At 43.3% G+C, this 252,455-nt stretch overlaps 8 protein-coding genes across 12 annotated transcripts in view; 1 reads left to right on the top strand and 7 right to left on the bottom strand.

Moving 5' to 3' along the window:
- LOC106586636 (B-cell CLL/lymphoma 9 protein) overlaps nt 1-2,817 on the bottom strand; it is a 61,848-nt gene extending 59,031 nt beyond the window's left edge. Inside the window, exons 1-2 of the mRNA XM_082969114.1 lie at nt 2,431-2,817; nt 315-2,046 (exon numbers count right to left, since the gene is read on the bottom strand). The gene's annotated coding sequence lies outside the window, so the exon portion shown is untranslated. The remainder of the gene's footprint in view (nt 1-314; nt 2,047-2,430) is intronic.
- A 4,712-nt stretch (nt 2,818-7,529) lies between these two features.
- LOC106586635 (uncharacterized) lies at nt 7,530-20,268 on the bottom strand. Its single transcript, XM_014174131.3, has 7 exons — nt 18,424-20,268; nt 17,697-17,770; nt 16,447-16,681; nt 14,056-16,019; nt 13,073-13,288; nt 10,677-10,797; nt 7,530-10,349 (listed from the first exon to the last, which is right to left on the bottom strand). The coding sequence occupies exons 1-6, from the start codon at nt 18,758-18,760 to the stop codon at nt 10,696-10,698; spliced, it is 2,928 nt and encodes a 975-aa protein (XP_014029606.1). The 5' UTR covers nt 18,761-20,268; the 3' UTR covers nt 7,530-10,349; nt 10,677-10,695.
- A 21,666-nt stretch (nt 20,269-41,934) lies between these two features.
- On the bottom strand, nt 41,935-52,406 carry LOC106586634 (chromatin assembly factor 1 subunit B). Of its 2 annotated transcripts, none has more exons than XM_082969110.1 (14): nt 52,287-52,406; nt 51,752-51,884; nt 51,260-51,392; nt 49,699-49,819; nt 49,475-49,578; nt 48,240-48,336; nt 48,007-48,091; nt 47,516-47,609; nt 46,574-46,643; nt 45,653-45,744; nt 45,366-45,525; nt 44,003-44,629; nt 42,849-42,928; nt 41,935-42,608 (listed from the first exon to the last, which is right to left on the bottom strand). In XM_082969110.1, the coding sequence occupies exons 2-14, from the start codon at nt 51,875-51,877 to the stop codon at nt 42,487-42,489; spliced, it is 1,911 nt and encodes a 636-aa protein (XP_082825236.1). In that variant the 5' UTR covers nt 51,878-51,884; nt 52,287-52,406; the 3' UTR covers nt 41,935-42,486. The 2 variants fall into 2 exon arrangements, with proteins under 2 accessions (XP_082825236.1, XP_082825237.1); XM_082969111.1 differs by having other exon boundaries at nt 51,752-51,881; nt 52,287-52,395.
- A 1,359-nt stretch (nt 52,407-53,765) lies between these two features.
- LOC106586633 (uncharacterized) lies at nt 53,766-84,476 on the bottom strand. The gene is made up of 19 exons (XM_014174126.3): nt 84,371-84,476; nt 83,063-83,135; nt 73,256-73,388; nt 72,620-72,852; nt 72,279-72,435; nt 71,813-71,954; nt 71,314-71,442; nt 70,816-70,935; nt 70,593-70,690; nt 70,272-70,379; nt 70,054-70,182; nt 69,771-69,845; nt 60,846-60,888; nt 60,602-60,715; nt 60,322-60,478; nt 60,148-60,232; nt 58,676-59,975; nt 58,165-58,418; nt 53,766-56,783 (listed from the first exon to the last, which is right to left on the bottom strand). Exons 1-19 carry the CDS (start codon nt 84,407-84,409, stop codon nt 56,636-56,638), a joined length of 3,537 nt encoding a protein of 1,178 aa, XP_014029601.3. The 5' UTR covers nt 84,410-84,476; the 3' UTR covers nt 53,766-56,635.
- Nucleotides 84,477-93,655: 9,179 nt separating this feature from the next.
- On the bottom strand, nt 93,656-136,556 carry LOC106586632 (protein DOP1B). Of its 3 annotated transcripts, XM_014174124.3 has the most exons (37): nt 136,321-136,550; nt 134,424-134,538; nt 124,123-124,297; nt 122,231-122,412; nt 121,760-121,930; nt 120,987-121,176; nt 120,705-120,803; nt 116,564-116,687; nt 116,163-116,272; nt 115,844-115,955; nt 114,609-114,729; nt 114,375-114,494; nt 114,129-114,240; nt 113,728-113,976; nt 111,411-111,748; nt 110,859-111,283; nt 110,202-110,473; nt 109,737-109,889; nt 109,420-109,520; nt 107,398-107,588; nt 105,608-107,295; nt 105,280-105,471; nt 104,988-105,110; nt 104,685-104,819; nt 104,440-104,495; nt 104,094-104,198; nt 99,304-99,370; nt 98,908-99,064; nt 97,642-97,724; nt 97,293-97,552; nt 97,107-97,168; nt 96,902-97,030; nt 96,402-96,538; nt 95,529-95,584; nt 95,226-95,366; nt 94,987-95,119; nt 93,656-94,859 (listed from the first exon to the last, which is right to left on the bottom strand). In XM_014174124.3, exons 3-37 carry the CDS (start codon nt 124,282-124,284, stop codon nt 94,617-94,619), a joined length of 6,999 nt encoding a protein of 2,332 aa, XP_014029599.2. In that variant the 5' UTR covers nt 124,285-124,297; nt 134,424-134,538; nt 136,321-136,550; the 3' UTR covers nt 93,656-94,616. The 3 variants fall into 3 exon arrangements, with proteins under 3 accessions (XP_014029599.2, XP_014029598.2, XP_014029600.2); XM_014174123.3 differs by lacking the exon at nt 134,424-134,538 and having other exon boundaries at nt 136,321-136,556; XM_014174125.3 differs by lacking the exon at nt 134,424-134,538 and having other exon boundaries at nt 113,740-113,976; nt 136,321-136,556.
- A 327-nt stretch (nt 136,557-136,883) lies between these two features.
- LOC106586631 (carbonyl reductase [NADPH] 1) lies at nt 136,884-144,087 on the bottom strand. 2 transcript variants are annotated; one of them, XM_082969109.1, is made up of 5 exons: nt 143,993-144,087; nt 143,641-143,721; nt 142,794-143,082; nt 142,438-142,545; nt 136,884-140,747 (listed from the first exon to the last, which is right to left on the bottom strand). In XM_082969109.1, the coding sequence occupies exons 3-5, from the start codon at nt 143,077-143,079 to the stop codon at nt 140,272-140,274; spliced, it is 870 nt and encodes a 289-aa protein (XP_082825235.1). In that variant the 5' UTR covers nt 143,080-143,082; nt 143,641-143,721; nt 143,993-144,087; the 3' UTR covers nt 136,884-140,271. The 2 variants fall into 2 exon arrangements, with proteins under 2 accessions (XP_082825235.1, XP_014029596.2); XM_014174121.3 differs by lacking the exon at nt 143,993-144,087 and having other exon boundaries at nt 143,641-143,836.
- Nucleotides 144,088-149,676: 5,589 nt separating this feature from the next.
- LOC106586630 (ATP synthase peripheral stalk subunit OSCP, mitochondrial) lies at nt 149,677-155,294 on the bottom strand. The gene is made up of 7 exons (XM_014174120.2): nt 155,181-155,294; nt 154,677-154,721; nt 154,388-154,498; nt 153,766-153,895; nt 153,143-153,255; nt 150,097-150,183; nt 149,677-149,900 (listed from the first exon to the last, which is right to left on the bottom strand). The coding sequence occupies exons 1-7, from the start codon at nt 155,205-155,207 to the stop codon at nt 149,790-149,792; spliced, it is 624 nt and encodes a 207-aa protein (XP_014029595.1). The 5' UTR covers nt 155,208-155,294; the 3' UTR covers nt 149,677-149,789.
- A 2,350-nt stretch (nt 155,295-157,644) lies between these two features.
- LOC106586629 (sodium/myo-inositol cotransporter) lies at nt 157,645-172,604 on the top strand. Its single transcript, XM_014174119.3, has 2 exons — nt 157,645-157,907; nt 167,128-172,604. Exon 2 carries the CDS (start codon nt 167,392-167,394, stop codon nt 169,543-169,545), a length of 2,154 nt encoding a protein of 717 aa, XP_014029594.2. The 5' UTR covers nt 157,645-157,907; nt 167,128-167,391; the 3' UTR covers nt 169,546-172,604.
- The last annotated feature ends 79,851 nt before the right edge of the window (nt 172,605-252,455 follow it).

Genomic DNA, 252,455 nt, shown 5'->3' with positions numbered 1-252,455 from the left:
GTAAGGGAATGGAATAAGAATATATACATATAAATATATGGATGAGCAATGACAGAGCGGCATAGGCAAGATGAAGTAGATGGTATAAAACATAGTATATACATGAGATGAGTAATGCAAGTTAAGTAAACATTATTAAAGTGGCATTATTAAAGTGACTAGTGATCCATTTATTAAAGTGGACAATGATTTCAAGTCTGTATGTAGGCAGCAGCCTCTATGTGTTAGTGATGGCTGTTTAACAGTCTGATGGCCTTGAGATAGAAGCTGTTTTTTCAGTCTCTAGGTCCCAGCTTTGATGCACCTGTACTGACCTTGCCTTCTGGATGGTAACGGAGTGAAAAGGCAGTGATTCGGGTGGTTGTTGTCCTTTATGATATTTTTTGGTCTTTCTGTGACATCGTGTGCTGTAGGTGTACTGGAGGGCAGGAAGTTTGACCCTGGTGATGCGTTGTGCAGACCGCACCACCCTCTGGAGAGCCTTGCGGTTGTGGGCGGTGCATTTGCCGTACCAGACGGCGATACAGCCCGACAAGATGCTCTCAACTGTGCATCTGTAAAAGTTTGTGAGGGTTTTAGGTGACAATCATATTTTTTTCATCCTCCTGAGGTTGAAGAGGCACTGTTGCGCCTTCTTCAGAACACTGTCTGTGTGGGTGGACCATTTCAGTTTGTCCGTGATGTGTATGCCAAGGAACTTAACTTTCCACCTTCTCCACTGCTGTCCCATTGATGTGTATACGGGGGTGCTCCCTCTGCTGTTTCCTGAAGTCCACGATCATCTCCTTTGTTTTGTTGACGTTGAGTGAGAGGTTGTTTTCCTGACACCACACTCCGAGTGCCCTCACCTCTTCCCCACAGGCTGTATCGTCGTAACCTTCAGCCCCTCGGACAGCTTTTATGGTGGGCGGGGCTTCCAGCTCAAAGAGGATGTCCAGGATAAGCACGCAGCCAATGAGTTTAACCTGTCTGTTGGAATCCACCTGGGCAAGCCCCTCCCACCCAACAGCCAGATCAAAGCTGTTGTGTGAAGGATACTGGAGGACTGTCTCCTCTACACATGCTGCTTATGCGCTAAATTAAAAATAAAGATTGGTGCCCTTAAACTGATTAACAAGTGTGGTATTAAATGCTTTAACCTAGGTTGCTTAATTGGTCAACTGATTAATTCAAACTCATCTGCAGTCTTTCAGTTTCTGACAAATTCCGGTATTTGGTGTAGTTCCCTAGTCTTTTATGGTAACTACTGGGTTGAGGCTCATTATTCAGTTCTATACTCTCCCCACCCAGATGTGCTGTGACCTGTATGCAGTCTCACTGAAGGGTATGGGGTGGCTTGAAGCCTTGGACCCCTCTCCCAGAGGCGGCTTTGGTTTGGGTAAACCGGAGGGGCCCGTACCCTGCCACTCAAAGCCCTCCGCCTCCATACAGCGGGAGGAAATGGACCTGTGTAGGAGAAGACTTACCATAGGCAAGGTCGCACAGTGCTTCAGCACTAAATTATTCCAGTTTAGGATTTTAGCAACTGTTCAGTGATATCAAAATGTACCTCAGTGACCTGTGGCTGCTTGGTAAGAAGCATCGGTTCTAACTCCCATGTGGTGGTTGGAATTGGGAGAACCCTTGTTTTGGCGGAAAGCACTTAATTCCACGGCAGAGGCGCACTAGGGACATGGTCAGAACGCTTGGAGTTCATCTGCGATGGCAGTTCCAGAGCACAGCTAAGGGAGAGCTTACGCTTTTTGCAGTGTTCAAGTGTTTGGTTTAACATCTGCCAAGGGTAGGTATATTTGAGCATGTATAGGCTCTGAAGTAGCTGTGTTTTTTGTTGAAGGGTTTGGGTCCTGTACCCATCCTGCTCTGCTATTGTCCTCCATGTTTCTCTTCTCCCACACAGACTGGTAGGAAGGCTGTTCACCCCACGGTCAAAGAGGAAATGGGTACTCTCTGGCCAGGCTCGGCTATCCGGAAGAACAGATCTGGATCTCATGGAGCTAAAACCCGCACCTCCGTTCAGAAAATCCTATTTGGCACAGCGTTTGAAGCCTAAACAGGTGTTAATCACACAAATCAACAGTTTTTAAAGGCACTGGTTAAAAATATGCAATAGAATGCAATACATTCAAAGTTGCTGAAGGGGAAAAGTAAGCATGCAAACTTAACGGACATTACATTAGACCCCTTACAATGAGCCTAACCTTCATGGCTACAGACCAATAAGAAAATAGATGATTATTCAAGGTTGCATTTCAATCCCGCATTGTTACGAAACCAATCACTAGCCTACTGATTGTTTTGCGCTCCTTATGCCTAAGGGTCTTAGGCCTAGTTAACTGGTCTGCAAGCTGATTTAAGATGTGCAAGTATCTGAGAAATCAGCATGTGAAGACCGTGTTGTATGTCAAGTACATGAACTCAGGAGACAGCCACCTTAACATAGATCCAGCACAGTCATGAATCCCATGGTCGTCCAAGCAGATTAGTATTCATTCAAAATGGTGACCCAAAATAAATATATACCAAAAAGAAAACTACAAAGAGGCATGCCCAAACTAAAGACTCAAAACCAAACAAAAGGGCTTATGGCCCTCACACAAACTACAGTAGCAGCCTTGTGGCTCTGCCAGCGGGGAGCCAGACTGACGATCAACCTAGTTGGCTGCACCTGATTTAGTTATCAAGGCTTCCTGGCAGATTATCGCTCTTGACCTGGTTGGTGCTGCCACTGTTGTGGAAAATATTGACTCAAATACTTCTCAAATACCGGAGCTTGTGAATTCAAATAGACTTTATTACAGAGAGTAACAAAGCCGAGCAATTCCATGGAAGAACTGAATCTTCATTCTTAGTGCTTGGTTTTTATACAGTCTTACACTTACATAAAGGTATCACTCCACTTTACAAATATTGTCTTACTTAGTTTCCATTCTCTTATTGGCTCAGAAATTGGGGCATAGATTCTATTGGTGGCGTGACATGCATACTCCTACTTGTGCCTATCACTGATTAGCTGATGTTCCTGTCCAAAGGTCTTCACTAGTTCAGACTGATGTTGTCTATGTATGATTAACCCATGTGCTTGTCCAGTTGCTCTCACAAGATCAGACATGGCCCAGAGCAGACACGTCTTGTTGGTTTACCTTGCCTAATCCACACAGATTCTGCTTACATTCTGTTTTTTACATGTCAAATGGTCAATTCAATGTTGATCCAGCTTTGTACACTCACATAGGCTCAGCCTTCATTCTGTTTACACATGTCTAATGTTTAAACTTATATCGATTATTCTTTCTACTTCAAAGAGAACAGTTTAGTTACTGAGAATCACCAGATGACTGGAAAATCCTCCCACACCACCTGGGGATGAAGTGTGGAAGTGTATCATGCTAATGTGTTTGTCTATGTCCTAACACAAACATTCCCCCCCATTTCATAAGATTATGCATATTCATATGGATCTCTGTTAACACAATACTACAAGATGTTATGTACCGGTAGCCATTTGTTATGACACAGTCAACACATATAATAGGAGCTTTACACGGTACATCACTGCCATAGAGTCATCACAGCTGTGGAAAGTTACCAGAGAAGCTAAAAATAAAAGGATCTTTCAATCTGTTAAATATACCATGCAATGGTGTTGTCGTCAAGGCCAGACTCCACCTTGGGGAATGGGGCTATCGTCTCAACATACGCCTTTCCTTCCCCCGTTCCCATTCATGATCTTTTCACACTCTGGTCCCCCGAGATCTGAACGACCTCCTTCACCTCTGGGAGTCCATTTTTTTCGGGACCACCGTCACCCTCACCGTCTTCCCAAAGTTTTATACTAGTTTTAACACAAGTCACTGCTTATTTTAACCCAGGGGCATGGCTATTGAGTGACTTGAATTTCTGGTGAAATCGGTGATCGCTAGTTCTAAGGAGATGGAACACATATGACTATGTTCAAAATGGTACCCTATTCCCTATACACTGAATATATCATACATTAGGAACACCTTCCTAATGTTTAGTTTCACTCCCCTTCTGTCCTCAGAACAGACTCAATTCATCAGGGCATTGACTCTATAAGGTGTCGAAAGCGTTCCACAGCACAGGAGGCTGCTGAGGGGAGGACAGCTCATAATAATGGCTGGAACGGAGCAAATGGAATGGCATAAAACACCTGGAAACCATGTGTTTGATGTATTTGTTACCATTCCAATGATTCCGCTCCAGTCATTTGAACGAGTCCGTTCACCCCAATTAAGGTGCCACCAACCTCCTGTGTTCCACAAGAATGCTGGCCCATGTTGACTCCAATGTGTCCATGTGTCTATGTATGCGGATGACTCCACACTATACACGTCAGCTACTACAGCGAGTGAAATCACTGCTACACTTAACAAAGAGCTGCCCAGTCGTGTATTACAACTGGCCCAGAATAAGGAAGCACGGCTGGCCCTTAAATGTACACGTAGAGCTAACATTAATAATATGCATGTCAATCTCTCCTGGCTCAAAGTAGAGGAGAGACTGACTTCATCACTACTTGTTTTTGTAAGAAGTATTGACATGTTGAATGCACTGAACTGTCTGTTTAAACTATTAGCACACAGCTCAGACACCCATGCATATCCCACAAGACATGCCACCAGAGGTCTATTCACAGTTCCCAAGTTCAGAACAGACTATGGGAGGTGTACAGTACAACATAGAGTCATGCAGTGGTGTAAAAAGTACCCAATTGTCATACTTGAGTAAAAGGAAAGATACCTTAATAAAAAATGACTCAAGTAAAAGTCACCCAGTAAAATCCTACTTGAGTAAAAGTCTAAAAGTATTTGGTTTTAAATATACTTAAGTATCAAAAGTAAAGTATGAATAATTTCAAATTCCTTATATTAAGAAAACCAGACGGCATCATTTTTATTTTATTTACGGATGGCCAGGTGCACACTCCAACACTCAGACATCATTTACAAACGAAGCATGTGTTTAGTGAGTCCGCCAGATCAGTGGCAGTAGGGATGACCAGAGATGTTCTCTTGATAAGTGTGTGAATTTGACAATTTTCCTGTCCTGCTAAGCATTCAAAATGTAACAATTACTTTTGGGTGTCAGGGTAAATGTATGAAGTAAAAAGTACATTATTTTTTTTTAGGAATATAGTGAAGTAAAAGTAAAACAAATATATAAATAGTAAAGTACAGATACCCTAAAAAACGACTTAAGTTGTACTTTCAAGTAGTTTTAAGTACTTTACACAACTGGAGCCATAGCTACATGGAACTCTATTCCACATCAAGTAAGTCATACAAGCAGTAAAAACAGATTTTAAAAAACAGATAAAAATACATATTATGGAACAGCGAGGACTGTGAAGAGTCACACACACAGGTACAAACACACACAGGTACAAACACACACATACAAACACATAACATACACACTAAACACACACGTACACCTGCATAATGTGTAGTAGTAGAGTGGTGGATGGAGGAAACACACAATGTGTTGTGAAATCTGTTGTAAAAGGTATTTTAATGTTCATTGTTTTTATTATAATGTATGTTACTGCCTTCATTTTTGTTGGACCCAGGAAGAGCTAATGGGGCTAAAGGGGTTCTATAATAAATGCAAATACAAATGCTTTCCACAGTTTTGTCAAGTTGGCTGGATGTCCTTTGGGTGGTAGACAATTCTTGATACACACGGGAAACTGTTGAGCATGAAAAACTCAGCAGCGTTGCAGTTCTTGACACAAACCAGTGTGCCTGTCACCTACCATACCCCGTTCAAAGGCACTTAAATATTTTGTCTTGCCCATTCACCCTCTGAATGGCACACATACACAATCCATGTCTCAATTGTCTCAAGGCTTAAAAATCCTTCTTTAATCTGTCTCCTCCCCTTTATCCACACTGATAGAAGTGGATTTAACAGGTGACATCAATAAGGGATCATAGCTTTCACCTGGATTCACCTGGTCAGTCTATGTCATGGAAAGAGCATGTTTTGTATACTTAGAGTATAGTGCACTACTTTAGACAAGGGCCCATAGTGCCATAATCAAGAGGAAATGAACTAACAATTTCATAAACAGTTTTGCACACTATGCTGTCCCTTCCCTGGTATGGTTGCAACATGATGATGGTGGTGAATATGTTCATAAACATGCAATGCTGTTTACATAACACACATAAACTACTCACTCATCCAATTAGTGATGGCTGACTATGTTACTGATACTGTCTGATACCCAGTCTGAAGTAACCCCTTAGCTGTAGACACTTGTTGATGGCCCTTCGACAAGGGGCCCTTTTAGATCTTGAAGAACTGGGTTGGTGTAAGTATGTTGTCTATTAGTTACGACCATTTAATTGACACAAACACCTATCCAAACCATTCAGACCTACAGGGGTAATTTAGAAGATTGTAGAAGATGCAGTCGGGGTCGGGTGAACTGCAGTGGGGTCGCGGAAAGTTTTTGAGAAAGATAATTTTGAAAAAGGAAATTTTATTGAGAAACTTTATTTATTGGTTTCTTTTAATTTTGATAAGAGATGAAAATGCAATGAATTGAAGGTTATTTGTTGATGTAGAAATATACATTTACTGATTTTAAGGTTGTGTCTTTAGATTTGTGGTGTGGTGGGGTAGGGTCGGGAGAAATTCTCGGGGGGAAAAAAATGGGATCCCCGCTGAAGTTCAGCATTACAGCGTGATTGAAATGTAAAGACAATCCCCGATTGGGCCAACATATGCAGAGTTTACCATGAATGCAGTCTAGCGAGCGTTTACCGTGAATGTAGTCTCCTCTAACATGGGTTAGCGAGCGTTTACCGTGAATGCAGTCTCCGCTAACATGGGTTAGCGAGCGTTTACCGTGAATGCAGTCTCCGCTAACATGGGTTAGCGAGCGTTTACCGTGAATGCAGTCTCCGCTAACATGGGTTAGCAAAGACTGCGTTCACGGTAAACGCGGCACATGTCAGCTCAATCGGAAATTACCTTTACATTTCTATTGAGCAAACCTGTAATGCTTCAACGATACAGACTGAATTGAGCCCTTAGTCATTTTGCAGAGGTACCCACATCACCACCGGCCAATTCTCACTACCTAGTATTGGCTGCCATCTTGTGGTATATTAAGTACTGTTTGCTAATGTCCTTGGTGTTACATGAGTCATGGTTACATACAGTATCTATCTGAATACGCCTGTGACATTGTGTTTTAATGAGAAGCGGATGCTGTCTATATGCTGTGTGGGCACTGTAAATGGATTAGCGACCGTCACTGGTAGATTCCAGCCTTTCTTCGCTCCTCCTAACTCTGGATTAGCAGAGGAAATACTGTATGGTTAGTAAGACCATGATGATGTGCCTAAAATAAGTAGAACACTCATATTACTATGTTTATCGTAGTGAATGCCTTAGGTTTTGAATATATATGTCCAAGCTGATGCATTTATCAAACATGCATTGCTCAAGAATGAGACTGTATAGTTCCAAGATAATACAAAGAAGAGAGAATCAAATATGTGGAAAAACTATTATAATTTTAAACAAAAAAGGCAAACATTTTAAAAGGCAACAATTTATTTCATATTCTTTTTATAGATAACCAAAGGGAGAGCGTCTGAATTATCTGACTTTTAAAATGAAATTCTGAACATATTCAATATCTCCATAGTATGTGCAGCATTGCATTGAGTATGAAGGAGGTTCTTATTATAATATATTATATAATAAGGCCAAACAGCCTAGTTTTTTTAAAATCAGTATTGAGACAGTAATGTTGATTACACATTTTAGAGATTCACATTTAGACCTGACAGTTTTTCCCTTTCATAGATAGATAGGCAGCATTCGAAAAGACAACGGGAGGAAACAGACCCTTACCCCAACTAGCCAACTCATGGGCCCAATCCCAAATAGATCCCTAGACCCTATGCACTTGTGGAGAACTGAGTGGACTTGACAGGTGTAAGCAATATGGTAATACATCTACCTTGTCCTTTTATCTGCTACAGTGAAGTTTCTCCATATTGCTTCAATCAAATCCTCTCCAATCTCAACAAGTGAATAGGGTGTAGGGGTCCTTTAGTGATTGGGCCTATTCCCCCCTCCCAACCACCTTTCCCAAACTGAAGGTGAGACTAGAGAACCGATACATAGACAAACACTAGTCAACTCATCTCTAAACACCAAAGACAGTAGAAGAAACCCAATATACCTCCTCGTCTTTAACAGACACTCCATCTCCACCCCTGTGAACTTTCAAGTATTCAAACCTGGGCCTCGTCTACTCTCCAGCTTCCCCGCCGTTACATCAATGTACTGAATCTTAGGTTTACAACAAAGCTATGGTACACTACATGACCAAAAGTATGTGGACACTGCTCATTGAACATCTCATTCCAAAATCGTGGGCATTAATATGGAGTTGGTCCCCCTTTGCTGCAATAACAGCCTTTGCTTTTCTGGGAAGGCTTTCCACTAGATTTTGGAACATTGCTGCAGGGACTTGCTTCCATTCAGCCACAAGTGCATTAGTGAGATTGGGCACTGATGTTGGGCGATTAGGCCTGGCTCGCAGTCAGTGTTCTAATTCATCCCAAGGGTGTTCGATGGGGTTGAGGTCAGGTCTCTGTGCACGCCAGTTTTTCCACACCGATCTCAACAAACCATTTCTGTAAGGACTTCGCTTTGTGCATGGGGGCATTGGCATGCTGAAACAGGAAAGGGCCTTCCCCAAACTGTTGCCACAAAGTTGGAAGCAGAGAATAGTCTAGAATGTCATTGTATGCTGTAGCGTTAACATTTCCCTTCACTGGAAGTAAGGGGACTAGCCTGAACCGTGAAAAATAGCCCCAGACCATTATTCCTCCACCACCAAACTTTACAGTTGGCACTATGCATTCGGGCAGGAAGCGTTCTCCTGGCATCCCCCAAACCCAGATTGGCAGTCCGATGGACCAGATGGTGAAGCGTGATTCACCATCCAGGGCAGCAGGTAGCCTAGTGGTTAGAGCGTTGGGCCAGTAAACTAAAGATTGCTAGATCGAATCCCCGAGCTGACAAGGTAAAGATCTGTCGTTCTGCCCCTGAACAAGGCAGATAACCCACTGTTCCTAGGCCGTCATTGTAAATAAGAATATGTTCTTAACTGACTTGCCTAGTTAAAAAAAAAAAAAAAAAAGACTCTAGAGAACGTGTTTCCAGAGTCCAATGTCGGCAAACTTTACACCACTCCAGACAACACTTGGCATTGCACATGGTGATCTTAGGCTTGTGTGTGTGCGGCTGCTCGGCCATGGAGACCCATTTCATGAAGCTCCCGACGAACAGTTCTTGTGTTGACGTTGCTTCCAGAGGCAGTTTGGAACTTGGTACTCAGTGTTGCAACTGAGGACAGACAATTTTTACGTGCTTCAGCAGTCACATTCTGTGAGTTTGTGTGGCCTACTACTTCACGGCTGAGCCGTTGTTGCTCCTAGACGTTTCCACTTCACAATAACTGCACTTACAGTTGACTGGGGCAGCTCTAGTAGGGCAGAAACTGACATGTTGGAAAGATGGCATCCTATGACGGTTCCACGTTTAGCACGATGGCGCCGACAGAGGGGGTCACCTCGCTTCTAGTCCTTAGGAAACTATGCAGTATTTCGTTTTTTTATTGTTAGATTACTTGTTGATATTGCTGCATTGTCGGCTCTAGAAGCACAAGCATTTTGCTACACCTGCAATAACATCTGCTAACCATGTGTATGTGACCAATAAAATTTGATTTGAAAGTCACTGAGCTCTTCAGTAAGGCCATTCTACTGCCAATATTTGTCTATGGAGATTGCATGGCTGTGTGCTCGATTTTATACACCTGTCAGCAACGGGTGTGGCTGAAATAGCCGAATCCACTAATTTGAAGGGGTGTCCACATACTTTTGGTGATGTCGTGTATAAGTGCACTCAAAGATTCAGTCTATACATAGTAAAATAATGATAGAAATAACAATAGTGGTAATAATTATCATTGTCATAATACATTTCTGTCATTTCAATTCTACACATTTCTCATTTACATAAACTGTGACGTCGTCAACCATTTAAATACAGTGACGTCACAGTTGCCCCACCCCCTGAGTGTAAAGTTCAAGTTGAAACCCATGTAGCTACTGAAAATGCAAACGAGAATTTAAGTTTGGTTATTTAAATAACAAGAATCAACGTCATAGTAATTACATCTTTCCTGGGAGCCTTGTGCTTGGATGTGATGGACGCATAGCATGTACCAGCTTGCAATTCAACAATGTGCTCTACTCTCTTCATCACGTCACTCAATGTTGACAGCTTCAACCCTTAAAACACAAACAGGACAGTTAGGGAACTGGAGAGTTAGTCCAACAACGCACAACAGACAGGAATTCAATCATAAAAGGCAAACTTCACTGATAGGAGCAGTATGTACAGTATGTCAATACTGTACACTTAAAGGACAAAACAACCCCAGTAGAACAGTTAAAGGCAGCGGGTGGCCGTCATGTCACCTCTGACTTCAGAACATCAGCTGCCATTTTGTGTTCATTTCCCGACTATTCTACATGTTGAGTCGACACCAATAGGTGATCTACTGAGCACGGCCGATGTCGGTTATGGTTTGTCTTGCCCTTAAGAGGGACACTCACCTCCCTACCTAGTCAGCTCTCAGGATGCAGCCATACAGCTGCGACACTTATACAGCCTTTGGTCGTGGGTCCGGATGTGGTTCTTCACATTCCTCATCCTGAAGAACGTCTTACTGCACAGCTACAACACACAGAGAGGGGGGTGTTCAATACCATATCAGTTCATAGTTACAGGCCAGGCAGAGAGGGAGGGAGGGGGGGGGGGGGTTCAATACCATACTAGTTCATAGTTACAGGCCAGGCAGAGAGGGAGGGGGGGGGGGGTTCAATACCATACCAGTTCATAGTTACAGGCCAGGCAGAGAGGGAGGGGGGGTGTTCAATACCATACCAGTTCATAGTTACAGGCCAGGCAGAGAGGGAGGGGGGGTGTTCAATACCATACCAGTTCATAGTTACAGGCCAGGCAGAGAGGGAGGGGGGGGGGAGTTCAATACCATACCAGTTCATAGTTACAGGCCAGGCAGAGAGGGAGGGGGGGGTGTTCAATACCATACCAGTTCATAGTTACAGGCCAGGCAGAGAGGGAGGGGGGGGGGGGGGGTTCAATACCATACCAGTTCATAGTTACAGGCCAGGCAGAGATGGAAGGGGGGTGTTCAATACCATACCAGTTCATAGTTACAGGCCAGGCAGAGAGGGAGGGGGGGGGGGGGGTTCAATACCATACCAGTTCATAGTTACAGGCCAGGCAGAGAGGGAGGGGGGGGTGTTCAATACCATACCAGTTCATAGTTACAGGCCAGGCAGAGAGGGAGGGGGGGTGTTCAATACCATACCAGTTCATAGTTACAGGCCAGGCAGAGAGGGAGGGAGGGGGGGGGGGGTTCAATACCATACTAGTTCATAGTTACAGGCCAGGCAGAGAGGGAGGGGGGGGGGGTTCAATACCATACCAGTTCATAGTTACAGGCCAGGCAGAGAGGGAGGGGGGGTGTTCAATACCATACCAGTTCATAGTTACAGGCCAGGCAGAGAGGGAGGGGGGGTGTTCAATACCATACCAGTTCATAGTTACAGGCCAGGCAGAGAGGGAGGGGGGGGAGTTCAATACCATACCAGTTCATAGTTACAGGCCAGGCAGAGAGGGAGGGGGGGGGGGGGGGTGTTCAATACCATACCAGTTCATAGTTACAGGCCAGGCAGAGAGGGAGGGGGGGGGGGGGGGGTTCAATACCATACCAGTTCATAGTTACAGGCCAGGCAGAGATGGAAGGGGGGTGTTCAATACCATACCAGTTCATAGTTACAGGCCAGGCAGAGAGGGAGGGGGGGGGGGGGGTTCAATACCATACCAGTTCATAGTTACAGGCCAGGCAGAGAGGGAGGGGGGGGTGTTCAATACCATACCAGTTCATAGTTACAGGCCAGGCAGAGAGGGAGGGGGGGTGTTCAATACCATACCAGTTCATAGTTACAGGCCAGGCAGAGAGGGAGGGGGGGGGGGTGTTCAATACCATATCAGTTCATAGTTACAGGCCAGGCAGAGAGGGAGGGGGGGGGGGGGGGTTCAATACCATATCAGTTCATAGTTACAGGCCAGGCAGAGAGGGAGGGGGGGGGGGGGGGGTGTTCAATACCATACCAGTTCATAGTTACAGGCCAGGCAGAGATGGAAGGGGGGTGTTCAATACCATACCAGTTCATAGTTACAGGCCAGGCAGAGAGGGAGGGGGGGTGTTCAATACCATACCAGTTCATAGTTACAGGCCAGGCAGAGAGGGAGGGGGGGGTTCAATACCATACCAGTTCATAGTTACAGGCCAGGCAGAGAGGGAGGGGGGGTGTTCAATACCATACCAGTTCATAGTTACAGGCCAGGCAGAGAGGGAGGGGGGGGTGTTCAATACCATACCAGTTCATAGTTACAGGCCAGGCAGAGATGGAGGGGGGGGGGGTGTTCAATACCATACCAGTTCATAGTTACAGGCCAGGCAGAGAGGGAGGGGGGGGGTGTTCAATACCATACCAGTTCATAGTTACAGGCCAGGCAGAGAGGGAGGGGGGGTGTTCAATACCATACCAGTTCATAGTTACAGGCCAGGCAGAGAGGGAGGGGGGGGGGGGTGTTCAATACCATACCAGTTCATAGTTACAGGCCAGGCAGAGAGGGAGGGAGGGGGGGTGTTCAATACCATACCAGTTCATAGTTACAGGCCAGGCAGAGAGGGAGGGGGGGTGTTCAATACCATACCAGTTCATAGTTACAGGCCAGGCAGAGAGGGAGGGGGGGTTTCAATACCAGCAGATAGTAAAGAGGTGAGGAATGAGGGGGCTAGGGGCAGGAGTTTAGAGAAGGGGTGGGGGTAGAAGCATGGGTGGGGGTTAGGAAAGGGGTGAGGGGGGTAGGGGTAGGAGAAGACAGTAGTAGTTTGGTTTCCAGTTGCAGTACATACAGGGCAAGGCCAGTGCTTGCCCTCGATGTGCCTGATGCGGTGCATGAGGAGGCCGTTACAGTCCTTGTAGGAGGCCCGGCACTGCAGGCAGACGTGGGATGACTTGGCCTTGGGGGCCTGACTGCGAGGACTCCGCAGTTGCTTGAGCCGCGCCCGGCAGATCGAGTCCAACAGGGCGGGGCCTCGGCTAGGCAGGTGGAGGGGCTTAGCTTGCTTCTGTGGAGAGAGAGGGAGAAGAGTCCATTCTGTTAGATAACATTCAGGAACACACATGGATTTCTTTAGATGCCTTTGTGATCTTTTTTGCTGTACACCCAGTTACATGGTCATTACATATTGTAACTTGATGATATATGTAGGCGAAGCAATCAATATGGAATGTTATCTAACTCAATTTAGTCTCCAAAAGTAAGAAGCATGTATCCTTAGCCCAGATCCAACATTTCCCAACGTAATCTAAGAGAGCATTAAAGTAGTGTCAACATTTTTAACAGTGTGAAAGCAATGCTCCCGTTAGTTACCAAAGAAAACCAACAGTGTGACTGATGATTAGACCCCCTTTCCCCTCAGACCAGGATTGGTTCAGCCATTTAACCCCTGACTGAATCCTCAGTCTGATAAATGGTGTTATGGAAAGATAACGGTTAACTCCACCCACCCCTGACCTCCCCTCTACCACTCCTCTCCTAAAATCCTCAGGAGAACTGTGGAGGAAAGCATGGCTGCATATCAATAGTTTCAAACTGGCTTCCTTTCCTTGCCTCCTTCCCTTGATCTGAACTGATTTCAGAGAATTAGCCAGGTGAATGTCCTTCAGTAGACCTATGATATTTCTTTCATCTACAGTACCTTGTGTTTTCTTGTTAGTGAAGTTGACAGAAATAAGATGAGGACAGAGAACAGCAGCAGCCCACTTGAAACTTGTCCCAAATAATAGGAGAGAATGTGCAAGAACAGCTATACTATGCATCCCTGGTGTGTACCTTTGGTATGTCCCGTGCCGTGCGTGCACCCTTTGACCCTGTGGCTCTAACCAGGTGGGGGGCCTTGTGTTGGTGAAAGTTGACAGCCCTTGGTGGCCCCTGCCTCTTGGTTTGACTTTGGTTCACACTCCTCTCCTCCCGCTCCTTCTTCACCATGGGCAAAGTGGGGGGGCCTCCTCTGGCCCTCAGGACCCTGTCCGGGCCTCCCCCGGGACCTAACCTCTCCCCCCTCGAGACAGATCGTGTTAGGCAGATATCCACACTCTCCTCCTCCCTCTTCACCCCCACCATGGGCCCTCCAGACGGCCGGCAGAAGCTGAAGAGGAAGCCTGGATCTAGAAGCTTGACAGGGGGCTTGATCTGCCTCTTGCCCAGCTCTGGGGAGGGCGGCTCGGGGAAAGGTCCCACCACAGGTAGAGGGTCTGCTGGTTCCTCCTTAATGACCCTGTACAGAGGATGGCTATGGAGGGGAGGAGGGACAGGGTCAGGGCTGAGGATGCTGCTGTTTTTCCTTCTGCTCAGAGCTCCAGGCCCTCTCTCCTTGACCCCCCTTGCTCCCTGGTTGCACCCTGTCCTCCTGCTCTTCTCTTTGGGCTTATGCTGGGCTCTCCCAGCCTCTTTCATGCCACTCTGCTCCGGCTTGGCTTTGGCCAACAGACGCCCGCTGTTGTAGCGGAGCACCCTGACAGTCTCCATGGTAACCTTGTTCCTGGGGTGGGCCCTGGGAGGGGGGATGTGTGTGTTTGGGCGTTGGCCATGTGAGGGGAGGGGCGGGGCTGAGATGGCGTAGTCGGCATGTTCCGGTTTGATCCTGAGAGCAGAGATGTTCCTCTTGGGCTTTGGAACTCTGACGTTCCCAGAGCGGGGCGGGAGGTGCGGAGGGGGATGGCTGACCTCTTCAACCCTGACAGAACGCCTGAGATCCCTGCCGCCGTAGGCTGGCCTGGACACGGGCTGCAGCAGGTCCGGTAATGCCACTTTACTGCGCATGCTCCTGTCGCTGGGCGGAAAACGACGGGGCTGCCTGGATCTCTTCAGTCTCCTGTCCTCCATGCTGATTGGGTACACAGGCTCCTTCTTTATGATCCTGTTCAATAAGTGGGCGTTGGCAGGGGTGCAGAGAGGGAGGGACAGGGGCAGCCCCCCGAACCCCTGTGGTCGGGGTTTCCTCCGCTTAGTCAGCGAATAGTTATTGACTTTCAGCTTCCGGAGCCGTTTCTTCTGCCTCCAGCCAATCAGATCCTCCGGTCTGGGGAGGAGGGACGTCCTCTGTAACCCGAGCACGCTCATCAGCCGGTACTTCTCCAGCGCTCTGAAATTATCTTTCTCATCTTCCTCCTCCACCCTCACTATGTTGGCCTCAGAGCAAGCCCTCTGTCTGGAGGAGGTGGAGGCAGGACGGGGGACTGGGGGTGGCTTTTGGCCCTGAGGAGGGCTCTCTGTCCTGGGCAGCATACTCTGGACCTCCTTGGCGGCACCGGGAGTGGAGCGGAGGAGACGGGTACATGTGTGGGGCAAGGAGGAAGTGGGGACGTTTCGGGAGCGGGGGGTGGAGGGGACATTTTTTCGGGGGGAAGAGGTTATTTTACAGGAGGGGGATTTGAAGTCCATGAGCTTCATCCTGTGCATGGGGCTGAGGGGGAGGCCGTTCCGCCCTGGAGGGTGGGGGCTGGGTCTGAGGGGGCGACGGGGCGACCGTCTGGTGGGGCTCTCCTCCCCCGACTCATCGGACTGATCCAGAATCAGTCTGAAGCCATCACCCAAACCCCTCACCCCTCTTCCCCCAGCCAACCTCTCCCTGTGGTCCGCCTGCTCCCTCTGGAGGGCCGTGCAGGCCTCCACGGCAGGCCACATGCCCAGATGACGGGCCATAGTGCTGACCTCTGACAGGTCCTCCTCAGACACACACAGAGTAGAGGAGTAGGAGAAGTCCAGCAGAGACACCAGGCTAGACTCACTGAAACCTACAGGGCAGGGAGAGGGAGGTGATTAGACAGGAAGTGAAAGGTAAAAAGTTGTGAGATTGAATTTTTTATCTGAGAGAGAGAGTGAGAAAGAGAGAGGGAGAGAAAGAGAGCGAGAGCGAGAAAGATAGATTAAATTAAGAGAGAATCAATATAGGCACAAACATCAGCCCTAGCCCCAAAAACAGATGCTGAGAAGATCAAGGGAAGCAGTGGAAGGAGACCAAACATGATGGAGTGGAAAAGTGGAAAAGAAAGTGAGGTAGAAAGTGGTGTTGAGTTCATTTCAAAGGAGTAGTCGTCATGTCCATGCCAAAACAACATGGGCATTCTCAAAATGGGAGAGCAGAGTAGATGGAAGAAAAAAGAAACACATGGATAAAGAAACAACCCCGTTCAGAGAGGCGTGTGTGTGACCGTTTCATACCTGTGAGGTCAATGTCAGACCTGGCGCTAGGGGCGGAGTCCATCTCAGTGAATACTTCCTGAAAGTACTCGCTCACTGCCACCAGCACTGCCTTGTGGGCGGAGTAAGAGCGTCCGTCTGTCCTCAGAGTGATGTCACAGAACAGTCCAGCCTCCCGCTGGCTCCTCAGCTTATTCAGCACGTCACGGCTGTGTGACATCATTGTCTGAGAGAGACGGCTCTCGCCCACACGCTTCTGTTGGAGAGAGTTAGCATGAGAGGAGGAAAAGAGACACCAATAATTGTGAGAACACGATTGAAGAAAAGAGAACGTGAGAGACAGAAGTATGAAAAGATTGAACATGTGAGTGAGAGAAGATCACAATTCAGTATCAGTGCTGTCCAGAGAATGTGAGTGGTGTTGAGCAGTGGGAAATTCCGCTTATCGCTCCAGCACTCCACATCCTTTCCAAACGCTTGGCGCTCATACGAAAAATAACTGCTGCTCCGAATTCGCTTCATTCATGAAAATCACAATTTAAACAACACCCTTCTATTTTTGTGACTACCTGGAGCTACCATTTGGTATTGAAACCAAACCATATGATTTCAATGAAGATGATTTTAATAAACATGAAAAGGTGAATGTAAGAAGCGCTCATCATTTCAAATAGTCTACATGTTGTATTAAACATCATATAAACACTCTAAATAGGTAATGAATTATTTAGGATATATTATTTCAATGCTATAGCCTACAATGAAATACCTTGTGAAGCATTTATGAGTGAGACACTAGGCTGGTAGCTACATAAAGTGCTCAGCATTTAAACAACATTTTGTTGTATTAAATCATTATAGTCTGTAAATTGCTCATAAGGCTGTGACTTACTTAGAATTAAATAGAAAAACTGCTCTTGGTTCTCATCTTTGTTACCTTGATTTGGCACCTGTGCGTTTTATCAGTTTCTTTATGAAAATATTTAGCCAACTCCATGACAGTAGCTAAAGCAGCACACAAGTAGATTACAAATGCATGCTGGGCCAGGCATGCCCTGAGCTCATGAAGTGAGCGCTACTGGAGCGGAATTGTAACGGCGACGCTCCAGCCTTTGGGAATCTCGCTCCACGCTCCAGTCAAATGGAGCAGGCTCCGCTCCAGCCTTTGGGAATCTCGCTCCACGCTCCTGTCAAATGGAGCAGGCTCCGCTCCAGCTCCACTCACATACTCTGATGATGATCACCTGATGTTCTAGTGTACCATCTCTTACCGTGGGTCTCTTGTTCCTCTGCTCAAGGCACTCTGGACATTCCAGCACAAAGTCTCGGATCTGAAAGTACATCCCTGAGGATGAATCAATAATGTATGTTATTTCAATGATCATCATATCCAATATTTTATTCACAAAACAAACCATATTACACAAGCAGTGTTTGACCACCAAAAGGGTCCTAATGTTTCTGAACAGCAAAACAAGACCAGTCATTCTTCAATGTAGTTCAACATTATCTTTCTGACTAAAAGTAGCCTGGGGGTTAAGAGTGTTGGGCCAGTAACCAAAAGGTCACTGGTTCGAATCTCCAAGCAGAATAGTTGGGGGGAAATCTGTTGACATGGCCTTGAGCAAGAAGCTTAGTCCTAATTGCGCCTGCAAATCGCCCTGGATAAGAGCATCTGCTAAATGACTCAAATGTAAATGACAAATGGCGCATTATATTAACACCTCTGTCTAACGCCTGCACTTGTGATGAGAATAGAGAAATACATTGTTTACACTAGATTATAGAGAAGCAACATAGGGGAAGTCAGTCGCAATAGAGAGAGCGTTAGATGTGTTTAAATTACAGCCTATACCAAGCCTCACAATAACATTATACTGACATATTTTGGTCTATAGGCCAGTTTGAGGAACATCCCAAGTGGTTTTTATCATTGTCCTGTGTAACAATGCCACGGAAGATCGATAATAACGAACCATCCCACGAGTCCACACTCACCCTCCCACCAGTAGTTCTCGGCCACTGATCTGTACGTGTCCTCCAGGGAGTGGTGGCGCGTGCCTGGCCGTCGCCGGTGGAAAGTGGCGATCGCCCCGAAACGTCGGTCCTCGTCAAGCACCTCCCGGTAATGGATGAAGCCTCTCTCCAACTTCTTACGGTACAGCAGTCCGTCAATCAATTCGAAGTTTGGCGAGCAACCCAAGGATTTACGCCCCGTCTGAGCACGGGCGGCGTCGGGCTCCCCCGTGAGCATCCGCACTCGGTCGGGTAATTTGGATGGAGAAAATGTGTCATCATTCGCGTATTGTGTTTTATAGTTGCAGTCCCCGGCCATTTTAGCCGGACTTCTTTTTTGTATCTGCTGTAAGCTACTTTTTCCTTATTGAGTCTATCCCTCTTCCTCTCCGCCGTCCGAAAGCAAAAACAAAAGCTATGTCCCTTGCACCGTTCTGGGGATTACAGCAGAGGGAGCCGTCTGTGCGTTACGGTTGCACGTTTCCTCGACCCAAAAGTTGTCAAGTGTCAGGTGTTGTCAACTCCACGTGGATGCGGTGACAGTAGTGGCCAGTGACAAAATATTAAAGACGGGCCAGGAAAACATAGGATGAAATAGACCTATGAAACTTTCAAATTAACATATTGGCAACCTATTTGGAGATGCTATTTATGTTGCATTCCATCGTGGTTAAAACCATTCACTGAGACATTGTGGCACGCTTAGCCACTATAATCAAAAAGTATCCAATAACAGTCTGCAGCACAAGAACTATGTAGCTGATTTGTTTGAATAGGAGAAATGTCACCAGCATATTTCCATGAAGTCAGCATCTCTTTGGCGATCATCCATACATTCCTGGGTCATGATCATAACCCGAACAGAGCAGTCTCATCCAGAGTCAAAGTAGATATCCTACACAAACCGGGGTAATCCAACAGAGACTAAGCGTGCACTTCCTTGACAATTCCAATAGATTATTTGATGATGACGTTGCCAAAAAAAAAAGTAAATACTATATTCCAGATTTTTATAATGTAGGTCTGGATAGACTATATTTCAGTGGCAAAGTTGGTTTGAAAGAAAATGCATTTTGATTCTTCATTATCCCAAATGCCCATAATGAAGATGTTGGCAAATTATAATCGCGCCCACCCAATAACAAATGAGAAATATCGCATAAACAAGTGATACAATGTAACCAGCTATTTATCTTCTTATTTCACATCACTGGGCGCGACAATGTATCACCGAAGTGCCAACAAGACAAATCAACAGATGTATCTATCCTTTTCTGTTTACAATTGCAATTGTCGGGTAGTCTTTGTAGCTAAATGACGACGACTCACTATTCCCCTGGTTTAACTTGTGATTTGTTTCGCTAACTCGGAAGCAACATGATGATGCAGCGATCTGTCCAGCATCGCGAGTTGAACGACCTATTCGTGAATCGAGGTGTTTCGCCGATCACCACAAATATTAAAAATGTCAAAATAATGTCTATAAAAACAACACAAGACTCCCGTATGTGCTATCCGACTCATTCCATATCTCTTCCCTTTACGCAAAATAAGTCAGATGATCAAATAATCCTTTTTTTTTTACTCATAACCTTCTGTTGGTTACGACATGACAACCTAACATCATTCTAACACTCACAGGATCTTCCCCCTCCTTCAGTCAATGCCTATTAGTAGACACTTTAAAGAGCCCCGACCATAGACAATGCGATTGGCCATTAGAACTGCCAGTCAGGGGGTGTTTTTCGTGCATCAAGATAGGTTGTTGACGTCAGTATTGCCTCACTTAGTGCCCACCGTCAAATTGATTACTGAGAAATAGAATTGATATAAGAATCAATACCGCTACTTCTCTTATATCAACCAATGCCTCTCTAGGGAATTCATATAGGCATATTCTTAGATTAATCTTCTTTTGCATTCAGACCGAGAAATGCGATCAGAGGACAACACGTCCAGGCATTCTTCTGCTACATGCTATAAATATAAACATGTTTAGAAATGCACCCACAATGTTGTCATCTAAGTTTATTCATGTGAATGCATAACATGTTGTAGGCTAGATATGTGCCCCGGAACTGGAATGGCAGGAGTGGCAGTAATTGATTTCATTTTATATTATTGAATGTAGAGCAGTCCCTTTCTTATAAGGATGATGGGATTTACAATCAAATGAGTAACATGCTTCCAGTTATATGTAGTTTAGGTAAGGCATTATCCATACTGACTGTTTGATGTAAGACCAGAGTGAACCACCCAAGCTCTCAACCCTGCACCTGACTGTATAAACATAATCATCATCATCTTCTTCTTCTTCATCCAAGGCATGACATGCAGCATACAAAAAAAGTGATGGAGACAAAATATACATCACTGCTCTAATGTCAGATTATGCCCTAAATGTACTTGTGTACATTCAACTGTGGTTGGAAAGACAATGGGATCTGTTCTAGTGGTTATTAAGGCTCTTACATTCCCACAGGATACTGGTCTAGGGTTATGATGCTGCAAGTGGCAGTGCCTTAGCACCTTTCTGCCTTATTATTGCTATTCAGATTTGTAAGTTGTCCCCTCACATATACAGTTGAAGTCGGAAGTTTACATACACCTTAGCCTAATACATTTAAACTCAGTTTTTCACAATTCCTGACATTTAATCCTAGTAAAAATTCCCTGTTTTAGGTCAGTTTGGATCACCACTTTATTTTAAGAATGTAAAATGTCAGAATAATAGTAGAGAGAATGATTTATTTCAGCTTTTGTTTCTTTCATCACATTCCCAGTGGGTCCGAAGTTTACATACACTCAAATAGTATTCGGTAGCATTGCCTTTAAATTGTTTAACTTGGGTCAAACGTTTCGGGCAGCCTTCCACAAGCTTCCCACAATACATTGGGTGAATTTTGTCCTATTCCTCCTGACAGAGCTGGTGTAACTGAGTCAGTTTTGTAGCCCTCCTTGCTCGCACACACTTTTTCAGGTCTGCCCACACATTTTCAATGGGATTGAGGTCAGGGCTTTGTGATGGCCACTCCGAAAGCTTGACTTTGTTGTCCTTAAGCCATTTTGTTGTCCTTAAGCTAACTTTGGAAGTATGCTTGGGGTTATTGTCCATTTGGAAGACCCATTTGCGACCAAGCTTTAACTTCCTGACTGATGTCTTGAGATGTTGCTTCAATATATCCACATAATTTGACTTCCTCATGATGCCATCTATTTTGTGAAGTGCACCAGTCCCTCCTGCAGCAAAGCACTCCCAGAACATGATGCTGCTACCCCCATGCCTCACGGTTGGGATGGTGTTCTTCGGCTTGCAAGCCTCCCCCTTTTTCCTCCAAACATAACGATGGTCATTATGGCCAAACAGTTCTATTTTTGTTTCATCAGACCAGAGGACATTTATCCAAAAAGTACGATCTTTGTCCCCATGTGCAGTTACAAACCGTAGTCTGGCTTTTTTTATGGCGGTTTTGGAGCAGTGGCTTCTTCCTTGCTGAGCAGCCTTTCAGGTTATGTCGATATAGGACTTGTTTTACTGTGGATATAGATACTTTTGTACCTGTTTCCTCCTGCATCTTCACAAGGTCCTTTGCTGTTGTTCTGGGATTGATTCGCACTTTTCACACAAAAGTAAGTTAATCTCTAGGAGACAGAACGCGTCTCCTTCCTGAGTGGTATGACTGCTGCGTGGTCCCATGGTGTTTATACTTGCGTACTATTGTTTGTACAGATGGACGTGGTATCTTCAGGCGTTTGGAAATTGCTCACAAGGATGAATCAGACTTGTGGAGGTCTACCATTTTTTCCCATGATGTCAAGCAAAGAGGCACCTCCAATTGACTGAAATTATGTCAATTAGCCTATCAGAAGCTTCTAAAACATTACATAATTTTTTGAATTTTCCAAGCTGTTTAAAGGCACAGTCAACTTAGTGTATGTAAACTTCTGACCCACTGGAATTGTGATACTGTCACGTCCTGACCAGTAAAAGGGGTTATTTGTCATTGTAGTATGGTCAGGGCGTGGCAGGGGGTGTTTGTTTTGGGTGTTTTGATGTTTTTGGGGTTTTGTTCTATGTTTTATATTTCTATGTTTATTCGAGTTCTATGTTGGTTTTTGGCAATGACCTCCAATTAGAGGCAGCTGGTTGTTGTTTGTCTCTAATTGGAGGCCATATTTAGTTGTGTTCGTTTCACTTGTGTTTTGTGGATGGTTGCTTTCTGTATAGTTGGGTTACCTTATAGAACTGTTGGTTGTCGTTTATTGTTTTCATTTAAGTGTTCACTTTATTTAGTAAGTAATAAAATAAGATGATCACTATACCCGCTGCGTTTTGGTCACCTCAATACGACTGTTATGACAGATACAGTGAATTATAGGTTAAATAATCCGTCTGTAAACAATTGTTGGAAAAATGACTTGTGTCATGCACAAAATAGATGTCCTAAACGACTTGCCAGAACTATAGAAATTTGTGGAGTGGTTGAAAAACAAGTTTTAATGAATCAAACCTAAGAGTATGTAAACTTCTGACTTCAACTGTCTCTAAGGTCAGTTTTGAGGACAGTAAGCTGGTGGTTGTTTGAGGATATACTGACCCTGTTTGGCTTTCTCGGTGGAGGAAGGTGTGGTGAAGGGCTTTGACAGGGGTCAGAGATAGACACCCTAAAACAAGAGATAGAGGTTTTAAGCTGATCCTGGGTCTGTGTCAAAGGGCAACTTCTACCTTGAGTCAGATGTCAGAAACACCCCATGAAAGATGTTTAATTTATTCTGTGAACTCTCTATGTGTGAAATGAAACCAGTGTCTACAGAACATGTCTGCCTCTCACATAATCCTTCCTGTGACCAGTGCTTGACTTGGGCTGAAATAGGTTCCGGTACTCAATTTGGGTTCCAAAGGAGCAGGAGCTTCACAATAATTTTGAGCTAATATTCAAGAAGAGGAACAGGACCTCAAGCAGTAGAACATCTGAGGGGCCGGTACTCAGCACCAGTGAGGTCCTGCCCAAGTCAAGCAACACCTGTGACCTTTCAACTCCTTGTAGTCAGGCAGGTGAAAGGATGTACTTGTTCATGAAGGTTTGTGAATAGTTAGACTGAGCCAATAGCTAAGGCAGTGAGTGACCCTCATGAACAAGCAGTGCGACTTTCACAAGGACTCATCAACCCCTCCTCATCCCCCTCTCTCAGGCATTGGCCGTGTTCGAGAGCATAAAAACCGTGATGTATCATGGGTAAATTGTGACTGACTGATCTACAAATAATGAGTTGTTATTTATGATGCAAGGTGATTTGTAGATCAGTCAGTCGGCAGTCGTCTGCAATGTCAAACAAGCCCGTACTAATCTCATCTCAATGTCAGACAGGGCGAGTCTCAAAAGTATATAGTGGCTTCCTCTCCTTGTTTTCCTTCCCTCATACAATGTTCTGGATAAGCCAATAGGATACTTGTTTTCACCTGTCCGATTTAACATCAATGTCTGCCAGGTGTCAGGTATCCTTAGCACTTCGGTAGATAGATTTAGTTGAAAACCGGATGTAACTACCATTTTTGACTTACTTGAGACGCATAGGCCATTGATGAATTTCCTCCATCTCACTAGGTTCAGGAGCAGGTTTTTCTAGATGGCAGGTTTTTCATCTGCCTGAAGGTATCACCTCCAAGTGTTTCTGGGTCAACCTCTCTTTCTTTTCCCCCTGTGGGTTCCATTTCAAGGACCGCCAATTTATATTGGTGGCCGGTTGTCGTAGGGTGTGTCCAATCCAACTCCACTTTCTTTTTTATATTTGTAGTTCAACATGTATAAATTACAGTAAGTGAATTATAGTGTCATGCTAGAGCCATTCCATTCAATCTGTATATCTGGACAGTCTCATCTCCAAAGGATGGTTACTTTGTCTCAAAGCAGTTGAGACCTGCCTTCTCTATGTAAAGACTCATGTTCATGCCTTGCTTGTGTGCTTGAATATAAAAATAGCATCCAATGAAAATTCATAGGTGTTTAACACTGGGAGTAGTGTGATGGGTCCCTAACACCTGGGAGTAGAACTATGATGGGTCCCAAACCCCTGGGAGTAGTAGTATGATGGGTCCCTAAACCCGGGGGTTGTAGTATGATGGGTCCATAAACCCTGGGAGTAGTAGTATGATGGGTCCCTAAACCCGGGGGTTGTAGTATGATGGGTCCCTAACACCTGGGAGTAGTAGTATGATGGGTCCCTAAACCCTGGGAGTAGTAGTATGATGGTTCCCTAAACCCGGGGGTTGTAGTATGATGGGTCCCTAAACCCGGGGGTTGTAGTATGATGGTTCCCTAAACCCTGGGAGTAGTAGTATGATTTGTCCCTACCCCCTGGGAGTAGGAGTATGATGGGTCCCTAACCCCTGGGAGTATTAGTATGATGGGCCCCTAAACCCTGGGAGTATGTCACGCCCTGACCATAGAGAGCCATTGTTTCTCTATGGTGAAGTAGGTCAGGGTGTGACTGGGGGGTATTCTAGTTTATTATTTCTATGTGGGTTTCTAGGCTATTTTTTCTATGTTGGTGATTTGTATGATTCCCAATTAGAGGCAGCTGGTAATCGTTGTCTCTAATTGGGGATCATATTTTCCCACCTGTGTTTGTGGGTTCTTGTTTTTGTGTAGGTGCCTATTTGCACTTCACTGTCTTCACGTTTCGTTTGTTCATTTATTGTTTTTGTATTTTGCTAAGTTTCACATTATACTAAAGATGTGGAACGCTACTCACGCTGCGCCTTGGTCCAATTATTACAACGATCGTGACAGAAGATCCCACCACAACAGGACCAAGCAGCCTGCCCAGGAGGAGATGGCCTCCTGGACTTACGAGGAGATCGAAGAGAGAATATCCTGGACGTGGGAGGAAATCTTGTCAAGATACGAAAGCCTGCTGTTGAAGCAGACGCAAGGAGAGAAGGGAGGACAGCAACGACGCCGGGGTTCGCGGCCACAAAGACAGCCCAAAAGACAGCCCCCCAAAAATATCTTTTTTGGGGGGGCACACGGGGTGGTCGGCGGAGCCAGGGAGTGAGCCAGTGACAACCTGGGAGGAGATAGAGAGGTGGTCGGTCGACCCAAGGAGAGTACCAGAGCCCGCCTGGGAGTCAATGGAACAGTGCGAGGAGGGATACCGGAGAATGGAGTTGGCTAAGAGTATGCGGCAACGCAGGCGTTTGGAGGAGCGTGTCATCAGTCCGGTGCAACTTGTGCCAGTCCCACGCATCAGGCCTCCAGTGCGCCTCCCCAGTCCGGTACGTCCTGTGTCCCCTCCTCGCACTCGCCCTGAAATGCGTGTCCCCAGTGCGGTGCGTCCTGTGCCAGCTCCTCGCACTCACCATGCGTGGTGTGTAATCGAACCGGTACCATTGATGCCGGTTCTACGCACCAGGTCTCCAGTGTGCCTCCACAGCCCAGTGCGTCCTGTGCCAGCTCCCCGCACTTGCCGTGCGAGGTGTGTCATCGAACCGGTACCATTGATGCCGGTTCTACGCACCAGGTCTCCAGTGCGCCTCCACAGCTCAGTGCGTCCTGTGCCAGCTCCACGCACCAGGCCTCCAGTGCGCCTTCACAGTCCAGAGCTTTCGGCGACAGTTCCCGGTCCAGAGCTTCCGGCGACAGTTCCCGGTCCAGAGCTTCCAGACGACGGTTCCCAGTCCAGAGCTTCCGGCGATGGTTCCCAGTCCAGAGCTTCCGGCGTTAGTGTGATAATGGGTCCCTAACCCCAAGGAGTAGTAGTTTGATGGTTCCCTAACCCCTGGGAGTAGTAGTATGATGGGTCCCTAAACCCTGGGAGTAGAATGATAATGGGTCCCTAACCCCTGGGAGTAGTAGTATGATGGGTCCCTAACCCCTGGGAGTAGTTTGATGGGTCCCTAACCCCTGGGAGTAGTTTGATGGGTCCCTAACCCCTGGGAGTAGTAGTATGGGTCCCTAACCCCTGGGAGTAGTAGTATGGGTCCCTAACCCCTGGGAGTAGAATGATAATGGGTCCCTAACCCCTGGGAGTAGTAGTATGGGTCCCTAACCCCTGGGAGTAGAATGATAATGAGTCCCTAACCCCTGGGAGTAGTAGTATGATGGGTCCCTAAACCCTGGGAGTAGTAGTATGATAATGGGTCCCTAACCCCTGGGAGTAGAAGTATAATAGTGGGTCCCTAACCCCTGGGAGTAGTAGTATGGGTCCCTAACCCCTGGGAGTAGAATGATAATAGGTCCCTAACCCCTGGGAGTAGTAGTATGATGGGTCCCTAAACCCTGGGAGTAGAATGATAATGGGTCCCTAACCCCTGGGAGTAGAAGTATAATAGTGGGTCCCTAACCCCTGGGAGTACTACTACACCCAGGGGTTAGGGACCCATCATACTACTACTCCCAGGGGTCAGGGACCCATCATACTACTACTCCCAGGTGTTAGGGACCCATCATACTACTACTCCCAGGGGTTAGGGACCCATCATACTACTATTCCCGGGGTTAGGGAACCAATATCATACTACTCCCAGGGGTTAGGGACCCATCATACTACAACCCCCGGGGTTAGGGACCCATCATACTACTACTCCCAGGGGTTAGGGACCCATCATACTACAATCCCCGGGTTTAGGGACCCATCATACTACTACTCCCAGGGTTTAGGGAACCATCATACTACAACCCCCGGGTTTAGGGACCCATCATACTACTACTCCCAGGGTTTAGGGACCCATCATACTACTACTCCCAGGTGTTAGGGACCCATCATACTACTCCCAGGGTTTAGGGACCCATCATACTACTACTCCCAGGTGTTAGGGACCCATCATACTACTACTCCCAGGGTTTAGGGACCCATCATACTACTACTCCCAGGGTTTAGGGACCCATCATACTACTACTCCCAGGGTTTAGGGGCCCATCATACTAATACTCCCAGGGGTTAGGGACCCATCATACTACTACTCCCAGGGTTTAGGGACCCATCATACTACTACTCCCAGGGGTTAGGGACCCATCATACTACTATTCCCGGGGTTAGGGACCCAATATCATACTACTCCCAGGGGTTAGGGACCCATCATACTACAACTCCCGGGGTTAGGGACCCATCATACTACTACTACCAGGGGTTAGGGACCCATCATACTACTCCCCAGGGGTTAGGGACCCATCATACTACTACTCCCAGGGGTTAGGGACCCATCATACGACTCCCAGCATTAAACATCTATGAAGTCAGGGCCTTCACTGTCAATAATCAACTGACTGGCTTTCTTGATGTCTATAGTATTCTCTCTGGGATGCAATCTGGTTTCCGCTCAGGTTATGTCACTGCAGCCTTAAAGGTCCTAAATTATGTCGCCATTGCCCTTGATTCTAAGCAATGTTGTGCTGCTATTTTTATTGATTTGGCCAAAGCTATTGACACAGTAGACCATTCCATTCTTGTGGGCCGGCAAATGACAATTGGTGTTTCTGAGGGGGTCTTTGGCCTGGTTTGCTAACTACCTCTCTCAGAGTGCAGTGTATAAAGTCAGAACATCTGCTGTCTCAGCCACTGCCTGTCACCAAGGGAGTACCCTAGGCCCCACGCTCTTGTCAATTTACATCAACAACATAGCTCAGGCAGTAGGAAGCTCCCTCATACATGTATATGCAGATGATACAGTCTTATACTCAGATGGCCCCTCCACAGATCTTGTGTTAAATGCTCTACAACAAAGCTTTCTTAGTGTCCAACAAGCTTTCTCTGCCCTTAACCTTGTTCTGAACACCTCCAAAACAAAGGTCATGTGGATTGGTAAGAAGAATGCCCCTCTCCCCACTGGTGTGATTACTACCTCTGAGGGTTAAGAGCTTGAGGTATTCACCTCAACCAAGTACTTGGGAGTATGGCTAGACGGTACACTGTCCTTCTCTCAGCACATATCAACGCTGCAGGCAAAGGTTAAATCTAGACTTGGTTTCCTCTATCGTAATCGCTCCTCTTTCACCCCAGCTGCCAAACTAACCCTGATTCAGATGATCCTACCCATGCTAGATTACGGAGACATAATTTATAGAATGGCAGGTAAGGGTGCTCTCGAGTGGCTAGATGTTCTTTACTATTCGGGCCATCAGATTTGCCACCAATGCTCCTTATAGGACACCTCACCGCACTCTATACTTCTTTGTAAACTGGTCATCTCTGTATACCCATCGCAAGACTCACTGGTTGATCCTTATTTACAAAACCCTCTTAGGCCTCACTCCCCCATATCTGAGGTACCTACTGCAGCCCTCATCTTCCACAAACAACACCCGTTCTGCCAGTCCCATTCTGTTAAAGGTCCCCAAAACACACACATCCCTGGGTCACTCCTCTTTTCAGTTCTGCAGCTGGCGACAGGAACGAGCTGCAAGAAAAAAACACTCTAACGTGACAGTTTTATCTCCATCTCTTCATTCAAAGACTCAATCATGGACACCAGTACTGAGAGTTGTGGCTGCTTCGAGTGATGTATTGTTGTTTCTACCTTCGTGCCTTTGTGCTTTTGTCTGTGTCCAATAATGTTTGTACCATGTTTTGTTCTGCTACCATGTAGGCCTGATCACCAACAACGATTAGAAAGCCTATAGGGAGGAGGAAATAGACCTGGCTGTGTGGTGCCAGGATAATAACCTCTCTCTCAATGTGATCAAGACAAAAGGAGATGATTGTGGACTACAGGAAAAGGTGGACCGAGCCCGCCCCCATTCTTATCGATGGGGCTGTAGTGGAGCAGGTTGAGAGCTTCAAGTTCCTTGGTGTCGACATCACCAACAAACTAACATGATCCAAACACACCAAGACAGTCGTGAAGAGGGCACGACAAAGCCTATTCCCCCTCAGGAGACTGAAAAGATTTGGCATGGGCCTCAAATCCTCAAAAAGTTCTACAGCTGCACCATCAAGAGCATCCTGACTGGTTGTATCACTGCCTGGTATGGCAACTGCTCGGCATCCAACCGCAAGGCACAACAGAGGGTAGTGTGTATGGCCCAGTACATCACTGGGGTCAAGCTTCCTGCCATCCAGGACGTCTATCCCAGGCGATGTCAGAGGAAGGCCCTAAAAATTGTCAGACTCCAGCCACCCTAGTCATAGACTGTTCTCTCTGCTACTGCAGGCAAGCGGTACCGGAGCACCAAGTCTAGGCCCAAAGGCTTCTTAACAGCTTCTACCCCCAAGCCATAAGACTCCTGAACAGCTTATCAAATGGCTACCCAGACTATTTGCATTGTCGTCCCCCCCCCCCACGCTGCTGTTACTCTCCGTTTATTATCTATGCATAGTCACTTTAACTATACCTACATGTACATATTACCTCAATTACCTTGACTAACCTGTGACCCCGCACATTGACTCTACCGGTTCCCACTGTATATAGCCTTGCTACTGTTCTTTTACTGCTGCTCTTTATTTATTTGTTATTTTAATTTTTTACTTAACACGTATTTTTCTTAAATCTGCATCGTTGGTTAAGAGCTTGAAAGTTAGCATTTCACTGTAAGATCTACACCTGTTGTATTCGGTGCATGTGACAAATAAAATGTGAATTTGATGTTGTGCTGCTGCCATGTTGTGTTGCCACCATGTTGTTGTCATGTGGTGTTGCTGCCATGCTGTGTTGTCATGTGTTGCTGCCATGCTAAGTTGTTGTATTAGGTGTAGTGTTGTGTGTTTTGTCCTATATTTTTATTTTTAATCCCAGCCCCCGTCCCCACAGATCTTTTGCCTTTTGGTAGGCCGTCATTGTAAATAAGAATTTGTTCTTATCTGACTTGCCTAGTTAAATAAAGGTTAAATAAAAATACAATTCAAACTTCTTGCACTTCGCCAAGCAGCGCAGAGCTGTTGTGAAGGAAGTTGTCAAGGAAGTGAGTTCGTGTTTATACAGGACCTCTGGCCCTCACCTATCGTCAACCAATCACGCAAATGCGGAGCTATACCGAACCCCCCCCCCCCCCGCAATGTTAGACCGTTTGAGAGGCGAAGTGCAATGCAGTACAGAGCTCAATTTCACCTCTGCCTGCCTCCAGAGACTTTGCAATTGTGTCACATCATACATACGGTGCTTCCAATAACATTTTTGGATCAAGAATAAATTGTCTCAGACTTGAGACTGAGAAAATAAAATTATTTGGCCAGGTTTTGTAACGTTTTGTCACCTATTTTGTGGCACTTGGTCTCTGTGGATTAAAGGCGCTGCATGGTCATTCTGACGTCTGCATTGTCCGTGCAGCATTTATGGTGAGTAGTAGTATGGTTCCCTAACCATAGTAGTAGTAGTATGGGTCCCTAAACCTGGTAGTAGTAGTAGTTGTACTAGTATGGGTCCCTAACCCTGGTAGTAGTAGTAGTAGTTGTACTAGTATGGGTCGCTAACCCTGGTAGTCGTAGTAGCAGTAGTAATATGGGTCCCTTACCCTGGTAGTAGTAGTAGCAGTAGTAGCATGGGTCCCTTACCCTGGTAGTGGTAGAAGCATGGGTACCTTACACTGGTAGTGGTAGTAGCATGGGTACCTTACACTGGTAGTAGTAGTAGTAGTAGCATGGGTCCCCTTACCCTGGTAGTGGTAGTAGTAGTAGTAGTATGGGTCCATTACCCTGGTTGTGGTGGTAGTAGTAGTAGTTGTAGTAGTAATAATATGGGTCCCTTACCCTGGTAGTAGTAGTAGTAGTAGTAGTAGTATGGGATCCCTTACCCTGGTGGTGGTAGTTGTAGTAGTAATAATAGGGGTCCCTTGCCCTGGTAGTAGTAGTAGTAGTAGTAGTATGGGATCCCTTACCCTGGTAGTAGTAGTAGCAGCAGTAGAAGTACTAATATGGGTCCCTTACCCTGGTAGTAGTAGTAGTAGTAGTATGGGATCCCTTACCCTGGTAGTAGTAGTAGTAGTAGTAGTAGCAGTAGTAGAAGTACTAATATGGGTCCCTAACCCTGGAGGCAATAGTAATAATAGTAGTAGTAGTAGTAGTAGTAGTAGTAGTAGTAGTAGTAGTAGTAATATGGGTCCCTAACCCTGGAGGCAATAGTAATAGTAGTAGTAGTAGTAGTAGTAATAGCAGTAGTAAAATGGGTCCCTAACCCTGGTAGCAGTAGTAGTAATATTGGTCCCTTACCCTGGTAGTTGTAATTTGGGTCCCTTACCCTTGTAGTAGTAGTAGTAGTAGTAATATGGGTCCCTTACCCTGGTAGTAGTAGTAGCAGTAGTAGAAGTACTAATATGGGTCCCTTACCCTGGTAGTAGTAGTAGCAGTAGTAATATGGGTCCCTTACCCTGGTAGTAGTAGTAGCAGTAGTAATATGGGTCCCTTACCCTGGTAGTGGTAGTAGCAGTAGTAATATGGATCCCTAACCCTGGTAGTAGTAGCAGTAATAATATGGGTCCCTAACCCTGGTAGCAGTAGTAGTATGATGGGTCTCTTACCCTGGTAGTAGTAGTATGGTTCCCTTACTCTGGTAGTAGTAGTATGGGTTCCTTACTCTGGTAGTAGTAGTATGGTTCCCTTACTCTGGTAGTAGTAGTATGGGTCCCTTACTCTGGTAGTAGTAGTATGGTTCCCTTACTCTGGTAGTAGTAGTATGGGTTCCTTACTCTGGTAGTAGTAGTATGGTTCCCTTACTCTGGTAGTAGTAGTATGAGTCCCTTACTCTGGTAGTAGTAGTTTGGGTCCCTTACTCTGGTAGTAGTAGTATGGTTCCCTTACTCTGGTAGTAGTAGTATGGTTCCCTTACTCTGGTAATAGTAGTTTGGGTCCCTTACTCTGGTAGTAGTAGTATGGGTCCCTTACTCTGGTAGTAGTAGTATGGGTCCCTTACTCTGGTAGTAGTAGTATGGGTCCCTTACTCTTGTAGTAGTAGTATGGGTCCCTTACTCTTGTAATAGTAGTATGGGTCCCTTACTCTGGTAGTAGTAGTATGGGTCCCTTACCCTGGTAGTGGTAGTAGCATGGGTACCTTACACTGGTAGTAGTAGTATGGGTCCCTTACCCTGGTAGTGGTAGTAGCATGGGTACCTTACACTGGTAGTAGTAGTAGTAGCATGGGTACCTTACACTGGTAGTAGTAGTAGTAGCATGGGTTCCTTACCCTGGTAGTGGTAGTAGCATGGGTCCCTTACCCTGGTAGTGGTAGTAGCATGGGTACCTTACCCTGGTAGTAGTAGTATGGGTCCCTTACCCTGGTAGTGGTAGTAGCATGGGTACCTTACACTGGTAGTAGTAGCAGTAGCATGGGTCCCTTACACTGGTAGTAGTAGCAGTAGCATGGGTCCCTTACCCTGGTAGCAGTAGTAGTAGTAGCATGGGTACCTTACACTGGTAGTAGTAGTAGTAGTAGCATGGGTCCCTTACCCTGGTAGTAGTAGTAGGCATGGGTCCCTTACCCTGGTAGTGGTAGTAGCATGGGTACCTTACACTGGTAGTAGTAGTAGTAGCATGGGTCCCTTACACTGGTAGTAGTAGCAGTAGCATGGGTCCCTTACCCTGGTAGTAGAGTAGCATGGGTCCCTTACCCTGGTAGCGGTAGTAGCATGGGTCCCTTACCCTGGTAGCAGTAGTAGTAGTAGCATGGGTCCCTTACACTGGTAGTAGTAGCAGTAGCATGGGTCCCTTACCCTGGTAGCAGTAGTAGCAGTAGCATGGGTCCCTTACCCTGGTAGCAGTAGTAGTAGTAGCATGGGTACCTTACCCTGGTAGTAGTAGTAGTATGGTTCCCTTACCCTGGTAGTGGTAGTAGCATGGGTACCTTACACTGGTAGTAGTAGTAGTAGTAGTATGGGTCCATTACCCTGGTTGTGGTGGTAGTAGTAGTAGTTGTAGTAGTAATAACATGGGTCCCTTACCCTGGTAGTAGTAGTAGTATGGGATCCCTTACCCTGGTGGTGGTAGTTGTAGTAGTAATAATAGGGGTCCCTTACCCTGGTAGTAGTAGTAGTAGTAGTAGCAGTAGTAGAAGTACTAATATGGGTCCCTAACCCTGGAGGCAATAGTAATAGTAGTAGTAGTAGTAATAGTAGTAATATGGGTCCCTAACCCTGGTAGCAGTAGTAGTAATATTGGTCCCTTACGCTGGTAGTAGTAATTTGGGTCCCTTACCCTTGTAGTAGTAGTAGTAGTAATATGGGTCCCTTACCCTGGTAGTAGTAGTAGCAGTAGTAGTAGTAGAAGTACTAATATGGGTCCCTTACCCTTGTAGTAGTAGTAGTAGTAATATGGGTCCCTTACCCTGGTAGTAGTAGTAGCAGTAGTAGTAGTAGAAGTACTAATATGGGTCCCTTACCCTGGTAGTAGTAGTAGCAGTAGTAATATGGGTCCCTTACCCTGGTAGTAGTAGTAGCAGTAGTAATATGGGTCCCTTACCCTGGTAGTAGTAGTAGCAGTAGTAATATGGATCCCTTACCCTGGTAGTAGTAGCAGTAGTAATATGGGTCCCTAACCCTGGTAGTAGTAGTAGCAGTAGTAATATGGATCCCTTACCCTGGTAGTAGTAGCAGTAGTAATATGGGTCCCTAACCCTGGTAGTAGTAGTAGCAGTAGTAATATGGATCCCTAACCCTGGTAGTAGTAGTAGCAGTAGTAATATGGGTCCCTAACCCTGGTAGTAGTAGTAGCAGTAGTAATATGGGTCCCTAACCCTGGTAGTAGTAGTAGCAGTAGTAATATGGATCCCTTACCCTGGTAGTAGTAGTAGCAGTAGTAATATGGATCCCTAACCCTGGTCGTAGTAGCAGTAATAATATGGGTCCCTAACCCTGGTAGCAGTAGTAGTATGATGGGTCTCTTACCCTGGTAGTAGTAGTATGATGGGTCTCTTACTCTGGTAGTAGTAGTATGGTTCCCTTACTCTGGTAGTAGTAGTATGGTTCCCTTACTCTGGTAGTAGTAGTATGGGTCCCTTACCCTGGTAGTAGTAGTAGCAGTAGTAGAAGTACTAATATGGGTCCCTAACCCTGGAGGCAATAGTAATAGTAGTAGTAGTAGTAATAGTAGTAATATGGGTCCCTAACCCTGGTAGCAGTAGTAGTAATATTGGTCCCTTACGCTGGTAGTAGTAATTTGGGTCCCTTACCCTTGTAGTAGTAGTAGTAGTAATATGGGTCCTTTACCCTGGTAGTAGTAGTAGCAGTAGTAGTAGTAGAAGTACTAATATGGGTCCCTTACCCTGGTAGTAGTAGTAGCAGTAGTAATATGGGTCCCTTACCCTGGTAGTAGTAGTAGCAGTAGTAATATGGGTCCCTAACCCTGGTAGTAGTAGTAGCAGTAGTAATATGGATCCCAAACCCTGGTAGTAGTAGTAGCAGTAGTAATATGGGTCCCTTACCCTGGTAGTAGTAGTAGCAGTAGTAATATGGGTCCCTAACCCTGGTAGTAGTAGTAGCAGTAATAATATGGGTCCCTAACCCTGGTAGTAGTAGTAGCAGTAGTAATATGGGTCCCTTACCCTGGTAGTAGTAGTAGCAGTAGTAATATGGGTCCCTTACCCTGGTAGTAGTAGTAGCAGTAGTAATATGGATCCCTAACCCTGGTAGTAGTAGTAGCAGTAGTAATATGGATCCCTAACCCTGGTAGTAGTAGCAGTAGTAATATGGGTCCCTTATCCTGGTAGTAGTAGTAGCAGTAGTAATATGGATCCCTAACCCTGGTAGTAGTAGCAGTAGTAATATGGGTCCCTAACCCTGGTAGTAGTAGTAGCAGTAGTAATATGGATCCCTAACCCTGGTAGTAGTAGCAGTAGTAATATGGATCCCTTACCCTGGTAGTAGTAGCAGTAGTAATATGGATCCCTTACCCTGGTAGTAGTAGCAGTAGTAATATGGGTCCCTAACCCTGGTAGTAGTAGTAGCAGTAGTAATATGGATCCCTAACCCTGGTAGTAGTAGTAGCAGTAGTAATATGGGTCCCTAACCCTGGTAGTAGTAGTAGCAGTAGTAATATGGGTCCCTAACCCTGGTAGTAGTAGTAGCAGTAGTAATATGGATCCCTTACCCTGGTAGTAGTAGTAGCAGTAGTAATATGGATCCCTAACCCTGGTCGTAGTAGCAGTAATAATATGGGTCCCTAACCCTGGTAGAGTAGTAGTATGATGGGTCTCTTACCCTGGTAGTAGTAGTATGGATCCCTTACTCTGGTATAGTAGTATGGGTCCCTTACTCTGGTAGTAGTAGTATGGGTCCCTTACTCTGGTAGTAGTAGTATGGGTCCCTTACTCTGGTAGTAGTAGTATGGGTCCCTTACTCTGGTAGTAGTAGTATGGGTCCCTTACTCTGGTAGTAGTAGTATGGGTCCCTTACTCTGGTAGTAGTAGTATGGGTCCCTTACTCTGGTAGTAGTAGTATGGGTCCCTTACTCTGGTAGTAGTAGTATGGTTCCCTTACTCTGGTAGTAGTAGTATGGGTCCCTTACTCTGGTAGTAGTAGTATGGGTCCCTTACTCTGGTAGTAGTAGTATGGGTTCCCTTACTCTGGTAGTAGTAGTATGGGTCCCTTACTCTGGTAGTAGTAGTATGGGTCCCTTACTCTGGTAGTAGTAGTATGGGTCCCTTACTCTGGTAGTAGTAGTATGGGTCCCTTACTCTGGTAGTAGTAGTATGGGTCCCTTACTCTGGTAGTAGTAGTATGGGTCCCTTACTCTGGTAGTAGTAGTATGGTTCCCTTACTCTGGTAGTAGTAGTATGGGTCCCTTACTCTGGTAGTAGTAGTATGGGTCCCTTACTCTGGTAGAGTAGTAGTATGGGTCCCTTACTCTGGTAGTAGTAGTATGGGTCCCTTACCCTGGTAGTAGTAGTATGGTTCCCTTACTCTGGTAGTAGTAGTATGGGTCCCTTACCCTGGTAGTAGTAGTATGGTTCCCTTACTCTGGTAGTAGTAGTATGATGGGTCTCTTACCCTGGTAGTAGTAGTATGGTTCCCTTACTCTGGTAGTAGTAGTTTGGGTCCCTTACTCTGGTAGTAGTAGTAGTAGTAGTAGTATGGGTCCCTTACCCTGGTAGTAGTAGTATGGGTCCCTTACTCTGGTAGTAGTAGTTTGGGTCCCTTACTCTGGTAGTAGTAGTATGGGTCCCTTACTCTGGTAGTAGTAGTTTGGGTCCCTTACTCTGGTAGTAGTAGTATGGGTCCCTTACTCTGGTAGTAGTAGTTTGGGTCCCTTACTCTGGTAGTAGTAGTATGGGTCCCTTACTCTGGTAGTAGTAGTTTGGGTCCCTTACTCTGGTAGTAGTAGTATGGGTCCCTTACTCTGGTAGTAGTAGTATGGGTCCCTTACTCTGGTAGTAGTAGTATGGGTCCCTTACTCTGGTAGTAGTAGTATGGGTCCCTTACTCTGGTAGTAGTAGTATGGGTCCCTTACCGTGGTAGCAGTAGGGTAGGTAGTAGTGTTGGGTCCCTTACTCTGGTAGTAGTAGTATGGGTCCCTTACCGTGGTAGCAGTAGTAGTAGTTTGGGTCCCTTACTCTGGTAGTAGTAGTATGGGTTCCTTACTCTGGTAGTAGTAGTTTGGGTTCCTTACTCTGGTAGTAGTAGTATGGGTTCCTTACTCTGGTAGTAGTAGTATGAGTCCCTTACTCTGGTAGTAGTAGTTTGGGTCCCTTACTCTGGTAGTAGTAGTATGGGTCCCTTACTCTGGTAGTAGTAGTATGGGTCCCTTACTCTGGTAGTAGTAGTATGATGGGTCTCTTACTCTGGTAGTAGTAGTATGGGTCCCTTACTCTGGTAGTAGTAGTATGGGTCCCTTACTCTGGTAATAGTAGTATGGGTCCCTTACTCTGGTAGTAGTAGTATGGGTCCCTTACTCTGGTAGTAGTAGTATGGGTCCCTTACTCTGGTAGTAGTAGTATGGGTCCCTTACTCTGGTAATAGTAGTATGGGTCCCTTACTCTGGTAGTAGTAGTATGGGTCCCTTACTCTGGTAGTAGTAGTATGGTTCCCTTACTCTGGTAGTAGTAGTATGGGTCCCTTACTCTGGTAGTAGTAGTATGGGTCCCTTACTCTGGTAGTAGTAGTATGGGTCCCTTACTCTGGTAGTAGTAGTATGGGTCCCTTACCGTGGTAGCAGTAGTAGTAGTAGTTTGGGTCCCTTACTCTGGTAGTAGTAGTATGGGTCCCTTACCGTGGTAGCAGTAGTAGTAGTAGTTTGGGTCCCTTACTCTGGTAGTAGTAGTATGGGTCCCTTACTCTGGTAGTAGTAGTATGGTTCCCTTACTCTGGTAGTAGTAGTTTGGGTTCCTTACTCTGGTAGTAGTAGTTTGGGTCCCTTACTCTGGTAGTAGTAGTATGGGTCCCTTACTCTGGTAGTAGTAGTATGGGTCCCTTACTCTGGTAGTAGTAGTATGGTTCCCTTACTCTGGTAGTAGTAGTATGGGTCCCTTACTCTGGTAGTAGTAGTATGGGTCCCTTACTCTGGTAGTAGTAGTATGGGTCCCTTACTCTGGTAGTAGTAGTATGGGTCCCTTACTCTGGTAGTAGTAGTATGGGTCCCTTACTCTGGTAGTAGTAGTATGGGTCCCTTACTCTGGTAGTAGTAGTATGGGTCCCTTACCGTGGTAGCAGTAGTATGGGTCCCTTACTCTGGTAATAGTAGTATGGGTCCCTTACTCTGGTAGTAGTAGTATGGGTCCCTTACTCTGGTAGTAGTAGTATGGGTCCCTTACTCTGGTAGTAGTAGTATGGGTCCCTTACTCTGGTAATAGTAGTTTGGGTCCCTTACTCTGGTAGTAGTAGTTTGGGTCCCTTACTCTGGTAGTAGTAGTATGGGTCCCTTACTCTGGTAGTAGTAGTATGGGTTCCTTACTCTGGTAGTAGTAGTTTGGGTCCCTTACTCTGGTAGTAGTAGTATGGGTCCCTTACTCTGGTAGTAGTAGTATGGGTTCCTTACTCTGGTAATAGTAGTTTGGGTCCCTTACTCTGGTAGTAGTAGTATGGGTCCCTTACTCTGGTAGTAGTAGTATGGGTCCCTTACTCTGGTAGTAGTAGTATGGGTCCCTTACTCTGGTAGTAGTAGTATGGGTCCCTTACTCTGGTAGTAGTAGTATGGGTTCCTTACTCTGGTAGTAGTAGTATGGGTCCCTTACTCTGGTAGTAGTAGTATGGGTTCCTTACTCTGGTAGTAGTAGTATGGGTCCCTTACTCTGGTAGTAGTAGTAGTAGTAGTATGATGGGTCCCTAACCGCAGGTGGTGGTAGTAGTAGTAGTAGACTGCTTTTCATGGGAATGTTTTTAGAAAGACGCAGCCAATACATCTTTTTTTTGTAGACAAACATTGTATTGAAATGTTACCAAAATCCACAGCATTATACAGACATTCATATATAAAAACATACACTACATGATCAAAGGTATTTGGACACCTGTTCGTCAAATATCTCATTCCAAATTCATGGGCATTAACATGGAGTTGGTCCCCACTTTGCTGCTATAACAGCCTTCTCTCTTCTGGGAAGGCTTTCCACTAAGATGTTGGAACATTGTTGCAGACTTGCTTCCATTCAGCCACAAGAGCACTGATGTTGGGCGATTACACCTGGCTCGCATTCGGCGTTCCAATTCATCCAAAATTGTTTGATGGGGTTGAGGTCAGGGCTCTGTGCAGGCACAATGAGACGGCGCACAATTGGCCAAGCGTTGTCCAGATTAGGGGAGGGTTTGGCTGGCTGGGATGTCCTTGTCCCATCGCGCTCTAGCGACTCCTGTGGCGGGCCGGGCGCATGCACGCTGACACCGTAGCCAGTTGGACGGTGTTTCCTCCAACACATTGGAGCTGCTGGCTTCCGGGTTGAGCGAGCAGTGTGTCAAGAAGCATTGCGGCTTGGCAGGGTCGTGTTTCGGAGGACGCATGGCTCTCGACCTTCACCTCTCCTGAGTCCGTACGGGAGTTGCGGCAATGGGACAAGACTACAACTACCAATTGGATATCATAAAACTAGGGAGAAAAAGGTGGTAAAAAGTACCCCCCCCCCCAAAAAAATACAAGACGTTATTCCACACCAATCTCAACAAACCATTTCTGTATGTTCCTTGATGTGTGCATGGGGCATTGTCATGCTGAGACAGGAAAGGGCCTTCCCCAAACTGTTGCAACAGAATCGTCTAGAATGTCATTGTATGCTGTAGCGTCAACATTTCCCTTCACTGGAACTAAGGGGCCTAGTCCGAACCATGAAAAACAGTCCCAGACCATCGTTCCTCCACCACCTAACTTTACAGATGGCACTATGCATTCGGGCAGGTAGCGTTCTACTGGCATCTACCAAACCCAGGTTTGTCTGTCAGACTGCCAGATGGTGAAGCGTGATTCATCACTCCAGAGAACGCGTTTCCACTGCTCCAGAGTCCAATGGCAGCAAGCTTTACACCACTCCAGCCGACGCTTGGCATTGCGCATGGTGATCTTAGGCTTGGGTGCTGCTGGTTGGCCATGGAAACCCATTTCATGAAGCTCCCAACGAAAAGTTATTGTGCTGACATTGCTTCCAGAGGCAGTTTGGAACTCGATAGTGAGTGTTGCAACCGAGGACAGGCGATTTTTAAGCTCTTCAGCACTCCCATTCTGTTAGCTTTTGTAGCCTACCACTTCGTGGCTGAGCAGTTGTTGCTCCTAGACGTTTCCACTTCACAATAACAGCACTTACAGTTGAACGGGGTAGCTCTAGCAGGGCAGAAATTTGACAAACTGACGTATTGGAAGGTGGCATTCTATGACGATGCCACATTGAAAGTCACTTAGCTCTTCAGTAAGGCCATTCTACTGCTAAAGTTTGTCTGTGGAGTTTGCATGGCTGTGTGCTCGATTTTATACACCTGTCAGCAAATGGGTGTGGCTGAAATAGCAGAAGGCGTTTTTACATACATTTGTACAGTGCCTTTGGAAAGTATTCAGACCCCTTGACTTACACATTGTTACGTTACAGCCTTATTCTAAAATTGATTAAATAGTTTTTTCCCCCCTCAATCTACACACAATAGCCCCATAATGACAAAGCAAAAACTGTTTCAGAAATGTTTGCTAATTTATAAAATACAAAACTGAAATATTACATTTACATAAGTATTCAGACCCTTTACTCAGTACTTTGTTGATGCACCTTTGGCAGTGATTACAGCCTCAAGTCGTCGTGTGTGACGCTACAAGTTGGCACACCTGTATTTGGAGAGTTTCTCCCATTCTTCTCTGCAGAACCTCTCAAGCTCTGTCAGGTTGGATGGGGAGTGTTGCTGCACAGCTATTTTCAGGTCTCTCCAGAGATGTTCGATCGGGTTCAAGTCCAGGCTCTGTCTGGGCCACTCAAGGACATTGAGACTTGTCCAGAAGCCTCTCCTACATTGTCTTGGCTGTGTGCTTAGGGTTGTTGGAAGGTGAACCTTCACCCCAGTCTGAGGTCCTGAGTGCTCTGGAGCAGGTTTTCATCAAGGATCTCTCTGTACTTTGCTCCATTCATCTTTGCCTCAATCCTGACAAGTCTCCCAGTCCCTGCTGTTGAAAAACAGCCCACAGCGTGATGCTACCACCACCATGCTTCACCATAGGGATGGTGCCAGGTTTCCTCCAGACGTGACTCTTAGCATTCAGGCCAGAGTTCTTGGTTTCATCAGACCAGAGAATCCTGTTTCTCATGGTCTGAGAGTTCTTTAGATGCCTTTTGGCAAACTCCAAGCGGGCTGTCATGTGCCTTTTACTGAGTGGCTTCCGTCTGGCCACTACCATAAAGGCCTAATTGGTGGTGCTGTAGAGATGGTAGTCCTGGAAGGTTCTCCCATCTCCAGAGGAACTCTGGAGCTCAGAGTGACCATTGAGTTCTTGGTCACCTCCCTGACCAAGGCCCTTCTCCCTCAATTGCTCAGTTTGGCCGGGCGGCCAGCTCTAGGAAGAGTCTTGGTGGTTCCAAACTTATTCTATTTAAGAATGAGGGACCTTCAATGCTGCAGAAATGTTTTGGTACCCTTCCCCAGATTTGTGCCTCGACACAATCCATTCTCGTCGCTCTACGGACAATTCCTTCGACCTCATGGCTTGGTTTTTTCTCTGACATGCACTGTCAACTGTGGGACCTTATAGACAGGCCAAATCATGTACAATCAATTGAATTGACCAGAGATGGACTCCAATTGAGTTGTAGTAACAGCTCAAGGAAAACAGGATGCCCCCGAGCGTATTTTTGAGTCACATAGCAAAGGGTCTGAATACTTATGTAAATAAGGTTTGTTTTTAATAACTTTGCAAAAACGTCTAAAAACATGTTTTCGCTTTGTCATTATGGGAAATTGTGTGTAGATTGCTGAGGAAAATGTTTTATTTAATACATTTTAGAATAAAGCTGTCATAAGAAAATGTGTAACAAGTCAAGTGGTCTGAATACTTTCCAAAAGGCACTATATATATAGTGTACTAATATAATACTTATACAGACAATAATTCTGACTAAACGTCAATGACCATTGAGTTTCATAAGTGAGCTAGGCTTCTTTTGGACTGAGGAGGTTTATCTTATTTGAAACTTTTTGTTTCATATCCTTTATTTCAATTTCACAATAACCTGGTTATCCACCAAAAAGAGCTACAGATTCAGAATGTCAAGTTACAAAAACATACAGAATGTTAGGAGGAAAATGCCAGTTTTCGCTCTGTGAACTTGTGTGTGTTAGCTACCAACTGAGCTACTTCCCTGTAGCTCAGTTGGTAGAGCATGGTGTTTGCAACACCAGGGTTGTGGGTTCGATTCCCACGGGGGGCCAGCAAAAAAAATTATGAAATGTATGCATTCACTACTGTAAGTCGCTCTGGATAAGAGCGTCTGCTAAATGACTAAAATGTAAAATGTTAGCTAACAACACCAGTCTATGCAGTTCTGTAGGCTAAACTCCAAAAGTGTGTGTGTGTGTGTGTGTGTGTGTGTGTGTGTGTGTGTGTGTGTGTGTGTGTGTGTGTGTGACAGTGTAGGTGTGTATGAGGATAATATGTGAGTTGCATGTTGACACCACTCTCTGTGCTGCTCTGTACTCGTGCTTCAGTGTTCTTAGTAGCGTGGGGTCCTTAGGGTTTGGGTGTTGACCCTGAGGCTGGAGCCACCCCTGTCTTGCCTGCCAGGGTGCTGGTTTTGGGCCGCTTGGACTCTGGGGGCTGGCACACAGGGTCAGTGGGGGGAGAGGGCCGTTCTGGGGGAATAAGTTGAACCAAAAGACATGCATCAATCATAGGCAGAACACTGGACTGGATAAAACAAACAGTTCTTAGGAATAAGATTTCACATAATTTAGTATACTCAAATGTTGTTGATGTTTCATTAGTTGGGCTCTCAGAGGCAGACCAGTAATGATGATACTGTCCATAGCCAATCGCTGGTCTTGTAAAGTGCTTGGCCAATCCCGCCGTTAGTTGTTGCAGGATATACTGACCATGTTTGGCTTTCTCTGTGGAGGAGGGTGTGGTGAAGGCAGCTGGAGATCTGGAGACGACAGGAGTCAGAGATATCCGTCTGAAAACAGAAGGTAGAGAGAGAGAGACAACAGTGACTTAGAAGGGGATTCTACCCGACTCTTGAGTAGGTGGCTGAGGAATTAGTCCTAAGACAACAGCAGAACTCAACATACAGCTACTATTCTATCAGTGTAGGCCTACATACGAAACACTCCCACCTAATTTAGGATTCATAGAGAAAAAGTAGACCTGCAAATAATAACTTCACTTTGAACCATTCGGCCTGTGTTCATATAGACTGATAATGTCACACACACACAGCCCATCTATTATCTGCCGGCAGCTACTCAGGATAATCAGTACTTGATTAACAGTGGGGGGGGGGGGGGTCCAACAAACCCTGAATACCAGACAGGGTTTTGTTCTGACAGACAGTAGCTAATGACCAAACATGCCACAAGCGCGCTCATTATTTTGTCACACACAACAAATGACAAATCATCTGCAACATCTGAAAATCTAAGTTTACAAAATAATTCACAACCATTTGCAATAAATGGAAACATTAGTGGGGAAATGGTTCAATGTCCTTCCCTACACTAGGCAAGCTGCCTGGCTGGTCCACTCCCCGTCTAACCGCTCCTTTCCATCCAGTGATGTGGCAGTTATGTAGTAGCTGTGTGTAGGCACCAGTCAGGCTGTCGTCTGGCTCCACTCACCACAGGCCATTTGAATGAGAGTTTGCATACATTTACGTACCGTAGTCTTGCGAGAGAGAGCGAAGCAGTCAGGCTAACTCGTTTTAGCATCTAGGCTATAGCATCAAGCAGCATTACATTTACATTTTAGTCATTTAGCAGATGCTCTTAGAAAAAGTGAGTGCAGGATAGTTCTGAGCTTATGGACCAGGGGAAGACATTACAGCAAGAAGGGTTTCATCTATCCCTTGATTTTAGTGGTGGCTCACATGATGAGTGATTCAACCAGGATCAAGATACATCATCGTGCAAAAGCTACTCACACATGCAGACACACACTCTCACGTAATACACGCACCAACTCTGACTCACAGGCAAGCATATAAACAGAGACAGGCAAAAACAGACACACAATCTTGTATTTGTGCTCTTACCTGGGGGTGGGCCCTTTAGGGGTGGTGCTAGCTTTAGGGGTGCTGGGGCCCAGGGTTTTACCGCTGCTGCATTGGGCTTTTGGCGTGAGGCAGGGCTGGGCTATAGAGGGGGCGAGGGGGGTAGAGGGGGTGTTGGGGGTAGAGGGGGTGTTGGGGGTAGAGGGGGTGAGGCGAGGCTGCTGAGGGGTGGAGGGTGTGCTGGTGCTGGCTGTGGTGGGGGTTTTGGGGGCACTAGCAGCGGGCGCTTTGGGGGTGCTGGGCTTGCCCCACCCCTCCAAGGTGTTGAGGGTGATCCTACGGGGCTGGGTCTTGGCCTTGCCAGGGTTCTTCTTCTCCTCTCCCCCAGGGGTCAGGGGGGTGCCAGGGGAGGTGAGGGAGGAGAGAGGGGTGCTGGGGGCCTCTTTAGTGGTGGGGTGAACAGGGGCGGTGCTCTCTGTTTTGGGGACGGGGGACACCGTGCGGGCTGCTGCAACCTTCTTGCCCTTCTTTTCGGGCCCGTTGCCAGGGGTGACGACCTCCAGGACAGGGGGCTCCTTGAGGGGCGTGCCCAGCTCGCCAGGGGAGAAGGACAGGAAGGAGCAGTAGCCGTCTGTAGACGACACCGCCAGGAAGGAACCGTCCCGAGACCTACAAAAGGATATGACATCACTAAGGAGACTGGGTGAAAACACCACAGACCGGAACAATGCCACACAACAGCAACTAATTAAACAGTAGTTAGAAGTTACCCCTAAACACTGACACAGGATCAGATATTTTTCAGTGCCGTTCAGGATTGGGAGTGGTAGGGTCATCGGATCCTAGATCTGTGGTTAAGGCATCTCCTACCTCAAGCTCATCAAAAACAGAGCGGCACATTTTGCTCTTAACTGTAATCAGAGGGCTGATATAAATACTATGCATGCCAGTCTCTCTTGGCTTAGAGTTGAAGAGAGACTGACTGCGTCACTTCTTTTTATAAGAAACATCAATGTGTTGAAAATCCCAAATTGTTTGCATAGTCAATTTACACAGAGCTCTGACACACACACGGATCCCACCAGACATGCCACCAGGGGTCTTTTCACAGTCCCCAAATCCAGAACAAATTCAAGAAAGCGTACAGTTGCATGTAACTTCCTTTCATCTCATATTGCTCAAATAAACAGAAAACCTGGTTTCAAAAAACAGATAAAGTAACACCTCGCGGCAGAACACCTCTCCCCTATTTGACATAGATAGTTTGTGTGTATGCATTGATATGTAGGCTACGTGTGCCTTTAAAAATAAATGTATGTAGTTCTGTCCTTGAGCTGTTCTTGTCTAATGATGATGTTCTGTATTATGTCATTCTGTATTATGTTTCATGTTTTGTGTGGACTACCAGGTGAGGTCGCTGAGTGTGTGGTAGTGGATGTTGGAGACGTAGCCGAAAGGTAGGGTCTGCTGAGTGTCATAGAGGAAGATGGAATCCTCGGAGGCCACAGCAAACACCAGTCTGTAGGGCAAGCCAAACGTGTTGGGCAGGGGCTGGGCACTGCCATCTGGAGAGCAGGGAGGGAGGGAGAGAGAGGCTGTTAGCTATCCTTTTATAGCTTGGGTAAAAGTGTTTGCTGAATAAATGAAATATATGAATGAGTAATAATCAGTAGAAGAGCTGTGTGTCTTTACCATCTCCCTTCTTGGTCCTCAGCTCAAAGTAGACAGGGCAACAGCGCACAGCCAGGGTGGCTTTAGCAGGGCAGGGCAGGTGAGCTATGGGCCTAGAATACAGAAAGGAAGATGCATCCAGTTTCACCCTTACTCTGATACAGCCACAGATACGCACACTAAAAGAGTAAGACTTATTAGAGCTGGGATGATAAACTGAAAATGATCCACACTGATCACTTATTGCAGGCATTTGGCTGATATCGTTCATTACGATAAATAGCCTATACTAGAGAAAAGTTCTAAATGAAAAAGGTTAATATGGGTGATTGTTAACGGGACAATTGTTGGCTACAACCGCCTAAGTAGTAGTTTTAAGAATCAATTATTTAAAGAAATGGTGCACATTAGTGTTATAAACCTTTCGTTCTACATTTACATTTACATTTTAGTCATTTAGCAGACGCTCTTATCCAGAGCGACTTACAAATTGGTACATTCACCTTAAATATCCAGTGGAACAACCACTTTACAGTAGTGCATCTAAATCTTTTAAGGGGGGGTTAGAAGGATTACTTTATCCTATCCCAGGTATTCCTTAAAGAGGTGGGGTTTCAGGTGTTTCCGGAAGGTGGTGATTGACTCTCATCAATCAGGCAATTTAATCGCAATATGGATTTTTGTCCATATCCAGCTCTAAGACGTACAGTAGAGCAGCGGTTCCCAACTCCAGTCCCTGGACAAGCATGCCTGATTCTACTTGTCAACGAATCATCAAGCTATCCAACAAAATGTGTGTTGTTGGGGGTACTGGAGGATTGGAGTTGGGAAATACTGACCTAGAGCAACAGACCCAGAGACAGCAGCTAACTCCAGACCTGGACAGTCTCAGTTCAATTCATCTTTATTGTCCACAAAGGGCTATTGGTTGGCAGCAGTTACCTCTTGAGGCTCTTCCTGGAGAAGACGTAGGTGGTGTTGGTGATGTTCTCCCCCGCCTCCACACACCCCGCTACAGAGAGACAGAAAAAGCAGACAGGGAGGAGAGGGGAGAGAGAGAGGGACACAGAGAGGGAGAAAAGAGATGGGTTAAACAGGATGTCACCCATGACCTCTACAACATCACAGGATATGACAGCAGCACAGGACACAATTACTTCCTGTTTCAAATCACCAGATGGATGTACAGAATAAAGCCTTGTTCACAATGCAGGCCTCCACACTCAAATCAGTTTTATTTTTCATGTGTGCGTGTTCAGACAGCAGTCATTTGCTGACATGGCTATGCTAGTTGTCATAGTAACAACAGGTGTGTGCGGTGGTGGTGCTTGTGCTTCCTATCACTCAGAAGTTATGTAACAAGCTAAGGTGACAATGCCTGCCATGGATGTTTCTCAGTATACTCAAAATCATTGTGTAAGAACACCTTTAAAGGATAAGATGATCCAACTCTCAAAACTAGTCCTTTATGTCTAGCTACAGCAGTCAACTAGTTAGGTAGCTGTTTAGCTCTCTAGCACATTCACTCATTTGTTTGTAAACAATTAACAAGCTAGTTAGCTAGCACATGTTCTTGTCAAACTGTCAACAGAGTAGCTAGCAAGCAACAAGATACGCCAAATAACTGTCTAAATAAATCAGATTTGAACATTCAGACAGGTTGCATGGGAAAGAATATGTTTTGTATATGACTTCAAACCACCTACTAAGGTGGTTTAAAATGTGGCTTGAGACATCTGAATCAATTTGCTTTTTGGCTGTTCAGACTGCAGGAAATAAAACAGATTCGTATCGGATACGCAAAAAAATTGTATTTGAATCACTTCAAACTACCAATGTGAACAAGGCTTAACTGTTTCTGTGTGAGTGCGTGTGTGCGTTTACCTGGTGCGAGCAGGAAGGAGCCGTCCGGTGTGAAGGTCAAGCGTCTGAAGAAAGACCTCATGCTGTCGTCATGGAACATTCGGTACCGTTTCACCTGCACACAAATAAACAGACAGACAAACACCATCACATTAAAGAGTGTTTGGTGTGTGTATGGTTGTGTGTGTGTGTGTGTGTGTGAGATAGTTGTTTAGCAACAAAACTGACACATATGGGGCAAAACAGACAGAGTTGGCTTAGAGTGTTGACAACATATAAGCTATAGTTCGTCTCCAGTCAAAACAAGACATGGTATCAAGAAAAAGACGAAACTAGCTGAAACAAGTTACTTACGATTCCCAAATGGTAGCGTCTTGTCATTGTTGGCAGCTTTCTGGCTATGCAGAATCAAAACACATACTTCCGCCCCATTGAAGTGCGCGCATTGTTTTCTTTACATTGTCAGCTAACCCATCTATGGGAGAACATTTGTCCACTCAGCTCATACTGACCTCTCCCTCCGCAGCTGATCCAGAGCTCATCTTACTGACACTGTAGACTTTCCTCCTGCTCTGAGTACTGTACACACGCATCACCCTGAGGGAGGGAAGACAGTCAGATCATCAATCATATAACACTGTTTAAGAAGGTTCAGATCTAAAAGTCCATGTTAGTCCCACTGATCACTGATAAAAGGAGACAAAATGGCTTCTTACAGGGGACCAGAGGCTGGCTGTGTTCCTACCTGTCACAGCTGAGTGTGGCCACATACTGGCCCAGCGGGTCCCAGGTCACTCCCTGCACATAGCTCTTATGGTCGTTAAAGATGCACAGCTTCTGACCTGAGAAATACAAGTTATTACCGGTGTTATAACTAATTATAAACTGGGTGGTTTGAGCCCTGAATGATGATTGGCTAGCAGCCATGGTATATCAGACTGTATACCACTTGTATGAGAAAACATTTATTTTTACTGCTCTAATTACATTGGTAACCAGTTTATAATAGCAATAAGGCACCTCGGGAGGTTGTCGTATATGGCCAATATACCACGGATAAGGGCTGTGTCCAGGTATAAAAAGATCAAGGACATCAACCACCTGAGCCTCGGCCTGTTCACCCTGTTACCATCCAGAAGGTCAGTACAGGTGCATGAAAGCTGGGACCGAGAGACTGAAAAACAGCTTCTATCTAATCCTGAATGTTGATTGGTTAAAATCGCATTCCAGACGGTGTCTATTACACAAGTTAGCACCGGCTAAATCTATGAAGTTAAAATGCCTATTTACTCTGTTCCATTTGAGTGCGCAATTCACTGTCTCATCAGCCCAGGCAGGGAAGTTATAAACTTGATCTCCACTATAAAAAGCATCTAGACAGTATCTCACATTTCTTTAAGACTAACATTTAGTTTTCAACAGCAGAGGTTTGTATAAACCTTGCTGTCTGTCTCTGACATTTGCAACATTGTTTCAATACTCAAATATGATCTCCAACTGTCCCATAGTAATGATCGTGTAGGGGTATTATTCCTTACTGAATAACATCCATACACACACATTACACAGAATATGGCCAAATATATTGGCACCCTTGCAGATTTATTAAATACTTCAAATTTTTTTCTAAAATAAGTTGAAATAATAAAGAACAACATTTGGCCACCACACCTTGTTATTGGATTTTCAACATTACAGAAACAAATGTATTTAGCTCCAAGGTGGCAATAATTTTGTCCATGCCATGTCTTTATTTTCTAAATTAAAATTGTTTTAAAAAGTTTACAAAATACTATTAATTCCGCAATGTTGAAATGCCAATAAGGTGAGGTGACCAAATGTTTTTCTTAAATTTTAATTATTTTAGAAGACATAGGGGATTAAAGTCCAAGGGTGCCAATATACAGTACTTGGCTGCAAATGTAACTGAATAGACATATTTAGACACACAAGCTATATGTACTCTCACACACGTCTTACCCTTTGTTACATCCCACATAATGGCAGTGTTGTCCACAGAACCAGAGACCATGAAGTTCCCATCCCGGGTCCAGCTGATGTCATACACATCCTCAATATGTCCCCTACAAAACACAACACCATTTAAACAGTGCACACACAAACAGTCACAAATGTGATTATGAAGTAATACACAGGGAAGGGACAATGTATTGTAGATAAGGGGAGTGATTAAAGGGTGTCACCGCAGGGTCTTGACCACGCTCCAGCTCTCCTTGTTGAGCTGACTATCCTCCTCCTCCTGGAACGACGGGGCCTGCTCAGGCTCCTTATTGTCATTCAGCTTCCACAGCAGGATGGCTGAATCTGTTACACAGAGTCATCAACACACAGTCATTAACACACACACTGAATATTTGTTATCAAAGCAGTCTACAACCAGCTAAATTAGCCGATGAAGTCACCGGCGATGGATTTACTCGCACATATTTTGTGCAGGAGTTTTCTCAATGTCTATCGGTGTATGCGTCTGTCTGCCCAAGACAGCTCGCGAATGGATTTAGAATATTGATAAGTGACATTTGGGACGTCGAGTGTGCATCGTCTCAATGCTCATTTTGACCAAAACACTTGCAGACTCGAGTAATCACTATCGAACACATCAGTAAGTTGCCAATCGATAAAGGGCTTAGGGGCCAAGTGTTCGGTTAGAGATTCTGCCTAGCTATGACTTGAACATTGTAAAGTACAAAAAAATGTATGCTCTAGATAAGTGTCCGCTAAATGACTGAAATGTAAATAGCGTATTTTTCTTCAGTGTTGGCATCAATGGATTACAATTGGAGACACTGATCATCCTTGTTCCATTTTATTTGCTATATATGTTATATCTTTATGGCAAAACATTTTTGTCATACAGATGCAGTCAAATATACTGGCACCAATGATGAATATAAACCCTGGGTTGCTGATGCTATGTATTGGCCATTGAGAGGCTTTGAAGCCACTGGTTGGCCATATTGGGACTCCTCAGTAGGAGCAGTCCTCCACAGGAATGAATAGAATTCTACAGTATTTCAATTAAATGTTGCAGGACAAAATTACATGGATTTTGATATTCTTTAGTGGGGACAGTAACATTAGTAATGTCTAAAGATTATACTTAAAAAAATAAAACAATTTCCTTTATGTTTAGCTCACGTAATATAATTTAAAAGTATGCATTAAGGTGTCTGTAATAGAATGAATGTGGCAAAGACAAATGCAGAGATTAATAAATGCATTTCTATAGCTTCTAAAATATTTTTTTTTTTACAATGGTGGGGGAGAAGCAAGATGGAGTCATGGTGGCTTCAACACAGCACCCTCGATCAGTTATCTAGTGTATACTGTATATAAATCATTTATTGGCACCCTTGCACTTTACAATGGAGAAGATTATTTTGTTTTTTTCTTTTTAAAACTGGTTGAATGGCAATGTTTACCCTGTAAGCACCTGCAAAGTATCACAGATTAGATTAATTACACAGTAAATGAGAATAATTGCCTCTAACCAAATTAATTCTAATTTTGAATAATTGTGAACTCTCTCAATTTCAGTTTAGATATTTTTGATCTCGGTCCTGTGCAGTGGAAATAAAACAAATATAAACAAATGTTTTTTCAACTTATTTGAGAAGAAATAGTGAATCATGCAAGGGTGCCAATATACTGTATCTAACCACATCTTTATATATTATAGCAAACCATTTTATTTGTCAACTATGCTATAGTTGATATATACAGGTTTGCTACATCGTGACCCACCATCTCCTCCAGAAGCGAGCAGCTCACTGTTGGGGCAGAAGCGCACCACATTGACAGCCTTGGTGTGCCGTGCCAGGTTGGACAGGAAGTCCACCACTGCCTTCCCATCAGGCCCCATCTCCACACGCCACAACTAACCACAGGAAGTGACATCACACGTTATAGCATCACGCAGACCCACTACACTCATTAGGTCATTGTCTCTCTTAATAAGTATATCACCATACAATACATTATTACAGTTTCCTTACCAAGCTCTGTGTGTGTGTGTGTGTGTGTGTGTGTGTGTGTGTGTGTGTGTGTGTGTGTGTGTGTGAGACAATCTGCTAATGCATACAAAGTGTTCACAGTGTGTGCATATGAGAGCGAGAGAACAATAGACTGGTCTCAATTCCAGGTGGGACACATGAAACAACCCCAGAGAATGAATGACTAAACAACAATGGAGGGGTTGTTTTAAACAGATAACGTTAGTAGCTAACTGTTGCTCACCCTGACAGTGGTGTCCACTCCTGCTGTGGCCAGCCTGTGTATGCGGCCCTCTGAGTTGTGCTGGAAGTCCAGACTGTAGACAGGTTCTTTGTTGTGCCACGCAATCTCACATGTTATCACCTTCATCTTGCTACTAAATACAGGCAAAGAGAGTAACGTTAGCTAACTGAAAAAGAGATGTCAGCTAGACTAGAGATAATGTTACTAGCTAGTTAGCTAACTACAGCAACTGAACAAACAGCAGCTGTTGTGTTGTTGACACCGATAGTCACTTGCAACACATACTGAGAAGGCAGTGGAGAAAGTTGGGCCATTAACCACTTCCAAGTGCTCTTAAAGTTATTCACTTTTTTAAAGAGTTAGCTTGGTAGCTACTGGTTTGCTTAGTAAAGCCAACTTGTTCGTTAGTTTAGCCATGGCTAAGCTAGTTTAATTCGATTGCTCTGTGTTGAAGTAACCCAACTTGCGAAGACACATTAACAATTATGTTATATTAAATATTGGATCATTCAAATATGCCTGTATCTCTGCCTACCAGTTTTTTTCTCCACTGTTTAACTTTTCTGCTGCGTCCCGCGCGGAGTCCAGTCTACAAGCAGACAGCAGAGACAAAACATTGGTTTCCCGCGTAGAGTTCAGAAAAAACTTCCGGTAGAGAAGTCAGCAGTGATAGGCTGAGAAGGGAAGGGGCGGGTAATACCAGAGTTGTCCAGGGGTTTCCACGAGCTTCAATGTAGCCACAGATTCCACAGCCAAAAAGTCAAAATTGCCACACGCACACACAAAAAAAGGAAATGGGCGAGGTTTATGACTTGGTGTCAGGAGCTTGCCAGCTTGTAGTCCTAAAAAACTGAAATTATTTAGCTCTGGTTCTTTCAGCCATTCATATAGGCAAAATGAATGTCGAAAGAATAGGATTTTGGAATACACGCCGAAAATAAGGTCAGAGGTTAACACAGGCTCATGAGATCTTATATGTTTTGTTCTATGAGATAACATGACCTTTATGAAATATGAAGCCTTTATGCAATGTAAATTATATAAATGCTTCAAAAAAGTGATATTAGCTTATGATTATATCATAGAACAAAACGTATAAAATCTCCTACGCCTGTGCTTACCAGACCTTCATTTCAGCGATTATCCAAAAACTCCATACATTATTCCATAGGCTTCGTTCAACGAACCATGGTGGTTAGTGCCTACAAAAAGACGCCATTACTATAGTCCCCCATAGTGGACGTTTTTTCCGCCGTTCATTTTTCACATTGTGAATTTTACAAACAATTCAAATTAATTGTGTATATGTTGTAGGCTTATATTGGCATGACGTTTTGATAGCTGTGTAATTCTCTAGGACAAGGTGGGTTCTCTCATTATATTTGCCTCAATTTACTCTTAAATTTACAATGCGTATTATTGATTCCAGTTAACTTGCCCTAGAGAGATTTGCGCAGTTATCAAAACGCCACGCCAAGGTAAGCCTACACAAAACACATACCTTATACAGTAGGTCTAAAATTGCAGATGGAAAAATGTATGGTGGAAAAACAATTATAACCATTTCCGGGTTTTATGACTCCTACACTGTGGCACCCAATTGAGTCTAGGTAATTTAAAACCTGCATTCGACACATTTCAGTATCGCAGAATAACATATGACATGCAAGCCATTGTAAGTGTTTGATGTAATGTAATTTCAAGTAAATTGTAAGTTTGTTATATTTCCCAACCATTCAGCAAATAGCTTCAAAGCGAAAGTATATGTGCTCTTCTAATGACACCGAATGACTTTAATGCTTCAGTTTTGAAGCCTTCCCAACCCAGTAAATTATTGCTGATCGTGTATGGAATTGTGAAAGTGACAGGATTCGTTAGTCAGTAAATGTTATTGGGATTTCTTGGTCTGTTTTTTCATTGCATACTTTTAGAACAATGTTGGTCATGTATTACAGCATTAATGTGTATCTTTCGTAGAGGCTATACATTGAAAAAAAAGTCAACGCATCGTTAGAACAGTGAAAAAAATAAATATATTTTTAAAAGAAATAATACATCCGGGACAGTTGCATTGCTAAAAGGACAACCAAAATTCCCTCGTGTCGAGAAAACAAAGCACATTCCCACTCTCTAATCCCAATTGAGGGATGAATCACAAATCAATAAATTAACCAGTTAACTTTGATAAACATTCCAGATATAGCTGCTGGTTTTCCAGTTTATTAATAAAGGTTCAGTTAAATATGGATCATTGAAGATATTGAGTCAGTTGCACGACCTCAATCTGTCAATCTTTCTTCATGAACTAGAAAGTTTGGAGTGGTTTGAGCTGGCTAACAATTTGATCATGCTTTGAAATACAGTACTTTCAGAAGGTATTCAGACCACTTGACTTTCTCCACATTTTTTTTTTTTTTACATTACAGCCTTATTCTATAATTGATTAAATAAATATTTTTCCTCAGCAATCTACACACAATACCCCATATCGACAAAGCAAAAACAGGTTGACATTTTTGCTCATTTATTAAAAACAAAAATACCTTATTTCCGTAAGTATTCAGACTCTTTCGCAATGAGACTTAAAATTGAGCTCAGGTGCATCCTGTTTCCATTGATCATCCTTGATGTTTCAACAACTTGGAGTCCACCTGTGGTAAATTCATTTGATTGGACATGATTTGGAAAGGCACACACCTGTCTATATAAAGGTCCCACAGTTGACAGTGCATGTCAGAGCAAAAACCAAGCCATAAGGTTGAAGGAATTGTCCGTAGAGCTCCGAGACAAGATTGTGTCGAGGCACAGATCTGGGGAAGGGTAGCAAAACATTTCTGCAGCATTGAAGGGCCCCAAGAACACAGTGGCCTCCTCCATTCTTAAATGGAAGAAGTTTGGAACCACCACGACTCTTCCCCAATTGCTCAGTTTGGCCGGGCGGCCAGCTTGAGGAAGAAGGAAGGGCCTTGGTCAGAGAGGTGACCAAGAACCCGATGGTGACTGACAGAGCTCTAGAGTTACTCTGTTGAGATGGGAGAACCTTCCAGAAGGACAACCATCTCTGCATCACTTCACCAATCAGGCCTTTATGGTAGAGTGGCCAGATGGAAGCCACTCTTCAGTGAAAGGCACATGACAGCCCGCTTGGAGTTTGCCAAAAGGCACCTAAAGTCCATGAGAAACAAGATTATCTGGTCTGATGAAACCAAGATTGAACTCCTTGGCCTGAATAGTAAGCGTCACGTCTGGAGGAAACATGGCACCATCCCTACGGTGAAGCATGTTGGTGGCAGCATCATGATGTGGGGATGTTTTTCAGCGGCAGGGACTGGGAGACTAGACAGGATCAAAGGAAAGATGAACAGAGCAAAGTACAGAGATTCTTGATTAAAACCTGCTCCAGAGCACTCAGGACCTCGGACTGGGGCGAAGGTTCACCTTCCAACAGGACAACGATCCTAAGCACACAGCCAAGACAACACAGGAGTGGCTTTGGGACAAGTCTCTGAATGTCCTTGAGTGGCCCAGCCAGAGCCCAGACTTGAACCTGATCGAACATCTCTGGAGAGACCTGAAAATAGCTGTGCAGCAACGCTGCCCATCCAACCTGACAGAGCTTGAGAGGATCTGCAAAGAATGGGAGAAACTCCCCAAATACAGGTGTGCCAAGCTTGTAGTGCAAAAAACCTAAGAAGACTCAAGGCTGTAATCGCAGCCTAAGGTGCTTCAACAAAGTACTGAGCAAAGGGTCTGAATACGTACGTAAATGTCATTTCAGGTTTTATTTTTTTATAAATTAGCAAAATTGTCAAACTGTTTTTGCTTTGATCATTATGGGGTATTGTGTGTAGAACGATGAGGGGGAAAAAATAATTTAATCAATTTTAGAATAAGGCTGTAACATAACAAAATGTGGAAAAGTCAAGGGGTCTGAATGCACTGCACCTCTATGGACTCATCCCCCATCTCTTGCATTACAATCTCCACCCGCATACGGAACTTAACTTTGACTTAATAATTTACAATTTCATTATTCCTACCTCTGGGACGCTAAGTTTGAAATCCTCTGGAGTGCAAAAACCCTGTTATTTCAAGAGAAACATCAGTCTCAGCTCAAAAGAACAGAGAGGGATTGATAGTACTTTGATAAGACAAACGGTGTGACGAGTGAGGGGAGAGGGTCTGGATATCGTACGCCTAGTTATAAAACATACAACACAAAATAAAAATATATGTTAACTCAAGATTTGGGTGAAAAAGTCTTCATTATTTCTTAGCATATAAATGAACATGAGCACATAAGAGTGAATGCAACATTGAATACTGAACTTAGTCTGTCTTGATGTAGAACTGATGGCTAGGTCTGTTTTGGGAGAGAAGGGGGTCCTTCTACCAAGCCACAGAGCAGATCATGGCGGAGACTACGTCCCTTAACTCATCAAGTGAAAACTCCTCTGTTCCTGACATAATTCCAGGAAAGGTCACTGTGGTCACCTGTAATCTAAGAGAAAAACATCTTCCCGGAACACTGACAAGATTCTAGAGCCTCCATCCACATTGGAGTAGTAAGTGTTTGTGAGAAGGAGAGGTTGAACTCAGTAACCCCAAAGTTTCAGTGCAAAATAGCTTACTGTTTGTTGCATCATTAAGTACCACCATGGTCATGGAACAATATAAAAGTGTTTGTACAGCAATACAAATAAATACTTTTCAGTTCATTCCCTCTTTCACTTGTAAAAAAATCCATAGAAAATACATTTAAAAAGTGTAAAAACGCCGAGGTAAAAGGAGAGGCAGGAAGTCTCTGTGACCATCTCCAGGTCTGCCTCTCCTCACAGAGTTAGATGGAGGACAACCCCTCCATCCATATCCCGCCCCAGGCCCTTACGCAGGCCCCAACGTCTCCACATCAGTAAGAACCTGATCGAGGATCTCGTCGATGACTGGACAGTCGTAGTTGACTTGTTCGAGGTCCAACGCCGGGACAAACGTGACAAGGAGACGACCAATGCTCCTCCGAAGCTCCCTCAGTCTGAGAGAGACAGACAAAGAGAAAAAGGGTGTTCATGTACAGTGCCTTCAGAAAGTATTCACACCCCTTGACTTTCCCACAATTTGTTGTGTTACAGCCTGAATTTAAAATTGATTAAATTGAGACTGTCACTGGCCTAAACACAATACCCCATTATGTCAAAGTGGAATTATGTTTTTACAAATTAATAAAAAATGAAAAGATGAAATGTCTTGAGTCAATAAGTATTCATCCCCTTTGTTATGGTAAAAATGTGCTTAAGTCAGATAATACGTTTTTTTTTTTCATGACTACCTCATCTCTGTACCCCACAGATAATCATATGTAAGGTCCCTCAGTTGAGCAGTGAATTTCAAACACAGATTCAACCACAAAGACCAGGGAGGTTTTCCAATGCCTCGCAAAGAAGGGAACCTATTGGTAGATGGGTATAAATACATTTTTAAAAAAGCAGACATTGAATATCCCTTTAAGCATGGTGTATCAATACACTCAGTTGCAGGAGAGGAAGAATACCGCTCAGGGATTTCACCATGAGGCCAATGGTGACTTTAATGGCTGTGATAGGAGAAAACTGAGGATGGATCAACAACATTGTTACTCCACAATACTATCCTAAATGACAGAGTGAAGAGAAGGAAGCCTGTACAGAAAAAAAAATATTCCAAAACATGAATCCGGTTCGCAAATAAGGCAGTTTCTGTCCTGAATATAAAATACTATGATTAGGGCAAATCCAACACAAACATCACTGAGTACCACACTTCATATTTCCAGGCATGGTGGTGGCTGCATCATGTAATGGTATGCTTGTCCTTGGCAAGAACGAAAGAGTATTTTAGGATAGAACAGAAGAGCTAAGCACAGGCAAAATCCTAGAGGAAAATCTGGTTCAAATTAACCTTTCAGCAGGACAATAAACTTAAAGTGGCTTGAAAATCTATGGCAAGACTTAAAAAGGCTGTGATGATCAGCAACCATCTTGACAGAGCTTGAAGATTTTTAAAAACAAAAATGTGCAAATATTGTACAATCCAGGTGTGCAAAGCTCTTAGAGACTTACCCAGAAAGACTCACAACTGTAATCGCTGCCAAAGATGATTCTAACATGTATTGACTTGGGTGTGAATAATAAGTAAATTAGATATTTGTATTTCATTTTCAATAATTGTGCAAAAATGTCTAAAAACATGTTTTCACTGTCAATATAGGGTATTCTGTGGGTGAGAAAAAAATGTCTATTTCATCCATTTTGAATTCAGGCTGTAACACAACAAAAGGTGGAATAAGTCAAGGGGTATGAATACTTTCTGAACGCGCTGGTGATTTGATGACCATACAGGAATACTGAAGGAAACAGAAGTGAAAATCTTATCCTCACGTCTGGGGTGCCTCCGAGGTCGAGCCATTAGCAGCACCAGTGGCCGCTACGTCTCCCCTCTCTGTCTGGGCAGCTACAGCCTGAGCTGCTTCTCTCTCCTCTTTCTCCCTCTCCTCTTTCTCCCTCTCCTGTTTCTCCCTCTCCTGTTTCTCCCTCTCCCACTCTTGTTTCTCCCTCCTCAGCTCCACCACGTCCCGCTGCAGCGTCTCACACTGGGACCAGAGGTTGCCCCTCTCCTCTTTCATAGCCTCCACCTGGGGGTGGGAGAGTAGACAGGGACACAAAAGGGAATGGACGGCAGATGATTATGCGGAGGAAGATAAGAAATCACATCAGATAGACAAACTGATTCATGTTCACTTACACACAGTATGATGCATTGCCCCATCACCACCTCTTCATCCTCCACACACCTGGTACATCAGGTTTCCATCAAACTAGCCTTTTTCATGGTATGGTAAAATATCAACAGCATACCTATAAAGGTAGGGGGGATAAAATGGCCACTCACCTGGGAGCGTAGCATGTCACGTTCACAGTTGGCGTTGCTGAGGTCCTGGAGCAGAGTATCTACCTGTACAGCCAGCTGGTCACTGACCTTACTCCCCTCTGCTTGCTCTCGTTCTCCATCCCCTGCTCCAGTCTGACAGGCCAGGTGGCATTGCTCTCTCTTCACAGCGGCCCGGGAATGCTCCTGCATGCTGCCCTCAAGGTCATGGAGCTGGCAGGTCAGCTTGTGGACCTGCTCCTTGAACTGGTCCCTCTCATGGGCTGCAGCCTGCATGAGCTCCAGCAGCTGATCTTGCTGCTCCTGGGCCTCTGACAGGTTACGGAAGTCAATCCGAGGAAGGTCTGATGGGTCTGGGACAGATGGGCCAGCAGAAAATGGACCTGCAGAGGATGGGCCTGGTGTGGACGGGCCTGGTGTGGATGGAGCTGCAGAGGACGGGCCTGCAGAGGACGGGCCTGGTGTGGAGGGGCCTGGTGTGGAGGGGCCTGGTGTGGAGGGGCCTGGTGTGGAGGGGCCTGGTGTGGAGGGGCCTGCAGAGGATAGGCCTGCAGAGGATAGGCCTGCAGAGGATGGGCCTGCAGAGGATGGGCCTGCAGAGGATGGGCCTGCAGAGGATGGGCCTGCAGAGGATGGGCATGCAGAGGATGGGCCTGCAGAGGATGGGCCTGCAGAGGATGGGCCTGCAGAGGATGGGCCTGCAGAGGATGGGCATGCAGAGGATGGGCCTGCAGAGGATGGGCCTGGTTCTGTTCTCTTCCTATCTCTTTCCTCCTTCTCCCTCTTCTTGTCGTCCTCTTCTTTGTTCTTCACTTTTGTCCGGTTCTCTATTCTCTCCTTCTCCTTTTCTACTTCCTCCTTTTTCTTTCGCTCCTCCTCTTCATCCTTCACTTCACCCCGTATGTCTGTCTGGGTGGTGATGCTCATCTGCTCTGAGGAAGGTGGTAGAGGGGAGAGGTTGGTCGCTGCGGTTCCCATCTCCACGGAGCTTGTTCCTATGCCATTGGTCCTAACGTTGCCAGTGCCAGAAGGTGTTTCCACAGACCTACTCTCTGACTTTACCTTGGCCATGTCAAAGGTTGCCTTCTTTGGAATAGGGGTGCTGTTGGTCTCCAAGATAACAATGTCATCGTCATCCGTGATCTCATCATCATCATCGTCAATAGGGATGATGACTGATGGGGATGACACATTCATCTCTGCTGCCGTTGATGCGGTCCCCATAGAGGTGTTTTGGTGGAAACCGTTCACCCTGGGTCTTTTGGTGTCCCTTTCAGAGGTCATGGCCAATGTTCTCTTCATTCTACAGAGGATATGGGGGCTTATTATGCACCATTAAACAAATAACAATGATTATTGACAGAATTTCTCTGTCCCTTGTGGCAATGATATGTAGTACAAACACTACGAGAGAGACAGAGAGCGAGAGAGAGCATACAAGAAAAGAGAGACTACCACTCAGACAGTGGCCCTACCTTGAAGGTGTTGAAGGGGCTGGAGGGCTTGAAAGAGAGCACACGCTAGAGATGATGGGCATGTGGTTGGAGGAAGGGCTGGTCCCTATGAAGAGAGATATACATTTATATCAACACCTACATTATCAAAAACATCCCCATAACCATAACATACGCAGTTCACAGTAGACATACCTGATTGTGTGAGGGGAGAGATCCTGAGAGGAGATGATCTGGGCCTAGCACTGAGTGGTGATGCTGTGGTAGCCCTAGTGCTCAGTGGTGCCTTCACATTAACTCTGACTGTGGGGGGAGCTGAAGCTGGAGACATCTGTACAGCTGTCCTGAAGCTCTACAAACGACAGAGGAAGGGAAGGACATGAGTAGGAAGACTTTGTATTGGCTGTTTTTATTCAACCAGCTAGTCCTCCTCGCCTCTGCACTAGGTGCTGCTATATGACATAGCTAGACCCACCGATGTCTTTATAAGCTGCAGTTTCAGGTCCTCCTGTTGGCGCCTCAGAGCCTCGTTCTGCCGAGCCAGCGCTGCGATCCGCATCCGCTCTGCCTTTTTCTGCTCATCTTCATACTGACACACACACACACACACACACACGCACACGCACACACACACCAGAGCCGGGCATTAGGACATACACAACAGGGTAGTTTGGGCAGGGTACACAAAATATAAGGTAGAACAAATAGAAATAGCTAACCTGTTGTCGTTTCCACTCCTGCTGCATTTTGGTGTTCCTTTCACTGTGAAATAGAGCACAGTTTAATTTAATTGAAAATGAAAAGCCATAATTGCATTAATCTCACCTGCTGACATCATACACATTCTATGGAATAGCCTATCAGGTCCGAAATGATTGGCACCCTTGATAAAGATGAGCAAAAGGTTTTCAATGGGGTTCAAGTCAGGAGACTGATTTTGTCGTCAATTAACAATTTCTCAAATTTGATGTGTGCTTGGGGATATTGTCTTGCTGGAAGTTTCACTTGCGGCCTCCAAGTTTCAGCCTCCTCGCGGAGGCAACCAGGTTTTTGGCTAAAATGTCCTGGTATTTGGTAAAGTTAATGATGCTGTTGACCTTAACAAGTGCCCCAGGATCAGTGGAAGCAAAATAGCACCATAACATTTACATTTTAGTCAAGATCTACCACCATATTTTACAGTAGGTATGAGGTTATTTTCTGCACATGCATCCTTATTTTGTCGCAAAACCCACCACTGACTGGTGTGCATGCCCAAAGAGCTCTGTCATCTGACCATAGCACCGGCTTCAATCCAAGTGGCAATGCTGTTTATCAAACTCTAGGCATGTACATTTGTTTGTTGCTCTCAATAAAGGTTTTTTCTTGCAATCATTCTGAGGAGCCTATTGGCATGGAGGTGGCATCGAATTGTAGATTTGGAGACGTGGTGACCCGGTGATGCGACAAAGTTTTGTAATTCTCCTACTTTGGCCCTTTTATTTGCCTCCTGAACCATCTTCCTCACTGTGCGTGGGGACAAGATACACATGCGTCCAATACTAGGCAAGTTTACCACTGTTCCAACGGTTTTAAACTTCAAAATTGTTGCCTTTATAGGTAGTATGTATTTTTTTGTTGTTGCCATTGCCAGATTTATGAATGTCAACAACCATGTCTCTTTTCGTTTGTGAGTTCTTTTTTTCCTATGGTGATCGATGACAGGGAATTTACATGCATGTTACCTAATGTTTATACCCCAGTGAAACAGGAAGCCACGGAAGGCCACAATACAGTTCCTTAAACTGAGATTAATTTACAAAAGTAAACTGAATTAAGAATTTTTATGAGTACAAATACTTTTGACGTTATCTTTCTTAGAACAAAATATTACTTAAACAAAATCTTTCTCTAAGCAATTTATATAAAATAATAAAACAATATAGCACAGTATTTAGATTGATTGTATACAATTTTTTTTGCTCATCTTTATCAAGGGTGCCAATAATGGACCTGACTGTACAACGTCAACTCCTTGCCTACTGTGTTGCAAAATGAAGTGAGAACTTGCACATTAATCTGTCAAGTCAACAGTTAGGTGTGCTTGCTGAAGCAGTTAGCAAAAAATGTGTCCCCCACTTTAAATCTTTGACATACTTCTTTTTCTTTTGCACGCTACTCCTTTACACAGTTTGGATTGAGTTGCTTACATACAACCTTTTGACATCTTTTATACTTTTAAAATTGTTAAAATTTTTGTCCTTATTTTTGTCCTCCATCCACTTTCATGGGATTTCCTCAACATTCTAAAAGGTCCCATTGTGACACCACTTTTAACATTCCATTCACTGTAAATGCAACAAAGCAAATTGACACAAATTAGCTACTTCTCTGCTTTTCAAATCTGAAATCGGAACAATAATATATTCTACCGATCAATCAATATAGCTGTTTTACTAACCGTGCCAACAATATATAAATAACTGACATTTTTAACATTTTCCCAACAAGTTAGAGGGCATGACTTCTTGGTCTACTTATCTGCTATTCAAATCTGGAAACAGAACAGATTGATCTGTTACCAATCAAAAAGGACAATTGTTTGAGTAACCGCATCAACTACTTTGTCTGAACTTGTACAAACTGAAATTTTGATTAAAAGTTACAGCTGTTTAAAGTGACGAAAAGTAGCTAGCTAACGTCAGCTTACAGCTCTCTCGTGTCATCTTTGAGCAGCCCAAACGGAGCCATTACTACAGATACTCACAGCGCATGGGGCAGCGCTGGGAGCTATGGACAGACAGAGACGATCAGCTATAGATACTAACGAAGGAAGTTACTGTACTTCTAAATTCGGGTTGAGCCATCTGGCCTGGGTAGGGTAGGGTCTGAACGTCGACGGCATGGGTAGGGCTTGCGCTAAAAAGTCATGCCCATGCAGGACTCTAGATAGAATGTAGCACTGGTTGCATTAACCCAGGGCTTCGGGATACAGGTGTGAATCACTACATGTACCCACACACACTTTATTTTTGCTTGATTGAGCTTTCCTGGCTTAACGGACCAATAGAATAGTCCCAGAATTGCAAACCCTAGCCATCTGACACTCCAGGCAGGCAAGAGAAAACTCTCAAAGTATAGTATTTGAACATACAGTATTTGACACAGACTTTTCTTTCCTAACAGGTCTGAAGGATAAGTCACACAATCTTGTGTCCCTGTCCGATTACGTAAATCAGACAAAATCATGTCATGAACATTTCCTGCAAATTCTATCAATTTGCTTTGTTTATAACTTAAAGTAGATTGAAATTGAACTAGTGACTAGACATGTGTATCCCCCTGGGGGCAGAGGTGCTACGAGGGAATGGGTGCCCTTATCCCGTCAGTGGGTCCCTCTTCCCACTGATCCCGATTTAGCCCAGAGAGAACTTCAAGAAAATCCTGCTGTTGTCCAAACCATTGTGATAAAAGTTTAATTTAAAACTTCAATCCCTCCTTGTCTTCTGTACTCTATTATCACATTTTCCATATACTGTGGTATTCTAGTAGGAGAGTGTATTAAAAAAAGTGTAGTGAGAGTGTAGTTATTTCTGATAAAATGTGTGATCCGATTGCCCCACAATCCATTGTCTTAAGGTTGACACACTACATGACCAAAAGTATGTGGACAGAGTAATGACGTTGGGTCCGGGAACTGCTACAGGCTCCCCTGCCTCAGCCGGACCACCAGGCTCCCCTGCCTCAGCCGGACCACCAGGCTCCCCTGCCTCAGCCGGACCACCAGGCTCCCCTGCCTCAGCCGGATCGTTGGGCTTTCATGCCTCAAACGATCTGTCAGGTTCCCGCGCCCCAGCTGACTCGACAGGTTCCCGTGCCTCAGCTGGCGTGACAGGTTCTTGCACATCAGCAGGGGTGCCGGTCCGCCCCCTTTGACGGTGTCCTGCAGCTGGAGCCGCGTGTCGGGGACGGGGTACTGTCACGTGTACTCCCTCTCTGGCCTCTAGGTCATCAGGCTGCTGATTATCCCGCACACCTGTCACCATCGTCACGCGCTCCTGCGCCTCATGACACTCACCTGACTCCATCACCTCCTTGATTATCTTCCCTACATCTGTCTCTCCCCTTGGTTCTTTCCTCAGGTGTTATTGACTCTGTTTTCATGTCGGTGCGTTGTTTGTATTTCGTGTTTTTTTTCTCCTTCATTTATTTAAACACTCACTCCCTGAACTTGCTTCCCGACTCTCAGCGCACTCTTTACAGACATTTCTGTGATCTAACTGCCCCACAATCATAATTCATCATGTTGATATAGTAGTCTATCAAAGTAACCAGACCAATTATATTACTAAATGTAACTGACTATATGTAACTGCTTTGCTTCAAACAGTAGATAAATGTTTGTTTTTTTAGTTCTTCCACTACCACAAAAATACTTTTAAAAGAGCTAAAGCAAGCCCCACAACTTTACTTCATGTAGTTACCATCTAGTTATAACTATATTTCTTCCATCCACTGTAGAGCTTAAAAGTCCCAAAGCAAAGTTACCTCACTTTCTATTTTTCAAGTTATTACATAAAACCAAATCAGAATTCCTTTGAATGTCAAATTCATGTTGGAAATTAAACCAAATCGTTTGCACTTTTAGCCAACTTACAAGCAAATACTATATGAATTTATTGTTAGAAATCAGCTTGTAAGGTTGTTAGCCCTACCAGCCTGCTTATGTTACATTTGCACTGTGTGCGTCAGCCAGTTGCTATCAACCCCTAGCTTACAGCTAAGTTTTGAAATACATAACGGCATCTAACCAGTTATCAAATAATGTCACCGGTATACGCGGATCCTTTGTCTGCACTTCTCATGGCATTTGAACCGATTCCAGAGGCCGACCAAAAACAACGGCGCCGGAGGGTGCCAGAACAGGTTTCTAGTGAGGCTTCGGATGTGCGCACACCACCGAGAGTATATTACTCGCTAACGTCCAGTCCCTAGTTAACAAAGTAGACGAAATCAAGGCAAGAGTTGCTTTCCAAAGAGATATCCGGGATTGTAACATACTCTGTTTCACGGAAACATGGCTAGCTGGGGACATGCTGTCGGAGTCCGTACAGCCAACGGGATTTTCAGTGCATCGCACTGACAGGAATAAACATCTCTCCGGTAAGAAGAAGGGCGGCGGTGTATGTCGCATGATTAATATTTCATGGTGTAATTGTAACAACACACAGGAACTCAAGTGCTTTTGTTCACCTGACCAAAAATTCCTCACAAGCAAATGCCGACCATATTATCTCCCAAGAGAACTCTCCTCGGATATCGTCACAGCTGTGTATATCCCCCCTCAAGCGGATACTAAGACGACCATCAAGGAACTTCACTGGACTTTATGCAAACTGGAAACCATATATCCTGAGGCTGCATTTATTTTAGCTGGGGATTTTAACAAAGCTAATTTGAGAACAAGGCTACCTAAATTCAAATCAACATATCGATTGCAGTAAACGAGTGAATAACACGCTCCACCATTGCTACTCTAAATTCCGCGATGCATACAAGGCCCTCCCCCGCCCTCCTTTTGGCAAATCCGACCATGACTCCATCTTGTTGCTCCCCTCCTATAGGCAGAAACTAAAACAGGAAGCACCCGTGCTTAGGTCTATCCAACGCTGGTCTGACCAATCGGATTCCACGCTTCAAGATTGCTTCGATCTCGTGGACTGGGATATGTTCAGGTTAGCCTCAGACAATAACATTGACGTATATGCTGACTCGGTGAGTGAGTTTATAAGGAAGTGTATAGGAGATGTTCTACCCACTATGACTGTTAAAACCTACCCAAACCAGAAACCGTGGATGGATGGCGGCATTCGCGCAAAACTGAAAGCACGTACTGCCGCATTTAACCTGTTGGGGATAGGGGGCAGTATTTGCACGGCCGGATAAAAAACGTACCCGATTTAATCTGGTTACTACTCCTGCCCAGTAACTAGAATATGCATATAATTATTGGCTTTGGATAGAAAACACCCTAAAGTTTCTAAAACTGTTTGAATGGTGTCTGTGAGTATAACAGAACTCATATGGCAGGCAAAAACCTGAGAAGATTCCTTACAGGAAGTGGCCTGTCTGACAAGTTCTTGTTCTTCTTGGCTCTGTTTATTGAAAACTGAGGATCTTTGCTGTAACGTGACACTTCCTACGGCTCCCATAGGCTCTCAGAACCCGGGAAAAAGCTGAATGATGTAATTCCAGCCTCTGGCTGAAAAACATTAGCGCGTTTGGATAGTGGCCGGTCAGAGTACCATCAGACTGAGGCTCGTGCACGAGGGGATCCCATGTTTTTATTTTCTCTCTCTTTGAACGTAAACACGCTTTCCCGGTCGGAATATTATCACTTTTTTTACGAGAAAAATGGCATAAAAATTGATTTTAAACAGCGGTTGACATGCTTCGAAGTACGGTAATGGAATATTTCGAAATGTTTTGTCACGAAATGCGTCGTGCGCGTCACCCTTCTTTACCATTCGGATAGTGTCTTGAACGCATGAACAAAACAGAGGATATTTGAACATAACTATGGATTATTTTGAACCAAACCAACATTTGTTATTGAAGTAGAAGTCCTGGGAGTGCATTCTGACGAAGAACAGCAAAGGTAATAACATTTTTCTTATAGTAAATCTGACTTTGGTCAGGGCTAAACTTGGTGGGTGTCTAAATAGCTAGCCCTGTGATGCCGGGCTATCTACTCAGAATATTGCAAAATGTGCTTTCACCGAAAAGCTATTTTAAAAATCGGACATAGCGAGTGCATAGAGGAGTTCTGTATCTATAATTCTTAAAATAATTGTTATGTTTTTGGTGAACGTTTATCGTGAGTAATTTAGTAAATTCACCGGAAGTTTGCGGGGGGTATGCTAGTTCTGAACGTCACATGCTAATGTAAAAAGCTGGTTTTTGATATAAATATGAACTTGATTGAACAAAACAAGCATGTATTGTATAAAATAATGTCCTAGGGTTGTCATCTGATGAAGATCATCAAAGGTTAGTGCTGCATTTAGCTGTGGTTTGAGTTTATGTGACATTATATGCTAGCTTGAAAAATGGGTGTCTGATTATTTCTGGCTGGGTACTCTGCTGACATAATCTAATGTTTTGCTTTCGTTGTAAAGCCTTTTTGAAATCGGACAGTGTGGTTAGATTAACGAGAGTCTTGTCTTTAAAATGGTGTAAAATAGTCATATGTTTGAGAAATTGAAGTAATAGCATTTCTAAGGTATTTGAATAACGCGCCACGGGATTCAACTGGCTGTTGAGTAGGTGGGACGATTTTGTCCCGCCGACCCTAGAGAGGTTAATCATAGCAAGGCGACTGGAAACATGGCCGAATAAAAACAGTGCAGCTATTCCCTCCGCAAGGCAATCAAACAAGCAAAGCGTCAGTATAGAGACAAAGTGGTGTCACAATTCAATGGCTCAAACACGAGACGTATGTGGCAGCGTCTACAGACAATCACGGACTACAAAAAAAAAAAAAAAAGCCCTGTCCCGGACATCGACGTCTTGCTTCCAGACAAATTAAACAACTTATTTTGCGAGCTTTGAGAACAATACAATGCCACCGACGCAGGCCGCTATCAAAGACTGTGGGCTCTCCTTCTCCGTGGCAGACGTGAGTAAAACATTTAAAAGTGTTAACCCTCGCAAGGCTGCCAGCCCAGACGGCATCCTTCGCCGCGTCCTCAGAGCATGCGCAGACCAGCTGGCTGGCGTGTTTATGGACATATTCAATCCCTATGTCAGTCTGCTGTCCCCACATGCTTTAAGATGGGAACAGGAACAATGGTGGCCAAGAAAGCTAAATGACTATCGCCCTGTAGCACTCACTTCTGTCATCATGAAGTACTTTGAGAGACTAGTCAAGGATCATATCACCGCCACCGGAGATCAACTCCAATTTGCTTACCACCCCAATAGGTCTACTGACGATGCAATCGCCATCACACTGCCCTATCCCATCTGGACAAGAGGAATACCCATGTAAGAATGCTGTTCATTGACTACAGCACAGCATTCGACACCATAGTAACCCCGCCCTGTGCAATTGGGTCCTTCACTTCCTGACGGGCCGCCCCCAGGTGGTGAAGGTAGGAAACAACAACTCCACTGATCCTCAATACTGGGGCCCCACAACAGTGCGTGCTCAGCTCCCTCCTGTACTCCCTGTTCACCCACGACTGCGTGGCCAGGCACGCCTCCAACTCAATCATGAAGTTTGTAGACGACACCACAGTGGTAGGCTTGATTACCAATAACGACGAGACAGCCTACATTGAGGAGGTAAGGGCGGTCGGAGTGTGGTGTCAGGAAAATAACTTCTCACTCAATGTCAGCAAAACAAAGGAGATGATCGTGGACTTCAGTAAACAGCAGAGGGAGCACCCCCGTATCCACAGCCGGGACAGTAGTGGAAAAGGTGGAAGGTTTTAAGTTCCTCAGTGTACATTTCACAGACAAACTGAAATGGTCCACACACACAGACAGTGTGGTGAAGAAGGCACAACAGCGCCTCTTCAACCTCAGGAGGCTGAAAAAATGTGGCTTGTCACCAAAAAAACCTCACTAACTTTTACAGGTGCACAATTGAGAGCATCCTGTCGAGCTGTATCACCGCCTGGTACGGAAACTGCACCGCCCACAACCGCAGGGCTCTCCAGAGGGTGGTCTGCACAACGCATCACCGGGGGCAAACTACCTGCCCTCCAGGACACCTACAACACCCGATGTCACAGAAAGGCAAAAAAGATCATCAAGAACAATAACCACCAGAGCCACTGCCTGTTCCCCCCGCTACCATCCAGAAGGCGAGGTCGGCACAGGTGCATCAAAGCTGGGACAGAGATACAAGCTGTTTTTCAATCTCAAGGCCATCAGATTGTTAGACAGCCACAACTAGCACAGAGAGGCAGCTGCCTACCTACAGACCTGATATCGCCTGCGTCCAGCAAAACGTTTGGTAGAATTAAAATGTTTTGCACTAGAATAAATGACCTAGCTACTACCAAACGTTACTGTGGTGGGAAAACTCGCTGCATAATGAAAACACAAGCAACTTGTGTGACGAACCAGCATGGGAAATATGTTGCCATTATTTTTGCTTCCATCAACAAATCACACAAAGCACTGTTGTCAATCTTACCGCATTTTGCGGAAGGTCTAACGTTGGTTTCTCACTCCATGCATAGACAAAATAATGATGCATGTTTCAGCCTCAAGGTCAATTATCTGCAAATAGCCTAGATATTCAGTTATGCATCGAAATATCTTTAGATGCAGCATTAATTGTTCATTGTAAACTGGTTGGTTCGAGCCCTGAATGCTGATTGGCTGACTGCCGTGCTATATCAGAACGTATACCACGGGTATGATAAAACAATTATTTTTTTTACTGCTCTAATTACCATGGTAACGCGTTTATAATAACAATAAGGCACCTCGAGGGTTTGTGGTATATGGCCAATACCACAGCTAAGAGCTGCATCCAAGCACTCCGCATTGCGTCATACATAAGAATAGCCCTTAGCCGTGGTATATTGGCCATATACCACACCCCCTGATGCCTTATTGCTTAAGTATATGGTAGATGGTTGGGTTCTCACTGTTGCTTGTAGGTTTTCTGGTATGAAGGTTGGTCATCATCGGAGTCTTCAGGCTCTTCCTCTACCATGCAGCTCCTGGAAAGGCAGACGATAATGAATGCCCATATACTGCCGCGGCAACGTCAACACACACAGGTACACACACAAATACATACACTCTGGTAGGCAAGTAGACATGCACACAAACAAAGACCGAGGGGGCCCAAAGGTAGGGGGAGGTCACACAACATGTTATAACACTTTATAAACATGTTCATTTCATCTAGCTGGGTTCGGGACACACCTGAATTGGGGGTCGGGGTTCATGTGGCAGAACCACTTCTCTGGGAGCAGTCTGCAATCAATCCCATCTGGCAGCTTCCTCCAGCGCAGGCAGGTGTCACATTGCACCCAGTTCTGGTCCGGGCGCTTCCTATGGGGGTAGAGGTACACAGAGGAACCAGTTAGAGGAGGGATGGAGACACAGAGGAAAGGAGAAAGATGGAGGACTGTTTTACTTACATGGTGTCTTCCACTGGTACGGTGCTGTTAGGATCTTCTTTGTCTCTTTTAAAGCGGATCTCTTTCCAGTAGTCCTCCAGCTTAACCCCTAAGTTGTTGATGGTTTTCCTGCACAAAGAAAATAAGAAATAAACAATGACAGTTCACGTAGTGCCGCTTTATCCAGCTAAATTATTCAAAGTAGACTATCTTTAAAGTATGTGGGCAGATGGCCGCAAAACAGTCCGATTGTTTTGTTTCATTGAATGGAAAATGGTTCTTCAGGAAATGTTCTTGAAGGGAGCACTCTCCTCTTCACCTATATGCAATAAGAGTCCTTACCTGTATTTGTCGGTATTGTCAAAATCTTGCTTGTTGTGGGTGGGCTCCAAAAAGTTACACTCGATAACCCCAATGACCCCAAGACCTTGGATGTTGGCCTGAAGGGGGTAGAGGTGGTTATGAGTCAGTGATGGAGGACATGAGGCATCTGAGTACCACAATGGATGGCAATAATTTTTCTTATGCACAATCCACGCCCAAACATACAAATACACTCTTTTACCTTGAGTTGAACGCCCACTCGCTCATAAGGTTTTATGAGGCGGTTCTTGTGGTACATCATGATGCCGTATTGGTCTTTGCTCTTGGTGTTGTACCCAAAGGTGATGGGAATACGTCTGTTCTGGTACAGGACTTAAGGCCTCAAACAGGAAGGAGAGAAGATGACATATCCTCTTCCCTTTGTGAAAAATACCATATTGTATCACTGTGTTGAACATGAACATCTAGCTATGGAATGTATTGAACTAATATTAGTTAAACTTAGGTAAGTGATTATTATTGCAAGCTTATAAAAGTATTGTGTCTATGGCAGTGGCTGATGGTATTTCTTGTATGTAGAGCATAGTACCCATATTTGCCTATTTCTATTTTCCCTCCAAAAGAAAACAAAATGAGTGTCTCGAGGATGTGACAACACGAACACACACACACAGGAAAACGCAAACACGGGCACACACAGTAAAGCCATCCACAGAGGCTCCTGCATGGGGTAGGATACCACAAAGTTGGGCTTGTAATAGTCCTTAGCGATGTATGCCAGGCTCTTGGAGATGAGCTCAGTCTTCACTTTCTGCCCTCGAATGACGATCTGCATACGCGGCTTCAAGTAAAGAATACTGCAGTATGCCTGAGCACACAAACAGCACATTGAGAGAATAAAATAAACAATCAAAATACAACACCAGAAAAATGGGAAAGAAAATTTCACACATACAAATGATAACACACTAGTCCAGTGTTTACAAACTCTGTCCTGGGGACCACAAGGGTTGCAAATGTTGGTTTTTGCCCAAGCTTTACACAGCTGATTCAAATAATCAACTCATCATCAAGCTTTGATTATTTTAAATCAGCTGTGTAGTGCTATGCAAAAGCGAGCAAAAGCGTTCTCGTCCCAGACTAGTCAAAGGATAAAGTATTTGAATCTAGCTAAAGCTACGCTGTTGTCAGAAATGCTGTATGGAATGTCAATATAACATCACTATACTAATACTTACACGTAGCGAGTAGTAACTCTCTGGTTTTGTGAGCAGCTCCGACCGCCTGTATTGCTCACTGGTGCTCTCCAACACATCCAACGGGATTCTGATGTCATAACTGGATGTTGTGAAATCAAATTCTGTCTGTCCTGTTAATGTCCTGTGGACAAAAATAAACACTTACTGTATAGACTCCTACTCAACCGCTTTACACGCTCCATACTTCAAAAAGGGCCTTTGTGCTGACCCCTAATGGTGGAATTTTAGGTTTTGATAATGTTCAAGGAGAAAACTAAAGTGAAACCTACAATTCCACCAAGGGAGAAATCTGATGGCCGAGAGAGTGGCAATTTCAAAGGAGAAGTAACATTTGAAAGTAAATTCCACGTAGCAAAACTCAATAGTTGAGGTAGAAGGAAAGAGGAAAATGTCCTTATACGGACTGTGTAAGAGAGGAATACCCAGGTGTGTGTGTGTGTCTGACCTGCGCAGGCTCCAGATGATGATGCGTGTTCCTGAAGAGCCCATGGAGCAGGTGGAGTTGATGGCTTTGAGCTCTGTGAGCAGCTCGTTCTCCGTCTTAAAGAGAGAGTAATACAGGATGTCCTGCAGACTGGCCTTGTGCTTCTCATTCACACGGAGTGCAGAAGTCAAGGACAACACACAACGGGACAATCAACCGACAGACTATAAAATGACACTGTGTACAAGTACATCTATAGATCTACGTCCCACTTGTCCAAACTGTTTGAAGGTGATGACAGTTTAAGCACTATGACGTGTGTGTATGTGCAGTGCGTATGTGTAGTCTCTATAAAAGGATATACTGGTTGTGTGCAACGCGTTGGAAGGAGACAATGGGTACGATGATCTGCTCTGCTTTGATCTGTGCCAGGTAGCTCTGTGAGAGCATGCCTACATGCATGGTGTCTCCATCTAGAGACTTGGAGAACACGATGGCATCTCGTCCCAGACGCATGGACCCCGACTTGAAACCATTACCGTAGAGACCAATCGGGTGCTGGCCGTTTATGACTGTCTTGTCACTGTAACCGAAGCTGAGGAGAGAGAGAGAAACATGGTGGTTTTCTATGTACATCAATCAGAAACTTGCATTCTTATAGCACAGCAGACATTATTTTGTTTTTTTACTTGTCCCTGGTTTGTTCCGGGGATGTCCCTTAGGACGTTTTCAGGATGTTCTCTGAACATTTGTTTTTCCAGTCGTCAAGACGTTACATGATGGTCCCAAGGGAACGTTCTCTGGGAGGACTGCTGTAAATTCCCTGGATGTCATGGAAGACCAAGTCATGACGTTCTCAGGACATTCACCAGTATCATCAGGATGTCACGTGATGGTCCCGAAGGGGGTGTTCTCTCTGCAGGACTTTTGTCCAGGCTTTTATCTAACCTGATTCATCCTGCTAAAGTAGTGGTAATGGATCAGAGAACTGTCCATACCTGAGCATCTTGTGCATCTTTTCATAGTCCAGCCCATTTCCATTGTCCATGAAGATGAGGCAGTCTTGGCCTTTAAACTGGGTCTTATCAATCCAGAACTGCTTGGCATTGACATCTGGATCATAGGCATTATCTGGAGAAAAGACATGGAAATAAAGGATTTGTAAGCATAGAGGAATATGAACAGAATAAATCAGAAATTACATTTTTCCTCCAATATTGATTTTTTACAATGTTGCTTTACAAATAAGGAATCTCTTGCATAGTGTATGCCACTATAGTAGACCACCCAAGCCATTTGCCCAATGCCAACACATCCACGCCAAACCAGCATAGGAGTACAAGCCAAATCACACTGCCATCTGTGTTGCTAATGCTGTGGAAAACTACCACACATCATCAGGGTTTTAGACACCCAATATAACAGTAAAGCTGTGTAATGTAAAGTGTGATAGATATAATATGTCCTCCTTTGTTGCTTGTGCAACGCGGACCATTAGAACAGGCTGGCTTTGACAGCTGTCACAGAGGACGCGACCTCAGCTGTAGATGCAACATCCTCAAAACACTACTGGAACATTAGACTAACACAAACATGTGGTCTGGTCTCCCTCTCCCATCGACTACCTTCAAAATCACTCCCTCCCTCTATCCATCCAGACATCTCCTTTTCAAATATTCATCCCTACCGCCATCTTTGTACTACTATCTTCTATTGTCTAGCTCATCCACTCTCCATTATTCTGTCTGGAGTAAGCTTGAATCCAAAGGCCTCTCCAAAGCCATACTGGCGGGGTGGGGTTGGCAGTGTGTGTACTGGGTAGATGGGAAACACTGGGCTGATGAGAGATATTGCTATATCCTAAGCCTTTATTGCTCCAGGTACAAATAGAGAAAAAGAGTGGGATTGGTTAGCAAAGTGAGGGGTATTGAAGGAAATCAAGAGTGTGAGATACTGGAACAGAGAAAGATAGAGATAAGAGAAGGAGAGATTGATGGAGATGGGAGGAAACTGTATCAGAGACATGCACAGAACTGTGATGGACAACTGAGACGTTATCTGGTGACAGGCTGAATACTAAACTGGGTTGGCAGACAAACTGCAGACTGGCAGACTGCACTGCAGCAACAGAGACCTGCCTGAGAAACTGCTCACTGCTCAATGCCTGAGAAGCAGGGCTCCAGAAGGCAACCATTTAGTTGACCCTATAACTATCTGTGCGAGTTACATTTTTAATTGGTTACATATTCTACCTGGTTACCTCAATCAACATGTCCTATTTTTGGGCCAGATAAAACCTTGACTTGGTTAAACAGTAAACTGCATAATACTCATGACTCCTTTAATGAAATGGTCTGCCCTCCTGCTGTGCCTGTTTCACTGGGGCCAGCTGCTGTAATGAGCAAGCCTCGCCCCGTGTGCCCTGAGAGATGCTTTCTGATTGTATAACATTTTAGAAAAAACAACCTTGGAAGCAACTACTGCTGTCCATGTTAAAGAGAGGGACACGGGTATAGGTAACAGCTTTCTGTAGGTATTATTTGTATTTCTCAAATCTCAATGTTGAGCTCAAAGCACACAGTTTTACAATCAAGATATTCTGAATGTGAAATGCGCATATGCCATGGCGAGTGCACTAGGCCTCATTGGAGATGAGTAGGTAGTAGGACTATTACAAAAGTTTTTTTTAGCACATTAAATGTACTGTTTGATTTACATGGTTACTAACATTAGCTTAGCAATCTAGCTAATGTGTTTACAGTTTCCACTTCCTCAGGTGGTGAATGAGCACCAATTGAATTAGGCCTATACCTATATGTAATGTTAGTGCATAAAGATAACGGAAAAATAATCTCTATTGAACAAAAAAAAAACGGAAAAATCTGTAGCCCTATTTTGACAGTAAGAAAATGCATGACAATCACTGGATTAGGTTGCATGTCAAAATATCTTGAATCATGCATTCCTGCTTAGACATGTTAGATGTAACAAGGTATTTATTGAAAACGATCCCAGTAGTCTACTACACACTTCTTAACAAAGCACTGTGAATGACCTTACAATCCTTTCACAATCCCTTCCCCTGGAGCCCAGTGATAAGGGAACGGGATTAATCATCATGGAGGCTGAAAGTACCTGTGGAAAAAGACCACCCCAGGGACAGGACTGCTGTGGGATAGGCTGTAGGCCTAGCCCGTGGGATAAGAGCCTTATCCAGACACACTACTGTAGGCTAATTGTCAGAAACGATGGTAATATGGTTCAGAAACTTAAAACTGCCCCCGACCCACTGTTTCTAGGCCGTCATTGAAAATTGCATTTTTTTATATAAAAATTGTTCAGACAGCCATGTATGTATTAATTAATCAGTCATACAATAAATGTAACTTTGGTAAAACAATCTAACTACATAATGGTAATCATCAGTACAAAAAAATAACAAATAAAAAAATGCATGAAATGTATGCATTCACTACTGTAAGTCGCTCTGGATAAGAGCGTCTGCTAAATGACTAAAATGTAAATGTAAAATAAGAAGTTGTTCTTAACTGACTCGCCTAGTTAAATAGATATCATCCTAACCAACTTGCCCTCTAAATACACCTCTGCTGTTTTCAACCAAGATCTCAGTGATCACTGCCTGCATCCGTAATGGGTCAGCGGTCAAACGACCACTCATTACTGTCAAACGCTCCCTGAAACACTTCATCCGAGCAGGCCTTTCTAATCGACCTGGCCGGGGTATCCTGGAAGGATATTGACCTCATCCCTTCAGTAGAGGATGCCTGTTTTTTTTTTTTTTTGTTTTTTTAAAAAATGCCTTCCTCACCATCTTAAATATGCATGCCCCATTCAAGAAATTTAGAACCAGGAACAGATATAGCCCTTGGTTCTCTCCAGACCTGACTGCCCTTAATCAACACAAAAACATCCGGTGGCGTTCTGCATTAGCATCAAACAGCCCCCGTGATATGCAACTTTTCAGGGAAGTTAGAAGCCAATATACACAGGCAGTTAAAAAGCCAGGGCTAGCTTCCTGCAACACAAACTCAGAAAAGTTCTGCGACACTGTGAAGTCCTTGGAGAATAAGAGCACCTTCTCCCAGCTGCCCACTGCACTGAGGATAGGAAACTCTGTCACCACCGATAAATCCACTATAATTGAAAATTTCAATAAGCATTTTTCTACGGCTGGCCATGCTTTCCACCTGGCTACCCCTACTGCAGTCAACAGCACTGCACCCCCCACAGCTACTCGCCCAAGCCTTCCCCATTTCTCCTTCTTCCACATCCAGCTGATGTTCTGAAAGAGCTGCAAAATCTGGACCACTACAAATCAGCTGGGCTCGACAATCTGGACCCTTTCCTTATAAAATTATCTGCCGAAATAGTTGCAACCCCTATTACTAGCCTGTTCAACATCTCTTTCGTGTCGTCGGAGATTCCCAAAGATTGGAAAGCAGCTGCGGTCATCCCCCTCTTCAAAGGGGGGGACACTCTTGACCCAAACTGCTACAGACCTATATCAATCCTACCCTGCCTTCCTAAAGTCTTCGAAAGCCAAGTCAACAAACAGATTACCGACCATTTCGGATCCCACCGCACCTTCTCCGCTATGCAATCTGGTTTCAGAGCTGGTCATGGGTGCACCTCAGCCACACTCAAGGTCCTAAACGATATCTTAACCTGCATCGATAAGAAACAATACTGTGCAGTCGTATTCATTGACCTGGCCAAGGCTTTCGAATCTGTCAATCACCACATCCTCATCAGCAGACTCAACAGCCTTGGTTTCTCAAATGATTGTCTAGCCTGGTTCACCAACTACTTCTCTGATAGAGTTCAGTGTGTGAAATCGGAGGGCCTGTTGTCCGGGCCTCTGGCAGTCTCTATGGGGGTGCCACAGGGTTCAATTCTTGGGCCGACTCTTTTCTCTGTATACATCAATGATGTCGCTCTTGCTGCTGGTGAGTCTCTGATCCACCTCTACGCAGACGACACCATTCTGTATACTTCTGGCCCTTCTTTGGACACTGTGTTAACAACCCTCCAGACGAGCTTCAATGCCATACAACTCTCCTTCCGTGGCCTCCAACTGCTCTTAAATACAAAGTAAACTAAATGCATGCTCTTCAACCGATCGCTGCCCGCACCTGCCCGCCCATCCAGCATCACTACTCTGGACGGTTCTGACTTAGAATATGTAGACAACTACAAATACCTAGGTGTCTGGTTAGACTGTAAACTCTCCTTCCAGACTCACATCAAACATCTCCAATCCAAAGTTAAATCTATAATTGGCTTCCTATTTAGCTACAAAGCATCTTTCACTCATGCTGCCAAACATACCCTCATAAAACTGACCATCCTACTGATCCTCGACTTCGGCGATGTCATTTACAAAATAGCCTCCAATAGCCTACTCAATAAATTGGATGCAGTCTATCACAGTGCCATCCGTTTTGTCACCAAAGCCCCATATACTAAACACCAATGCGACCTGTACGCTCTCGTTGGCTGGCCCTCGCTTCATACTCGTGGCCAAACCCACTGGCTCCAGGTCATCTACAAGACCCTGCTAGGTAAAGTTCCCCCTTATCTCAGCTCGCTGGTCACCATAGCAGCACCCACCTGTAGCACGCACTCCAGCAGGTATATCTCTCTGGTCACCCCCAAAGCCAATTCCTCCTTCGGCCGCCTCTCCTTCCAGTTCTCTGCTGCCAATGACTGGAACGAACTACAAAAATCTCTAAAACTGGAAACACTTATCTCCCTCACTAGCTTTAAGCACCAGCTGTCAGAGCAGCTCACAGATCACTGCAACTGTACATAGCCCATCTATAATTTAGCCCAAACAACTACCCCTTCCCCAACTGTATTTATTTATTTTGCTCCTTTGCACCCCATTATTTATATTTCTACTTTTCACTTTCTTCCACTGCAAATCTACTATTCCAGTGTTTTACTTGCTATATTGTATTTACTTCGCCACCATGGCCTTTTTTGCCTTTACCTCCGTTATCTCACCTCATTTGCTCACTTTGTATATAGACTTATTTTTCTACTATATTATTGACTGTATGTTTGTGTAACTCTGTGTTGTTATGTGTGTCAAACTGCTTTGCTTTATCTTGGCCAGGTCGCAATTGTAAATGAGAACTTGTTCTCAACTTGCCTACCTGGTTAAATAAAGGTGAAATAAAATAAAAAATAAAGGTAAAATAAAAAAATAAAAGGGGACCTTGAACATCCATTAGGTTATATTCCCAATCATTCTAGGGTATCTGAGACATTACGGAGTGTTTGCATTCCCTCTTTTTCTGACGCTCTCATGTAGTTTATGTTTATCTATGGCTGCCAACTTGAAGAGTGGAGGAGAAGGGAGAAAAGTAGAGAGGAGGGGCAAGACAGGGGATTACACGGATTTAGAGTGATAGTCTTTGAGCTTCCATTAGGTTATATTCCCACTCATTGTAGGGTTCAGAGAGCTTTAGCATTCTCTGGCCATCTTGAGTAGTTTATGTGCGATAGCAGCCAACAGCAATTACTTTTTATAGTACAGTCTGGAAAACGGTAGTAGAAAGGTAGAGGCAAAGTGAGTATAGGAGGGGAGGACATGGCAGGGGAAAGAAAATTGCATATTCCTTAGTGTGATTTGAATTGAGAGTGATACTCACTGAACATCAATTAGGTTATATTCCCACTCATTGTAGGTTTCAGAGATCATAAGCTCTTCAGAGTGTAGTGTTAAATGCATTCCCCATGCATGGAACATTTCATTTGCACATTAGTGTGTCATACAGCATAGGTTTCATGTAGCATACATCAAAAAGTTATATAACCATGTAATGAAAATTCCATATTGTTACTGGTACATTTTGAAAGTTACTGAGAATATTCACTCCCTTTGCAACCCTACTCTGGAAAACAGACATCCCCAGGGACAGGACTGCTGTGGGTCCGTCTATAGGACTATCACTTTTAATCTGTTTCAAGATATGGGATATGTTCTGGGTAGCCTGTGAGAATAATATTGACGAATACATGGATACGGTGAGTGAGTTTAACAGGAAATGAATAGGAGATTTTGTACCCATAGTGACTATTAAAACCTACCCAAACCCAAAACCGTAGATTGGTGGCAGCATTCGCGCAAAACTGAAAGCGCAAACCACCGCATTAAAAAATGTCAAGGTGACTGGGAATATAGCCGAATAGAAACAGTGTAGTTATTCCCTCCATAACGCAAACAAACATGTAAAATGTCAGTACAGAGACAAAGTGGAGTCGCAATTCAACGGCTCAGACACGAGACGTATGTGGCAGAGTCTACAGACAATCATCGGACTACAAAGGGAAAACTAGCCATGTCGTGGACACCGACGTCTTGCACCCAGACATGCCAAACACCTTTTTCGCCAGCTTTGAGGATAACACAGTGCCACCGACGCGGCCTACCAAGGACTGTGGGCTCTCCTTCTCCGTGGCCGACGTGAGTAAGACATTTAAGTGTGTTAAACCTCGCAAGGCTGGCGGCACCAGACAGCATCTCTAGCCGCATCCTCAGAGCATGCGCAGACCAGCTGGCCAGAGTGTTAACAGACATATTCAATCTCTCCCTATCCCAGTCTGCTGTCCCCACATGCTTTAAGATATCCACCATTGTTTTTTGGGTACAGGAACAATGGTAACTGAACTAAATGACAATCGAGCGATAGTAGCATTCACTTCTGTCATCATGAAGTGCTTTGAGAGAAAAGTCAAGGATCATATCACCTTTACCTTACACCCTAGACCCACTTCAATTTGCTTACCGCCCCAATAGATCCACAGACTATGCAATCGCCATCGCACTGCCCTATCCCACCTGGACAAGAGGATGTAAGAATTCTACAGCTCAGCATTCAACACCATAGTACCCGCCAAGCTCATCATTAACCTGTTAGGGCTAGGGGGCAGCATTTGCACGTCTGGATAAAAAAAATGTACCCGATTTAATCTGGTTACTAATCCTACCCAGTAACTAGAATATGCATATACTTATTATATATGGATAGAAAACACTCTAAAGTTTCTAAAACTGTTTGAATGGTGTCTGTGAGTATAACAGAACTCATTTGGCAGGCAAAACCCTGAGACATTTTCTGACAGGAAGTGGATACCTGATGTGTTGTATTACCTTTAAACCTATGCCATTGAAAAACACAGGGGCTGAGGAATATTTTGGCACTTCCTATTGCTTCCACTAGATGTCACCAGCCTTTACAAAGTGTTTTGAGTCTTCTGGAGGGAGATCTGACCGAACAAGAGCCATGGAACGATGATGGCCCATTAGACACCTGGCGCGCGAGTTCATGTTGGGTACCCTCGTTCCAATACGTTATAAAAGAGTATGCATTCGTCCACCTTGAATATTATTCATGTTCTGGTTAAAAAAGGCCCTAATGATATATGCTATACAACATTTGACATGTTTGAACGAACGTAAATATATTTTTTCCCCTCGTTCATGACGAGAAGTCCGGCTGGCTTAGATCATGTGCTAACAAGACGGAGATTTTTGGACATAAATGATGAGCTTTTTTGAACAAAACTACATTCGTTATGGACCTGTGATACCTGGAAGTGACATCTGATGAAGAGAATCAAAGGTAATGGATTATTTACATAGTATTTTCGATTTTAGATCTCCCCAACATGACGTCTAGTCTGTATCGCAACGCGTATTTTTCTGGGCGCAGTGCTCAGATTATTGCAAAGTGTGATTTCCCAGTAAGGTTATTTTTAAATCTGGCAAGTTGATTGCGTTCAAGAGATGTAAATCTATAATTCTTTAAATGACAATATAATATTTTACCAATGTTTTCTAATTTTAATTATTTAATTTGTGACGCTGACTTGACTGCCGGTTATTGGAGGGAAACGATTTCCTCAACATCAATGCCATAGTAAAACGCTGTTTTTGGATATAAATATGAACTTGATATAACTAAAAATGCATGCATTGTCTAACATAATGTCCTAGGAGTGTCATCTGATGGAGATTGTAAAAGGTTAGTGCATCATTTTAGCTGGTTTTATGGTTTTGGTGACCCTGTCTTTGAATTGACAAAACATTACACACAACTCTTGTAAATGTACTGTCCTAACATACTCTAAATTTATGCTTTCGCCGTAAAACCTTTTTGAAATCGTAAAACGTGGTTAGATTAAGGAGATGTTTATCTTTCAAAGGGTGTAAAATAGTTGTATGTTTGAAAAATTTGAATTTTGACATTTATTTGGATTCAAATTTGCCGCTCTTGAAATGCACCTGCTGTTGATGGAGTGCACCACGGGTGGCACGCCTGCGTCCCACCTAGCCCATAGAGGTTAAGTTCGGGGCCCTGGGTCTGAACCCTGCCCTGTGCAACTGGGTCCTGGACACAGGGGCCCCACAAGGGTGCGTGCTCAGCCCCCTCATGTACTCCCTGTTCACCCATGACTGCGTGGCCACGCACACCTCCAACTCAATCATCAAGTTTGCAGTCGACAACAGTAGTAGGCCTGATTACCAACAATGAGACAGCCTACAGGGAGGAGGTGAGGGCCCTGGGAGTGTGGTGCCAGGAAAATACCCTCTCACTCAACGTCAACAAAAGAAGCTGATCGTGGACTTCAGGAAACAGCAGGAGGGAGCACCACCCTATCCACATCAACATGACCGCAACGGAGAAGGTGGAAAGCTTCAAGTTCCTCAGTGTACACATCACGGACAAACTGAAATGATCCACCCACACAGACAGTGTCGTGAAGAAGGTGCAACAGCACCTCTTCAAGCTCAGGAGGCTGAAGAAATGTGACTTGGCACCGAAAACAATCACCAACTTCTACAGATGCACAATTGAGAGCATCCTATCGAGCTGTATCATCACCTGGTACGGCAACTGCACCACCCACAACCGCAAGGCTCTCCAGAGGGTGGTGAAGTCTGCCCAACGCATCACCGGGGGCAAACTACTTGCCCTCCAGGACACCTACAGCACCCGACGTCACAGAAAGGCCAAAAAAAATCATCAAGGACAACAACCACCCGAGCCACTGCCTGTTCACCCCACTATTATCCAGAAGGCGAGGTCAGTACAGGTGCATCAAAGCTGGGACAGAGACTGAAAAATAGCTTCTATCTCAAGGCCATCGGACTGTTAAATAGCCATCACAAGCACCTTAGAGGCTGCTGCCTTATATAGGTATACTTGAATTCACTGGCCACTTTAATAAGGTTTACATATTTTGCATTACTCATCTCACATGTATATACTGTATTCTATTGAATTCAATTCTACTGTCTCTTATGCTATGCTGCTCCGACAATGCTCGTCCAAATATTTGTATATTCTTCATTCCTTTACTTTAGATTTGTGTATATTGTTGTGAAATTGTTAGATATTACTTGTTAGATATTACTGCACTGTTGGAGCTAGAAACACAAGCAATTCGCTACACCCGCAATACCATCTGCTAAATGTGTATGTAACCAATACAATTTGATTTATAGGTCTACCCCAAGGGGAAAAAGAAGACCCATCCATTAACACTGTGGGTATGGGAAAAGAATCCCATCCAAAAATGAGACACTCAGCAGGATAAAATAGGTCACAAAATGAGTGCAGAACATTGCCTCAGAGTAGCCATTTTAACACCATGATGCTCAGTGATTGGATAGTAATGATTTAATGACTCACAGTTGGACACAGCGATTGGACAAATATGACAGGTGACACACCGGGTAACTTGGCGACTGGACAGTAGGAATGATGACTCACCTATTAATTCTGCGATCGCGCTGAAGGGCCAGGTGTGGCTGGTGGAGTTTGTGTGGAGGAACTTGGGACAGAGCTGTTAAGGGAGGAGTAGAGTTAGCCTATGTTGATGACATTAAATGGATAAAATGTTGTATATTACCACATCCTTCAGGAAGCATTATGTTAGGGCTACTCCATTCTCAAATGACTGACAACCCTTGATGTCCTGACTGACTAACCTACATGTGTCCATCCCCACATCGTGAGTTTAAAGTGTGAAAAGCACACCTAATACTCACTGCCTTTACTCATCTCACAAAAACCTCTCTCATCTTCTTCACACACAAACCTCTCTCCATCTTAAACCTCCCCCTCCTATCCCCCCATCTTTAACCTCCCCCTCCTATCTTCCCCCTCCTGTCAAACACACACGCCTGTAGATTCAGAAGCTTCCCCAAGCACAGCCCAGGGCACATGGAGAGGATAGTCTTAAATTAGACAAGATGCATGTCTGGGCCAATGTGGTCATTCTTGGCTATATGGTGATGAAGTTAAGCTATACACCTCGCACTTCTAACCTGTGCAAGGATGAAAATGGACACTATTTCACCATTTGAATGGCATAGGATAGCTTGGATGCAGCAACAGCAACCATACTGTGACCGAGGAGTGGAATCACTGGGGTATATATTATAGCCATGAACTGGAGACAGCGTCCAAGATGGCCGACCGTTGTTTTCAACGTAATCTACTCACGTTCGCATACGCTGTTTCGTGGTCGTTGCCATCTGCTTTACAACGCCGTGAAAACACGCCCGTTAGGAAATCTGGCGCTTTGATTTGAACACAATTCAATCTCCCGGATTTCCGAATCTCTCGACGCAACTCGTTTTTGACAATAGTGGATGAGCGCCATTGGGCTACTCGGTGTGTGACACTGAAAAATATTGCACGTCACCACAACAACACCGCATGACATTAGATGAGGAGAAACGCCTCTACAAAGTATCTATTTTCCCCAAGTTCAGAAATAGTTCTGTATTTATCTAGCAAACGACAACATAGAAATATCCAGCTCCGCTGGTCAGAAGATGCTCCATTTGGCAAGAGGACTGGGGGTTATCAATATCGCACGCGCTAACGGCAATCAACATTCCCAAAGGATATTGGCTAGCTAGCTAACGTTAGCTAGCTCCAAAACACACATTACATTATGCGATCGAACCAACAAGACTATCACCATACTTCTAAGTTTACTGCACAGCAATTTACTTCTAGATACAAATTCCAACAGATTACAGATACTGTAAAATATCATAATATGCTTACCGCACTTAGAGGCACTCCTCTCTGTACTTGCGACGCCATCTTCTCCGAAATGCAGAAGGGGCGTGGTCAACATGCACAAGTCCAGCGCGAGGGCACCGCCCAGCTGGACATAACCCCGCCCATAACATGCTGTTGGTGTGTTAAGAATAACTTAATGTATATGTTTAATCACGAACCAATTTATATACATTTAAAAGAAAGGCACTGGTATCTTAGTACGGCTAACACCTAACTATCGAAGTCCTTCTGACTTCAGAGTCTGGAATGGTTCTCTGATGTTGTCGGCACAATGCGTCGATAATGAAGGAGGTTGTGCTATTACTGGTTGGCTCTCCACTGTGTCTTTCTCAGTCAAAGACCCATACGACACAGCCCCAAGCCCCACCCTTCCATTGTAACTGTTGGATTTCAAATATTTGTTTGTATTATAATGTTTTATTGCATTACGGGAACATGGTACAAAACAATATACAAATATCACACGTAACAGAAAAGTAAATAATAAACCAAACCAGAGAGACACACATAAAAGTATATTTAAAGACAAGTTAAATTTGGACAAATACTGTAAACACTTATTTGATCATTTGGTATTTATATATTTTAAATCGAATAAAATTGTATTGGTCACATACACATGTTTAGCAGATGTTGTTGCGGGTGTGGAGAAATGCTTGTTATATAATATTGTAAATCAATCAGAAAAATATTGAAACTTATTTTCTTACCCATAATCATTTTTTACCCTCTTTTTCTCCCCAATTTCGATCTTGTCTCATCACTGCAACTCCCCAAAGGGCTCGGGAGTCGAAGGTTGAGTCATGCGTCCTCCGAAACATGACCCGCCAGCCCACACTTAGATCGGATCCTTTTTTCCAATTTTCGCCTAAAATGACATACCCAAATCTAACTGCCTGTAGCTCAGGCATTGAAGCAAGGATATGCATATTCTTGATACCATTTGAAAGGAAACACTTTGAAGTTTGTGGAAATGTGAAATGAATGTAGGAGAATATAACACATTAGATCTGGTAAAAGAAAATACAAAGAAAAAATCTACAGTTTTTTTTTTGTACCATTATCTTTGAAATGCAATGTAGATTTTGGCCACTAGATGGCAGCAGTGTATGTGCAAAGTTTTACACTGATCCAATGAACCATTGCATTTTTGTTAAAAATTTTGTGCCAAGAATGCCCAAATGTGCCTAATTGGTTTATTAATAACTTTTCAAGTTCATAACTGTGCACTCTCCTCAAACAACAGCATGGTATTCCTTCACTATAATAGCTACTGTACATTGGACAGTGCAGTTAAACTAACAAGAATGTAAGATTTCTGACAATATCAGATATGTCTATGTCCTGGGAAATTTTCTTCTTACTAAACAACCTCATGCTAATCACATTAGCCTATGTTAGCTCAACCGTCCCGTGGGGGACACACCGATCCTGAAGAAATCACCCGCCTGCTTACCCTGGAAGCCAGCCGCACCAGAGGTCAGCCTGCAGGCTTCCAGCCTCTCCACAAGGAGTCACTAGAGCGCAATGAGCCAAGTAAAGCCCCCCCCCCCCCGGCCAAACCCTCACCTAACACAGACGACGCTGAGCCAATTGTGCGCCGCTCTATGGGACTCCCGATCACGGCCAGTTGTGATACAGCCCGGGATCGAACCAGGGTCTGTAGTGATGCTGCGCCAATCCCCAGCCCCCATGAACGTCATGTTATGGATGAAAAATTCTCCCAATAGTCAGTCAATGTGCGTGTATGTAAAATAAAAAATAATATAAAATTTGATAATGCTTACAGGTTGCTTACAGGTCCCCATCTTGTCACTAATATATATTTTCATATCTGTCCAAAATATTTCACTATGCAAATAATCACAAAATAAATGCTCTATAGTCATTTTTCTATTTACAAAAGCTACATTCATTTTCTACATGAATTACATATTTAGAAATAGGACTATTACAAGGATAACATCTGTGAAGGATCTTGTTAGAGACGTATCTTACTTTATTAGTTATCAAATATTTATGTGAATTAGTCCACCAATTCACATCAAATGAAGATGCCCATTTGGATTTTCAAAACCAAACTATGAATATTCCCACAGCTAGGGATTGCCTAAATAGGTATCTCCCCTGACGAAGGCTTGTTTTCAATACAGACTCCTTTAGTCATACTGTATTCCATATGAGGCATCCAGAACTTATGAAAGTTGCCCAGTATACCCTTAATATTTTAATAAATCAAATCTAGTAATACATAACTTGACATTGTGGGAGTATAACCAACTTACCAATTAATGGCAATGCATTTCTTAGCCGCTCTAAATGCTTGGTTACACTGTATCTTCAGATAACAGTTTGCAGTATCAACATTTCAAAACAAACAAAAACAGGGAGAAGGTAGAATCTGTAGACACGCAGAGAAAAAAGAACACACTCTTTGCCAGAATTCAGCCAGCCTTCACAAGACCATAACAAATCCAAATACAGGTGAAGTCATTAAAACTCGTTTTTCAACCACTTCACAAATTTCTTGTTAACAAACTATAGTTTTGGCAAGTCGGTTAGGACATCTTCTTTGTGCATGACACAAGTCATTTTTCCAACAATTGTTTACAAACAGATTATTTCACTTATAATTCACTGTATCACAATTCCAGTGGGTCAGAAGTTTACATAAACTAAGTTGACTGTGCCTTTAAACAGCTTGGAAAATTCAAAAAATGATGTCATGCTTTAGAAGCTTCTAATATGCTAATTGACATAATTTGAGTCTGTGGATGTATTTCAAGGCCTACCTTCAAACTCAGTGCTTCTTTGCTTGGCATCATGGGAAAATCAAAAGAAATCAGCCAAGACTTCAGAAAAAAAAATTGTAGACCTCCACAAGTCTGGTTCATCCTTGGGAGCAATGTCCAAACACCTGAAGGTACCACGTCCATCTGTACAAACAATAGCACGCAAGTATAAACACCATGGAACCACGCAGCCATCACACTGCTCAGGAAGGAGACGCGTTCTGTCTCCTAGAGATGAACGTACTTTGGTGCGAAAAGTGCAAATCAATCCCAGAACAACAGCAAAGGAACTTGTGAAGATGCTGGAGGAAACAGGTACAAACATATCTATATCCACAGTAAAACGAGTCCTATATCGACATAACCTGAAAGGCCGCTCAGCAAGGAAGAAGCCACTGCTCCAAAACCACCATAAAAAAGCCAGACTACAGTTTGCAACTGCACATGGGGACAAAGATCGTACTTTTTGGAGAAATGTCCTCTGGTCTGATGAAACAAAAATAGAACTGTTTGGCCATAATTACCATCATTATGTTGGGAGGAGAAAGGGGGATGCTTGCAAGGCAAAGAACACCATCCCAACTGTGAAGCACAAGGGGTGGCAGCATCATGTTGTGGAGGTGCTTTGCTGCAGGAGGGACTGGTGCACTTCACAAAATAGATGGCATCATGAGGAAGTACAATGTATGTGGATATATTGAAGCAACATCTCAAGACATCAGTCAGGAAGTTAAAGCTTGGTCGCAAATGGGTCTTCCAAATGGACAATGACCCCAAGCATACTTCCAAAGTTGTGGCAAAATGGCTTAAGGACAACAAAATCAAGGTATTGAAGTGGCCATCACAAAGTCCTGACCTCAATCCTATAGAAAATGTGTGGGCAGAACAGAAAAATCGTGTGCGAGCAAGGAGGTTTACAAACCTGACTCAGTTACACCAGCTCTGTCAGGAGGAATGGGCCAAAATTCACCCAACTTATTGGGGGAAGCTTGTGGAAGGCTACCCGAAACGGTTCACCCAAGTTAAACAATTTAAAGGCAATGCTACCAAATACTAATTGAGTGTATGTAAACTTCTGACCCACTGGGAATGTGATGAAATAAATCAAATCTGAAATAAATCATTCTCTCTACTATTATTCTGACATTTCACATTCTTAAAATAAAGTGGTGATCCTAACTGACCTAAGACAGGGAGTTTTTACTCGGATTAAATGTCAGGAATTGTGAAAAACGGAGTTTACATGTATTTGGCTAAGGTGTATGCAAACTTCTGACTGTATGTCCCCTTTTGTGTTTTACACCTCCAGCAGAGGAATGATATTTGAGTGCATGTAATTCAGTTTCACTGGCATATAGTAGGTTCTATGGATGGTCTTAAACTACAGCAATGTATGTCTGAGATGATATGAACATGACTGGGCATTCAAACATATCTGTACCTATTCATCATCATCATCAATAGCTTCTACCAGGTCTTCCTCATATTTTCTTTACATGTTTTGTGTCACCAGGAAAAGTTTTTATCGACCCTTGATACAGTTTGGAAATCAACTTTGGAGATTTGTCAGACTGTCTTAAAATAGCATCTGGCTTGACCAGTGTTTGCTGCCCTGTAACGGCCGTCGTCAAAATGAGACCAAGGTGCAGCGGAGGATGTGTTCATCGTGAATGATTTTAATGGACCGAATGAACACTATACAAAAATAAACCAAAAAACAACCAGCAACAGTTCTGTCAGGTTAACAAAACTAAACAGGAAAATATTCACCCACAAAACCCAAACGAAAAACAGGCTGCCTAAGTATGACTCCCAATCAGCAACAACGGTGTACAGCTAGCTGTTCCTGATTGGGAGCCATACCCGGCCGAAACAAAGCAATCCCAAACATTAAAAAACAGACATAGAATGCCCACCCAAATCACACCCTGACCAAACCCAAATAGAGACATAAAAAGGATCTCTCAGGTCAGGGCGTGACATGCCCAGAGAGAATAAAGTGTTGTATCAAAAATTCACATATTTTTTGCATTATTATTCACACACATTTGCTGCTTCAACTTCAGTAGTCTGCCTCTCCTAGTTGGACATGAGAGTTCAAGTACGCCTAGCATGTGTGGTCTCAATGAAATAGAGTAGGCTGCCTACATGAACGGAGAAACACATAACAGTTCACTTGAATATGAAATTAACTTAAATATGATTTGACTGTAGTTTACTACTGCGTCTGTAAATAAATATTGATAATGGAAAGAAGTGGATGGCGCTCAACCAACGGGAGTCGAAGTACAAAAATACAAAAAAAATCATAATTGAAATTGAAAAGGTACAACGCGCACATAGGTTGGGCTACTATGGTGAGCGAGCGTTGCCCCTTTTCGTTTTCAATAAGTATTGATTACCCATTTATAGGTCTCTGCCTGCAAATCGTCCTTCAACGAAGGCAATATCCAATAGACCTATGCAAAACTTAGCAAGTGTAGCTGTCATCGTTCTTGCTGCTTCTAAGTGGTGACCCACTTTTTTAGCAAAAAATAAACATTTTCAGTTTTGCATGTTATGTTGGCATTAATACGTGTCAAATATCAGTTTGAAAACACTGTAAAAAAATATCTAATAATCATGGAGTTAATAAAGCCTCAAACAAACATGGTCTCTTTTTTGTTTTCTTGACTAAGGCAGCTCCAAAATGCCGGTGTTTCAGCCTAGCTCAGTGCTTTCTGTGGTGGTGGGGCAGCCAGCGGAAAATACAGAGGGTAGAGGTTGGTAATGTTCTTTAGTTCCACCATGATTGGCTCAGTGTTCTGTCACTCATGGGGACACTACATCACCGCAAAATCTACTGGGAGAGCTCGGAAATTCAAGCCCGTTGGGTGCTGCCATAGAGTTACATTAGAAATGCCCATCCAAGAAGGCTCAAGGTCTTTGGCCACAGATAAAATAACGTCAAATCACGTTATATCTACCGTAGCCTTGATTGAACTGATCGTGTCAACATCATACTTTCAAAATCTTATCTAACAAGCTAGCAGTTATCATCATGAATCAAGTCAACAATCTACTGGCAAATCCTTTTCAATCCTTGTCATATGAAGAGAAATAATGAAGAGAAATTATGGATAAAATGTATCGGTGCACATCAGCCATTGGACATAAACATTACATAAGTTGGAAATTGCAAATTCAACAATGGGGGGTTTGGAAGGAATCCGTAGCCAACTGCAAGCATTGCAAAGCAATCACTAGCCTACTATTCAGTGGGTGTGTGGTCCAAGTCTGAGTTTAAGGGTCTCTTTTCCAAGCTTAAGAGGATTGTCAATGCAGCATGACTTCTGCCACATTCAAAACAACTGGAAACTCGGAACTGGGAAATCTCAGACTTCAGTGAGTTCAAGATAACTGGGAACTCTGAAAAAAATTAGCTCTGACTGGGAAAATAAGTTTTGAATGGTCATCCAACTTGGAATTGCAAATCGGGGACTCAGTCCTCTTTCTAGAGCTCCGACCTAAAGATAACTGACGTCAAGATTCAACCTTGTTTTTTTCCGCAGTCCCAGTTCTTGAAAGCACCATAAATCTAGAGAATGCCAGAATTTGATAACAAAGTTTGATGGCAAAATTTGCCCACAAAGAACTGCCACGCCACCTTCCTGTTCAAATGAGCACAGCACAACAAGATGAGTCCAAAAATGTATTTTATGCTGCTGCATAAATGATGTAATATGCCAGGGAGATATGTATACCATAGATAAGAAAGTAATATTAAGTGTATGTTGTGTAGTAAGCTGTTAGTAGCCCATGTGCCTCACCATAATAATTTGGTCCCTTCCCCCTCATAATTTAGACTACTGATCTGACTTGGTGGTGCACATCTAGCCTACAACCTGTTGTATTTTTAATTTAAAATTTGTATTTAACCTTGACTTAACTAGGCAAGTCAGTTTAGAACAGATTCTTATTTACAATGACTGCCTACACCACCCAAACCCGGACAACGTTGGGCCAATTGTGCACCGCCCTATGGGACCCCAATCACGGCCGGTCGTGGAACAGCCTGGATTCGAACCAGTGTGTCTGTAGTGATGCCTCTAGCACTGAGATGCAGTGCCTTAGACCGCTGGAGTTTTAGAGAAATGTCATCATCGAATATTGTAAGAGTTTAAATTGGCTGCTTATATGCCCCCTTTATTTATCCTACGGTTCTGACTTGGTGTACAGGGAGAATACTGTAAGAAAGGCCCATGTACTGCATTGTGTCGCTGTACATTTCAAAAGTGCTGAACACTACGTCCGCCCTAGCTCGCTCTTTAATGTCTTAATCTAATTTACGATTGCCTCTTATCCGCTCGTCATCCCCTTATACCATAGACAGACAAGGTTCTGCTGATAGCCAGGTGTAGCAGTGGTAAGGTGTTGGGACTGCTGTTGGGACTCTGCTGTTGGGTCAGCTTTATGTAGGCCCTAACAGTTTGTGGGCACCATTTGTCAACATTATAGTGCAATTAATGTTTGTCACATCGTTGTGTTGTATAGTGTCTTTGCTGGCATGCAACATTTTTGGGGGAGTTTGCCCCACCAAGATTTACATACTAAAATCACCCCTGCTGCTTCCAGTTCAGTAGCCATACCTGCAAGAACAGGTGTGCGTGTGGTCTCAATTAAATAAAGTAGGCTATAGCCTATGCATAGGTGGAGAAGCACGGGGCAGTTATCTTTCCAAGGAAATGTACTTCCTAAATAGGCCTATGATTAGGCTATAGTTTACTACTTTGCCTAGAAAATTGGCCTAAATATTGATCACCCATATTTCTCCGTCTGAAAGTCTTCCCACTCCTAAAAGGTAGGCTATCAAAATAGCTCAAGAGAAAGTGCAAATCTTTCCAACTCTGCTCTCTCCCAGTACGTCTAACATATTGGCTGATATAGCCCAGTAATACAATGTAAGGGCCATGTGAGAACCTCTGATAATTTAACCTATTTCTTAATACATTTTTGTGCATTTGACATTGTCTATGGGGCGCAAAATTGCTGGGACCATAGCTTGCAAGTGAGCTGCGTCACATACGGTTAAAATAACATTGAGGGACTGCGGTTGGGTTTGGGACCAGTTCTTGTTGTAACGGGAGTCGGACAAAAAGCCAGCAGGTGCAGGCGGGAACTGGAAGAAATCGGTCACACAGACCTCTACTGTGCACCATGACAGTGAAGCCTGTAATGTTAGAGCTGTTTATCACTGTGTCAGTGTGAAAAGTAGGGAATTAGCTAGGGAAACTGACAGATCAACAATGTTACATTGCCATACTGACTAATAAAACTCACATTGCACTGAAAATATCAATATCAGAATATCAATATTCAATCGCTTGGCCAATGGTTTCATCGTTTGATTCAGGTCTAGTGTGATTAACACAAAAAGAAAAGCTAAAGTTAGCCAACTTTTGGCCAGCTCTCTCTCAAACGGTACAGCAACTGGCAAAAGCCATCCAAGTTAATTTACTTCTGAAACGGGACAAAACAAAGGCTACAAAACATTTCCATACAAACAACAGCTGTTAGATAGCAATATGAGGTTGCTATTATTACTATCTGACATAACTACAGGCTAGAGCTGACCTGGCTGCGGTAGCTACTACTAGATAGCATAGCTTATTCATTCACCTCAGTCAAGACAGGATGAAACGTTAGCTAACGTTGCATGTCAGTTGCAATACTAGCTCAGCACTGTGAATAAACACTAGTTTCATTTTTTTCTGTTAAGTTAAACAGCAGTTACCTTGCCAGCAACATCAGTCAACTAATCAACACAATCAATGGGGGCCCCGAAAGGTCAGGGCTCCTGGGCACGTGCCCTGCATGCCTAGTCGACATGCAAGTTTAGATAGCTGGCTAAACTAAATACCATTTGAAAAATTGTTAGCTGGCATGGCTAATTGAGTGACTGCAAGTGACCGACATAAGAAATACACTGCTGATGCTCAACCAAATTTGGAAATTTCACCAGGTGTATTCTACTATTCTTACTGTCAAAAGTAAGTTGAGACCCTGACTGAGTTACAAAACAAACATATTTTTGGTGGGTTGGAGGCCCTAAGCGAACGCTTATGTCGCTTATGCCTTGAACCGGCCATGATAAGAGTATTGCCATACTCTGCCTACTTCCATAATCACTTTATTATATAATTATTAGCGTGCATGTAAACTTACTCAAACCAAGATGGCAAAAAAACTAACATTTGAGAGAACCAAACCCATTGCACAATTTCTGAGCGAATATTGCATTAACGGCCTCCTTTCCAGACCAGTGTGGTTAAAGCTGTTCCTGCGCTGTAAGTCACGTGGGCCTCGTCAACCAGGCTACTTGCATCTACCCAGAACACAATGCCTGCCTCCCCAGATGAAGTTATAACACCTGCATACTTATGTTATTGACTCTTAATGTTATGTCTCTAAGATTATCAAGCAAACATACACAATATACATCTTGAGCTCCATTTATTGAATCATTTTTTAATATTGGTTTTTATTTACAGACCATGATATATTCATTCTGATATTAAAAAGTTAGAATTTTCAGGAGGCCAGACATTCACATAATTTAGTTAAGCATTCACATGTGTAGAATAAAACGATGAGTGCTAAGTCCAAACATTTCCCAGAACACTTAAAAACAGACAAAAGTCAGAGTTCCCTTGAATAAAATACCAAATTGACACGCATGTTATTTTATTATATATCTAGAGGTTTTGCCATGTACACAAATCACATTCAATAATTTACCCTCAAATAAAACTGCAACATCATGAGTGATGACAAGCAGAGCTTTTTAAACATTTAAAACCAAACATCCTGTACTAAGAGCCTTAGAGTTCCCATAGTCACTGACCAGCAGGTATACTAACCTACTCCCGTCTCATTGGAATACATTACAGTCTGACAGTCAGACAGACACAACTTGCTAATAGGAGGGAGCAGGTTTATGGAAAGCTTTGTAGAGCGATGGAATGGAATCAGTAGTCAGTACTGCTGTCATTCCCTTTGTTACAGTGGTACTTCTTTTACAACCAGTACCACCTCTAAAAGCTACTGTAGCTAGCATCAGTATTACTTTTACTTTAAGTCAGCACATTCAGTCTTGTACTCAGAGAGCCCAATAACTACGACTCCGTTCCAGTTTGTGTCAGTTAATTGTAGATTATTTTAGAGTACCGGTATCTCAAATATAGAATATCCTATATAGACATGGAGTGTTCAGACTCAACCAAGTAAAGTAAACAATTCAACATTCAAAAGAACATCCCAAAAGATTGCCATTTAGCTGGCATACGCCTATAATAAAACATTGCTTTCAGCAGTTGTGGCCATTCTACAACATTCAATTGCTATAGTTCCAGTTCTCATTTCCTCAGCGTTCTAAGCTCTTGAACCTTGTTGGAGATCTAACTCTCCATGGAGTCCAGGAACTCTCCCTCAGTGATGTGCTCCAGTCGCTTCAGGACTTGGTGGGCGCTGGCTGTGGGGTAGTCTGCCACAGGGTAGTCTGCAGGGCTGCTGGGTGATGTACCCTGGAAGGAACAGCAGAGTGTATGGAGGAAGGGAACCAGCTGGGTGATGGAGGAGAGAGAGCGACGGGTGAGGAGGGGGAACTCCAGACGCTCCGTAGACGACTCGTCACTCAGCGCCTGGAATTATAGGACATAACATCAACAGAATGAGATGAGCAGATCGCACGATTGAGTCATGTTGTTATCATGGTGACTATAAGGACATGAGTTATCTTGCTCTATAGTGGTGTTTGCGTTCTCTTACCCCGTAGCGTTGGTGTAGAGCCTCTAGTACTTTGACAACATGGGGTTTGCACTCCTGCTCTTCCTCCAGGAGACCATTCTCTGGGCCACTGTAGCGGCTCATATCCACCTCTGGAACAAAGGCCCAGCGATACCTTGACACACACGCACACAGAATGAGCAGAGAACATTTAATTGTAATCATGCTAAGCACAGCCTATATAGATGCTAAGCTGATATTAAGCAGGGTGAGGCTCTCACATCTGAAAGAGGGGCATCTTCTCTGGGGGGAAGGCCAGGGCAGTGTCCAGGAACTTGCAGGCAGACATGTACATGTCCAACTCTGGCTGGGGGAATGTCAATGGCCCATTCCCCATGGACCCACGTACCACTTTAGTCAGCCTGACAGAGAGAGGAAAAGAGGAGGGAGAACAAAGAAAAGGGCATTAGACAACATATCGAAACATGGTGGTGATAGTTACATGAGAGACTGTCTCCTACATATTAGATAGATGGACAGATACAGTGATGCGTCTACAGTAGACTGAGTGATCATGGACTCACTTCGACACCTCTTTTTCTTCCGACAAGGCTTTCTCCAGACGAACAAATGTGTGAATCTGACAAACAAAGATCAAAGACACCATTAGAAGACAAACACTACCAAAGACTTTTTTGACATGCCACCTCCCTGCTGAAAACAATGTACATAGCTACGGTGTATACATGCATTGAAATGAGAAAATTAGGGCTGTGATGATATTTTCCATGGCAAAAAATAAAACTCGAAGCAGACAAAACTCTTTGGTCGTTTAAAAACCTGCTGTATGTAAAATATTGTGTGATATTGTAACGCCCTGGCCATAGAGAGGGGTTTTTGTTCTTTATTTTGGTTAGGCCAGGGTGTTACATTGGGTGGGCGTTCTATGTTCTTTTTTCTAGGTTGGTTTGTTTTGTTGATTTTGGCCGTGTGGCTTCCAATCAGGCACAGCTGTAGTTTGTTGTTGCTGATTGGGAGTCACACATAAGTAGCCTGTTTTTCCTTTGGGTTTTTGTGGGTGATTGTTTCTGTCTAGTGTTTTCTGTTGAGTTTTTCCTGACAGGATTGTTTTGCTGACTTTGGTTTATTTTTGTATTGTGTTCTCCTTTTTTCATTAAATATCAAGATGAACACACATCCTCCGCTGCACCTTGGTTTTATTACTACGACAGCCGTTACAGATATAGCTTTGAAGATAAGCAAATGTGAATGAATGACAACATAATGATGTTTGTTTCAAACACTAGGGCTGTTTTCCTAAATGAGTTAAATGCGCTTCGTGATTTGTTTCCTTGCCATGATATACTAATGAGTATCTCGATACTGGTTCCTTCCGGCCCTACAGGAAACCAACAGTGACAGGAATTGATGTCATCAGGGTGGGGGTTGTTCCTCACCAGTTCTGTGACCATAATTGGCCAGAGGGAGGTGAGGTGCTGCGGGGAGATCCGCAGCATAAGAACACGGAACGTCAGAAACATTTGGGCAGAAACGGAGGGTGTTTGACCAATACGCAGAGCCTCTGTCAGCCGCTCTGAGGGAGAGGGGAGGAGGAGAGAGGATAGGATACCCGCATTACATTATACTGTATATTAATAATGAATATTGGCCTTATAAAATGTTAATGTCACACACACTCTCATTATCTATCAAATGTGATGGTCTACACCAGTATTTCTCAATCCTGGTTCTGGGGACCCAAATGGGTGCACATTTAGTTTTTGCCCTAGCGCTCACACACTTCATTCAACTAATCAGGTCCTCATCAATCAGGTGTGTGAGTGCTAAGGCAAAAACACCCATTTGGGACCCCAGGAATGAGAAACTGGTCTACACACTTTGTCAATACGCACAATGAAATGCCCAGAATACACAGAAACACAAAAAGCACACCCACCTTGGATGAGGGGCAGGTAGAGGTGGTACTGGTCTAACTCGCCACTGAACATGGCAAAGGCCTGACGCTTCAGTAACATGGGCTTCTGCTCTGCACTGGGGAACAGCTTCAGAGAACTGCTCTGCATGCCTGCAACACACACACATGAGTTAACACACTTACAAATGCACGCACACGGATGCACACACACATCTACTCTACTTACTCATGAGATCTTTGAACATGGTCTTCTCATGGGTCAGCAGGTGGTCGATGATGGACCTCCAGCTAAAGAGACAGAGGTCAAACACAGTCATTTTCTTTGAACAATTTATTTGATAATATTGATTTGTCAATATTTACATGGCATACACACACTCAAACACAAGCACACGCACAAACACAATCTTACTGGGGGGCACAGGAGACATCCATGGTGAAGAACAGGGGATCCATGTAGAGTTCGAAGGCCTCTTTTTTCCAGGCCCTCTTGGTGTAGGCGTACCCACTCAGATTGCTCAGGAGCTGGGCACCTGCACCGAAACTGGGCATGTTGTATGCACTGTGGTTCTTCAGGTAGGGGAAGACGTAGTACATGAGGCGAGAGATGAGAGGGACGGCTTTCTCCTTTTCATCACTGCGATACACCATGTCCAGAAGAGGGGCTAGAACCTGCAGAGGAGGAGGGTCTGTCAGAAATAGAAACCCATACATAGGCATGAGAGCAATAGGTGCACAGATCCACACACGGACACACCTACCTCTGCCAATAGCGCTAGGGCTTGTACACTGTACACAGAGGGGGCTGAGGAGGACACCATAGTGCTGGCCTGAGCTTCAGAGTCTGGAGAAACGGAGAAAAGAGAGGAAAGGAAAGGAAAGAAGGAGATGGGAACAGAAGGGAGTTGTTACTCATGAATATGTATGACTTTCTTCTCCAGTGCCTGCCCTGAGGGCCGACCCAAGGCTTAACCTCCTCAGGGTAGAAGGATCTCCATCTCATCCTTCAGCCCACATCCTGGGTGCACTGCTCCCAGTGACGCAGCAGGGCACTTAGTTCCACTACTGTGGACCGGTTGACATGGGTAACACCAGAGGAGAGGCAATTTTGTGAGAATAGTGTCCTCCTTCCTCACTGGACCACTACACTGGGGGACATACTGTCGTGAGGAAGTGCTGCGTTTCCATGGTTACAGTATAAGTCTGTGGTCTCTCTCAGTGCACTCTAATGTAGACCTGAAGAGAGTGGAGGAGAGGATGGAGAGGAGAGGAGACTGTTGGTCGAGGTGGGCCCTCTTGCTTTTCTCAACTAATGATGTGGAACGTGCATTAGGTGCCGGGGTTTGGTTGCCATGGTTACTGAGGAGCATGTCCTGAGGGTTAAGGAAAGGGGTGTCAAAACTCATTCCATGGAGGGTTTAGTGTCTGCGGGTTTTTGGTATTTCTTTTCAATTAAGACCTAGATAACCAGGTGTGGGGAGTTATTTACTAATTACTGACCTTAATTCATCAATCAAATACAAGGGAGGAGTGAAAACCCACAGACCAGCGCTTCCCAAACTCAGTCCTCGGGACCCCAGGGGGTGCATGCTTTGTTTTTTGCCCTAACACTAGACTACTTGATGATTAGTTTATTATTGGAATCAGCTGTGTAGTGCTAGGACTTAAACCAAAATGTGCACCCCTTGGGGTCCTGAGGACCGAGTTTGGGAAACCCTGCTGCAGACACTAGGCACTCCATGGAATGAGTTTGACACGTGGTTAAGGAGGTTAGCAGCTCTGACCCATTTTAAAGCCTAATGTACACCTTCCACTTCAAAATAACGTCAATTGAACATCCGCTTCCATCCGCAGCTCCTTGGAAAGTGTCCTGGAAAAGTGCAGACATGTACGGACAGGAGTAGACGTTCGATATTGCATTTTTAGAGTGGACCTAGCATATGGTGCGGAAGCACAAGGTGTAAATTAGGCTTCAGTCTGTTCCTGATTGAAGCCAGGGATGTCTCCAGGTGTGTGTGTTTGGTTACCATAGAGGTCCAGGTTCAGTTCGTTGGATGGCTCCTCGGTCTCAGGACACACCTGTGGCTGGTTCTTGACCTCCAGATTGCGGCTGAGCCAGCTGGTCTGCTCCAGAGATGACCCCGCCACCCCGCCCACCGCCTCCAGGATCTTCTGGGTCACCTCCTACAGGACATCACCATAGTAACCATCATTATCATGCATCTCACACTGTAATCTCACACTGAAGCTTAATTTAGGCCTTTCGTTTTAATGAAACGTCTAGTCCTGTCCACACCGAAGTGTGTGGACATGGGTGGACAGGAGCGGACGTTTGATATTGCATCATTTCATTCAAGCGGACCTAGCTGATGGCGTGGAAGGTGTACATTAGGCTACAGCTAGGGCTGTGCTACATGTCTTACCTGCATGTCTCTAGTGTCCTTCTTATTGTCCAGGTTGGAGAGTCGGTTTACAAAGTCATTGAGGATCCTGAAGTAGGAGAGGAGAAAGATGTCTGTACAGCTATGGATTGGTAGACTAGAGTGCAATAATATCTTGTTGATTCTGATACAGTAGCAAAGCAAAGCATGTCTATTGATGTGGGATGTACTACTTATGTTTGGACATTTACATTGTTTCAAACAACAGAGTGTGTTACGCTGGGAACAATGTCTACAGTAACAAATTACTATGACCACAGATGTATGCACGCATGACTGTAAGATCAGTTATTTGTGAATCGAGTGCTGACGTCATTTCCTGTCACAACTTGTGAACTTGTTTACGTGCTGCTGTGCGTTTTGTTGCTAGCGTTACTTTGCTACCTGCCAACTAAGTATTTTTTTAATTACCGTTTTATATTTTCATTTTTTCCCCTCGCTCAACTTTTTTCATTCAACTTTTTCACCCTGGACACTTTATCTGGACATGGTTCTACAGGACCTCCACCAGCCGAAGCTAAGTAGTAACATTAACATCATCCCTTCTAATTGCAGTCGCTGTACTCATAATATACAGGAGAACAAATCGCCTTATGGTGAGGATAGCCGTGCTGCAAGCCCAGCTTCAGACGCAATAGTTAGGCAAGGGTAATTTGCCCCATAGGCAGGGCTCTAACTCTAGCTCCACAAGGAGATAGGGTGCAGGCCAGGCAGCAGGCTGTGCCACCAATAAGTACAGATAGTAGTATAAATCCCCTCGCACAGTCCCCGCAGCCGGACAATTTTCTCATGGCTTCTGGAAGGAAATGCTGTAGGAATGCACAACTGGTGTCGCTCATTCAGCCGACAGAAACTTTCAACCGTTTCTCCCATTAAGCAACGAGTCGGAGTCAGAGGCCGAGCCTTCTCTGGTCTCTCCTCCACCCATTACGGGGTCTGAGGCGCCGAAGCCTCCCACCATTAGGTCTGACAAATTGAAAACCCTAGTCATTGGCGACTCCATTACCCGCAGTATTAGACTTAAAAAGAATCATCCAGCGATCATACACTGTTTACCAGGGGGCAGGGCTACCGACGTTAAGGCTAATCTGAAGATGGTGCTGGCTAAAACTAAAACTGGCGAGTGTAGAGAGTATAGGGATATTGTTATCCACGTCGGCACCAACGATGTTAGGATGAAACAGTCAGAGGTCACCAAGTGCAACATAGCTTCAACCTGTAAATCAGCTAGAAAGATGTATCGGCATCAATAAAAAATAAAAAAGACTACGTTTTCGTCTTTTGAGCTTCTAGTCATGAAATCTATGCAGCTACTCAATCATGTTTATAGCTACTGTTTACAGGCCTCCTGGGCCGTATACAGTGTTCCTTTCCGAGTTCCCTGAATTCCTACCGGACCTTGCAGTCATGGCAGATAATATTCAAATTATTGGTGACTTTAACATTCACATGGAAAAGTCCACAGACCCACTCCAAAAGGCTTTCGGAGCCTTTCCTCATAATCCTGGACTATCGGACCACCATTTTATTACGTTTGCAATCGCAACAAATAATCTGCTCAGTCACCAGCCAAGGATCATCAAAAGCCTTGCTATAAATTCTTGGACAACCCAAAGATTCCTAGATGCCCTTCCAGACTTCACCTACCCAAGGATGTCAGCGTACAACAATCAGTTAACCACCTAACTGAGGAACTTAATTTAACCTTCCGTAATACCCTAGATGCAGTCGCACCCCTAAAAACATTTGTCATAAGAAACTAGCTCCCTGGTATACAGGAAATACCCGAGCCCTGAAGCAAGCTTCCAGAAAATTGGAACGGAAATGGCGCTACACCAAACTGGAAGTCTTCCGATTTAGCTTGGAAAGACAGAGCAGCAGTGAGGGTACTATCATCCAATTTTTCCATCTTAATTGATGAGAATAAGAACAATCCTAAATTTATTTTTGATAGTGTGGCAAAGCTAACTAAAAAGCAGCATTCCTCAAGAGAGGTTGTCTTTCACTTCAGCAGTGATAGATTCATGAACTTCTTTGACAAAAAGGTAATGATCATAAGAAAGCAAATTACGGACTCCTCTTTACATCTGCGTATTTCTCCAAAGCTCAGTTTTCCTGAGTCTGCACAACACTGCCAGGACCTAGGATCACCGGAGACACTCGAGTTTTTTAATACTATATCTCTTGACACATTGATGAAAATAGTCATGGCCTCTAAACCTTCAAGCTTCATACTGGACCCTATTTCAACTAAACTACTGAAAGAGCTGCTTCCTGTGCTTGGCCCTCCAATGCTGAACATAATAAACGGCTCCCTATCCACCAGATGTGTACCAAACTCACTAAAAGTGGCAGTAATAAAGCCTCTTGAAAAAGCCAAACCTTGACCAAGAAAATATATTTTAAAAAAAATTGGCCTTTATCGAATCTCCCATTCCTCTCAAACATTTTAGAAAAAGCTGTTGCCCAGCAACTCACTGCCTTCCTGAAGACAAATAATGTATACGAATACTTCAGTCTGGTTTTAGACCCCATCATAGCACTGAGACCGCACTCGTGAAGGTGGTAAATTACCTTTTAATGGCATCAGACCAGACCATCTGTCCTCGTGCTCCTAGACCTTAGTGCTGCTTTTGATACCATCGATTACCACATTCTTTTGGAGAGACTGTAAACCCAAATTGGTCTACACGGACAAGTTCTGGCCTGGTTTAGATCTTATCTGTCAGAAAGATATCAGTTTCTCTCTGTGGATGGTTTTTCCTCTGACAAATCAACAGTAAATTTCAGTGTTTCTCAAGGTTCCGTTTTTAGGACCACTATTGTTTTCACTATATATTTGACCTCTTGGTGATGTCATTCAGAAACATAATGTTACCTTTCACTGCTATGCGGACGATACACAGCTGTACATTTCGATGAAACATGGTGAAGCTTCAAAATTGCCCTCCCTGGAAGCCTGTGTTTCAGACATAAGGAAGTGGGTGGCGGCAAATGTTTTACTTTTAAACTCGTACAAAACAGAGATGCTAGTTCTAGGTCCCAAGAAACAAAGACCCTGATCTCTCTTTTGACGAACATATCAAGACTATTTCCATCTACATAACATTGCAAAAATCAGAAACTTCCGGTCCAAAAATTATGCAGAAAAATTAATCCATGCTTTTGCCACTTCTAGATTAGACCACTACAATGCTCTACTTTCCGGCTACCCGGATAAAGCACTAAATAAACTTCAGTTAGTGCTAAACACGGCTGCTAGAATCTTGACTAGAACTAAAACATTTGATCACTGTTAAGGCAAGGGCTGATTTCAAGGTTTTACTGCTAACCTACAAAGCATTACATGGGCTTGCTCCCATCTATCTTTCGGAGTTGGTCCTGCCGTACATACCTACACGTACGCTACGGTCACAAGACGCAGGCCTCCTTATTGTCCCTAGATTTTCTAAGCAAACAGCTGGAGGCAGGGCTTTCTCCTTATAGAGCTCAATTTTTATGGAATGGTCTGCTGCCTATCCATGTGAGAGACGCAGACTTGGTCTTGACCTTTTAAGTCTTTATTGAAGACTCATCTCTTCAGTAGGTCCTATGACTGAGTGTAGTCTGGCCCAGGTGTGTGAAGGTGAACGGAAAGACCAGTTCCCCTCTCTTCACTGGGATTCTCTGCTTCTAACTCTATTACGGGGGCTGAGTGACTGGCTTACTGGTGCTCTTCCATGCCGTCCCTAGGAGGGGTGCGTCACTTGAGTGGGTTGAGTCACTGACGTGATCTTCCTGTCTGGGTAGGCGCCCCCCTCGGGTTTGTGCCGTGGGGGAGATCTTCGCGGGCTATACTCAGCCTTGTCTCAGGGTATTTAGTTGGTGGATTGAAGATATCCCTCTAGTGGTGTGGGGGTTGTGCTTTGGGAAAGTGGGTGGGGTTATATCCTGCTTGGATGGCCCTGTCCAGGGGTATAGTCGGACAGGGCCACAGTGTCTCCCGACCCCTCCTGTCTCAGCCTCCAGTATTTATGCTGCAATAGTTTGTGTCGGGGGGCTAGGGTCAGTCTGTTATATCTGGAGTATTTCTCCTGTCTTATCCGGTGTCTTGTCTTCCCCCTCAGCCCTAGGACCATGCCTGATGACTCCTTGCTGTCCCCAGTCCACCTGGTCGTGCTGCTGCTCCAGTTTCAACTGTTCTGCCTGCGGCTATGAAACCCTGACCTGTTCACTGGACGTGCTACCTTGTCCCGGACACACACTCACACTCACACTCACTCAAACTCTGAATGATCGGCTATGAAAAGCCAACTGACATTTACTCCTGAGGTGCTGACCTGTTGCCACTCTACAACCACTGTGATTATTATTATTATTATTTGACCCTGCTGGTCATCTATGAACGTTTGAACATCTTGGCCATGTACTGTTATAATCTCTACCTGGCACAGCCAAAAGACGACTGGCCACCCCTCATAGCCTGGTTCCTCTCTAGTTCTTCCTAGGTTCCTGCCTTTCTAGGGAGTTTTTCCTAGCCACCGTGCTTCTACATCTGCATTGCTTGCTGTTTGGAGTTTTAGGCTGGGTTTCTGTATAGCACTTTGTGACATCGGCTGATGTAAAAAGGGTTTTATAAAATCATTTCATTGATTGATTAGTCGCTTCGGATAAAAAAAAAGTCTGCTAAATGGCATATGTTATGTGATCAATGACTGAGACCGATTTCTGGACATTGGACATCAAGTGAACATTTTAGTACGTGTCAGACGGATAAGAAGTTGATGACTAACCCCAGCAGCAGGAAGTGGCCGGGCGGGGCCAGGTTGAGCTGCACAGACTCTCTGAGGAGACTGAGGAGGGGCACCACGTTCTCCTGGAGCGCCTGAGCTGAAATACTACCACAGACAGACAGACAGACAGACAGACAGACAGACAGACAGACAGACAGACAGAGACAGACAGAGACAGACAGAGACAGACAGAGAGACAGAGAGACAGAGAGACAGAGAGACAGAGAGACAGAGAGACAGAGGGGGGTGAAACATTGTTAAATAATATCACATGTAGGCAAGAACTGAAGTGTATTACTAACTACATGGCAGTGTGAATCTCTGTGTTGATGTCGTTGTTCGTTACCTCTGGGTGTAGGCATAGCTGAACTGTAGCATGGGGATGTCTACCAGGGTGGACTTCTGCCACACAGACGAAGGAGAGACAGAAGGGAGTTGCATCAACTATGACCTTCAGATGACCACTATACCATCATGTCATTTCTCTCTGGGTTTAACAGTCAATTCTTTGTGTGTGTGTGTGTGTGTGTGTGTGTGTGTGTGTGTGTGTGTGTGTGTGTGTGTGTGTGTGTGTGTGTGTGTGTGTGTGACCTGGTCTCCTTTGATCTGGTGAGGTTTCTTTACCACCTCTTTGACCATCTGCAGGATGTTGTCTGTATGGAGCGTTCCCAGGGACTTCACCAGATCCACAATGGTCAGATGAGACTCACTGGACACAGGCAATATCTACAGAGATATGGAGAGAGGAGGAGATAACATAGAGAGAGTGGGGGCATACTTTGTGTGTCACCCTCTTGTTGTGATGGAAGGTGTGTGTGTGTGTGTGTGTATGTATGTATGTATGTGTCATCCGCTTGTTGCAAAAATAAATAATAATAATTTTAAAACACTCACTTTGTTTGTGGTGTGTCTCTTGCTCCTCCGGCTGCTCCACACTGCTCCCACTGAGGCCATGAGCTGCACCCCATACTGCCCCGTCAGAGGAGTCAGAAACTCCAACACACGCTGCCTCAGGATCTACACACACACACACACACACACACACACACACACACACACACACACACACACACACACACACACCAGTACCATCAGAGTGACACACAAATTCACATGCAATACATATCATAGCACTACTTACTTCCCATAAGAACACACTCCCACGCAAACATAAACACAGGCATACCTTGAAGCTCCTGAAGTAGACGGATGTGGAGGCATGTCTGGTGGTCTGGGCGGAGTCTGAGCCCCTCCTCTGGGACTCCTCCCTCTTGACCACACCCCACAGCAGAGCCATACTACTGACCATGTGCGGCAGCTCCTTGATCACAGCATTGCGTGCGTTTCGGACGTCTGCAGGGTCACAGGCCACCAGGGACTGAGAGGGACAGATGGAGACATTAAACATAATTGTTTTCTGCATTCAACTCTGTGTGTCTGAGTGGGTAGCAGAGTGATCCACCTACATGTTGCCAAATCAGTAGTGTATGTGTGTGTGTGTGCGCACGACTCACCTTCTTGTTGTCCAGTAGACAGTGGTGAGTGAGTGTGGTCAGTCCCTCCAGTAGGGTGAGAGGGTAATCAGGAGCAATGTTCTCCTTCCTGCTACTCTGCGTAGCCTTCCCCCCGTCGTGATCGTACTGTTTGACCAGCTCGTCCAGGTTCCTGCAGATCTGGGTGATGAGCGGAGCCACGATGATGCCCAGCGAGCTCCCGAGGTAGGGCAGAGACGAGCACAGCAGCGCCACCCAGTGGGGGTGCATGGCATAGCCGTACTGCGGCTGCAGAGCCTGGGCTGCAGCAGACACAAACATCCCCTGGGCTGTGATGGGCTGGGTCTGGACATACTGAGCTGCCTTGATGGACTGTTGGAACAGAACCCCTGTCTGCCATTCCTGCTTCATGGCTGAGGAGGCAGGGGTAGCTACAGGTGTGTCACGGGGCTCATCGGGGTGTGGGGTTGAACCAGACCCCCCTGGCCACACGTAGTACTCCAGGACGATGAGGGCCTGTAGGAGCTTGAGCAGCTCCATCTGTAAGGGGTATTGCTCCTGCCCCCCTCCCCCTCCAAGATTCACCAGGCTCTCCTCAGACAGGCCCACCTGTTCATCGAACAGATTCAGACACCCCATGGCAGAGTCCTTCTCCACCCCTTTCTGGCTGATGTACATGGAGGCTGAGAGGGTGAGAAGGGCGTACTGCTGCACCTTACACCCGGCCAGCAGCTTGCGGATGGCCTCTGGGCCGACCCCAGCCTCCCGCTGGGTGGAGCTGTCCCTCTGACCCCGCACCACACACCCCAGCTGGGTCACCAGGCGGGTCAGCACCCCCACGCTCTTCACCTGGACCTCCCTGTTCCCCTGCAGCTCCCTGGGGCCCAGGGTGAGGTAGGACGGGTAGTGGGAATGTAGGAACCTCAGGCACAGCGATACCAGCAGCTCGATGAGCAGGGAGGGGGGAATGGAGGGTGAGGAGGTGGGCGAGAGCAGGCGTCCATGGAAACCTCTTCCGTCCTGGGCCTGCTGGTGGCGCTGGAGAAGGTTGGAGACCAGGTTGAGGTGGGCGGCTGAGCTGGTGTCCAGGGAGGTGGAGGTGAGGGCGTCCACTAGAGGGCGCTGGGCGCTGCTCCTCAACAGACTGTCCAATAGGGCCAGGCCGTGGAGCAGGCGGGGCCAGCCGCCAGGCACAGAGTACAGCAGAACATGGCGGAACAGAGAGTCAATGACTTCACGCTTCTCACGCTCCTGTTTGAGGAGCCGCGACTGAGCCATGGCTTCACGCTCCATGTCATCGTCCTCGCTCGACAGTGAATCGGACACCTGCGTGTGTTCCGATTCCACCCTCCTCAGGCAGCTGACCACACCTCCTTCCTCTACGCTACAACCATAAGTGGCGGAGCTGGAGTTCTCTGTGGAGACCTGGGCACCACTGGTGTCAGCTGACTCGGTGTGTTCGCTCTCTTCCTCCTCCTCCAGCTCATCTTCCCCCTCTGTGGCTTCGCTCTCACTGCAAGACACCCCTGTGGAGTCAGCCGCTGGATTGGTCGTCTCTGGGTCACGCTCTAGCTCCCCCCACAGGGCCTCCCGGTCCACCAGGATCATGTGACCCAGTGTACCCTCATCTGGTTGGGTGCTGGTTGCCATGGCGCCCGTGGAACCCTTGGTGGTGCTTCGACTTCTGCTGTTTAAATCTTTCAGATTACCTACAGAGAGAAAGAGGTCTACCAAAACATATACACACTAGGAGAGCAACATCCCTAAACACTCCAACAGTCACCACTTAACACTCCAGAACACACAAACACCTGCGGTTAGCTTCTGTTTGACACTCTGGATGGTGCAGCGCTGGGTGGAGGGGTGGAGCAGCAGCAGCAGAACAGGCTCCAGGATGCGGACCACGTCCTGCAGGGAGAGAGCCCTGACCAGCCAGCACTGGGCTGCAGCACTCACAGAACCATCTGGGCTGTTCAGACAGTCCACCACCACACACAGAGACCTGGGACAGAGATACACAGAGTCAGTCATAGGGAGATGAGGGACAGACACAGAATCTTAAATAGTGCTCAGAGAGAGAGAGACAGACAGACAGACAGACAGAGACAGACAGACAGACAGACAGAGACAGAGAGAAAACGAGTCCATCGCAGTGATCTGAGGTAAGCAGAACAGGTTCCTTATGGTAGTACAGTCGTGGCCAACATTTTTGAGAATGACACAAATATACATTTTCACAAAGTTTGCTACTTTAGTGTCTTTAGATATTTTTGTCAGATGTTACTATGGAATACTGAATTACAAGCATTTCATAAGTGTCAAAGGCTTTTATTGACAATTACATGAAGTTGATGCAAAGAGTCAATATTTTCAGTGTTGACCCTTCTTTTTCAAGACCTCTGCAATCCACCCTGGCATGCTGTCAATAACTTCTGGGCCACATCCTGACTGATGGCAGCCCATTCTTGCATAATCAATGCTTGGAGTTTGTCCGAATTTGTGGGTTTTTGTTTGTCCACCCGCCTCTTGAGGATTGACCACAAGTTCTCAATGGGATTAAGGTCTGGGGAGATTCCTGGCCATGGACCCAAAATATCGATGTTTTGTTCCCCGAGCCACTTAGTTATCACTTTTGCCTTATGGCAAGGTGCTCCATCATTGTGGAAAAGAGATTGTTCGTCACCAAACTGTTCATGGATGGTTGGGAGAAGTTGCTCTCGGAGGATGTGTTGGTACCATTCTTTATTCATGGCTGTGTTCTTAGGCAAAATTGTGAGTGAGCCCACTCCCTTGGCTGAGAAGCAACCCCACACATGCATGGTCTCAGGATGCTTTTCTGTTGGCATGACACAGGACTGATGGTAGCGCTCACCTTGTCTTCTCCAGACAAGCTTTTTTCCAGATGCCCCAAACAATCGTAAAGGGGATTCATCAGAGAAAATGACTTTACCCCAGTCCTCAGCAGTCCAATCCCTGTACCTTTTGCAGAATATCAGTCTGTCCCTGATGTTTTTCCTGGAGAGAAGTGACTTCTTTGCTGCCCTTCTTGACACCAGGCCATCCTCCAAAAGTCTTTGCTTCACTGTGCGTGCAGATGCACTCACACCTGCCTGCTGCCATTCCTGAGCAAGCTCTGTACTGGTGGTTCCCCGATCCCGCAGCTGAATCAGCTTTAGGAGACGGTCCTGGCGCTTGCTGGACTTTCTTGGGCGCCCTGAAGCCTTCTTCACAACAATTGAACCGCTCTCCTTGAAGTTCTTGATGATCCGATAAATGGATGATTTAGGTGCAATCTTACTGGCAGCAATATCCTTGCCTGTGAAGCCCTTTTTGTGCAAAGCAATGATGACGGCACATGTTTCCTTGCAGGTAACCATGGTTGACAGAGGAAGAACAATGATTCCAAGCACCACCCTCTTTTTGAAGCTTCCAGTCTGTTATTCGAACTCAATCTGCATGACAGAGTGATCTCCAGCCTTGTCCTCGTCAACACTCACACCTGACATGATGTCAGCTGGTCCTTTTGTGGCAGGGCTGAAATGCAGTGGAAATGTTTTTTTTTTTTTTTGCGATTCAGTTCATTTGCATGGCAAAGAGGGACTTTGCAATTAATTGCAATCATCTGAGCACTCTTCATAACATTCTGGAGTATATGCAAATTGCCATCATACAAACTGAGGCAGCAGACTTTGTGAAAATAAATATTTGTGTCCTTCTCAAAACTTTTGGCCACGACTGTAGAGTCATGAAACAGAATACACTGGGGACCACAGCACAAACTGCTTTTGGGCCCAGAGACCAACTACTGACCATACTTCAAGCTCTGTACTCACCGGTCAAATGAGCGGTTCAGAGACATGGTCCGGTTTGACTGGTTCTCCCTAGTCAGGTGCCACAGCACTGAGAACCTATGTAGGGCCTCCAACCGTACAGCCTGAGGGAAATACACACAACATAACGGACATGCTAGTTAAACACGATGACTTATTGTTTGTTATATCACATGAGTTTAGGCTGGAGAATTTGTTCATATGGCTATATGTAAAACTTTGGTGTTGTTTAAATGCGTTAGGAGTATTGGATGGCTCTTTGCTGTAGGCGTCTAGTGTCTTGATATTACAGTAGAATCTTGTTAGTGTGTGTTCTGTACCTTGTCTCTGTGCAGTAAAGCCTGGCAGACGATGTCCTCACAGATGGATGCGGACGGTGCCAGGCAGTGGAGCCGATAGAAGAGCTCCACACAGGAGGTGTGCTGCTCTCGACGCTCCACATCCAGCTGACCCCACAGCACCTGGGCCACCCGCTGCATGGGATCACAAAGGTGAAAGGTAAAATGTTAGAGGTGATGATGATTGGTGTTCATTTGGGTCAACTTAACACAGCAGCATCAGATTACTAATGATCCTGATCTGGTTAGCTAATAGGCAGCAGAAATGAAAAAGGTGATGATGCTGTTGGACATAGAGTTACAGATGACACATTCACTAAGGAAACGTACACATTTCATCATATTATACAGTAACACGTCAGACCAGCTAGGACTATTCATATTATGTTCCCTCTTTATGTGGCAGTAATACAAGCCACCTGCCATGGTAGACCATGATTTCCTGACCTGGTAGAAATCTGTGCTCTGCTCGATGGCGCTGAGCAGGCCTGGGTAGATGGGGGGCACAGTAACCATCTGCAGCCGCCCGCTCAGGGGGTTGGCGTTGCTGGCCTGGTAGCGCCTGGTCTTGTCCTGGATGACCAGGGCCAGGGACTGGGAGTGGTTGATGAGCTCCAGAAGAGAGGACACAGCCGTGTGCTGCACCTGGTAGTCCCTCGACAGGCAACACAGGGTCATCAAGGACCTCAGCCACAAAGGCAGGCAGCCCACGTCACTGTCTGAAGAGAAAAAACAAAACAATATTTTGGTTACTTCCCATTCAATGAGTTCAAATTAGTCAAGATCATGAAAGCATATCAGTATACTGACTTTAACCATGATAAAGTGGTCAATTCAGTCCTGTTAGTAAGCCATGTTAGGAGTAGGAGTACACACTAAAGCTTTAAGCTTTTCATTTGAATAGACAAACCAGCACCCCAGTAAACCTTTTGGTTAAGAGTAGAGTTGCAGAGTTATACAAATTCCCCTATGTGGACTCAATTGTGCGAGTCTGACATGCAAGACTACTGCGTGGCTAACTAACTACAGTAAGTTTGTGTAGAGCTGTATAGACTGACCTGTATGGGTAAACAACCATTATTGTGTAAAAGTGTATACTGTTACCTGTATGGTGGAACATGTCGCTGTAGAGCACCTGGCTCTCCTCCTCACTCAGGTACAGGGGGAAGGTGGTACACTCCAACAGTAGGTGGCATGCTGCGGTGAACGCCTGGCGGCACTCCTCTGAAATCTCCGCCCTGCCCCGGGGCATGTACCCTGCCCCCCAGTCCACCCCTCCTCCCGTGCCGCCTCGTCCTTTCTTCTTCTCTATAGGGGGGACAGGGAGGTCTGGGACAGGGGAGTCCGAGGTAGAGCGTGGTTTGTGTTTGTTGGGGGTGAAGAGCTCGGCTAGCTTGTCTTTGATCTGGGTCGTGGTGATCTGAGGGCCCTCCTGGAACGAGGTCTTCCCACCAGGGGAGAGTGCAGCGGGGTCCGGCTGTACAGCCTCCTCCTGCCCCCTGACGTCCTCCACCTGAACCAGCAGGTACCTGGGAGGGGACAGGAGGGAGAGAGAGATGGGGAGAGAGAGAGAGTTGATCAAGTTGTTTTGATTGGTGCATGCTGTGCTTGATGATTGTGTGTTACATGTTTTCCAGATGTGATCATGTTCTCTACCAGGTGGTTATGAAGGCCAGTATATCCAGCAGACACTGGGTCATGGTCTCCACATTGCCCCCCTTCCTCCACACACCCTGGCACTCTTTCACAATCCCCGCCCCCTCGGGGCTCAGTCCCGCCCCTGGTAAGAGGTGCAGTTCCGAGGGTGAGGCGCTGATGCCCAATCCGCTGTCTTCAGACCGAAGGAGCGGGAAGGCGCGTTCTCCCTCTACCGGGCCAGTCTCCTGCTCCACAACTCCATTCAGCTCTTCCTCTGGTTCTGCGTTGTCATGGTTAACGCTGACTCGACTGCCCTCTTCCTCCTCCTCGACCCTCTCCTTCTCCATATCCTGTATCTAAGGGGAGAAAATGTATGATCCAACCAGAATACCACCAATGAGTGAGAGGGTAGTATGACCTTAAAAGGATAGTTAGAGAACCGTCTCCTTGTCCTTAAACTCAAAAAATATTTTCTAAAATTCCTTACTGAGAAATCCCATCATGATCCAGTCAGTGACTGAAAGAAGCTAAAGATCAGTGGGAACTGTGTTTATCAGACAGACAGACAGACAGACAGACAGACAGACAGACCAGTGTTACAGCTGGACTCCAGACCTTGTTAATATCTGCAGGGAGAGTGAAATTAGAAGATTGGTTGGCCTATGTAGTCTGGATCTACCATCAAGACAAGAGGAGTACAGTACATGAGAGACAGCCTGACAAGGAGCTAACCCTGCCAGGAATGTTATCCCCCAGTCAGACAGGTCACCTACCAGACAGTTCATCCTGAGGGCATGACCATTCTTAACCTGTTAGGGCTAGGGGGCAGTATTTGCACGGCTGGATAAAAAAAATGTACCCGATTTAATCTGGTTACTAATCCTACCCAGTAACTAGAATATGCATATACTTATTATATATGGATAGAAAACACTCTAAAGTTTCTAAAACTGTTTGAATGGTGTCTGTGAGTATAACAGAACTCATTTGGCAGGCAAAACCCTGAGACATTTTCTGACAGGAAGTGGATACCTGATGTGTTGTATTACCTTTAAACCTATGCCATTGAAAAACACAGGGGCTGAGGAATATTTTGGCACTTCCTATTGCTTCCACTAGATGTCACCAGCCTTTACAAAGTGTTTTGAGTCTTCTGGAGGGAGATCTGACCGAACAAGAGCCATGGAACGATGATGGCCCATTAGACACCTGGCGCGCGAGTTCATGTTGGGTACCCTCGTTCCAATACGTTATAAAAGAGTATGCATTCGTCCACCTTGAATATTATTCATGTTCTGGTTAAAAAAGGCCCTAATGATTTATGCTATACAACGTTTGACATGTTTGAACGAACGTAAATATATTTTTTCCCCTCGTTCATGAAGTGAAGTCCGGCGGGCTTAGATCATGTGCTAACAAGACGGAGATTTTTGGACATAAATGATGAGCTTTTTTGAACAAAACTACATTCGTTATGGACCTGTGATACCTGGAAGTGACATCTGATGAAGAGAATCAAAGGTAATGGATTATTTACATAGTATTTTCGATTTTAGATCTCCCCAACATGACGACTAGTCTGTATCGCAACGCGTATTTTTCTGGGCGCAGTGCTCAGATTATTGCAAAGTGTGATTTCCCAGTAAGGTTCTTTTTAAATCTGGCAAGTTGATTGCGTTCAAGAGATGTAAATCTATAATTCTTTAAATGACAATATAATATTTTACCAATGTTTTCTAATTTTAATTATTTAATTTGTGATGCTGACTTGACTGCCGGTTATTGGAGGGAAACGATTTCCTCAACATCAATGCCATAGTAAAACGCTGTTTTTGGATATAAATATGAACTTGATAGAACTAAAAATGCATGCATTGTCTAACATAATGTCCTAGGAGTGTCATCTGATGGAGATTGTAAAAGGTTAGTGCATAATTTTAGCTGGTTTTATGGTTTTGGTGACCCTGTCTTTGAATTGACAAAACATTACACACAACTCTTGTAAATGTACTGTCCTAACATACTCTAAATTTATGCTTTCGCCGTAAAACCTTTTTGAAATCGTAAAACGTGGTTAGATTAAGGAGATGTTTATCTTTCAAAGGGTGTAAAATAGTTGTATGTTTGAAAAATTTGAATTTTGACATTTATTTGGATTCAAATTTGCCGCTCTTGAAATGCACCTGCTGTTGATGGAGTGCACCACGGGGGGGACGCCTGCGTCCCACCTAGCCCATAGAGGTTAAGTACCTCAGTAGTGCTGCATCCCTAACTCCCATTTTCCTTCTACTCTCCATACGCATGCCAGTTTCTCTGAACCACTGCACACACTCACACAGCCACTGACCGGAACAAATTTGAAGCTCTCCTCCTGTGTCTGTGACTTCACTTTCTGTGTCTGTGACTCCACCTCCATGTCCATATAAGTCACGGGCATCTGGATCTTACTGAGCACCTTGAAGCAGGTGCGCAGGCCCTGTGTGAGCTCCGATAGGTCCAGACAGGTCATGTGGGTGCGGAGTGCATGCAGCATGCGGCCAAGCATCTGAGGCAGGAACTGAGACTGGATGTCAGCATGGAGCTCCTATTGGACCAGACACACAGAGACAGACCAATCAGATAGGGTTAGAGAGAGCAAGAGAGAGAGAAAGAGAGCGAGAGAGCGAGAGAGCGAGAGAAAGAAAGAGGGATAAAAAGAGAGAGAGAGGAAAAATAGAAGTGCGTGTGTGTGTGTACCAGAGGGATGACATCCAATAGGAATATGATGAGCGTGGAGATCTCTGTGACAGAGGGAGTAGGACAGTCACTGTGATACTGCAGAGGGGGCGGCGGCATGTCAGCTGGGTCGCTATGGAGACACAGAGACAGGTCAGCTAAACAATATAAAAGACATTCGAGTTGGAGAAAGATGCTTTATAACAGCAAAGCTACAGTGACTATTCCAGAGCAAGTACAGCAGGTGTTAGTAGAGGCGTTACCTACCTGAGGCAGGTGCAGAATTGGCAGGTAATGTAATCCCACAGGAACTCACTGTTCATGGAGCTCACCAGCATGTTCACCGTCTTTATGATTTCTGATGCGTTCTTGTTCTCTTTTATTTTACTGCACAGACAACACATCTAGGTAGTCACTATCATGTCAATCTCTTTTAGGAAAATTCCCAATAAATATCATTCATCTATATTAGTTCATTCTCCACTCGTCCCATCCTCTGACCTGGCTAGCTTGTTTCCTGTCAGGCCAGCGCTGGTGATAGACTCCTCTCCCAGCATCTCTCTGCAGTAACTGTAGAACGCTCTCACCACCTCCAATAACACACTGCCCACTACCAGAGGACCTGAAAGAGACCACCATCATTATCATCACACACAGCCCACTATCAGAGGACCTGAGAGAGACCACCATCATTATCATCATCATCACACACTGCCCACTACCAGAGGACCTGAGAGAGACCACCATCATTATCATCACACACTGCCCACTACCAGAGGACCTGAGAGAGACCACCATCATTATCATCATCATCACACACTGCCCACTATCAAAGGACCTGAGAGAGACCACCATCATTATCATCGCACACTGCCCACTACCAGAGGACCTGAGAGAGACCAACATCACTATCATCGCACACTGCCCACTATCAGAGGGCCTGAAAGAGACCACCATCATTATCGTCACACACTGCCCACTATCAGAGGACCTGAAAGAGACCACCATCATTATCGTCACACACTGCCCACTATCAGAGGACCTGAAAGAGACCACCATCATTATCATCACACACTGCCCACTATCAGAGGACCTGAAAGAGACCACCATCATTATCATCACACACTGCCCACTATCAGAGGACCTGAAAGAGACCACCATCATTATCGTCACACACTGCCCACTATCAGAGGACCTGAAAGAGACCACCATCATTATCATCACACACTGCCCACTATCAGAGGACCTGAAAGAGACCACCATCACTATCATCGCACGCTGCCCACTATCAGAGGACCTGAAAGAGACCACCATCATTATCATCACACACTGCCCACTATCAGAGGACCTGAAAGAGACCACCATCATTATCATCACACACTGCCCATTATCAGAGGACCTGAAAGAGACCACCATCATTATCATCACACACTGCCCACTATCAGAGGACCTGAAAGAGACCACCATCATTATCATCACACACTGCCCATTATCAGAGGACCTGAGAGAGACCACCATCATTATCATTATCATCACACAGTGCCCACTATCAGAGGACCTGAGAGAGATGAACATCATTATCATCACACACTGCCCACTATCAGATGACCTGAGAGAGATGAACATCATCAACCACTACACCCTTCTTACCAGCAGAGGGCTTAAGACAGATGGAGAGAGTGAGAAGGGGAGGGGTGGGAGAGAAGAGGCCTGAAGTAGGGTAGGTGTGTGTTCACCTATCTCTGGCTTATCTAAAAGGCTGATGATGATGCGGAAGGGTCGTAGATAACCAATCACGCTCTCCGGGTCCGCCTCCACATCCTTCTGATTCAAGATGTTGATCAAAGCCTAAGGACAGAGACACAGAGGACACACGGTTACACCACTGGGTATTTACTGAATTCAAGTTCACCTTGTTTTCATTGTTTCATATTAAAATGAATGACTTGCATTTAAGGGCAGGTGTTTTAAGTCCTTCATGAGGTTTAATCATCTGTAACAGTATGATTTATATACTGCAACTGATCAACAGTAGTGTTAGCTAGTGTGTCCGACCTGCACTAAGAGTTCTCTGGAGTGGGTGTTGAAGTAGAAGGCTGTGTGTTCCTCCATGGAGATGAAGAGGTCAGGGTCTGCAGCAACCATACCCCCCTTAATGTCTGTGCCTGGGGAACAGCAACACACACACAGATACAGTAATTCACTTATAATACCAAGGCATACATTTTAGTCTCTGAAAGGAGAGGTGCAAACAATTGAGGCTACATGGATACATTTATTAGGTAGACCTAAACGACATTAGCTACAACTTCATTTATTAGCTACATAGTGAAGTATATTCAGGCCTACTGCTAGAATACAACTCAAAGCCATAACTTCATTGTGTGTGTGTGTGTGTGTGTGTGTGTGTGTGTGTGTGAACATGGCCGTGGTGCATGTCTATCCACACTAAGTACCTAGCAGCCAGGCGTAGAGGCGTCTGTTGAGGGACATGTCTCTGCGGAGCAGCGTGAGGGAAGCAGCAGACACCACTGTGATCGTGTCCTCCCTAGTCATAGGAATACTGCCTTGGGTTGGGTCCTGAGGTAATAACAGGGACAGTTACACATGGGGCACAGGGAAAAGGAAAGGGGAGAGGATGAAGATAGAGAGGCAAAGAAGGATGAGTTGGAAGAGGAGATGAAAGAGGATTAAGGGAGGAGCAGGACAGAGAATATAAGGAGGAGGTGAGAAGGAGAATGAGGAAGAGGTGAGGAGAAGGAGGTGAGAGAGGAGAAAAGGAATAGGAGAAGGTGGTGGTGGAGGAAGAGGAGGAGGTAAACCTCTAACCTCTGAGAAAAACATTGACGCTTACACGGACACGGTGACTGAGTTCATCGGGAAGTGTACAGGGGATGTTGTTCCAACAGTGACTATTAAAACCTACCCAAACCAGAAACCGTGGATAGATGGCAGCATTCGTGCAAAACTGAAAGCGCATTTAACCATGGCAAGGTGACTGGGAATATACAAACAGTGTAGTTATTCCCTCCGTAATGCAAACAAACAGGCAAAATGTCAGTTCAGAGGCAAAGTGGAGTTGCAATTCAGCGGCTCAGACACAAGACTTATGTGGCAGGGTCTACAGACAATCACGGACTACAAAGGGAAAACTAGCCACGTCGCAGACACCGACGTCTTGCTCCCAGACAAGCTAAACACCTTCTTTGCCCACTTTGAGGAGAACACAGTGCCACCGACGCGGCCGGCTCCCAAGGACTGTGGGCTCTCGTTCTCCGTGGCCGATGTGCGTAAGACATTTAAACGTGTTAACCCTTGCAAGGCTGCCGGCCCAGACGGCATCCCTAGCCGTGTCCTAAGAGCATGTGCAGACCAGCTAGCTGTAGTGTTTACTGACATATTCAATCTCTCCCTATCAAAGTCTGCTGTCCCCACTTGCTTCAAGATGTCCACCATTGTTCATGTACCCAACAAAGCAAAGGTAACTGAACTAAATGACTATCGCCCTGTAGCACTCACTTCTGTCATCATGAACCTCTCTACCTTACCTGACATGCTAGACCCTCTTCAATTTGCATACCGCCCCAATAGATCCACAGATGATGCAATTGCCATTGTGCTGCACACTGCCCTATCCCATCTGGACAAGAGGAATACCTACGTCAGAATGCTGTTGATTGACTATAGCTCAGCCTTCAACACCATAGTACCCTCCAAGCTCATCCTTAAGCTCAGGGCCCTGGGTCTGAACCCCGCCATATGCAACTTGATACTGGACATCCTGAAGGGCCGCCTCCAGGTGGTGAAGGTAGGAAACAACAACTCCACTTCGCTGATCATCAACACAGGGACCCCACATGGGTGCGTGCTCAGCCCCTTCCTGTACTCCCTGTTCACCCATGACTGCATGGCCATTCACACCTTCAACTCAATCATCAAGTTTTCAGTCGACACAACAGTAGTAGGCCTGATTACCAACAATGACGAGACAGCCTACAGGGAGGAGGTGAGGGGCCTGGCAGAGCGGGGCCAGGGAAATAACCTCTCACTCAATGTCTACAAAACAAAGAAACTGATCGTGGACTTCAGGAAACAGCATGCCCCTATCCACATCGACGGGACCGCAATCGAGAAGGTGGAAAGCTTCAAGTTCCTCGGTGTACACATTACTCACAATCTGAAATGGTCCACCTACACGCAGACAGTGTTGTGAAGAAGGCACAACAGCGCCTCTTCAACCTCAGGAGGCTGAAGAAATTCGGCTTGGCCCCTAAAACCCTTACAAACTTTTACAGATGCACAATTGAGAGCATCCTGTTGGGCTGTATCACCGCCTGGTACGGCAACTGCACCGCCCACAACCGCAGGGCTCTACAGAGGGTGGTACTGTCTGCCCAACGCATCACCGGGGGCACACTGCCTGCCCTCCAGGACACCTACAGCACCTGATGTCACAGGAAGGCCAAAAATATCATCAAGGACATCAACCACCCGAGCCACGGCCTGTTCACCCTGCTACCATCCAGAAGGCGAGGTCAGTACAGGTGCATCAAAGCTGGGACCGAGAGACGAAAAAACAGCTTCTACCTCAAGGCCATCGGACTGTTAAATAGCCATCCCTAGCCGGGTCCCACCCGGCTACTCATCCCTACAACCTTACGAGGGTGCTGCCCTATATACATTGAATCACTGGCCACTTTAAATAATGAAAGACTATTCACTTTAATAATGTTTACATACTGCTTTACGCATATCATACAGTGGCAAGAAAAAGTATGTGAACCCTTTGGAATTACCTGGATTTCTGAATAGATTTGTCATAAAATGTGATCTGATCTTCATCTAAGTCACAACAACAGACAAACACAGTCTGCTTAAACTAATAACACACAAACAATTATACGTTTTCATGTCTTTATTGAACAGACTGTGTGCAGAATGGAAAAAGTATGTGAACCCTTGGATTTAATAACTGGTTGACCCTCCTTTTTGCAGCAATAACCTCAACCAAACATTTTCTGTAGCTGCGGATCAGACCTGCACAACGGTCAGGAGGAATTTTGGACCATTTCTCTTTACAAAACTATCAGTTCAGCAATATTCTTGGGATGTCTGGTGTGAACCAGTCTTTTGAGGTCATGCCACAACATCTCAAATCGGTTTGAGGTCAGGAATCTGACTGGGCCTCTCCAGAAGGCGTATTATCTTCTGTTGAAGCCATTCTGTTGTTGATTTACTTCTGTGTTTTTTGTCATTGTCCTGTTGCGTCACCCAACTTCTGTTGAGCTTCAATTGGTGGACAGATAGCCTAACATTCTCCTGCAAAATGTCTTGATAAACTTGGGAATTAATTTTTCCATCGATGATAGCAAGCTGTCCAGGCCCTGAGGCAGCAAAGCAGCCCCAAACCATGATGCTCCCTCCACAATACTTTATAGTGGGGATGATGTTTTGATGTTGGTGTGCTGTGCCTTTTTTCTCTCCACACATAGTATTGTGTGTTCCTTCTAAACAACTCAACTTTAGTTTCATCTGTCCACAGAATATTTTGCCAGTAGCACTGTGGAACATCCAGGTGCTCTTTTGCAAACTTCAAACGTGCAGCAACGTTTTTTTTGGACAGCAATGGTATCTTCCGTGGTGTCCTCTCATGAACACCATTCTTGTTTAGTGTTTTACGTATCGTAGACTCATCAACAGAGATGTTAGCATGTTCCAGAGATTTATGTAAGTCTTTAGCTGACATTCTAGGATTCTTCTTAACCTCATTGAGGATTCTGCGCTGTGCTCTTGCAGTCATCTTTGCAGGACGGCCACTACTAGGAAGAGTCGCAACAGTGCTGAACTTTCTCCATTTATAGACAATTTGTCTTACTGTGGACTGATTGAACATCAAGGCTTTTAGAGATACTTTTGTAACCATTTCCTGCTTTATGCAAGTCAACAATTCTTAATTTTAGGTCAGTTGAGATCTCTTTTCTTCAAGGCATAGTTTACATCAGGCAATGCTTCTTGTGAATAGCAAACTCAAATTGTGTGAGTGTTTTTTATAGGGCAGGGCAGCTCTAACCAACATTTCCAATCTCGTCTCATTGATTGAACTCAATGTTAGCCGACTACAATTAGCTTTTATAGAAGTCATTAGCCTAGGGGTTCACATACTTTTTCCAACGTACACTGTGAAAGTTTAAATGATGTATTCAATATAGACAAGAAAAACACAATAATTTGTGTGTTAATCGTTGAAGCACACCATATTTGTCTATTGTTGTGACTTAGACAAAGATCAGATCAAATTTGATGACCAATTTATGCAGAAATCCAGGTAATTACAAAGGGTTCACATACTTTGCCACTTTATGTATATACTGTTTCTATTCTAGTGTATTTAGTCAATACCACTCCGACATTGCTCGTCCAAATATTTATATATTTCTTAATTCCATTATTTTACTTTTAGATTTGTGTGTATTGTTGTGAATTTTTAGATACTACTTCACTGTTGGAGCAAGGAACAAAAGCATTTTGCTACACCCGCAATAACATTAGCTAAATATGTGTATGTGACCAATAAAATGTTATTTTAACATTATTTACCAGGCAGGTGGCCAAGGAGAAGAAGAAGAGCAGGATCTCCAGCATGTTCCTCTGCACCAGAACATTAGAGTCCTGTAGAGACAGACACAACGCCTTCACCTGGGACAGACAGACAGACAGACAGACAGACAGACAGACAGACAGACAGACAGACAGACAGACAGACAGACAGACAGACAGACAGACAGACAGACAGACAGAAAGGTTATACAACATATCCAACGTGGCCAACACAACCCTACACTCGCTCACACTAACACGCAGAAACACACAATAACTCACCACCAGGCGGTTGTCATAGCCCAGCATGCGTGTTTGCTGGTGCGGGGGGGTTAAGCGGTCAAAGTGTGTGACGATGAAGAGAGAGGCGGGCAGCCGGACTAGAGGGCTGACCAACACACTGCCCCACAGAGCCCCATAGAACACCTGCTGGCCCACCAACATAGACAGTCTCAGTAGCAACGCATCCGTCCTGGAGAGAGGGGGAAGAGGATTAGTAATATCATGCAATTATCTATGCAAAAGAAAATATACCGAGTGTACAAAACATTAGGAACACCTAATATTGAGTTGCACCCCCTTTTTCCATCAGAACAGACTCAATTCATCGAGGGATGGATTCTGCAAGGTGTGGAAAGCGTTCCACAGGGATGCTGGCCCATGTTGACTCCAATGCTTCCCACAGTTGTGTCAAGTTGGCTGTATGTCCTTTGGTGGTGGTCCATTCTTGATACACACGGGAAACTGTTGAGCGTGGAAAACCCAGCAGCGTTGCAGTTCTCAAACTGGTGCGCCGGGCAACTATTATCATACCCCGTTCAAAGGCACTTAAATCTTTTGTCTTGCCCATTCACCCTTAATGGCACACATACACAATCCATGTCTCAATTGTGTCAAGGCTTTCCCCTTCATCTACACTGATATTAAGTGGAATTAACAAGTGACATCAATAAGGGATCATAGCTTTCACCTGGTCAGTCTATGTCATGTTTTGTACACTCAGTGTATATTGCAATATATATTGCAATTTTGCAGGTGTGTGTACGCACGCGTACCTGTCATAAACCTCAGCCCCCTCCTCCAGGCCAGGCAGTAGTCCAGTGATGAAGGCCTGTAGGCTGGGCAGTAGGGCCCTCTGTAGGGGGAGGTAGTAGCGCTCATACAGCGTCAACAGGGCTGGCTTCACTGCCATTGCAGCATGGCCCAGCAAAGGGAACAGCCCCGAGCTAACACACACACAAAGATAGAGCTCAATACAACACATTAACTCACACACACACACACATTAACTCACACACACACACACATTAACTCACACACATTAACTCACACACATTAACTCACACACACACACACACACACACACACACACACACACACACACAAGTACAGGAGAACACACAATCCATTAACACATGGACAGGTAAATAGGCTTACAACACCTCAGGACAGACAGACAATACAGACAGACAATACAGACGGACGGACAGACGGACACATCCTATGGGTTAGCATGAGTCCTACACCTGTAGATGAAGAGGTCCTTGGCCAGCCATTTGGTGCCGATGATCTTGAAGATGACCTCATAGGTCTCCAGGGCCTTGATGTGCACTCCGCTGGGCAGGGCCGGGTGCAGACACTGGGCCAGACGCTTCCCAATGATTAGCCTCTTGGGCAGCAGAGAGTAGCGCAGGTTACTCTGCAGGGCCTGGGGAGGGAGGATTAGAGAGGGAGAGCGGTGATGAAGGGGGGTAACTACCTGGTACCAAATGGTGCTTGTGGTGGTAGTTAGTGGTGTGTGTTGTAATGAATACCAAAGAAATAAGTAATTCATGGGTAATTATTGTGTATCTAATATGTCATTTGTCTGGGCTATTGACAAAAAAAGAGGTCATGCAGTACTTACACTGTCAATATAACCAAATAGATGAGCAGGAACTGGAAGTGTTGCTTTGTTTACATGACAGATTAAAGTGGCCTGAAGGGATCCTCACTCATTCTCACATAGCCCCTAGACACACACAGGCATTCTACCATAACACTCTGAAGCAAACATCCTTCTTGCTAAATGTGTCACAAGCAGTGACCTACTAGTGTCCAAAATCCCCTTGAGTGGAACAAGAGACAGAGTTAGGCCATGTATTCTGGGCTACTGCAGTAGAACAGTTTACAAGAAATGTTAAACTGCGTGCCTGCAAAATCAATCAATACACTCTGTATGATATGTCAATGAGAGTTTGAATAATGTATTGTCTTCTAACTGCTTTAATAGTTAGAAGCATATACATTATCAAGTAAAAGGTATAGACTATCATCCTCTCCATTGAATGATTGTGGGCTAAGTGAATGAACACTGATGTAGGCTTATTTTCTGAAACTCGATTGATAGATTGGCATTCGCTATGAGATGGAAAAACATTCCCAATCTCACAGTCCACTGATCCTGGAGCCAGATCCAGACAGAACCAGACGCAACCATGGCAACACCAGCAGGACGGACAAGTGACTGCAGGTAGTGACTGGGCCCAGAGCCAGAGAGCCACTCAAACACAGAAAGTACAATACACTGACCAAGAGCCCAATAACATGGCTAATTTGTCAATGCTAAAGAATAAGCAGTTAGCTTACTCTGTAAGGACATAAATACACTCAGAAAATGCAACCATTGATTTGGTCAGTCACTCTCACTCGGATATCAGAGTCTATTGACGTACAGGTGCGTCAATCTAAATAACATAATACAAAAATCTCCATCAAAATCAGTGAGTTTAAGCTGGAGATATCTATGGCGGCCTTCCACATCTGTGATGGAAGGTGGCTGAGCTACAGCGGTGTTTGTCAGAACATGAGACATCCTGAAAATTGGTCTTCTCACGAAAACGTCTGTGGCGTCCGAACGGTTTGGCCTTCAAACTCTATGGAAATATGAGATTCTCACGAACACGATGGTGGTCTCTACGACCCCCACAAGCCCCAAGGGAGTCGTCAGAAGTCAGTGCTGACAATGTGCCAACTTATGTTTGTGGAAAGGGGAGATTCTCATGAACACGATGGTGTTCTCGTTTTGCTCTAAGACCCCTACAAGTGTTGCGGGACTCGTTTGAAGGTAACGGTTATTAAAAAAAAAAAAAATGGTATGGGGGTAGTTTTGTGCCTACCCAAAAAAAGGGGTTAAATATGTGTTTAAAAAAACGAAATATTTATAGGACAGACACTTCAAACCCTTATTCCTTATGAATCATTTTTTGACTTTTTTTTGTTGCCAATTTTGGTCTGCCTGGTGACATAGCATTCATGAGCTTGGGTCCCAGGAAAACACTGAATTTCGCATTTTGGTCCCAGGCTGAAAAAGTTTAAGAACCCCTGGTCTAGAATGGCTTCATGTCTGAATATAATGTATCAGCCATGTCAACCGTACCTTGTTGAGTTTACCCAGAGAGGAGATGAGGTCGGCCCATTCGCTGGATGACTCAAAGTTCCGCAGGGCCTTCTCGATGACTGCCGCGTAACTACGGTAACGGTAGTCATTCTGCAGCTCCTGCTCCTCGGGATCCATAATGCCCGACTCACGTCCCAGCATGCTCAGCGTGTGTCTGAGGAAAGGGGGAGGAGAATGGGAAACAGAGAGGAGAGGGGGCGACAGAACATATATTTGTTGTCAGACATCAATCCCTACATCAGGGTCATGTCCACTAGGCTCAAATTGGAAGAAAACAGAGTGAAAAGTGGAGCCTGGTACTAGCCTACATGTACCTGAAATTGAATTGTTTTGATACGGTGTCCCCTAATGAACACAACCCAGATTTCTGTTTGTAACATTGAGCTATGTTGCAGAGGGTTTTCTCCTGCAAATGCGAATTGATATGGTCACAGTGACACAAGCGCTCACACACACGCGCACACACACACAGGAATCACAATGAGCTCATTCATGATTGGGTCTGCTCTGTGCTGGTCTGCCTGACCTGGCTTGAATTCTGAAAATAGTCTAACAGACAATTGGAATTTAGGACACAGGGCTACTGATTCCTGTTGAACACATCTACACATGCTCCCTGAGGAACAAACATCAGTGCCCCTATTCACAAAGTGTCTCAGAGTAGAAGTGCTGACCTAGGATGAGTTTTTCCTTTTAAAGACAGAATCCCCAGTAAGGGGAAACATCGCCACTGGCCGCGAGGTTTAAAATGTCAGTGGAGACACTTGCCAGTTGGTCAGTGCATGCTCCGAGTATACGTCCTGGTAACCATCTGGCCCTGCAGCCTTGTGAATGTTGACCTGTTTAAAAGTATTACTCACACCAGCTACAGAGAACGTGATAATACAGTCGTCCGGAACAGCTGATACTCTAATGCATGTTTCAGCGTTACTTGCTTCGAAGTGAGCATAGAAGTAATTTAGCTCCTTTGGTAGTCTTGTGTCACTGGGCAGCTCACGGATGTGCTTCCCTTTGTAGTCTGTAATAGTTTGCAAGCCCTGCCACATCCAACGAGTGTCGGAGCCGGTGTAGTACGATTCAATCTTAGTCCTGTATTGATGCTTTGCCTGTTTGATGGTTCGTCGGAGGGCATAGCGGAATTTCTTTTAAGCTTCTGGGTTAGAGTTCTGCTCCTTGAAACTGGAAGCTCTACCCTTTAGCCCAGTGCGGATGTTGCCTGTAATCCATGGCTTCTGGTTGGGGTATGTACGTACTAGAGGTCAACCGATTAATCGGAATGGCCGATTAATTTAGGGCCGATTTCAAGTTTTCATAACAATCGGTAATCAGCATTTGTGGACACCGATTATGGCCGATTACATTGCACTCCATGAGGAGACTGCGTGGCAGGCTGACTACCTGTTACGCGAGTGCAGCAAGGAGCCAAGGTAAGTTTAATGCAGCTAGCAACTTAACTTGTAAAAAAAAAAAAAAAATCTATCTTAACATAATCACTAGTTAACTACACATGGTTGATGATATTACTTGTTTATCTAGCTTGTCCTGCGTTGCATATAATCGATGCCTGTTAATTTATCATCGAATCACTGCCTACTTCGCCAAACGGGTGATGATTTAGCAAGCACATTCGTGAAAAAAGCACTTTCGTTGCACCAATGTGTACCTAACCATAAACATCAATGCCTTTCTTAAAATCAATACACAAGTATATATTTTGAAACCTGCATATTTAGTTAATATTGCCTGCTAACATCAATTTCTTTTAACTAGGGAAATTGTGTCACTTCTCTTGCGTTCTGTGCAAGCAGAGGAGTCAGGGTATATGCAGCAGTTTGGGCTGCCTGGCTTGTTGCGAACTGTGTGAAGACCATTTCTTCCTAACAAAGACCGTAATTAATTTGCCAGAATTATATATAATTATGACATAAGATTGAAGGTTGTGCAATGTAACAGCAATATTTAGACTTAGGGATGCCACCTGTTATATAAAATACGGAACGGTTCCGTATTTCACTGAAAGAATAAACGTTTTATTTTCGAAATGATAGTTTCCGGATTTGACCATATTAATGAACTAAGTCTCGTATTTCTCTGTGTTATTATATTATAATTAAGTCTATGATTTGATATTTGATAGAGCAGTCTGACTGAGCGGTGGTAGGCAGCAGCAGGCTCGTAAGCATTCATTCAAACAGCACTTTCCTGCATTTGCAGAACATCCAATAGTCAAAAGGTATATGAAATACAAATGGTATAGAGAGAAATAGTTTGATAATTCCTATAATAACTACAACTTCTTACCTGGGAATATTGAAGACTCATGTTAAAAGGAACCACCAGCTTTCATATGTTCGCATCCGCTACAAGACCATGGTGATTGCCTACGGAGCTGTGAAGGGAACGGCACCTCCATACCTTCAGGCTCTGATCAGGCCCTACACCCAAACAAGGGCACTGCGTTCATCCACCACTGGCCTGCTGGCCCCCCTACCTCTGAGGAAGCACAGTTCCCGCTCAGCCCAGTCAAAACTGTTCACTGCTCTGGCACCCCAATGGTGGAACAAGCTCCCTCACGACGCCAGGACAGCGGAGTCAATCACCACCTTCCGGAGACACCTGAAACCCCACCTCTTTAAGGAATACCTAGGATAGGATAAAGTAATCCTTCTAACCCCCCCCCCCCCCCCCCCTTAAAAGATTTAGATGCACTATTGTAAAGTGGTTGTTCCACTGGATATCATAAGGTGAATGCACCATTTTGTAAGTCGCTCTGGATAAGAGCGTCTGCTAAATGACTTAAATGTAAATGTAAATATGTTCTCATGTTCTGAGCAAGGAACTTAAATGTTAGCTTTTTTACATGGCACATATTGCACTTTTACTTTCTTCTCCAACACTTTGTTTTTGCATTATGTAAACAAAATTGAACATGTTTCATTATTTCTTTGAGACTAAATTGATTTTATTGATGTATTATATTAAGTTAAAATAAAAGTGTTCATTCAGTATTGTTGTAATTGTCATTATTACAGATATATATAAAACAAATCGGTATCAGCTTTTTTTGGGTCCTCCAATAAATCAGTATCGGCGTTGAAAAATCATAATCGGTCAACCTCTAGTAATTACAGTCACTGTGGGGACGATGTCATCGATGCACTTATTGATGAAGCCAGTGACTGATGTGGTGTACTCCTCAATGCCATCGGAAGAATCCCAGAACATATGCCAGTCTGTGCTAGCAAAACAGTCTTGTAGCTTCATCTGACAACTTTTTTATTGACCGAGTCACTAGTGCTTCCTGCTTTAGTTTTTGCTTGTAAGCAGGAATCAGGAGGATAGAATTATGGTCAGATTTGCCAAATGGAGAGCGAGGGAAAGCTTTACACGTCTCTGTGTGTGGAATAAAGGTGGTCTAGAGTTTTTTTCCCTCTTGTTGCACATTTAACATGCTGGTAGAAATGAGGTAAAACGGATTTAAGTTACCCTGCATTAAAGTCCCCGGCCACTAGGAGCGCCGCCTCTGGATGAGCGTTTTCCTGTTTGCTTATGGCCATATACAGCTCATTGAGTGTGATCTTAGTGCCATAATCAGTTTGTGGTGGTAAATAGACAGTGACGAAGAATATAGATGAAAACTCTCTTGGTAAATAGTGTGGTCTACAGCTTATCATGAGAAACTCTACCTCAGGCGAGCAAAACCTTGAGACTTCCTTAGATATCGTGCACCAGCTGTTGTTTACAAATATATATAGACCGCCACCCCTTGTCTTAAGAGGCTACCATTCTATCCTGCCGATACAGTGTATAACCCGTCGTTCAGCCACAACTCGGTGAAACATAAGATATGTTTCATCAAGTCCAAGTACTGTCCCACGTAACGCACACATATGGTTGCTATGACAACCAATGGGATGACAAGAGTCATTTGAAAGATTTGAAATGGAGACAATCCTAGATATGCAATAAACTATTTTATTTAGCTCTGAAAAATAATGATCACTGACATAAGGTTTAACTGTATATGTTCAATGGCTCTCCTGCCAGAGGAAAGGTAGTTTCGTGTGTGTGTGTGTGTCTACACACAGTACACTCTGTAAATGTAATAGAGCAGAGAGACATGGAGAGAGAGGGAGAGAGGGAGCGAGAGAGAGAAAGAAAGAGAGAAAGAAAGAGAGAAAGAAACAGAGAGAGGGACTAACATATAGTGAGCGAGAGGGCAGGATTAGAGCAACAGAGACATCTGGACTCACTGTGGGAGAGAGAGGCTTTAACTAACATAGGCAAGCCTGCACAACACATGCCTTAATCCATGGAAACAGGAGAGAACATGGTGCTGCTGAGCAACACTAACATGGCAGCCACTAACCAAGTCAGAGTACATGTCAATGACAATGCCTTGATCACATCTACAGTGTCATTGCGCAAAATGGTATGCAGCATCATCTGGAGGCGTTTGCAACAAAAGGTCAACATTCACCTTCTGCTACCGTTTCTGTCAAGCTGTCTATGCATACAGTTTGACGCATTTGTTCGATAAATCCAACGCATGCGCCACACAGAACGCACTGCAACTGCCTCTGCAATGCAATGCTGCAAGGCAAACGCAGCGTTCCATTGAAAATGAATGTACTTCCGGTGTACCAAAATGCAATGATCGAGGCATGAAACTGCTATACCGGTCACGTGCCTAACCATAACCCCCTGCTTACATCCCAAGCTCAGGCCTCATGTCCCTCCCCTCTATATGTGTAATAGCCTAGCCCTCTGCGTCTCTTTGCGTCTGTGTGTTCAAGGCTGTGTGTGGATGGTGAGATCACAGTACGTTCAACCAGCTGATTAAATAGGGCCATCTCTAATGTTCTAGCTAGGGGCTGCTTGCTTGTTTGTTAGACATCCCTATAATTATTTATCTGTTTGTCTCCTCTACAACATTGATGTCTGTCAGTGTGTTGAAATCCTGGAAACAAGCTGAGCAGACACACACGGATTGATTTGTCTCTCTATACATTAATCTCAGACAAGCTTAGGGATTTGGAGACAGAATGGAAGACAAAGATAGACGGGAATCAGAGTTAGTTAGACAGACAGAAGAGAAACATAGGGAGCAGAGTCATATAACGGAGAGGGGGACCATAAAATATTTGTACATAATGTTGCTGCCATCGTCTCTTATGACCGAAAATAACTTCTAGACATCAGAACAGCAATTACTCACCAAGAACTGGTAGAAGCTTTTTCCTTTAATGAGTCCAACGTAAAGGATTTACTGCTTTCCTGGGAACAGGCCCAAATCCCTGTCATTTGCATGAAGAGAAGACGGAGAAAAAGGGGGCGGAGGTCGGGCTGCCTTCTGAGAATTCGTAGGCGAGCGAGTAAATCCCCACTGCCATCCGTTCTATTGGCCAACGTGAAATCATTGGAAAATAAAATAGATGACCTATGAGCAAGATTAAATTACCAACGGGATATTAAAAACTGTAATATCTTATGTTTCACTGAGTCATGCCTGAACGACGACATGAACAACATATAGCTGGCGGGTTTTACACTGTATCTGCAGGATAGAACAGCAGCCTCTGGTAAGACAGGGGGTGGCGGTCATTGTATAATTGTAAACAACAGCTTGTGCACAATATCTCCTGAGGAAGAGTATATCATGATAAGCTGCAGACCGCACAATCTACCTAGAGAGTTTTCATCTGTATTTTTCGTAGCCATCTACATACCACCACAAACCGATGCTGGCACTAAGACCGCACTCAATGAGCTGTATACGGCCATAAGCAAACAGGAAAACGCTCTTCCAGAGGCAGTGCTTCTAGTGGCCGGGGACTTTAATGCAGGGAAACTTAATATACCAAAATTTCCACCAGCATGTTAAATGTGCAACCAGAGTGAAAAACACTAAACCACCTTTACACCACACACAGTCGCCCTCCATTTGGCAAATCTGACCATAATTCTATCTTCCTGATTCCTGCTTACAAGCCGAAACTAAAGCAGAAAGCACTAGTGACTCGGTCAATAAAAAAAGTTGTCAAATGAAGCGGATGCTAAGCTACAGGACTGTTGTGCTAGCACAGACTGGAATATGTTCCGGGATTCTTCCGATGGCATTGAGGAGTACACCACATCAGGCACTGGCTTCATCAATAACTGCATCGATGACGTCGTTCCAACAGTGATTGTACGTACATACCCCAACCAGAAGCCATGGATTACAGGCAACATCCGCACTGAGCAAAAAGGTAGAGTTTCTGCTTTCAAGGTGCGGTACTCTTAGCCGGAAACTTATAAGAAATCCCGCTATGCCCTCCGACGAACCACCAAACAGGCAAACCGTCAATACAGGACTAAGATCGAATCGTACTACACCGGCTCCGACGCTTGTTGGATGTGGCAGGGCTTGCAAACTATTACAGACTACAAACTATTACAGACTCTGCTTGCAGATGTAGGAGAAGAAATCCGTACTGCCCTGCACACTTCACTGTTGCTCCAAGCAGAGAAAACTGCAGTTCTGAAATAAATCAAAAAGCGTGGACTTCTGCCTGAAGCCCATACACGCCGCAGCGTGCATGTTGGACCCCAAGTATGCTGGCAAGAGCATCCTATCTGGTGCAGAGATCAACAAGGCCTATGGTGTCATCTTGGTCTGGATGAGGGCAAGGTTCTTGGCAGTCTGGCGAAGTACACTTCCAAGCAAGGGCTTTGAGAAGGAGATGCCAACATATCTCATCAGCCACCTGGTGGAAGGGACTTTGTGGATCTGAGGCTATTTCCCCTGTTGCCTCCATCATCCTCCAAATCCCACCAACATCAGCCGCCTCAGCATGAAACTGGTCCTTGTTTGGGAACACACACACCAAAGCACGCAACAGGCTGACCAATACAAGGGTTGAAAAATTGGTGGCCATCCGGGCAAATTTGAGGCTTTTTGAGCCTGACAACGAGCCATCCTCAATAAGGTTGGAAAGTGACAGTGAAGATGAGGCCTCAGAGTCTGATGTTCAAGAGGTGGACATATAGGAGGTCCAGGGAGAAGACATGGAAGCCTGAGAGGAAGAGAACCAAAGCTTTAGTTTCTAGACTATCATTTTACAGATCTATGTTGAAAACGTTTTTGGGAGATGAGACGGATCATTCAATATTCCCTTTCTTTTGTTGTTAAGTGAAATAATCCCATGTGAAAAGTCAACTCATTTAACCTGTTGGGGATAGGGGGCAGTATTTGCACGGCCGGATAAAAAACGTACCCTATTTAATCTGGTTACTACTCCTGCCCAGTAACTAGAATATGCATATAATTGTTTGATTTGGATAGACAACACCCTAAAGTTTCTAAAACTGTTTGAATGGTGTCTGTGAGTATAACAGAACTCATTTGGCAGGCCAAAACCTGAGAAGATTCCAAACAGGAAGCGCTCTCTCTGACTATTTCTTGGCCTTCTTGATCATCTCTAACCAAAACAGGCGATCTCTGGCATAACGTGACATTTTCTAACACTCCCATAGGCTCTCAGAAGGCGCCAGAACGATGAATGGTGACTTTGCAGGCCATGGCTGAAAAACAGTAGCGCATTTGGATAGTGGTCGATCTGAGGACAATGAGACTGGAGGCGCCATCAAGAGTATCATGACTGGATGTATCACTGCCTGGTATGGCAACTGCTCGGCCTCCAATCGCAAGGCACTACAGAGGGTAGTGCGTACGGCCCAGTACATCACTGGGCCAAGCTTCCTGCCATCCAGGACCTTTATACCAGGCGGTGTCAGAGGAAGGCCCTAAAAATTGTCAAAGACTCCAGTCACCCTAGTCATAGACGGTTCTCTCTGCTACCACATGGCAAGCGGTACCGGAGCATCAAGTCTAGGTCCAAGAGGCTTCTAAACAGCTTTTACCCCGAAGCCATAAGACTCCTGAACATCTAATCAAATGGCTACCCAGACTAAAACGATTACCGTAAATTCCGGACTATAAGCCGCAACTTTTTTCCCAGGCTTTGAACCTAGCGGCTTAAACAATGACGCGGCTAATATTTAGATTTTTCCCACTTTCTATTTTCTTTTCTTAAAAAAAAAAAAAAACACATTCTGTGACGTGCTCAGTTTTTTGGCGGCATGAAGCTTTCATTAGACCAATGAAATTGCCGAACGGGTTAAGGTCAAACAACTTTTTTGTTTACTGTTTAGATTAAATCGAGCGCTCTCAAACTTCCCATTATTCTGATTACGCTAGTCATTTTGTCACCCTCATCATGGCAAAGACACATAGAAATGCATATGATGCAGCTTTCAAGTTGAAGGCGATTGATCTGGCTGTTGGAAAAGGAAATAGAGCTGCTGCACGGGAGCTTGGTCTTAATGAGTCGATGATAAGATGTTGGAAACAGCAGCGTGAGGAATTGACTCAGTGCAAAAAGACAACTAAAGCTTACTGCTAATTGTTTCTTTTTTGTTACAAGCCGTGTTTCGTTAAAGCCTATTTATATTTGTTACAAGCCGTGTTTCGTTAAAGCCTGTGTAAAGTTAATTTGTTTCAATGTACCGGTAGGCACCTGCGGCTTATAGACATGTGCGGCTTATTTATGTTCAAAATAATATATATTTTTTAATTCAGTGGGTGCGGCTTATATTCAGGTGCGCTTAATAGTCCGGAGATTACGGTACCCTTGGCTGTTTTGTTAATGACACATGTGAGGAGTCTCATTCTGGTCACTCCAGGACAGTAGTAGGTCAGCTTCCCTTTGGAAATAATTCCTTCAATAACAGAACAACAGTGAGGAAGCACTATAAAACTAAATCCCTTGATCCATGGAAACTGGAGAGAACATTGTGCTGCTGAACAACACTAACATGGCAGCCACTAACCAAGTCAGAATAAGTGTCAATGACAAAGTACTCTGTCTGGGGTATACCTGATCACATCCCAAACTCAGACCCCATGTCCCTCTCATCTATATGTGCAATAGCCTAGCTCTCTGGGTCTATTTGTGTCTGTGTGTTAAAGGCTGTGTGTGGAAAGTGAGATCACAGTACGCTCAACCAGTTGATTAATTAGGGCAATATCAGGTCAACATCTCTAATTGACAGGAGTTAGCTAGGGGCTGCTTGCTTGTTTGTTAGCCATCCCCATAATTCTCTATCTGTGTCTCCTTGACAACATTGATCGTCAGTGTGTTGAAATCCTGGAAACAAGCTGAACAGACACACACACACACATGGATTGATTTCTGTCTCTGTTTGTCTCTATACCTTTATCTCAGACAAGCTCAGGGATTTGGAGACAGAATGGAAGACAAAGACAAAGAGACAGACGGGAATCAGAGTAGGAAAAAAGAGAGACTGAGATAACTATAGGGAGCAGAATTATATCACTGAGGGGAATCCAAGCTGATGAGTAAGCAGTGGCGTTGACAGACTTACATCACTTCCTCTTCGTCTCCTAGCCGACCATGCCTAACACACTCAGCCACTAAATCCTGCAAATCACTGCCAAACTCAATGCATTACACAGATTAATTGCAATTTACTGCTGTGGTACACACATACACACGCACAAAGCAGTAATTTCAGTATGACTGTAACAGTATGACTGTGACTACCTCAAAGCTGGTTGAGGGAATGCCAAGAGTGTGCAATGCTATCATCAAGGCAAACGGTGGCTACTTTGAAGAATCTCAAATATAAAATATATTTAGATTTGTTTAACACTTTTTTTGGTTACTACATGATTCCATATGTGTTATTTCATAGGTTAGATGTCTTCGCTATTATTCTACAATGTAGAAAATAGTAAAAAAAAAAAAAAAAAACCCTGGAATGAGTAGGTGTGTCCAAACTTTTGACTGGTACTGTACATATAGATTGCATTTGGATTACTGTTACGTTCTTGATTTCTTTATGTTGTACTTTTTATTTATTTATATATATTTTTTACATTTAAATTATTTGTGTAATTGTTTGACATTTTACTGCATTGTTAGGCGCTAGTAACAATAATTTCACTTCACCCGCTATAACATCTTCTAAACTGTGTACCCGACCAATAAACTTTGACACACACAAAACACAGTAATATCAGTATGACTGTGAACTGATTGATTAGCCTAGTCTGTCTAGCTATGGACAGAAAATATGTGAATGGACCATTCTCTCACACAGCACAAGCCATTAGAACTACCTTTAATACAAGCTACGCTTTAATACAGATCCTGGATCAGAACCTCTCCTTTAAAAAGGTTCGGTCAGTACTTTGCCTTTAAGACAAAACTTACTGAAAAGGCTAGTCTCAGAACAGTTGCTGACGCATCCACAGATCTTCACAGTCAGATTCTCTCTTCTTTCCTTTCTGCCTCTCTTCCAACTTCTGCTAACGTTGTAAGTTCTCTCCTGACAAACAAGTAGGTAGGCAATGTGAACAGGTCAGGTTAGGTGCAGAAATACAGGTGGATTTGCATATAGGACAACCTCAAGCCTGCCAAGTGACCTACTAACCCTATGCAAACATCACTGTGTGGATACACAAATATCTTTCAAAAAATTGGTTTTAAACATTATTTTCCTGGAATTTCATCAAATCACAAAATGTCTGTTTGAATTCAAACAAGGAAATGTCAATATTTAGGCCTGGAGCTACATCGTGTAAATACTCAAATACATTATAGTTTATCCCAAAGTTTAACTTCAACACACAGAATAAAGCCTGGAGCAGCCCGTCAAACACTCATTCTCCGTCTCATGAACATGCTGATAGGGAGCCGCGAGCACTCCAGTAAGCCTGCAACGTTTTCTCCTGAAAGGGGGGGGGGGGGGGAGAGACACACACACGACTGTGTGTTTAGAGGGTGGACTCACAAAGAGCAAAGAGATATTCGTTACCAGATTATGAAACTGACAGTAATATATCACTATTGCATATGACTATGCCTTGTGAGACTTCTAATATGAATTGGACAGGCCAGAACTGCTAGGATGGGACAGACACTGCTGTTAAAGACTCAGTCATGACAGGGCTCTGAATGTGACTCTATAGACCAGACAGCATTATGTAAGATGGCATGGCTATGGAGAGTGAGAAAGCAAATCAGGGATTTCTGTATGTGTGTGTGAGTGAGAATGAGCGAGAAGAGGATTTCATCCAATCAGATGTTATTGGCAATGCATTTGGCAAACTCCCGCTCTTCCAGCTAAATACTGTCTGTCTCTCGCTCAGCATCTTTGACAGGATCTAAAGTACCGGGAACTCTCATGACATCATCATCCACTTGCTCTGTTGAAAATAACTCCTCAAATTCCACCACTTCCTCATCTTTCCTGTGGTGTTTATTTTTTGTTTGTTTATTTCGATCCCCATTAGATTTTGCAGAAGCAGCAGCTACTCTTCCTGGGGTCCACAAAAAAACATGACAAGTAACAAAACACTGATAGACAAGGACACAGCAATGTAAGATACAACAAAACACTAAAAATAATTAGAGTGTGTCCCCTTACAGTCCCCGCCATTCCATGAGATGTTGTTTTAATCCGATTTTTAATGGTCATTTTGCTGTTTGGTTGAGTAATTGAAGATGAAAGGGAGTTACATGGATGGCTCTGTATAATACTGTGCATTGCAGTGAATTCGTTTTGGACTTGGGGACTGTGAAGTGACCCCTAGTGGCATGTCTTGTGGGGTATATATGGGTGTCTGAGTTGAATGTTATTTGATCATGCAGACAATCTGGAACTTTCATCACGGTATTATTTCTCATAAAAACTAGAAGCAGTTAATCTCTCGTCAACCCTCAACCAGGAAAGACTGCCATGCATATTGTTGATGAAGCAGTGCAAAGAAATTGGATGTTTGTTGATGTTGCAGAGAAAAAGCAGGCCTTATAGCGTTGCCCACTCAGTCCATACAGTTGATTATGACAGCGGGTGGCAATCGCCACAAGACATGGCCCAAACTACCACGGTACATCATGTCCCTGTTGACCAACGAGTCAAAGGAATTAGTAAAGCATGCTACAATGCACCATATTTAGATCTTAATATTGATTCACAACAGGAAACCGTGAACTAGGGAGAAAACAGCAAATTAAAATGGGGAAAATGTTGATTTCAACGTGCTATCACGTGGTGCGGTAAACAATAAAACACAAGGTGCATCATATGGGTTCATCAATGACTCACCAACTGCAAAACAAGCTCCGGTTTGAGCTCTCAAATTTCCCTCAACCCCGGCAAAACGGTGACGTTTAACGGGTCTGGATGTAGCGTCCGTTCTGCTTGGAGAAACCGCCAACCAACCGTGCTGTCTAGAGTGCGTTTCCCATTCCCCAAATTTGTCTTGAGCAGATCATGCTAAACGCAAAGGGGTGGCATCCCCAAACTCAGCTGATTCAATGCACTCGAGCGGAGCTAGGAGAGTGCACTTCCTGCTCTTAGGGGGGGGGGGGGGGGGGGGGGGTGAATATGTACGACCGCTAAGAAGCAGTTTTTATCTTCACAAGCTATTAAAGCCCCTCACAAGGTCACTTAAACGTCTTCATGAATAAACGAGTCAGCCGTGGTGGGTAAACCTGTTTCTTGCATTCAGTTTTCAAATCTGAAAGTATTATTCTCTCTTGTCTCACTGCCACCCCCGGCTTTGGTACATTCCGGGATGTGCGATGTTTACAAACCTCTAGAGTCACTGTCAGGTATTGGTCAAAGCTGGGGCGAAGAGGACTGACAAAATAACTGCAAACAAGCTGCATGTTTAATCTGTTTACTTTTTATCAAGCAATCGTTTTCATTACATGTTTACAGAGAAAATTAAGTGACGTGTTTAACTATTCAGTCCACATCAACCTATCCCCTGGCTCGTTTTCATAACATTTTTAGTCATTTTTGAGACAATATAGTAACGTGTATAACTATTCAGTGGACATAAACCATACCCTCTGGCTCTGCAAACACTTCACAGTGCAGTAGATAGACTTCAAATAAAAGACAAATTACAATGGTTTTTTAATTGCTCTTTACTGATGTGGTTATTAAATGGTTATTATACAGCAATACCTATATGGGTAATTCACACATATATATAACTGCCAAAATAATGGAAACACGAGTTAATGAGGGATAGGCCTACAAAGTATATTGAAAGCACTTCCACTCAGGTGTGGCTCCTGAGTTATTTAAACAATGAACGTTCTATCATAAAATGCTGTGTAGGCCATTATTTTGGCTATAGGATGACAATGCCCCCATCCAGTGGCGTAGGCAGAAATCAGTTGATGGCAGAAATCTGTTGATGGTACATAATAAACCATAGACCTATTAGATTAGAACATGATGCCCTGATATAGTCTAGCGGTTAAGAGCATGATTTCTGAAAGTGTTGAATGAAAACATTGTTGTAGTGCTGATCGTTGTCTCTGAATGTACTGAAAATCTCTTTAAGGCCCTTGATAAGACCAATGCAATCAGTGATTGATATAGGGGGACTGGCCGGCCTTCATGGCAAAATCACTGATATCAAATATCAAACTCTCCAACATCCTCTTCTATGCACGGTCTCTTTAAAAAAAAAATTACACTGAGCTTTGTTTGGCCATTTTAACTTGTTTTTGCTAGCTAAGTTGACTAGTGAGTCTTAGCTAGCTAACAGTGAGTAGCCTACCCAGTGTAGCCTTGCCAACACAGCAATAGCTACTGTTTACCGCACATGCAGGGGCGAAAATCTGATATCAACTTTGGGGGGGACAATTACATGAAATTTTCTCAAGAGCAATTCCTGAGGGGGACACCAAAAGTAGTGCTGTAACACATAGCCTACATTGTAATATGGTAAATGTATATTGAGGAACCAAAGAAATAAGGTGTTTGCCGTACTCCTAACTACCGGTACCCAAAACTACACAACTACTCACAACAGCAATACCATTGCCTTTAACAAATCTTAGTTCAGTCACCAGTTTAAGTTGAGAGTGGGGGTATCCATTGCATTTTCCAATTATGTTCCTATTTTACAAGTAAAAAAAATGGAGAACCTTTCATAATGTTGCCAAACAAAGACTCAACAAACTTACCTGAGACTCCCTGTCCCTGCATATCTGTCCCCAACTCTGCTGTCTGTGTGCCATCTGTTGCCTGCTCTGCCTAATGACATCATTGTGAAACATTTCCATTAGAATTTCATTTCTTTCTTATGAACATTTTATCAACATTTTGGTGTACTGAAAAATACTCTGATGTCCGTCTTTAATTTTTCTGCCATTTTTCTACCTGGCTGGCTGGCTACACACACACACAGTGTGTAGGTTATTTACAGTAGGAGATGGGCTTCTATCATCTTATCTTTTATCATTCTATTTGGGCTTCGATCTAAAAGGTAGCTAGCAAATGTGAAACGGATTAAAATGACAAGAGTTGACAGCTGTATGAGTTTACCATTTACACAACATATGCTGCAACCTTTTGTAATTTTAATAGTTTGTTTCATATTGGCTGGCTTCCAACAATAGCTGAATTTGCAAAGCTAGCGAGCACCAATTCAGTTTCAGTGGTGTTTGCTATAATCTTTGCTACCCGGGTTAAATAAAATAAATAAATAAAAGTTCCCTTGCGACAATTTAGCTTTTGCAACAAGACCATTAAATATATTTAAGACAATGGTAGAAGAGAGTGTAGTTCTGTTCAGTTTGGACTTCAGTTTATCGCTAACCTTATCACAGGGACTTTGAAGCACTAACTTACATCATCTGCATGCTGATCTCGGAATAAATTGACGATAGCAAAGATTCCATCTTTGACAAGGCCACATAAATGGAATAGGTACTAGCTAGCTTAATAGTTCATATTTGCGCGCTAGCTCTGCATATTCAGCTAGTGTGTGTGCGCGATTGACTGGATTAACCTTACGTCAGTTACGTTCATTGAGTGCCTTTCAGACAGTTGCTACGACCCCTCTGTTACCTTGCCAGTGGATCAAACCATTGTGAGGAAAAGGGTGGGGGGGGGGGGTCGCAATCTTTTGAAACTTAAAAACGCGCTATTAAGTGTCTATAATCAGCACAATTGCTTTCATTGCGTATTATTAATATTATTTAAATTACATAGTTATGTTTCAGTGATATATTGGGGGGGGACAAATCATATTTTTCCCAGGATGGGGGGGTCGTGTCCCCCCCGTCCCCCCCGCGATTTCCGCCCCTGCGCACATGGTATCAGTATGAAGTGACACAACACACCCTTTATTTAGAAATTGATAAGCTGATTGTTTAGTTTTTGTTGAATTAGTTTAACAGTAAATAATCAATAATAATTCAAATTCATTATATAGGCCTAAATTAAAATAGATTTTAGTACAGCACTCGATTTTATGTAAGATGTCCTTGAGTGTCCTGAAAAGCATCTGCCAAATAAAATATATTATTATTAATATAAATATCCCTTTCGATGTCCCACCCCCTCCCTACTGCTTGCTATGAATTCTATCTGATGGTGTATGCATGTTTAGACCAGTGCTTGACTTGTACTGAAATAAGTGCCGGTACTATTTATATTTAAGTGAACTCCTCAATACTTTTGTGCTAATATTCTATAGGAGGTGAAGGAACTCAAGCAGAAGAAAATTTGAGGTGCCGGTACTCAGTTCCAGGTGAGCTCCTGCCCAGGTCAAGTACTGTGCTTAGGTAAAAATTAAAATAATGTCCCATTTGTAAAATATTATTATCACTTTTTGCTCAATCTGATTGGTTGGACTTGCACCCACCCAGGCCTACGCCACTGCCCCTATCCACAGGGCAGGAGTGGTCACTTAAATGGTTTGATGAGCATGAAAACGATGTAAACCATATGCTCACCAGATCACCAGATCTCAACCCAATTGAACACTTATGGGAGATTCTGGAGCGGTGCCTGAGAGCATTTTCCACCACCTTCAACAAAGCACGAAATAATGGAATTTCTCAAGGAAGGATTTGTGTCGCACACCTCCGATAGAGTTCCAGACACTTGTAGAATCTATGGCAAGGTGCAGTGAAGCTGTTCTGACTCACGGTAGGCCTACATCCTACTAAGACACTTTTTGTTGCTGTTTCCTTTATTTTGGCAGTTACGTGTATATATTATAGCAGCAGATGAAAGGGTCCTAAATCAGGGTCCCTCATCCACTGTTGCACCTGTTGGTGACCCCGCCCATACCTGTACCTGTCTATCCACCACAAACTCCCCCTGGGGCTCCTGTGTTGCTGGAGGCAACAGCGCCAGGTACACAGGTGTGTCAGCCCCCTCCGCAGGCGTCTTGGTCCCGTTGGGATAGGTCATGTCAGACTTCACCCAGCCCGGGCAGCAGGAGTTTATCAGAATCCCTCTCTGGGGCATCTCTCTTCTTAGCCTGCGGGCCTGGATCCGGGTAAGGGCCATCAGGCCTATTTTGGACACCCCATAGACAGAATTTGGCCAGCCCTTGTTGATGTGGTCTCCATCTTTGGCCTCGGCAACAAAGCGCTTCATTAGAGCCACTAGCTCCTCCTCTGTGATGTCATCACTGCAGAGCCTGGCCTGGAGGTCCGGAGAACACATATAGAGGGTGATATAGCCCACGATGCTGGCAACATTCACTATCCTTCCTATAACAGACAGACAGACAGACAGTTAAATTAAAGGAAAAAACATATGGAGATTAATTAAGTGATTTGGCATGGGTGTTGTTAGGCCCAAAACGAAGTCGAGATAATGTCTAGATGCTTTTTATAGTGGAGATCACGTTTATAAAGTGCCTGGCTGGGGTGATGAGACAGTGGATTGCGCAGTCAGATGATACAGAGTAAATAAGCATTTTAAAGTCATAGATTTTGCCGGTGGTAACTTGTGGAATAGACACCCCGGCTGGAATGCGGTTATAACCAATCAGCATTCAGGATTAGACCCACCCATTGTATAATTAAGTCATAATGCCCGAGAAGCCGGTATTTGGAGGATATATTGGCACGGGTGTTGTTCGTCTCAGGCCGGCAAACCGCGCCAATATATTCTCCAAACAACGGCTTCGAGGGCATTATCACTTTTATACAACGGGTTAGCAATACATTAAAATAATGATTGACATATTTTAATTAAAAACGTTATTTTGATGAATTTATTCATACTGTGACGACCCTGGGTTTATAAACGCGGACATCGACTGTGCCGCTCGAGCATGCTTTTGCGGCACGGTCGATAGCGCGCCGGACTTCGGGCTAGAAGGTCCAGGGTTCGAGGCCTGCTCCCTGCTGTTTCATTACAATACTATTCCACAAGATATAGTCCCGACACAAATCTAGGCTTGCTACCCAAGCCTGCTGGTCGTTCGGTCTGTTGCCAGAGATACAACCAAGTCGTTCCGTCTTTTTGTTCTGTATCTATGGACGCGACCCAGTCGTTCGCTCTAAATGTTCTATTGCCATACTGACTGGCAACATTATGCCTTGCTTGCTATCTAACTAACTACGGCTAATTTACAGTCACGTCAAAAAGTGCAGCCAATAACAGCAAAGTAGCCGCATTTGTTAAAGCTGTTTTCCAGTGACATTTATTTGGATACATCCATAACAATGAGCTAACAAGGCGCGATTTCGGCTGGCATAGAAAATGTGCTCACTCGTCAGAACACATTTACATTTGAGTCATTTAGCAGACGCTCTTATCCAGAGCGACTTACAGTAGTAAATGCATATATTTCATTCATCTTTTTTTCCCCCGTACTGGTCCCCCGTGGGAATAGAACCCACAACCCTGGCGTTGCAAGCACCATGCTCTACCAACTGAGCCACACAGGAACACTTTTATTCAGAGGAGCTCGCCAACAACACAGCTAACACTATCACTTCAAACGGAAGCTGGAAAGACTACAAACTAGCTGCACTTCGTTTCGTTTTACCTTTTTTCCAACTGATATTTCTTTGTATATATCCATAAAAAATAATGCCAGCTGATTCATGATTTCGACTGGCTGAGAAACGCTGCCTGCCTGTCTGTCTCCTCCCGACTCCCAACACGTTCATTACTACTGGACAGCTGAAAATCGAATTTGAATATTGAAACAATGTTTCAAATGTCGGAGAGATAGTGGATTGAGCGGTCAGATGTAACAGATAAATAGGCATTTTAAGGTAATATATTTAGATTTAGCCTTTGGTAACTTGTGGAATAGACACCGGCTGGAATGCAGTTTTAACCAATCAGTATTCAGGATTAGACCCACCCATCGTATAATAAAAAATGATCACGGGGTACACTACCAAATCAGTGATAGTTTTCCCCCATGAAACAAGGGTTTACCATCTTTCTTCAGGAGAGGGAGAAATTCATTGCACATGTCTCTGGTGGCGAAGAAGTTGGTTTGGAGAATGCGTTCTGCTTGGCTGCCAATGGATGCAGGGTCACCTCCTGGACATAGAGGGAGCTATTAGTTCACTTTAAATGGCACTGCATCCCAGGCCAGCTAACACACAATACTCTTATTGCAGTGTTTCCCAAACTCGGTCCTGGGGCTAGTTTAGTTTTTTGCCCGAGCACAACACAGCTGATTCAAATAACCAACTCATCATTAAGCTTTAATTATTTGAATCAGCTGTGTATTGCTAGTGTGTCATAGACTTATGGTCTGTGTTTGTGTAACATTAATGTGTAGTTACGTTTTGGGGCGATGCCTGCGTTGTTGATCAGCACATCCAGACCCCCGTACTCCTTCATGAAATGCTGCCGGGCCGCCTGGATGCTGACCAGGTCTGTGATGTCCAGCTGGAGGAGTCTGGGCTTGAGTCCCTCCCTCTGCAGATCCTCGACAACCATGGCCCCCCTCTGGACATCCCGGGCACTCAGATACACATCTCCTTTAAAGCCCTGGCACAACGTCTGCACTATGGCTAACCCCAAGCCACGCGTGGAGCCAGTAACCAGAACCACCTGTGGACCAGACATCACCTCAGAGAGAGAGAGAAAAATAAAAAGCTATAGATTCACAAAGTTATAGAGCAGGGGTATTCAAATCTTACCCTATGAGGTCTGGAGAACTGCAGTTTTTCTGTTCTACCTGATAATGAATTGCACACAACTGGCTTCCCAGGTCTAAACTTGTCCCTGATTAGAGGGGAAGAATAAAATAAAAACATCTATGGAACTGGCTTCAAGGTGCACATTTGAATTTGAGGGCTAGTCTGAGCTACCGGTAAACATACAATTCACAATACATTAACATGTATTTAACATGTCGCCAATATAAATGAAAGGTATGTTGCCCCAGCACAGGGCTAGCATGCCTAATTCAACTCATCAAGGTTGATTTGGTAGTTTAATCAGTTGTTTTGGTGCTGGTCTAGAACATTAGCTGGCACACCGTAAAATAGATTTGAAAAAATCCATCATATCCACATAATCTAAACATACATTAAAATGTACTCCCTGAGCAATTTAAACGGTGCAGATTATAATTAATTTACACCTGTGAATAAAGAACCATTTATATTCAGATGTATCACTTACCAGTGTGAATGTATAAACTGTTACAACGTAGTATGGAGCACACCACCGTCTTTGCAGCTAGCACAGTATGGATTGATACACCTAGAAGTGGCAGAGCATATTCTCTTGAATGAGCGGAGGTCTAGAATGTGACAAAATGTCACCGTACTTTTTCAGCTAACAAGCTCGCACTGTTTCTCCCTCTTATCTCCCCCTAATCTTCTTCCTCATTCCTTCCTCCCACCCACCCCCACCCCTTCCCCCTCCATCCTCAACCTCTCTTATAAACCCAAAGTGGGAGTTTTATCTCAAAAGTGGGAGTTTTATGTCAAAAGAAAGATACATTAATAATCCATTATGAACAGCAACTTACAGTATCTTTCAACACAATAACGGTCAGAGAAGTAGAAGCCCTGCCCGAGCATTTGATTTCTTCAAGGTGCTGATCATGACAGGAAGGAACAACTGAGATCAAGATTCAAGACATAACATGCAACATACAGTACAAGTCAAAAGTTTGGACACACCTACTCGTTCAATGTTTTTTCTTTATTTTTTCTATTTCTACATTGTAGAATAACAATGAAGACATCAACACTATGAAATAACACAAATGAAATGATGTATTAACCAAAAAAGTGTTAAACAAATAAAAATATATTTTATATTTGCGATTCTTCAATGTACCCACCCTTTGCCTTGATGACAGCTTTGCACACACTTGGCATTGCATAGTCCACAATGCATAGTAGAAGCTGTTAAGAAGTATTTTGGTCCAAGACTTTGCGCTCCGCTACTGAATGCCGTGCGGTAGCAGAGTGAACAGTCTATGACTGGGGTGGCTGGAGTCTTTGACAATTTTTAGGGCCTTCCTCTGACATCGCCTGGCATAGAGGTCCTCGATGGCAGGCAGCTTAGCCCCAGTCATGTACTGGGCCGTACGCACTACCCTCTAAAGTGCCTTGTGGTCGAAGGCTGAGCAGTTGTCGTACCAGGCAGTGATGCAACCAGTCGGGATGCCCTCGATGTTGCAGCTGTAGAACCTTTTGAGGATCTGAGGACCCATGTCAAATCTTTTTAGTTTCCTGATGGGCAAAAGGCTTTGTCGTGCCCTCTTCATGACTGTCTTGGTGTTTGGACCATTCTAGTTTGTTGGTGATGTGGACACCAAGGAACTTGAAGCTCTCAACCTGCTCCACTACAGCCCCATGCATGAGAATGGGGGCGTGCTCGGTCCTCCTTTTACTGTAGTCAACAATCATCTCCTTTGTCTTGATTACGTTGAGGGAGAGGTTGTTATTCTGGCACCACACGTCCAGGTCTCTGACCTCCTCCCCCTATAGGCTGTCTTGTCGTTGTCAGTGATCAAGCCTACCACTGTTGTGTCATCTGCAAACTTAATGATGGTGTTGGAGTCGTGCCTGGCCAAGCAGTCATGAGTGAACAGGGAGTACAGGAGGGGACTGAGCACGCATCCCTGAGGGGCTCCAGTTTTGAGGATCAGCGTGGCAGTTGTGTTGTTACCTTCCCTTACCACCTGGGGGCGGCCCGTCAGAAAGTCCAGGATCCAGTTGCAGAGGGAGGTGTTTAGTCCCAGGATCCTTAGCTTAGTGATGAGCTTTGAGGGCACTATGGTGTTGAACGCTGAGATGTAGTCAATGAATAGCATTCTCACGTAGGTGGTCCTTTTGTCCAGGTGTGAAAGGGCAGTTTGGAGTGCAATAGAGATTGCATCATCTGTGGATCTGTTGGGGCGGTATGCATATTGGAGTGGGTCTAGGGTTTCTGGGATAATGGTGTGCATGTGAGCCATGACCAGCCTTTCAAAGCACTTCATGGCTACGGACGTGAGTGCTACGGGTCTGTAGTCATTTAGGCAGGTTACCTTAGTGTTCTTGGGCACAGGGACTATGGTGATCTGCTTGAAACATGTTGGTATTACAGACTCAATCAGGGACATGTTGAAAATGTCAGTAAAGACACCTGCCAGTTGGTCAGCACATGCCCGGAGCACCCGTCATGGTTATCCGTCTGGCCCATCGGCCTTGTGAATGTTTAAAGGTCTTACTTACATCGGTTGCAGAGAGCGTGATCACGCAGTCGTCCAGAACAGCTGATGCCCTGTGTTGCTTGCCTCAAAGTGAGCATAGAAGTGATTTAGCTCATGTGGTAGGCTCCTGTCACTGTGCAGCTCGCGGCTGTGCTTCCCTTTGTAGTCTGTAATAGTTTGCAGGCTCTGCCACATCCGACAAGCGTCGGAGCCGGTGTAGTACGATTCAATCTTAGTCCTGTATTGGTGCTTTCCTGTTTGAGGGTTCGTCTGAGGGCGTAGCTGGATTTCTTATGAGCGTCTGGGTTAGAGTCCCACTCCTTGAAGGCGGCAGCTCAGTGCGGATGTTGCCTGTAATCCATGGTTTCTGGTTGAGGTACGTACGTACAGTCACTGTGGGGACGACGTCATCGATGCACTTATTGAGGAAGCCAGTGACTGATGTGGTGTACTCCTCAAAGCCATTGGAGGAATCCCAGAACATATTCCAGTCTGTACTAGGAAAACAGTCCTGTAGCTTAGCATCTGCGTCATCCGACCACTGTTTTTATTGATCGAGTCACTGGTGCTTCCTACTTAATTTTTGCTTGTAAGCAGGAATCAGGACGATGGAATTATGGTCAGATTTGCCAAAGGGGGGGGGGGGAGCTTTGTACACGTCTCTGTAAAGGTGATATAGATTTTTTTCCCCTCTGGTTGCACATTTAACATGTGGTTAGAAATTAGGCAAGACTGATTTAAATTTCCTTGCATTAAAGTCCCAGGCCATTAGGAGTGCCGCCTCTGGGTGGGCGTTTTCCTGTTTGCTGACTGCGCTCTTAGTGCCAGCATCCGTCTGTGGTTGTAAATAAACAGTCACGAGAAATATAGATGAAAACTCTCTTGGCAAATAGTGTGGTCTACAGCTTATCATGAGATACTCTACTTCAAGCGAACAAAATCTAGAGACTTCCTTAGATATTGTGCACCAGCTGTTTATAAACATACACAGACCGCCCACCCTTGTCTTACTGGAGTGTGCTGTTCTATCTAGCCGGTGCAGCGTATATCCCACCAGCTGAATGTTATCCATGTCGTCATTCAGCCACGATTCAGTGAAACATAAGATATTACAGTTTTTGATGTCCCGTTGGTTGGATATTTGGGATCGTACCTCTTTTAATTTATTGTCAAATGATTGTACGTTGGCAAGTAATATTGATGGTAAAGTCAGATTTCCCACTCACTGTTGGTGTATCCTTATTAAAACGCACCCCGCCCTGTGTCCTCTATACCTGCATTTCTTTCTCCTGCCAATGGCGGGGATATTGGCCTTGTCAGGTGTCTTATGCATATCCTGTGCGTCCTGCTTGTTGAAGAAAAAATCTTTGTCTAATCTGAGGTGAGTGATTGCTGTCCTGATATCCAGAGGCTCTTTTTTGCCGTAGGATACGGTGGCAGATACATTATGTACAAAATAAGTTACAAATAATGCGAAAAAACCCCACATAACAATACAATTGGTTAGGCGCCCGTAAAACGGCTGCCATTTCTTCCGGTGCCATCTTCAACCTGCAGGTCAGGATGACTGACCTCAAGGGGAAAGAAATTGCACACTCACGGTCCTGCCCCTGAATCTCACTGATGCAGTTCAGCATGCAAACACACAACTCACACCATAGATAGATGTATCAGCAGTTCATGCGTACAGTATTTGGGACTAATCCTGGCTATTCAACGCAACTAATGTTCAGTAGCAGTTGAACTGCGTCTCAGAGGAAATAGAAAAACAGAATTACAGATAAAAAAATGTATCTAGTAATTAGTTAATACTGGCCCATCCACCTCATCGAATGAAAAAGGCTACCTATTTTACATACGTAAGGTAGGGGAGAATATAGAACAGCCAGGCATAGCCATTGATTGGCCACACACAAAAATAAACCATTATTTTTGCAGGGGCAAGACCTGTACTGGTAATCTCAATCAGATGGACAACTGCATGTAACAATGTTCTTATCCATTTGTGTGCTTTGCACTTTTGACTTTACATGCAGCAACCTTAAAACTGACATGAATGTGGAGTAAATGGACACGTAGCTCATTAGATTTCATCCAACCTTGCCGACAGCAACACTGAAAAGTGAATCTCATGTTTTGCCACTACAGACAAAAAAGAATGTATGCAGTGTGTTTCAACACGTTTGCTCAATGGCACTGGTCTGATAGACTGGTTATTCAAGTATCATAAATTACAGTGCCTTCGAAAAGTATTCAGACCCATTTACTTTTTCCAAATTGTTACATTACAGGCTCATTCTAAAATTGATTATATTGCTGAGGACATTTTATTATTTACACATAATACCCCATACTGACAAAGTGAAAACAGTTTAGACATTTTGGTAAATATATTAAAAAGAAAAAACAGAAATACCTTACTTACATAAGTATTCAGACCCTTTGCTATGAGACTGAAGTTCAGCTCTGGTGCATACTGTTTCAAATGATCATCCTTGATATGCTTCTACAACTTGGAATCCACCTGTGGTAAACTCAATTGATTGGACATTATTTGGAATGCACACACCTGTCTATATAAGGTCCCACAGTTGCCAGTCCATGTCAGAGCAAAAACCAAACCATGAGATCGAAGGAATTGTCGGTCGAGCTCCGAGAATGGATTGTGTTGAGCAACAGATCTGGGGAGGGGTATCAAAACATGCCTGCAGCATTGAAGGTCTCCATCATTCTTAAATGGAAGAAGTTTGGAACCACCAAGACTTTTCCTAGAGCTGGCCGCCCAGCCAAACTGAGCAATTGGGGGAGAAGGGCCTTGGTCAGGGAGGTGACCAAGAACCCAATGGTCACTCTGACAGAGCTCTAGAGTTCCTCTGTGGATGGGAGAACCTTCCAGGACAATCATCTCTGCAGCACTCCACCAATCAGGCCTTTATGGTAGATTGGCCAGAAAGGAGCCACTCCTCAGTAAAAGGCACGAGAGCTCGCTTGGAGATCGCCAAAAGGCATCTAAAGGACTCTCAGACTATGAGAAGGAAGATTCTCTGGTCTGATGGCACCAAGATTGAACTCTTTGGCCTGAAAGCCAAGCTTCACGTCTAGAGGAAACCTGGCACCATCCATACAAAGAATGGTGGTGGCAGCGTCTTCCTATGGCGATGTTTTTCAGCAGCAGGGACTGGAAGACTAGTCAGGATCGAGGGAAAGATGAACAGAGCAAAGTACAGAGATCCTTGATGAAAACCTTCTCCAGAGCGCTCAGGACCTCAGACTGGGACGAAGGTTCTCCTTCCAAAAGGACAACCCTAAGCACACAGCCAAGACAATGCAGGAATGGCTTCGGGACAAGTCTGTGAATGCCCTTATGTGGCCCAGCAAGAGCCTGGACTTGAACCCGATTGAACATCTACATTTTACATTTTAGTCATTTAGCATACGCTCTTATCCAGAGCGACTTACAGTAGTGAATGCATACATTTCATACATTTTAATTTTTCTCTGTACTGGCCCCCCGTGGGACTCGAACCCACAACCCTGGCGTTGCAAACACCATGCTCTACCAACTGAGCCACAGGAGAGACCTAAACATAGCTGTGCAGCAACACTCCCCATCCAACCTGTCAGAGCTTGAGAGGATCTGCAGAGAAGAATTGGAGAAGCTCCCCAAATACAGGTGTGCCAAGTTTGTAGCGTCATACCCAAGAAGACTCAATCGCTGCCAAAGGTGCTTCAAGAAAGTACTGCGTAAAGGGTCTGAATACTTATATAAATGTGTTATTTCAGTTTATTTACTTGCTTTGTCATTATAGGGTGTTGTGTGTAGATTGAGGGGGAAAAAAACATAATTTTAAACAAGGTTGTAATGTAACGTGGAAAAAGTCAAGGAGTCTGAATATTTTCCGAAGGCACTGTAACTAAGCTGATAAAAACAAGCTTTTGATATTCCCTCCACCAGCAACAACCAGTCTGCATGGACACAGAAATAAAGACATTTCAAATACAAAGTATATGTTACAGAATATTTTATTATGAACAACTAGACAGGATCTTAGCGGACATAGCGCTGTATAGGTTGCAGAAAGAAGAGAAACATCCCCATGCCCAGCCGGACGAGACAGACTTAACTATCTCTGATGATCTTGGTCAATTTGTGGATTTTTGTCTTGGTGGACATGTCCACATACTTATCCCCAATGCTGACAATCATACCGCCCAGGATGGAGGTGTCAGACTGGAGGGAAAAGCAAAATAACACAGGAAGTTAAAGCACCAGTCGACACCATAGCAATGTATGTGACTGGATATCAGCATTTTCTTGTTTTGTGCTAGCCTTACAGTCCTAAACCATTGCATCTATCGTAAATTGATGGTAGATTACTTAAAATCCGTATTGTGCCACAGAGGGCACGAATTGAGTATGGCCTCACCTTGGTCTCTAGTATGAGAGTCTCTCCCTTTGTCAGGAAGCCGTTCAGAGCCACCTTCAGATCTGCCAGGTTAGCCTCATCCAGGGGCTGTTATACACACAAACAAAAATATCAAATCAAATGCTACAATAACTGACATGTAACTTGGATTGACAACCATATACCAGGGGTTCTCAAACTTTTGGGGGCCGGGGACCCCTTTTGTGATAGCAAACTCCTCAGGGACGTCCTCATAACGGGGCGGAAGGTAGCCTAGTGGTTAGAGCGTTGGGCCAGTAACCAGAAGGTTGGTGGATCGAATCCCCGAACTGACAAGGTAAAAATCTGTCGTTCTGCTCCTGAACAAGCCAGTTAACCCACTGTTCCTAGGCCATCATTGTAAATAAGAATTTGTTCTTAACTGACTTGCCTAGTTAAATAAAGGTAAAAAAATATTATCTGAATATCTCATGTGAGATAAAAAAACAGTATACAAGGACTGTCAGATTTTATATCCAGCCTGTAAGCTACAGAAAAGGCCATATACTCAGATATCATATATCTGCTACATAATTTGTTAGATCATTTTTTTGGACGGAATGTTGGTGGTGTGCCACAGCGATGCGTCTCGCCAACAGCACCTTTAAGAAGCGAGCTGGGATTGGACTAGCAAAATATTTTGCACCCCTGCCTTTGACCGAGGGTGCACTGCTTATCACAGGGCGGCATCAGTACTCACCTAAAAAGCCCATATGCCACTGGTTGAGAGAAATTGTCATTGTTTTTATTTATGTGGTGTTGTTGGAGGTGCGTCTTGGTCAGTTTAACTCAGAAAATGCCACCCTCGTCAATCTGCCGCCATAGGCGGACGCCTAATCCCACTTAGTGAGCGCGGCGGCTGTGCATTTGATTAAAAAACAAAATTAGGAATACAATAAGTATTGAGCTGTCCATACCAAAATGTATAATTGGTGGAGTACTGTGCATACCAATACCGCTGTGAGCCTGCCAGTCCCATGTTGCTCAGGGTTAAAGACAAACATGATTTTCCTGTGTTTTATATACATTTCCACACTATGAGGTTGGAATAATAATGTGCAGAAATATTAGCCAACAGAGAGAAGCACAAGATTGAATTGGATTCAACTTTCTAGAGCAGTGGTTACCAAGGCATTCCTAGTCGATCGCCAAACTTTTTTTATTAGTCTCGGGCTGTTGGTGGTAGGTGCACCTGATAGTGAGTTATTAGCCCAGTTATAGATCAGCAATAGGGTCGTGATTGCTTCCTACAAGAGCACAAAACGTGTACAGTTCTAGAAAAGCGAGTCAGGTAAAAATGTTTTTTTTTTTTTTTTTTTGTCTTAAAGGGGCAGTGCTATATTTTGAGATTGCCTATTGGCTACTTAGGCTTGAATAAGCTGAGGGTAGCATAATTTGTCTGATTCTCTAATAAGGGAATGGGAATAATAATTAATTTTATTTTGTAAAGTGGTTTGTAGCATCAAACAACATTTTCAGTCACCTTGTCTGAAGGACAAGTGGATAAACAGGTTACTGTCAAGCCCTGCATGTTTTTTCTTCTCCAAAGTCTCATGCAATGTTGGCCTACATTGAACACCAGACATTGGCTGCTACTGTAGGCTGAATGATAGAACAGCTGTATCCATGTTAAACTGTTAGGCCTACAATATGATCAAATAGCCACAGCCGTCTACATGGCCATTGTGAAAACTAATTTAAAGCGGGTACAGCCTCAGTGTTCACAAACGTGCGCCAGAAGTTGCACAGAATTTTCACAACGTTTAAGTTTGCACCCGGCAGACCTGAAATTTGCTCAGTGCCCCCCCTCCCCCCAAAAATGGAGGGAACATTGGTCCTGTCAAAATTCTTGCTTGAGAAATTGCTATTTTCTAAGAAGCTATTTGTTTCTTTTTGACCACTTTGTTTTTAATTAATCACAGTAAGGTACTTAATTGTTACCCAGAAATGACTGATTTGATATTGTGATAGAAACAGCTGCATTGGCATACAATAATTGTAGATTAGGCCTAATAACATTACAATGTATTGTATTATACCGTCAAATTATTCCACAGATCACATGGACAAAACTTTGTTTAATCTGTTGTTAGTAAGTATGTAAATGAGAGAATGGCAAAAGTGTGCAAAGCTGTCATCAAGGCAAAGGGCGGATACTTTGAAGAATCTCAAATATAAAATATATTTTGATTTAACACTTTTTTGCTTACTACCGTAAATTCCAGACTATTAAGCGCACCTGAATATAAGCCGCACCCACCGAATTAAAAAAAATATTATATTTTGAACATAAATAAGCCGCACATGTCTATAAGCCGCAGGTGCCTACCGGTACATTGAAACAAATGAACTTTACACAGGCTTTAACGAAAAACGGCTTGTAACAAAAAATAAACAATTAGCAGTAAACAGTAGCCTACCAAGAAAGTCATTGCTCCAGACCAAGCTCCCGTGCAGCAGCTTTCCTTTTCCAACAGCCAGATCAATCGCCTTCAACTTGAAAGCGGCATCATATGCATTTCTCCGTGTCTTTGCCATGATGAGGGTGACAAAATGACTACCGTAATCAGAATGATGGGAAGTTTGAGCGCGCTCGATTTAATCTAAACAGTAAACAAAAAAGTTATTTGACCGTAACCCGTTCGGCAATTTCATTGGTCTAATGAAAGCTTCATGCCGCCAAAAAACTGAGCACGTTTTTTTTTTGAAAGCGGGAAAAATCCATATATTAGCTGCGTCATTGTTTAAGCCGCGAGGTTCAAAGCGTGGGAAAAAAGTAGCGGCTTATAGTCCGGAAATTACGGTACATGATTCCATGTGTGTTATTTCATAGTTTTGATGTCTTCAATATTATTCTACAATGTAGAAATGAGTAAAAATAAAGAAAAACCCTGGAATGAGTAGGTGTTTCCAAACCTTTGACTGGTACGGTACATATTTTGTGATCTTGGCCGTGGAACCCCTGTAGTACGACCCCACTGAGAACCCATGCCATATAGAACAAGTGTGTGTATGTGTGTCACCGTACATGTGCTGTGGTGACAGTGCAGATGACCTCGCCACGGTGAGCGCTCATCATTTTTGCAAAGGCACCAATGACATCTGCGGTCAGGGTCAGGCGGCCATTATCTGCCAACACAGCTGAGGAGGAGAGAGGAGGACAATGAAACCACGTTAGCCTAGCCAGTAGACACAACTAACATTTTCACTAATTGCATTTGCATCATCATTTGCATGAACTAACATTAGTAAGGGTGAGGATGTTGTCATAACAATAGCCAAAATACTCTTAAAGGACTCTTTCCTACTCTCTCATGTGCATCACTAGCTAATTAAGATCACTTGTAGCTAATTAAGATCACCATACTAATACTCTTAGCTGACATTTACTTTATATTCATGATTACAACTAGCCGATCAAAAGGTATGGCGTGACATCCATATTGATTTTTCCATTTTAACATTTCAAACGGTCAAGAGGGACAGAAAACACAGAAAGGAAGACAAGCAGTAGTTTGGTAGATGAGTCTTGACAGCAGAACAACAACGTTATCCTCCACAAACCTGCCCCATTTAATTTTCTTACACAACAGCAGTCTCCAGAACAAGAGTGGCATGTGCAGTATAACTTAGTAAGGCTGGGCAACTCACTGATGAGGTTAACTGTGATTGGGGAGAGATTTGCCTTAGTCATGGCGGCACCGAAGTACTTCAGCTTGAGGCTGCGCTTGACATGGGGGTTCATCACGATACTGGACAGCTTGGGGTCCTTGATCAGAGACTGACGGAGAAGGAAAAGACAGAAAGAGAAAGGAAGCTGGTCAAAAAGTATATTGTGGCCACAGACAGTGCCAAACAGACAAATGTATGGTTTCCCACAACTAGCTGTGATTGGGAGTTCCGTAGGGCGGCGCACAATTGGCCCAGCGTCGTCTGTGTTTGGCCGGTGTAGGCCATCATTGTAAATAAGAACTTGCTCTTAACTGACTTGCCTAGTTAAATAATGGTAACACAGTTCCCTCAAACTCAACTCTGGACCTTGAAGCCAGCTCCACTGCCTATTTTCATTTTTCCTTAATATGGGACTGATTAAGACCTGGGAAACCAGGTGGGTGCAATTAATCATCAGGTAGAACAGAAAACCAACAGGCTCCGTACCTCGTTGGGTAAGAGTTGAATAGCCCTGCCCAAGTTAAAAGAGTGTATATACATTACACACTTGTGGCCAGACTGAGGACTAAGACAGGAGAGAGAGGTGCAGTGGATAACTTACTGACAATGTGCCCATCTCCTTCTCTACTTGTTCCAGTTTCTTCTGCTTGCTGGCAGCAGAGAACAGGGCTGTGGCATAGCGGCCTCCGACCCCATACACGTCGATGGGGGGCTAGAATAGAAAACGGACACAAAAATAAGCTATAAAACAACCATGTACTTTAATCACAGAGCCAACGACATTACTCAAGCTGTGGCGTGCGTTAACATCATTACCAAAGAACACGAGTCGTCATTGACTTAATATTACACTGATCAGAGGACATGGGCAGTACTTCATTCATTCTTACCCTGATCAAAGCTTGTCGAAGAACTGAAGTGCTGAACTGACGCACCTGCAGAAGGAAAGAGATCCTAATCAGCCAATGAATATCTTCATAAGTGACGTCTGGAGTGCCGTAGGAAGTTAACGTTGGTTAGCTTGACCACATTTTCTACAATAAAGTTATGTCATTCGCATGGCGATAATAATACCTCTGTCTTATGGGCGTTGGACAATATTTAACAGTAGTGCCATCGGTTCGTAGGAAAATGCCCAACAAACGTAGATAGCTATCCAGCCAGGTACCTAACAATGTTGATGAAATTAGCCGGGTGTCGTTAGCTTGCCAGCGGGCTTGTCAAGTTCATGCCAGCATGCAAGGCCTCGCGTATTCTGTGTTAAAAACACATTCTGCGCGATATCAAAACAATACACATTGATCCGTTTTGTCCTTGTTAATAATCTAAATACATTCCCAAATTAAAAACAGAGCCACAGATCGCATAACATTCTTGTTTTTAGAAAGTCATACCTGCAGCCCAAGTCCTAAAGCTGCCATGTTCTCCTGCGACTGTGTAGGTCAAAACTTCTGCGCATGACAGCCTGTCACAAAAAAGGACGTAAATTCAGAAACGAGAAGCATTACGGGAAACGTAGTTCATATGTCAATAAGCGGAAATGTATTTCCTCGAACAAAAAAAATGAGCAAGTGGAAATGTACTGTCCTCGTCAGCAGACAAGCAAACAACTTAGTTGCGTGGATAAACATGTGTGGGGCCAGCATGTCTCTACACCCGCAATCACATCTGCTATGTGCATGAGACCAATAACATTTGATTTGATTTTGATGTAATTTGAATATTTTTTATCAAAGCCAATTATAGTACTTATCAGGTTCTCAGGTTTCAATATTAGGCCTATTTTATTAAAACATGAGCTCAGCTTTATATAAAGCTTCTAAGTGCATTTTTGCTGATATCACCTCAGGTATGTATTGACACAGGCCTAGTTGTCCCAGCATCACCTGTATGAAGATACTGTGCGACTGTGTCAGTGTGTAGTTTACAGGGTCTGTGTAGATTGATGCCCATTGTTGAGGCATTTGCATTTCATTGTGCTCCTCCTACATTCTCACAGGTGAGCAGTGACACAGCCTTGGTGGTTTCTCCAGACCCATCTTGATCACCTTCCACCATACTAAAACAAATGCCTATTGTCACTTCTGTGTGTGCAGAACTGAAGGGTTTATCCTTGCATGCACAGTAGGCCACCTATTGAGATGAAGGTATAATTTTGGTAGTCTTTAATGTGTCTCATCCTACATCAGACAGACAGAGCCTATTTATCAGAGAGAATGACAGGAGCTATTCACTGACTTCATCTTCTATAAATTCATCCAAATGAAATTGTATTGGTCACATACACATATTTAGCAGATGTTATTGCATATTGAAATGCTTGTGTATCGTATCCAGGTCTCTTCTAGGCTAGCCTACTAGCTGATATAGGACTACCTCTGTGGCCAAGTAGGCTATTGAAGCCCCTCACAATGTAAATTGATGTAAACGATGGAAGCACTGAATGGAAGACCCAGCGGTCACTGCATTGTGTTATTGAGACTATAAATAACTTTAATAATTAAACATAAAAGCAATGTCAAATATCTCCCCATATTAGGCTATGCCATTGCATTCTAGATAGATCCACGAGTTGTAGACTGTTTGGAGGGTGGAGCCACAGTGTCTCCCGACCCCTCCTGTCTCAGCCGCCAGTATTTATGCTGCAGTAGTTTATGTGTCGGGGGGCTAGGGTCAGTCTGTTATATCTGGAGTATTTCTCCTGTCTTATCCGGTGTCCTGTGTGAATTTAAGTATGCTCTCTCTCTTTCTCTCTTTCTTTCTTTCTTTCTTTCTTTCTTTCTTTCTTTCTTTCTTTCTTTCTTTCTCTCTCTCTCTCTCTCTCTCTCTCTCTCTCTCGGAGGACCTGAGCCCTAGGACCATTCCTCAGGACTACCTGGCATGACGACTCCTTGCTCTCCCCAGTCCACCTGGCTGTGCTGCTGCCCCAGTTTCAACTGTTCTGCCTGCGGCTATGGAACCCTGACCTGTTCACCGGACGTGCTACCTGTCCCAGACCTGCTGTTTTCAACTCTCTAGAGACAGCAGGAGCGGTAGAGATACTCTCAATGATCGACTATGAAAAGCCAACTGACATTTACTCTTGAGGTGCTGACTTGTTGCACCCTCGACAACTACTGTGATTATTATTATTTGACCCTGCTGGTCATTTATGAACATTTGAACATCTTGGCCATGTTCTGTTATAATCTCCACCCGGCACGTCCAGAAGAGGACTGGCCACCCCTCATAGCCTGGTTCCTCTCTAGGTTTCTTCCTAGGTTTACCTTTCTAGGGAGTTTTTCCTAGCCACCGTGCTTCTACACCTGCATTACTTGCTGTTTGGGGTTTTAGGCTGGGTTTCTGTACAGCACTTTGAGATATCAGCTGATGTAAGAAGGGCTATATAAATACATTTGATTTGATTTGTATGAGTGGGGTCACATTGCCAGACTTGTGACATCAGACACCTGTGCAATAGGACTAGGCTTAATGAGGATGCACATTTCTGAGAAGTTCAACACCTTGAAGGAAGATTACAAGGGTTTTAAAAGTGCATATATCCAATAGTGTGATTTTCCAGATTGTTCTGTTATTATGCAACTGTTAAAGCTGATTAACCAGCAGGATCTCCTGCCCAGTCAGTTAATTAGGTAAAGTGGGGTTTCTTTCTGGCAATTTCCACCCAAGTAGGCTAACAGGTTGAACGTCATGAGGCAAACCAATCCCCTGTTAGAAAACAAAAACAAAGGTTAATTTACAGTAGTATGCAAAGGTAGTTTGTTCCTCAAAACAATACGGTATTTTAAAATTAGAACAATAACCAATGGGCGTGTTGCGACCGAAGCCATCCGAAACGTCACACGTGTATTACACGTGTAGGGCGTGGCATAGGGGGAAGAAGCGGAGTCGATGCTTATAAAGCCTAGCTACCTTGTCCTATTCAGTCACCTGTGCGCTATTACACTTAACTGCTGGAGAACAGAGCATACGGCAGGACAAAATACGAATTATCGCTACATCGGAAGGACTGACGCAGGAAGAGACACATATCTACTGTCGCTAAAGAAGCAGGCTCACAGTCAAATCCTCAACTTGTGGATTGATGTTGTCAGTAGCTACAATATAGCGTAATGGGAATGGTGAGTGTGCATTTTTGTGATGACCGCCCGTTTTAAATTGTAGCCTGGACAATGCGTAATGGGTGCTAAAAAAGCAGAGAATGGACAAGCGATGGAGAAAAGAAAAAGCAGGTCGAGCACTTAAGTCACTATTTTATTGAACCCAGAATGCATGGAATGTAAATTAATGTAGGCTACTAGGTCAGGGTCAAATACTATTCTTTTTGACAAATTCAACCACACATTTTGCTCATTACTACGAGGCTACACACCTCCTTGGCAATGTGGACAGTGCGTGCGCTTTCTTTCTAGAATATTCCTTTGCTGCTGTATCATTGGTTGTGGTGCGTGCCACATGTCTTGATGGTGCTTTGACAACAATGCCCTGATCCCATATCTCCGATATCGGTTCATGTTGATACTGTATCTCAAACGGTCAGCTCCTGAGTCCCTTTTTAGCATCAGGGGGCATCTTGTCTAGAAAATGTCACCTTGAAGCTACCCATACAGCTGTCAGCATATCTATGCACACCACCATGTAATGATAGTAAAACAAGTCTTACAATACATGGATATTACTACATCACATGCGTTATAGCCTACCTGTCTGTTTTAAGCCTTTATAAAGAACATTATAAGACATTCTAAATTGTCATACATGCTCATAACAAGTAATAAAGTATTAAACTTTTCAAGTGTATCTAAGACAGTGAAGGCATTGGCACCCTCTTCTCTACCCTCGATTGATTTGTAGTATAGCATAACTTTGGCCAGGTCATATGCAAACGTTTCTGTTCCATTGAACAACCGTTTTTGTTGTTTTAGAAGGGTCTGCTGGCGACATGTAGTCCAATGAACACGGAGCTGAAGAGACAAACAAAGAGTTATTTTAGTGCAAGGGGCAGGGATAGGGCGGACGGTTGGGTTTATGCCAGCACGTGATGAGGGCTGAAATCACTAAATATGTAAACTACAGGCGGGAAGAATGACCGCTGTGTGCGGGTGGACAAGAAGAGTGATTGTCTTGGAGCATGTTGTTGGATCAGGACAGTTCTCTTACAGTTCTGTTAGTGTAGGATATTGAGGCCGGTCATGTTTGAGGTTGGTTGATGCTAAGTGATATTGAGCTGTAGATGATGCTAAAACTGACCAGAGAAATAGCCATCTAAAATATCATATTGTTTAGTAAATAATTTGCAAAGTTTGACTCGGGATAATGACTTCAGCTGCAATGGTCGGGGGATGATGTAATCATAATGCATCTAAGTCATGATTGAAAATGTATTTATTACATTTCAAATTACAATAACAAAAAAACATAGGACATCACTATATGTGTATTTTCTCTAAAGAAACATAAATTAACTAAAGTAAAAAAAAAAGGTCTGGGGTTACAATTGTATAAACCTATTATAGAGTTGTAAGAATACAATGAATACGAAGTAAAAATGTACTGCATTTGGGGACATATTTAAAATATTTGTTTTTGTATATGTAAAATTTACCAGATAATGAAGAAATTAACTACTAATTCAGTACTTTTGTTTTTATTTGAATAATAACGTATTACGTATTTCATTGTAAATACATGGGTCTTATTAATGAAATAAATAATGTAATTACTTGCCCCTAAACAACTTCAGAGTCACACTCATAAAAAATTTGTATAATAGTTTCCCCTTCATCACAGAAAAGGCATATGTCCTCTAAATCCATGCATTTAGACAAGTTATTGCAAGGGTATATTTTGTGCAAGATTTAAGTGAATTTCTCTAACTTTATTTTATATACAAAATTTGTGAGTGAGAAGCCAAACTTTCTTCCATTCAATTTCAGTAATGTATGCATTTCAGAAGAATTTCCCTCTAGGAGAGATCTTGTTCTTGGAGTTAAAAAGTTATCTTAAGAATGTATTATTACATTTGTTGTCCAGCAGGGAGAAACCTTCTAACAAGTTGTGCATCAATCGTGACATGTTCTCCAAAATACAAATGATATTTCATTAATTGAGTAAATCCTGAAGGTATTGCTTTGCATATAGAATTCAATTCTTTATAATGTATTTGTTTCCAAGAACTTTCTATAAGAGTATATTTCCTTTTTCAAATAAATCAAGCACAAATATAATATTTATTTCAAACCACTTAGGGAAGAACAAAGACTTGTTTTTTAACAACAATATCTTTGTTGTTCCACAGAAGTGTTTTGTGTGGGGATAAGTTGTGGATATAACACAGTTTCAGGCTAAAAGGGCTTGTTCATGAAATTTGGACAGTTTGATGGGTAATTTTGCTGGAGAGTAGTTGCACTTCCACAAATTGAAGACAAGACATTTTCATAAAAATATGACGGAATTAAGTACCCTATAGATTCAGAGCTAAGCATGCATCTTTTTCTTAATCCAGTTTACTTTAAAGGTATTATTGATAGCAATTCAATCTAGTACTTCAAGCCCACCATCAGCTCTTTTGTTTGATATTATTGATTTCTTAAATTAGTTTATTTTTCTATATAATGTCTGGAAAGTTTTGTTGCTATCAGGGTGGTCTGATCAGCTACAAATAGGGATAGAGCAGGGAAGACAATGTGACAGACCCTCTTTGGACAATAAAACCCTTCCAATAATAGAGGTCACGCTGGAGCCAGTTATTAAAGATGGATTTTTTTGTCTTTAATCTCTTGAATGAAATTGAGATGCTGACGGACAATATGTTTTTTTGCCATGTGCTCCCTTAAATATTTCAGTGTCTTTCACTGGAATATTGTCCATAGATTGGTAATTTGAGTTACATATGGACAATATTTATAATTAATTGAAATTAAGTTCCAGACCAGAAGCTGAAGAGAATTATTTGATAATAAGTTTAATAGCAACTTGATCCTTGTCTTTTAGAAACAGAGCTGTATCATCTGCTAACTGAGATTTATTTATTTATTTTCCAAATATTGAAATACCTTTTAATTCAGGGTTGTTTAAAATGCAACCAAAAGGAATAAGAAAGCTGAAATAGGACAACCCTGGAGTGCACTATGGTGAATATTAAATATTTTAGATGTGTTACGATTAATCATATTAGAAATATTAATATCTTTATAAAACATATTGATAACAGAGACGAAGCTAGGCCCAAAACCAAAAGTTTACAATGAATGTTTTAGGAATTTCTGTTCTTTTGTATCAAATGATTACAAAAGTGGAGGAATAAAATAATAGCCTCGGAGTCAATTGAATCAGCGTGATCAATCAAGTCTGAAACTAACCTAATGTTACAGCCAATGTGGCGACTTTTCATGAAGCCAGTTTGGTTTTTAATTAATGTGCTTTTGGCCCATTTTAAGTCTATCATATGCTAAAGTTATCAATTTATAATTTATATTTAATAATGTAATAGGTCTCAAATTAACTATGAAAAGGGGATCTTTATCAGGTTTTGGTATTAAGGAAATATTTTGTGGTAGTAATCATTTATCTCACCCACAGCTTGGCATTCTTGGAACATGTTGAATACTGGTCCCTCTAAATGTTCCCAAAAGTGTAAATAAAATTCCACAGAAAGACCATCTGTTCCAAGTGCTTTGCCCTTCTTTATATATTTAAGAGCATTTCCAATCTCTAGTATAGAAAACTTATCATCACATATGGATTTAAACTCATCAGAAATAATTGGAACATGGACACGTTTCACAAAATGTTCACATTCAATCTAGTTAAAATTTGATTTATACAGAATTTCATGAAAAGAATACACAAAGTTACAGATTATTTTAGGGTCTTGAACATGATGCAAAAAATGCTAATATTGGGTCTCATGACTTGAATGGGGTTTGTTCTACAAATGCTAAAATGTTAACATGTGGAAACAGAGCCAGGAAAACTAAACCAAAGCATGGATTGCTGTCATATCTTGTCCATAGACTGCTTACAGGGTAAGGAAACCAATATGTAATTTTGTAATTTGGGTGAACTATCCTGTTAAACAATATAGGCTACAAAGGCATTTTTGTTCTCTTTTCACATGGACTGAGCTGCTAGGCTTTTTAGTTTCTTACATGACATCATTAGTTTGCTTTGAAGCTCTGATAGGGGCATGGCTCTTAATCTTTTGGTTTAGCCAATACTTAGAGATTAGAGGGCTAAAGACAAAGTTACTGTAATTTGTAAATCTGTTAACCTCTATGGGCTAGGTGGGACGCAGTGTAATCCCGTGGCGCGTTATTCAAATACCTCAAATGCAAAAACGTCAATTTTTCAAACATATGACTATTTTACACCATTTTAAAGACAAGACTCTCGTTAACCTCTTGGGGCTAGGTGGGACGCTAGCGTGCCACCTGTGGTGCACTCCATCAACAGCAGGTGCATTTCAAGAGCGGCAAATTTGAATCCAAATAAATGTCAAAATTCAAATTTTTCAAAAATACAACTATGTTACACCATTTGAAAGATAAACATCTCCTTAATCTAACCACGTTTTACGATTTCAAAAAGGTTTTACGGCGAAAGCATAAATTTAGAGTATGTTAGGACAGTACATTTACAAGAGTTGTGTGTAATGTTTTGTCAAGTCAAAGACAGGGTCACCAAAACCATAAAACCAGCTAAAATGATACACTAACCTTTTACAATCTCCATCAGATGACACTCCTAGGACATTATGTTAGACAATGCATGCATTTTTAGTTCTATCAAGTTCATATTTATATACAAAAACAGCGTTTTACTATGGCATTGATGTTGAGGAAATCGTTTCCCTCCAATAACCGGCAGTCAAGTCAGCGTCAGAAATTAAATAATTAAAATTAGAAAACATTGTTAAAATATTATATTGTCATTTAAAGAATTATAGATTTACATCTTTTGAACGCAATCAACTTGCCAGATTTAAAAATAACCTTACTGGGAAATCACACTTTGCAATAATCTGAGCACTGTGCCCAGAAAAATACGCGTTGCGATACAGACTAGACGTCATGTTGGGGAGATCTAAAATCGAAAATACTATGTAAATAATCCATTACCTTTGATTCTCTTCATCAGATGTCACTTCCAGGTATCACAGGTCCATAACGAATGTAGTTTTGTTCAAAAAAGCTCATCATTTATGTCCAAAAATCTCCGTCTCGTTAGCACATGATGTAAGCCAGCCGGACTTCTCGTCATGAACGAGGGGAAAAAATATATTTCCGTTCGTTCAAACATGTCAAACGTTGTATAGCATAAATCATTAGGGCCTTTTTTAACCAGAACATGAATAATATTCAAGGTGGACGAATGCATAGCCTTTTATAACGTATTGGAACGAGGGTACCCAACATGAAGTAGCGCGCCAGGTGTCTAATGGGACATCACCGTTCCATGGCTCTTGTTCGGTCAGATCTCCCTCCAGAAGACTCAAAACACTTTGTAAAGGCTGGTGACATCTAGTGGAAGCAATAGGAAGTGCCAAAATATTCCTAAACCCCTGTGTCTTTCAATGGGATAGCTTTAAAGTCAATACAACACATCAGGTATCCACTTCCTGTCAGAAAATGTCTCAGGGTTTTGCCTGCCAAATGAGTTCTGTTATACTCACAGACACCATTCAAACAGTTTTGGAAACTTTAGAGTGTTTTCTATCCATATATAATAAGTATATGCATATTCTAGTTACTGGGTAGGATTAGTAACCAGATTAAATCGGGTACATTTTTTTTATCCAGACGTGCAAATGCTGCCCCCTAGACCCAACAGGTTAATCTAACCACACTGTCCGATTTCAAAAAGGCTTTACAACGAAAGCAAAACATTAGATTATGTCAGCAGAGTACCCAGCCAGAAATAATCAGACACCCATTTTTCAAGCTAGCATATAATGTCACATAAACCCAAACCACAGCTAAATGCATCACTAACCTTTGATCTTCATCAGATGACAACCCTAGGACATTATGTTATACAATACATGCATGTTTTGTTCAATCAAGTTCATATTTATATCAAAAACCAGCTTTTTACATTAGCATGTGACTAGCATGTGACTAGCATTCCCACCGAACACTGCCGGTGAATTTACTAAATTAATCACGATAAACGTTCACAAAAAGCATAACAATTATTTTAAGAATTATAGATACAGAACTCCTCTATGCACTCGATATGTCCGATTTTAAAATAGCTTTTCGGTGAAAGCACATTTTGCAATATTCTCAGTAGATAGCCCGGCACCACAGGGCTAGCTATTTAGACACCCAGCAAGTTTAGCACTCACCAAAGTCAGATTTACTATAAGAAAAATGTTATTACCTTTGCTGTCTTCGTCAGAATGCACTCCCAGGACTTCTACTTCAATAACAAATGTTGGTTTGGTCCCAAATAATCCATTGTTATATCCAAATAGCGGCGTTTTGTTCGTGCGTTCAAGACACTATCCGAAAGGGTAAATAAGGGTGACGAGCATGGCGCAATTCGTGACAAAAAAATTCTAAATATTCCATTACCGTACTTCGAAGCATGTCAACCGCTGTTTAAAATCAATTTTTATGCCATTTTTCTCATAAAAAAGCGATAATATTCCGACCGGGAATCTGCGTTTAGGTAAACAGACGAAAGAAAATAAAGCATGGGGTCGACTCGGGCACGCGCCTAAGCCCATAGTACTCTGATCGGCCACTTGCCAAAAGCGATAATGTGTTTCAGCCAGAGCCTGCCTCGATATCGTTCAGCTTTTTCCCGGCCTCTAAGAGCCTATGGGAGCCGTAGGAAGTGTCACGTTATAGCAAAGATCCTCAGTCTTCAATAAAAAGAGACAAGATGAAACACAACTTGTCAGACAGGCCACTTCCTGCATGGAATCTTCTCAGGTTTTGGCCTGCCATATGAGTTCTGTTATACTCACAGACACCATTCAAACAGTTTTAGAAACTTTAGGGTGTTTTCTATCCAAAGCCAATAATTATATGCATATTCTAGTTACTGGGCAGGAGTAGTAACCAGATTAAATCGGGTACGTTTTTTTATCCGGCCGTGTCAATACTGCCCCCTAGCCCTAACAGGTTAACATGCTCAGTTTAATTCACCTGTTAAAGCTTTCCCCCGCCCTCCTTTGTTCTGGGTAACCTCAGAGAATAATATCAACGTATACGCTGATTTGGTGAGTGAGTTTATAAGGAAGTGTATATGAGATGTTGTACCCTGTGACTATTTAAACCTACCCTAACCAGAAACCGTGGATAGATGGGGACATTTGTGTAAAACTGAAAGCGCGAACCACTGCATTTAACTATGGAAAGGCGACTGGGGAATATGGCCGAATACAAACAGTGTAGTTATTCCCTCCGCAAGGCAAGCAAAATGTGAGTATAGAGACAAAGTCGAATGGCAATTCAACGGCTCAGACACGAGATGTATGTGGCAGGGTCTACAGACAATCCCAGACTACAAAACGAAAACCAGCCACATCACGGACAGACGTCTTGCTTCCAGACAAACTAAACACCTTCTTTGCCCACTGAGGATAATACAGTGTCACTGACGCGGCCCGCTGCCAAGGACTGTGGGCTCTCCTTCTCCGTGGCCGATGTGAGCAAGACATTTAAACGTGTTAACCCTCGCAAGGCTGCCGGCCTTGATGGCATCCCTAGCCGCATCCTTAGAGCATGTGCAGACCAGCTGGCTGGTTTGTTTACGGACATATTCAATCTCTCCCTATCCCAGTCTGCTGTCCCCACATGCTTCAAGATGGCCACCATTTTTCCTGTACCCAACAATGTAAAGGTAACTGAACTAAATGACTATCGCCCCGTAGCACTCACTTCTGTCATCATGAAGTGCTTTGAGAGACTAGTCAAGGATCATATCACCTCCACCTTACCTGTCACTTCACCTAGACCCACTTCAATTTGCTTACCGCCCCAATAGGTCCACAGACAATGCAATTGCCTGCACACTGCCCTATCCCATCTGGACAAGAGGAATACCTATGGAAGAATGCTGTTCATTGACAACAACTCAGCATTCAACACCATAATACCCTCCAAGCTCATCATTAAGCTTGATGCCCTGGGTCTCAACCCCACCCTGTGCAGTTTGGTCCTGGACTTCCTGATGGGCCACCCACAGGTGGTGAAGGTAGGAAACAACATCTCCACTTCGCTGATCCTCAACACTGGGGTCCCACAAGGGTGCGTGCTCAGCCCCCTCCTGTACTCCGTTCACCCATGACTGCATGGCCATGCATGCCTCCAACTTAATCAAGTTTGCAGAATGCACAACAGTAGTAGGCTTTATTACCAACAACAATGAGACAGCCTACAGGGAGGAGGTGAGGGCTCTCGGAGTGTGGTGTCAGAAAAATAACTTAAACAAAACAAAGGACATGATCGTGGACTTCAGGAAACCGCAGAGGGAGCACCTCCATATCCACATCAACGGGACAGTAGTGGAGAAGGTGGACATTTTAAGTTCAGGAGGCTGAAGAAATATGGCTTGTCACTTAAAACCCTCACAAGCTTTTACAGATGCACAATTGAGAGCATCTTGTTGTGCTGTATCACCAACTGGTAAGGCAACTGCACCGCCCACAACCGCAGGGCTCTCCAGAGGGGGTGCGGTCTGCACAACTGGTCAAACTACCTGCCCTCCAAGACGCCTACAGCACACAATGTCACAGGACGGTCAAAAAGATCAAGGACAACAACCACCCGAGCCACTGCCTGTTCACCCCGCTATCATCCAGAAGGCGAGCTCAGTACAGGTGCATCAAAGCTGGAACCGAGAGTGAAAAACAGCTTCTATCTCAAGGCCATCAGACTGTTAAACGGCCATCACTAGCACAGAGGCTGCTGCCTACATACAGACTTGAAATCATTGGCCACTTTAATAAATGGAACACTAGTCACTTTAAAAATGTTTCCATATCTTGCATTACTCATCTCATATGTATATACTGTATTCTATACTATCTATCGCATCTTAGCCTATGCTGCTCTGTCATTGCTCATCCATATATTTATATATTCTTATTCCATTCCTTTACTTAGATTTGTGTGTATTAGGTATATGTTGTGGAAACTAGAAGCACAAGCATTTCGCTACACTCACAATAACATCTGCTAACCATGCGTAAGTGACCAGTAAAATCTGATTTGACTTTTGTGTTTTCTCAGAAATTCTGCCTCAGAGGTCTTGTATAAATGTGTCACCTTTCTCACTTCCTGTCGAAAAAGGGCTCTAATCAAGTGTTTTGTCTTTGCTGTCTTGCAGGAATGTAAATTCTAGGCTATACTAGACTGGAGGCCTGCAGCATCCTCCTTTAAACCGGGAGCGTCCTCATTCCTGGTAGATTCTCCCCCGAACGCACACCCCTAGTGCATTTGACCAGACGGTGGATACTACAGCGTCCATGCAGACAGCAAACCAAAGGATAGTGTTTTTATTGCCCTTCTGTTACTTTAAACTTTGATTTTTGCAGGGTTTGAAAGGAGTTTTTCATCAGTTTTGAGCGAGTAATTCTGTTTAGCACTCGCAATGAGTATGGGTACTGGTGTCATGGAGGCAGCGGACATAGCTGTGGTGGCTCTGTACTTCATCCTGGTGCTGGGCATCGGGTTCTTTGCCATGTGGAAGGCCAACCGCAGCACGGTGAGTGGATACTTCCTGGCAGGACGCTCCATGACATGGGTGGTGATCGGAGCGTCGCTGTTTGTCAGTAACATTGGCAGTGAACACTTCATAGGCCTGGCGGGGTCGGGAGCAGCCAGCGGCTTTGCTGTGGGAGCATGGGAGTTTAACGCTCTTCTCCTGCTGCAGCTGCTGGGCTGGGTGTTCATTCCTGTGTATATCCACTCTGGGGTGTACACCATGCCGGAGTACCTGTCCAAACGCTACGGAGGTAATAGGCTAAAGGTGTACTTTGCTGCCCTTTCTGTGCTGCTCTATATCTTCACCAAGATCTCTGTGGACTTATACGCCGGTGCGCTTTTCATCCAGGAGTCGTTGGGCTGGAACCTCTATCTGTCCATCATCCTGCTCATCAGTATGACCGCAGTGCTTACAGTCACCGGTGGCCTGGTCGCAGTCATGTACACGGACACCCTCCAGGCCGTGCTGATGATCGGTGGAGCTCTCAGCCTGACCGTCATCAGCCTGATCAAGGTCGGAGGTCTTGAAGGGGTTCGGACCAAGTACATGTTAGCTGTCCCAAATGTAACAGCTATCCTGGCCAGTGGGAACTTCACCTACTCAGCTTCCTGCCGCATTGAGCCCAAGCCAGATTCCCTGCGGATCCTCCGGGGCCCACTGGACGAGGATATCCCCTGGCCTGGCTTCCTTCTGGGCCAAACCCCAGCCTCCATCTGGTACTGGTGTGCCGACCAGGTCATCGTCCAGAGGGTGCTGGCTGCTAAGAACATTGCCCATGCCAAGGGTGCCACGCTGATGGCTGGCTTCCTGAAGGTCCTGCCCATGTTCATTATCGTCATCCCCGGGATGATCTCACGGATCCTGTTTGCGGATGAGATTGCCTGCATCGGACCGGAGCACTGCCTGGCCGTTTGCGGCTCTAAGGCGGGTTGCTCCAATATCGCGTATCCGCGACTGGTCATGTCAGTGATGCCCATGGGACTGCGAGGGCTGATGATGGCTGTGATGATTGCAGCTCTCATGAGTGATCTGGACTCCATCTTTAACAGTGCTAGCACCATCTTCACCCTGGACATCTACCAGAGCGCAAGGCGTAGTGCATCCCAGAAAGAGCTACTGTTGGTGGGCCGGCTGTTCGTGGTGTTCATGGTAGTCATCAGTATTGCCTGGATCCCTGCCATCATCGAGATGCAGGGCGGCCAGATGTATCTCTACATACAGGAAGTAGCTGGATACCTGACCCCGCCCATCGCCGCCCTCTTCATGCTGGGTGTGTTCTGGAAGCGTTGCAACGAAAGAGGTGCATTCTGGGGCGGTATGACCGGATTCGTGCTGGGTACCACCCGGCTGATTCTGGCGTTTATTTATCGCGAGCCTCCCTGTGACCAGCCAGACGACAGGCCTTTCTTCATTACACATGTCCACTACATGTATGTGGCTGCTGGGCTGTTCTGGGTATCTGGACTGGTGGCTGTGGTCGTCAGTCTCTGCACCCCTCCTCCAGATGAGGAGCAGATTCGCACCACCACATTATGGGGCCTGCGTAACATTGGAAAGCTTCCCCCCAAAGACCGTGAGGAGATGTACAAGCTGACGGATAAGAGCCCTGTGCAGTTAAATGGGAATGGAGGCCTCTATAAGGATCTGCCCCCAGACATCTGTAGAGCTAGGTGTCTAGATGGGGAGGACGTCACGTTGCTAACGCCGCCTAATGACCATGACCCCACGACCCCCAGCGACGGGACAACCCCGGCAACGACTCCAGCAACACCTGCCAACCAGTTTGATAATGGTCACGCAGGGCTCATGCATGCAGAGGAAGGTTGTTGTGGGGAGGGTGGGAGGGGCATGCGTCTGTTGGAGTGGTTCTGTGGGTTTAAAGAAGCAGCATACAATGCCCATCCCAAAAGGACAGAAGAGGACAAGAGAGCCGTCATAGAGATGTTGTACGAGCCACCCAGAACCAAACTGCTGCTCAACTGTGGGCTGTTTCTGGTCTGCTCGTTGGGAATATTCCTGTTTGTCTACTTCTCTCAATAGATTGGACCAAATTAGGGGTTGTTGGGGATTGTTTCAAAGACAGTTACAATTTTCTGAGATTTGATGTGAATCTGAAGAATTTACAGTGCAGCTTCCTAAAAATGATTCACTGAGCTTTTTGAAATCATTCTTTCGAAATGATTGAAGCTTCTCCCCCTTGTCACATTAAAATAATCAAACTCCAAAGCACTTTGTGGTATCCTAATAGTGTCCTTCAGATTTTCCATATACTTCTATGCTACTGTATGATTACTAGATGCTTATTAGCATATGTGAATAAGACGTATGAATTTCTTGTTTATTAGAGATTATTAGTCTGCTTCTGTGTTATTCCAAAGCCCTTTTTTGTGTTTCTTTGTAGGGCAATTTTAAGAAACCAGCTCAAGGCCTTAGTTATAATATATAATACAGTGCCTATGGAAAGTATTCAGATCCCTTGAATTTTTCCACATTTTGTTAGGTAACAAACAGCCTTATTCTAAAATGAATGAAATTATTTTTTTCCTCAATCTACACACAATACCCCATAATGACAAAGCAAAAACAGGTTTTTAGAAGAAAAAAAAATCTAAACAAATGACAAAAAAAAGGAAATAACACATTTGTGTAAGTATTCAGACCCTTTACTCAGTACTTTGTTGAATCACATTTGGCAGCGATTACAGCCTTGAGTATTCTTGGGTATGATGCTACAAGTTTGGCACACTTGTATTTGAGAAGTTTCTCCCCATTCTTCTCTGCAGATCCTCTCAAGCTCTGTCAGGTTGGATGGGGAGCGTTGATTTACAGCTATTTTCAGGTCTCTCCAGAGATGTTCGATCGGGTTCAAGTCCGGGCTCTGGCTGGGCCACTCAAGGACATTCATAGACTTGTCCCAAAGCGACTCCTGCGTTGTCTTGGCTGTGTGCTTAGCGTCGTTGTCCTGTTGGAAGGCAAACCTTCGACTCAGACTGGGGTCTTTTTGGACCAGGTTTTCATCAAGGATCTCTCTGTCCTTTTCTCCGTTCATCTTTGCCTCGATCCTGACTAGTCTCCCTGTTCCTGCCGCTGACAAACATCCCCACGGCATGATGCTGCCACCACCATGCTTCACCGCAGGGATAGTGCCAGGATTCCTCCAGACGTGACACTTGGCATTCAGGCCAAAGAGTTCAATCTTGATTTCATCAGAACAGAGAATCTTCTTTCTCATGGTCTGAGAGTCCTTTAGGTGCCTTTTGGCAAACTCCAAGTGGGCTGTCATGTGCCTTTTACTGAGGAGTGGCTTCCATCTGGCCACTACCATAAAGGCGTGATTGGTGGAGTGCTACAGAAATGGTTGTCTTTCTGGAAGGTTCTCCCATCTCCAAAGAGGAGCTCTGTGAGTGACCATCGGGTTCTTGTTCACCTCCCAGACCAAGGCCCATCTCACACGATTCCTCAGTTTGGTCAGGCGGCCAGCTCTAGGAAGAGTGGTTCCAAACTTCTTCCATTTACGAATGATGGAGGCCACTGTTCTTGGAGACCTTCAATGCTGCAGAAATGTTTTGGTACCCTTTCCTAGATCTGTGCCTCGACACAATCCTGTCTCTGAGCTCTATTAGCAATTCCTTCCACCTCATGGCATGGTTTTTGCTTTGACTTACACTGTCAACTGTGGGACCTTTTTATAGATGTGTGTGCCTTTCCAAATCATGTCCAATCAATTGAATTTACCATAGGTGGACTCTAATCAAGTTGTAGAAACATCTCAAGGATGGTCAATGGAAACAGGATGCACCTGAGTTCAATTTCAAGTCTCATAGCAAAAGGTCTGAATACTTATGTAAATAAGGTATTTCTGTTTTTTATATTTTACTTTTATGGGGTATTGTGTGTAGATTGCTGAGGATTTTTACAATTTAATACATTTTAGATTAAGGCTGTAAAGTAACACAATTTGGAAAAAGTTAAGGGGTCTGAATCTTTTCTGAAGGCACTGTATATGCTATTTAGCAGACGCTTTTATCCAAAGCAACCCACGGTCATGCAAACATTTTACGTATTGGTGGGCCCGGGAATTGAACCCAATGTCCTGGCGTCGCAAGCGCCATGCTCTACCAACTGAGCTACGGAGGACCAACTGAAAGTTATGCAGGGACCATGCAGTGTTATGCAGGGGCCACCGCAAAATGACACTACAGCGTCACTCTCTACCACCGTTAGATGTAGAATAAAACTCTGAAATTATTATTTTTTATTCCTATAAGCTTTATACATTGTTTGTAAATGTGGTGTGGCTATGGTTGCAAATGCTTTGAGTTTACAAAAATATTTTTGTTTTCATGTTTGGACAGTTACTTTTTATTTACAATTCTTAAGAATACTTAGGTGAGTTGCTGTAGAGTAGGAGATGTCAAAATAATTGTGTTAAATGTAAGTATGTTTGACAATTTGTTGAGAATATAATTTTTTTGTTTTAACTGTATTGTAGCATTGCAAAGAATTGAACATATCAATTAATGGTCATGGTTACACTTTCATAATGTGTTGTGTATGATTAGGCTAGCTACTGTTTGGAATTTCTCATGGTGTTTGACTTAATGTTTTTTTTTCTTCCAAGGTTAATGTTGTGAAATTGTTCAGTGAGCTACTTTGTTAACTTGGTGATAAACCACACTAAAATCGAGCCCAGTTGTTTTTTTGGTTTCTTTTGTTTACCCTTTTTATATATTCCTGAATTTGTTGCTGTATTTTAAATGGTTTATAATTTTATCTGATTTGAGTGCGTACTGTATTTCATAGAAACCTATTTTACCAAATGTGTCTTCGTGTGCAATGCTAAAGCCTATCTAATGGAGATTGACATGTGATTTTCAGACTTCTTTTTTTCTTTTTTGCAAATGTAGGCTTTGCTAACCATCCCCTGTTCCCAGTCTGGTTAATGGAGGATTATTGTATATATCTCTGAGAATCAGGTAAAGACTGTATTGAGAAGAATAGATTTGTTTCTTTTTCTTAGAGAAATATATAATGTTATTTTTATGGATTTTATTTTTAGAAAGAAATCAACAAATAAAGTTCCTGTGGAAAATAATAAACTTGTGTTGAATGTCTTATTTTTTTAACATTTTTGTTTTGTCCTCACATTAATTAAAAGGGTATAAAAAAAACATGGTTGTCTTCTGGAAAGTTCAAATTCACTGTCTAACATGAATCCCTGGGGCTTAGTGCCTCATATGTAACCCTGGGGCCTATTAATAATCTGTTCAAAAATTGGAGGGGATTGGATGATTCAAGGCTTCTTTACAGATGATGCAGCCAAGGAGAAGGCCAGATCAGTTTCTCATAAATGTCTCTATCACCTCTTTTCTCCCCACCTCCTGCATATCTTAATCTGTCATCCTCCACTGTCTTGCTCCCCCTCCGCAATTTTCCACAGTAGTGTGACTTGCCTGACATATCCAGTAAAACAGCTTTTAAGTCAAATAAATTGCTACATACTTTTTAAACATACAGTGCCTTGCGAAAGTATTCGGCCCCCTTGAACTTTTCGACCTTTTGCCACATTTCAGTCTTCAAACATAAAGATATAAAACTGTAATTTTTTTGTGAAGAATCAACAAGTGGGACACAATCATGAAGTGGAACGAAATCTATTGGATATTTCAAACTTTTTTAACAAATTAAAAAACTGAAAAATTGGGCGTGCAAAATTATTCAGCCCCCTTAAGTTAATACTTTGTAGCGCCACCTTTTGCTGCAATTACAGCTGTAAGTCGCTTGGGGTATGTCTCTATCAGTTTTGCACATCGAGAGACTGACATTTTTGCCCATTCCTCCTTGCAAAACAGCTCGAGCTCAGTGAGGTTGGATGGAGAGCGTTTGTGAACAGCAGTTTTCAGTTCTTTCCACAGATTCTCGATTGGATTCAGGTCTGGACTTTGACTTGGCCATTCTAACACCTGGATATGTTTATTTGTGAACCATTCCATTGTAGATTTTGCTTTATGTTTTGGATCATTGTCTTGTTGGAAGACAAATCTCCGTCCCAGTCTCAGGTCTTTTGCAGACTCCATCAGGTTTTCTTCCAGAATGGTCCTGTATTTGGCTCCATCCATCTTTCCATCAATTTTAACCATCTTCCCTGCCCCTGCTGAAGAAAAGCAGGCCCAAACCATGATGCTGCCACCACCATGTTTGACAGTGGGGATGGTGTGTTCAGGGTGATGAGCTGTGTTGCTTTTACGCCAAACATAACGTTTTGCATTGTTGCCAAAAAGTTCGATTTTGGTTTCATCTGACCAGAGCACCTTCTTGCACATGTTTGGTGTGTCTCCCAGGTGGCTAGTGGCAAACTTTAAACGACACTTTTTATGGATATCTTTAAGAAATGGCTTTCTTCTTGCCACTCTAACATAAAGGCCAGATTTGTGCAGTATACGACTGATTGTTGTCCTATGGACAGAGTCTCCCACCTCAGCTGTAGATCTCTGCAGTTCATCCAGAGTGATCATGGGCCTCTTGGCTGCATCTCTGATCAGTCTTCTCCTTGTATGAGCTGAAAGTTTACAGGGACGGCCGCGTCTTCGTAGATTTGCAGTGGTCTGATACTCCTTCCATTTCAATATTATCGCTTGCACAGTGCTCCTTGGGATGTTTAGAGCTTGGGAAATCTTTTTGTATCCAAATCCGGCTTTAAACTTCTCCACAACAGTATCTCGGACCTGCCTGGTGTGTTCCTTGTTCTTCATGATGCTCTCTGCGCTTTAAACGGACCTCTGAGACTATCACAGAGCAGGTGCATTTATACGGAGACTTGATAACACACAGGTGGATTCTATTTATCATCATTAGTCATTTAGGTCAACATTGGATCATTCAGAGATCCTCACTGAACTTCTGGAGAGAGTTTGCTGCACTGAAAGTAAAGGGGCTGAATAATTTTGCACGGCCAATTTTTAAGTTTTTTATTTGTTAAAAAAGTTTAAAATATCCAATAAATTTCATTCCACTTCATAATTGTGTCCCACTTGTTGTTGATTCTTCACAAAAAAATACAGTTTTATATCTTTATGTTTGAAGCCTGAAATGTGGCAAAAGGTCGAAAAGTTCAAGGGGGCCGAATACTTTCGCAAGGCACTGTATAAACAAATTCCTTTATAAATGTTTCTAAGTTAATGTCTAAAGAATTCCACCCTGAAACATATAATTCTAATAATGTATGTGTGGGACAAGTTTAGAGCGAGGAAACAGAGGCTGGTAGACTACACATGATAACTCTGAAAAAGCTGATGACAGGAGAGCATGTTTATCACTTCCAAGGCCTCTCTAATATAGGGAGGAGAGGAGAGAACAGCGAGAAACTGCCAAGGCTGGTAGAAAAGTGATAAACATGTCTCTGTGTGTGCGTAGAGGGGGTTATAAAGACTGTTCAAATTTTGGTTGACGGGAGAGCTCTCATGAAAAAACTACAACGAACCTTTTGCAGAATCTGAGTCTGCCTAATTCTTATTAATCCTAGCTTTACAACCTAGGGGGAATTGGTCAAAGCTATAGTGATTGTTATCATCATTGGGATTGAAAATTCTCGTGACAGCTTGGTCCTTCGAGCCGGATCTCAATACCTGTTTCAGTCGTCCCATGGGAGCGCCGAAACCCGTGCACGGGTGGATCAGAGATACGTAGATTAAAGACCTAGCCCCATTCTGAGGGTTCTTTACAGGCCGGTGGCGAACTGGTACACGACAGAAACGGTGACGAGATCCAACCTACATTGAATTCTCAGCTGCAAGATGAGGTCAGTAATCTTTATTCATTAGTTTGGGGTTAAATTCTAAACTTACTAAAATTGACTTAGAATGGACTGGATTAAATTCCTATAAAGCATTGGTCAAGATAAACGTGAAGGAGGATTTTAACTGTAAAACTAACTGTAAGTAAGATTTCTATCGGGTATACCGTCCATAGAATCTAATGTAGAGAAAGTTTAAGGCAAAAGTATCTATGTTAGTGTTGGCGGCACTGGGTCACAGATCTCAGGAAGAAATTTCGAAGTAAGTAAGTTTGGGTCCGTAATGACCCAAGGTATCTGTGGCCACTACCACTACCAATATAAACTATCTAACAGTAAGACCTAAAAGTAAAACTGGTTGATATAAATAATCCGGAAAGCATAATGTAGAAGGCAAAATATAATCATATAAATATGGATAAGAAGGAGATTAAAATAGTTAACAGATAGAAATCCCGCTAGGATTGAACGTGTTGAGTATTGGTGTAGAGACACATTAAGATAATTAACAGATAGAAATCCCGCTGGGATTGAACTTGTTGAGTATTGGTGTATAGTAGGAGGGAAACCTAAAATAGAGCGTGTGAGATATGAGATATTAACCGAGTCAAAAGTCATAAGAAGCGGTAATTCGCTCACGTGTGAGACCTAATATTCGATCAAAAATCACCTCTATAGATAAGTTTCAATAAAGTAGGCCAGGGACATAATTTGTATGAATATACAGTGGGCTCCAAAATTACTGGCACCCCTGACTGGCAATGCACAAACAATACTTAAAATAATATAAACAAAATAATTATAGAGAGAAACTCAAAATACCAACATGTGAGAAATACTGTACTTTATTAATGTTTCAATGAAACCCACCAAAATCATACAATTATTTAATAGAAAATACATTTCACCAAAATCAAAGTTTCATAATTATTAGCACTCCTCATTTAGTACTTAGTGCAACCACCTCTGGCAAGGATAACAGCATGGTCTTGTCCTGTAATGTTTGACAAGGTTAAGGAACACATTTGGAGGGATTTTGGACCATTCCTCTATGCAGATCCTTTCAAGATCCTTCACATTCTTGGGTTTGCGCTTATCAACTGCCCTCTTCAACTCAGCCCACAGGTTTTCGATTGGATGGAGGTCCGGCGACTGAGATGGCCATGGCAGAAAATTGATTTTGTTGTCACAGAACCATTTCTGTTTGGATTTTGAGGTATATTTTGGGTCATTGTCTTGTTGGAAAGTCCACATTCAGGCAAGTCCCAGCCTTCTGGCAGAGGCAACCAGATTGTCAGCCAAAATTGCCTGGTACTTGGTGGAATTCATTATGCCATCAATCTTAACCTCTGGAATTAAAACAGCCCCAAGACATCACTGACCCACCACCATATTTCACCGTGAGTATAAGGTGCCTCTCCTTGTATGCATCTCTGTTTCGACGCCAAACATGCCGATGCTGTATCTGACCAAAACGTTCAATTTTGGTCTCATCTGACCAGAGCACCTTCTTCCAATCATAATTTAAATGACGTTTGGCAAACTCCAAGCGCTTGCGTCTGTGTCTTTGAGTCATTAACCTGTCTGGGCTAGGGGGCAGTATTTTCACGGCCGGATGAAAAATGTACCCAATTTAAAAAGGTTACTACTCTGGCCCAGAAACTAGAATATTAGTAGATTTGGATAGAAAACACTCTGAAGTTTCTAAAACTGTTTGAATGGTGTCTGTGAGTATAACAGAACTCATATGGCAGGCAAAAACCTGAGAAGATTCCTTACAGGAAGCGCCCTCTCTGACCATTTCTTGGGCTTCTACACTCTCTTTATTGAAAACTGAGGATCTCTGCTGTAACGTGACACTTCCTACGGCTCCCATAGGCTCTCAGGCGGCAAAAGGCTGAATGATGTCTTTGCAGGCCCTGGCTGAAAAACACTAGCGCATTTGGATAATGGTCGATCAGAGAAAAATGAGACTGAGGCGCGTGCACGAGGCGACACCATGTTTTTATTTTCTCTGTCTTTGAACGTAAACAGGGTTTCCCGGTCGGAATATTATCGCTTTTTTACTAGAAAAATCACATAAAAATTGATTTTAAACAGCGGTTGACATGCTTCGAAGTACGGTAATGGAATATTTAGAATTTTTTTTGTCACGAAACGCGTCGGGCGCATCACCCTTCGTCACCCTTCGGATAGTGTCTTGAACGCACGAAGAAAACAGAGGATATTTGAACATAACTATGGATTATTTTGAACCAAACCAACATTTTGAAGTAGAAGTCCTGGGAGTGCATTCTGACGAAGAACAGCAAAGGTAATCAAATTTTTCTAATAGTAAATCGGAGTTTGGTGAGGGCCAAACTTGGTGGGTGTCAAAATAGCTAGCCTGTGATGGCCGGGCTATCTACTCCGAATATTGCAAAATGTGCTTTTGCCGAAAAGCTATTTTAAAATCGGACATAGCGATTGCATAAAGGAGTTCTGTATCTATAATTCTTTAAATAATTGTTATGTTTTTTGTGAACGTTTAACGTGAGTAATTTAGTAAATTCACCGGAAGTGTTCGGTGGGAATGCTAGTCACATGCTCGTCACATGCTAATGTAAAAAGCTTGTTTTTGATATAAATATGAACTTGACTGAACAAAACATGCATGTATTGTATAACATAATGTCCTAGGAGTGTCATCTGATGAAGATCATCAAAGGTTAGTGCTGCATTTAGCTGTGGTTTTGGTTTTTGTGAGATTATATGCTAGCTTGAAAAATGGGTGTCTGATTATTTCTGGCTGGGTACTCTGCTGACATAATCTAATGTTTTGCTTTCGTTGTAAAGCCTTTTTGAAATCGGACAGTGTGGTTAGATTAACGAGAGTCTTGTCTTTAAAATGGTGTAAAATAGTCATATGTTTGAGAAATTGAAGTAATAGCATTTCTAAGGTATTTGAATAACGCGCCACGGGATTCCACTGGCTGTTGAGTAGGTGGGACGATTTCGTCCCACATACCCTAGAGAGGTTAAAGCTATTTTAAAATCTGACACAGTGGTTGCATACAGGGGTAGTCTATCTATAATTCTTTAAATAATTGTTATATATTTTGTCAACGTTTATGATGAGTATTTTTGTAAATTAATGTGCACATTCACAGGACGTTTTGATTGAAATACATTTTCTGAACATCACGCGCCAATGTAAAATACTGTTTTTGGATATAAATATGAACTTTATCGAACAAAACATACATGTATTGTGTAACATAATGTCCTAGGAGTGTCATCTGATGAAGATCGTCAAAGGTTAGTGCTTCATTTAGCTGTGTTTTGGGTTTTATTGACACATATCCTTGCTTGGAAAATGGCTGTGATTATTTTTGTCTATGTACTCTCCTAACATAATCTAATGTTTTGCTTTCGCCGTAAAGCCTTTTTGAAATTGGACAATGTGGTTACATCAAGGAGAAGTGTATCTTTAAAATGGTGTAAAATAGTTGTATGTTTGAGAAAGTTGAATTATGACATTTTGTTGTTTTTGAATTTGCCGCCCTGATATGTCACTGGCTGTGTCCTGCACGCTAGCGTCCCACCTAGCCCATAGAAGTTAAGGGCTTTCTTCTGGCAACCCTTCCAAAGAGCCTGTGGTTGTGGAGGTGGGGTTTGATGGTGCTTTTTTAAACCTGGTGTCCCCAAGATGCCAACAAGGCCTGCAATTCTTACACAGTGAATCTTGTGGATTTTGTTGCTTCTCTCACAATCCTCCTCCCTCTCCTAGGGGGCATAATGCATTTGCGTCCTCTACCCGTGAGGCTTTCAACTGTTCCATATCTTTTGAATGTTTTAATAATTGCCCTGACAGTGCTCAGTGGTATATTCAATCGTTTGTGGATCTTCTTGTACACATGACCAGATTTATGAAGGTCTACGACCATGTGTCCCTTTTGAACTGCCAGTTCTTTTCTTTTCTTCATGGTGTTGCATGCCTGTTACCTCATTTTTATACCCTAGTGAAAAAGGAAGTGATGTAATGGCTCAATATACCGTAGTTCCTTAACACTTAGATAAACTTAAATAAGTGGAATTTCATTCCTGGTTTAATGTTGGTAGATGTTATTTACAATAATATTTAAGGGTGCCATTAATTGTGAAACTTTGATTTGGAGGACATTGATTTATAACTTCTCTAGGGCCAGTGGGATGATTTCGTCCCACCTACGTAACAGCCAGTGGAATCCCGTGGCGCGTTATTCAAATACCTTAGAAATGCTATTACTTCAATTTCTCAAACATATGACTATTTTACACCATTTTAAAGACAAGACTCTCGTTAATCTAACCACATTGTCCGATTTCAAAAAGGCTTTACAACGAAAGCAAAACATTAGATTATGTCAGCAGAGTACCCAGCCAGAAATAATCACACACCCATTTTTCAAGCTAGCATATAATGTCACAAAAAACAAAACCACAGCTAAATGCAGCACTAACCTTTGATGATCTTCATCAGATTACACTCCTAGGACATTATGTTATACAATACATGCATGTTTTGTTCAATCAAGTTCATATTTATATCAAAAACCAGCTTTTTACATTAGCATGTGACGTTCAGAACTAGCAAACATACCGAAAACCTCCGGTGAATTTACTAAATTACTCACGATAAACGTTCACAAAAAACATAACAATTATTTTAAGAATTATAGATACAGAACTCCTTTATGCAATCGCGGTGTCAGATTTTAAAATAGCTTTTCGGCAAAAGCACATTTTGCAATATTCTGAGTAGATAGCTCGCCATCACGGGCTAGCTAATTTGACACCCACCAAGTTTGGCGTTCACTAAACTCAGAATTACTAGAAGAGAAATTGGATTACCTTTGCTGTTTGTCAGAATGCACTCCCAGGACTTCTACTTCATCCACAAATGTTGTTTTGGTTCAAAATAATCCATAGTTATGTTCAAATATCCTCTGTTTTGTTCTTGCGTTCAAGACACTATCCGAACGGTGACGCGCGGACGCATGTCGTGACCAAAAAATTCAAAATATTCCGTTACCGTACTTCGAAGCATGTGAAACGCTGTTTAAAATAATTTTCTATGCGATTTTTCTCGTAAAATAGCGATAATATTCCGAATGGGAGACGTCGTTTTCGTTCAAAGACTGAAATAAGAAAATGGACTCTTCACGTGCACGCGCGCACCCGTGTCATTGTTCTCAGATCGACCACTATCCAAATGCGCTACTGTTTTTCAGCCAGGGACTGCAGAGTCATCATTCAACGTTCTGGCGCCTTCTGAGAGCCTATGGGAGCCTTAGAAAATGTCACGTTACAGCAGAGATCCTCTGTTTTTGATAAAGAGGCTATAGAAGGCCAAGAAATGGTCAGAGAGGGCACTTCCTGTACAGAATCTTCTCAGGTTTTGGCCTGCCATATGAGTTCTGTTATACTCACAGACACCATTCAAACAGTTTTAGAAACTTTAGGGTGTTTTCTATACAAATCAAACAATTATATGCATATTCTAGTTTCTGGGCAGGAGTAATAACCAGATTAAATCGGGTACATGTTTTATCCGGATGTGAAAATACTGCCCCCTACCCTAGAGAGGTTAAGATTTATCTGTGCTGCTTTGTATGGTTTTAAATGCCTATGTGCTTGTCTGTGTAAATAGTAACTTTCCTCTCCTTTCTTATTTCGCCGGCTCTAGTCAATGCTACTATTTCGGCCTGCTGTGCAGAATAGTGTCTGGGCAATGGTTTAGTGTCTAACACCTTAGTTCCTGCAACCAACTAAGCTTTCATTCCCCTTTTAGTTAGGATAACAACTACTTTCAACAAAATCATCATATCTCTTCCTAGCGAATTTACTAAACATAAACTTAAATTCAAAACTAAAATACATGCCTCTCCTCCTAACTTTTCATATATATATTTTTTAAACCAATGGAGCCGATAGTCTCTCCATGAATTAATATCCTAAAGCTAAGCGAACCAAATTCTCTTCCCCTTTTATTTTTTATTCTGTATTTTTCTTTCTGTCACGGTATTATTTCTGTCCCCCATTTCTCGGGAGAGCCTTAATCTCTGCCATCTAATCCTGTTTACAATTTAACTATGCTGGTCTCCACTCAGTAACTGTTATCTAACCCTTCTGTGTCGCATAACTTCTCTTCCTGGCTTATGCTCTCCTCCTGCTACTCCCAAACCACCAAGGTCTCAGCAGTGCAGTGGAGGACTTCTCTATCTGCCCTTCCTTCTATCTGTCTGTCGCTTTTTCTCATAACAGTCAGTATCAAATATGGGTTGTTTCCAAATATTAACTTCCCTGGGCTAGGTGGGACGCTTGCGCCAGTGGAATCGCGTGGCGCGAAATACAAATACCTCAAAAATGCTATAACTTCAATTTCTCAAACGTATGACTATTTTACACCATTTTAAAGACAAGACTCTTGTTAATCTAACCACATTGTCCGATTTCAAAAAAGCTTTACAGCGAAAGCAAAACATTAGATTATGTCAGCAGAGTACCCTGCCAAAAATAATCACACAGCCATTTTCAAAGCAAGCATATAATGTCACAAAAACCAAAACCACAGCTAAATGCAGCACTAACCTCTGATGATCTTCATCAGATGACACTCCTAGGACATTATGTTATACAATACATGCATGTTTTGTTCAATCAAGTTCATATTTATATCAAAAACCAGCTTTTTACATTAGCATGTGATGTTCAGAACTAGTATACCCACCACAAACTTCCGGGGAATTTACTAAATTACTCATGATTAACGTTCACAAAATACATAACCATTATTTTAAGAATTATTGATAAAGAACTCCTTTATGCAAACGCTATGTCAGATTTTAAAATAGCTTTTCGGCGAAAGTACATTTTGCAATATTCTGAGTACATAGCTCAGCCATCACAGGCTAGCTAATTTGACACCCACCAAGTTTGGGGCTCACTAAACTGAGAATTACTATTAGAAAAATTGGATTACCTTTGCTGTTCTTTGTCAGAATGCACTCCCAGGACTTCTACTTCAACAACAAATGTTGTTTTGGTTCCAAATAATCCATAGTTATATCCAAATAGCTCCGTTTTGTTCGTGCGTTCAGGTCACTATCCGAAGGGTAACGCGCGAGCGCATTTTGTGACAAAAACTTTCAAAATATTCCATTACCGTACTTAGAAGCATGTCAAACGCTGTTTAAAAGCAATTTTTATGCAATTTTTTTTTTTAAATAGCGATAATATTCCAACCGGGCAACGTTGTATTCATTCAAAGGCTGAAAGAAAAAAATTGAGAAGTCTCGTGAACGCGCATCTCAGTCTCACTGTCCCCAGGCTGACCAATTATCGGACAGGGCACTTCCTATATGGAATCTTCTCAGGTTTTGGCCTGCCATATGAGTTCTGTTATACTCACAGACACCATTCAAACAGTTTTAGAAACTTTAGAGTGTTTTCTATCCAAAGCTAATAATTATATGCATATTCTCGTTTCTGGGCAAGAGTAGTAACCAGTTTAAATCGGGTACGTTCTTTATCCGGCCGTGAAAAAACTGCCTCCTATCCCCAACAGGTTAACCGTAATTCTTGGCCTTCTTTAGCCTCTTTATTCAAAACAGGGGATCTCTGCTGTAACGTGACACTTTCTAAGGCTCCCATAGGCTCTCAGAAGGCGCCAGAACGTTGAATGATGACTCTGCAGTCTCTGGCTGAAAAACAGTAGCGCATTTGGATAGTGGTCGATCTGAGAACAATGAGACGGGTGCGCGTGTGCACGTGAAGAGTCCATTTTACTTTCTCTCTCATTGAACGAAAACAACGACTCCCGGTCGGAATATTATCGCTTTTTTAAGAGAAAAATCGCATAAAAATGGATTTTAAACAGCGTTTGACATGCTTCAAAATACGGTAATGGAATATTTTGAATTTTTTTGTCACGAAATGCGCCGGGCGCGTCACCCTTCTTTACCCTTCGGATAGTGTCTTGAACGCACAAACAAAACGCCACTATTTGGATATAACTATGGATTATTTGGAACCAAACCAACATTTGTTGTTTAACCTGTTGGGGGTAGGGGGCAGTATTGACACGGCTGGATAAAAAACGTACCCGATTTAATCTGGTTACTACTCCTGCCCAGTAACTAGAATATGCATATAATTATTGGCTTTGGATAGAAAACACCCTAAAGTTTCTAAAACTGTTTGAATGGTGTCTGTGAGTATAACAGAACTCATATGGCAGGCAAAAACCTGAGAAGATTTCATGCAGGAAGTGGCCTGTCTGACCATTTCTTGTTCTTCTTGTCTCTGTTTATTGAAGAGTGAGGATCTTAGCTGTCCCGTGACACTTCCTAAGGCTGCCATAGGCTCTCAGAAGGCGGCAAAATGCTGAATCGTGGCTTTGCAGGCTCTGGCTGAAACAAAGTAGCGCGTTTGGGTAGTGGCTGGTTACAGTACTGTGAGACTCAGGCTCATGCCCGCGTCGACCGAAAGCTTTGTTTTCTTTCCTCTGTTTAGCTAAATGGACATTCCCGGTCGGAATATTATCGCTTTTTTACGAGAAAAATGGCATAAAAATGGATTTTAAACAGCGGTTGACATGCTTCGAAGTAGGGTAATGGAATATTTCGATTTTTTTTGTCACGAATTGCGCCATGTGCGCGACCCTGATTTACCATTTCGGATAGTTTCTGGAACGCACGAAGAAAACGCCGCTATTCGGATATAACGATGGATTATTTTGGACCAAACCAACATTTGTTATTGAAGTAGCAGTCCTGGGAGTGCATTCTGATGAAGACAACAAAAGGTAATCAAACTTTTGTAATAGTAAATCTGATATTGGTGAGTGCTAAACTTGCCGGGTGTCTAAATAGCTAGCCCGTGATGGCTGGGCTATGTACTTAGAATATTGCAAAATGTGCTTTCACCAAAAAGCTATTTTAAAATCGGACATATCGAGTGCATAGAGGAGTTCTGTATCTATAATTCTTAAAATAATTGTTATGCTTTTTGTGAACGTTTATCGTGAGCAATTTAGTAAATTGTTAGTGAATTCGCCGGAAGTTTGCGGGGGGTATGCTAGTTCTGAACGTCACATGCTAATGTAAAAAGCTGATTTTTGATATAAATATGAACTTGATTGAACAAAACATGCATGTATTGTATAACATAATGTCCTAGGGTTGTCATCTGATGAAGATCATCAAAGGTTAGTGCTGCATTTAGCTGTCTTCTGGGTTTTTGTGACATTATATGCTAGCTTGAAAAATGGGTGTCTGATTATTTCTGGCTTGGTACTCTGCTGACATAATCTAATGTTTTGCTTTCGTTGTAAAGCCTTTTTGAAATCGGACAGTGTGGTTAGATTAACGAGAGTCTTGTCTTTAAATAGCTGTAAAATAGTCATATGTTTGAGAAATTGAAGTAATAGGATTTTTTAGGTATTTGAAAATCGCGCCACTGGATTAGACTGGCTGTTGCGTAGGTGGGACGAATTCGTCCCGCCTAGCCCAGAGAGGTTAAGTAGAAGTCCTTGGAGTGCATTCTGATGAAGAACAGCAAAGGTAGTCCAATTTTTCTTATAGTAAATCTGAGTTTGGTGAGTACCAACCTTGGTGGGTGTCAAAATAGCTAGCCTGTGATGGCCGGGCTATCTACTCCGAATATTGCAAAATGTGCTTTTGCCGAAAAGCTATTTTAAAATCAGACACCGCGATTGCATAAAGGAGTTCTGTATCTATAATTCTTTAAATAATTGTTATGTTTTTTGTGAACGTTTAACGTGAGTAATTTAGTAAATTCACCGGAAGTGTTCGGTGGGAATGCTAGTCACATGCTCGTCACATGCTAATGTAAAAAGCTGGTTTTTGATATAAATATGAACTTGACTGAACAAAACATGCATGTATTGTATAACATAATGTCCTAGCAGTGTCATCTGATGAAGATCATCAAAGGTTAGTGCTGCATTTAGCTGTGGTTTTGGTTTTTGTGAGATTATATGCTAGCTTGAAAAATGGGTGTCTGATTATTTCTGGCTGGGTACTCTGCTGACATAATCTAATGTTTTGCTTTCGTTGTAAAGCCTTTTTGAAATCGGACAGTGTGGTTAGATTAACGAGAGTCTTGTCTTTAAAATGGTGTAAAATAGTCATATGTTTGAGAAATTGAAGTAATAGCATTTCTAAGGTATTTGAATAACGCGCCACGGGATTCCACTGGCTGTTGAGTAGGTGGGACGATTTCGTCCCACATACCCTAGAGAGGTTAAAGCTATTTTAAAATCTGACACAGTGGTTGCATACAGGGGTAGTCTATCTATAATTCTTTAAATAATTGTTATATATTTTGTCAACGTTTATGATGAGTATTTTTGTAAATTAATGTGCACATTCACAGGACGTTTTGATTGAAATACATTTTCTGAACATCACGCGCCAATGTAAAATACTGTTTTTGGATATAAATATGAACTTTATCGAACAAAACATACATGTATTGTGTAACATAATGTCCTAGGAGTGTCATCTGATGAAGATCGTCAGCTTCATTTAGCTGTGTTTTGGGTTTTATTGACACATATCCTTGCTTGGAAAATGGCTGTGTGATTATTTTTGTCTATGTACTCTCCTAACATAATCTAATGTTTTGCTTTCGCCGTAAAGCCTTTTTGAAATTGGACAATGTGGTTACATCAAGGAGAAGTGTATCTTTAAAATGGTGTAAAATAGTTGTATGTTTGAGAAAGTTGAATTATGACATTTTGTTGTTTTTGAATTTGCCGCCCTGATATGTCACTGGCTGTGTCCTGCACGCTAGCGTCCCACCTAGCCCATAGAAGTTAAGGGCTTTCTTCTGGCAACCCTTCCAAAGAGCCTGTGGTTGTGGAGGTGGGGTTTGATGGTGCTTTTTTAAACCTGGTGTCCCCAAGATGCCAACAAGGCCTGCAATTCTTACACAGTGAATCTTGTGGATTTTGTTGCTTCTCTCACAATCCTCCTCCCTCTCCTAGGGGGCATAATGCATTTGCGTCCTCTACCCGTGAGGCTTTCAACTGTTCCATATCTTTTGAATGTTTTAATAATTGCCCTGACAGTGCTCAGTGGTATATTCAATCGTTTGTGGATCTTCTTGTACACATGACCAGATTTATGAAGGTCTACGACCATGTGTCCCTTTTGAACTGCCAGTTCTTTTCTTTTCTTCATGGTGTTGCATGCCTGTTACCTCATTTTTATACCCTAGTGAAAAAGGAAGTGATGTAATGGCTCAATATACCGTAGTTCCTTAACACTTAGATAAACTTAAATAAGTGGAATTTCATTCCTGGTTTAATGTTGGTAGATGTTATTTACAATAATATTTAAGGGTGCCATTAATTGTGAAACTTTGATTTGGAGGACATTGATTTATAACTTCTCTAGGGCCAGTGGGATGATTTCGTCCCACCTACGTAACAGCCAGTGGAATCCCGTGGCGCGTTATTCAAATACCTTAGAAATGCTATTACTTCAATTTCTCAAACATATGACTATTTTACACCATTTTAAAGACAAGACTCTCGTTAATCTAACCACATTGTCCGATTTCAAAAAGGCTTTACAACGAAAGCAAAACATTAGATTATGTCAGCAGAGTACCCAGCCAGAAATAATCACACACCCATTTTTCAAGCTAGCATATAATGTCACAAAAAACAAAACCACAGCTAAATGCAGCACTAACCTTTGATGATCTTCATCAGATTACACTCCTAGGACATTATGCTATACAATACATGCATGTTTTGTTCAATCAAGTTCATATTTATATCAAAAACCAGCTTTTTACATTAGCATGTGACGTTCAGAACTAGCAAACATACCGAAAACCTCCGGTGAATTTACTAAATTACTCACGATAAACGTTCACAAAAAACATAACAATTATTTTAAGAATTATAGATACAGAACTCCTTTATGCAATCGCGGTGTCAGATTTTAAAATAGCTTTTCGGCAAAAGCACATTTTGCAATATTCTGAGTAGATAGCTCGCCATCACGGGCTAGCTAATTTGACACCCACCAAGTTTGGCGTTCACTAAACTCAGAATTACTAGAAGAGAAATTGGATTACCTTTGCTGTTTGTCAGAATGCACTCCCAGGACTTCTACTTCATCCACAAATGTTGTTTTGGTTCAAAATAATCCATAGTTATGTTCAAATATCCTCTGTTTTGTTCTTGCGTTCAAGACACTATCCGAACGGTGACGCGCGGACGCATGTCGTGACCAAAAAATTCAAAATATTCCGTTACCGTACTTCGAAGCATGTGAAACGCTGTTTAAAATAATTTTCTATGCGATTTTTCTCGTAAAATAGCGATAATATTCCGAATGGGAGACGTCGTTTTCGTTCAAAGACTGAAATAAGAAAATGGACTCTTCACGTGCACGCGCGCACCCGTGTCATTGTTCTCAGATCGACCACTATCCAAATGCGCTACTGTTTTTCAGCCAGGGACTGCAGAGTCATCATTCAACGTTCTGGCGCCTTCTGAGAGCCTATGGGAGCCTTAGAAAATGTCACGTTACAGCAGAGATCCTCTGTTTTTGATAAAGAGGCTATAGAAGGCAAAGAAATGGTCAGAGAGGGCACTTCCTGTACAGAATCTTCTCAGGTTTTGGCCTGCCATATGAGTTCTGTTATACTCACAGACACCATTCAAACAGTTTTAGAAACTTTAGGGTGTTTTCTATACAAATCAAACAATTATATGCATATTCTAGTTTCTGGGCAGGAGTAATAACCAGATTAAATCGGGTACATGTTTTATCCGGATGTGAAAATACTGCCCCCTACCCTAGAGAGGTTAAGATTTATCTGTGCTGCTTTGTATGGTTTTAAATGCCTATGTGCTTGTCTGTGTAAATAGTAACTTTCCTCTCCTTTCTTATTTCGCCGGCTCTAGTCAATGCTACTATTTCGGCCTGCTGTGCAGAATAGTGTCTGGGCAATGGTTTAGTGTCTAACACCTTAGTTCCTGCAACCAACTAAGCTTTCATTCCCCTTTTAGTTAGGATAACAACTACTTTCAACAAAATCATCATATCTCTTCCTAGCGAATTTACTAAACATAAACTTAAATTCAAAACTAAAATACATGCCTCTCCTCCTAACTTTTCATATATATATTTTTTAAACCAATGGAGCCGATAGTCTCTCCATGAATTAATATCCTAAAGCTAAGCGAACCAAATTCTCTTCCCCTTTTATTTTTTATTCTGTATTTTTCTTTCTGTCACGGTATTATTTCTGTCCCCCATTTCTCGGGAGAGCCTTAATCTCTGCCATCTAATCCTGTTTACAATTTAACTATGCTGGTCTCCACTCAGTAACTGTTATCTAACCCTTCTGTGTCGCATAACTTCTCTTCCTGGCTTATGCTCTCCTCCTGCTACTCCCAAACCACCAAGGTCTCAGCAGTGCAGTGGAGGACTTCTCTATCTGCCCTTCCTTCTATCTGTCTGTCGCTTTTTCTCATAACAGTCAGTATCAAATATGGGTTGTTTCCAAATATTAACTTCCCTGGGCTAGGTGGGACGCTTGCGCCAGTGGAATCGCGTGGCGCGAAATACAAATACCTCAAAAATGCTATAACTTCAATTTCTCAAACGTATGACTATTTTACACCATTTTAAAGACAAGACTCTTGTTAATCTAACCACATTGTCCGATTTCAAAAAAGCTTTACAGCGAAAGCAAAACATTAGATTATGTCAGCAGAGTACCCTGCCAAAAATAATCACACAGCCATTTTCAAAGCAAGCATATAATGTCACAAAAACCAAAACCACAGCTAAATGCAGCACTAACCTCTGATGATCTTCATCAGATGACACTCCTAGGACATTATGTTATACAATACATGCATGTTTTGTTCAATCAAGTTCATATTTATATCAAAAACCAGCTTTTTACATTAGCATGTGATGTTCAGAACTAGTATACCCACCACAAACTTCCGGGGAATTTACTAAATTACTCATGATTAACGTTCACAAAATACATAACCATTATTTTAAGAATTATTGATAAAGAACTCCTTTATGCAAACGCTATGTCAGATTTTAAAATAGCTTTTCGGCGAAAGTACATTTTGCAATATTCTGAGTACATAGCTCAGCCATCACAGGCTAGCTAATTTGACACCCACCAAGTTTGGGGCTCACTAAACTGAGAATTACTATTAGAAAAATTGGATTACCTTTGCTGTTCTTTGTCAGAATGCACTCCCAGGACTTCTACTTCAACAACAAATGTTGTTTTGGTTCCAAATAATCCATAGTTATATCCAAATAGCTCCGTTTTGTTCGTGCGTTCAGGTCACTATCCGAAGGGTAACGCGCGAGCGCATTTTGTGACAAAAACTTTCAAAATATTCCATTACCGTACTTAGAAGCATGTCAAACGCTGTTTAAAAGCAATTTTTATGCAATTTTTTTTTTTAAATAGCGATAATATTCCAACCGGGCAACGTTGTATTCATTCAAAGGCTGAAAGAAAAAAATTGAGAAGTCTCGTGAACGCGCATCTCAGTCTCACTGTCCCCAGGCTGACCAATTATCGGACAGGGCACTTCCTATATGGAATCTTCTCAGGTTTTGGCCTGCCATATGAGTTCTGTTATACTCACAGACACCATTCAAACAGTTTTAGAAACTTTAGAGTGTTTTCTATCCAAAGCTAATAATTATATGCATATTCTCGTTTCTGGGCAAGAGTAGTAACCAGTTTAAATCGGGTACGTTCTTTATCCGGCCGTGAAAAAACTGCCTCCTATCCCCAACAGGTTAACCGTAATTCTTGGCCTTCTTTAGCCTCTTTATTCAAAACAGGGGATCTCTGCTGTAACGTGACACTTTCTAAGGCTCCCATAGGCTCTCAGAAGGCGCCAGAACGTTGAATGATGACTCTGCAGTCTCTGGCTGAAAAACAGTAGCGCATTTGGATAGTGGTCGATCTGAGAACAATGAGACGGGTGCGCGTGTGCACGTGAAGAGTCCATTTTACTTTCTCTCTCATTGAACGAAAACAACGACTCCCGGTCGGAATATTATCGCTTTTTTAAGAGAAAAATCGCATAAAAATGGATTTTAAACAGCGTTTGACATGCTTCAAAATACGGTAATGGAATATTTTGAATTTTTTTGTCACGAAATGCGCCGGGCGCGTCACCCTTCTTTACCCTTCGGATAGTGTCTTGAACGCACAAACAAAACGCCGCTATTTGGATATAACTATGGATTATTTGGAACCAAACCAACATTTGTTGTTTAACCTGTTGGGGGTAGGGGGCAGTATTGACACGGCTGGATAAAAAACGTACCCGATTTTATCTGGTTACTACTCCTGCCCAGTAACTAGAATATGCATATAATTATTGGCTTTGGATAGAAAACACCCTAAAGTTTCTAAAACTGTTTGAATGGTGTCTGTGAGTATAACAGAACTCATATGCCAGGCAAAAACCTGAGAAGATTTCATGCAGGAAGTGGCCTGTCTGACCATTTCTTGTTCTTCTTGTCTCTGTTTATTGAAGAGTGAGGATCTTAGCTGTCCCGTGACACTTCCTAAGGCTGCCATAGGCTCTCAGAAGGCGGCAAAATGCTGAATCGTGGCTTTGCAGGCTCTGGCTGAAACAAAGTAGCGCGTTTGGGTAGTGGCTGGTTACAGTACTGTGAGACTCAGGCTCGTGCCCGCGTCGACCGAAAGCTTTGTTTTCTTTCCTCTGTTTAGCTAAATGGACATTCCCGGTCGGAATATTATCGCTTTTTTACGAGAAAAATGGCATAAAAATGGATTTTAAACAGCGGTTGACATGCTTCGAAGTAGGGTAATGGAATATTTCGATTTTTTTGTCACGAATTGCGCCATGTGCGCGACCCTGATTTACCATTTCGGATAGTTTCTGGAACGCACGAAGAAAACGCCGCTATTCGGATATAACGATGGATTATTTTGGACCAAACCAACATTTGTTATTGAAGTAGCAGTCCTGGGAGTGCATTCTGATGAAGACAACAAAAGGTAATCAAACTTTTGTAATAGTAAATCTGATATTGGTGAGTGCTAAACTTGCCGGGTGTCTAAATAGCTAGCCCGTGATGGCTGGGCTATGTACTTAGAATATTGCAAAATGTGCTTTCACCAAAAAGCTATTTTAAAATCGGACATATCGAGTGCATAGAGGAGTTCTGTATCTATAATTCTTAAAATAATTGTTATGCTTTTTGTGAACGTTTATCGTACGCAATTTAGTAAATTGTTAGTGAATTCGCCGGAAGTTTGCGGGGGGTATGCTAGTTCTGAACGTCACATGCTAATGTAAAAAGCTGATTTTTGATATAAATATGAACTTGATTGAACAAAACATGCATGTATTGTATAACATAATGTCCTAGGGTTGTCATCTGATGAAGATCATCAAAGGTTAGTGCTGCATTTAGCTGTCTTCTGGGTTTTTGTGACATTATATGCTAGCTTGAAAAATGGGTGTCTGATTATTTCTGGCTTGGTACTCTGCTGACATAATCTAATGTTTTGCTTTCGTTGTAAAGCCTTTTTGAAATCGGACAGTGTGGTTAGATTAACGAGAGTCTTGTCTTTAAATAGCTGTAAAATAGTCATATGTTTGAGAAATTGAAGTAATAGGATTTTTTAGGTATTTGAAAATCGCGCCACAGGATTAGACTGGCTGTTGCGTAGGTGGGACGAATTCGTCCCGCCTAGCCTAGAGAGGTTAAGTAGAAGTCCTTGGAGTGCATTCTGATGAAGAACAGCAAAGGTAATCCAATTTTTCTTATAGTAAATCTGAGTTTGGTGAGTACCAACCTTGGTGGGTGTCAAAATAGCTAGCCTGTGATGGCCGGGCTATCTACTCCGAATATTGCAAAATGTGCTTTTGCCGAAAAGCTATTTTAAAATCGGACACCGCGATTGCATAAAGGAGTTCTGTATCTATAATTCTTTAAATAATTGTTATGTTTTTTGTGAACGTTTAACGTGAGTAATTTAGTAAATTCACCGGAAGTGTTCGGTGGGAATGCTAGTCACATGCTCGTCACATGCTAATGTAAAAAGCTGGTTTTTGATATAAATATGAACTTGACTGAACAAAACATGCATGTATTGTATAACATAATGTCCTAGGAGTGTCATCTGATGAAGATCATCAAAGGTTAGTGCTGCATTTAGCTGTGGTTTTGGTTTTTGTGACATTATATGCTAGCTTGAAAAATGGGTGTCTGATTATTTCTGGCTGGGTACTCTGCTGACATAATCTAATGTTTTGCTTTCGTGGTAAAGCCTTTTTGAAATCGGACAGTGTGGTTAGATAAAGGAGAGTCTTGTCTTTAAAATGGTGTAAATTAGTCATATGTTTGAGAAATTGAAGTAATAGCATTTCTAAGTTATTTGAATATCGCGCCATTGGATTCCACTGGCTGTTGACTAGGGTGGGACCAAACGTCCCACCTAGCCCAGAGAGGTTAACTACTCAGTTTGTATACCAGAAGGTGTAAGGTTCCGGTTGAGAGAAACAGACTGAGACCCAGCCTACAATGATCAGAACGTTTATTTACGAGAGCTCTAAAATCCATACAATGCACACAGTCTTTTATATTACACATTTTGTCATACAAATGAACTTACATCAGTAGAGAACTCCACCCCGCTTTAGGCGGCTGTATTTTTCCACAGTACACAGACCACCTGTCTCCTTATCTTTTGCCAGGCTAGCCGTTTAGGGCAGTTGTTCCCCTCCCTAACTTAGGGAGGCTCATTTTCCTGTTCCTTTCACAAGGTCGTCTTATTAACTATGCCCTGTTCATTTTGAAATAGTAACAGTGTCTTACAGTCTACTCACACACAGTATTGGGTTATAGTTTTTAACACATTAACCTGTTTAGGATAGGGGGCAGTATTTTCACGGCCGGATAAAAAACGTACCCAATTTAATCTGGTTATTACTCCTGCCCAGAAACTAGAATATGCATATAATTTTTTGATTTGGATAGAAAACACCCTAAAGTTTCTAAAACTGTTTGAATGGTGTCTGTGAGTATAACAGAACTCATATGGCAGGCCAAAACCTGAGAAGATTCTAAACAGGAAGTGCCCTCTCTGACCATTTCTTGGCCTTCTATAGCCTCTTTATCGAAAACAGAGGATCTCTGCTGTAACGTGACATTTTCTAAGACTCCCATAGGCTCTCAGAAGGCGCAAGAACGGGGAATGATGACTCTGCAGTCCCTGGCTTAAAAACAGTAGCGCATTTGGATAGGGTGCGCGCATGCACATGAAGAGTTCATTTTACATTTTCAGTCTTTGAACAAAAACGACGTCTCCCGGTCGGAATATTATTGCTATTTTACGAGAAAAATCGCATAAAAATGTATTTTAAACAGCGTTTGACTTGCTTCGAAGTACGGTAATGGAATATTTTGCATTTTTTTGTCACGATATGCGCCGGCGCGTCACCCTTCGGATAGTGTCTTGAACGCAAGAACATAACGCCGCTATTTGGATATAACAATGGATTATTTGGAATCAAAACAACATTGGGTGTAAACTAGAAGCCCTGGGAGTGCATTCTGACGAAGAACAGCAAAGGTAATTCAATTTTTCTTATAGTAATCTGAGTTTGGTGAGTGCCAAACTTGGTGCGTGTCAAAATAGCTAGCCATGATGGCCGGGCTATCTACTCAGAATATTGCAAAATGTGCTTTCACCGAAAAGCTATTTTAAAATCGGACATAGCGATTGCATAAAGGAGTTCTGTATCTATAATTCTTAAAATAATTGTTATGTTTTTTGTGAACGTTTATCGTGAGTAATTTAGTAAATTCACCGGAAGTTTCGGTGGGTATGCTAGTTCTGAACGTCACATGCTAATGTGAAAAGCTGGTTTTTGATATAAATATGAACTTGATTGAACAAAACATGCATGTATTGTATAACATAATGTCCTAGGAGTGTCATCTGATGAAGATCATCAAAGGTTAGTGCTGCATTTAGCTGTGGTTTTGGTTTTTGTGACATTATATGCTAGCTTGAAAAATGGGTTTCTGATTATTTCTGGCTGGGTACTCTCCTGACATAATCTAATGTTTTGTTTTTGTTGTAAAGCCTTTTTGAAATCGGACAATGTGGTTAGATAAAGGAGAGTCTTGTCTTTAAAATGGTGTAAAATAGTCATATGTTTGAATAATGGAAGTTTTTGGATTTTCGAGGAGTTTGTAATTCGCGCCACGCCCTATCATTGGATATTGGAGCGGTGTTCTGCTAGCGGAACATCTAGATGTAAGAGGTTAACCTGTTAGGGCTAGGGGGCAGTATTGACACGGCTGGATAAAAAAACATACCCGATTTAATCTGGTTACCACTCCTACCCAGTAACTAGAATATGCATATACTTATTACATATGGATAGAAAACACCCTACATTTTCTAAAACTGTTTGAATGGTGTCTGTGAGTATAACAGAACTCATTTGGCAGGCAAAACCCTGAGACATTTTCTGACAGGAAGTGGATACCTGATGTGTTGTATTACCTTTAAACCTATCCCATTGAAAAACACAGGGGCTGAGGAATATTTTGGCACTTCCTATTGCTTCCACTAGATGTCACCAGCCTTTACAAAGTGTTTTGAGTCTTCTGGAGGGAGATCTGACCGAACAAGAGCCATGGAACGATGATGGCCCATTAGACACCTGGCGCGCGAGTTCATGTTGGGTACCCTCGTTCCAATACGTTATAAAAGAGTATGCATTCGTCCACCTTGAATATTATTCATGTTCTGGTTAAAAAAGGCCCTAATGATTTATGCTATACAACGTTTGACATGTTTGAACGAACGTAAATATATTTTTTCCCCTCGTTCATGACGAGAAGTCCGGCTGGCTTAGATCATGTGCTAACAAGACGGAGATTTTTGGACATAAATGATGAGCTTTTTTGAACAAAACTACATTCGTTATGGACCTGTGATACCTGGAAGTGACATCTGATGAAGAGAATCAAAGGTAATGGATTATTTACATAGTATTTTCGATTTTAGATCTCCCCAACATGACGTCTAGTCTGCATCGCAACGCGTATTTTTCTGGGCGCAGTGCTCAGATTATTGCAAAGTGTGATTTCCCAGTAAGGTTATTTTTAAATCTGGCAAGTTGATTGCGTTCAAGAGATGTAAATCTATAATTCTTTAAATGACAATATAATATTTTACCAATGTTTTCTAATTTTAATCATTTAATTTGTGACGCTGACTTGACTGCCGGTTATTGGAGGGAAACGATTTCCTCAACATCAATGCCATAGTAAAACGCTGTTTTTGGATATAAATATGAACTTGATAGAACTAAAAATGCATGCATTGTCTAACATAATGTCCTAGGAGTGTCATCTGATGGAGATTGTAAAAGGTTAGTGCATCATTTTAGCTGGTTTTATGGTTTTGGTGACCCTGTCTTTGAATTGACAAAACATTACACACAACTCTTGTAAATGTACTGTCCTAACATACTCTAAATTTATGCTTTCGCCGTAAAACCTTTTTGAAATCGTAAAACGTGGTTAGATTAAGGAGATGTTTATCTTTCAAAGGGTGTAAAATAGTTGTATGTTTGAAAAATTTGAATTTTGACATTTATTTGGATTCAAATTTGCCGCTCTTGAAATGCACCTGCTGTTGATGGAGTGCACCACGGGTGGCACGCTAGCGTCCCACCTAGCCCATAGAGGTTAATAATACTTTTAATTCTAATACATTTCACAAAGTTACATGGTTTCAGAGTGCAATACTTTAGTCAAAACCTCAGACATATAAATCCTTTTATCAGAAAGAGCGTCAGACAGATAGAAGGAAGGGCAGATGGAGAAGGGCTCCCCCGCATTGCTGAGACCTTGATTTACATTTACATTTAAGTCATTTAGCAGACGCTCTTATCCAGAGCGACTTACAAATTGGTGCATTCACCTTATAATATCCAGTGGAACAACCACTTTACAAAAGTGCATCTAAATCTTTTAAGGGGGGGGGGGTTAGAAGGATTACTTTATCCTATCCCAGGTATTCCTTGAAGAGGTGGGGTTTCAGGTGTCTCCGGAAGGTGGTGATTGACTCCGCTGTCCGCTTGATGGTTTGGGAGTAGTAGGTAGAGAGGAGGGGGGCCAGGAGGAGGAGAAGATAGAAGTGACACAGAATGGTTATATAACAGTTACTGAGTGGAGACCAGCATAGTTAAATTATTGACAGGTTAGAAGCTGTACCCTCCATGTTATGGTCCCAAGGACCCGTTGATGTGGGCTTAGTTAAAGGGGTTATTTCAGTATAAGAAGTGCCGAAGTCAAATTATAGATTTTATTAAAAGTAATATTTAATGAATCCCGAGGTTAAAGTAGGGATTACTCCCATATTTGAGTAATTGGTAAAAGGGGGAGTAATCAGAGAAGGAGATGAAGCATAATGCTTATATATATATATATAACATCCTTCTGTTATAACTCGGGCTGCTTTCTTTACCAAAACATTGGAGAATTGCATTATGCTTCATCTCCTTCTCTGATTAATCAGACACCCATTTTTCATATATATATATATATGTGTTTCAGCCCCAGGCTGAAACACATTATCGCCTTTCTCAAGTGGCCGATCAAGGGACACTGGGCTTATGCTCGTGACCCCGACCGCCCCCGCCTTTGGGATTTTTTCCTCTGTTTGCCGAAAAGGAGATTCCCTGTCGGAATATTATCGCTTTTCTACGAGAAAAATGTCGTAAAAATTGATTTTAAACAGCGGTTGACATGCTTCGAAGTACGGTAATGGAATATATATATATATGAAAAATGGGTATCTGATTATTTCTGGCTGGGTACTCTGCTGACATAATCTAATGTTTTGCTTTCGTTGTAAAGCCTTTTTGAAATCGGACAGTGTGGTTAGATTAACGAGAGTCTTGTCTTTAAAATGCTGTAAAATAGTCATATGTTTGAGAAATTGAAGTAATAGCATTTCTAAGGTATTTGAAAATCGCGCCACGGGATTACACTGGCTGTTGCGTAGGTGGGACGATTTCGTCCCGCCTAGCCTAGAGAGGATATATACTAGCAGAACATACGAGAAGACTGTTTGTTAACCAAACCTGTATGTCCAAGATGTTGTGTCCAACAGGTGAATTACAGGAGAAGGTGATTCAGTCATTCCAACCAGGAGACTGGGTGTGGATCCAGTCCCTGAGGAGAAAAGACTGGAAGCAGCCCCGTTGGGAAGGCCCATACCAGGTTCTGTTAAACCACCGCCTTTGCCATTAGAATAGCTGAGAGAGTCACTTGGGTCCACGTTGCTCACTGCAAAAAGGTATGTACACATATAAGCACTGCTGATCACACACAGAGTTAGGAGAAGAACTGAGTACCAACAGGGTTCGGGGGGTTACCTCCTTAACGAAGATTCCCTATCCCGACCGTTCATCACTGTGTGTGCTCCTAGAGGTGTGAGTATGGGGTGGTACCTAGCAAACCGACTAAGGGCAGAAGAGGGTTGGCGGTTTTTGGGAAGATTAGGGACTCTGAGCTGCATCATAGTCTTGGTAATCTTTCTGAATCATTCAAATCCACCACCTTCCAATACTAATTATATGACACCGTTGTCATTGATAAGAAGTAAAAGACAAACAATATAAAATAATGACCATCAAGGACGAGTGATTTACAGAATAGGAGTCAAAGAAGGTCAATATATAGGATTTAAGGTAAACATTAAACAATTCCCTCGGAAAGCAAATAACTTTACAGGGATTGGGTTGGCCAGATTGAAGTACTCGGCCAACCCACCTCGGTTCACTTTAACTCCTGATGAGTACCAGTGTTATAGATACAAGAATGCCACCGAGAATTTAGGAGATTTTAATGGAGGTAAGTCTGATAGTTAATGTGACTGACTTAGGTTTTGAAGTACAGGAGAAAATTCTTAACCTCACAGCACCTATAACTGATGTATGGTGGGCTTGTACCAGCAAAGGACGCATACCATAGACACTACCAAAAGGGTGGTTAGGAACTTCCGACCCGGGGTTATTGGTCCAACCAGTTCGAGTTAGTCATCAGAGGCCAGTTATAGGAGGCTAAAGTAGGCACAGGAGGAGTTTTGACCAGGATGGATGCTATTGGAATCCCCAGGGAAGTTCCAGATGAATACAAAGCTATGAATCAAATAGGTGAAGGCTTTACTATTACGTTCTTTTGGTGGTTGACTATAAATACAAATGTGGACTGGATCAATTATATATTATAATTAACAATGTTTTGTGAATCAGACTAGAGATGCGGAGAAGGGGATCTCTGACCAATTATCCGCCACCTCCCTCATGACCTGGCAAAATAGGCTGGCTCTCGATATGTTATTGGCAGAAAAGGGCGGGGTATGTAGAATGATTGGGGTTCATTGCTGCACGTTTATTCCTAATAATACAGCTCCAGATGGATCAGTGACCAAGGCCCTGGCCGGTTTAACCACATTGGCTAACGAGTTGGCGGAGATCTCTGGGGTGGATACCTCACTGACTGGGTGGTTTGACAGTATGTTTGGAAAATGGAAAAATGTTATAATTACCGTGTTATGAGCTGCTTTCACCTGTATGATTGTGTTGATATTGTGTGGTTGATGAGTATATGCCATGTGTGAGAGGTTTAATCACCAGGACTCTAGAGAGATCGATGACGCAACAATTGATGAGGTATGGACAGATTCTGAGCTCCAACGAGTGGGATGACAACTTCATGCCTCCAGGCCTAGTAGATGGCTCCATTTCTTTCAACCACGAGGAGCCCATGTTGGATGAGACTATCTTCAATGTTTAGACAGACTGTTCATTTAATGAAGATAATAATGAAAATCCTAAAAAGAAGATTTATAATTGGAGATAGGCGTAGAACAGTTGTTGAAGAGTATATGAGGTTAATACATGTATATTGGTTTTGTTTGATTTTGTGTGACATTTATAATTCCAATCACAATCAAGGTTGATGTATCAGTATGTAATATTTAATCAAATGGTGGATTGATAAAGGAATTTATATGTTTAACCTCTCTAGGGTAGGGGGCAGTATTTGCACGGCCGGATAAAAAAAGTACCCGATTTAATCTGGTTATTACTACTGCCCAGAAACTAGAATATGCATATAATTATTGGTTTTGGATAGAAAACACCCTAAAGTTTCTAAAACTGTTTGAATGGTGTCTGTGAGTATAACAGAATTCATATGGCAGGCAAAAACCTGAGAAGATTCCTTACAGGAAGCGCCCTCTCTGACCATTTCTTGGGCTTCTACACTCTCTTTATTGAAAACTGAGGATCTCTGCTGTAACGTGACACTTCCTACGGCTCCCATAGGCTCTCAGAAGGCGGCAAAACGCTGAATGATGCCTTTGCAGGCCCTGGCTGAAAAACAGTAACGCATTTGGATAGTGGTCGATCAGAGAACAATGAGACTGGGGCGCGTGCACGAGGCGACACCAGGTTTTTATTTTTTCGTCTTTGAACGAAAACAGGGTTTCCCGGTCGGAATATTATCGCTTTTTTATGAGAAAAATCGCATAAAAATTGATTTTAAACAGCGGTTGACATGCTTCGAAGTACGGTAATATAATATTTTTTTGTCACGAAACGCGTCGGGCGCGTCACCCTTCGGATAGTGTCTTGAACGCACAAACAAAACAGAGGATATTTGAACATAACTATGGATTATTTTGAACCAAACCAACATTTGTTATTGAAGTAGAAGTCATGGGAGTGCATTCTGATGAAGAACAGCAAAGGTAATCAAATTTTTCTAATAGTAAATCGGAGTTTGGTGAGGGCCAAACTTGGTGGGTGTCAAAATAGCTAGCACGTGATGGCTGGGCTATCTACTCAGAATATTGCAAAATGTGCTTTTGCCGAAAAGCTATTTTAAAATCGGACATAGCGATTGCATAAAGGAGTTTTGTATCTATAATTCTTAAAATAATTGTTATGTTTTTTTGTGAACGTTTATCGTGAGTAATTTAGTAAATTCACCGGAAGTTTGCGGTGGGTATGCTAGTTCTGAACGTCACATGCTAATGTAAAAAGCTGTTTTTTGAGATAAATATGAACTTGATTGAACAAAACATGCATGTATTGTATAACATAATGTCCTAGCAGTGTCATCTGATGAAGATCATCAAAGGTTAGTGCTGCATTTAGCTGTGGTTTGGGTTTATGTGACATTATATGCTAGCTTGAAAAATGGGTGTCTGATTATTTCTGGCTGGGTACTCTGCTGACATAATCTAATGTTTTGCTTTCGTTGTAAAGCCTTTTTGAAATCGGACAGGAGTAGTAACCAGATTAAATCGGGTACGTTTTTTATCCGTCCGTGCAAATACTGCCCCCTATCCCCAACAGGTTAACGAGAGTTTTGTCTTTAAAATGGTGTAAAATAGTCATATGTTTGAGAAATTGAAGTAATAGCATTTCTAAGGTATTTGAATAACGCTCCACAGGATTCCACTGGCTGTTGAGTAGGTGGGACGATTTCGTCCCACATACCCTAGAGAGGTTAAAGAATTCCACCCTGAAACATATAATACTATAATTCTAATAATGTATGTGTGGGACAAGTTTAGAGGGAGAAAACAGAGGCTGGTAGACTACACATGATAACTCTGAAAAAGCTGATGACAGGAGAGCATGTTGTTTATCACTTGCAAGGCCTCTCTAATCTAGGGAGGAGAGGAGAGAACAGCGAGAAACTGCCAAGGCTGGTAGAAAAGTGATATACCTGTCTCTCTCTCTCTCTCTGTGTGTGTGTGTGTGTGTGTGTGTGTGTGTGTGTGTGTGTGTGTGTGTGTGTGTGTGTGTGTGTGTGTGTGTGTGTGTGTGTGTGTGTGTGTGTGTGTGTGTGTGTGTGTGTGTGTGTGTGTGTGTGGCGCGTGTAGAGGGGGTTATAAAGGCTGTTCAAATTTTGGTTGACGGGAGAGCTCTCATGAATAAACTACAACGAACCTTTTGCAGAATCTGAGTCTTTGCCTAATTCTTATTAACCCTAGCTTTTTAACCTAGGGGGAATTGGTCAAAGCTATAGTGATTGCTATGATCATTGGGATTGAAAATTCTCGTGACAAAAATGAATGTTCATTTTTACTCTTTACTCAAATTTTCACTTCTAGCTTTGTGTGTATTCTCACTGCGTGACACTGACACATTCCACTCAATACTTACAGTCAATGGTAGAGATGTAGTATAAGAAGAGTCGGTATGAATGATGCTCCATGAATCCATGAATGAACGGATAAAGGGCGAGAGGTAGCCTAGCGGTTAAGAGCGTTGGGCCAATAGCCGAATTCCCGAGCTGACGAGATAAAAAATATGCCGATGTGCCATTGAGCAAGGCACTTAACCCTAATTGCTCCCGTAGGTCGCCCTGGATAAGAGCATCTGCTAAATGACTCAAATGTAAAATAACAGATGTAGTTTTGATTGCTGGACTGGCCATGAAAGAGATGAGCCAATAAACACTAAAACATGAACACTCAACCTCTCGCACAGTGAGCCACTCACAGGAAAACAGCCTGAGAGGCAAAATGTGCTCATTTCTCTCATTTGGGTTAATTGGGTTAACAAGGTACACTAATCTCAGCCATAAGTGTGCCGTGATCATGGTTTCTGTCTGAGTCCTAATAAACAACGGGTCAACAGAAAAGAAACATTGCATATGATTAACACCTCAATGTCCCACACTCATGATAAGACTGACTCAGAGAAGGGTCTAGTGCAGGCATCCGCAACTAGATTCAGCCCTTGGACTATTTTTTATTGAGCGGCTGGAACATAATTACAAATAATATGTATTCTGCAAATTGACCGCAAGAATCCCAAACAGATATCATTTTTTCACAAAAACATGCTAATTTTAAACCTTGCTTACATTTGTATACGATCACTGTCTCTCTATTATACGTGGGAATACTTGGGAACAGATTTATTAAATTAAAATCACTTGGAGCTGATTTTCTCATGTTTTTACAGTCTTTTATGTCCAACAATGGAACATAAAAAAAATTAAAAAAAATGTTTGCTCAGAAAACTTGAGGGGTCAAATAAAACCTCAGGCGAGCCAAATTCGGGGAACTCTAGTCTAGTATTTCAGGCCAATTTCATTTCTAATGAAGCCAAGCAGGAAATGTGGAATGGGACAATACACATGAACACTGCCTCGCTAATTAAAGTAATGCTCCAGTGGTTCTGAAAGTGGACAGGTGAAAACATTTAAGAAGAGCTCACTCAGTATCCCCATGTTGTTGTTAATAACCAAAACAAATCACAACCTAATTTATGGCCTGTTCACATGGCAAAAATCTGTTTTTTAAATGGATGTGTGATACTCTTACACGTCTCTCTATTTAGCTGTCCATGCATCAGTACTTCTGCTCTTGATGGTCTCAGTTAGCCTAGCGAATGCCTGTAATTGGTTGACTAAAGCTCCCTGTTTTCTCTGAGTGTATATATGCTGCCAGCAGGGTGGTATTTGAACCTCTGCTGCTGTTGGGTCAACGGTGTCTCAGTCTCTCAGTCTCACATCTTCAAAGAGAGTTTAATCCACAGGGATCTAACGGTTCATCTTACTGGTCGCGATCAGTCATCTGCCACTCCTCCTCCCCAGCCGAAACCAATGATATCATCCTCCTCGGTGGAAAATCACTGGCAGTCAGACCACTCTTTGTTTATTGTTGTTTTGGGCCAAGATAACGAGCAACAGGACAAAGAACAAACACTATTGTAATAAAGTACCCTATCTTACAAATATATTTAGTCTATAGTACACTGAGTATACGAAACATTAACACCTGCTCTTTCCATGACAGACTGACCAGGTGAATGCTATGATCCCTTATTGATGTCCCCGGTTAAATCCACTTCAATCAGCATAGATGAAGGGGAGAAGACAGGTTAAAGAAATATTTTTTTATTTGTATTATTATTATTATTATTTTTTTCACCCTGTTTTCTCCCCAATTGGTAGTTAGTCTTGTCTCATCGCTGCAACTCCCGTACTGACTCGGCAGAGGCGAAGGGTTGAGAGCCGTGCGTCCTTTGAAACACATCCCAACCAAGCCGCACAGCTTCTTGACACAATGCCCACTTAAATCGGAAGCCAGCTGCACCAATGTGTCGGAGGAAACACCGTGCACCTGGCGCGATGGGACAAGGACATCCCTGCTGGCCAAACCCTCCACTAACCCGGATGACGCTGGGCCAATTGTGCACCACCACATGGGTCTCCCGGTCTTGGCCAGCTGCGACAGAGCCTGAACTCGAACCCAGAAGCTTTAGTGGCACAGCTAGCACTGCGATGCAGTGCCTTAGACCACTGCGCCACTCAGGAGGCCCCAAATAATTATTTTTTAGCCTTGAGAATTGAGCAGTGGTGTAAAGTACTTAAGTAAAAATACTTCAAAGTACTACTTAAGTAGTTTTTTGGGGTATTTGTACTTTACTATATTTTTGACAACTTTTACTTCACTACATTCTTAAAGAAAATAATGTACTTTTTACTCCATACATTTCTCCTGACACACAAAAGTACTCATAACATTTTGAATGCTTAGTAGGAGAGGAAAATGGACCAATTCATGCACTTATCAAGACAACACATGGTCATCCCTTCTGCCTCTGATCTGGCAGACTGACTAAACACAAATGCATCTTTTGTAAATTATGTCTGAGTGTTGGAGTGTGCCCCTGGCTATCCATACATTATAAAAACATCAAAATTGTGCAGTCTGCTTTGCTTAAAATAAAGAATTTAAAATAATTTAAACGTCTACTTTAACTTTTGATACTTAAATATATTTAGAACCAAAACCTTTTAGACTTTTACTCAAGTAGTATTTTACTGGGTGACTTTTTACTTTTACTTGAGTAACTTTCTATTAAGGTATCTATACTTTTACTAAAGTATGACATTTGGGTACTTTTTTCACCACTGCAATTGAGACATGGATTGTGTACAGTCGTGGCCAAAAGTTTTGAGAATGACACAAATATTAATTTTCACAAAGTTTGCTGCTTCAGTGTCTTTAGATATTTTTGTCAGATGTTACTATGGAATACTGAAGTATAATTACAAGCATTTCATAAGTGTCAAAGGCTTTTATTGACAATTACATGAAGTTGATGCAAAGAGTCAATATTTGCAGTGTTGACACTTCTTTTTCAAGACCTCTGCAATCTGCCATGGCATGCTGTCAATTAACTTCTGGGCCACATCCTGACTGATGGCTGCCATTCTTGCATAATCAATGCTTGGAGTTTGTCAGAATTTGTGGGTCTTTGTTTGTCCACCCGCCTCTTGAGGATAGACCACAAGTTCTTAATGGGATTAAGGTCTGGGGAGATTCCTGGCCATGGACCCAAAATATCGATGTTTTGTTCCCCGAGCCACTTAGTTATCACTTTTGCTATATGGCAAGGTGCTCCATCATGCTGGAAAAGGCATTGTTCGTCACCAAACTGTTCCTGGATGGTTGGGAGAAGCTGCTCTTGGAGGATGTGTTGGTACCATTCTTTATTCATGGCTGTGTTTTTAGGCAAAATTGTGAGTGAGCCCACTCCCTTGGCTGAGAAGCAACCCCACACATGAATGGTCTCAGGATGTTTTACTGTTGGCATGACACAGGACTGATCACCTTGTCTTCTACGGACAAGCTTTTTTCCCGGATGCCCCAAACAATCGGAAAGGGGATTCATCAGAGAAAATGACTTTACCTCAGTCCTCAGCAGTCCAATCCCTGTACCTTTTGCAGAATATCAATCTGTCCCTGATGTTTTTCCTGGAGAGAAGTGGCTTCTTTGCTGCCCTTCTTGACACCAGGCCATCCTCCAAAAGTCTTCGCCTCACTGTGCGTGCAGATGCACTCACACCTGCCTGCTGCCATTTCTGAGCAAGGTCTGTACTGGTGGTGCCCCGATCCCGCAGCTGAATCAACTTTAGGAGACGGTCCTGGCGCTTACTGGACTTTCTTGGGTGCCCTGTAGCCTTCTTCACAACAATTGAACCGCTCTCCTTGAAGTTCCGATAAATGGTTGATTTAGGTGCAATGAAACCCTTTTTGTGCAAAGCAATGATGACGGCACGCGTTTCCTTTCAGGTAACCATGGTTGACAGAGGAATAACAATGATTCCAAGCACCACCCTCCTTTTGAAACTTCCAGTCTGTTATTCAAACTCAATCAGCATGACAGAGTGATCTCCAGCCTTGTCCTCGTCAACACTCACACCTGTGTTAACGAGAGAATCACTGACATGATGTCAGCTGGTCCTTTTGTGGCAGGGCTGAAATGCAGTGTAAATGTTTTTTGGGGATTGTCATTTGCATGGCAAAGAGGGACAATTAATCTGATCACTCTTCATAACATTCTGGAGTATGTGTAAATTGCCATCATACAAACTGAGGCAGCAGACTTTGTGAAAATTAATATTTGTGTCATTCTCAAAACTTTTGGCCATGACTGTATGTATGCCACTCAGAGGGTGAGTGGGCAATACAAACAATGTAAGTGCCTTAAAACGGGGTATGGTAGTAGGTGCCAGGCACACTGGTTTGTGTCAAGAACTGCAACCCTGCTGGGTTTTTCACTCTCAAAAGTTTCCCGTGTGTATCAACAATGGTCCACCACCTAAATGACATCCAGCCAACTTGACATAACTGTGGGAAGCATTGGAGTCAACATGATCCAGCATCCCTGTTGGGCCAGACAGGGATAAGAAAGCTTGCTTGAACTAGTCTAAATATATTGTGTGAAATGAGGTTGTGCAGCTATTAGAACATGATGCACGACAGGTTCTTACTAGATATTCACTAAGGTGTAATATTCATTAAGGTGTAAATTCACCTGTATTTACAATACATGCAGAAAGGGGAGGTGAAGGAAACGTTTTCAACCCCAGAGCCCATCAGAGCCCACTCTCCACCAAGCTGAGAGGGAAATTCACTGGGAACATCACACCAGCATCCTCACATCACATGTGGGAGTGTGTGTGTTTGCATCAGAGACCATCAGAGTCCACTCCCCACAGAGAAGGAAATTCACTGGAACCATCACGCCAGCATTCTCACATCACTTTGTGTGTGTGTGTGTGTGTGTGTGTGTGTGTGTGTGTGTGTGTGTGTGTGTGTGTGTGTGTGTGTGTGTGTGTGAAAGGTTATCATACATATTCAACACAAATGATAACAATCAACTGAATGTTTTAATTCATTTTATATGCAGTACTCTGTACAATCAAGTGAGTGAGTCATTGACCAATGCTTTGTGAACGTAAACACTTAATTCCAAGATATTCCCGCTCATGGGGGGTGACGGTCCGGAATCAAACATGGTGGGAATGTGGTCTGAGCATTAACTAATGCTGTGTAACATACCGCAAACACAGACCCGACACATTCCACTCATACCATACACTCCTGACCAAACTATTGGCGGCGTGTCTGGGATTCAGAAGATTACAGAATTAATCCACAGAAAAAAGACCTCAATGGCAAAATTAAATATTTACCTCACTTTGGAATCACAGTTTCGGATGAGCAGGCTATTTGGGGACATGGGAATTAGTGGACAGTCAATGAGGCTTATCATAAGCTCAGCTCACTTAGCTAGTAATTTTCCTCTCAATGTATTGTTTGGTTTAACATTCCACAGCCAATGACGTGTTAGCAATGTACATAGTTTCTCCTATATGCGCAACATAATTGGTGGTGGTGATGTGTACGGGATGGGGCAGTGATGTTGTGAAATAGGTAGTCACGGGACAGAGAAAGGAGAACACACACACCCACTAACATACACTACCAGACAAAAATTTGGCACACCTACTCATTCAAGGGATTTTCTTTATTTTTACTATTTTCTACATTATAGAATAATAGTGAAGACATCAAAACTATGAAATAACACACATGGAATCATGTAGTAACCAAAAAGGGTTAAACAAAATCAAATATATTTGATATTTTTCAAAGTAGCCACCCTTTGACAGTTTGCACACTCTTGGCATTCTCTCAACCGGCTTCATGAGGAATGCTTATCCAACGGTATTGAAGGAGTACCCACATATCCTTGATTACCTGCCCTATATATGTCATTCCCTTTGGTTCCTTCCCACGGTGTCCTTGTTTCTGTTTCTGGTCTGTACGTTGTTCGTGTTTCTTGGTTTGTATTGTCTTTCTATTCAATTATTCACTCCCTGAACTTGCTTCCCGACTCCCAGCGCACACATTTCAACAACAAGTAGGTCACATGGGGGAGAGGCGTGGTGCCGTGAGATGTTGCTTTGTTTTTTTAAACCAGGTTTGCTGTTCACTTGCGCTATGTAAGATGGAAGGGAGTTCCATGCACTCATGGCTCTGTATAATACTGTACTTTTCCTTGAATTTGTTCTGGATCTGGGGACTGTGAAAAGACCCCTGATGACATGTCTGGTGTGTGTGGGCCAGCGCTGTGTGTAATTTGACAATGCAAACAATTTGGAATTTCCAACACATTGTTTCTTATATAAATAAGAAGTGACATAGTCAGTCTTTCCACAACTCTTAGCCAAGAGAGACTAGCATACATAGTATTAATACTAGCCCTCTGATTACAATGAAGAGCAAGACGTGACTCTCTGTTCTGGGACAGCTGCAGCTCAACTAGGTCTTTCTTTGCTGCACTTGACCATATGATTTGACAATAATGAAGATAATATAAAAACAGAGCCTGCAGGATTTGCTTTGTGAAGTGTGGTGTCAAAAAAGCAGAGCATTTCTTTTTTACTGGCAGACCTCTCCCCATCTTTACAACCAATGTATCTACAGTGCATTCGGAAAGTCTTCAGACCCCTTATTCTAAAATGTATTAAATTCATGTTTTTCCTCATCAATCTACACACAATACCCAATAATGACAAAGCGAAAACAGGTTTTTAGAAATCTTTGCAAATGTATTAAACCTAAAAAAGAGAAATACCTTACTTACATAAGTATTTAGACTCTTTGCTATGAGACTTGAAATTTAGCTCAGGTTCATCCTCTTTCCATTGATCATCCTTGAGATGTTTCTACAACTTGATTGGAGTCCACCTGTGGTAAATTCAAATGATTGGATACGCTCAACCCAACACCCCATGGTTTACCACTATATATATACACTGCTCAGAAAAATAAAGAGAACACTTAAACTCTCTGGGCCAGTGGGACGCCCACCTACTCAACAGCCAGTGTAATCCCATGGCCCGATATTCAAATACCTTAGAAATGCTATTACTTCAATTTCTCAAACATATGACTATTTTACACCATTTTAAAGACAAGACTCTCGTTAATCTAACCACACTGTCCGATTTCAAAAAGGCTTTACAACGAAAGCAAAACATTAGATTGTCAGCAGAGTACCCAGACAGAAATAATCAGACACCCATTTTTCAAGCTAGCATATAATGTCACAAAAACCCAGAAGACAGCTAAATGCAGCACTAACCTTTGATGATCTTCATCAGATGACACACCTAGGACATTATGTTATACAATACATGCATGTTTTGTTCAATCAAGTTCATATTTATATCAAAAACCAGCTTTTACATTAGCATGTGACTAGCATGTGACTAGCATTCCCACCGAACACTTCTGGTGAATTTACTAAATTACTCACAATAAACGTTCACAAAAAATATAACAATTATTTAAAGAATTATAGATACAGAACTCCTTTATGCACTCGCTATGTCCGATTTTAAAATAGCTTTTCGGTGAAAGCACATTTTGCAATATTCTGAGTAGATAGCCCGGCCATCACAGGCTAGCTATTTTGACACCCATCAAGTGTGGTACTCACCAAACTCCGATTTACTATTAGAAAAGTTTGATTAATTACCTTTGCTGTTCTTCGTCAGAATGCACTCCCAGGACTTCTACTTCAATAACAAATGCTGGTTTGGTTCCAAATAATCCATAGTTATATCCAAATAGCGGCGTTTATGGGAGCGTTAGAAAATGTCACGTTATGCCAGAGATCCCCTGTTTTGGTTAGAGATGATCAAGAAGGCCATGAAATGGTCAGAGAGAGCGCTTCCTGTTTGGAATCTTCTCAGGTTTTGGCCTGCCAAATGAGTTCTGTTATACTCACAGACACCATTCAACCAGTTTTAGAAACTTTAGGGTGTTTTCTATCCAAATCAAACAATTATATGCATATTCTCATTACTGGGCAGGAGTAGTAACCAGATTAAATCGGGTACATTTTTTATCCGGCCGTGCAAATACTGCCCCCTCTCCCCAACAGGTTAAACAACACAATGTAACTCCAAGTCAATCACACTTCTGTGAAATCAAACTGTCCACTTAGGAAGCAACACTGATTGACAATAAATTTCACATGCTTTGTGCAAATGGAATAGACAACAGGTGGAAATTATAGGCAATTAGCAAGACACCCCCAATAAAGGAGTGGTTCTGCAGGTGGGGACCACAGACCACTTCTCAGTTCCTATGCTTCCTGGCTAATGTTTTGGTCACTTTTGAATGCTGGCGGTGCTTTCACTCTAGTGATAGCATGAGACAGCGTCTACAACCCACACAAGTGGCTCAGGTAGTGCAGCTCATCCAGGATGGCACATCAATGCGAGCTGTGGCAAGAAGGTTTGCTGTGTCTGTCAGCGTAGTGTCCAGAGCATGGAGGCGCTACCAGGAGACAGGCCAGTACATCAGGAGACGTGGAGGAGGCCGTAGGAGGGCAACAACCCAGCAGCAGGACCGCTACCTCCAAGGAGGAGCAGGAGAAGCACTGCCAGAGCCCTGCAAAATGACCTCCAGCAGGCCACAAATGTGCATGTGTCTGCTCAAACGGTCAGAAACAGACTCTATGAGGGTGGTATGAGGGCCCGATGTCCACAGGTGGGGGTTGTGCTTACAGCCCAACACCGTGCAGGACGTTTGGCATTTGCCAGAGAACACCAAGATTGGCAAATTCGCCACTGGCGCCCTGTGCTCTTCACAGATGAAAGCAGGTTCACACTGAGCATGTGACAGACGTGACAGAGTCTGGAGACGCCGTGGAGAACGTTCTGCTGCCTGCAACATCCTCCAGCATGACCGGTTTAGCGGTGGGTCAGTCATGGTGTGGGGTGGCATTTCTTTGGGGGGCCGCACAGCCCTCCATGTGCTCGCCAGAGGTAGCCTGACTGCCATTAGGTACCGAGATGAGATCCTCAGACCCCTTGTGAGACCATATGCTGGTGCGGTAGGCCCTGGGTTCCTCCTAATGCAAGACAATGCTAGACCTCATGTGGCTAGAGTGTGTCAGCAGTTCCTGCAAGAGGAAGGCATTGATGCTATGGACTGGCCCGCCCGTTCCCCAGACCTGATTCCAATTGAGCACATCTGGGACATCATGTCTCGCTCCATCCACCAACGCCACGTTGCACCACAGACTGTCCAGGAGTTGGCGGATGCTTTAGACCAGGTCTGGGAGGAGATCCCTCAGGAGACCATCCGCCACCTCATCAGGAGCATGCCCAGGCATTGTAGGTAGGTCATACAGGCACGTGGAGGCCACACACACTACTGAGCCTCATTTTGACTTGTTTTAAGGACATTACATCAAAGTTGGATCAGCCTGTAGTGTGGTTTTCCACTTTAATTTTGAGTGTGACTCCAAATCCAGACCTCCATGGGTTGATAAATTGGATTTCCATTGATTATTTTTGTGGGATTTTGTTGTCAGCACATTCAACTATGTAAAGAAAAAAGTAGTTAATACAATTATTTCTTTCATTCTGATCTAGGATGTGTTGTTTAAGTGTTCCCTTTATTTTTTTGAGCAGTATATGTATATATATAGTACCAGTCAAAAGTTTGGACACACCTACTCATTCAAGGGTTTTTCTTAATTTTTACTATTTTCTACATTGCAGAATAATTGTGAAAACACCAAACAGTGAAATAACACATGGAATCAGGTAGTAACCAAAAAAGTGTTAAACAAATCAAAATATATTTTATATTTGAGATTCTTCAAAGTAGCCACGCTTTGCCTGACAGTTTGCACGTTCTTGGCATTCTCTCAACCGGCTTTGTGAGGAATGCTTTTCCAACAGTCTTGAAGGAGTTCCCACATATGCTGCGCACTTGTTGGCTGCTTTTCCTTCACTCTTCAGTCCAACTCATCCTAAACCATATCAATTGGGTTGAGGTCAGGTGATTGTGGAGGCCATGTCATCTGATGCAGCACCATCACTCTCCCTATTGGTCAAATAGCCCTTACAAGTCAAAATCAAATCAAATTATATTTGTCACATGCGCCGAATACAACAGGTGTAGACCTTACAGTGAAATGCTTACTTACAAGCCCTTGACCAACAATGCAGTTTTAATAAAATACCTTAAAAAAGTAAGAGATAAGAATAACAAATAATTAAAGACCAGCAGTCAAATAACAGTAGCTGGGCTATATACAGGGGTACCGGTACAGAGTCAATGTGCGGGGGCACTGGCATCGAGGTAATTGAGGGAACGGGTACATATAGGTAGAGTTAATAAAGTGACTATGCATAGATAATAACAGTGAGTAGCAGCAGCGTAGAAGGGGGGGGGCAATGCAAATAGTCTGGGTAGCCATTTGATTGGATGTTCAGGAGTCTTATGGCTTGGGGTAGAAGCTGTTTAGAAGCCTCTTGGTCCGAGACGTGGCACTCCGGTATCGCTTGCCGAGCGGAAGCAGAAAGAACAGTCTATAACTAGGGTGGCCGGAGTCTGTGACATTTTTTAGGGCCTTCCTCTGACACCACCTAGTATAAAGGTCCTGGATGGCAGGAAGCTTGGCCCCGGTGATGTACTGGGCCGTACGCAGTACGTTGCAGTCGGAGTCCGGACAGTTGCCATACCAGGCAGTGATGCACCATGTCAGGATGCTCTCGATGGTGCAGCTGTAAAACCTTTTGAGGATCTGAGGACCCATGCCAAATCTTTTCAGTCTTCTGAGAGGTAATAGGTTTTGTCGTGCCCTCTTCACGACTGTCTTCGTGTGCTTGGACCATGTTAGTTTGTTGGTAATGTGGACGCCAACGAACTTGAAGCTCTCAACCTGCTCCACTACAGCCCCGTCAATGAGAATGGGGGCATGCTCGGTCCTCCTTTGCTTGTAGTCCACAATAATCTCCTTTGTCTTGATCACGTTGAGGGAGAGGTTATTGTCCTTGCACCACACGGTCAGGTCTCTGACCTCCTCTCTATAGGCTGTCTTATCGTTGTCGGTGATCAGGCCTACCACTGTTGTGTCATCGGCAAACTTAATGATGGTGTTGGAGTCATGCCTGGCCGCGCAGTCATGAGTGTACAGGGAGTACAGGATGAGACTGAGCACGCACCCCTGAGGGGCTCCCGTGTTGAGGATCAGCATAGTGGATGTGTTGTTACCTACCCTTACCACCTGGGGGTGGCCTGTCCGGAAGTCCAGGATCCAGTTGTAGAGGGAGGTGTTTAGTCCCAGGGTCCTTTGCTTAGTGATGAGCTTTGAGGGCACTATGGTGTTGAACGCTGAGCTATTGTCAATGAATAGCATTCTCACATAAGTGTTCCTTTTGTCCAGGTGTGAAAGGGCAGTGTGGATTGCAATAGAGATTGCATCATCTGTGGATCTGTTTTGGCAGCATGCAAATTGGAGTGGGTCTAGGGTTTCTGGGATAACGGTGTTGATGTGAGCCATGACCAAACTTTCAAAGCATTTCATGGCTACAGACATGAGCGCTATGGGTCATAAGTAATTTAGGCAGGTTACCTTAGTGTTCTTGGGCACAGGGACTATGGTGGTAGGCTTGAAACATGTTGGTATTACGGACTCAGACAGTGAGAGGTTGAAAATGTCAGTGAAGACACTTGCCAGTTGGTCAGCACATGCTTGGAGTACACGTCCTGGTAATCCGTCTGGCCCTACAGCCTTACTCACATCAGCTGCGGAGAGCGTGATCACACATTCGTCCAGAACAGCTCTCTTGTATGTTTCAGTGTTACTTGCCTCGAAGCGAGCTTCGAAGTTATTTAGGTCGTCTGGTAGGCTCGTGTCACTAGGCAGCTCTCGGCTGTGCTTCCCTTTGTAGAGTGTAAATAGTTTGCAAGCCCTGCCACTTCCAAGAAGGGTCAGAGCCGGTGTAGTACGATTCGATCTTAGTCCTGTATTGACGCTTTGCCTGTTTGATGGTTCGTCTGAGGGCATAGAGGGATTTCTTATAAGCTTCCGTGTTAGAGTCCCGCTCCTTGAAAGCGGCAGCTCTACCCTTTAGCTCAGTGCGAATGTTGCCCTTAATCCATGGCTTCTGGTTGGGGTATGTACGTACAGTCACTGTGGGGACAACGTCATTGATTCACTTATTGATGAAGCCAGTGACGGATGTTTTGTACTGCTCAATGCTATCGGAAGAATCCAGGAACATATTCATTTACTTTTACATTTACGTCATTTAGCAGACGCTCTTATCCAGAGCGACTTACAAATTGGTGCATTCACCTTATGATATCCAGTGGAACAACCACTTTACAATAGTACATCTATATCTTTTTTTGGGGGGGGGGGGGGGGTTAGAAGGATTACTATATCTTATCCCAGGTATTCCTTAAAGAGATGAGGTTCCAGGTGTCTACGGAAGGTGGTGATTGACTCCGCTGTCCTGGCGTCGTGAGGGAGTTTGTTCCACCATTGGGGTGCCAGAGCAACAAACAGTTTTGACTGGGCTGAGCGGGAACTGTGCTTCCGCAGCGGTAGGGGGGCCAGCAGGCTAGAGGTGGATGAACGCAGTGCCCTTGTTTGGGTGTAGGGCCTGATCAGAGCCTGAAGGTACGGAGGTGCCGTTCCCCAGTTTGTTGTTGGCAAACAGTCCTGTAGTTTAGTATCTGCTTCGTCTGACCACTTTTTTATTGACCGAGTCACTGGTCTTTCCTATTAAAATTTTTGCTTGTAAGCAGGAATCAGGAGGATGGAATTATGGTCAGATTTGTGCGGGTCTCTGTGTGTGGAGTAAAGGTGGTTTAGTTTTTTCCCTCTGGATGCACATTTAACATGCTGATAGAAATGAGATAAAACTGATTTAAGTTTCCCTGCAGTAAAGTTCCCGGCCACTAGGAGTGCCGCCTCTGGATGAGCGTTTTCCTGTTTGCTTATGGCGGTATACAGCTCATTGAGTGCGGTTTTAGTGCACGCATCGGTCTTTGGTGGTATGTAGACAGCTACGAAAAATACAGATGAAAACTCTCTTGGTAGATAGTGTGGTCTACAGCTTATCATGAGATACTCTACCTCAGGTGAGCAAAACCTTGAGACTTCCTTAGATATTGTGCACCAGCTGTTGTTTACAAATATACATATGCCCCCGCCCCGTGTCTTACCAAAGGCTGCTGTTCTATCCTGCCAATAGAGTGTATTACCTGCTAGCTGTGTACTATTAATGTCGTTGTTCAGCCACGACTCGGTGAAACATAAGATATTACAGTTCTAATGTCCTGTTGGTAGGATATACGTGCTTTCAGTTCGTCCCATTTATTTTCCAGCGATTGAACATTGGCTAACAGTACGGATGGGAAAGGCAGATTAGACACTCGTCGCCTGATCCTCACAAGGCACCCCGATCTCTTTCCGCGAAATCTCAGTTTCTTTCTCAGCGAATGATGGTGATGAGGGCCTGTTCGGGTGTTTGGAGTATATCCTTCCCATCTGACTCATTATAGAAAAATTATTCGTCCAATTCATGGTGAGTAATCGCTGTTCTGATGTCCAGAAGCTCTTTTTGGCCACAAGAGATGGTTGCAGCAACATCATGTACAAAATAAGTTACAAACAATGTGAATTAACCTGTTATGGATAGTGGGCAGTATTTTCACGGCCGGATAAAAAACGTACCCGATTTAATCTGTTTATTACTCCTGCCCAGAAACTAGAATATGCATATAATTGTTTGATTTGGATAGAAAACACCCTAAAGTTTCTAAAACTGTTTGAATGGTGTCTGTGAGTATAACAGAACTCATATGGCAGGCCAAAACCTGAGAAGATTCCAAACAGGAAGTGCCCTCTCTGACCATTTCTTGGCCTTCTTTAGCCTCTTTATTGAAAACAGAGGATCTCTGCTGTAACGTCACACTTTCTAAGGCTCCCATAGGCTCTCAGAAGGCGCCAGAACGTTGAATGATGACTCTGCAGTCTCTGGCTGAAAAACAGTAGCGCATTTGGATAGTGGTCGATCTGAGAACAATGAGACGGGCGTGCGCATGCACGTGAAGAGTCCATTTTACATTTTCAGTCTTTGAACGAAAACAACGTCTCCCGGTCGGAATATTATCGCTATTTTACGAGAAAAATCGCATAAAAATGTATTTTAAACAGCGTTTGACATGCTTTGAAGTACGGTAATGGAATTTTTTTAAATGTTTTGTCACGATACGCGCCGGCGCGTCACCCTTCTTTACCCTTCGGATAGTGTCTTGAACGCACAAACAAAACGCCACTATTTGGATATAACTATGGATTATTTGGAACCAAACCAACATTTGTTGTTGAAGTAAAAGTCCTGGGAGTGCATTCTGACGAAGAACAGCAAAGGTAATCCAATTTTTCTTATAGTAAATCTGAGTTTGGTGAGTACCAAACTTGGTGGGTGTCAAAATAACTAGCCTGTGATGGCCGGGCTATCTACTCAGAATATTGCAAAATGTGCTTTCACCGAAAAGCTATATTAAAATCGGACACCGCGATTGCATAAAGGAGTTCTGTATCTATAATTCTTAAAATAGTTGTTATGTTTTTTGTGAACGTTTATCGTGAGTAATTTAGTAAATTCACCGGAAGTGTTCGGTGGGAATGCTAGTTCAGAACGTCACATGCTAATGTAAAAAGCTGGTTTTTGGATATAAATATGAACTTGATTGAACAAAACATGCATGTATTGTATAACATAATGTCCTAGGAGTGTCATCTGATGAAGATCATCAAAGGTTAGTGCTGCATTTAGCTGTGGTTTTGGTTTTTGTGACATTATATGCTAGCTTGAAAAATGGGTGTCTGATTATTTCTGGCTGGGTACTCTGCTGACATAATCTAATGTTTTGCTTTCGTTGTAAAGCCTTTTTGAAATCGGACAGTGTGGTTAGATAAAGGAGAGTCTTGTCTTTAAAATGGTGTAAAATAGTCATATGTTTGAAAAATGGAAGTTTTCGGATTTTCGAGGAATTTGTAATTCGCGCCACGCCCTATCATTGGATATTGGAGCGGTGTTCCACTAGCGGAACGTCTAGATGTAAGAGGATAACAAACAAAATAGCACGGTTGGTTAATAGCCAATAAAACAGCAGCCATCCTCTCCAGCACCATCTATTATATTACACAGTGTTTTGGGTCATTGTCCTGTTGAAAAACAAATGATAGTCCCGCTAAGAGCAAACCAGATAGGATGTATCGCTGCAGAATGCTGTGGTAGCCATCCTGGTTAAGTGTGCCTTGAATTCTAAATAAATCACAGACAGTGTCACCAGCAAAGCAGCCCCACACCATCACAGTCCTCCTCCATACTTCACGGTGGGAACCACACATGTGGAGATCATCCGTTCACCTACTCCGCGTCTCACAAAAACACGACGGTTGGAACCAAAAATCTCAAATGTGGATTTACCAGACCAAAGGACAGATTTCCACCAGTCTAATGTCCATTGCTTGTGTTTCTTGGCCCAAGCAAGTCTCTTCTTCTCATTGATGTCCTTTAGTAGTGGTTTGTTTGCAGCAATTCGACCATGAAGACCTGATTCATGCCGTCTCCTCTGAACAGTTGATGTTGAGATGTGTCTGTTACTTGAACTCTGTGAAGCATTTATTTGGACTGCAATCTTAGGTGCAGTTAACTATAATGAACTTATCCTTTGCAGCAGAGGTAACTTTGGGTATTCCTTTCCCGTGGCGCTCCTAATGAGAGACAGTTTCATCATAGTGCTTGATAGTTTTTACGACTGCACTTGAAGAAACTTTGAAAGTTCTTGACATTTTCCGGATTGACTGACCTTCATGTCTTAAGGTAATGATGGACTGTCATTTCTCTTTGCTTATTTGAGCTATTCTTGCCATAATATGGACTTGGTCTTTTACCAAATAGGGCTATCTTCTGTATACCACCCCTACCTTGTCACAACACAACTGATTGGTTCAAACACATTAAGAAGGAAATAACTTCCACAGATTAACTTTTAGCAAGGCACACCTGTTAATTGAAATGCATTCCAGGTGACCACCTCATGAAGCTGGTTGAGAGAATGCCAAGAGTGTGCAAAGCTGTCATCAAGGCAAAGGGTGGCTACTTTGAAGAAACTCAAATCTAGATGTTCCGCTAGCGGAACACCTGCTCCAATATCCAATGATGGGCGTGGCGCGAAATACAAATTCCTGGAAAATCCGAAAACTTCCATATTTTACACCATTTTAAAGACAAGACTCTCCTTTATCTAACCACACTGTCCGATTTCAAAAAGGCTTTACAGAGAAAGCAAAACATTAGATTATGTCAGCAGAGTACCCAGCCAGAAATAATCACACACCCATTTTTCAAGCTAGCATATAATGTCACAAAAACCAAAACCACAGCTAAATGCAGCACTAACCTTTGATGATCTTCATCAGATGACACTCCTAGGACATTATGTTATACAATACATGCATGTTTTGTTCAATCAAGTTCATATTTATATCAAAAAACAGCTTTTTACATTAGCATGTGACGTTCTGAACTAGCATTCCCACCGAATACTTCCGGTGAATTTACTAAATTACTCACGATAAACGTTCACAAAAAACATAACAATTATTTTAAGAATTATAGATACAGAACTCCTTTATGCAATCGCTATGTCCGATTTTAAAATAGGTTTTCGGTGAAAGCACATTTTGCAATATTCTGAGTAGAAAACCCGGCCATCATGGCTAGCTATTTTGACACCCACCAAGTTTGGTACTCACCAAACTCAGATTTACTATAAGAAAAATTGGATTACCTTTGCTGTTCTTCGTCAGAATGCACTCCCAGGACTTCTACTTCAATAACAAATGTTGGTTTGGTTCCAAATAATCCATAGCTATATCCAAATAGCGGCGTTTTGTTGTGCGTTCAAGACACTATCCGAAGAGTAAAGAAGGGTGACGCGCCCGGCGCGTTTCTTGACAAAAAAATTCAAAATATTCCTTTTCTGTACTTTGAAGCATGTCAAACGCTGTTTAAAATCAATTTTTATGTGATTTTTCTCGTAAAAAAAGCGATAATATTCCGACCGGGAAACCCTGTTTTCGTTCAAAGACTGAAAATAAAAACATGGAGTCTTCTCGTGCACGCGTGCGCCAGTCTCATTGTTCTCAGATCGACCACTTACCAAATGTGCTACTGTTTTTCAGCCATGGCCTGCAAAGTCATCATTCAACGTTCTGGCGCCTTCTGAGAGCCTATGGGAGCGTTAGAAAATGTCACGTTACAGCAGAGATCCCCTGTTTTGGATAGAGATGATCAAGAAGGCCAAGAAATAGTCAGAGAGGGCGCTTCCTGTTTGGAATCTTCTCAGGTTTTGGCCTGCCAAATGAGTTCTGTTATACTCACAGACACCATTCAAACCGTTTTAGAAACTTTAGGGTGTTTTCTATCCAAAGCTAATAATTATATTCATATTCTAGTTTCTGGGCTGGAGTAATAATCAGATTAAATCGGGTACGTTTTTTATCCGGCCGTGAAAATACTGCACCCTATCCATAACAAGTTAACACTTTTTTGGTTACTACATGATTCAATATGTGTTATTTCATAGTTTTGATGTCTTCACTAATATTTTACAATGTAGAAAATAGTAAAAATAAAGAAAAACCCTTGAATGAGTAGGTGTGTCCATCCTTTTGACTGGTACTGTATGTGCACAGATACAAGACATACATAATTCCAGGTGGGATTTGTACAGTATAATCATGACTTCTGACTCTCACAGACACTCACCCACTATTCAACCCTCAAAGCTGTTTACTGTTTATGTTATCATAATAATATCATAATCCAGGCATGACTTCACACAAACCACAGACTTACACGTTTGACCGCATGCACATTTGGCCACACACACACACACGCACGCACGATGCACATTTAAAAAGGAAACAAATTTACTGAAACAACTGATTTAAGAGAAGGTACTATTTACCCATTTATGTAGAATCTGAATCATATGTTTAATGACTATGGCACCCAAGTTGTTAATTATGCGTGTTTGTGTACATGGGTCTTTGCATCCATTTCTATGTCTGATTATGTAACATGAGTCTCTAACAGGAGGTCCATGACACATTGGTTCCTGTGATGCTGTTCTCATAAAGTAGTCCTTCCTCCAGCTCATTGTTATACCGGTCAACCTCTGACCCTGCCTGTGCGTGTTATGTTTTAATATGTCCCTTCAGTCATCCTGCGGCGAGACATTGAATAACCTTCCAGTCATGTCTGGGTGTTATTATGCCTCTAAATTCCCCCACCGACACAGTGTTAGTTTCCAGTAACACCTCCTGTCTCCAATCTGCCTGTTACATGTTGCAACATGCCCTCCTTTCAATAAATTGACGTTTGGTTGGTGGTTTCTTCGCAAAACAAATACATAACAGTATCTTACTTAGAAACAACGTTATAAAATGCCGATAGTATTCATGGTTGATTCCTGAATGACTGATAAACAACACACTTTATCACTACATTTTTAGTGTTTTATTTCTACTGAGGAGATGACACTCTAAAAATGAAAGGATTAGCTGCAAACATAATCTGGATGAATGTTGACCTGAGAAAGAGAGGTGTACCACTGCAGATTATTGTTTTGTTGGACACACCGATATTAGACACCAGACCCTTTGATAAGAAAACACAGAGAATAGAACGCAATGTGAATGCATTTATTGTACGGAACATTAGGAAATCTGTAGATATACATGCGTATTTCATTTGAACATTGAAGATAGTGGTGGTGGTACATGGTGAGAGAGTGCTCACTCTTCCATAAGTATTGTTATCAATCAATAATGACAAACCTCCTGGCATTGACAACTTAGATGGAAAGCTACTGAGGATGGTAGCTGACTCTATAGCCACTCCTATCTGTCATATCTTTAATCTGAGCCTAGAGAAAAGTCAATTTACCTGGCGCTAACGCAGATAGTAATAGTGGGTGATTTGAAAAGTCATAGTCAATCGATCAATAATATAATAATACTTTTAGCAAAAATCTTTATCTTTAATTTACAATCTGTAGAAACTATGAGAATATAAGGGTTCAGAACTTTTGTGAAGCATCACAGCACAGTTGAAAAATATATGGCAAATAGACATCCAATATGGATGGTGAACGGAAAGGCTGGAGCAACGAACCGCCCTTGCTGTCTCTGCCTTGCCGGTTCCCCTCTTTCCACTGGGATTCTCTGCCTCTAACCCTTTTACAGAGGCTGAGTCACTGGCCTACTGGTGTTCTTCCATGCCGTCCATGGGAGGGGTGCGTCACTTGAGTGGGTTGAGTCACTGACGTGGTCTTCCTGTCTGGGTTGGCGCCCCCCCCCCTTGGGTTGTGCCATGGCGGAGATCGTTGTGGGCTATACTCGGCCTTGTCTTAGGACGGTAAGTTGGTGGTTGGAGACATCCCTCTAGTGGTGTGGGGGCTGTGCTTTGGCAAAGTGGGTGGGGTTATATCCTGCCTGTTTGGCCCTGTCCGGGGGTATCATCGGATGGGGCCACAGTGTCTTCTGATCCCTCCTGTCTCAGCCTCCAGTATTTATGCTGCAGTAGTTTATGTGTCGGGGGGCTAGGGTCAGTCTGTTACATCTGGAGTATTTCTCTTGTCTTATCCGGTGTCCTGTGTGTATTTAAATATGCTCTCTCTAATTCTCTCTTTCTCTCTTTCTGTCTTTCTCTCGGAGGACCTGAGCCCTAGGACCATGCCTCAGGACTACCTGGTATGATGACTCCTTGCTGTCCCCAGTCCACCTGGCCGTGCTGCTGCTCCAGTTTCAACTGTTCTGCCTGCGGCTATGGAACCCTGACCTGTTCACCGGACGTGCTTGTTGCACCCTCGACAACTACTATGATTATTATTATTTGACCATGCTGGTCATTTATGAACATTTTAACATTTTGACCATGTTCTGTTATAATATCCACCCTGCACAGCCAGAAGAGGACTGGCCACCCCTCATAGCCTGGTTCCTCTCTAGGTTTCTTCCTAGGTTTTTGGCCTTTCTAGGGAGTTTTTCCTAGGGAGTTTTTCCTAGCCACCGTGCTTCTTTCACATGCTTTGCTTGCTGTTTGGGGTTTTAGGCTGGGTTTCTGTACAGCACTTTGAGAATATCAGCTGATGTACGAAGGGCTATATAAAAATAAATTTGATTTGATTTGATTTTGAAATTTGATGGTGTTAACCTCTAGGGGCTAGGGGGCAGTATTTTCACGGCCGGATGAAATACGTACGCAATTTAAACAGGTTACTACTCTGGCCCAGAAAATTGAATATGCATATTATTAGTAAATTTGAATAGAAAACACTCTGAAGTTTCTAAAACTGTTTGAATGGTGTCTGTGAGTATAACAGAACTCATATGGCAGGCAAAAAAATTGAGAAAAATTGAGTCAGGAAGTGGGAGAAATTCAAAATGTAGTTTTTGTTTAGAATCCTTTGGAAAACTACAATGACATAGGATTTATGTTACACCTCCTGACTCTTCCATTGGCTGTCAACAATCTTTAGGAACTGCTTTCATCCGTCATCTGTAACCGGGCAGAAAGATAGATGGGAGGAGTTGAATGGAGCTGAAGGGTGGGACTGATGACAACAAGTTAACAAATGTAAAATATACCGTGTCTGTAAAATGTATATAGGTTCAGGACTTTTGTGAAACAGCACAGTTAAATATGTATGGCAAATAGAATTCAAACTAGATGGACATCAGAAAAAGATGGTTGAGGGTAGAGGAAGGACAGGACTAAAAACAAACAAAATATAACTATTGTAAAATAGATTGTGTCCGTAAAATGTATATAATGTGTATAAGCCTACGTTTTTTTTTTAAACGTTTATTTAGCTTGGAAAGTCAGTTAAGAACAAATTCTTATTTACAATGATGGCATACCCCTGCCAAACCCGGACGACGCTGGGCCAATTGTGTGCTGCCCTATGGGACTCACAATCACAGCCGGATGTGATCCAAATCAGGTACAGCAGTGACGCCTCTTGCACTGAGATGCAGTGTCTTAGACCACTCTGCCACTTGGGAGCCCCCATTACTGTTCATTAGTTTACTCCAATTAGGGGAGGGGTGGTAGGGTTAGCAGAAAATAATTAAGGAAAATAAATTTTTAAAAGCTGTATATATATATATATATATATATAGTATCAGTCAAAAGTTTGGACACAACTACTCATTCAAGGGTTTTTCTTTATTTTTTATTATTTTCTACATTGTAAAATAATAGTGAAGACATCAAAACTATGAAATAACACATATGGACTCATGTAGAAACCAAAAAAGTGTTAAACAAATCAAAATATATTTTATATTTGAGATTCTTCAAAGTAGCCACACTTTGCCTTGATGACAGCTTTGCACACTCTTGGCATTCTCTCAAATAGCTTCACCTGGAATGCTTTTCCAACAGTCTTGAAGGAGTTCCCACATATGCTGAGCACTTGTTGGCTGCTTTTCCTTCACTCTGTAGGCCAACTCATTCCAAACCATCTCATTTGGTGTGAGGTCGGGTGATTGTGATGCAGCACTCCGTCAGTCTGCCTTTTTAGGTTTAATACATTTGCAAAAATGTCTAAAAACCTGTTTTCACTTTGTCATTATGGGGTATTGTGTGTAGATGAATGAGGAAAAACATTAATTTAATACATTTTAGAATAAGGGGTCTGAAGACTTTCCGAATGCACTGTAGATACATTGGATGTAAAGATGGGAGAGGTCTGCCAGTAAAAAAGAAATGCTCTGCTTTTTTGACACCACACTTCACAAAGCAAATCCTGCAGGCTCTGTTTTTATATTATCTTCATTATTGTCAAGTCATATGGCCATATGGTTTGTGACTCAGAAATTGAGATAGGTAATTACTCTGTTGTCAGGAAGAATCGGAATTGGAACGGTGGGGGAATATGTGCATTTGTAAGATCAGACATTGCTTTTAACGTCAGATCGGATTTAAACGCTGATCTGGAGATTGTCTGGCTGGATATCTGCCTTCCCAAAACCAAGCCGATTTTGTTGGGGGTGTGTTATAGGCCACCCAAGCAGAATGCATTCTATGAAGGTCTTGAAATTGTGTTGTCAAACTGTAATGATTCCCTGTTGAAGGAAATCATTTTGTTAGGGGATTTCAATACTGATGTCTGCAAAAAGAATAGCCCAATGTATTTATGCACTTTTGTAGATCACTTGCTCTGACCCAAATGATAAAAGATCCCACCAGGATATGTGAAACAGTGCAAAGTACAATTGTCTTAATATTGGTGTCTGATAAATCTAAAATATCGCAGAGTGGAGTAATAGTCTATGGAATCAGTGATCACTTTATTACATTTTGCACAAGGAGGATTTTTAAAGATATATTTAAGTGTCACAAAACTGTTAGAATCAGAGGACTCAAACAATACTGTGTAGAAAAGTTTAGGGAGGAAGTGGGTAAAATTGACTGGTTACCTGTGCTAGATAGTGTAGGGGTAGACAGTGCCTGGGAAGCCTTTAAATGTAGATTCCTTGATGTGGTGAATGTGATGGCTCCCATTTGACGGGTCAGGGTAAAGCAGAGATCTAGCCCTTGGTTTTTTCATGAGATTCTACAATCTATCCAAGAAAGGAATAAGGCCTTTAAAAAATGTAAGAACTCTCAAGAGCAGCATGATTTTGTCCTATATAAACGTCACAGAAATGAAGCACAGAGGAGGATGGATGAAGTTAAGAGGGGTTACTTTGCTGAGAAAATCATTGAAAACAAAAATGACCCTAAAAAGCTTTGGAAATCATTTAAGGAACTAGGCTGTAGTAGTACTACCAAAAACAAACTAAACAGTATTGGACTGAACATCAAAGGGGAGATGGTATATGAAAAAGCAGAGGTTTCCAATTAATTAAACTCTTTTTTTTTTTACTTCTGTTGCCAGCAAGCTGGTTAGCAAGCTGCCCACCAGTTCTGGCTTGTATGGAAGCAACCAAGTCAAGAAGTATTATGTAGAGTTAGGGGTTCAGCCAAACTCTTTTTCTTTTGCAAAGGTAGCAACAGCCAAAATAGTCAGTATGCTGGCAGAGCTTAAATACTCCAAAGCCACAGGCCTGGATAATATTCCTGCAAGGTTTCTAATAGATTCTGCTGAGCAAATTTGCCCTTGTATTACGCATATTGTTAATCTCTCTCTTGAACAAGGCACCTTTCCCAGGGACATGAAACAAGCTAAAGTTATACCTCTGTATAAGAAGGGGATAAAGTCTGACCCTGGGAGTTCTAGGCCTGTATCTATCCTCTGTGTAACATCAAAGATCCTGGAGAGAATTGTACATGAGCAAATGTATGAATATGTTAACAAACAGGGTCTAATGTATGATTTTCAGTCGTGTTTTAGGAAAACATCCTCCACTGATTCATGTCTACTTTACTTGACTGACTTCATCAGGAAAGAGATTGATGAGGGAAATCTGTGTGGAATGGTCCTGCTTGACCTACAGAAGGCCTTTGATACAGTTAACCACTGTCTCCTAATCTCCAAACTGGAGGCACTGGGGTTAAGCAGTATCCCTCTAGGCTGGTTCCTATTTGTCAGGAAGGGAGCAAGTAGTAGAGGTTAACCTCTATGCGTCCCACCTACTCAACAGCCAGTGTAATCCCGTGGCGCGTTATTCACCGAACACTGCCGGTGAATTTACTAAATTACTCACGATAAACGTTCACAAAAAGCATAACAATTATTTTAAGAATTATAGATACAGAACTCCTCTATGCACTCGACATGTACGATTTTAAAATAGCTTTTCGGTGAAAGCACATTTTGCAATATTCTGAGTAGATAGCTCGCCATCACAGGGCTAGCTATTTAGACACCCAGCAAGTTTAGCACTCATCAAAGTCAGATTTACTATAAGAAAAATGTTATTACCTTTGCTGTCTTCGTCAGAATGCACTCCCAGGACTTCTACTTCAATAACAAATGTTGGTTTGGTTCAAAATAATCCATAGTTATATCCAAACAGCGGCGTTTTGTTCGTGCGTTCAAGACACTATCCGAAAGGGTAAATAAGTGTGACGAGCATGGCGCAATTCGTGACAAAAAAATTCTAAATATTCCATTACCGTACTTTGAAGCATGTCAACCGCTTTTTAAAATCAATTTTTATGCCATTTTTCTCATAAAAAAGCGATAATATTCCGACCGGGAATCTGCGTTTAGGTAAACAGACGAAAGAAAATAAAGCATTCGGTCGACTTGGGCACGCGCCTAAGCACATAGTACTATTATCGGCCACTTGCCAAAAGCGATAATGTGTTTCAGCCAGAGCCTGCCTCGATATCGTTCAGCTTTTTCCCGGGCTCTGAGAGCCTATGGGAGCCGTAGGAAGTGTCACGTTATTGCAAAGATCCTCAGTCTTCAATAAAAAGAGCCAAGATGAAACACAATTTGTCAGACAGGCCACTTCCTGCATGGAATCTTCTCAGGTTTTGGCCTGCCATATGAGTTCTGTTATACTCACAGACACCATTCAAACAGTTTTAGAAACTTTAGGGTGTTTTCTATCCAAAGCCAATAATTATATGCATATTCTAGTTACTGGGCAGGAGTAGTAACCAGATTAAATCGGGTACGTTTTTTATCCGGCTGTGTAAATACTGCCCCCTATCCCCAACAGGTTAATGGTTCACTATCTTAGGCAAAACCAATGAGTTGTGGCGTTCCACAGGGGAGCGTGCTTGGGCTTCTTCTGTTTTTATTGTATATTAACGATATGAAAGATGCTTGTTCTTTCCGTCTTTTCCATTACGCGGATGACTCTACACTTCTGGTGTCTCACAAAAGTAAAACTATGTTGGAGAGCATACTTAGCACAGAGCTTACTAACATTAGCAAATGGCTTGGAGATAATGTGCTTTCTCTGCACTTTGGGAAAACTGAAGGAATTATTTTTGGATCCAGACCTAAATTGTGTAGGTCGTCAGAAATCAGAGTGGAGTTAGGGGGTGAGGTGCTGACTACTAAAACCTCTGTTAGCTACTTGGGATATATCCTTGATGGAAGCTTGGGAGGTGTGAGCATGGCCAATAAGGTGCTAGGGAAGGTTAATGCCAGGACTAAGTTTTTGGCTAGAAAGTCCAAGCTGCTTGATAAGGACTCCATGAAAGTGCTAGATGCTGCCCTCATTCAATGCCATTTTGACTATGCGAGTACTTCCTGGTTTGGGGGCTTATCTAAACTTATGAAGGGGCAGGTCCAGATAGCCCAGAATAAGCTGATCAGGGTAGTATTGAAGGTGAGTCCACGTACTCACATAGGCAGGAGCTGCTTTCAGGAACTAAACTGGCTGCCTGTTGAGGCAAGGGTTTCCCAGATTAGACTAGGTTTGGTTTAGAGGAGTATTTATGGTCCTGTGCCCAGATATCTAAGTGATTACTTCCCTTGTGTTAGGGATGCACACAATCCCAGCACCAGATCAGGTGTTGCTGATGTGTGCTTATACAGGTTCAGGAGTAATGCTGGGAAAAGTACTTTCTTGTATACTGGAGCCTCAGAATGGAATGAGTTTCCTCTGCCTATAAAAACAACGTCCTCTCTGGGCAGCTTTAAAAATAAAGTAAAAATATGTTTGATGTCTTCTGTGCCCATATGAATAACCCCTATGATGTAACTGGAATGATGAGATAGATGTTCTTCTATGTTTTTGTTTTATCATTTCACTGCCATACTGTGTTCGGTCTTGTCTAGCCATCTTGTCTCAAGAGGACCACAATGGAAATAAGTCCCAGAATTTATTGTGTGTTATCCTTGATGATTTTATTCATCTGCATGTATGGCTTTTAAGTTTTATGTGTGCTTGTTTTTTAAAATGGTCAAATTAATAAACTAAACTAAACTAAGTCAAGTGCAGTAAAGAAAGACCTAGTTAAGCTGCAGCTGGCCCAAAACAGAGCGACACGTCTTGCTCTTCATTGTAATCAGAGGGCTGATATAAATACTATGCTAGTCTCTCTTGGCTAAGAGTTGTGGAAAGACTGACTATGTCACTTCTTGTTTATATAAGAAACAATGTGTTGTAAATTCCAAATTGTTTGCATTGTCAAATTACACACAGCGCTGGCCCACACACACCAGACATGTCATCAGGGGTCTTTTCACAGTCCCCAGATCCAGAACAAATTCAAGGAAAAGTACAGTATTATACAGAGCCATGAGTGCATGGAACTCCCTTCCATCTTACATAGCGCAAGTGAACAGCAAACCTGGTTTAAAAAAACAAAGCAACATCTCACGGCAAAACGCCTCTCCCCCATGTGACCTACTTGTTGTTGAAATGTGTGCGCTGGGAGTCGGGAAGCAAGTTCAGGGAGTGAATAATTGAATAGAAAGACAATACAAACCAAGAAACACGAACAACGTACAGACCAGAAACAGAAACAAGGACACCGTGGGAAGGAACCAAAGGGAATGACATATATAGGGCAGGTAATCAAGGAGGTGATGGAGTCCAGGTGAGTGTCATTATGCGCTGATGCACATAACGATGGTGACAGGTGTGCGCCATAATGAGCAGCCTGGTGACCTAGAGGCCAGAGAGGGAGCACACGTGAGAGTACCCCCTCCCCGACACGCGGCACAGCCGCAGGACGCCAACCACAGGGACGCTCCCGGGTATCAGGAGCGGACCGGAGCCTCTCAATCCCGCTCAGGTATGGAAACCCGTCGAGCCAGCTAAGGCAGAGTAACCTGTCGAACCCGCCGAGTCATGGGAACCCTGAACGAGCAGCCCGGTGACCTAGAGGCCAGAGAGGGAACACACGTGACAGTTGTGCTTATGTACTGACATGTATGTGTAACTGATAGATGCACACACACACACACACACACACACACACACACACACACACACACACACACACACACACACACACACACACACACACTACATGTTCATGTTTTTAAATGTATGTCAAATGTTTGGTTTTTTGTCTGTAATGTCTTCTTTGATATGTGTTGGACCCCAGTAAGACTAGATGTCGCCATTGGAGTCGGCTAATAGGGATCCTAATAACCAAATCAAATGAAATAATATAGTGGAGCTGCTATACAGTTTTGGTCTCTGATTTCTAACACTCCCCTGATTACACAGACTATCCTGATGGTAAACCTCTCTCATACCAGAGGGACTAACTCATGCCAGAGGGACTCACAGTGTGCATGCTTGTGTGTGTGTTCGTGTGTGTCTGTATGTGTTTGCTGGCTCTCAGCCCCATTAAACAGTCAGTATATCAGGTTTATGTACCTGTCCTGTTCCAGGTCCTCCATCTAAGGGGAGTGGCAACTTTCCTCAACGGTTTCACTTGGAGTCCTGTCTGATTATGTAATACAGTATAACTATCCTCAGGTGAACAGCATATTTCCTAACACAAATCTGTGAGGAAAACCAGGGATTCAATTGAGCTGGAGCTACACAGAGCAGGGCTGCTTGTCAAAGAGAGACCCAGGTAGAGCTGAGCTCCAACACCTTAAAAACATTTTAGGGCTAGGCCCCTTTTTTCTCCACTTCCTGTCCGAATGAAGTGCCCATGGTAAACTGCTTGTAGCTCAGGCCCTGAAGCCAGGATATGCATATAATTGGTACCATTGGAAAGAAAACACTTTGATGTTTGTAGAAATGTTAAAATAATGTAGGAGAATATAACACAATAGATATGGTAGGAGAAAATCCAAAGAAAAAACAACCAGATTTTTGTTGTTGTTGAGAGACCGTCTTCTTAGAAATGCAAGAGAAAGGTCCTATTGAAAATTAGCTCCCTGGATGCAATTGCTATAGATTCCACAGGGTGGCAGCAGTCTATGTTCAAGGTTTCAGGCTTGTAACTTCAAAAACGAATAAGAAATATCAGTTTCAGTAGAAGGACACAGTCTTGGAAATTCGTGTTTGCACGCGCCATGAAGACATCACGCACCTGCTAAAATCAGTTTCCTATTGAACATACTACTTTCCGAAATAAATATTATAGTTCGATTACATTTTAGGGTATCTGAGGAGTAAATAGAAATGTATTTTGACTTGTTGAAACAAAGTTTAGGGGTAGATTTTCGGATTCCTTTCTCTGCATGTTGAACGAGTGGATTACTCAAATCGATGGCGCCAACTAAACTGACTTTTTGGGATATAAAGAAGGATTTTATCTAACAAAACGACACATGTTATAGCTGGGACCCTTTGGATAACAAATCAGAGGAAGATTTTCAAAAAGTAAGTGAATATTTAATCGTTATATGTGAATGTATGAAACCTGTGCCGGTGGAAAAATATTTTGATGTGGGGCGCCGTCCTCAAACAATCACATGGCATGTTTTCGCTGTAATAGCTACTGTAAATCGGACAGTGCAGTTAGATTAACAATAATTTAAGATTTCAGCCGATATAAGACACTTATATGTACATAAATGTTTAAAATCCATAATATTTATGATTATTTATTTGAATTGCACGCCCTCCAGTTTCACCGGAAGTTGTCCCGCTAGCGGGACACTGATCCTTAAGAAGTTTTTAAGGGTATAAGAGAGACCCAAGTAAAGCTGAGCTCCAGCACCTTAAGGGTCTAAGAGAGACCCAGGTAGAGCTAAGCTCCAACACCTTAAGCTAGGTTTAGGGTTATGATGAGGATTTGGGTTGAACTTGGGTGTGGACATTAAGCTAGGTTTAGGGTTATAGCTAGGTTTGGGTTGAACCGGGGTGTGGACATGAAGCTTAGTTTAGGGTTGTGGCTAGGGTTCGGGTTTGGGTTGAACGGGAGTGTGGACATTAAGCTAGGGTTAGGGTTAGGAATTGTATCCTACTTTCTATCCTACTCCTCTTTGAACACTTAATGTCCACACCCCCATTCAATCCAAACCCTAGGCATAACCCTAAACCAAGCTTAATGTTCACACCCCCGTTCAACCCAAACCCTCGTCATAACCCTAAACCTAGCTTAATGTACACACCCCGTCCAACCCTAACCCTGGCCATAACCTTAACCCTAATCCTTACCCTAACACTTGCTTTGTCTCGCAACGAGACATTGATTACAGATGGCTCATTGCGGAAGCTTCCATAGCCTGGCATCCTTGATCAACCAAACCTAAAATATTTTGTTTCACTAAACCCTAACCCCTCCAAATAGGGCTGCCTCACCTCCGAATTCAATTAACCCCCGAGGAACATGTGGTGTCATTACACCAGGATAAGTTCTCTGTTATCTAGTGGCAAATGTGGGTACTGCTATGGAATTTCACAAGCGGGAACAATGTCAGTACTACAGACAATAATTGGCAGAGGGCAAGACAGTGGGGTATACTAAAAAAGAGCTCCACCACTACACTTTTGCAAAGATTATTACACTTAATTTACACTATTGTCTTGAATGCTGACATGTTTGTTGTGTCCTATTGCTCAGGGATAAGATTGTATCTCTTTTTTGAGATCCTCTTTGAGTGCATGGAACTTGATACTTTGTATCGTGGTACTGCCTGCCCCCATGTGGACTTCTCAAGAATTAGAACACATTCCACAATTGATAGCAGTGCTGCTGTTAAAAATTAAAACGTAGGCTACAGTGTGTTTATGTGTGTGTGTGGCAGGGTGAGAGTGACCCTCAACACTACTCCCCTTTCCATTTCAGCTGTTTCTCAAGGTCATCAGAAACACGCATACTCTCACGCGCACATACACACACACACACACACACAGGCAAACACGGTACATAAAATATGAGTATTGTTTATTTTTGTAACTGGCTCTGTCCTAGGCTGAGGTTGACTGGTTAGTTGGTTGGTTGTGTGGTAGGATATTTGTCTCTTTCTCATGGTACTTCCCCTCTCCAGGACCCTGCCGCTATCTCAACGCCTGTGAATGGAACCTCTCTTCAACCTCCCTAGATTGATACTGGAAACCCTGAACAGGTCAGATTTCTTTTTTAAAGTCACAACTGGACGTATGAAGCTTCACCGTTTGTCTGATTCTGTATATAATGTATTGTCTGTGTATGTGCTTGTTTTTGTTCTTACATGAAGATTCAACGCACAGATCATAGAAAGACAGTACAATGTCTCTTCTGCAATTGATCCCATTCGATCTATGCTTACCCCGCCTACCAGGTGATCATGCTGCCTAATTGGTCAAACACGACCCTCCACCTGGAGGACTCTCTGACCCATGCCCTAGGCCGTTACCTTGACAACTGGAGCCGGAACTCCTCAATGGCAGAACAGGCTCTGGACAACACTCTGGCAGAGGAGAACTTCAGGAACGTCGTTTGGTACCTGACAGTGACGATCGGAATGTTTGCCTTCATCGTCGTGGCGATCCTGGTGAGCACGCTGACGTTGAAGCGGCACAAGCATTCGGACCCCTACCACAAATACACAGCTTCAACAGCAGAGCGGCGTCATAAACAACCCCACAGCCAACTAACCTAATTTATACGCACACACGCCATACACAAACACACACATATACCATGTACAAACACACAGGCACACAAACACGCACGTACAGACACGCAATGGTCCTAAAGTCAAATAATCTTATGGTATTAGTAACAAAAGTGTTGTAGTGACTGTATAACTAATATGTTGATCATGGATAGTAATCAAAATAAAGTAATGGTTCTATCATTACTGATGTGGTTATCTGACCTCTGACTGGGAGTCTAATTGTCTGTGCAAAAGAGGTAGGGACTGTAATTGGGCTGTCAAACCACGAGTGCCCAGTAGAGGGCAGCACACACACACACAGTCCTACCAAAAAAAGATGAAATAAGAGTCTAAACCCTATCTAAACCAGGGGAGGGTTCTACTAAGCTATATGGAATTGTTTTAAGGTCATACCAAGAATCATTTTGCTAATTTATTTAGAATTTTAAGACCCCTTGAAGTATAACATTGTATTTGGCCTTACTGCTACTAGCCCATACAAACGCATTGAATAACATACTCACTACATGGAACAACAGATAGCCCACCCCAAAACAAAATCTAAAAGAAGTTTGTTCTGAAGTGTCTGTCCTATATTTGAGATGTATTTAACCCCATATTGTTGGCACTAAACAGTCTCCATACAGTTCATTCGGAAAGTATTCAGACCCCTTGACTTTTTTTTCACATTTCGTTACGTCACAGCCTTATTCTAAAACGTATTAAAATGTTTTTTTCCCCCTCATCAATCTACACACAATACCCCATAATGACAAAGCATAAACAGGTTTTTAGAAATTATATATATATATATATATATATATATATATATATATATATATACTGCTCAAAAAAATAAAGGGAACACTTAAACAACACATCCTAGATCTGAATGAAAGAAATAATCTTATTAAATACTTTTTTCTTTACATAGTTGAATGTGCTGACAACAAAATCACACAAAAATAATCAGTGGAAATCCAATTTATCAACCCATGGAGGTCTGGATTTGGAGTCACACTCAAAATTAAAGTGGAAAACCACACTACAGGCTGATCCAACTTTGATGTAATGTCCTTAAAACAAGTCAAAATGAGGCTCAGTAGTGTGTGTGTGGCCTCCACATGCCTGTATGACCTCCCTACAATGCCTGGGCATGCTCCTGATGAGGTGGTGGATGGTCTCCTGAGGGATCTCCTCCCAGACCTGGACTAAAGCATCCGCCAACTCCTGGACAGTCTGTGGTGCAACGTGGCGTTGGTGGATGGAGCGAGACATGATGTCCCAGATGTGCTCAATTGGATTCAGGTCTGGGGAGCGGGCGGGCCAGTCCATAGCATCAATGCTTTCCTCTTGCAGGAACTGCTGACACACTCCAGCCACATGAGGTCTAGCATTGTCTTGCATTAGGAGGAACCCAGGGCCAACCGCACCAGCATATGGTCTCACCATGGGTCTGAGGATCTCATCTCGGTACCTAATGGCAGTCAGGCTACCTCTGGCGAGCACATGGAGGGCTGTGCGGCCCCCCAAAGAAATGCCACCCCACACCATGACTGACCCACTGCCAAACCGGTCATGCTGGAGGATGTTGCAGGCAGCAGAACGTTCTCCACGGCATCTCCAGACTCTGTCACGTCTGTCATGTGCTCAGTGTGAACCTGCTTTCATCTGTGAAGAGCACAGGGCGCCAGTGGCGAATTTGCCAATCTTCGTGTTCTCTGGCAAATGCCAAACATCCTGCACGGTGTTGGGCTGTAAGCACAACCCCCACCTGTGGACGTCGGGCCCTCATACCACCCTCATGGAGTCTGTTTCTGACCGTTTGAGCAGACACATGCACATTTGTGGCCTGCTGGAGGTCATTTTGCAGGGCTCTGGCAGTGCTTCTCCTGCTCCTCCTTGCACAAAGGCGGAGGTAGCGGTCCTGCTGCTGGGTTGTTGCCCTCCTACGGCCTCCTCCACGTCTCCTGATGTACTGGCCTGTCTCCTGGTAGCGCCTCCATGCTCTGGACACTACGCTGACAGACACAGCAAACCTTCTTGCCACAGCTCGCATTGGTGTGCCATCCTGGATGAGCTGCACTACCTGAGCCACTTGTGTGGGTTGTAGACTCCGTCTCATGCTACCACTAGAGTGAAAGCACCGCCAGCATTCAAAAGTGACCAAAACATCAGCCAGGAAGCATAGGAACTGAGAAGTGGTCTGTGGTCCCCACCTGCAGAACCACTCCTTTATTGGGGGTGTCTTGCTAATTGCCTATAATTTCCACCTGTTGTCCATTCCATTTGCACAACAGCATGTGAAATGTATTGTCAATCAGTGTTGCTTCCTAAGTGGACAGTTTTATTTCACAGAAGTGTGATTGACTTGGAGTTACATTGTGTTGTTTAAGTGTTCCCTTTATTTTTTTGAGCAGTGTGTGTATATATATATATAAGTATTCAGACCCGTTACTCAGTCCTTTGTTGAAGCACCTTTGGCAGCGATTACAGCCTCCTGTCTTCTTGGGTATGACGCTACAAGGTTGGCACACCTGTATTTGGGGAGTTTCTCCCATTATTCTCTGCAGATCCTCTCAAGCTCTGTCAGGTTGGATGGGGAGCATCACTGCACAGCTATTTTCAGGTTTCTCCAGATGTTCGATTGGGTTCAAGTCCGGTTCAAGCTCTGGCTGGGCCACTCAAGTGCACTCATAGACTTGTCCCAAAGCTACTCCTGTGTTGTCTTGGCTGTGTGCTTAGGGTCGTTGTCCTGTTGGAAGGTGAATCTTCACTCCAGTCTGCGGTCCTGAGCGCTCTGGACAAGGTTTTCATGAAGGATCACTCTGTACTTTGCTCTGTTCATCTTTCCCTCAATCCTGTCTCCCAGTCCCTGCCACTGAAAAACATCCCCACAGCACGATGCTGCCACCACCATGCTTCACTGTATAAATTGTGCCAGGTTTCCTCCAGACGTGACACTTGGCAGTCAGGCCAAAGAGTTCAATGTTGGTTTCATCAGACCAGATAATCTTGTTTCTCTTGGTCTGAGAGTCCTTTAGGTGCCTTTTGGCAAACTCCAAGTGGGCTGTCATGTGCCTTTTACTGAGGAGTGGCTACCACCTGGCCACTCTACCATAAAGTCCTGATTGGTGCAGTGCTGCAGAGATGGTTGTCCTTCGGGAAGGTTCTCTCATCTCCACAGAGGATCTCTGGATCTCTGTCAGAGTCACCTTCCTGACCAAGGCCCTTCTCCCCCCTGATTGCTCAGTTTGGCCAGGTGGCCAGCCCTAGAAAGAGTCTTGATGGTTCCAAACTTCTTCCATTTAATAATGATGGAGGCCACTGTGGGGACCTTCAATGCTGAAGAAATATTGTGGTACCCTTCCCTAGATCTGTGCCTCGGCACAATCCTGTCTCGGAGCTCTAAGGACAATTCCTTTGACCTCACGGCATGGTTTTTGCTCTGTCAAACACTGTCAACTGTGGGACCTTATATCGACAGCCTTCCAAATCATATCCAATCAATTGACTTTACAACAGTTGGACTCCAATCAAGTTGTAGAAATATCTCATAGATGATCAATGGAAACAGGATGCACCTGAGTTATATTTCGAGTCTCATAGCAAAGGGTCTGAATACTTCTGTAAATAAGGTATTTCGTTTTTTTTATTTTATAAATTGGCTAAAATCTCTAAAATCCAGTTTTTGTTTTGTCGTTATGGGGTATTTTGTGTAGATTGATGAGGAAAACATGTAATTTAATAAATTTTAGAATAAGGCTGTAACGTAACAAAATGTGGAAAAAGTTAAGGGGTCTGAATACTTTCTGAATGCAGTGTACTTCCATTAACTTTTTCGACTGATCACGGGGGACCTTCAGATGAGTCTTTTGAGGCCTGTGGGCTTCCTACAGCAAACAACCGACATGTACAGGGGGGTCATATTAGTGTATAGCCCAAACTGATTGGATGCTACAGACAGAAGTTGGCAGATTGGCTGTATCGACTTCAGTCGTAGAGCAAAATGGAGAACAACACCGTGTTCGTGAGAGTCTCATCTTTCCATAGAGGGGTCATAATAGTTTTTAGGCCAAACCGTTCGGATGCTACATACAATTTCTTGAGAGGACCGATTTTCGGGATGTGTTCGAGAGATGCTCCCAATGCAAAAAACCCCAAATATCTCTAGCTTAAACTGACAGATTTTCATGGGGATTTTTGTATTATGCTAATTGCATTTCCTCGGACATCGACCTTAGTGGGTTGTAAGGCCTAAAAAAGAAAAACTGAAGGTGAGAGAGTGAGAGAGAGATGAAAATAGATGTGCAGCTGCTACCCTATGACACTTTTCCTGCTCTGACTGCTCTCATGAGACTGTGTGTGTGTGTGTGTGTGTGTGTGTGTGTGTGTGTGTGTGTGTGTGTGTGTGTGTGTGTGTGTGTGTGTGTGTGTGTGTGTGTGTGTGTGTGTGTGTGTGTGTGTGTGTGTGTGTGTGGAGGGAGAGAGAGAGCAACTCCTATTGTATGAAGACAAGTTGCAATTCTCCTCTTTATACAGACAGCATGGATGGTAAAGTCTGGAGTTGGCTCTGTGACAATCTCTGCAAGTGAACCCAACAAACACACAACCTTTCTTTTTTGCCAGTATAAACCTTAGCAATAGTATGCCTAATCACCAAGCACGGCTTGCTAGCAGGTTACTACTTCAACTGAGTGTAACGGCCGTCGTTCAAATGAGACCAAGGTGCAGCGGAGGATGTGTTCATCATGAAAGGATTTAATGATCAACGAACACTATACAAAAGAAACCAAAAAAACGACTAGCAACAGTTCTGTCAGGAACACACTAAACAGAAAACAATCACCCACAAAAACCCAAAGGAAAACCAGGCTACTTATGTGTGACTCCCAATCAGCAACAACAAACTACAGCTGTGCCTGATTGGGAGCCACACACACGGCCCAAAACAAAGAAATACAAAAACATAGAAAAATGAACATAGAACGCCCACCCAATGTAACACCCTGGCCTAACCAAAATAAAGAACAAAAACCCCTCTATGGCCAGGGCGTTACACTGAGACTCTGAGCAATACAATGTACTGTAAACGCAGGCTGATCCATTTCAGCCCCAGTGACATTGAGAGAGCAGAGATATCAGGTTACTTCCTCTGTCAGGCTAAAAACAAACCTTGACAGAAACGCCTCAGTGTAGAGGTCTGAGTGGGACTGATTTATTGATGCCGCTCCCGCAGCTCAAGCCACACCAGCTGGCTTTTTGTCCAACTCCCACCAGCTACCGCAAAAACTGGTCTGAACCCAACAGACCAGGTGCCAGAACGAATCAGTTGGACAGGCACTTGATTTCCATAGGTGGGCCCATTTTTTCACAGGACCTATTTGTGCACGCGCTTGCACACATTTTTTAAATGGGTGTAATAGTAAAAACCATAGGCAGCTTATAAGTTTCAAGTTTGGGGAAGCTTACAATTTGTCCTACCATTTTTACCGATCTCCGGAACAGTTTAATTTCAATAATAACGTTTTTGTTTCAAAAAATCGGAAGTAAAATGATAAAAATCTAAAAGATAAAATTAAACTATGGCAAGAGCACTAGGCTCTGCAATATGGACACACTGATACACAGTGATAGAGCACTAGCCTCTGCCATATGGATACACTGGTACACAGCGATAGAGCACTAGCCTCTGCCATATGGACACACTGGTACACAGTGATAGAGCACTAGCCTCTGCCATATGGACACACTGATACACAGTGATAGAGCACTAGCCTCTGCAATATGGACACACTGATACACAGTGATAGAGCACTAGCCTCTGCCATATGGACACACTGGTACACAGTGATAGAGCACTAGCCTCTGCCATATGGACACACTGATACACAGTGATAGAGCACTAGCCTCTGCAATATGGACACACTGATACACAGTGATAGAGCACTAGCCTCTGCCATATGGACACACTGATACACAGTGATCCATTGGACATTTTTAACATTTTATTTCACCTTTATTTAACCAGGTAGGCCAGTTGAGAACAAGTTCTCATTTACAACTGTGACCTGGCCAAGATAAAGCAAAGCAGTGCGACAAAAACAACAACACAGAGTTACACATGAGATAAACAAACATACAGTCAATAACACAATAAAAAAATCTATGTACAGAGCGTGCAAATGTAGTAAGATTAGGGAGGTAAGGCAATGGGATTCTCTGCCTCTAACCCTATTACAGGGGCTGAGTCACTGGCTTACTGGTGCTCTTCCATGCCGTCCCTAGGAGGGGTGCGTCACTTGAGTGGGTTGAGTCACCGATGTGATCTTCCTGTCCTGGTAGGCGCCCCCCCTTGGGTTGTGCTGTGGCGGAGATCTTTGTGGGCTATACTCGGCCTTGTCTCAGGATGGTAAGTTGGTGGTTGAAGATATCCCTCTAGTGGTGTGGGGGCTGTGCTTTGGCAAAGTGGGTGGGGTTATATCCTGCCTGTTTGGCCCTGTCCGGGGGTATCGTCGGATGGGGCCACAGTGTCTCCCGACCCCTCCTGTCTCAGCCTCCAGTACTTATGCTGCAGTAGTTTATGTGTCGGGGGGCTAGGGTCAGTCTGTTATATCTGGAGTATTTATCCTGTCTTATCCGGTGTCCTGTGTGAATTTAAGTATGCTCTCTCTAATTCTCTCTTTCTTTCTCTCTTTCTTTCTTTCTTTCTCTCTTTCTTTCTTTCTTTCTCTTTTTCTTTCTCTTTCTTTCTTTCTCTCTTTCTTTCTCTCTTTCTCTCTTCTTTCTTTCTTTCTCTTTTTCTTTCTCTTTCTTTCTTTCTTTCTCTTTTTCTTTCTCTTTCTTTCTTTCTCTCTTTCTCTCTTTCTTTCTTTCTTTCTCATTTTCTTTCTCTTTCTTTCTTTCTCTCTTTCTTTCTTTCTCTCTCTTTCTTTCTTTCTTTCTTTCTCTCTTTCTTTCTTTCTTTCTCTCTTTCTCTCTTTCTTTCTCTCTTTCTCTCTTTCTTTCTTTCTCTCTTTCTTTCTCTCTTTCTTTCTTTCTTTCTTTCTTTCTTTCTTTCTTTCTTTCTTTCTTTCTTTCTTCTCTTCTCTCTTTCTTTCTTTCTTTCTTTCTCTCTTTCTTTCTCTCTTTCTTTCTTTCTCTCTTTCTTTCTCTCTTTCTTTCTTTCTTTCTTTCTTTCTTTCTTTCTTTCTTTCTTTCTTCTCTCTTTCTTTCTCTCTTTCTCTCTTTCTTTCTTTCTCTCTTTCTTTCTCTCTTTCTTTCTCTCTTTCTTTCTTTCTTTCTCTCTTTCTTTCTCTCTTTCTTTCTTTCTTTCTCTCTTTCTTTCTCTCTTTCTTTCTCTCTTTCTCTCTTTCTCTCTTTCTCTTTTCTCTCTTTCTTTCTTTCTTTCTTTCTTTCTTTCTTTCTTTCTTTCTTTCTTTCTTTCGGAGGACCTGAGCCCTAGGAACATAACTCAGGACTACCTGGCCTGATGACTTCTTGCTATCCCCAGTCCACCTGGCCGTGCTGCTGCTCCAGTTTCAGTTGTTCTGAATGCAGCTATGGAACCCTGACCTTTTCACCGGACGTGCTACCTGTCCCAGACCTGCTGTTTTCAACTCTCTAGAGACAGCAGGAGCGGTAGAGATACTCTGAATGATCAACTATGAAAAGCCAACTGACATTTACTCCTGAGGTGCTGACCTGTTGCACCCTCGACAACTACTGTGATTATTACAGTTTTTCTCAATTGCTAAAACACAATTTCTGAAACCTTGCTCCATTTCCTGAAAACATTAAACACAAAACCTAATCTTCAAGCACTATTTACATAACCTCTGACTCATCTCGCAAAATGAAACATTCGCCTCAAAACAGTTTTACCTGTGTTCAAAATCAAACACTGCTCTCAAATCATAAACAAAGTGATCAAAATGATATACACTCTCAAGCAGTCAGTAAACAATACACCGAAAAATAGAAAACACATTGTTCAAAACATACAATTCTCAGGGAGAAGTACATTTTTAATGTAAAAAAAGTCATATATTTCCGTCATTGTCTTTTGATGAATGAAAACATGTTCTATCATAGTAGCTCAAAATTGATCAGAAATTACTACTCTGCTTTGCTCCTTGCAATTTAGTTTTTTGTTCTTCCTCGTCCTTGTACCCCTATTTTTACACTACTGTACCCTGCATCTCACAAACTTGTCCTTTGTCTCTGTGATACTGTAATTCTTGTTCTTTGTTGATATGAACCTGCAACCAGTCAAAATCTATTGAGCAGTCAGTACTGTTAATAAATGGAAAGCACAATGTTCAGGGCCATATCATTTGTCCATTGTACAGTATACAGCCTACAATGCACTGTACTACAGTATACAAATACTAAAAGGGACAAAAATCAAAGGAGTAAACATGTGATCAATGTGCTTCTTCTTGTCTTTGGGCTGGGTCAGGCCAGAGCACTTCGTCGACATCACAAGCAATATTGTCTCTCCTGAGGCAACGGGGGAAGAAGCCTCTTGTGTGCCGTATCCAGCCCTGATATGATTCCTCACCTATATCACCACAGGCTAAATCCATGACTTGCAGCAGATTTACTCTGGTGTAGGGTTGTCTATCATACACTTTCCATCTCCAAGAGGAGAAAAACTCCTCAATCGGATTCAGGAAAGGCGAGTATAGAGGGAGGTACAAGTTCATAAACTGCCCATTGATGTGAAACCATTCCCTTACCTGAGCAGCTCGGTGGAAACTGACATTGTCCCACACTATCACATAGGTGGGAATGGGATTCTCATTTAGCTCTTGACCCTGCTGCTCTTGAACCTGCTGCTCAAATAAAATATCTCTTAGATTGGCAATAAATGTTAGAAGATGCTGGGTGTTATATGGCCCGAGTGTAACATGGTGATGTAGAACACCATGGTTGCTGATAGCAGCACAGATTGTGACATTGTCACCTCGTTGACCAGGGACTTCAACAATGGCCCGCTGTCCAATCATGTTTCGGCCTCTCCTTCTCCTCTTTGTTAGACTGAAGCCTGCTTCATCGACAAAGATGAACTCATGGGGTCTGTCCAAGGATTCCAAGTCAAATATTGTCTGTGTAGAAATACAATATACTGTATGTAGGATTTTGTAAGTCGTACAGAGACAGTGCTATACTGTAGAGTACAATTAGGCATACTGTATGCACTTCTGATTCACATACATTGTATGTACTGAAGAGTAATGTCATTCACATAGTATGTGTTAGTACTGTAGACAATCTGGATTACAGTAAATGTTTCTGAATGTACACTTACTTGCACATACTGAGCTCGCAGTTCTTTCATCCTTGGTGAGTTGGGCTCAAAAGGTACTCTGTATACTTCTTTCATTCGCATCCTGTTACGATGGAGGACACGGTCAATTGTGGAAATACTCACACTGTCGATTCCCTGGAAGTGTGTGTTGTCTTGTATCACTCGTTCCTGAATTTCTCTGAGTCGTATTGCATTATCTTGAAGGACCATGCCAACTATAACGGCCTCTTGCTCCCGAGTGAATATAGCTGTCCTTCCACCTGCATGTGGCAGCCTTGCAATTCTACAAAAAGTAGTTGTGCAGTTACAAAACATATTCATGCAGTACAATACATACAGTGATTAACTTTACAAATGTCTATTGAAACAGCTGCATATAGTGTAGTACAGTAAATTTGCAATTACAAAAATACAGTAGTATACTGTACCTGTTCTCTTCTCTGAATGTCCTTACTATGGTGGACACAGAAAATCGGCTCAAATTGAGTTGCACTCTAAGTCCAGCTTCCCTCATTGTCAGTCCATGGACAAGAACATGGTCTATAACTGTTGCTCGAATTTCATCAGATATTTCCACTCTGTCTTCCTCTTCCTCTTCGTCCTCCTCTTCCTCTTTCTTGCCCTCCTCTTCCTCCTCATCGCCCACCTCGCATACGCACTCGTCCTCGTCCTCTCACATTGTTTCTTCTATCCATTCTCAGACTTTCTCCTTCCCAACTTCAACAACGTGTTTGCTCTCTGAACTGGCTTATATTGGTTGTGTCGCATCATTTGAAACAGGTTAAATCAATTTTGAGTGGTTGTGTTCAATCAATGACATGTGTTCTCTATTTGTATTTGATTGTTGCCACTTGTTTACCAGTGAGGATGACATGTGCATTAGAGTGCAGAATGTGTTTTGAGAATGAGAATGTGTTTAGAGTTTTGCTGAAAAGTCTAAGTGAGATCTGCAAATTGTGTTTTACCATGTGAAATGGTTTAAGGTATTAACAGCAGACTGCATAATTAGCTAAATGAGTCCAGGCAACTGAGAACTTTGTTCAGCCAATGGGTTTTAGTGTTTTAGCAATTGAGAAAAACTGTATTATTTGACCCTGCTGGTCATTTATGAACATTTGAACATCTTGGCCATGTTCTGTTATAATCTCCACCCGGCACAGCCAGAAGAGGACTGGCCACCCCTCATAGCCTGGTTCCTCTCTAGATTTCTTAATAGGTTTTGGCCTTTCTAGGGAGTTTTTCCTAGCCACCGTGCTTCTACACCTGCATTGCTTGCTGTTTGGGGTTTTAGGCTGGGTTTCTGTACAGCACTTTGTGACATCAGATGATGTAAGAAGGGCTTTATAAATACATTTGATTTATGTGAATAAATAGGCCATAGAGGTGAAATAATTACAATTTAGCATTAACCTCTTACATCTAGACGTTCCGCTAGCGGAACACCTGCTCCAATATCCAATGATGGGCGTGGCGTGAATTACAAATTCCTCAAAAATACAAAAACTTCAATTTTTCAAACATATGACTATTTCACAGTATTTTAAAGACAAGACTCTCCTTTATCTAACCACACTGTCCGATTTCAAAAAGGCTTTACAGCGAAAGCAAAACATTAGATTATGTCAGCAGAGTACCAAGCCAGAAATAATCAGACACCCATTTTTCAAGCTAGCATATAATGTCACAAAAAACAAAACCACAGCTAAATGCAGCACTAACCTTTGATGATCTTCATCAGATGACAACCCTAGGACATTATGTTATACAATGCATGCATGTTTTGTTCGATCAAGTTCATATTTATATCAAAAACCAGCTTTTTACATTAGCATGTGACGTTCAGAACTAGCATACCCCCCGCAAACATCCGGTGAATTTACTAAATTACTCACGATAAACGTTCACAAAAAACATAACAATTATTTTAAGAATTATAGATACAGAACTCCTCTATGCACTCGATATGTCCGATTTTAAAATAGCTTTTCGGTGAAAGCACATTTTGCAATATTCTCAGTAGATAGCCCAGCCATCACGGCTAGCAATTTAGACACCGACCAAGTTTAGCCCTGATCAAACTCCGATTTACTATTACAAAAGTTTCATTACCTTTGTTGTCTTCGTCAGAATGCACTCCCAGGACTGCTACTTCAATAACAAATGTTGGTTTGGTCCAAAATAATCCATCGTTGTATCCGAATAGCGGCGTTTTGTTCGTGCGTTCCAGACACTATCCGAAATGGTAAAGAAGAGTCGCGCGCATGGCGCAATTCGTGACAAAAAAATTCTAAATATTCCATTACCGTACTTCGAAGCATGTCAACCGCTGTTTAAAATCAATTTTTATGCCATTTTTCTCGTAGAAAAGCGATAATATTCCGACCGGGAATCTCCTTTTCGGCAAACAGAGGAAAAAAATCACAAAGACGGGGGCGGTCAGGTCACGCGCCTAAGCCCACAGTCCCTTTATCGGCCACTTGAGAAAGGCGATAATGTGTTTCAGCCTGGGGCTGGGATGACGACATTCAGGTTTTTTCCGGGCTCTGAGCGCCTATGGACGACGTAGGAAGTGTCACGTTAGAGCAGAGATCCTTAGTAAAAGATAGAGATGGCAAAGAAGTTCCAGAAATGGTCAGACAGGCCACTTCCTGTAAAGGAATCTCTCAGGTTTTGACCTGCCATTTGAGTTCTGTTATACTCACAGACACCATTCAAACAGTTTTAGAAACTTTAGGGTGTTTTCTATCCATATATAATACGTATATGCATATTCTAGTTACTGGGTAGGATTAGTAACCAGATTAAATCGGGTACGTATTTTATCCAGCCGTGAAAATACTGCCCCCTAGCCATAAGAGGTTAACACTGGAGTGATAGATGTGCAGATGATGATGTGCAAGTAGAGATACTTGGGTGCAAAAGAGCAAAATAAATAAATAAATAACAATATGGGGATGAGGTAGTTGGGTGGGCTATTTACAGATGGGCTGTGTACAGGTGCAGTGATCGGTACGCTGCTCTTCAGCTGATGCAGAAAGTTAGTGAGGGAGATATAAGTCTCCAGCTTTAGTGATTTTTGCAATTCTTTCCAGTCATTAGCAGCAGAGAACTGGAAGGAAAGGCGGCCAAAGCAGGTGTTAGCTTTGGGGATGACCAGTGAAATATACCTGCTGGAGCGTGTGCTACGGGTGAGTGTTGCTATGGTGACCAGTGAGCTGAAATAAGGCGGGGCTTTACCTAGCAAAGACTTATAGATGACCTGGAGCCAGTGGGTTTGACAACAAATATGTAGCGAGGGCCAGCCAATGAGAGCATACAGGTCACAGTTGTGGGTAGTATATGGGGCTTTGGTGACAAAACGGATGGCACTGTGATAGACTACATCCAATTTGCTGAGTAGAGTGTTGGAGGCTATTTTGTAAATGACATCGCCGAAGTCAAGGATCGGTAGGATAGTCAGTTTTACAAGGTTATGTTTGGCAGCATGAGTGAAGGAGGCTTTGTTGCGAAATAAGAAGCTGATACTAGATTACATTTTGGACTGAAGATGCTTAATGTGAGTCTGGAAAGAGAGTTTACAGTCTAACCAGACACCTAGGTATTTGTAGTTGTCCACATATTCCAAGTCAGAACCGTCTAGAGTAGTGATGCTAGTCGGGCAGGTGCGGGCAGCAATCAGTTGAAGAGCATGCATTTCATTTTACTAGCATTTAAAAGCAGTTGGAGGCTGCGGAAGGAGTATTGTATGGGATTGAAGCTCATTTGGAGTTTTTTTAACACAGTGTCCAAAGAAGGGCCAGATGTACAGTGAGGGAAAAAAGTATTTGATCCCCTGCTGATTTCGTACGTTTGCCTACTGACAAAGATATGATCAGTCTATCATTTTAATGGTAGGTTTATTTGAACAGTGAGAGACAGAATAACAACAACAAAAAATCCAGAAAAACGCATGTCAAAAATGTTATAAAATTATTTGCATTTTAATGAGGGAAATAAATATTTGACCCCCTCTCAATCAGAAAGATTTCTGGCTCCCAGGTGTCTTTTATACAGGTAACGAGCTGAGATTAGGAGCACACTCTTAAAGGGAGTGCTCCTAATCTCAGCTTGTTACCTGTATAAAAGACACCTGTCCAGAGAAGCAATCAATCAATCAGATTCCAAACTCTCCACCATGGCCAAGACCAAAGAGCTCTCCAAGGATGTCAGGGACAAGATTGAGACCTACACAAGGCTGGAATGGGCTACAAGACCATCGCCAAGCAGCTTGGTGAGAAGGTGACAACAGTTGGTGCGATTATTTGCAAATGGAAGAAACACAAAAGAACTGTCAATCTCCCTCGGCCTGGGGCTCCATGCAAGATCTCACCTCGTGGAGTTGCAATGATCATGAGAACGGTGAGGAATCAGCACAGAACTACACGGGAGGATTTTGTCAATGATCTCAAGGCAGCTGGGACCATAGTCACCAAGAAAACAATTGGTAACACACTACGCCGTGAAGGACTGAAATCCTGCAGCGCCCACAAGGTCCCCCTCCTCAAGAAAGCACATATACATGCCCGTCTGAAGTTTGCCAATGAACATCTGAATGATTCAGCGGACAACTGGGTGAAAGTGTTGTGGTCAGATGAGACCAAAATGGAGCTCTTTGGCATCAACTCAACTTCGCCGTGTTTGGAAGAGGAGCAATGCTGCCTATGACCCCAAGAACACCATCCCCACCGTCAAACATGGAGGTGGAAACATTATGCTTTGGGGGTGTTTTTCTACTAAGGGGACAGGACAACTTCACCGCATCAAAGGAACGACGGATGGGGTCATGTACCCTCAAATCTTGGGTGAGAACCTCCTTCCCTCAGCCAGGGCATTGAAAATGGATCGTGGATGGGTATTCCAGCATGACAATGACCCAAAACACACGGCCAAGGCAACAAAGGAGTGGCTCAAGAAGAAGCACATTAAGGTCCTGGAGTGGCCTAGCCAGTCTCCAGACCTTAATCCAATAGAAAATCTGTGGAGGGAGCTGAAGGTTCGAGTTGCCAAACGTCAGCCTCGAAACCTTAATGACTTGGAGAAGATCTGCAAAGAGGAGTGGGACAAAATCCCTCCTGAGATGTGTGCAAACCTGGTGGCCAACTACAAGAAACGTCTGACCTCTGTGATTGCCAACAAGGGTTTTGCCACGAAGTACTAAGTCATGTTTTGCAGAGGGGGTCAAATACTTATTTCCCTCATTAAAATGCAAATCAATTTATAACATTTTTTACATGCGTTTTTCTGGATTTGTTTGTTGTTATTCTGTCTCTCACTGTTCAAATTAACCTACCATTAAAATTATAGACTGATAATTTCTTTGTCAGTGGGCAAACGAACAAATCAGCAGGGGATGAAATACTTTTTTCCTTCACTGTATACAGAATGGTGTCGTCTGTGTAGAGATGGATCAGAGAATCACCAGAAGCAAGAGCGACATCATTGATATATGCAGAGAAAAGAGTCGGCCCGAGAATTGAACCCTGTAGCTCCCCCATAGAGACTGCCAGAGGTCCAGACAACAGGCCCTCCGATTTGACACACTGAACTCTATCTGAGAAGAAGTTGGTGAACCAGGCAAGGCAGTCATTTGAGAAACCAAGGCTATTGAGTCAGCCGATAAGAATGCGGTGATTGAGTCAAAAGCCTTGACCAGGTCGATGAAGATGGCTGCACAGTACTGTCTTTTATCGATGGTGGTTATGATATCGTTTAGGACCTTGAGCGTGGCTGAGGTGCACCCATGCCAGCTCGGAAACCAGATTCCATAGTGGAGAAGGTGCGGTGGGATTCGAAATGGTCGGTGATCTGTTTGTTAACTTGGCTTTTGAAGACTTTAGAAAGGCAGGGCAGGATGGATATAGGTAACAGCTTGGGTCTAGAGTGTCTCCCCCTTTGAAGAGGGGGAAGGCTGCAGCAGCTTTTCAATCTTTAGGGATCTCAGACGATACAAAAGAGATGTTGAACAGGCTAGTAATAGGGATTGCAACAATTTTTTGCAACAATTTTGGTGGATAATTTTAGAAAGAGAGGGTCCAGATTGTCTAGCCCAGCTGATTTGTAGGGGTCCAGATTGTGCAGCTCTTTCAGAACATCAGCTATCTGGATTTGGGTGAAGGAGAAGCTGGGGGGGGGGGGGGGGGGGGCTTGGGCAAGTTACTGCAGGGGGGTGCAGGGCTGTTGGCCGGGATAGGGGTAGCCATGTGGAAAGCATGGCCAGCCGTAGAAAAATGCTTAGTGAAATTCTCGATTATCGTAGATTTATCGGTGGTGACAGTGTTTCCTAGCCTCAGTGCAGAGGGCAGCTGGAAGGAGGTGCTCTTATTCTCCATGGACTTTAGTGTCCCAAAACTTTTTGGAGTTAGTGCTACAGGATGCACATTTTTGTTTGAAAAAGCTAGCCTTAGCTTTCCTAACTGACTGTGTATATTGGTTCCCGACTTCCCTGAAAAGTTGCATATCGTGGGGGCTATTCGATGCTAATGCAGTACGCCACAAGATGTTTTTGTGCTGGTCAAGGGCAGTCAAGTCTGGAGTGAACCAAGGGCTATATCTGTACTTATTCTACATTGTTTGAATTGTGCATGCATATTTAAGATGGTGAGGAAAGCACTTTTAAAGAGCAACCAGGCATCCTCTACTGACGGGATGAGGTCAATGTCCTTCCAGGATACCCGGGCCTGGCCGATTAGAAAGGCCTGCTTGCTGAAGTGTTTTAGAGAGCGTTTGACATGATGAGGGGTGGTCGTTTGACCGCGGACCCATTACGGATGCAGGCAATGAGGCAGTGATCGCTGAGATCCTGGTTGAAGACAGCAGAGGTCTATTTAGAGGGCAAGTTGGTCAGGATGATATCTATGAGGGTGCCAATGTTTACGGATTAAGGGTTGTACCTGGTAGGTTCCTTGATAATTTGTGTGAGATTGAGGGCATCTATCTTAGATTTTAGGATGGCCGGGCTGTTAAGCATATCCCAGTTTAGGTCACTTAACAGAACGAACTCTGAAGATAGATGGGGGGGCAGTCAATTCACATATGGTGTCCAGGGCACAGCTGGGGTTTGAAGGGGGTCTATAACAAGCGGCAACGGTAAGAGACTTCTTTCTGGAAAGGTGGATTTTTAAAAGTGGAAGCTCGAACCGTTTGGGCACAGACCTGGATAGTATGACAGAACTCTGCAGGCTATCTCTGCAGTAGATTGCAACTCCGGCCCCTTTGGCAGTTCTATCTTGATGAAAAATTTTGTAGTTGGGGATGGACATTTCTGAATTTTTGTTGGCCTTCCTAAGCCAGGATTCAGACACGGCTCGGACATCAGGGTTGGCGGAGTGTGCTAAAGCAATGAATAAAACAAACTTAGGGAGGAAGCTTCTGATGTTAATATGCATGAAACCAAGGCTTTTACGGTTACAGAAGTCAACAAATGAGAGCGCCTGGGGAATAGGTGTAGTACTGGGGGCTACAGGGCCTGGGTTAACTTCTACATCAGGAACAGAGGAGAAGTAGGATAAGGGTACGGCTAAAGGCTATAAGAACTGGTCATCTAGTGCGTTGGGAACAGAGAATAAAAGGAGCAGATTTCTGCGCGTGGTAGAATAGACTCAGGGCACAATGTATAGACAAGGGTATGGTAGGATGTGGGTACAGTGGAGGTAAACCTAGGCATTAAGTGACGATGAGAGAGGTTGCATCTCTGGATGCACCAGTTAAGCCAGTTTAGGTCTCCGCATATAGGTGGTGGGACAAAAGAGCTAAGGCATGTTGAGCGGGACTGGGGGCTCTACAGTGAAATAAAACAATAAGAACTAACCCGAAACAGCAGTAGACAAGGCATATTGACATTAGAGAGAGGCATAAAACAATCACAGGTGTTGATCGTGAGAGCTAAGACAACAATGGGTAAATGGCGATGAATGGCCAGAGAGGGTCAGTTAGGTACACACAGGACATGAGTTCGAGGCTGGGGCCGACAGATTAACAAAATGAGGTACTATGTTAGTGAACAGTGAGAGCATAGAACTCAGAAATAGCCAATAGGCCTATAACTTCCATCATCAACTAAGTAAAATACATAGGCCTAAAGCCAACTAATAAAAACAAGAAAATAATATCTTGATGAAAAATCTGTTTCTTTCAATCACACTCATCTCTCTTCTCCACCTGTCTGCCTCCCTTCCTATCTGTCTCAGTGGCGATTTTAGCATGTAAATCTTGGTGCGACAAACTCCCCAAAACTTTTTTAGATGCATGCCAGCAAAGCCACTACAAAACACAACACTAAACAATACATTAATAGCACTATAATGGTGACAAACTGTTAGGGCCTACATAAAGCTGTCCCAACAGCAGAGCTTTCTTTTCAGCACCATGGAGTGAATCCTTACCACCTCTACACCTGGCTATCAGCGGAGCCTTGTCTGGCAGCGAAACAGTTCACTCAGCCTCATGTACGGCCTTTTTTAAAAACATAGCTGATATGGCTGACTTGCTTAAACAAATGTGGTTTCTACAATTGAGATGTACAAACTATGGCATACGGGAACAATGAGTGGATAAGAGGCAATCCGTAATTTAGATTAAGTGATTAATGAATGAGCTAAAAACGGACGTAGTCAACATAACTATTTGTTCAGCACTTTTGAGATGTACATCAACAGATTTCAGAACATGGGCCGTTCTTAATGTATTCTTCCTGTACACCTAGTCAGAACCGTAGGATAAATAAAGGGGGAATAAGAAGACAATGAAGGCTCTTCCAATATTCAATGATGACAAGTGTTTAATTTGAGCTGGATCTGGACGTAACAGGATCCGGCACCTCTCAGATTTGACTTTGTTTGTTCTGGCACCTATTTGCCCAGATCCGGTACCTCTCGTACAGTAGACATTCTAATAAAAGCGATCAGCATTAAATCACGTTGCCCCCTCGTTATTTCTCCTGCACCCCCAGAAAGACCATCATGCAAAAGCGTGGTGATCCTTCTCTGTAATCATCCTATCCTGCCACACTGATTCCAGACCTGCTCTCTTATTTGTACATAGAGGTTATGGCGAGGGCCAATGGGGTAAGTAACTGATCTTGACACAGGTCTTGGTAGTGGTGATCAGCTAGTGAAAAGGTCCCTACGTAATCAGGTCACATGGCCTAGTCTAGTCGTCTCCCTACTGAATTTGAATCGTGGGAAAGACAAATAAAATATTGATAAGAAAAGGCAATCAAGTCCAAAAATCCAAAGAAAGATGGTGAATCGAACCCAGAACGAGCCAGAGAACTGTCAGTGCCAGAGGAAAGGAGTGGGGGGCAAACTGTTCCTGATGGTGATGCTAATCCCGCCAATTCAGCATCATCAACGACACTTCCACTAGCAAGTAGGCCAACTAGAGAGTCAGACTCAGCGGGAGAGGGAGACGGGGAGCTGTGGTGGAGGGGAGCAGTGCATACATCAACAAAGTGCTCGGAGGAGGTGCAATTTTCAGTTCAAGAACAAGCAAACGTATGGCTTTTCATGCAGAATTAAAAGTTGGGCTGTACAACATGCAACAAGGTAGGGAGCTCCGGTCTATATATGACTAGAGGGATTAAACTAACATCCTATGCATCAGATGTAAAAAAAAAACTACAACAAAGAGCCCTCAGGTTTTTGAACATGCCTGAACCAAGGCACATTTGGTGGCAGCAAGCATTGTAGACAAGACTAAAGAGGACACCCAGGTTAACACAGATTATTTATTTTTTGACACTACAGCCAGGGTTTTCAGAACAGCCTTAGAAGGAGGCTAAACATCACAGCCACATGCCCACTCATGGCTTTGAGCAAGAAGTTGACTCTCAGGAGTTAAATGAACTTGACATGGGAAGAGTCATTGTGGGAGTTTTTGAAAACTAAGGTAGGAACTATTTTTTCCTTTACAGAACAAGTTTGTAATGTGAATATGATCTTCATATTATCACATCGGCAGGAGGCCTATATATTCTCATATGTGTGTTCTGCTGTAGCCTACATAGATTTCTTTTATTGGAAGTTATATTCCCATATTGTGATATTTGTTCTACTGCTACATTGATGTCTTGAAAATTATATGAAATGCAGGTATTGTAAGCCCCACTGCTGAGTATGTGTGCATTTGGCAGGTGTTCTGCAATGTCGTCTAAAATTGTCGCTGTACATTGATGTCTATAAAATAGGCGAAAAGAAATTCGGACTTGTGTAAACCCCGCAGCTATACTCAAGTATGTGGTCATACTGCAGTGACGTCTAAAATGCTTTGAATTAATAAGCACCTTGAGAGTGCTGTCCGTTTCACCACCATAGAGAGTAGGCTACTTGGCTGCTACGTTGTTTTTTCTAAATGTGTTCCGGTACCTCAGAGCCCCCCCCCCCCCGTGCTCACTATGTGCTAGGGGGACCTCCCAATTTACTGATTTAAGCACTGATGATGACAATTCTCTAAAACAGGTTATGTGCACCACCAAGTCAGAACAATAGGCTAAGTCATGAGGTGGAAAGGGACTAAATTATTAGGGTGAGGCACATGGGCTACTAACAGCTTACTACATAACATACACTTAGTGTTACTTTCTTAGCTACAGTATACATATCTCCCTGGCCTATTACATCATTTGTTTTAATTATTTTGTATTTTGTTATATATTTTGTATTTATATATTACCCCTTTTTCTCCCCAATTGATAGTTACAGTCTTGTCCCATTGCTGCAAGTCTCATCCGGACTCGGGAGAGGCGAAGGTCGAGAGCTGTGCATCCTCCGAAACACGACCCCGCCAAGCTGCACTGCTTCTTGACACAATGTTCGCTTAACCCGGAAGCCAGCCGCACCGATGTGTTGGAGGAAACACCGTACACCTGGCGACAGTGTCAGCGTGCATTGCACCCGGCCCGCCACAGGAGTCGCTAGAGCACGATGGGACAAGGACAACCCGGCCGGCCGAACCCTCCCCTAACCAAGACGACGTTGGGCCAATTGTGCGCCGCCATATGGGTCT

The sequence above is a fragment of the Salmo salar genome, chromosome 25 (assembly GCF_965601325.2).
Source record: "Salmo salar chromosome 25, fSalSal1, whole genome shotgun sequence".
Taxonomy (NCBI): Eukaryota; Metazoa; Chordata; class Actinopteri; order Salmoniformes; family Salmonidae; genus Salmo; species Salmo salar.
This window is presented reverse-complemented; position numbering and strand designations above follow the sequence as displayed.

Excerpts from the sequence above, each read along its gene's own strand:
- LOC106586635 (XM_014174131.3), bottom strand. The coding sequence starts at position 18,760 with ATGGCCGGGGACTGCAACTATAAAACACAATACGCGAATGATGACACA. Across the intron at positions 17,771-18,423 it reads CGAGAACTACTGGTGGGAGG|GGATGTACTTTCAGATCCGA; the intron begins GTGAGTGTGGAC and ends ATTCATCCTCAG. Across the intron at positions 10,798-13,072 it reads GCAAGCACTGGCCTTGCCCT|CTGTGCAGTAAGACGTTCTT; the intron begins GTATGTACTGCA and ends TGTGTGTTGTAG.
- LOC106586634 (XM_082969110.1), bottom strand. The coding sequence starts at position 51,877 with ATGAAGGTGATAACATGTGAGATTGCGTGGCACAACAAAGAACCTGTC. Across the intron at positions 51,393-51,751 it reads GAGTGGACACCACTGTCAGG|TTGTGGCGTGTGGAGATGGG; the intron begins GTGAGCAACAGT and ends TCCTGTGGTTAG. Across the intron at positions 48,092-48,239 it reads GCCACACTCAGCTGTGACAG|GGTGATGCGTGTGTACAGTA; the intron begins GTAGGAACACAG and ends TCCCTCCCTCAG.
- LOC106586633 (XM_014174126.3), bottom strand. The coding sequence starts at position 84,409 with ATGGCGTCGCAAGTACAGAGAGGAGTGCCTCTAAGTGCG. Across the intron at positions 60,889-69,770 it reads CAGAAAACCTACAAGCAACA|TGAAAGGAACACCAAAATGC; the intron begins GTGAGAACCCAA and ends TCTATTTCACAG. Across the intron at positions 56,784-58,164 it reads ACCTCGGAGGCACCCCAGAC|ACTGAGGGAGCTTCGGAGGA; the intron begins GTGAGGATAAGA and ends TGTCTCTCTCAG.
- LOC106586632 (XM_014174123.3), bottom strand. The coding sequence starts at position 124,284 with ATGCTGGGACGTGAGTCGGGCATTATGGATCCCGAGGAGCAGGAGCTG. Across the intron at positions 121,177-121,759 it reads GGGGCTGAGGTTTATGACAG|GACGGATGCGTTGCTACTGA; the intron begins GTACGCGTGCGT and ends CCCTCTCTCCAG. Across the intron at positions 94,860-94,986 it reads CTCTACACCAACGCTACGGG|GCGCTGAGTGACGAGTCGTC; the intron begins GTAAGAGAACGC and ends CTATAATTCCAG.
- LOC106586631 (XM_082969109.1), bottom strand. The coding sequence starts at position 143,079 with ATGTCTGGTCCACAGGTGGTTCTGGTTACTGGCTCCACGCGTGGCTTG. Across the intron at positions 142,546-142,793 it reads CGCAGGCATCGCCCCAAAAC|GAGGTGACCCTGCATCCATT; the intron begins GTAACTACACAT and ends CTCTATGTCCAG. Across the intron at positions 140,748-142,437 it reads CCCTCTCCTGAAGAAAGATG|GAAGGATAGTGAATGTTGCC; the intron begins GTAAACCCTTGT and ends TGTCTGTTATAG.
- LOC106586630 (XM_014174120.2), bottom strand. The coding sequence starts at position 155,207 with ATGGCAGCTTTAGGACTTGGGCTGCAG. Across the intron at positions 150,184-153,142 it reads GCACTGTCACCACAGCACAT|CCCCTGGATGAGGCTAACCT; the intron begins GTACGGTGACAC and ends TGTGTATAACAG. Across the intron at positions 149,901-150,096 it reads CTCTCATACTAGAGACCAAG|TCTGACACCTCCATCCTGGG; the intron begins GTGAGGCCATAC and ends TTTTCCCTCCAG.
- LOC106586629 (XM_014174119.3), top strand. The coding sequence starts at position 167,392 with ATGAGTATGGGTACTGGTGTCATGGAGGCAGCGGACATAGCTGTGGTG.